At 42.0% G+C, this 288,358-nt stretch overlaps 2 protein-coding genes across 3 annotated transcripts; one reads left to right on the top strand and one right to left on the bottom strand.

Moving 5' to 3' along the window:
- Positions 1–44,964: 44,964 nt before the first annotated feature.
- CLDN5 (claudin 5) lies at positions 44,965–47,865 on the bottom strand. The gene has a single exon (XM_089672490.1). The coding sequence runs from the start codon at positions 47,771–47,773 to the stop codon at positions 47,126–47,128; it is 648 nt and encodes a 215-aa protein (XP_089528616.1). The 5' UTR covers positions 47,774–47,865; the 3' UTR covers positions 44,965–47,125.
- Positions 47,866–111,621: 63,756 nt separating this feature from the next.
- On the top strand, positions 111,622–257,298 carry LOC149466470 (septin-2A). Of its 2 annotated transcripts, none has more exons than XM_089672489.1 (13): positions 111,622–111,745; positions 143,982–144,024; positions 147,721–147,820; positions 149,611–149,697; positions 156,302–156,425; positions 183,895–184,029; positions 189,220–189,337; positions 211,134–211,235; positions 214,128–214,273; positions 226,164–226,247; positions 226,352–226,409; positions 247,076–247,162; positions 255,765–257,298. In XM_089672489.1, the coding sequence occupies exons 2-12, from the start codon at positions 144,004–144,006 to the stop codon at positions 247,145–247,147; spliced, it is 1,047 nt and encodes a 348-aa protein (XP_089528615.1). In that variant the 5' UTR covers positions 111,622–111,745; positions 143,982–144,003; the 3' UTR covers positions 247,148–247,162; positions 255,765–257,298. The 2 variants fall into 2 exon arrangements, with proteins under 2 accessions (XP_089528615.1, XP_089528614.1); XM_089672488.1 differs by having other exon boundaries at positions 143,982–144,030.
- Positions 257,299–288,358: the final 31,060 nt, after the last annotated feature.

The following is a 288,358-nucleotide window of genomic DNA, read 5'->3' as shown; positions in this document are numbered from 1 at the left end:
AATATGCAATGAACAATATACATGAAACCGTGAAGAAATAATCTAATAAATGAAAATAAAAAATATATGAATCTGTGTAGTAATAATATCCCACAGTAACAGTGACTTTGTGCTGAAGAATCTTCAATATTATCAAATAAAACAATATATATGATTCTGTATAATAATAATGTCCCACACAAACAGTGAATTTGTGCTGATGAATCTTCAATATATATAAAAAAGGTGACTGCTTGTGCCTCCTCCCTTAAGTGAAGATATGCGCTCACCTCATGAATAGCCTGCAATTAGGCTATTAACGCTTGCGGTTCACCTCCTTTGGAACCTACTAGTTTTAGAAACTCCTGTGTGAAAGATATCCATAGACTGCGACATGTGATGTAAAAAAAGATCTCCTCTCATGGGGTATCACTCCAGTATCTTCCTGACTCCTTGCGATTCTCCATAAGTAAGAAAAAATCTTGACATGGTGCTTTATCGTTTAAAAGTTTTAATTGTGCTGACAGGTAGCACTCACATAAATTCGTATAGTGGCAGTACAAATATATTGCAAACCGCCGCTGGCTGCTGGAGCTGTGTTCTCGTGGTCCGATTGTCGGACTGGCTTCCTCCGAGTGACGTGCACTGCCCCACCCCTACGCGTTACGCCACTGGTCACGTGGCTTCATCAGGGGGATTTGAATCAAATCCCCCTGATGAAGCCACGTGACCAGTGGCGTAACGCGTAGGGGTGGGGCAGTGCACGTCACTCGGAGGAAGCCAGTCCGACAATCGGACCACGAGAACACAGCTCCAGCAGCCAGCGGCGGTTTGCAATATATTTGTACTGCCACTATACGAATTTATGTGAGTGCTACCTGTCAGCACAATTAAAACTTTTAAACGATAAAGCACCATGTCAAGATTTTTTCTTACTTATGGAGAATCGCAAGGAGTCAGGAAGATACTGGAGTGATACCCCATGAGAGGAGATCTTTTTTTACATCACATGTCGCAGTCTATGGATATCTTTCACACAGGAGTTTCTAAAACTAGTAGGTTCCAAAGGAGGTGAACCGCAAGCGTTAATAGCCTAATTGCAGGCTATTCATGAGGTGAGCGCATATCTTCACTTAAGGGAGGAGGCACAAGCAGTCACCTTTTTTATATATATTGAAGATTCATCAGCACAAATTCACTGTTTGTGTGGGACATTATTATTATACAGAATCATATATATTGTTTTATTTGATAATATTGAAGATTCTTCAGCACAAAGTCACTGTTACTGTGGGATATTATTACTACACAGATTCATATATTTTTTATTTTCATTTATTAGATTATTTCTTCACGGTTTCATGTATATTGTTCATTGCATATTGTTCATTTAAATGATTCCATAAGATTTACAAATATGGTCATTAGTGTTCAATAATACACATTTCTTTGTGTATATGCACAGATGGAAGTGTTGTGAGCGCAATACCTTATTTATTTTATTTTCACGGTTTTCACATTGGTAGTTATGTGTTAAAGGTGTGCGATCCAACAACAGGAATTTTTATATTGGGCTCGCAAGATTCTTTTCAAATATTTAATGTTGTCACCTTTTCACCAAGCTGCTTGGCGATAGTTTGGTAGCCCAGTCCAGCCTTGTGTAGGTCTACAATCTTGTCCCTGACATCCTTGGACAGCTCTTTGGTATTTGCCATGGTGGAGAGTTTGGAATCTGACTATTTCATTGCTCCTGTGGACAGGTGTCTTTTATACAGGTAACAAAATTAGATTAGCAGCACTCCCTTTAAGAGTGTGTATAATTTAATGTTTATTTATATACAGTGTGTTTATATTAGATATTGATACACCAGCACGGGATGTGATTCCCTTTTCTTAAGAACCACTAACACAATTTTTTGGATTATACACATTTTTAATGTTTTTTTCACTTTATATTGTTGAATATTTAATTGTATTTTTTGCAATTTTTTCCACTGAGCACTATTGTGTTGGCACGGCTAGTATTATATAGCACGAGAATATTGCACATGTGTTAGATTTGATTTATAGCGCTTCACTATATATTTATAATTTGTGTTCACACTTATTGGTATAAGTTGAGTGGCAGCAGCTATAATTAGATTTGCGTCATCCATAATAAGCGCAGGAGGAAATCCACATTTACTCCCTTTAAGAGATTGCTTGTAATCTCAGCTTGTTACTTGTATGGAAGACACCTGGTAGCTAGAAATCTTGCTGAATGATAGGGGATCAAATACTTATTTCCCTCATGAACATGCAAATCATTGCATAATTTGTTAGACACGCATTTCTTTAGAATTTTTTGTTGCAATTCTGTCTCTGTGTTACAATACACCTACCATTCGATTTTTAGACTGATCCTTTCTTTGTGAGTGGGCAAACATTCAAAATCAGCAGGGGATCAAATACACACACACACAAAAAATCTCCTAAAACTGTAAGTGTAACAAAAAGCATCTGGTGTTACTGGCAATAGAGTACTTTTTTATCATTGCCAATTCTGCATTCAGATTAAAGTGGAATTCATGCCTATCGCTAACTATTCTTAAAAATGTTCCATCCCCCCTCCTATCCTGTGTAAAAAATCTTTATAATTACAGTACCTTTTTTAGGTAGGTTTGTGAACCTGTAGCTCTGGACTTCCCTGTGTCATGGAGCGCTTAACAATGGTTGGGAATTTTGGAAGCTATGATGTCACCCACAAGTTCCTATGGCCCAGTCGTTGTCAGTGCTTCTTCCTATCCCCTGCAGCTGCTGCTCATTGCCACAGGAGAACTGGAGCTGCAGGATCACGTGACCACAGTTAGGCTAGAATGGTAGGAGGAAGTGGGGAGAGAACATTTTTAAGAATAGTTAGTGTTTGGCTTTAATTTCACTTTAAAGCAGAGCAAAACAGGTTGTTCAGTATCTGGGTTGAATCTCTGCAGGTGAAACACTGTATAAAGTGATTGTAGCCGTATTGGTGCACTTTTAAATAACACTGTTAAATTTTTATTTGCAGTAACAGTTCATTTTTCAGCACAAGGTTTTTAGCGATCCACTTCCCTTCCCTGGTCCAGAAGAAGTGAGTGGATGTTCTAAAAGCTTGTCCTGAAAAATTAACTTTTAATGCAATAAAAGTATAATGTACAGCACTCAATGTGTTTGTAAGTGAGATGCTCAAAACATACAGCCTTAACTACATCGAATGGTATTCCCCTGTTCTGTCAGCAAAATCTTCCCTTTGAATCCTCTCTTTCTTACAAAGAATTAAGAGAAATACTCTTAATACTCTTGACTAATACATTTTTGCCATTTCAGTTTTTTTATTGTAATATGATAACCTTTCCATCGGGTCAAAATACACATGCAGATGCTTCCCCTCTACTAATTTGTACAGGGGTGGTTCTTACAAATAATAAATGAACAGATTTTGCTTCTTCTGCGATTCTACTGTCATGCACTCAACAAAAAAATTTTTTTTAGAATGTTGGTACATTTTTCAAGCAATAAACAAATTTCATTACTAGAACTAGACATTTGAATAGTTTTTTTTTACATTGGTAAATGATTTTGAAAAACAAGCATCAAAGTGGTCTCCTAAAACAAGTTCAAACAGATCTAACCTGAAGAAAAATTCACACACTGTGGTTGGTTTACAAATGGAGTAGAAGTTGTTCTCAGCAGCTCAAGCTGAAATTTACACACACACACGTGAATAAGTCAGGGCAGTTGGGGCTCATTCACACTAGCCCATATGCCAAAATGACCCATTTAGCATACGAGCTAGTAAATCTGCTCTTTGCCAGTCGTGTAGGGCATTGCCTTTCATTTATATATTGCTAGGCACAGTATACCTTTTTTTTAAACAGAAAAAAAGCTTTATTGAAAAGTGACATTTCATTGATACCTGTGCACAGTGTTGCCAACCTACCAGCTTGAAATTCACCGACATGACATCACAAATTTACTTGCACAGCCAAGTTTATACTTGGCATTTCCAAAAATTACAATATTAGTTTTACGTTCACATTTCAGCATTTAAGCTACACACAAGTACACTATGCAATTAGCAATGTAATATAATGTAGACTATAACGTAAAAAAAAAATATTTTTTTTATATAAATAGCAGTTTTTGTTACCTGTGTCCAACTGGAGATATTTCCAGTTAATTTCTGTCCCATAGCCACCACAGAAAGTGAGAGGAAATCCCTCTAGTTGGACATAGAGAGATAGAGACCGATTTGCGTTTGCCCCAGAGAGAGAGAGACCGCTTTATGTTTTCCCCACAGAGAGACTACTTTGCAATTGCCCCGCAGAGAGAGAGAGATGCTTTGCGTTTTCCCCAGAGAGAGAGAGAGATACATTGCCTTTGCCCCCACAGAGAGAGAGATGCTTTGCCTTTGCCCCCACAGAGAGAGAGAGAGAGATGCTTTGCCTTTGCCTCCACACAGAGAGAGATGCTTTGCCTTTCCCCCGCAGAGAGAGAGATGCTTTGCATTTGCCCCCGCAGAGAGAGAGAGATGCTTTGCATTTGCCCCCGCAGAGAGAGAGAGAGAGATGCTTTGCATTTGTCCCCGCAGAGAAAGAGAGATGCTTTGCATTTGTCCCCGCAGACAGAGAGAGAGATGCTTTGCATTTGTCCCCGCAGAGAGAGAGAGAGATGCTTTGCATTTGTCCCCGCAGAGAGAGAGAGAGATGCTTTGCATTGCCCCCACAGAGAGAGAGAGATGCTTTTCATTTGCCCTCACACACAGAGAGAGAGAGAGAGAGAGAGAGAGAGAGAGAGATGCTTTTCATTTGCCCCCACACAGAGAGAGAGATGCTTTGCATTTGCCGAGAGAGAGAGGGGGGCGCTTTGCATTTGCCCCCAGAGAGAGAGAGGGGCGCTTTGCATTTGCCCCCAGAGAGAGAGAGGAGAGAGATGTTTTGCATTGCCCCCACGCAGAGAGAGAGAGAGTGATGCTTTGCATTTGCCCCCACAGAGAGAGAGAGATGCTTTTTATTTGCCCTCACAGAGAGAGAGAGAGATGCTTTTCATTTGCACCCACAGAGAGAGAGAGAGAGAGAGAGAGAGAGAGAGAGAGAGAGAGAGAGAGATGCTTTGCATTTGCCCCCGGAGAGAGAGAGGAGAGAGATGCTTTGCATTTGTCGAGAGAGAGAGATGCTTTGCATTTTCCCCCACAGAGAGAGAGAGATGCTTTGCATTTTCCCCCACAGAGAGAGAGAGACTACTTTGCTTTTACGCCCACAGACACAAAGAAAGAGACTGCTTTGCATTTGGCCCCACAGGCACAGACAAAGAGAGAGACCACTTCGTGTTTGCCCTTAGCCCCCCAGACAGCACACACACAGTGACTTGATTACAGACATGTGCAGTGACTCCTGATGTCACCTCACCAGGAGTCAGACACAGTTACAGTTGCCATGTGGTCCTTTCAGAGTCCAGACTAGTCCAGAGACTGCTGCTCCCCATCCGCATCCATCCCTCTTGCACCTGCCACACACGAGGCCGCTCGGCTCCTGGCAACACTGCTGGGTCTTTATATCAGCTGGTGGTGGTAAGACATGACCTCATCACGGCTCTCATTCTCAGGAATCTGACTCCCTCCATTCACCAGACCCGCTGCCCAAAGTAGTAGCCCACTGATCGGACGGTCTCTCGCTCGGCCTGCTCTGGAACTGTGCATGCAGTGACAGTTATTTTTAACTGGCACACTTTTTCTGTCACGGGCATTTATGGTTAGGAAAAATTTGCCTTGTTTTTACTGGCTGTCCATAAAAAAATGGACGGCTGGAGCTGTGGGCGCTGACCTCTTTATGTTTTCCCCACAGAGAGACTACTTTGCAATTGCCCCACAGAGAGAGAGAGATGCTTTGCGTTTTCCCCACAGAGAGAGAGAGAGATACTTTGCCTTTGCCCCCACAGAGAGAGAGATGCTTTGCCTTTGCCCCCACAGAGAGAGAGAGAGATGCTTTGCATTTGCCTCCACAGAGAGAGTGAGATGCTTTGCCTTTGCCTCCACAGAGAGAGAGATGCTTTGCATTTGTCCCCGCAGACAGAGAGAGATGCTTTGCATTTGTCCCCGCAGAGAGAGAGAGAGATGCTTTGCATTTGTCCCCGCAGAGAGAGAGAGAGATGCTTTGCATTTGCCCCGCAGAGAGAGAGAGATGCTTTGCATTTGCCCCCACAGAGAGAGAGAGAGATGCTTTGCATTTGCCCCCACGGAGAGAGAGAGAGATGCTTTGCATTTGCCCCCAGAGAGAAAGCGATGCTTTGCATTTGCCCCCCCCCCCCCCCAGAGAGAGAGAGGAGAGAGATGCTTTTCATTTGCCCCTGCACAGAGAGAGAGATGCTTTGCATTTGCCCCCAGAGAGAGAGAGAGAGAGAGATGCTTTGCATTTGCCCCCAGAGAGAGAGAGAGATGTGCTTTGCATTTGCCCACACAGAGAGAGAGAGAGAGAGATGCTTTGCATTTGCCCACACAGAGAGAGAGAGAGAGATGCTTTTCATTTGCCCCCACACCAAGAGATAGAGATGCTTTTCATTTGCCCCCACAGAGAGAGAGAGAGAGAGAGAGAGAGAGAGAGAGAGATATGCTTTGCATTTGCCCCCAGAGAGAGAGAGAGAGAGAGAGAGATGCTTTGCATTTGCCCCCAGAGAGAGAGAGAGGGGAGAGAGATGCTTTGCATTTGTCGAGAGAGAGAGATGCTTTGCATTTGTCGAGAGAGAGAGAGATGCTTTGCATTTTCCCCCACAGAGAGAGAGAGACTACTTTGCTTTTATGCCCACAGACACAAAGAAAGAGACTGCTTTGCATTTGGCCCCACAGGCACAGACAAAGAGAGAGACCACTTCGTGTTTGCCCTTAGCCCCCCAGACAGCACACACACAGTGACTTGATTACAGACATGTGCAGTGACTCCTGATGTCACCTCACCAGGAGTCAGACACAGTTACAGTTGCCATGTGGTCCTTTCAGAGTCCAGACTAGTCCAGAGACTGCTGCTCCCCATCCGCATCCATCCCTCTTGCACCTGCCACACACGAGGCCGCTCGGCTCCTGGCAACACTGCTGGGTCTTTATATCAGCTGGTGGTGGTAAGACATGACCTCATCACGGCTCTCATTCTCAGGAATCTGACTCCCTCCATTCACCAGACCCGCTGCCCAAAGTAGTAGCCCACTGATCGGACGGTCTCTCGCTCGGCCTGCTCTGGAACTGTGCATGCAGTGACAGTTATTTTTAACTGGCACACTTTTTCTGTCACGGGCATTTATGGTTAGGAAAAATTTGCCTTGTTTTTACTGGCTGTCCATAAAAAAATGGACGGCTGGAGCTGTGGGCGCTGACCTCTTTATGTTTTCCCCACAGAGAGACTACTTTGCAATTGCCCCACAGAGAGAGAGAGATGCTTTGCATTTTCCCCACAGAGAGAGAGAGAGATACTTTGCCTTTGCCCCCACAGAGAGAGAGATGCTTTGCCTTTGCCCCCACAGAGAGAGAGAGAGATGCTTTGCCTTTGCCTCCACAGAGAGAGAGATGCTTTGCCTTTGCCTCCACAGAGAGAGAGATGATTTGCATTTGTCCCCGCAGACAGAGAGAGATGCTTTGCATTTGTCCCCGCAGAGAGAGAGAGAGATGCTTTGCATTTGTCCCCGCAGAGAGAGAGAGAGATGCTTTGCATTTGTCCCCGCAGAGAGAGAGAGAGATGCTTTGCATTTGTCCCCGCAGAGAGAGAGAGATGCTTTGCATTTGCCCCGCAGAGAGAGAGAGATGCTTTGCATTTGCCCCCACAGAGAGAGAGAGAGATGCTTTGCATTTGCCCCCACGGAGAGAGAGAGAGATGCTTTGCATTTGCCTCCACAGAGAGAGAGATGCTTTGCCTTTGCCTCCACAGAGAGAGAGATGATTTGCATTTGTCCCCGCAGACAGAGAGAGATGCTTTGCATTTGTCCCCGCAGAGAGAGAGAGAGATGCTTTGCATTTGTCCCCGCAGAGAGAGAGAGAGATGCTTTGCATTTGTCCCCGCAGAGAGAGAGAGAGATGCTTTGCATTTGTCCCCGCAGAGAGAGAGAGAGATGCTTTGCATTTGTCCCCGCAGAGAGAGAGAGATGCTTTGCATTTGCCCCGCAGAGAGAGAGAGATGCTTTGCATTTGCCCCCACGGAGAGAGAGAGAGATGCTTTGCATTTGCCCCCACGGAGAGAGAGAGAGATGCTTTGCATTTGCCCCCACGGAGAGAGAGAGATGCTTTGCATTTGCCCCCACGGAGAGAGAGAGATGCTTTGCATTTGCCCCCAGAGAGAGAGATGCTTTGCATTTGCCCCCAGAGAGAGAGAGGAGAGAGATGCTTTTCATTTGCCCCCGCACAGAGAGAGAGATGCTTTGCATTTGCCCCCAGAGAGAGAGATGCTTTGCATTTGCCCCCAGAGAGAGAGAGGGGTGCTTTGCATTGCCCCCACACAGAGAGAGATGCTTTGCATTTGCCCACACAGAGAGAGAGAGGTGCTTTTCATTTGCCCTCACAGAGAAAGAGAGAGAGAGATGCTTTTCATTTGCCCCCACACCGAGAGAGAGAGATGCTTTTCTTTTGCCCCCACACAGAGAGAGAGACAGAGAGAGATGCTTTGCATTTGCACCCACAGAGAGAGAGAGAGAGAGAGAGAGATGCTTTGCATTTGCCCCCGGAGAGAGAGAGGAGAGAGATGCTTTGCATTTGTTGAGAGAGAGAGATGCTTTGCATTTGTCGAGAGAGAGAGATGGTTTGCCTTTGCCTCCACAGAGAGAGAGAGAGAGATGCTTTGCATTTGCCCCCGCAGAGAGAGAGAGAGAGAGAGAGATGCTTTGCCTTTGTCCCCACAGAGAAAGAGAGGTGCTTTGCATTTGTCCCCGCAGACAGAGTGAGAGATGCTTTGCATTTGTCCCCGCAGAGAGAGAGAGAGATGCTTTGCATTTGTCCCCAGAGAGAGAGAGGGGTGCTTTGCATTGCCCCCACACAGAGAGAGATGCTTTGCATTTGCCCACACAGAGAGAGAGAGGTGCTTTTCATTTGCCCTCACAGAGAAAGAGAGAGAGAGATGCTTTTCATTTGCCCCCACACCGAGAGAGAGAGATGCTTTTCTTTTGCCCCCACACAGAGAGAGAGACAGAGAGAGATGCTTTGCATTTGCACCCACAGAGAGAGAGAGAGAGAGAGAGAGATGCTTTGCATTTGCCCCCGGAGAGAGAGAGGAGAGAGATGCTTTGCATTTGTTGAGAGAGAGAGATGCTTTGCATTTGTCGAGAGAGAGAGATGGTTTGCCTTTGCCTCCACAGAGAGAGAGAGAGAGATGCTTTGCATTTGCCCCCGCAGAGAGAGAGAGAGAGAGAGAGAGATGCTTTGCCTTTGTCCCCACAGAGAAAGAGAGGTGCTTTGCATTTGTCCCCGCAGACAGAGTGAGAGATGCTTTGCATTTGTCCCCGCAGAGAGAGAGAGAGATGCTTTGCATTTGTCCCCGCAGAGAGAGAGAGAGAGATGCTTTGCATTTGTCCCCGCAGAGAGAGAGAGAGAGATGCTTTGCATTTGCCCCCACAGAGAGAGAGATGCTTTGCATTGCCCCCACAGAGAGAGAGAGATGCTTTGCATTTGCCCCCACAGAGAGAGAGATGCTTTGCATTTGCCCCCAGAGAGAAAGCGATGCTTTGCATTGCCCCCCCCCCCCCCAGAGAGAGAGAGAGGAGAGAGATGCTTTTCATTTGCCCCTGCACAGAGAGAGAGATGCTTTGCATTTGCCCCCAGAGAGAGAGAGAGAGAGAGATGCTTTGCATTTGCCCCCAGAGAGAGAGAGAGATGTGCTTTGCATTTGCCCACACAGAGAGAGAGAGAGAGAGATGCTTTTCATTTGCCCCCACACCAAGAGATAGAGATGCTTTTCATTTGCCCCCACAGAGAGAGAGAGAGAGAGAGAGAGAGAGAGAGAGAGAGAGAGAGAGAGAGAGAGAGAGAGAGATGCTTTGCATTTGCACCCAGAGAGAGAGAGAGAGAGATGCTTTGCATTTGCCCCCAGAGAGAGAGAGAGGGGAGAGAGATGCTTTGCATTTGTCGAGAGAGAGAGAGAGAGATGCTTTGCATTTTCCCCCACAGAGAGAGAGAGACTACTTTGCTTTTATGCCCACAGACACAAAGAAAGAGACTGCTTTGCATTTGGCCCCACAGGCACAGACAAAGAGAGAGACCACTTCGTGTTTGCCCTTAGCCCCCCAGACAGCACACACACAGTGACTTGATTACAGACATGTGCAGTGACTCCTGATGTCACCTCACCAGGAGTCAGACACAGTTACAGTTGCCATGTGGTCCTTTCAGAGTCCAGACTAGTCCAGAGACTGCTGCTCCCCATCCGCATCCATCCCTCTTGCACCTGCCACACACGAGGCCGCTCGGCTCCTGGCAACACTGCTGGGTCTTTATATCAGCTGGTGGTGGTAAGACATGACCTCATCACGGCTCTCATTCTCAGGAATCTGACTCCCTCCATTCACCAGACCCGCTGCCCAAAGTAGTAGCCCACTGATCGGACGGTCTCTCGCTCGGCCTGCTCTGGAACTGTGCATGCAGTGACAGTTATTTTTAACTGGCACACTTTTTCTGTCACGGGCATTTATGGTTAGGAAAAATTTGCCTTGTTTTTACTGGCTGTCCATAAAAAAATGGACGGCTGGAGCTGTGGGCGCTGACCTCAGGCGAGCTCCAGTGTGTCACAGAAAAATCCAGCATGTCTGCATTTTTGTGTAATGCACTGCAACACACCTGATGGCAGCACTGCAGTAGCAAAAATAGTGTTCTATATTTCCAGTTCACGCTGCAAGGCTGCCTTCAGGTGTGTTGCGGGAAAATACAGACATGCGGCATTTTGCTATTGACTGGCTTTGGTCAAGTGCAGAAAATCAGTCGGTGCATATAATGTGAATGAGCCTTTGGTCCCCATTTACAACTGTGCAATTTGGGGTACGTTCACACCTATGAACTGTGCATGCCTGTCTCACAACTTGGCAAAAGGTGCAGGTGATTAGTTTGGTGTGTTTTAGCCCCATAGACTTCAATGGGAGCGAATGAAAAACACATTAAAAAATGCATGAACATGCAGATGCACAAGTGTGAACCTAGCCTTACTCATTCTGCCCCTCTCCTCTTCCCCTGTAGAACTCTATCCAATATAGAGATTTTAATCAGAGACAACCTGCCTAAACAGACATCTGCTGTGCTCTCCCTTCATTTAAACTGGAACGATACTCACCTTGGCTTCAGCGATACAACGTTCTAGAGCTCCCTGCCAGCCATTGACATTTTCGAGCAGCTGGCTTTCAGGTATTGTGCACTGGCTGTTGTCATTGGCCGGGCCAATGTGACATTACTCCCATGCATGCATGGAAGATCAGTCAGCTTCAGTATTGCTGAATCTCTACAGTGAGCTGCGCATGCACAGCTCATTGTACAGGGCAAACAGGCAGGTAGGTACGTTTAATGCAAAACAGACAAAGTTTGTCTCTTTTGCATTAAAAATCCTGCTTGACTGCCCATTTTTATTTACATAAAGTTCCACTTTAATCCATAGTGCTCCGGTAACCCTTTGTATGTTCTGAGTTAATGAATATTTATTTAAAAATGTTATATATATATATATATATATATATATATATATATATATACACATAGTTGTGTTAAAAATAATAGCAGTGTGTTGAAAAAAGTGAATAAAGCTCAAAAGCCTTCTAATAGCTTTTATTTCCATACACACAAATGCATTGGGAACACTACACATTCTATTCCAAATCAAAACATGAAGAAAAATATATCACATTTGTGTTGTTCCTCTAAAAAAATTGAAGAAAAGTGAATATTCCACTGTTCAAAAAAATAGCAGTGTTTGTATTCTTCTTTACAAACTCAAGCATTCATTATATAAACTGAAAAATGTTTGAATATTTTGCTTTCCTTTGAATCAATTAATATTTAGTTGTATGAGCACTGTTTCTGAGAACTGCTGTACATCTGTGTTGCATGGAGTCAACCAACTTCTGGCACCTGTGAACGAGTATTCCAGCCCAGGATGATTGGACTACATTCCACAGTTTTTCTCTATTTCTTGGTTTTACCTCAGAAACTGCATTTTTGATGTCACCCCACAAGTTTTCTATTGGATTAAGATCTGGGGATTGGGCTGGCCACTCCATAACGTCAATCTTGCTGGTCTGGAACCAAGATGTTGCACGTTTACTGGTGTGTTTGGGGTCATTGTCTTGTTAAAAAAAAACAATTTCAAGGGCATTTCCTCTTCAGCATAAGGCAGCATGACCTCTTCAAGTATTCTGATGTATTCACACTGATCCATGATCCCTGGTATGCGATAAATAGGCCCAACACCGTAGTATGAGAAACATCCCCATATCATGATGCTTGCGCAACCATGCTTCACTGTCTTCACAGTGTACTGTGGCTTGAATTCAGTGTTTGGGGGTCGTCTGACAAACTGTCTCCGGCCACTAGACCCTAAAAGAACAATCTTACTTTCATCAGTCCACAAAATGTTGCACCATTTCTCTTTAGGCCAGTCAATGTGCTCTTTGGCAAATTGTAACCTCTTCAGCACGTCTTTTTTGCAACAGTGGGACTTTGCGGGGGCTTCTTGCAGATAGCTTGGCTTCACATAGGCGTCTTCTAATTGTAATAGTACTCACAGGTAACTTTAGACCTTCTTTGATCTTCCTGGAGCTGATTGTTGGCTGAGTCCTTGCCATTTTGGCTATTCTTCTATCCATTCGAAGGGTAGTTTTTCGCTTTCTTCCACGTCTTTCAGGTTTTAGTTGCCATTTTAAAGCATTTGCGATCATTTTAGCTGAGCAGCCTATCATTTTCTGAACTTCTTTATATGTTTTCCCCTCTCCAATCAACTTTTTAATCAAGGTACGCTGTTCTTCTGAATAATGTCTGGAACGACCCATTTTCCTCAGAATTTCAGAGAGAAATGCACTGTAACCAGCATGTACAACATTTGCTGCCTTCCTTCCTTAAATAAGGGCAATAATTGCCACCTGTTTTTCAAAGAATGAATGACCTCACTAATAGAACTCCACACTGCTATTATTTTGAACATGCCCCTTTCAATTAGTGATTAAATTACACAGAATCAGCAGCATGCATGTCATGACTGTTGGGTCTGTTGGATTTCTGTTACTCTACTACACCTGCTAGTAAATTATTTGCCATGTAGAAATATCATTTCTACCAAAAACAGTGATTGATCAGGTTAGTGAGGTTAGTGATGTCTAACTGCTATTATTTTGAACACAACTGTGTGTATGTATGTATGTATATATATATATATATATATATATATATATTTACATACATACATACATACACACACACACATATATATACACACACACACACACACACACTACTCAGCATAATTGAGTACACCCCAACAGATTTGTCAGGAAACCATACCTTTTAGAATCAACATTTTCTATGGGACACTATACTACAGAATACTCCCACAAATGCGGGCCATTGATTGCAAACAAGATTTGTTAATTTTCACACACAAAAAAGTATTTTCCCTAACAAGTTAATTCAAGAGCATGTTGCAAAAATGAATACATCCGAATGAAAGTCTTAGGCTGGCCATACATTATACAATTATCTTCCAATTTTCTGCCCAATTTCCTTTAGATTTACCTTCAACTGTGTAGTGCAAGGGCCTGCCTAGTTGGATACAACTGAAAGTGTTGTTTAGGTTTGTCCTCCTATTATATGGTTTTTGGTAAATCTAAACCAAAAATCTCCAGATAATTGTATAATGTATGGCCAGCCTTAGGGGCAAAGCTAAATTTTAGACAACAAAATCCTACTGAACAAGAATTCAACTACAGGTGTCTAATTATTCATTAAACAGGTGTCCAGCATACAGATGATTATAAAAGGGCATTACTTAACAAAAAAAAAAACCCTTCCCATTTCATGCTGTCAGCAATGGCACCACATGGAATAAATATTTCACAAGACCTATGAAAGAAAAGAATTTCTTTACACAAGAAAGGTGAAGGCTACAAGAAGATCAGCAAAAGCTTTACTTATCAGTCAGAATACTGTAGCAAAAGTGCTACAAACATTTAACAAAGATGGAACTGCAACCATCCCATAGAGACATCCACAGAAGTTAACACCTCGTCAGGAGCATCTTCTGATGAGAAGGATTGAAGAAAATCGCCATGCAAATTCAATGCAGTTAGCTAAAGAAGTAGAAAGCCAAACTGGGGTGATTGTTTGTTTTCCGTGACACAAGACGGCGTATACTGCAGAGGAATGGCATGCATGGGTGTGGTCCACAAAGGAAGCCTTTCCTAAAGCTCATGCACAAAAAAAGCCTGCGTAGAATTTGCCAGGGCTCATGCTGAAAAAGAAGACTACTGGGACTCTGTACTATGGTGTGGCGAGACCAAGATAAATCTTTTTGGAACTGATGGCTTCTAAGCTGTATGGTGTCGCAAAGGTGAGGAGTACATCTGTGAGAATTCACAGATGTACTGCTCTATATTGAAAGAGAAGATGCTACCATCACTCCATGCCCTTGGCCGTTGTGCACTTTTCCAACATGACAATGATCCAAAACACTCATCTAAGGCCACTGTTGCATTTCTGAAGAACAAGGTGAAAGTGATTCAGTGGCCAAGTATGTCTCCTGATCTGAACCCAATCGAACACCTATCGGGAATTCTGAAGAGACATGAATCTCCATCCAGTATCCAGGATCTAAAAAGAGGTCGTTCTTGAAGAATGGAAAAAGATAGATATTGCAATATGTCGCCAATTTGTGCATTTCATGCCTAGAAGACTTGATGCTGTCCTTACAAATCATGGAGGTCATACAAAATAGTAGAGTTGTTTTTGTTGTGGGGTGTATTCATTTTTGCATCAACTAATTTGAGTAAAACTTAAGATTTTGTAATCTACGTTATATTATTAACCTTGCTTTCATGTAACAAGCTAAACAAATGCTCTATAAAACTCAGTTTTGTCAAAATTTTAGAAATTGTTCTTGTGTTCATTGAGATATTGATTAAAATCTTACTTTTTCAAAAGGGGTGTACTCATTTATGCTGAGCGCTGTGTGTGTGTGTGTGTATATATATATACACACACACAAACTCTATATTGACAAAAATATTGAGTCGCCTGTCCAAATAATTGGATTCCGGTGTTCCAATCACCTCCATGGCCACAGTTGTATAAAATCAAGCACCTAGGCATGCAGACTGCTTCTACGAACGTTTGTGAAAGAATGAGTCACTCTCAGGAGCTCAGTGAATTCCAGCGTGGTACCGTGATAGGTTGCCACCTGTGCAGTAAGTCCATCCATGAAATTTCCATGATACGAAACATTCCACAGTCAACTGATAGTGGTGTTATAACAAAGTGGAAGCAACTGGGAACAACAGCAACTCAGTCGCCTACTGTCTGCAGAGTTAAAGACCCCCAAACTTCATGTGGCCTTCAGATTAGCACAACAGTGTGTAGAGAGCTTCAAGGAATGGGTTTCCATGGCAGAGCAACTGCATCCAAGCCATACATCACCAAGTGCAATGCAAAGCGTTGGTTGCAGTGGTGTAAAGCACGCCACCACTGCACTCTAGAGCAGTGGAGATGTGTTCTCTGGAGTGACGAATCATGCTTCTCTGTCTGGCAATCAGATGGACGTATCTGGTTTGGTGGTTGCCAGGAGAATGGTACTTGCCTAACTGCATTGTTTGGTGGAGAGGGGATTATGGTGTGGGGTTGTTTTTCAGGGGTTGGGCTTGGCCCCTTAGTTCTAGTGAAGGGAAGTCTTAAGGCGTCAGCATACCAAGACATTTTGTACAATTTCATGCTCCAAACTTTGTGGGAACAGTTTGGGGATGGCCCCTTCCTGTTCCAACATGACTGCACACCAGTGCACAAAGCAAAGTCCATAAAGACATGGATGAGCGAATTTAGGGTGGAGGAACTTGACTGCACAGAGTCCTGACCTCAACCCAACAGAACACCTTTGGGATGAATTAGAGTGGATACTGTGAGCCAGGCCTTCTCATCCGTCCTCAGTGCCTGACCTCACAAATTCACTTCTGAGAGAGTGGTCAAACATTCCCATAGACGCACTCCTAAACCTTGTGGACAGACTTCCCAGAAGAGTTGAAGCTGTTATAGCTGCAAAGGGTGGGCCAACTCAATATTGAACCCTATGGACCAAGACTGGGATGCCATTAAAGTTCATAAGCGTTGTGAGCTGGGGATAGGCAGCCAGGATATATGCCTCCTGCGGTAAGCCATCTTTCAGGCACAGATACCAAATACAGTGAAATTAGTGGCAAAGAGTGAAGGTGTTTGTTAGTGCTATTTACAAAACTAAACATAAAGTGATGTACAGTATCAAACATAAACCTAGCCGTGTCTCGGCTCTCACTACACAGTAATGCAGGTGCTAACTACCAAACTGATCAAGCCTACCGCTTGTCAGCCACAACATACACAGCTTGTTCGTTTCCACCAACCTTTCAGCTCTCCAGACAGGACTTGTCTGATCCCCAGGCAGAGAGCTCTGGCTACAGGTTCCAGGTGGACTTAATTACCCACAGAGAGAGGTAAACCCTGCACTGTACTTCATATCAGAGATTCCTAAACATATAGGAAAGGAACCTGTGAGATCTATAAACCCCGAACAGGACTTTCCCAGGGTTCCTTTGGGACGCTCTGCCACAGTGTGTAAAGGCAGGTGTCCCAATACTTTTGGCAATAGAGTGTATGTGTATATATATATATATTTATTTATTTATTCTACATTTTTACAAAGTGGCTTCTGTACACAAAGAATAAACTGTGAAGGTTCAGTCGAATCGTACTGGTAATATCTGTGCACGCAATGCCTTGCATTATCCCTGCCGGCCTAGCTCAACGTGCTTAGCATGTTCACACAGCATGTGCAGCAGGCTAATCCTGGATTGGCTGGTCATGCTGGTTTGTGATCAGAAGCTGTGCTAGCTGCTCAGTCATAAGTTATTCAGCCATAAGTGCTTGTATTTGATCACAGCGTGAAGTGCTTTACAAGGAAAATGTGGTAAATTCTGAAGGATGAAATCATACTGGTTGGGTGAGAAAAAAAAATGATTTGAAAATAAAAGTGCGTGTACTAAGCATGACTCAGAGTGTGTGGTAAGCCTACCAAAGTGTAACTGCAAATACATACAATACCCAGTGATAAACCTGAGCCTTTTTTTTATATTTAACACTTAAATCATGGAAACATCTAGAAAACAATTATGCCAATTATGTTACAACTAGGTCCACCAGTATAAGTACACATGCCTGGAAACTATTTGCCTTGAGTCTGCATGTTCTCCTTGTGCTTGTGTGTGTTTCCTCCTGAGTACTTTAGTTTCCTCTCACACTCCAACCATTAACCACTTGCCCTCCTGAGGATTTACCCCCCTTCCTGACCAGGCCTTTTTTTTGCTATTTGGCGCTGCACTGTTTCAACTGGTAATTGCGCGGTCATGCAATGTTTTACCCAAACGAAATTTATGTCCTTTTTTCACCAAAATAAAGCTTTCTTTTGCTGGTATTTGATCACCTGTGCTCTTTTTGATTTTTGTGCACACACAAATAAAGCTTTCTTTTGGTTGTATTTGATCACCTGTGCTCTTTTTATTTTTTGTGCTATAAACAAAAAAGACCAAAACTTTTGAAAAAGAACAATATTTTTTACTTTCGGTTCTAAAAAATATATAGTAAACTCAAAGTTAGTCATAAATTTAGGCCAAAATGTATTCCGCTACATGTTTTTGGTAAACACAAATTCCCAAAAAGTGTATATTGATTACTTTGTGTGAAAGTTATAGCATCTACAAACTATGGTATAGATACTGCAATTTACGCCATTTTTTGCTATACAGCACTGCACTAGTTTAACTGACAATTGCGTGGTCATGCAATGCTGTACATAAATGAAATTTGTCCGTTTTTCACACAAATAAAGCTTTCTGTCATAAAAATATCCAAAAAACTAAAATTTCATCATAAATTTAGGCCAAAATGTATTCTGCTACATGTTTTTGATAAAAAAAAATCCCAATAAGTGTATATTGATTGCTTTGTGTGAAAGTTATAGCATCTACAAATTATGGTATAGATCAGCCTTTCTCAACCTTTTCAACACAGAGGAACCCTTGACATAACTTTACAGTCTCAGGGAACCCCTGCTAAAAATGACTTTACTAAAATTCATGATACATTAGTGTGATAGTCAGAGGTATGAATGCTCCTTATGTTTTGGATGTGATCACTTAACCGACCACAGCTGTTGTGATCTACCAGTGAGCCTAATTAATGTGAGAATACGTGCACATGGAAGTAAGACACTGACACAGAATGCAGTTTGCCAACTTCCTAATTTCTATTTCATTGAGGAAATAACAGTAACATTTATAAGTCTCATGACGCAGACGAAGCATGTCCGATGATTGGGTGAAAAGTCCCCTAAGTTTCCTGCGAGTTCTTCCTTGTGGTCATTGGGAAGAATTCCCCCCTTACAGGTTGCTAAAAAGATCAATGGTGTCAGTGGGAACTTACCTGAGAGGCAAAAATTACTCATTGCTCAAGGAACCCCTGGCAACCTCTGGAGGAACCCTGGTTGAGAAACGGTGGTATAGATAATGGAATTTACACGGCTTTTACTTTCTGACTGCCTATCATATTTCTTGAGGTGCTAAAATTACCAGGACAATACAAACACCCCCAAGTGACCCCTTTTCGGAAAGTGGACACCATAAGCTATCTGCTGAGAGGCATGTGGAGCCCATGGAAGATTTTTTTTTTCTTCCACAAGTTTTTGGAAAAACCTTTTTTTTTTTTTTACACAAAGTTGTCACTTAAATGATATATTGCTCACACAAGCCATTGGTATATGTGGAATTACACCCCAAAATACATTCTGCTACTTCTGCCGAGTATGGGGATACCACATGTGTGAGACCTTTTGGGAGCTTAGCCACATACAGGAGCCTGAAATCCAATGACCACTTTGAAAGTAACTTCCTCATTTCACTTCCTCACTACCTATCACAGTTTCGGAGGCCCTGAAATGCCAGGATAGCACCAAACCCCCCCAAATGACCCCTTTTTGGAAAGTAGACACCTCAATGAATTTAAAAAGAGGCATGGTGAGTATTTTTCAGATCTCATTTTTTCTCACAATGTTTTGAAATATAAAATAAAAGAAAAAATATGTTTTTGTTTTCCTTCTTCATTTTCCAAAAACTTGTGCAACAAACAAGATCTGCAAAATACTCACCATGCTTCTTATCAAATTCCTTGGGGTGTCTACTTTCCAAAAAGGGGTCATTGGGGGAGGGGGGGGGGTGTTGGTGCTATCCTGGTATTTCAGGGCGTTCGAAACTGTGATAGGTAATCGGGAAGTGTAATGAGGAAGTAAGGCCCTTTAAAAGCTTGAAGATGCTGATTGGATTTTGGGGTCCTGTATTAGGCTAGACTGCCAGAAAGTATCTCACATGTGGTATCCCCATACTCCGGATACATTCAAAGTCCAGTGATGTACCAGTACGTTGCTGGTCCTTGTTGGGTGTATATGCTATGTTCTTTTTTTTTTTTTTTATACAGCCTGTGGGCTGAATGAAAAGAGAAGAAATCTCTGCCAGAAAAAGCGTGTGGTATGCCCACCATTAGAATATACCGCCCTGCATCCACCGACTTCTAATGGTGGGCACACATGAAATGTGCCAAAAAATATTATAAAATATATATGCCGAAGCATAGGAGCCATCCATTCACTGACCACCCCAGGCCCCCATGCTTCAGCATATATGCTCTTTTTTTAACTGCTGATGAAAAATCGCATCCAAGAGCGCTGCCTACACTGACTTATGTATATTCTGAGAGCAGGTTCCTGTTGCTGTCAGAATAAACAGGTTGGTGCTGCAGCTGAATGGCATTCCTGCAAAGAAAACAGCAATGGTTAACAATAAAACAGTAAAATTGTAACAGTAGAACAGTAACAACAACAACAAAAAAAACTATAACTATTTTTGTTTTTTAAAATTTTTCATTTTTGGGGGAATTGTACTTTTTATTTTTTATGGGTTTTTTTTTTTACTTTTGAAACTTTAACTTTTTAAAACAGACTGTAGGGTCTCTCCAAATGCGATAGCCAGTTTCCTGACTACCTAACATCTTTTGAGACCAGCGTCTGGCTTTTTGGGAAATTAAGTATGGCTTCATCATCTGGTTGCTTAAGTCCACCCCTCCCATGTTAAGGTTATAGTCATGGACACAGAGGGGCTTCTCAACAACACCAGCTGCCGTGGCAATTTGGATGGTTGTGTCTGCGTGAATGGAAGACAAGATGAAAAAATCCCATTTGTCCTTCCACCTCACTGCAAGTAATTCCTCATTTCTCAAGCAGGCTTTTTCCCCCTAAGATGGGTATTTACAAGCCGTTGGAGGAAGCCCTGGCGATTAGGTCTCACGGTGCCACATGAGACAATTCCAAGATTGTACAAATGTCTAAATAGTGGCACGCTTGAATAAAAGTTGTCCACTTATAAGTGGTACCCCATATGGAAAAAGGATGACACCAAGTCCCAAACTATCTTGCCACTGCTCCCCATGTAGTCTGGGCATCCGGGGGGCTCCACGTGACTATCTTTCCCCTCATAAATCCAAAACTTATATGTATAGCCTGTTGCCCTCTTACAGGTCTTATACATCTTGACCTCATATCTGGCACGCTTGCTGGGGAGAAATTGTTTGAATGCAAGGTGGCCATAAAAATTAATGAGGGACTCATCAACGCAGATGTTTTGGTGGGGAGTATAGACATCTGCAAATTTTTGGTTAAGGTGATTTACTTGGGGCCGAATTTTGTGGAGCTGGTCAAATTCAGGGTCACCCAGAGGACACCAGAGTGTGTTGTCATTGAAATGCATAAAACGCATTATAATCTCATTTCTATGCCTGGCCATGGCAGCAGAGAACATGGCATATGATGAATCGGGTCTGTGGACCAATACAACCGCAATTCATTTGTTTTAGTAATGTCCATGTTGTGGGTTAGGCCCAAAAAAACTTTAAATTCGGAAATCGTAATGGGTTTCCATGCGAGTGGTCTGCAAAGGTTTGAATTTGGGTTGGCGGCGATAAACTGGTGTGCATATAAATTGCTTTTAACCAAAATCAATGCATACAGATCTTCTGTGAAAAATAGCTCCAAAAAATCAAGGGGAGTGTAACAAGCGTATACCCAGAGACTGACGCAGCCTCCATTTTAAGAATCTCCATTTTCTCCCCTCATTCTTCCCCCCTCCTTCTCTGAGAGGCACAGCGACATTTGGCCAGTATGTGTGTGAGTTAGGAATGTCACAGGAGGGTCATAGGAGCTATAAAGCCCCCCAAGGGAGCCGAGGCCTCCCTGTCCAAAGAACCTGCAAATTGTAACACCTCGTAAGAGATAAGGCAAGCTTTCCCAGGAGTTGAAAGAGATTCCAACCTAATAAACCTAACTCGGCGTAGGTGACAGAATCAGATAAACACTTTTCAAAATCCATTTTTCCCCTATATCTTATATCTTGGAATATGAGAAACTTACTTGACGTCAGAGACACCCCCTGCTGGGGAACTACAAATTGGGCTGTCAGGCCTAAGAGAAAGAAGTTGAAGAATTCTCCCATTTTTAACATCAATACCACCTGGGGAGACCTGTGCCCTTCTGCTCGGAAACTTGATCTGCTTAAATCCAAGGCTTAATGGCTGTCAGGGCTCCTGGGTATGACCAGAGGTGTGTGACTGACGCAGGGAAACGCAGACTTCAGATATGTTATAAACAATATAATTTATTAACACTAACAATACAAACATAAACGCAGTGCAATACTAAAACATAACACAGTGCAAACAAACCAAACCAACCACCCACAGATGACAGTACATATAATGCAAGCGTCGTCAGGCAGGCCGGGTCAATATCAATCGGGCAGGTAGGTACAGGGGGAGCAAGCGGAGAATGATCGGGGTCACAAGCCAGGTTCAGCAGGTAGCGGGCAGCGTGGTACAGAGGGTCAGGCAGAGGAGAATGGTCAGACAAGCCAGGGATCAGGAGCAGGAGAATGGTCAGACAAAGCCAGGGATCAGAGCAGGGTCAGCAACGAATCAGACAGGAACAGGGAGCAGGAACAGGATACAGGGCCCAGGAGAAACACACACCAAGGCAGAGTCTGCAGGTCTGGCCATCCCTTAAATACACCAGTATAATCAGTTCCAGGTGTTTGACTGGCTGCAAGGTTGAGTCTCTGATTGCTGGGAGCACCCGCTGGCCAGCCCTGGTACTGCAGCTCATAAGGCAGGTGAGTCCCACCATTGCTGGCCAGTCCATTCCTGACAGTACCCCCCCCTCAAGGAGCGGCCTCAGGACGCTCCAAACAGTCCTAGCTGGGCAAAATGTTCCACCGCCCGGGTCTGGTAACTGGCGGGATATCAAAGACTGGCACTCCGGGCAGCGGCACACCGGGCAGGACTCCGGGCAGCGGCACACCGGGCAGGGGCACACCGGGCAGGGGCACATCGGGCAGAGGCACATCGGGCTGGACTCCGGGCAGAGGCACATCGGGCTGGAGTCCGGGCAGAGGCACATCGGGCTGGACTCCGGGCAGAGGCACATCGGGCTGGACTCCGGACAGAGGCACATCGGGCTGGACTCCGGGCAGAGGCACATCGGATTACCAGGCGAAGCAGCAGGCAGCGGGCCACCAGGCGGAGCAGCAGGCAGCGGGCCACCGGGCGGAGCAGCAGGCACCGGGCCACCGGGCGGAGCAGCAGGCACCGGGCCCCCGGGCAGGGCAACAGGCACCGGGCCCCCAGGCGGGGCGACAGGCATCGAGCCCCCAGGCGGGGCGACAGGCATCGGGCCCCCAGGCGGAGCGGCGGGCGCCGGGCCCCCAGGAGGGGCGACAGGCATCGGGCCCCCAGGCGGAGCGACAGGCCTCAGGCCCCCAGGCGGAGCGACAGGTCTCTGCCCCCCAGGTGGAGCGGCGGGCGCCGGACCCCCAGGCGGAGCGACAGGTCTCGGGCCCCCAGGCGGAGCGGCGGGCGCCGGACCCCCAGTCGGAGCGACAGGTCTCGGGCCCCTAGGCGGAGCGGCGGGCACCGAGTCACCAGGCACGACAGTGGGCTCCGAGTCAACTGGCATGACCGCTGGCACTGGGTCAGACATTGGATCATCTGGCTGGACAGCGGGCATCGGGTCACCAGGCATCAGGTCATTTGGCTCGACAGCGGGCACCGCGTCATCTGGCAAGACAGTGGGCTCCGAGTCAACTGGTATGACCGCGGGCACTGGGTCAGACATTGGATCGTCTGGCTGGACAGCGGGCATCGGGTCACCAGGGATCAGGTCATTTGGCTCAACAGCGGGCACCGCGTCATCTGGCAAGACAGTGGGCACCAAGTCACCAGGTACGACAGCGGGCTCTGAGTCAATTGGCACGACAGCGGGCACCGGATCAGGTACCGGATCATCTGGATCAACAGCGGGCATCGAGTCAACTGGCCTAATAGGATCATCAGGCTGGATCAGTTCATCATGCTGAGTAGAGGCATCAGGCTGACGAGAGGCATCAGGCTGAGTACAGGCATCAGGCTGAGTACAGGCATCAGGCCGGGTACAGGCATCAGGCCGGGTACAGGCATCAGGCTGGGTACAGACCTCAGGCTGAAGTGCGGGTGCCGAGGCACCAGGCTGAACCACGGAAGGCAGGTTCTCAGACGGCAGGCTCACCGGTTTGGATACTGGCAGGATGGTATTGGTTGGAAAGAATTTTCGCTTTTTTCTGGTTTTAACTACTGGAGCACTGCAAGTAAACGCAGGTCTGCAAACGAATGGAGCAGCTGGAGACAGAGAAGAGCTGGAGGATGGAACAGGGGAGGGAACAGTTGCTACAGAGGGCTTTTTTACAGGGTTAAAGGCAGGATAGGTGCAGCGAGTGGGAACAGGGTACTGACATGCGGTAGATAGCAGGGCAGGAGGAGCTGTTGGGAATGCAGGAATAGAGCTTTGAGGAAATAGATTAGAAGCAGGACTGGGTTTTTGTAGGCTGACTGAGGCTGGGTGCAACAAATCTGTCCATGTCTGCAGTATGGGTTGAACAAAGCTGAGCTTACACAAGACCTGTCTGGTCAATGACTGCACTGCGTTTATACAATCTCTTAGTATCTGTGGTGAACATGCAGCATAATGCTCCAAGAAGCAATCCACATCATCCTCTAATAACCATACCAGGGACTCTACCTGGTCGGCACTAAATGGCGGCAAAAATTCATCCCTGCATTCGGGGGTACCAGATGAAACCAACTCCGCACAAATCTGAATCAATGGCTGCACCTCAGAGAATTCTGTGCCCTGATCTACTAGAACATGAGCGAGCCGTATACATTCTAGCAGTTCATCCCGGGTATACTCCTTCAGCGCTTGATAAGCATACTCTCTGTCATCAAACACTAGCAGATATAAATACGCAACCTCATCCAGATCCATCCTTCCCATCAACAAACCAAGATGGCTTCCCTGTGCAGCCACTTCTGGTCAGGATTGGCCTTGGTGTAATGTCAGGGCTCCCGGGTATGACCAGAGGTGTGTGACTGACGCAGGGAAACGCAGACTTCAGATATGTTATAAACAATATAATTTATTAACACTAACAATACAAACATAAACGCAGTGCAATACTAAAACATAACACAGTGCAAACAAACCAAACCAACCACCCACAGATGACAGTACATATAATGCAAGCGTCGTCAGGCAGGCCGGGTCAATATCACTCGGACAGGTAGGTACAGGGGGAGCAAGCGGAGAATGGTCGGGGTCACAAGCCAGGTTCAGCAGGTAGCGGGCAGCATGGTACAGAGGGTCAGGCAGAGGAGAATGGTCAGACAAGCCAGGGATCAGGAGCAGGAGAATGGTCAGACAAAGCCAGGGATCAGAGCAGGGTCAGCAACGAATCAGACAGGAACAGGGAGCAGGAACAGGATACAGGGCCCAGGAGAAACACACACCAAGGCAGAGTCTGCAGGTCTGGCCATCCCTTAAATACACCAGTATAATCAGTTCCAGGTGTTTGACTGGCTGCAAGGTTGAGTCTCTGATTGCTGGGAGCACCCGCTGGCCAGCCCTGGTACTGCAGCTCATAAGGCAGGTGAGTCCCACCATTGCTGGCCAGTCCATTCCTGACAATGGCAGTACCTTAACCCTTTAACCTCTCCCTGTTATCTCTTTGCTGTGCTGTGCTGTTTTCTGTATATCTATATATATATTAGTTAAATTTTTTCTGTAAATATTTGTATTGCACCCGTTTGACCTTTTAGTAATAAATCTTTCCTTCTGAAAGTGTTGAACTGTTTCTACAGCTCTCTATTGCAATTTACGAATTCCTGCTTCTAAAAGGGCACTACCGTGTTTGTTTAATCCTCTGTATAATCGGCCTACGGTTACCGTGTTATGCAGACGATTATTTCAATCATTATGGTGTATAGCTGATATTGCCGAGTTTCCTCTTTCTCTGTATAAAAAGGAGGTGGTGGCAGTGTGAAGGGTTAATTGCGTAATTAACCTGACCCAGTAACAATTGCTCAGGCTGCTGGTACATATATTGTGGTCCAATTAGCTGGGAAATCATTGTGCAGAGTGCAGCTGGGTGTGGCATTGTTACGCATGTGAGATTGCGGTTTTAGATTGGCTAGTCCTTCAGTCACAAATTTGGTGAGAAGGGCTGGGGTCTGATGCCGCGTTCGTCACATATTGGACGTCACGATCGTGGGATCGTCGCTTATTGGTGGCGGCGATCTTGCATCCGTGACAGGGAGTATTTCAATGTGCTGTTTCCACCTGGATTCCAGGTTGGGCAGTAAATAGGGGAAGTACAGGTGCTGCAGAAATTGTGGGCTGACAATCTGGATTTGCAAGCATATCCAGAAGGATACTGTGGGCTTTACAAGCCTGTGTGAGAATTCTTGGTAGCTGCAAGACACTACTTGTGCTCGCCACTGCACCAGCTTGTACTGCACTTATGGGACTCGCCATGTCACCAAGTGATACTGCAGTGCTGGTATGTGAAAGACCAGGATGTACTAGTCCTCTGGTGCTCGCCAGTTCACCAAAAGGTAGAGCGGCACTAGTACTGGCACTCATATGCTACATATGAGAGTCATCATGCGTTTGTAACATCTCAGCAACCTGGAAATGGGGTCAGGTACGCCTGATCTTAGCAGGGACCTCTTCTACATCGTCTGAGCAAACTGTCAGGGTGCCGCTGCTGTCTACAGGTTTCCATTCTGAGGTTGATTGTGTCAGTGAGTGTTCCCCTTTACTCTCATCTGACATGCTCAGAATCTTATAGGCCTCTTCACTAGAGTAAATTTTTTTTTTTTGCTAGGCAGATCAAAATGCATCATTGAAGTCTATAGAACCAAAAACGCAACATTTTGCATTTAAAAAAAAGTCTCTGACTCTTTCCAAAAAAACGCACCAGGTGAAAATGCGGAGATGTGAACCTGTCCCATAGGAAATCATTGTAAATGGACTGTAGTGCATTTCTGCAAAACGCACAACGCAGCAGTAACAGTAAATGTTTGCTTTTGGCTTGCATATTGCTTTAATTGCTTCATTTTCAAATTAGGCCTAGAATGTGTGTGTATGTATATGCAGTCAGTAGAGAAAGGAATCACCCTTCTTTAAAATAATCAAATTTTTTTGCTTTGCAGCCTGAAATGCAGACAGTTTTTGTTTTATCTAGCTGCATTTACTCTGTGCAACTTATAACATCCAAGTGAAAGATATAACACCAACATGTCTTAAAAAAATGTTTAAAATTCAAAAACAGAATCATTGAGTTGGAAAATCAGGTGTAGCTAATCACTTTCTCAGTGGCACACAAAGCCAAGTGACTTTCACCTGTGATCAGCTGTTGTCATGTTGATTAGTTCAGCATGAAAAGAGCTTTCCTGGAACATTTTGGTCTGAAGCAAACAACTATGAGTGGCAAGGTACTGTCAAAAGTTGTCCAAGATAAAAGTTGAGGAGAAATAAGATATCTGTGCTAAAATCCCAATAACTTGTACATGCATTTATCTATCAGGTGCTAAAAGGGTGTATCAACATATTAACAGTAGAAATTCTAAAGGAACCCTCTGCACACTGCTATATACCCTTTCCAGCAAACTTTGCAATAGAAAATATGGATTTTTAGTTCACACATATTGCAGTACATGTTTAAGCTGGCCAACTGCGCCAAAGTACTTCCTTTTGGCCAGTCCTACTCTGCTCTGCCAACACAAATGCTATTGTGGACACAATGCCAATATGATGCAAACAGACACAAAGTGGGGGAGAGCTACTAGGTTTAGGCCTGGCCACTGACCCAAAATGCTACAAACAAGATATACCTGTGCTCAAGTCCCAATAGCTTGTACATGCATTTATCTATCAGGTGCTAAAGGGGTGAAACCACTAGAACAATAGATTACTTTGACGCTGTTAGCCAGCTTAAACATGTATTGCAATACGTGAGAATTAAAAAACCCTATTTTCTATTGAAAATTTTGGACATGTACAAGTCAGGAGATGCATCAAAAAAATGTCCATGGCTTTATCAATGCCTAGAAGCACAGTGAAGTGAAGTGGAAGGTATTTGGTACAACACAGACCCTCCCTGGATCAGGATGTCGCTCCAAACTGGATGAGAGAGCCACGAAAAGGGGCGTCCAATGCAGGTTCTGTTTCGTAACTATGTGCATTAACCGCAATGTGCAAGCTATTTGTGGAACTATCAGTGGTGATTGGCACTAGTCTTTGGTAAGTTCCCACTTCCCAGCCAATCAGGTCTTGTAGCCCCTATGTGCCAGGTGGGACAAGCATTGCATCTCCTTTGGCAGTCCGGCTCTTTTATCAGGGAAGTTGCCTCTGGACAGGCCAGCCAGTGCTCAGTCCCTGGAAAGTGATCAGAGAGCATGTGGCTATGAGCCTCAGAATTCAGGAAGCCCCATGGCACTGCAGAGCTGAAGCGGCACTCTGAATGAGTCAGTATCAGCCTTAGCCATTGCAAGGTGTCTCAGTGGGGATTGTGGCAATTTGTACAAGACAGATTTGTGGGTACAGGGCAGGGGCCAATATGCAAAGGGGTGCAGTATGTACAAGGGGGTTATGCGTATAGGGAGGGGGGTAATTTGTACAGGGGAGCAGTGTGAACAGGGAGGTGGGCAATGTGTATGAGCGGTAGCATGCACAGGGAAGGGAGCAATATGTACGAGGGGCATTGTGTACAGGGAGAGGGGGCTATATGTAAAGAAGCATGTATACAAAGGGAGCATTGTATACAGGGAGGGGGCAATATTTATGGGGGGGAGAGAGGGCTATATGTAAAAAAGCATGTATGCAAAGGGAGCATTGTGTACAGGGAGGGGGCAATATTTATGGGGTTGGCAGTGTGTACAGGGGGACAGTATGTTTGTGTTGTGTCTGTTAACCCCTCTTCAGTTTGTATATGCCATCCAAATATGCAATAGGCTGCATTTAAGAAAACTAGAGGAAATTTAAAGTAGAGGCAAAAAAGTTTGTTAGCATAAAGGATGCTTATAAACCCTGTCAGTTTTTTTTTGCCATCTGTGTTCTACTGGAGAGATTTCTCTTCACTTCCTCCTCCCATGGCCAAAACAAAAAGGGAGAGCAAATCAATAAAAAACAAGGGAATCCCTGGTTGTCACCAGGGTCACCTGAACTAGCGTACCAATTAGAAGTGTTCCCACATATTCCTGTTCTGGTGACAACCTAAAAATTGGTGATAATGGACAGAAAGGATGAATATCCCTAACTGGGAATTATATTTTAATAGCAATTTCTTGTGAGAGCTTTCAAACATTTATTATTTCCAGGTTGGAATATAGAAGCATTCAGCTTCAACAGTTTCCATAGGCAACAGCTCCAGAGAATATCGGTTCTTCTGTCTTTTTTTTGCATGCTAGTCTCATATTGAAAATGAAGAGGTTACTAAAGTTACAAAAATTTTCATACGACTGAATACAACTTCAGAAATGATGTAATCTATTGTAATGCATTCTTTCGTTTCCGAGCATGTGTAGTTTTGGTTTCCTAGTTTTTTTTCAAACAAATACTGGTTTGATTATGTGAAAATCGTTCTCTCTGTTACAAGCACAAGAAAAAATGTTGTGCTTGTGCCTTCAGATATTGTCGCATGAACTGTCATGATCAGCTGTCGAAAGCTGTGTACTAATGATCAGATTATCGTAGGATCCCTCCGACAGCAATTTTTGTCATCGAATTTCCGATTGCGTGTACTAGACATTAGACAATTGCTCCATTATTCCTGAATACATCAAAAGGTTTTCATTCATTCTTTGCCACTGGAATCAATATAAGATAAAAGAAGAATATTAGCCAAGGTGTCAGCTAACCCCAGGTCAGGGGAACGCATATGATCTTCGCTATGCAAGTGCAAGATTCCTGAGCTGGTCTCACTTATTCTGAGCTAGATAACGTATCCTTAAACATTCAGTAGAATTGCTGTCATCAGGGGGCCAACACAACTACAGATTACAGGCCAATGTTTCCTGCAGGTCTACATGCCAACATTTGCCACTCCAAATACAACATATTACAGCAGTTATCAGCACTTGCTGAATTCCTTACAGGGAGCATTCTTCTAATAGGATATGCTTACCTAAACTGTGGGCTCCTGAGACAATTTACTGCATGACCTGTTTGACAATGGACAATGTTTTCATTTCAATCTTCTTAGATGGCTAGTGCAACATCTGCATATGTACTCTCATGCTTATATAAATAGGATCATCAGTTCTTTTCAGTTCATTGGCAGATGTGAATATCATTTCTCTATCTACACTTGATATTTTGAAAGTCACATTCCAAAAATAGCTTCCATCCACAGAAAATCAGAAGATTCCTCCATCCACAGAAAATCAGTAGATTCCTCCATCCACAGAAAATCAGTAGATTCCTCCATCCATGCTAAATAGTGTGAAAAGAGAATTCTTCCCTGCCAACTATTGTGTCCAAGGTGTCCTGCGGCTGCCACACACTGGCTGCATCTGACTGGTTAGAGTCACTGTTTGTCAGACAATTGTTCACCCCATTCCCTTAATTTAATACAGTTGTGTTCAAAATAATAGCAGTTAGACATCGCTAACCTGATCAATCACTGTTTTTGGTGCTATTTCTACATGGCAAATAATTTACTAGCAGGTGTAGTAGAGTAATAGAAATCCAACAGACCCAACAGTCATGACATGCATGCTGCTGATTCTGTGTAATTGAATCACTCATTGAAAGGGGCATGTTCAAAATAATACCAGTGTGGAGTTCTATTAGTGAGGTCATTCATTCTTTGAAAAACAGGTGGCAATTATTGCCCTTATTTAAGGAAGGAAGGCAGCAAATGTTGTACATGCTGGTTACAGTGCATTTCTCTCTGAAATTCTGAGGAAATTGGGTCATCCAGACATTGTTCAGAAGAACAGCGTACCTTGATTAAAAAGTTGATTGGAGAGGGGAAAACATATAAAGAAGTGCAGAAAATGATGGGCTGCTTAGCTAAAATGATCGCAAATGCTTTAAAATGGCAACCAAAACCTGGAAGACATGGAAGAAAGCGAAAAACTACCATTCGAATGGATAGAAGAATAGCCAAAATGGCAAGGACTCAGCCAACAATCAGCCCCAGGAAGATCAAAGAAGGTCTAAAGTTACCTGTGAGTACTGTTACAATTAGAAGACTCCTATGTGAAGCCAAGCTATCTGCAAGAAGCCCCCACAAAGTCCCACTGTTGAAAAAAAGACATGTGCTGAAGAGGTTACAATTTGCCAAAGAGCACATTGACTGGCCTAAAGAGAAATGGCGCAACATTTTGTGGTCTGATGAAAGTAAGATTGTTCATTTTGGGTCTAGTGGCCGGAGACAGTTTGTCAGACGACCCCCAAACACTGAATTCAAGCCACAGTACACTGTGAAGACAGTGAAGCATGGTTGCGCAAGCATCATGATATGGGGATGTTTCTCATACTACGGTGTTGGGCCTATTTATCGCATACCAGGATCATGGATCAGTTTGAATACATCAGAATACTTGAAGAGGTCATGCTGCCTTATGCTGAAGAGGAAATGCCCTTGAAATGGGTGTTCCAACAAGACAACGACCCCAAACACACCAGTAACAACATGCAACATCTTGGTTCCAGACCAACAAGATTGACGTTATGGAGTGGCCAGCCCAATCCCCGGATCTTAATCCAATAGAAAACTTGTGGGGTGACATCAAAAATGCATTTTCTGAGGAAAAACCAAGAAATAGAGAAGAACTGTGGAATGTAGTCCAATCATCCTGGGCTGGAATACCTGTTCACAGATGCAACACAGATGTACAGCAGTTCTCAGAAACAGTGCTTATACAACTAAATATTAACCACTTGACGCCCGGCCAATAGCCGTATGGCACTAGCTTTCCGGGAGGTCACCATTTGGCGTACTCCCACACATACGCAGTTCGCGCACTTGCAGAGCCGTGCAGCGGCGCGATCTGTCACCAGCCATGTACCTCGGACACGGTCGATGACAGATCTGAGTATCTTGCCGGTACCATGTGACCTGCTGTGACCAATCACAGCAGGTCACACGACAGTTGTATACAATGGATGGCTTCATTCATGCCATCCATTGTATACTAGTGTCTAGCTGTGAATGGCCACAGCTAATCACATGCACATGTCATGTGATTAGCTGTGGCCAAATCACAGCTAAGCACAAAAAAACCCCAAAAAAACCCTGAATGAATCGATGTCATTCAGGTAAATGCTTGCTTATAGCAAAGTAATTCTTTGCTATAAGCAAATTGTGTAAAAAAAAAAATAAAAATACTGATCACTTTCCCAAAGTAGTACAATGTTACTATGGTAACATTGTACTACTTTGGACATAGTGAAATATGAAAAAAAAATCTTAAAAAAAAGAAAAAAAATTTAATAAAAAATTTAAAATAATAAAAAAAAATTAAAAAATGTTTTTGTTTTTTTTTTCACACTGTCACCAGTCAGTGTCTCTGATCACCGCCATGCCAGTTATATGATGACGCTGTAGTGCACTGGTGACAGTATGTAAAATAAAAATAGTGAAAATAATTTTTTTTATTTTTTCATTTTCCGAAAAATTATGACAAAAAAAATACAACTTCAAAAAACTCGCCATGCCTCTTATGAAGTACGTCGGACTGTCTACTCTGCAAAAAGGGGTCATTTGGGGGATATCTGTACTATTCTGACATTCTTGGACCTCAAGCAATTAGATTGGCTGTCAGTACTTTAGGATTGATCAATATTCAGATCTATACCATAGTTTGTGAACTCTATAACTTTCCTACAAACTAAAAAATACATCCTAATTTGGGTTATTTTCACCAAAGACATGTAGTAGAATACATCTCGGCCTAAATTTATGAAGAACAATTATTTGCAAACTTTTAAAACAGAAACAAAGAAAAACGTGTTTTTTTTTTCATAATTTCAGTTTTTTTTTGTTAATTTAGCAAAAAATAAAAACCCTGGTGATGATTAAATACCACCAAAAGAAAGGTCTAGTTGTGTGAAGAAAATGATAAAATTTTAGTTTGGGTACAATGTTGTATGACCGCGCAATTGCCATTCAAAGTGTGAGAGCGCTGAAACCTGAAAAATGGCCTGGGCAGGAAGGTGTAAAATTGCCCGGTATTGAATTGGTTATTTAAGTGATTCAAAGGAAACCAACATCTTCAAACATTTTTCAGTTTATATAGTGAATGTTTGAGTTTGTAAAGAACAATACAAACACTGCTATTTTTTTGAACAGTCTAATATTCACTTTTCTTCAATTTTTTTAGAGGAACAACTCAAATTTGATATATTTTTCTTCATGTTTTGATTTGGAATAGAATGTGTAGTGTTCCCAATGCATTTGTGTGCATGGAAATAAAAGCTATTAGAAGGATTTTGAGCTTTATTCACTTTTTTCAACACACTGCTATTATTTTGAACACAACTGTAGTTTGTTAAGTGGGGTGTTGCCATTGGGGCCACCTACAGCTTGAATTTCCCCCAGTTCAGCAGGAACCAGCCAAAATTTGAGCCAGGTATAGCCAGCTTTATGATCTGTAGCAGGGTGTCTTCAGGAACCTTACAAGTCATCCATGGTATGACCTAAACAATTCTTATGTAGTCAAACAACTGACCGATAGGGATGAATTCAGGCATGTTCACATCCATATCCAAACCTACCTGAGCAATCCCGCCATGAAGTTGCCACTTTACTGGGCCAACCATAAGCGGCCAAGGCCTTTCCGCCACTGCTGCTGCATGTATACCTGCCCTGAATATCTGCAGAACAGACCCTATAGAGAGATAACACCAGGCAATTAGTCATGTCCTGCTGGTAATAAACTGGTATAATTCTGGTGTATCTGGTGGCCTTGTACAGGTTTATCACCTGCAACATTAGGTCCTTTTAGACTGAGAGAAACCGCCTGTGCATGGGCCACTAATCCTCCACTTTACTGATACCAACATGTATCCTTTGAATAAAGAAATATTGAAATGCATATGCCCGATCTCCCACTATTTTTCAAACCCCCTCCTGTTCTACATATGTGTTTCTTTAACCATTTGCCGCCCGGCCTATAGCCGTTTGGCGGCCGCAAAAATGCATTAGCTTTCCGGGGTGTACGCCATTTGGCATCCTCCCGCACATGTGCAGTTCGTGCGGTTGCAGAGCCGCTCAGCGGCGCGATCTGTCACCAGCAGTGTACCTCGGACACGGCCGATGACAGATCTGAGTACCGGCCCCCGTTGCCGGTACCATGTGACCTGCTGTGACCAATCACAGCAGGTCACATGACAGTTGTATACAATAGATGGCTTCATTCATGCCATCCATTGTATACTAGTGTCTAGCTGTGAATGGTCACAGCAGGTCCCATGCACATGTCATCTGATTAGCTGTGGCCAAATCACAGCTAAGCACAAAAAAATAAAAAATAAAAACCCTGAATGAATCGATATCATTCAGGTAAATGCTTGCTTATAGCAAAGTAATTCTTTGCTATAAGCAAATTGTGTAAACAAAAAAAAAAAACTGATTACTTCCCCAAAGTAGTACAATGTTATTATGGTAACATTGTACTACTTTGGTCATAGTAAAATATGAAAAAAAATCTTTAAAAAAAATAAAAAACAATGTAATAAAAAATTAAAAATAATAAAAAAAATATATACTGTCACCAGTCAGTGTCCCTGATCACCGCCATGCCAGTTATATGATGACGCTGTACTGCACTGGTGACAATATGTAAAAAAAAAATAGTGAAAATAATTTTTTTCATTTTTTCATTTTCCGAAAAAGTATGACAAAAAAAATACAACTTCAAAAAACTCGCCATGCCTCTTATGAAGTACGTTGGACTGTCTACTCTGCAAAAAGGGGTTATTTGGGGGATATCTGTACTGTTCTGACATTCTTGGACCTCAAGAAATTAGATTGGCTGTCAGTACTTCAGGATTGATCAATTTTGAGATCTATCCCATAGTTTGTAAACTCTATAACTTTCCTACAGACTAAAAAATACATCCTAATTTGGGTTATTTTCACCAAAGACATGTAGCAGAATACATCTTGGCCTAAATTTATGAAGAACAATTATTTATTTGTAAACTTTTATAAGAGAAACAAAGAAAAACGTGGGTTTTTTTCAAAATTTTTGGTCTTTTTTTGTTAATTTAGCAAAAAATAAAAACCCCGGCGGTGATTAAATACCACCAAAAGAAAGTTCTAGTTGTGTGAAGAAAATTATAAAATTTTAGTTTGGGTACAATGTTGTATGACTGCGCAATTGTTATTCAAAGTGTGAGAGCGCTGAAACCTGAAAAATGGCCTGGGCAGGAAGGTGTAAAATTTCCCGGTATTGAATTGGTTAAAAGGGTCCTTTAACACTTAGGGCTTGTTCACATGTGTTAATGTGGCATTTTTAAAGCCCCATAGCCACCCTTCATCATCTGCCATGAATATTATAATCTCAACACTCAGTGCTGTTCAGAGGAGCTGTAGCAATGCGTTGTGTCATATTAAAAATGAAGCCGCATGTTGCTTTCATGAGGCATCAACGCTTGTCAGCCACCTCCATTGATATCAATGGTAATGCTCTGTAACCGCACTTTAACAGCACCTAGAGTAATTATGGCGTGTTAGTGAAGCATTTATAAAATGTTAGCTGGGTGCAAGGAGAGAGGCAGTGGAGGTTTCTGTATCCCAGGATGCACTGAGAAATAATAGAGAACCAGCTCAGAGCAGCTCCAGTCACTACTGAACAGCTGTGTGGTAATACCATTTCCTTCTGTGTGCGGGCAAAAGAATTCGGCCAGCCAGCAATACTGGCAGTGCCAGGTAAGAGCAGAGGCATTGAGCATTGCCAGTGGTAAAGCTATTTGTTTAACCATTTCAATACCAGCCACTTTCACCCCCTTCCTGCCCAGGCCAATTTTCAGCTTTCAATGCTGTCACACTTTGAATGACAATTGTGCGGTCATGCAACGCTGTACCCAAATGAAATTTTTATCATTTTTTTTCAAACAAATAGAACTTTCTTTTGGTAGTATTTAATCAGCACTGGGTTTTTTATTTTTTGTTAAACGAAAAAGATTTTGAAGTAATTTTTGGGCTGATAGGCTGCACCAATGGGCATTGATAGGCAGCGCTAATGGACACTGATTGGGTGGCACTGATAGGGGGCACTGATGGGACTGCACTTATAATCAAGGCCCTGATGATCAGTGTTCTGATTATCTGTGTACATGTACCTCTCACACTTGCTGATTTCCGGCTCTCCTCTCCTCACACTGTGGCAGCGCATGAAGAAAGTACTGCTGATAGCTGGAAAATATGTTTACATTGTGATTGGACAGAGCTGATCACATGATAAAGAGCCACTGTGGTTGGCCTTTTACTGTGATCTGTTATCTCAATGATTTTTCATGGTGTAAATACACAAAAAGGCAGCACATCTTTCATATTTAAAGCCCGACTCCAGGAAAAATAAAAATACAAGTCCTCCCTGCCAGTGGAGCTGGGCCTATCTTACTCTGTTTAGTCTTGGGGATTGAAAAGCACCTTTATTTACCTGATTCTCAGCTACCCAGCCAATAGCACTCCCCATGCTCTTGTGGTGGATTGCCACTTAGGGCCCTTATGTCCAATGCAAGGCTATGGGCACTGCATCAATCTCAATGATATCAGAGGACCTTAAGACTGGCAAAGTGCAGGAAAAAGAGGATGCAGGGATCAGTCTAGTAGCAGAGAGGAGTCTGTGGGGAGAGGAGGATTAGGTAAGCAAAACTGCTTTTCAGTCACTATACAGAAACAAGCATCTAACCCTTGCAGTGCAGGTACACTCCCACAGCAAGAAAGCATGTTTACTTTTTCTGGAATTCAGCTAAAAAAATACCCTACACTCCAATACTGATATGCATATGGTATATACTATGAACTAACCTTATAGGACTGAACGGGATGTAAATGCATTTTCATGCAGTAAAATACATGCATTTAATGTGACACTAAACTATATCCTTGTTCTTGAAAAATATTCTAAATCTATCCATTTCTGTAATCTATCTTTTTTAAAACCAGAGTTTAGTGTCACTTTAATATGAGGAGCGTTCAAGTCAAATCAGGACTTTTAATTTTACAGGTATAAAAATGGATGCTAGCGTGGCGGTACTACACACAGTAGTAAGTGGTAAGTGTGTCCTGTTATTGATAGGTGGTGCACATGTCGCGGGCCAGTCTAATCAAGATGGCAGACAACAGACTTCATGTGTGCATAGAACAGTGTGTGGTGATGAAATTTCTTGTGAACGAAGACCTAAAACCCGTGGATATCTACAGGAGACTTCAAGCACAGTACGGTAAGAAGATGCTCAGCCGCAGCAAGACACTTGAATGGTGTAAATGTTTCAAAGATGGCCGTACGTCCATCAGTGACGATCCCAGCCATAGTGGTTCCCAGCCCACAGCAGTCATTCCTATGAACATTTAGCACGTGAAATGCCTGATCTTGGATAATCAACGCATAACCTGTCGTGAAATTGCACAAGAGACTAATCTTTCTATGGTCAGCATTTCAGAACTGATGATGAAGTAAAGCAGGCTGTCTCGGTTTGACTTGAATGACCCCCGTAGTAATGAGTTTAATTTTTTTACTTTTTTCCTGTAGCAATATATTATTTTGTACTAAATGACTCTCATTTCTCTAAATTTAGGATGTATGACATGGGCTGAGCAATGAAAGTTTTCAAAAATAATATGTCTTTGTAAGTGAGAAATGCTGGAGTATAATTAGTGAACATTTGGAGTAAAAAGAAAACCTATAACAGTGTCACTAAGGCTCAGGCTTAGGCTCAGGAATTATGATTGCAGCTACTTAAATGCTGGATGCTTGGAATTAATTACCGCCATCAAGTCTCCATGGCAATGACAGTATACAAATATGTAAGTTTTCTCTCAAGGGCTGCTAGGTAATAATTCATATTACTTAACACTTGCTCTGCCTTCCAATCAAATGTGAAAATACTAATTATAATGAATACAAGTGATGATGAAAATAATTTTAATTAGAAATATCATACTTTGAGTAGATTAAATGATTTTTAGTAACTCAGCATTTTTAAAGAGTTACGAAACCCATGACCCTGTATTCACTATATCTGGTCTCCTACAGTACACACAACATGGAAATTAAATTATTTTAGTAAATATAAACTGCTAAATACATTTCCTCATCAGTAGATATAGCAATCTTGTGACTTCTATCAGTGACCCTCTCTCTGGACAGTGCTGATTAGCCCTGTGCTGATCACATGCATCCTTGCAAAAAAAAAAACAAACTCCTGCCATACACGCTAAACTGAGCATGTGCAGAGTGCCTCCTAGAGCTCTGAACTATCAGAAGATGGATTGGGGACAGTAGAAGAAAGGGAAATTCAGAAAAGACAGGATCAAACAGCCTTTTTTGCACAATGTGGAGGATTAACCCCTTAGGTTCCACAGTGAGTATAACAAGCATGCTTCACTGCATATACAGGCTGATTTTACTGTTGTGGGTTTAAAAAACATTTTAATAATGTATGTATAAGTTGTCCCATACTAGATCCAGAATCAATGGCTAGTTAATTAGGGGCCAGTTAGACACTATTGCTTTGTAGATTGCTGTCTTTGAACATGCTTGCAGGCTGACAGGACAAAAGGATGACTTTGTCTGCATATTCAATCACAGGCTTGAGTATGTCATGGGTGAGATGGGGTTGGTTAGCTATTGCATAGTTGTGCCTATTTAAAGTAGATATATGGTCACAGAATACACTTTTATTTCTTAACATCAGCAGTGTAATACAAACAATAGTTATTTTTGACAATTCGATATAAGCTTACTTGCAAATCTCCTTTCACGCTGTGAGTGCTTCCTGCCTGCTGGTCACCTCTTTCCACACCTTCCTGGACAGAGGCATCCCTAGGATTGGTGTCACCCGGTGCGGTAACACTTGGTGACACCCCCTCTGACGATCTCCGCAGAATGGATCGGATCTGCGGATTGAGCATAATGGATCGGACTCCGATCCATACTGCAGGGATCGTCGACTTTCTTTCCAACTTACCTTTTCATGGAGCGGGTCCGGTGTCACCCCGTATAGGTTGCATGCCGACAATCCCCGCAGGATGGTTCGGATCTACAGATTGGGGAGCATAATGGATCGGAGTCCGATCCCATCCATCCTGCGGGGATTGTTGGCATGCAACCTATACGGGGTGACACTGGACCAGCTCCACGAAAAGGTAAGTTGGAAAGAAAGCCGACGATCCCCGCAGGATGGATCGGATCCATCCTGTGGGGATCTTCGGCTTGCTTTACATCTTACCTTTTCGTGGAGCGGGTCCAATGTCACCCCTGGCGGTCGGTATCACCCGGTGCCGCTTGCACCGCCCACACCTGCCTTGGGACACCACTGTTCCTTGATTCCCTGCATGCTTTGCAGCTTCTTCTCTGCTGTTTACTTTCAATCTCTAAGGACTAAATATCCCATGGTACCTTGATTCCTACAAGATGTGATTCCTTTACTGACTCTACCTCCTGAAACCCCTCCTTGCTTCCTCTGTAGATCAGAAAGCAGGCTCTGTGAAACGTGTGACACAGCAGTTCCTATCAACAGGGCATAGTGAATACATATCACAGAATTCTAGGAGATAAACTTGTGGGGATCAAAGTAACTTTACAATCTTCATGATTGTTGAGAGTAAAAGGAGTAAGTTAGAAATAATTGAAATACAATGTGGAAATGAATATGTTATTTTACATTTTGACCATAGATACACTTTAAGTTTTGGGTATAGATGATTTTATTTAAACACAAACATCTTACATAGGAGAAAGGTGAGACTGTTTTAAAGGAAAATTAAAGCTAAAACTCTTTTGGCCCTACCTCTCCTATGGATCACAGGAGTTCACTTAGTTCTGCATTCCTGTGACCCTTATTCAGCTGACAGCAGGCTAAGGTCTGCTATCAGCTGACATCACTGATCCGGTCCAGGCTCTTGAGAGATCCTGACTTTAATGTTGAGATCCACCCAGATTCCTGGAACGGCCACCCCCTCCAAAGACTGACGCTGCAGTGAGCACTGGAGGGGAAGAGAGAGAGACAGTGACTGACAGCCATCAGTTCTCTGCTCGCTGAAGACCAAGTACTGAGCTATCCGTAGTCTTTGATTGCTCAGTTCTCGGTCTAGAGGCGGCAGGGGACAGATACAGCATTGGACCAATGCTGCATCCACCTAAGTGAGAATGTATGTTTATTTTGTTTAAATCCTAGACTTCTCATTTAATAAGGTGCAAAAAGGCATTTTAATGTTAAAAAAACATAATATAATAATTTTTATTCAACATCTGTTTGACAGTCATACAGCAGCTGGGTTGGGGTTTTGTTAACACTTTAGTTTAGCACAGGATTTTTTGTGAGATTTGTTAAAGGGCATTTGCTCCTGGTGCACAGGACTGGACAGCAAGTATTGGAGCTTGAGTGGTGAGAATTCACATATCAGCCCATTTGTGTTCTAGCAGGAATACAGTTTGTTTAAATCAAAGAATGTTCAGTTTTGTTTGATCTTTCATCAGTATATATATCTTAGGTCTCCCAAGCAATTTTTTCATTAATTTAAATTATAAAGATTGCATACAGTGATGTGGCCAAGGTTACCATGTCTGTCCTCAGTGTCAGAGGGCATCTGGCTAAATCTGACACCTTAAATTAGAACTAAAGGCAAATCTTTTCTTTTTTTGGATAGAGTAAGGAAGGGCTATAACCTCTTTCAATTTTTCTTCTGCCATCTGTGTCATATTGGAGAGATTTCCTTTCGCTGTCCCATAGCCACAACAGGAAGTAAGAGGAAATACCTTCAAAGTGAGGGAAATTCCTGGTAGTCACCAGGGTCTCCAGAACTAATGTCCCAATAGGAAGATTTCCCCCTTGTTCCTGTTCTGGTGACCACTCAAAGCTGGGAATTTTCTTATGCTTTTACTTTCAGTGATAATCACCAGGACAAACAGAGAAGGTGAATCTCCATAATAGAGATATAAACAACAATAAAAACCTGACAGGTGTTTTAATCTTTCTCCACTCTTATCAAAAATAAAAAAAAGCTTTAACTTCACTTTGGGCCATTTGCATTATTGCATAGGAGGAAAGCAATCTCCACATGATTCTGCGTGTCGCATAGGGCAGCCCATTTGTCAGCCGAAAAGGTGCTCCTTTTCAGGCAACAAGGGGCATGTGATTTTTAAAGGCGCAGTTTCCCACGATTGCCACACAATCTTGTCACATGTCAATCACTACAGAATCGTATCACATTTGGGATGAGATTGAATGATAATGGCACCCAAACACACATTGTGTGTTGTACTGCGATTGCCATGCGATCTGGAATCGTGGGCAGAATCATACCAATACTGCCCGTGATTCCAAATCGCGATGTGTAAATGCAGCCTGTTTATAGTTGCATTTAACCTGTAAATACAGTTTTGAATTTTAACTTTGTGTTTAGTTTTGTTATTTTTTAAATTAAAGTTGGTATTATATACTATGTTCACTATTGCTGTGTACAAAATCTGTATATAAAAAATGAATATTCCCATACAGTATGCAGTTTTTTTAAAGCAACTTAAGCTGAATGTACAAAAACATAAACTTGCCAAAATTTTACAATGCAGGTTTTATCTATGATAACCATAAATATGGTGCATGTTTTGCATACCCAGCATTGCCGTTCATGAATTATTGTATTTCCATTACGGAAAAAAAATTGGGTAAATGGTAAACTTGGTAAATTTGTTGTGCAACATTCCATGCAAAACAGGCCTTACAAAAAAAGACTTATCCACACTATTATGTACAGTTGTGACCAAAATTATTCAACCCCCAATGCTGTAAAGGGGTTTAGGGACTATAGTGTACATTTGGAATTGTATTCAGAATCAAATCCTACAAGGACGTTGTAACTACCCAAATGCAACTAAAATGACATCAATTGTTTATGTAATACAGTAGTAAATGGTTCTTATGTGGTTTCTTCATTGCCACAATTATTCAACCCCTTAAAGACTACCACTCTGAAGAACAGAGGTTCATACAGGTGCTTTCCATCAGGTATTGAAAACACCTGTGGATGTCACCGAGCAGCAATCAAGCATAATAAGCACCAATTAGGCAGCTTTAAAATGACTGTGATACTCAGCTCCTTCTAGACATTTACTGGTGTGGTTACAAACATGGTGAAGGCAAGAGAATGGTCCAGGAAGACAAGAGAAGAGGTGATTTCTCTTCACAGGAAGGGCAATGGCTATAAGAAGATTGCAAAGATGTTAAACATACCAAGAGACACCTTAGGAAGCATCATTCGCAAATTCAAGGCAAAGGGCACTGTTGAAACGCTACCTGGTCGTGGCAGAAAGAAGATGCTGACTTCGACTGCTGTGCGCTACCTGAAGCGTAGAGTGGAGAGAAGTCCCCGTGTGACTGCTGAGGAACTGAGAAAAGATTTGTCAGATGTGGGTACAGAAGTTTCAGCCCAGACAATAAGACGCACACTGCGTAATGAAGGCCTCCGTGCCAGAACTCCCAGGCGTACCCCCTTGCTGTCTCCAAAGAATAAGAAGAGTCGACTGCAGTATGCCAAAAGCCATGTGGACAAACCACAAAAGTTGTGGGATAGTGTTCTGTGGACTGATGAAACAAAATTAGAACTGTTTGGGCCCATGGATCAACGCTATGTTTGGAGGAGGAAGAACAAGGCCTATGATGAAAAGAACACCTTGCCTACTGTGAAGCATGGTGGAGGGTCAATCATGCTTTGGGGCTGTTTTGCTTCTGCAGGTACAGGGAAGCTTCAGCGTGTGCAAGGTACCATGAATTCTCTTCAGTACCAGGAGATATTGGATGGAAACGTGATGCAGTCCGTCACACACCTGAGGCTTGGGAGACGTTGGACCTTTCAACAGGACAATGATCCCAAGCATACCTCCAAGTCCACTAGAGCATGGTTGCAGAGGAAAGGCTGGAACATTTTGGAGTGGCCATCGCAGTCACCAGACTTAAATCCGATTGAGAACCTCTGGTGGGACTTAAAGAAAGCAGTTGCAGTGCGCAAGCCTAAGAATGTGACTGAACTGGAGGCCTTTGCCCATGAAGAATGGGCGAAGATACCCGTAGATCGCTGCAAGACACTTGTGTCAAGCTATGCTTCACGTTTAAAAGCTGTTATAACTGTAAAAGGATGCTGTACTAAGTACTAAGATTGAATGTCACTTGGGGGTTGAATAAAACTGATAATGCTGTGAGCACAGAAAAGACATTTGTGGTTATTTCATTATAACTGTTATGTTATATTTGTCTGACCTACAAGTGCCTCTTTAATGTAAATGTAAGCAAGATGACTGAATGATCAAAAGCAATGTCAAACTGGCCAAAACACTCAATTTCAGTGGGGGTTGAATAATTTTGGTCACAACTGTAGATTCTATGAGCGCCAGTTTTTTTTTTTCTTCAAATAATTAACCAACTTTGTTGCTTAGATTTTGACATTTTTCCTCATTCTGAAAATATTTTGCTGGCTATTTTATACCATATTTTACACTATAGAGCTGTTGTGTGGGTTTTAAAGCTTTCTGTAACCATGCCTTTGAAGTAGCCAGTATGAAAAAAAAAGTGTTTGTGGTCATATAGGTGGGCAGCACAGTGGCTACGTGGTTAGCAATTCCGCCTGGCAGTACTAGGGTTGTTGGTTCGAATCCCAACCACAGCACCACCTGCCTGGAGTTTGCATGTTCTCCCTGTGCCTGCATGGGTTTCCTCCGGGTACTCTGATTTCCTCTCACATTCCAAAGACATGCTGGTAGGTTAATTGGCTCTTGTCTATATTAGCCCTAGTATGTTTATGTATGAATGTGAGTTAGGGACCTTAGATTGTACGCCCCTTGAGGGTTAGGGACTGATGTGAAAGTACAATATATATGTAAAGCGCTGAGTAAATTGATGGCGCTATATAAGTACCTGAAATAAATAAATATAGGTCACCTAACATAAATGAATGTGAGAACAGGTCTTATTACCAATCCTATTGACATATGTTAACCTGAAAGCATAGGGGCACGTATGTTTACTGCACAGTGAATTACAATTGAAAAAAAAAGTGTTCACTTTCACTATCCAATCTGTAAATTTAAGAAACAGGATTTGTGCTAGAATGCAATAGTTTGAAGTAAAAACAGCTACATTGAATGTGTAACATTCAATAAACAGCTTCTGTTTCTTTAGTAAGTAAATTCCATTGGCTTCATCATGCTTTATTTTAATTAAAGGAATCTGCAGTGTGTCTTATCTGCATTGAATAAAATGCACCACAATGCATCTGTTGTTATTTCCTGTAGGTATCTTCAGACATGCGAATACATTTACTATACCGAGCTGTTTTTGGCCAGATTGAATAATGATCTGATATCTATGGGATATCCCAGACTGGGATAGCTGGCTTCTGTCTATGGTTACAGTTTCTTGTGCAGGTAAGATTACCTAAATCAGTCCAATCCATCTGGCACTAAACCCTTATAGCTCAAAAACTGGGGGCTTGGCCAGCGGTGACACCATATTATATCATATTCAAAAAATATCCAGCAGAGATCAACCTAAAAAAACTCCAGATTTATTAAGGTTTCTTTAAACATTGCATAATTATAAAGTTTGAGGAAAAGTGCAAAAAAAAAAACAAAAACCCCAACTGACATGTCCACTGACATTTTGGGACTTGCCAAACATCTTTATTAAGGTGATAGACTTTTCCTTTTATGCACTTTATAATGTAACTTCAATAAATTTTAAGTTTTCTGGAGTCTTTGCTGGTGTGCTGGCTATTTTTTTTTTTTTAAAGACATAGGAAGATCTATCTTGTCTGTTAGATGTGTTTAGTTAATTACCATGAGGGTGACTGGGGATTCACGAAAGAAATTGTTTTTCACTTAGCTTAATTGAACCATATTCAAATCTAATAATACAGAGTAAATAAAAAAAATATATATATATATATATTACATTAAAAACATATATATAACTTTTAACTTTTGTATATCACTAAATTATACCTCTTTAGTAAACAACTCCCCATTTGAAAAACAAAACACTGAGGTAGTAATCTGAACGTGTATTTTAAGTATTATATATTTAAACAGAAGTAACACACTTTTCTTTTCTTACAAAATGACATTTATTTAGTTTGAAAATACTTTGGTGAGAACTGTATACATTTAAATAAATGTTTTTACTTAATACAGAATTACAATATAGCATATAAAACACATTACAATGTAACATTGCAACAGGGTACCAAAATGATCATCTGAGCACTGTGAAGAAATATCCAGTTCATCAATAATAATAAAAAACACATAAATCAAACTCTGTTTCAACAATACAGCAATTCTGAAACCTGTGGATTACAGTTTTGCATAGACTGCACCAAACTACAAGACAATACTTTTTGTTCTGACAATGATTTTTAAGGTTTATTACTCTTGTATATGGGAAAGGGTCAATCAGGGTTTTTATAGTATACTGGCCATGCACGAAAGGGTAAAATTGCTCAATAGACAGAAATCAACTGTACTAAACGACCATTTCAATTAACATTTCTTTTTTCTTAAAGGACAAAGTCATATCTCCAACTGAGTTCAACCTAATAAAGTTTCAGAGCAAAAGATCACTTGAAATGATGAAACCTATGAAAGATTATTAACTGTCACATTTATGGCCAATATAATGAAACAAGTAAGCAGGTTTAATTTAACAGGAACAGAGTCATGGAAGACTAGTCATATAATAATTTTACTGAAAGTCATCCTGCTTTTGAATTTACACATATACATTTGGATTTTGTATTCACATGTATACATCCCCTAGAGAATTATTGAACTCTGATAAGTCTAATGGGTAATAACATAACTTTGCCATTCAGATCAGCACAAATCTAACTCATAAAAAAAGCTTTGCAACAAATCTACAATTAAAGCGTTCTACTTTAGCAGGAATAGAAATTTTACATCAATGAAGCGCCCTCATTTGCCTGTTCTTGTTGGTAAATGTAAACTACTGTGAAATAATATGTTCATTTCTTACACAATACTTCTCAGTCCAGTCATATGACAAGCAAAGACCTGCGGATTTCTCTCCAGCTTACTGAAAGGCACTTGGATTGTTCCAAATTGATATCCAATCTACTTAATTGCCTTGTCCTCTATGGCAGAGATGATAAGCAGACAATAGGCACCATTGTGAGTCCATAGGCAGATTATTGGTGCTGTGCAATACATTGAGGAACATACAGATCTTCGGAGTGGAAGGGTTTTGTTCTGGAAATATACAATTGTCTTGACTATACACAAGACGTCATAAAAAGTCCAGGTGTCAGGAAAAATGTGTAGTATACATAATGAGGACCCTGTGGGCATCCACTGGAGTAGATGGCTCTAGAGTGAGACATCCAAGAAGTGAAGAGTCTCTGCCAATATGAATACATGGAGGAACATACAGATCTTCAGGGTGGAAAGGTTGTGTTCTGGAAACAGAGAAGTGTCGGGACTATACACCAGACGTCATGAAAAGTTCAGTTGTCAGGAAAATGTGTAGTATACATAATGAGGACCCTGTGGGCATCCACTGGAGTAGATGGCTCTAGAGTGAGACATCCAAGAAGTGAAGAGTCTCTGCCAATATGAATACATGGAGGAACATACAGATCTTCAGGGGGGAAAGGTTGTGTTCTGGAAACAGAGAATTGTCGGGACTATACAGAAGACGTCATGAAAAGTCCAGTTGTCAGGAAAATATGCAGTATGGACATCCATTGGGACAGATGTTTCTGCAGTGAGCCATCCAAGAAATGAAGTGTATCTGCCAATTTGTATATATGGAAGAACTGAGATCTTCAGGGTGGAAGGGTTGTGTTCTGGAAACATACAATTGTTCGGTATATACACAGGATGTAATGAAAAGTCCAGTTGTCAGGAAAATGTGCAGTTTACGTGATGACCCTGTGGGCATCCATTGGGACAGATGTCTCTGCAGTGAGCCATCCAAGAAGTGAAGGGTCTCTGCCACTATGTATACATAGAAGAACTTACAGATCTTTAGGGTGGAAGGGTCGTGTTCTGGAAACATACAATTGTTCGGTATATACACAGGATGTCATGAAAAGTCCAGTTGTCAGGCAAAAATGTGCAGTATACGTGAGGACCCTGTGGGCATCCATTGGGACAGATGTTTCTGGAGTGAGCCATCCAAAAATTGAAGGGTCTCTGCCAACAAGTACTCAGGAAGGGTACTGAGCCCTGGTGACCTGGCTGTCCTTATACATAGTTCTTTTTGTCATACTCCCCGTTTGAGGTGGGTCTCCTAGAGGCAGAGTATCTGACAGGTGGGGTGAACTGGCCTTTCATTGGGCAGGAGAGGCAGAGGAGCACGCCCCCGAAGAGCAGGAGGGCGGTAGCCGCCCAGCCCACATACAGGGCAGCCCCCATCTCCCTCTTCTTGGAGGATGGGATGTGGGGGTCGTAGAACTCCCGGATGACGATGTTGGCGGTCCAGCACAGGGGGATGAGGACCAGGAGGCCGGCCACGATGTAGAGGATTCCTCCAGCGAACAATATTCGGCTCTTCACCTTGCTGCCCTGGTAGCAGACCGTGCACTGAGCTCCCACCACGGTCACCATAAGTCCGATCAAGCCCACGATAGATGCCATGACTGTGAGTGCCCGTCCAGCCTGGAGCTCCTTGGGCAGGGCTAGGATGGAGTCATAGACTTTGCATTGCATCTGACCCGTACTCTGCACCGCACATGACATCCACAACCCTTCCCAGATGAACTGAGCCACCACGATGTTCTGCTCTATGAAGGCGGACACCTGCCACATGGGGAGGGCACAGGTCAGGATCACCCCGACCCAGCCGATGATGCTGATGGACATCCCGAATATCTCCAGAGCGATGGAGCCCATGATGATGACAGATGATGGTGATCAGAGCTGGGATCGGTCCTCCTCCGCTCTCTCCGTACAGCGGACAGCGATGTGACTTCAATCTCCCGCATCTCCTAATAAGTACTTCTCCAAGTCCTGCTCCTCCTTCCCCGGGGGAACGCAGGCGGCCAATCACCAGCTCCGGCATCCCGCCTCCGCCAATGAGAAGCCGGGGGATGACTGATGAGTGACTACTAGTGGAAGGCGCTGGAGGGGAGCCAGGAGTGGGGAGCACCTGCAGCAGGAAGGAGGACGGACCGGCTAACTTAAAGGAAAACAAAATCCAGGAGAAGAAAGGAAAATACTGGCAGAGCTGGACATGTGTCAGCACACCGCGACTTCTCTCTTCCCTTCTGGAGTCTCAGAGGAAGGGGGCTGACAGCACAATAGGAGACTTCACAGCACCCAATACATAACATCTTCTAGATTATTGGGATATATTCATTCATTCTTTATAAACCATTGTATTGAAAGCAGAACTCACACACATTGTTTGTGTGACCCCACTGCATGGATCAACTGCTAGTTTTTGCTATTCGTGAGGACTCAGCTCACACTCACCTGATCCACAGATCCTATGGAAAACCATGCTCCCCCACAGTCCAGCAGTGGACTGTTCCTGTCTGTGGAGCGTGCATAGAACATGCTGACATCAGGAACAGTCCATTTACAATACACACTAAACAACATGTGCAGCTTGCCCCCAAGGCTCTGTTCTATTGGGAGATGGATTGGGGACAGTATAAGAAGGGGAGGATCAAACCCCTTTTTTACACAAAGCAGAGTAGTGCTGGACCTTGCGGGGGCAAGAGCTGAAAGGACCGGTCTTCTATGGTGGGTCGGATGAGTATATCTTCAGTGTCCTCTCCCCTAGAACAAAACGAGCATTTAACTAGTCCAGTGCCAGCACAGCCCTACTGCACGGGCCAAAAGGCATTTTCCCATATTTCTGCTTTAAAGTGTTACAAATCCCACATCAGTAAAATCAGTCTGTATATGCAGTAAAGCATGCTTGTTATACTCACTGTGGAACCTAAGGGGTTAATCCTCTGCATTGTGTAAATAGGTGGTTTGATCCTCCCCTTCTTATAATGTCCCCAATCCATCTCCCGATAGAACAGAGCCTTGGGGGCAAGCTGCACATGTTCAGTTTTGTGTGTATTGCTAGAGAATTTTTGGGCAAGTGCATGTGATCAGCACAGGGCCAATCAGCTCTATCCAGACAGAGGGTCAGGGGTTGTACAGCCTCATAGGACAATCAGGGGAGAATGAAAACTCTTCCTACAAGCTTTAACCAGTGCACAGCTAGACATTGATAGGAATCACAAGACTGCTCTAACTTCTGATGTGAAAAGGTATTTAGCAGTTTATATCTACAAAAATAATTGCATTTCCATGTTCTGTGTACTGGTGGAGTCCTTGATTTAGTAACACTTTAAGGTGGCTGATTGTAAAAAGAAAGTGGTAGTGCTTATAAACTAGTGATGGGCCAAACACCCCCGTATTCGGTTCGTGGTCAAACATAACGAATGTTTGACCGCAAACTTCGAACTCAATGCAAGTTTATAGGACTCGAACTTGTAAGTTCAAAAGTGCCAATTTTGAAGGCTTATATGCAAGTTATTGGCCATAATAGGGTATGGGGACTAGGGTACTGCTCTGGGGAACATGAATTGGTGAAAAAATGTTTTCAAAAAGTGCTGTTTTTAAAGGGGCAGTCATTTTTCACTGCCTAAAGTAAAAAAAAGAAAAAACCCTTTAAATGTCATGCCGGGGGGGTCCCCTTAAACTACCTGCAAAGTTGCACATCTGTACAATGTATAGGACCTGCTGCAGCAGGACAGACATTTTTTTTTTAAATTAAATTTTTATTAAAAAAAAAAAAAGAAAAACAGTGTGGGGTCCCCCTCAACCTAACAAAGGTTAGGAGGAACCCCACAATAAAAAAATCAAAAATAAAAGTGCATGGGTTTCCCCTGAAAGCCATACCAGGCCCTATACGCCTAGTAGGACTTTTAAGGGGATCCCTACCCCCAAAAAATTCCTACCAGACCCTTGATCTGAGCACAGGCTTGGCATGGCAGGAAACGGGGATGAACAAGCGCCACCCCCCCACACACGCGCAGCTTACCAGGCCACATGTCCTCGGCATGGAGACGGTGTCCCCATGCCGGCCTCTTCCCCACAACCCTGGCCCGGTGATTGTGGGAGTCTGCGGGCAGGGGAGCTCATTAGAATCAAGGTACCCCTTTAAATAAGATGCTGCCCCCCCTTGTGAGTAAGGCAGCATCTACCCATTCACTAAAGGGTTTAATTGAGAAAAAATAAACATGCCAGACTTTTGAAAAAATACCGTATTTTTCGCTCCATAAGACGCATCTGACCATAAGACGCACCTAGGTTTTAGAGGTGAAAAACAAGAGAAAAAAAATATTCTGAACCAATGGACTGCAGACACAGTACAGGAGATGACCAGAGACTGCGGACACAGTACAGGGGATGACCAGAGACTGCGGACATAGTACAGGGGATGACCAAGAGACTGCGGACACAGTACAGGAGATGACCAGATACTGCGGACATAGTACAAGGGATGACCAGAGACTGCAGACAGTACAGGAGATGACCAGAGACTGCGGAAAAAGTGCAGGGAATGACCAGAGACTGCGGACAGTGCAGGGGATGACCAGAGACTGCGGACAGTGCAGGGGATGACCAGAGACTGCAGACAGTGCAGGGAATGACCAGAGACTGCGGACAGTGCAGAGAATGACCAGAGACTGCGGACAATGCAGGGAATGACCAGAGACTGCGGACAGTGCAGGGAATGACCAGAGACTGCGGACAGTGCAGGGAATGACCAGAGACTGCAGACAGTGCAGGGAATGACCAGAGACTGCTGACCTTTGGGGAGGGAGGGGGAGCGGGTACCTGAATTTGACAGGTACCCGCTCCCACTTCCGCGGAGTTGCCTTCCCTCTTCTTCCCGGGCCGGCTTCTGTGACAGCCGGGTGCCCACTGCGCATGTGCGAGAAGCGCTGCGCTTTGTGAATGGCCCGGCGCCTTTCATGTGTCCCAGAAGACACCGGATCATTCACAAAGCGCAGCACATGCGCAGTGGGCACAGAAGCCAGCGCGGGAAGACTGTGCAGCGCTGGAGCGAGGAACAGGTAAGGCCCTGCAGGAGAGAACAGCTGAGCGGCCGGCCCGGTATTCTGACATGGTGGCCGCAAAAATACCGGACCGGCCGCTTTATATTCGCTCCATAAGACGCACTGACATTTTCCCCCCTTTTTTGGGGGGGAAAAAGTGCGTCTTATGGAGCGAAAAATACGGTACTTTATCAAACGAAAAAAACCCCAACAGTTTTTGACAAGTCCTTTATAAAAAAAAAAGCCAAAAAATGGTTCCATCATTGTAATCCATCGTCACTCACGGTATCCAGTGTTGTCACAACGATGCTGACTCTCCAAAAAAACAAACAAGCCCCAACACTTGCTGCAATCTGACATGTAAACAATTGGCTGGAGCTAACGGTGATGTCACCATTAGCTCCGCCCAATTGCTTACCTCTGACCAGCAACTGTCAGATCTGTCATAAACAAATGGGCGGAGTTAGCGATGACATCACGCTGGTATTTTTTTCTTTTATTTTTCTTTGGGTTTTTTAAAATATTTTTTTTTATGATTTTTTTTTTTTTGGAGAGGGTATTCTCCCGTCTTATATAGTGTGAAGTGGGGACTGTACATTGTGAGAACGCAGTGCATTGTGGGGTGTTTGGAAGGTGAACAGTTGGTGGTGCCTTCGCACCGTAACCCTTCAGAGTTATTCTTGATGAGTGCAGGATTGGACCCTGCTGTAAAAATTCAAATTATATGCACCTGTCACACAGTGTGTTGAAAACATGGGCCTTGGGTGTTGGTGCCTCTGCACTGTAACCCCTTACAGCTACTCTTGATGAGCGCAGGAATTGGCACTGCTGTAAAAAACTGAAATTATATGCACCTGTCACACAGGTGCAGGAAAATTGGGCCTTGGGTGTTTGTGGTGCCTGAACACTGTAACCCCTCACAGGTACTCTGCTGGGCTTAGGAATGGGCCCTGCTGTTAAAAATTGTTAAAAATAAGAAAACATTTTAAAAAATTGCAATTACATGCACCTGTCAAACAGGTGCAAAAAAATTGGGTATTGGGTGTTGGTGGTGCCTGAACACTGTAACCCCTCACAGTTACTCTTGGTGAGCTCAGGAATGGGCCCTGTTGTTAAAAATTTGAAAAAATGTGTAAAAAATTGAAATTACATGCAACTGTCAAATATGTGCAGAACAATTGAGCATTGGGTGTTGGTAGTGCCTGAACACTGTAACTCCTCACAGTTACTCTGCTGGGCTTAGGAATGGGCCCTGCTGTTAAAAATTGTTAAAAATAAGAAAAATGTTTTAAATAATTACAATTACATGCACCTGTCAAACAGGTGCAGAAAAATTGGGCCTTGGGTGTTTGTGGTGCCTGAGCACTGTAACCCCTCACAGTTACTCTTGGTGAGCTCAGGAATGGGCCTTGCTGTTAAAAATTAGAAAACAATTGTAAAAAATTTAAATTAGATGCACCCGTCAAACAGGTGCAAAAAAAATGGGTCTTGGGTGTTTGTGGTGCCTGAACACTGTAACCCCTCACAGTTACTCTTGGTGAGCGCAGGAATGGGCCCTGCTGTTAAAAATTTTTAAAAAATTGAAAAAATGTGTAAAAAATTGAAATTACATGCAACTGTCAAACAGGTGCAGAAAAATTGAGAATTGGGTGTTGGTGGTGTCTGAACACTGTCACCCCTCAGAGTTACTCTTGCTGGGTGCAGGAATGGGTCCTGCTGTTAAAAATTGTAAAACAATTAGAAAACAATTGGAAAAAATTGGAATTACATGCACCTGTCAAACAGATGCAGAAAAATTGAACCTTGGGTGTTGGTGCATAAACACTGTAACCCCTCACAGTTACTCTTGCTGGGCGCAGGAATGGGCCCGGCTGTTAAAAATTGTTAAATATTTGAAACAAATTTTAAACAATTGAAATTACATGCACCTGTCAAACAGGTGCAGAAAAATTGAGCCTTGGGTGTTGATCGTGCCCTAAACCAAAAACATTGTTGGAAGCTAGCATAATCAGGATTCAGGAATAGGATAGGCAGCATAGGCAGTCTTCAAGGGATCCCAGATCCCTAATGAATTTAATCAGTCATCAGGGGCTTGATAGCTGCTGTTGATCCAGGACTGATTCATTTTGATAAATGTCAGGCAGTCAATGGAGTCTGTGGACAGATGCACTCTTTTATCCATCACAAAACCTCCAGCAGCACTGAATGTCCGTTCAGAAAGCTAGCTGGTTGCAGGACAGGACAGTATCTTGATTGCATATTGAGCAAGTTCTGGCAAGTGATCCATCCTCAAGATCCAGTAACCCAGTGGATCCTCAGTTGGAAAGGTCTCCAAGTCTGCTCTTGTTCCTAGATAATTCTGCACCATATGATGCAGACGCGGTTGATGGATGCTTAAACCTAACAGCCATGGGCGCTGAAGACTAAAGAATTGTTTAAAGGCATCGTTCAACTGGCCTCCTTCTCCACTGCTCTTCCTTTGACTGAATGAAGCCTCAGAAACACGTCCAGGAAATAGTAACCTCCCAGTGTCTGGATAGATGTTGCACAAATTTTTCTTCAAGGTGTCCTCAAGGATGAGCTCTGCAACTTTATCCTTGTAACGTGGATCAAGAAGGGTTGCCAACCAGTAATGATCCCTCTCCTTGATACCATGAATCCTCTGGTCTTTTTGCAGGTTTTGCAGAATCAGGTAGCCCATGCAGCTTATGTTTGAGGAGGCATGAGATTCTGAGTCCTCTGGGTCACTAAGAATGACACTGTCAGGAACTACCTCCTCCCAGCCATGTTCTACTCCTGTCTGGGTTTATGGGGACTGAACAGCATCCCTTGAAGACTGCTGTATGTTATCCTCTACTTTCATGCTGCTACAATCCTCCTGCTCCTTCTCCTCTTCCTCCCACTGTTCTTCCTCAAGTGCCCTGTCCATGATTCCACACAGCATGTACTCCAGCAGGAAGACTAGAGGGATAGTGTCACTGATGCATGCATTGTCATGGTTCACCATCTTTGCGACCTCCTCAAATGGTGACAGGACAATGCATCCTTTATCAGCAGCCACTGGCGTGGCAAAAAGAAGCCAAGCTCCCCTGAACCTGTTCTTGTGCCATACTCACACAGGTACTCATTGATGGCCCTCTGCTGCATGTGCAGCCGCTGCAGCATTGGGTTCCACCTGGTGGGTATGTCACAAATGAGGCATTTGGTAGGCAGGTTGAATTCCCATTGAATGTCAGCCAGCCGAACACTGGCCATGTATGAACGCTGGAAATGGCCACAGACTTTTCTGGCCTGCCTCAGAAGATCTTGTAAGCCTGGGTACCTGCTCAAGAAACGCTGCATCACCAAATTCAGGATGTGTGCCAAGCACGGAACATGTGTCAAGTGTCCTTGTCGGAAGGCAGATAGAAGGTTGGTGCCATTGTCGCATACAACCATTACTGGCTCAAGCTGCGGTGGCGTCAACCACCTCTGAGCCTGCCTCTGCAGAGCTGATAGAATTTCTGCCCCGGTGTGGCTCCTGTCCTCTAGACAGACCAGCTGAAGCGCTGCATGCCATCTTTTAGACTGCTTGTGTAGCCCCTTGAACGCTTATGGAGCACTGCTGGTTCAGAGGACAATTCAACAGAAGAGACCATAGAGGAAAAGGAGACGTGGTGGCGGAACAAGTTGCAGCACTGAACCCTGTCCTGCATCCTTCCCAGCTGCCAGCACAGTTGCCCAGTTCACCGTGAAGGAAATTTAATGTCTCTGACCATGCCTGCTGGACCACATGTCAGCAGTAATGTGAACCTTGCTTTTGACAAGACCAAAACATTGCCTTCCACATGATGGTACAGAGCTGGAATGGCCTTAATTGAAAAATAAATATTTTTTCAGAACCTGCCACTGTGGTACAGCACATTCCACAAATTCATGAAAGGGGCAGAGTCCTCCAGATGGAAAGGCAGCAGTTGTAATGCTAGCAATTTGGCCAAGTTAGCATTTAGATGCTGAGCATGTGGATCGGTGGGACAGTATTTTTTTTTTAAGGTTCAGCAACTGAGGTAGCGAAATTTTCTGTTGAACTCAACAGGTGGTGTACTGCTAGGAGATTGGGTGCAAGGACCTGTGGCACCGATTGCTATACCATCATCCCTCTCAGTGGAGGCTGTTGAGAAGACTTGAGGTATAGTAGGGGTAGAGATCCCAGATGAGGAGCAAGGAGAAGTCTGCATTTTCTTATGATGTGGGTCTTTCAGGTGCTGCTGCCAACGGGATGCATGGCAGGTCATCATATATCTTGTCAAGCATGTGGTGCTGGTCTTTTGGCCATGCTTGAACCATGTCAGATAGAGATTTCAAACAGCAATGCTGCGGTTTGCTGTACATATGTTGAAAAAAACCCACACCAATGAAATTTTGGAAGTCAGTGGGGAGTCAGCAGTGCCCTGCACCTGCGGAGCTCTGTCGTGTGATGCAATAGGGTGGCTGCCCTTACCCCATGCCCCTGGAGGACATCCTGCCTCGTTGGAGTAGTGCCTCCTCCTTACTTTCCTCCTCCATTCTCTCAGGCACTCAAGTACAGTTAGTGACCCCATTATCCCCTCCCTCCTCATCACTGGAACCAACTTTGCAGAATACTGCAGCTAAGGGAACATGACTGCCAATTTCTTGTCCGTCATTGGGACCCGCTCTCTCTAGGCTCACATCATTCCGTTCCTCAACCTGGGAGCCAACATTGGAGCATTCAAATAGCTGTGCATCCTCCAGCAGCATGGAACTGACACTATGATCGAATAGTTCAGGTGACTCCTCTATTTATGATGGTGGGGCTACGGAAGGAGTAGCTGTGGACAAGGAGCCTGTGGAATAGGCCCCTTTGGCAGCTGCGGTGGAACGCAAACTAGTATGAACCTGGGTGACAGAGGATGAGGATGGCTTAGTTATCCACACCACCACCTCTTCTGCATATTTTGACTTAATAGCACTGCCAGCACCAAGAAAAAAAGGGATGTGTGCCCTGCCTGCAGAGGATACACCATGTCCACAACCACCACCTTTCACTGTGGACACAGAGGCTGCTTGCCCTCTTTTAGGTGCCTGTGAGCATCTGACTCTCCTTGTTAACCTTTCGGACATGATGGGGATTTTTTTCAGGGATTTTTATAACTTTTTATTTTAGAGTTTAGGATGGGAATTTGGTGCTTGGGTGCAATACTTTTGTGCTTGGTGCGCTGTAAACCGTTTTATTATTGTGTTTTTTTTAATAAAGAAAATAGGGGATACAGCAATCGTAGAGAATTTTTTTCACTGCTGTTGCAAAAAAAATATAAATAAAATAAATGTAAAAGAACTAAGAAAGCTAAAAAAAAAACACTTCCTTTTGGTGACGCAGAAGGAAGAACACCTGCAACTCAGAAGGAGGAACAGCAATTATGGAGAAAATGTTTTTTCGCCACTGCTGGAAAAAAAACAAACTCAGAAAACCCAAAAAAATGAGAACCACTGCTCATGCAGAAGTAGGAACATCTGCAAATCAGAAGGAGGAACAGCAATTATGCCCTAAATATTTTTAGTGCTGCTGCGGCAAAATGAAAAATTAAAATAAAAATAAAAAAGCAAAAAAAAGGAGGAACACCTGCAACACAGAAGGGGGAACACTGTTGATGCAGCAACAGAACCTGATGCTGCAAAGAGAAAAAAAATGGGAACAGCAGTGACACAGAAGTGCTGTAAGTTTTTTCCAGAACTTCTGCGTAACTGCTGTTCCCATTTTTTTGGGGGAACAGCAATGACACCACTACATTGCTCTTCACAACACAGCACTCCACTGACTACACTACACTGTCTCCTAACACACCACTAACTACATTTACTTAAAGTGTTACTAAACCCAGGACCCTGCATTCATTTTATCTGGTCTCCCACAGTACACACAATTGTTTTAGTAAATATAAACTGCTAAATAACTTTTCTCATCAGCAAATAAAGCAATCTTGTGACTTCTGTCAGTGTCCAGCAGAGCTTTGGTTACAGCTTGTAAGAGAGGTTTTCATTCTTCTGTAGGAGGATGCAGGACCCCTGACCTCTGTCTGGATGGTGCTGATTGGCCCTGTGCTGATCACATGGACTCTCCCAAGAAAAAAAAGACTCTGTGCAGCTTGCCCCCGATCCTCTTTTCTATCAGGAGATATTTAGGTGGCACCGGAAGAAAGGGAGGATCAGGGAAGACAGGATCATCCTTTTTACACAGTGTGGAGGATTAATCCCTTAGGTCCCACAGTGAGTATAACAAGCATGCGTTACTGCATATACAGACCTTTACCATTGTGGGTTTAATAACACTTTAACTCCACACCAACACACTACACAAGGCTGCTGTGTAAGCAGCCTTATATAATGTGGGGCGTGGACTTGATTGGCAAAAGTCACCAAGACTTTGGCCAATCATGGCTCTCAAAGAGCATTGAGCTGTGATTGGCCAAAGCATTGCACCAGAGGGTGCAGGCTCTGAGGAAGAGGCAAGTCCTCGAAACATGTTAACCTGTTGGAGGTCCAGGGTTCCCATTGTGGAAATCACCTAGTGTGGACTGGACAGTGCTGTTCTTTTATGATGTGCCTTTGACATTATTGTCATCTGTGAGTATATTACCTATCATTTTTTATCAATAAATGTTTTTTTAAGGTAATGCACTAGGCCTGTGCGCCACAGCAGAGGGAGTATGCTGCAATATGTTTTCCTTCTCATCCCTCTTGCATTATTACCCTTTCTGCATCATTGTTCTTTATCCACTCTGCTTACACACATTGTTGCCACCACGGATTGACCATAGGATACAAGTATACATAGTATATTATATATGACATATTTTATTGGCTCTATGTATACGCACATACATGTTTATATGGAGTTTTATATATGTTTTAATTTTTTATGGATTGCGAGGATCTTTGTATACCTATTGATTGTTGTCTATTTCTGTGAAGGGCGGCACATATGAGCTTAGTCCCCGCCTCTGGGGCGAGGAGGTGATGGACCACACTTAGACTCGATATCAGAGGGTACAGGCGCTGTGTACACTGGCTCTGAGGAAGAGGCAAGTCCTCAAAACGCGTTAGCCTGTTGGAGGTCCAGTGTTCCTGTGGGGAAAGCCCTACCATGCGGACTGGATAGGGCTGTTGTTTATGATGAGCTTTTATACATTTCTCCTTTGAGAGTATATTACCTATTATTTTTTATCAATAAATGTTATTTACGGCAATGCACTAGGCTGGTGCGCCCTCTGTTTGTTTTCTTTGTAAGGCTGATTGTACATAAGTTGAGCCATCGATCCATCTGTGTATGGTCAGCTTAACTTGCTGGCTGGTTTGTGTCTAAGCGATTAGGATCCCATGGACAGATAACTGCTGCTGAAGCCCAGAAAGAAGTACTGTGAAACATAAAACATAAAAAGCATGACTTAACATTTTCTATTTACCCTTTTCTTCTGATGTAGATCATACATGTATCAAGCAATTTTGGATATTTGATATTACAAAGGGTGGAGGGTGACTCATTCAAATCAGGAAGGAGTGAGTCATTACATTTCTGAAGAGATTTTAGAATAGATCTAAAAACAGGTATAAATCACAGATTATCTCAGTTTTTGCACTAAGTAGGGTGTACATATGTAGTTTGTTTAATGTTTCCACAGCAAGTCTATCACTTTTGAGACAAGATCACCGTATTATAAAAAGTGAAACAATACTAACAATATAGGGATTCTATCAGAACCGGACTATGGAAAACAAAGAGCTTTGTCACATTTTATGTACATCTCTGACAGCAAAAATTGCTAAAATGTCTGTATGCTTTAGTATGGCTGTGCCACATGTGAATTCAGAAATGTGCTGGCCATACACGTATAGATTTTCGGATGAGAATATTTGTACAAGAATTCTTTGTACATTCGATGAATGGACAAGATGTTGTTCGGAAATTTCACTTGCTTTTAACATTCAATTTTGATGATGAAATTAATGTAATTTCTGAATGAAAGCCACAGACATTGTCTGAAAATTTGTTAGATCGAGAAACGTTTCTCATTCTGCTCCTTCAAATTTCCCATCACTGCAGTAGAAAATTTTACCCCATTAATGATTAGAAAATCAAGCGAAGGTTCTTAAAATGAAAATTTTCAAACAAATCTATGGCCAACATTAGATTGTAAGCTCCTGATTGCATGTTTATTATGTAAAGTGCTATATAAATACCTGTAATTAAATAAACATGGACATTGACAGATGTAGAAGATATAAATCAGTTTATGTAGTAAATTGCTGAATTGGTAGTAGGAGAGCTGAAAGGTTACCACTAGGACCAATTCTGACCAGGTTCTATCTACATGGAGTTTATATGATTTCTTTGTGTAAATGTGCCCTGTACATGCAAAATACAGTTACTATATCTAAATGTCATACAAACTGTGCTAGACAAATACAAATAACCAATGCATCGACATTCATTTTTCTGGTCAATTCTGAACACATTACTGTATTTAGGCAAGTATACTGCAGTCTCATATTGTCTGCAGTGAATTGTAAAAAATAGATTCCATATCACAGTATGCTTCTGAGTACATCATTCTACCAAAATACTCTCATGAAAATGAGAAATGATCAGCTCTTACCTTCACTCCTGGGAAAAATAATTGATTGTATGTAAGCAGGTGTTAGTACCCCTTTTGGGGAACTGTGGGTATTGTGGGTGGTTCAAGTCTCCTACTTAATAATCTGCAGCCAGGTGAACTTTAGGGCAGATGTTGATAGCAAAAGGTAGCCTGCAGCTATGAGAAGTTACAACCCAAGTGAAGAATGTCTTTTGGGGTAGGCCCAGCTTTGGCCCCATCGCAGAGCCCATCTAAGGGAACCTACAGTGACGGAAGTGGAAGTGCCAGTCCACAACCTTGTGTTAAAATTGGGTTCAGACTATGTAATGTTGCTGATGTCAGGTGCAAGGAGGAAGAGGTGTATTGAAGGAATGGTGTTCATGTTGATATGAAACAAAGAAACCACTGAAATGGCTAATTGTGTGAACAATCTTTATCTATTTTTGGGTGGACCTCAGGCTAGGAGCATGTGGCTGATTAAGATGGCAGAGTTCCTCCAATTCACAGGTGTGTGGTACTCTATCTCATCCCTATTACAAAGGGACAAAGCGGACGGCCCTTGGCCAGCATAATTGTTGCTGGCTAAGAGGGGCCCTTAGCCAGCATAACTGTTGCTGGCTAAGAGGGGCCCTGATAACATTTGGCAAAGTTGTCAGGACAAGGTGGGGTTTATTTACTAAAGCTGGAGAGTCCAAAATCAGACTTCCTTCTGCATAGAAACCAATCAGCTTCCAGGTTTCATTGCCAAAGCTTCATTGAACAAGCTGAGGTTAGAAGCTGATTGGTTTCTATGCAGAAGGGAGTCTGATTTTGGACTCTCCAGCTTTAGTAAATAAACCCCGGTATGTCACTGCAAAAGGGAGGATGTGTTGGCCCTGCCAGTTGATGCTGGAAGGCAGAGGTAAAGACGGTGTGAATGATATATGATAGCCGGAATAGCCTGGATACCAGAGGGCAGGTGATGCCGCAAAAAAGGGTTGGTTTGCCCTATGTCGATACAGGGTGAGCGAAATCTTTTTACCTGTTTGCCCAAACTGTAACAGGCTGACCGCAGTGATATGCATGCTGTGGGAGGTCTTGCGCCATTTTATTTGAGGTCTTCCCTGATCCTGAGCATGCATGCGACCTGAAAGTGCCCTGGGAAAAGGATGCAATTTGGGAGGAGATTAAAATAGAGAATCATAGAATAGTATTAAAAAACAATAGAATAGCATAAAATAGAATATAACTTCTGAAATTATAATTTTGAATAGAATGAATTTGAATTCAAACAGAACACATTAGAATAGAATATAAATTAATAGAATAGATTAGAAAAGACTAAAATACTGTACAAAAAATTGTGAGCTGCACTATGGTGACATGAGTAGTGATCAACAAAAACACTGTGAAAGTTTTGCTGGAATAGAAATTTCCAATATGGTCACAGAACTCTTCATATAGCCCATATACCATCAAAAACTCATATGGATTGTAATGTTAGAATTATTATCGAATCCGTTAGAATTGTTTTTTAATCCATTAGATATATTTTCAAATCCGCTAGAATTGTTTTTTAATCCATTAGAATTATTTTCGAATCTGTTTGATATTTCAAATTCGGTCGAATTCAAACAAACAAAACGAATTCTGAAAAATGAATTAAACAAATTTAACTAATCAAATAAAACAAAACTAGTTAAATAATGAATCGAAACTAAACAAAATAAATTTTTTATTTTGGCACATTTCTAGTTTAAAGTCCCTTAAATCTCCTTTCTTCCCCATTCTGATGCTCTGTTTGAACTTCAGCAAGTCGTCTTCACCACATCTAGATGCCTAAATGCATTGCGCTGCTGCCATGTGATTAGTTGATTAGCAATTTGTGTTACCAAGCAATTGAACAGGCGTACTTAATAAAGTGGCTGGTGAGTGTATGCGGATCATTTTTTTATTGTTTTAAAGAATATTGCTGTTGACAGTTTTTCACCCTCTATACATGTTTTCTTGTTCTACAAGTTTGTAACCAGTTAGGAAATAGCTGGCTATTGCACCTGTCTGATGTGATCCTAATTTTTTTGTGATAATGTGTATATATCATATTGCAATATTTATGTGGAGCTATACCATTAGCCTTCCACACCTGTGGTACCCATGGCACAGGGGTGTGCCATTAATAAATTGGGGGGAGGGGGTAGTGTAAGCAGGGGTCAGTACCCCCTTTAGGGTAATGTAGGTGGGGCTAGTCTCTCCCTTTATAATCTGGGCCTGGAAGAACTTTAGGGCAGGTTAATGGGAAAGATAGCCTGCAGAGTACCGCTTTGTGAGGTTACAGCCCAAGTGAAGGATGCCTTTCAGGGTAGGTCCGGCATGGGCCCCATTAGAGATCCCAACTCAGGGAATCAACAATGAGTGAACTGGAAGCACTGGTCAGCATTCTTGTGTTGGGTGCAGGGAGGAAGCTGCATTATGATGTATTGGAAGCATTAGTGCACTCTGTTCATATTGACAATAAACAAAGCAAACTTTGAAATGGCTGAATGTGTGTGACTAAGATGGGGAGTTCCTTCAATTCACAGTTGTGTGCTACCCTGTCTCATTTCTGTTACAAAACAGCAGTAGGGGCCCTCGGTCAGCGTGACCGTTGTGACAAATCAGGGCCCTGCTAACGTGTATTCCAGACACATTTTCCAAACCATCATTTAAATCCAGTCATTATTCCTCTAGAACAGAACTTCTTGATCTGTTTAACGTTGAGGAACTATAGAAATGACATAAACCCCTGCTAATAATTATGATATCTACAGCTCAGAGTACAATAGTGTGCTTGGAAGAATGCTCCTTACTTTTGTTATTAGGAAGAATGCCCCCATACAGATAGCTAAAAGGATCTTTGGTGTCATTGGGTATTCATCTGAGAGTCAGAAATTGCTTATTTCTTGAGGAACCCCTAGCAAGCTTGAGAAGGATCCATAGGGTTCCTCAGAATCTTGATTGAGAAACACCAAAATATGTGCTTTTTTCACAAAAGGGGATTGAACGGCAGTACATTTAGTGGTGAGCAATGCACTGATGTATGCTGTATGGCTTTTTAGTTTCTGATTTAACTGATACCCGCCTCTTCTCTGGCACTGCTCTCTGTAATTTCTTTCTTCCACAACCTTCCCAGTCCTTCTCAGCCCCTAATCTTCCTAGTGCACATCACAGCATCTTCAGCCCAGAAAACTGAGGACATCTTGTAAGTGCAGGGTGTCATTGTCTCACCTCCAGAGACAGCATTCTTACAGCACCCTACACACGCATTGTACTTTTGCAGAGAGCAGTGGTCATGGTGTCACCACTCTCTGCATCACTGATGATTTGATGATTGTTGGAGAAGAACTGAAAAAGGTTGTATGTCACATGACCAGCCTGAAAAAGCTAAGCAGAAAAAAATGAAACAATAAAATACATGTGTGGGGCTCTCTGATGGGCTAGTGGGATGACTTCTGGGAGAGGGGGGAGTTAAGCCTGCTTATTTCAACTGATTTAGCACTGTTGTCCTGCAGACTGATAATCACATTTACTTTCCACTGTCTACTATCTACAGTAGAACTACATAAGCGCAGTTTAGAAACGGGAAGAGATGCCCCAAGCGCTGCACACCTTGCACCTACATAAATAAGCCCCGGGGGCATGGCAAAACATGTTGGGGGCATGGCTTGGATGAATGGAGCTGAAGTTGCTTTTACCTGCTAACCACTTGGGCTGGTCAATATGCGCTGTGGTTGAGGTATCTCTTTCTATTTCTATGGGGTGCTTTGGGTCTGGATGAACCTTTCCAAAGCCTGCTCCCTCTCTAGACAGTGGCATCCAATTTATTGGACTCTGTTAGCCTGAGAGAGGGCCAATTATTTATTGTGGGTTACATAAGCACAGTCCTGAAGATGCTGAAGTCAACAACTTGAGAACTGACCTAAAGATTCACAAAGTAAAGTTGGCCATACACGCATCCAGTTTTGTCCAATTCATTCTAAATTGTCCAAAATTCAATCTGTCAGTGGTCCTGCTGGCAACACCTGGATCATCCAAAAAAAAAAAAGTCAAAGAAGCTGGGGGAAAAATTGTTTGCCAAGCAGCGCCTGCATCCGATCAAATTCAGGTATTTTGAAAGCCGCCAGTGGCACTTAGACTAGCTGTCAGCAAGTGATTTATCCATCTGCACTGTTACAGCTGCAATATATGTAATCCACTTTATTGGCAAAAGTATTGGGCCAGCCCTCCAAATCATTGTATTTAGGTGTTCCAATCACCTCCATGGCCACCAGTGTATAAAATCAAGCACCTAGGCATGCAGACTGCTTCTACAAACATTTGTGAAAGAATGGGTCATTCTCAGGAGCTCAGTGATTCCAAGCATAGTACGTGATAGATTGCCACCTGTGCAATATGCCCATCTGTGAAATTTCCTTGCTACTAAATATTCCACAGCCAACTGTTAGTGGTATTATAACAAAGTGGAAGCAACTGGGAACAACAACAACTCAGTCATGAAGTAGTAGCATATAAAATAACAGAGCAGGGTCAGCGCATGCGGAAGTGCACAGTTTGCAGAAGTCGCCAACTGTCTGCAGAGTCAATAGCTAAAGACCTCCAAACTTCATGTGGCCTTCAGATTAGCACAACTACAGTGTGTAGAGAGCTTCATGGAATGGGTTTCCATGGCCGAACAGCTGCATCCAAGCCTTACATCACCAAGTACAATGCAAAGCATCAGATGCAGTGGTGTAAAGCACGCCACCACTGGACTCTAGAGCAGTGAAGACGTGTTCTCTGGAGTGATGAATCACACTTCTCTGTCTGGCAATCCAATGGACATGTCTGGGTTTGGTGGTGAAGGGAATTCTTAAGGCGTCAACATACCAAGACATTTTGGACAATTTCATGCTCCCAACTTTGTGGGAACAGTTTGGGGATGACCCCTTTTTGTTCCAGCATGTCTGCGCACCAGTGCACAAAACAAGGTCCATAAAAACAAGGATGAGCAAGTGTGGGGTGGAGAAACTTGACTGGCCTGCAGAATCCTGACCTCAACCTCAACCCACACATTTGGGATAAATTAGAGCGGAGACTGTGAGCCAGGCCTTTTTGTCTGACATCAGTGATTGACCTCACAAATGCGTTTCTGGAAGAATGGTCACACATTCCCATAGACGCACTCCTAAACCTTGTGGACAGCCTTCCCAGAAGAGTTGAAGCTGTTATAGCTGCAAAGGGTGAGCCAACTCAATATTAAACCCTATGGACTAAGATTGTGATGTCATTAAAGTTCATGTGTGTGTAAAGGCAGGCTTCCCAATACTTTTGGCAATATAGTGTATATTGCATCTTACCAAATCTTAAATGTGGTGCTTGCAGTCGCTTATACAAAGTCCATTAAAATCTACCAGTCTATCTACAGGGTGACAATGCTGCTGTCCAAAGGTGTATCTGTTGCTATTCCACCCAATGTGGAGTCACCTTCAGACAGGAAGTGGGTTACTGGCTGAATTAATAAGTGAAAATAAACTAAACAGCTCTAGCCGCAGTACTTCCTGACCAATTGTTTAATTTTAATTTTGAGTTTTCTTTTGCACGACTTGTAATGGTCAGCTATATAAAAAAAAATAGTTTCAGGCAGCACATAGGTCTGCTTATTGGTGGGGCCTATAGGCTCCCGACATGTAAATCTGGCCTATAGGCTCCTGACATGTAAATCTGGCCCCACCTATCAGTCAGTTAAGAATATCCAGGGCATCTTCTGGTAGCTACAGAGCTGGTTACTGATGTCTATGAGTTGGGAGTATCCAGTACATCCTCCGGTAGCCATAAACGTGAGTACTGAGGCCCGACCCAGCACAAAGCTATTGAGGTCTTTAGAGAAAAATGCTATTCCGTTTTCCTCTCCCTCTGTTAGACTTGGGGTTGTGGATTCACCAAATATCTGAATGACAGGTTCTTTTACAACATTAACTTATGCTGCTTATTTGTTTAAATTATGAGCTGTGTGGAAAGAAGAGAAGACATATATCACCTAATATTTTCTTGCAGAGAAATCTTTTAATAGTTTATGCTGATTTTACCCAGCTGCTGGTCTGCAGTGGATTATCCTTGCTAACAGTACTGTCATCCCACTCCACACAACATACAGTAATTTGGTGTTAAATCAGAATGTAAAGTATGAACATTTTATACATGGCTTAATTCCAATAGGACAGGTGCTCACTTATCTTTTGAATGGACACATTTCTGCACTTAAAGTGGTATTAAGCCCAAAACCAAAAATGTTATATATTGCAGCTTACCACTTATTAGATGTGGTGGCTGCATTAGTTTTCCTTTTTTTAGGCTTTTGTTCCCTCTGGTTTCACCTGGTGATCTGCCCAGTAACATACCTCCTGTATTAGAGTGCCACCACTCTGGATGAAGGAGCACAGGGGGCACCTTTGGCCAGCAGCATTGTCAGTCTTGGGGAGGGTAGTGTTGGATGGACTAGCAGATTTAAATACGTTAACAAATTGAAGCCAAACTCCGGCTCACACTGCAGTTACACAAACAGTTACCGCAACTGTTTTGTTCCTTTTTGGATAAAGGTTATACATGAATAAATAGAAAACAATCATTGTTCAATCAAAAATCAGCCCTCCCTGGACCCCACCAACCTGAACAACTTAAGATCCATCTCCCTGCTGCCATTTACCTCTACCTATAACTATAACTCTGGCTCCTCCTCTTCACTCCCTCTTTCTGTAGGGGTCCCTCAAGCTTCCTTCCTTGGACCCCTTCTCTTCTCCATCTACATGTCCTCCCTTGGTCACTTGATAAACTCCCATGGCTTTAAGTACCATATCTATGCTGATGACACACAAATCTATCTTTCTACCCCTCACCTCACCCCTTCAGTCTCCTCTCGCATTACTAACCTACTAAGCGACATATCGGCATGGATGTTACTTCACTTCCTCAAACTCAATCTTTCCAAAACTGAGCTCTTAGTATTCCCCCCAGCCCAGGCCCCCTCCCCTGATTTCTCCATCAAGATCAATAACACAATCATCATTCCCTCCCCTCATGCCAGGGTGCTAGGTGTATTCCTAGACTCCCATCTGTCCTTTCAGCCCCAAATCCAATCACTGTCCAAATCTTGTAGACTTCACCTCCGCAACATCTCCAAGATATGCCCGTTCCTAACTTCGGGATCCACTAAGCAACTTATTCACTCCCTTGTTATATCTCGCCTTGACTATTGTAACTCCCTCCTCATTGGCCTACCTCATCGCAGGCTATCCCCTCTTCAGTCTATCATGAATGCTTTTGTCAGACTTATCCACCTTACTAACCGTTCTGTATCTGCTACCCCTCTCTGCCAATCCCTTCACTGGCTTCCCATTGCCCAACGGATAAAATTCAAAACATTAACAATAACGTATAAAGCCATTTACAGTATAACTCTGCTCCAAATTACATCACCGATCTTGTCTCTAAATATCACCCAAACCGTACTCTCCACTCCTCGCAAGACCTCCTGCTCTCTAGCTCCCTTGTCTCCTCCTTCCATACTCATCTCCAGGACTTTTCCAGAGCTTCCCCCATACTCTGGAACTCTCTACCCCAATTGATCAGACTATCGCCTACTCTGCTCACTTTTAGGCAATCTCTGAAAACCTATCTCTTCAGGGAAGCCTATCCTGCCCTCAGCTAATAATGGAATCTTCTACTCTTCCAACCAGTCCATCCCCCACAGTTACTACCTTTTGTACCACTAGCCCCTCCCTCCTAGATTGTAAGCTCCAAGGAGCAGGGCCCTCCTATCCCTCTTGTATTGAACTGTATCATTGCTGTATTGTTTCCCGTTATATTGTAAAGCGCTGAGCAAACTGCTGGCGCTATATAAATCCTGTATAATAATAATTGTAAGCACCCCTGTCAGGTGTAAATGGTTTGACTCAACACTCTAACTTGCCACTTTTCTAGGACAGTTTGTTCTGTTGAAAAACAACAGACCTAGTGGCTGAATCACCAGGTGAAAATAAAAGAAAACATAAAAAAAAACGCATGCAGCTACCACATCTAAGAATTTGTAAGCTGCAGTGCAGTATAATACATGTTTGCTTTTGGGTTTGACACAGCTATAAACTATAAAAGGCAACATATACCTGTATGCTGCAATCAGTGGTGTACTAATTGTACTCCCAATTAAATCAGATCACGTATATGTAATGCTACCCCCATAGATGCTGCTAATTAGGATGAATTATCTTGTTCTTTGCCACAATCTTCTCAAGAACCTCAACCCCTCTGGAACACCTGGTTGAGTGTACATATATACTATACCCCAGAAACTCACTGAAACTAATGCAGGCCATAGATGGGGAGAAAAACGGCAGATTTTCGGCCGATTAACGAACTATCGGTCGGTCTAAAAAACTTACCTGACCACCAATTATTACGAAAATCGGCCGATTAATGAGTAACCTATAACGGGAAATGATGTCATTTTGTGGCCTTTGTGATCCTTTTTCGGAAAACGATCGTTCGTTTTTGACCATCAATGAGGATAAAGTCGGGCGTTTTTCGAAAATTTTCCAACATCACCGATAATCTGAAAGTCCAAAATACACGAAAAACGGCCGACAAAATCGTCCACTAACGATAAGATAATCGGCCGGTTTTATTTTCGGACGAAAAATCGGCCGTTTTTCTCCCCATCTATGGCCTGCATAATACTTAGTACCCAGTGGTAGTGCTATATCAAGGAAACAGGCACCAAACAATTTAGAAAATGTTAACTCAATGTGATTAATAACAATGTAAGCTTGAAACAGATTGATAATGGCAATAACATTAACTAGCATATGGGGCTGTCAGTAAAGATTAGGAATAAGATGGCATCTAATGTCCAGATCAGCATAAATAGTAACAACGCCACCTGAAGTGCAGCAGCAAGCAGCAATAAGGTTGGATCTACCAAGCTGCAGGAACTATACTGCCAGTGGGCACTAAGGGTAGCTTTGTGAGGCCTAAACTGATTGGATAGACACAGTCCTTGTTTATTCACTAGCCTACAGGGCACTTATACCCCCTTCCTGCCCAGGCCAATTTTAAGCTTTCAGTGCTATCACATTTTGAATGACAATTGCGCAGTCATGCAACACTGTACCCATATGAAATTTTTATCATTTCTTTTTAGACAGATAGAGCTTTCTTTTGGTGGTATTTAATCACCTCCCTCTGGGTTTTTATTTTTTGCTAAACAAATCAAAAACAACTGAAAATGTTGAAAAAAAATGTTTTTCTTAGTTTTTGTTGCTAATGAGGCTGCAGTGATGGGCACTGACAGCCTGCACTGATGGGCTCTTTCCATTTATCGGTGATCCGCTGTGTCCGAGGGACACAGCGTACTACTGATTGCCGCGTTGCGCACCCCCAGAGCCGCGCATGCGCGGTTAGAGTGGAAGGACGTCGTATGACGTTCTCCCAGAACGAGAGAACTGCCTTGTACCCATAATTTCCTTATATGGCGGGCGGGAGGCGGTTAAATAACCAAAAAAGGGGGTAAAGGGGATGAGGAGGATATACTGGATGATTAATGAAAGGGGACAGTCCTTAAAGTTGTTCTTCTGCTGGCTACCATTGAGCCCTTTAAGAAGTATTGGTGCACTTGATGATAGTCTTTTTAATCTGCATGCTGTCAAGTAGTAAAAGTTTCTAGGCAGAGTTAGCAAGAGGTGCCATGGATGCAGTCCAGATGTGCTGGCAGCGTGGTATGACCACAGCTCAGGGGGGTTAAGTGAGTGATATGAAGTTGGTAGATGTGCGGTATGGGTTTGGCGAAAGTGCGATATGACTTTGGTGCACTAAATGTCCTGCTCTCAGCAGCTCAGTTTCTGCTAGCAGTGTAAATGCGGGTCAGGGGCCCTCTCACTGACTCCCAGGAGGTAGCAACAGTCTCTGCAGAGGAAGGGGCCCTCTTTGCCTTTGTCCTGACGATTGGGATATTCAGCGATGTGAAGTGGAGAGAGTAAGATGAACATGCTGTTAAATCTCCAGTGTCTCTGCTCCCTGCCTTGAGTTTAAGTCTGACGTTTAACACTTTTAGGCTGGTCAAATGCTTCAGCGTTAATTCATTTCATTGGCCAGAATAACAATTTATTCTGGCCATTGAAATTAATGAACTCACAAGCATCAAACACGTCTAGTGTTAATGCCCGTTTACACAGTCAAACATTTTTTCTGCCAAAACACTGCTGCTCCTGGATAGAAGCACTGGCAGTGGCTTTTTTTTTTGCTTCTAAACGCCTCTAAAAAATTGCTAGACTTCTTTAAGAGAAGCATGAAAAATGTCCAGTGTGTATGAGGCCTAAACATAAAGCAAACTAGAAGAATTTGAAGAAAAAGGAAAAAAATGCTATTCATTGTATTTAAAGATGAACTCCCACATAAAAAATATAGAGTATGTATCACATGGCAGTGACCCCTGCCCACACTGCAAGGATTAAATGCTCATTAAAGTGATAATAAATTCAGTTTTTAAGCACTTTGAACAGCTGATTTATTCAGTTACTGAGTAGGAAGCTTCTTTTTCTTTTAATCCTAGCCCCAGGTTACCTGCTTCAGGGTGGCTCCTTTTATCTTGCAATGTCCCATGGAGTCATGCTTGTATACAGGGAGAACACATTACACTGTGTGCATCAATAGAAACACACAGCCCTGTAGCTCTAGAAGGGGAGGCACTGCCCTGCTCCCCCATCTTCCTCCTTTCTCCAAGCTAACAGAGTGGCTTGAGACTGTCTGATGTTAACTCTTTCCTGTGAATACAGGGAAATCAGGAAAGCAGCACAGAGAGAGCTGGAGCTAGTAGTATTGAAAATGATAAACTACAAGTGCTGGGGTAAGAATTTTAACAGTTTTAATTTTAATAGTTTCCTAGCTCCATCAGGATTCTCTTTTCTCCTCTCCAATTTTGGTTACGGGTGGGCTTTCACTGTCCTCACATACAACGCAGGACTATTGATCCTGTAGTTGAATTGATGTGGCCTCCAGCTGGCATGCCTTAGTGAAGAGTCTCCCGAAGTAAGGAATAAAGTAAGGATTACACCTTATTCCTGTACCACTATAGTTTATGAGGATTCAACCCTTGCAATGTGTGTGTGTGTTTATTTGGGGGGGCAAGGGATTTTTTTTTTCTGAAGTGGGGCTTTAAAGCAGAACTTAAGTTAAAAAATTTAAAATTGTCAACAGAGTCTTTTTTACAGAAGAGACATGAAATGTTTCTTCAGCAATAAAATTCACTTACAGTGCAGGTGTCTACTAAGTGGTTGTTATGTTATTTTTTTGTTTTGTTTTTATGGTTATGCCTTGTCTGTACTAATTGTTGCACTATTTAGTTATGTTACATTTTCAGCCGTTGCCTCCAGGGAGTCAGTGGGTAACTATGCTGGCCAGGTTTCCCGGGCTTTTTGGTGGTACTGCCCTCTGCTGGGGCAAGTAGGTAAAAAAAGGAGGGAACCACCTCTATATCAATTTGCTCTATGTGTGGGAAGTAAAACAGGAGGTTGCAGTAACATGTAACTGATGTTTTCTGTTCGCTCATCCCTTGGCGGGAACCCAGTTAGGGTTCCAAAACATGGGCCTGTACAATTACTCTATGGACTCTAGGGACTTTCTCTACAATTAAAAGGTATGGCTACCTCAAGGGGCACAGGGCACCAGGAGGAACTAAGTTAGCAATTTGTGAGAGGAATGGGATGACTGTGACATCATCCTGCACGAACCAATTAAGGCGACTGAAGACGTTAGGGAGAAGATGCCGGTGCTAACGAGGGATTTAATGGGCACTGGACCATTGGAACTGAGGTAAGCGTTTTTACCTTTAGTTCTGCTTTACCAAAATTCAACCTTTCAGAAGAAACACAGAGGTTATAATTGGGGTCCTAGCTGGCTGACTGTCATGCTGATCCTTCCAGTTCAATTATTTGAGTCACTGACTGGGTATTTAGATACTTCTGAAAAGCACTGTAACGATTATGTGCAATAGAGACATGGAAGCTGTATGCGACAGCCATCCTGTTAAGATCTCAGCCATTTTAGTTTCATGAGCAGTGTTCCTATTCTTCCCCCCTACCCCTTTGCAAACTATGGAATTTGTAGCTGTAACTTATAACAAACTTCAAAAGAGCCTCTTATTTTAATTAAAACACAAATAGATGCCAGCTCCAGAGCTGTAAACCGCTAATTAGTCTTGGCAGGCTGTCTATTTTTCAGGAACCATGAAAACCACTTTCCTCTGCCCTATCGTAAAACAATAACTCAGTCGAGCCCTCACACATGTTAAGCCATTAGAGCTCTAGGAATGCAGAGCGTGCCATAAAATGTCTATTCCACATGTAACAATTTCACATACAATTCACAGAATTCAACAGGAACAAGGAACATTAATATTAGGTATATATTTGAATGGGGAATATCATACCGAACAAATCAAGGTCATACATGACTATGTTAGCACATAGGAAAGGGGAGAAAGCAGTCTCCTCCCTCCTGGGTGACAAAGGAATGCTGTGTTTGGTATCCCTGGGTTTGAAATATAATACTGAATATTAATCTGCCAGTTGCTAGAATACCACCTGCACATACTGGAAGTTATTAATGTTAGTATGAAACTGTAGTTGGGACTTGGCCATAAGCTTGGTCACCTCCTAGCACCCATCCCCTAAACTGGATGATTTGTCAGTTGTTCTCAGGCGACACCCCTGTGATATAATAGAAAAGGACTGACAGGCCTTGTGAAGGAGAACTCTGGTTTAACATCAATCAAGAAACATCTTAACGGACTTGATAGCCAAGGCAACTTTTTTGCTCGGACAATTGGATTCTGCTAAAACCAAGGACTTTGCAAGTATTCTGCCTTCTATACTCCTTTCTTTTATTTCTCTATTGCTTTATTGTTCTCTTTATGTCTTTGTAACATCTTTTTCTGTAAATATTTTAATTGCACAATTTTGACCTTTTCATTAATAAATCCTATTTTGAAAAGTGTTGAAACTGTCTCTAAAGCTTTTAATGCAAACTAAAGAATCCATGTCTCTTGAAGAGTGCTACTGTATGTAATAATCCTCTGAATATACCTGTCTGTGTTGACTTTGTGCGTTGCAGTCCTCAGTCCTCATGCACACTGGACGTTTTTACAGCGGCTGTTTTTGGCTTTTGATGTTTTTTTCTACAACCAGTAAACTCCCCAGCATGTTATCCTATGTGTTCATGCACACATAGACTGTAATCAAAGTTTTTTGACAGCAGTGTTTTTTGGCTGGAAAAAAACTCCAGGACTAGTGGGTTTCTAGAGGAGTTTTTTAGCTGTAAAAACGCTCTAATTCTGTAAATCGTGGCAAACCAGCATTTTTGGACTTTTTTTGACCAAAGAAAAAGTTTTTTTGTAAAAAAAAAAAAAACACTAAGAAACACAAACGTGAAAAAACGTTGCAAAATGCCGCTAAACGCTAAAAAAAAACCTCACGTTTGTGATGTGACTTTACACAGCTAACGTTACCAGCGTTATTAAAACGCCCAGTGTGCATGAAGCCTTATGCTAAAATCATAGTGTTATTGCTAGGATTTGTGAGTTTCCTCCTTCTCTGTAAAAAGGTGGTGGTGGCAGTGTGAAGGGTTAATTGCATAATTAACCTAACCCAGTAACAATTGCTCTCAGGCTGCTGGCACATAGCTTGTGGTCCCGCGAGCTGGAAAATCTTTTTGCAGGGTGCAGCTGAGAGTGGCATTGTTACGCAAGTGACAGCATGGTGTGAGATTGGCTGGTCCTTTGTCACGAGTTGGTGAGAAGGGCTGGGGTTGGGCACTGCATTCTGTCACAGGCACATCTGCCTTTTCTCAGACTTTCTTGATATCCATACTTTTTATGAGTGATTTGGGTGATATTGGTTGGGTTAGAATAACAGGCAATCATGCTGATGTTCTTAGTTCAATGCTCAATGTCTTTCATGAAATGGGAAATATTATTCAATGAAGAAAAGTTTGTAACAGTATTAAAAAATGAATCAAGGGATGGGTATTTGCTGTTGCCATAAAACCTTTACTTTGTCCCTTCGCACATTACAGAGCCAATGACAAGTAAAAGATAAGCATGTGATCTGAGAGAATTCCACACATTTTATCTGAGATCGAGAATGTCTTAAAAAAAAAATAATCCATTAGCACTCAGCTCTAACCCCCTGCAAGGGGCCTATGAGTACCCGAATATGGATATGCACTGTCTTTTAAGATGTCAGGGAAAAGTTGCATTTGTAGATTTGCACACTGAACGTTGCTGTTAGTGGCATCTGGCATTTTTTTCCCTGCCTCTAAATGCCCCTGCATGTTAGCTTATGTGTTCAAATGTTTTTTTTTTTCTTCCAAAATGCTGCAGCCAGGAGGAAAGGCATCTAGGAGAGATTGCCAAACATCCAGTGTGCATGAGGCCTAAAGAAGTTTGGGGTTGTTAAAAAAATAAACCTTTGTACTTACCTCCAAGTGGTATCATCAGTCTGATGCTGCAGCTTTTTCCCCACTGACTCCAAGCCTGAGAATTGAGTGATTGTATGATGATTGATTGCTCAGTTTTCAGTTAGTTCTGAGCAGAGAGTGGTGACTGTCAGTCATCGCTCTCTGCCAAGACCCTCCATCGCTCTCTGGAGTGCCTGGGCTGGAGAGGGGGCAGAAGCAGCTGGCTCTGACTCTCTGCCATGTGCTGGGAGGCTGAACCAGCTACCAGTCAGGCATCTGAGTGGATCACATGCATGGGCAGCACAGTGGCTAAATGGTTAACTTTTCTGTCTGGCAGTACTAGGGCTGTTGGTTTGAATCCCAACCATGGCACCACCTGCCTGGAGTTTGCATGTTCTCACTGTGCCTGCGTGGCTTTCCTCCAGGTACTCCGGGTTCCTCCCACACTCCAGAGACATGCTGGTAGGTAATTGGCTCCTGTCTAAACTGGTCCTAGTATGTGTATGTACAAGTTAGAGACTTTAGTTTGTACGTCCCTTGAGTGTTAGGGACTGATGTGAATGTAATATACAGTGAGGAACAGAAGTATTTGAACACCCTGCGATTTTGCAAGTTCTCCCACTTAGAAATCATGGAGGGGTCTGAAATTCACATTGTAGGTGCATTCCCACTCTGACAGAATTAAAAAAAAAAATCAGGAAATCACATTGTATGATTTTTAAAGAATTTATTTGTCTTGCACTGCTGAACATAAGTATTTGAACACCTAAGAAACAGCAAGAATTCTGGCTCTCAAAGACCTGTTACTGTGCCTTTAAAAAGTTCACCTCTACTCCACTCATTAATCTAACTTAGTAGCACCTGTCTAAGCTCTTTAAAGACACCTGTCCACCCTACAGTCAGTCAGACACAAACTACTACCATGGGCAAGACCAAAAAGCTGTCAAAAGACACCAGAGACAAAATTGTGGACCTCCACAAGGCTGGCAAGGGCTACGGGGCAATTGCTAAGCAGCTTGGTGAAAATAGATCAACTGTTGGAGCAATTGTTAAAAAATGGAAGAGGCTAAAGACAACTGTCAGTCTCCCTCGAACTGGGGCTCCATGCAAGATCTCACCTCGTGGGGTATCACTGATGATAAGAAAGGTGAGGAATCAGCCCAGAACTAAAAAGGGAGGAGCTGGTCAATGACATGAAGAGAGCTGGGACCACAGTTTCAAAGGTCACTGTCGGTAGAACACTACGCCATCATGGTTTCAAATCATGCATTGCACGGAAGGTTCCCCTGCTCAAGTCATCGCATGTCCAGGCCCGTCTGAAGTTTGCCAATGACCATCTGGATGATCCAGAGGAGGCATGGGAGAAAGTCATCTGGTCAGATGAGACCAAAGTAGAACTTTTTGGTCTAAACTTCACTCGTCGTGTTTGGAGGCAAAAGAAGGATGAGTTGCATCCCAAGAACACCATCCCTACTGTGAAGCATGGGGGTGGTAACATCATGCTTTGGGGGTGCTTTTCTGCGAAGGGGACAGGATGACTGCACCGTATTAATGAGAGGATGAATAGGGCCATTTATTGTGAGATTTTGAGCAACAACCTCTTTCCCTCAGTCAGAGCATTGAAGATGGGTCGTGGCTGGGTCTTCCAACATGGCAACGACCCAAAACACACAGCCAGGATAACCAAGGAGTGGCTCCGTAAGAAGCATATCAAGGTTCTGGAGTGGCCTAGCCAGTCTCCAGACCTAAATCCAATAGAACATCTTTGGAGGGAGCTGAAACTCCGTGTTGCTCAGCGACAGCCCCGAAACCTGACAGATCTAGAGGAGATCTGTGTGAGGAGTGGGCCAAAATCCCTGTTGCAGTGTGTGCAAACCTGGTCAAGAACTACAGGAAACGTTTGACCTCTGTAATTGCAAACAAAGGCTTCTGTACCAAATATTAACACTGATTTTCTCAGGTGTTCAAATACTTATGTTCAGCAGTGCAAGACAAATAAATTCTTTAAAAATCATACAATGTGATTTCCTAAATGTTTTTTTTAATTCTGTCTCTCAGAGTGGGAATGCACCTACAATGAGAATTTCAGACCCCTCCATGATTTCTAAGTGGGAGAACTTGCAAAATTGCAGGGTGTTCATATACTTCTGTTCCTCACTGTATATATATATGTAAAGTGCTGAGTAAATTGACAGTGCTATATACAGTAAGTACCTTTAATAAATAAATAAAAAATAAACAAAATAAATGCCAACAATATGGTCTTGATTTTGCCAGAGCCTGGAATAGCACTGTGACGTCAGCCGACAGTGGAATGTAGCCTGCTGTTGGCTGATTCTGGGTCACAGGAGAGTACAAGTGCACTCCTGTGATCCACAGGAGAGATATGGCCAAAAAAGCTCTGGCCATACTTCTCTTAAATAAGCCAAATGTATTTCAGGTGCATCAAAACAAGAGTCTTACAGTCTAGTGTGCAAAGTCTTACAATTTGTTTTCTTTAGAAAGATGCCTCAGTAGAAAAGTATGTCAGCTGAGAGCATGCTGTCAGGAAGGTGCCCTGCACTCAGTATGGAAACAGGGGTCTCTCTGCAGGAGTCTGATGTGCTCCCTGCTGAGTCGGAGCTAAAGCTTTCCAATCAGCAAGAAGAGCTTTGATGATTGGAGAGCTCTAGCTCTCAAAATTCACCTTTAGTGAAAACCACATGTCAAAATCATCAGTAGATCAAGGTTTATAGGGTAGCTAAAGGTATATGCAAATCTTTAAACTGTAGGGTGGCTGCTTTCTACAGAAAACAAATTGTCAAGCTGGCCAAATGCGAAGCAAAGTTCCTAATGAACCAGAATGAAAACTCAAGCTGTGGGAGGGCAGAAAATGGACATCCAAACAGGGACTGCAGCCAATCCGATGCAGGCACTCTTAGTGTATTCTGACAGCTGCAGGTGGTGGCTGTAAGAATTAAATTACTGTCAGGGAGGGTTCCTCTATCCACAATGTTTAGTGTGGATAAGGGAATCGATAAATATCTCTTTTTTTAAAAAAAATGTGTGATTCTTGTGAGCTACTATGGTGTATTTTAAATTAACTGATAAATTTAATTAAGTACGTAAAAATAAAAATGATTTTAAAAAAAATTATTATGTGACTAAACAAATATATAACTTGTATATTGAATCAGTGGGTCGCCTACACTATACACATACCCATAAATATCTCTCATTCAGCACCTTGGTAAGTCGTTCTTTAAGTCATGTCCCCCACCTGATGAAATCCATACCTTCACCCTCAATTCACTGCTCTTCACTGTGTGGCTTTCACTGGAGCCACACAACTTTGCTTTGGAAAGTGCACCATGGGCCTTTCATTACTGTAAGGAGCTGTGGTCATGGGCACTTCCCATAGGTATAAATAGGGCAGTGGTTTGCAAAATCAAGAGCACCTGTTGGAGATGCATTCTAAAGCAAGGTTGTATGTACAATGCTGCAGAATGAAGATCACTGAATCGAGGATACAGATATTTCTATAGCTAAGGGAAGGGTAGGGGGTGCCTTAATGGAAATCTTTTAGCAAAGGTACTTTGAACTGAAAGCTCATTTGGGCTTTAAGGTTATGTTCTACTGGACTGATGTATAATGGGCATACCCTTAACTATTTTGACGCACTCCCTGTGAAAGCATCCCTCTAATTTTGATACACAACAATTCTGATTGGCAGAATAAGACAAACAATACGCCAGCTCTTTATCTTACTGAATGTTTTCAGGACAGGAATCGTTGGGCTTAACCAGGAAAAAATGTTAGCTTCAAAAACATTTCTCTGATCATGATTCTGAGTTTCTTTGCTTAGACTTTGTTCTCTTTGCTGTTGTCCATATCATATCTGCATTATAAATAGGTAAAAGGTCCAGGTGCCGCACAACATTTTCTATCCCTATTATTACTAATTGGAAGGCAGCAGTCTTGCTTGTGGGAGAGAACTGTGAGATGCGGTACCAGTTTGTAGTGACCTTGGACAGCCTTTGGTTGTGATAAACTCCAAGTGATGTTGATGATTTGCTAAGCTTGTAAAATAAGAATGAAAATACAGCTCTGTGCCAGAATTTCGTATTTTGGAAAACAGGAGGTATCCTTCTAACTCTGAGTGTTGTTAGATACACGGACGGACAGACTGCTGGCTGGAAAAAATACTTTGCAGGAACATAGAATAGTATTGGAGCCAAGAAAGCAGAAGCAATAACAGAAAGGAAAAGCACTTGAAATAGTGGCAAAACAATAATGAAGGAACGGGGATTGAATGTGCGCACATTTCCGCTGCTCAATTGAGGTGTTGATAAACTATTTAAGTGCCAATTAGGTTTTTAATCATTTCAAAAAGGAGCTGCGATGGTTAGATGATGAATATTGGTAAGTCTAGGTGCACACCTATGCAGGTTGCGTTTGATCCGTTTCTGCAGTGCTTTTTGCGTTTTTGCACTTGCGTTTTTGCCACATTCTGCGTTTTTGTTTTTTTTTTTTACATTTTTCTTGTTACTAGGGAGATTTTAAATGCAAAACATATAAAAAACAGTGTTCTCATTGTAGTCTATAGGACAAAAAAGTCCCTGACCCCTTCCAAAATCGCACCGGGTAAATACGTGGAGATGTGAACGTGTCCCATAGGAAATCGTGTTAAATGGACTGTACTGCGTTTCTGCAAAACGCTGCAGAAAAAGCTTAGGTGTAAACCTAGGGTAATAGTTGTGTTACCCTTCAATCTAGAAGATGTAATGTATCTCAGCTGGATTTTAGCAATTCTTAGACTAATAATCATGTCTTTAATAAAGCAAACCTGTCATAAACCATGGAAATTTAAAAAAGCATATGAGGAAACTGTATGTATGCATGTTTAGTTTAACCATTTACTCTCCAGAAGATTTACCCACCTTCTTGACCAGGCCATTTTTTGCGATACGGCGCTGCATTACTTTTACTGACCATTGAAATTTAAGTCATTTTTTTCCCAGAAATAGAGCTTTCTTTTGGTGTTATTTGATCACCTCTGCATTTTTCATTTTTTGCACTATAAACAAAAAAGACAGACAATTAAAAAAAAAAAAACCAAAACAATAAAATTTCTTCATAAATTTAGGACAAAATGTATTCTGTTATATGTCATTGGTAACTAAAATCCCAATTAGTGTATATCAATTTGTTTACGTGAAAGTTATAGCGTCTACATATGGTGGTATATATACACAGGAATTTCTATGTATGTATTTTTTTATACTAGTAATGGTGGCGATCAGCGACTTTATAGCAGGACTCTGGCGGGCATTCTGACACTGACATTGCCGCAGTCCCGCTATAAGTCACTGATCATCACCACTACCTGCTGGTGCTGTCAGCTTCTCCCTCCTCAGGGTGCCTACTGTAGCAAGTTGGGTGCTAAGGAGGTACCCGAGGGTGCGCTTTCCTGTTGGGTCCAGTTAGTCATGCCCCTGCTCCCTCATCCCAAGAGTTTGACTGATGGTAGCAGGAGCCTATGGCTCTGATGCCCTCAGTTTCTCTTGTGAAAGTAGGAAGTGAAGGGAGCAGTGCTGAAGCCTGAGACAGCACTGAAAATGTGACAGGAGCCAGGTAAGTGTTTAGGGATGGGGCAGTGGTTAAGACAGAGAGTGCAACGTTTTTACCTTAAAGCGATTGTAAAGGCAAATTTTTTTTCTCAAAAACATAACAAACATATCTATTCTTACCTTCTCTTCTCAGGTCCCCACCGGTGATCCTGGCCCCTCCTCTCTGTCCATTGACCTGACAGCAAGCTGCTTCCAATGGGAGCACTCATGCATGCTCATTCCCGAGCCACGCACCCTGCTCCCTTGTCCCTGGCTTTGATTGACAGCACTGGGAGCCAAGCTATCAAGACGCAGAAGTGAGGGGAGAAAAGAGCTGCAGGCGTGCACGGTGCTGGATCGAATGAGGGCTCAGGTAAGTAAAATGGGGGGGTGAGTGGGGATGCTGATGCCTTAACATTTTTTACCTTAATGCAAGGTAAAAAATGTTTAGGCTTTAGAACCACTTTAATGCAAAGAATGCATTAAGGAAAAAAAATGTTCAGACTTTAGAACTACTTTAAGTAGAACTACTCCTCGTTCTGATGACTAGCAGATATAGAGATGGCATTCCTCTCTGCCAATTCATCCAATGGCTTCTGCTCACCCAACAAATAAAATTAAAAATACTAACAACAACATACAAAGCCATCCACCACTCTGTCCAAAGCTACATCATCACCTTTGTCTCAAAACGCCATCCAAACTATCCTCTCCACTCCTCCCAAGACCTCTGCTTCCTTCCATGCTCACTTCTAGAATGTCTTCAGAGCCTCTCCCATCCTCTGGAAATTCCTACCCTATTCTGTCTATAATCTATGTCTATAACAGGGGCGGACTGACCATTTGGAAACTCAGGCACCGCCCGAGGGCCCGGGGTCAGTAAAGGGCCCCATGAGATGCCCCTTGGTACCTTTCATAGGCTTTTTCGGGTGTGGTTTGAGTGTGGGCAAGGACACAGGGGCCCCATGATCCCCTATTGCCCGGGGGCCCCATGAGTTGTCAGTCCACCCCTGGTCTATAATCTCTGACTCTGTCCTCCTTTAGGTGATCCCTGAAAATGTATCCCTATCCCACCTCCACCTAATAAACAATACTTTTACTTTCTCCATCAGCTCATACCTCACAGTTATTACCATTTGTACCACTTGACCCTCTCATTTAGATTGTAGGTTCTCATGAGCAGAGCCCTTTGAACCCTCTTGTATTGAATCGTATTGTAACTATATTGTCTGCCTTTGTTTTGTAAAGCACTGAGCAAACTGTGCTACATAAGTCCTGTATAATAATAACAATAACAAGTCTCACTATTGCTGCTTCATACAAGTCATCACCTCCATGACCAACAGAGAAGCTTCTCAGGTGGGAGGACACAAGGGAGGGCCAGCTTTACTTTTACAATGGGGTATATGCATATATTTTCAGCTGCTTATAATTCTGAATCTACTGATGATTGTGATATGTGGTTTTCATTGAAGGTGACCTATGCTTATATTAAAAGTAGTACTATTTCACTATGGATAGAGTAACCCTTATCTGTTTTTTTGCTATAGGTATCCCATTGGGGAAATTTCCCTACACTTCCTCCATTGCCAAAGCAGGAAGGGAGAGAAAATCCCTCCAAAGTGATGGAATCTCTCATAGTCACCAGAACTCGTGTGTCCAGTGGAAAATTTCCCCTCTATTCCTGTTCTGGTGACAACTCAATAATTGGGATTTTTTTGCACTTTCACTCTCAGTGAACAGGGGGGGGCACAAGCAGTAAAAACCTGGCAGGGGTTGTAATTCCCCTCCACTCTATCCAGAACTAAATAAAGTTGTTCCTTTAGTTATATATTTCCTTGTCATATACCTATGCACTTGAAACTAAACATATGATGAAAAAAATGGAAAAAAGTCAAAATAATATGGACAAGTATAGGCGGGGCCAACTTTTTAAGAAAAAGATGAGTTTTGCATGTAGGTTGAGCTGTTTATGTTATGTTGTCGTGTGGTTTTCATAAAATGTAGTCTCTCTTTATGTATTTTTTTTTAATGGGCTCAGTTTGAAATGTGCATGTTCTGAACTAGAATTATGTGTAGTGTGGCATGTTCTGCTTAGCCTGCTGACCCTGTAATCCCCATTAGTACTATGATGGCATTTTAATAAAAGAAAAGTAACCATAGCTATCGATTGTAGCCATATAATTACCATAAAGTGTATGTGTAGCATCTTCCTAGACAGGCTGCTAGAATTTTAGGTAAATGTAGTTTTTTGGTTCCTTTGTAATCAGCTGTTGATTTCATCTGGCTGGTAGGGGTTTCACAGGCTGGGTTTAATTGCTTCCCCCTGCCTTCTGAAGACTTCTGGAACATAGAAAGTTGAGCAAGGAAAATAGGCAGCATGAATATTTATTCTGCTGCAGCCAATCCCTGGGGAGTTGTGCCCAGACGTTGGCTGAAGAGCACATAAATAGTGAGTCATGAAGCAGCTCTGTTCTAGTCTTGGGTCTAACCCTGTAGGAGGAGTCCCCAACCTGAGGGACTCTGCCCCTCTGGGCAGGCTTCTGGAGTTTTCTGCATGCTCATCAAGTCCCTGACTATAGCATAGCTGGGGAGGGTGGAGCTACTTCTAAAAATCATTTTTGATTCTAAGTAAGGAAGCCCTCACCTAATGGCTTTCTCTGGAGAGGTCACTGAAGAGAGCCGGGTGGAAGTTAGCAGAAGTATGGCTGTCCTGTGGCATTGTGAGCATAACCTCTCCCTCACTGACGAGTGTCCTGTAAATACTGGAAGGAAGCATCCAGTGATCCTGTGACATTGTCAGTACTGACCTGAGCTCAAGGTCCTAGTGACTGTGTGCTTTTTCCTTTTGGTAGAAGAGCCAGTGCTAGTGCTTACTGGGATAGCTTTTAAAAAGGACTCAGTTCTGTCATCTGTACTTGTTCCTGCATATAGGTGTCCGTTTATGACACAGAGAATAGCTGCGATTCAGAGGATCACAGCTATTCTCTGGTCATTCACAGTTTATGACACTCAGGAGATCAGCGGAGAACATGTTCAGCCCTCCACTGGAGATCTGTGTTCTCCCTTCAGATTCTCCAGCCCAGAGCTGGAGAATCGGAGGAACTGAAAACTAAGCAGCGATAATTTACCTCTGTTTAGTAAACTGATCTTTTACTGTAATCTCGCAAGATTATAGTAAAAGCAGCCATTTTCCAGCATTTGTAGACCATTCTCCCTTCGTTTGGAGAACTGATCTACACCGCTTCATAAACGGCATTCACAGGAGAACTGTGTTCTCCGAGAATTCTGGAGAACTGAGAAGCGATCATTTACCGCTGGTTCATAAATGGACTCCAAAGACTGTTTAGGGAGGCTTAGCAAAGTGGAGTGTCCTCCTGAAAATATTCAGTGAATATGTAGTATCACATATCACCCTACACCCCATCCAAGTTCTTCAGCAATAAAAATAATAAAAAGACATCTGCTAGACTGATTACTGAGCCAAGAGTGAATGAACTGTTGCTGTGGGCCTGGCTGCCTCTGAACCTGTTAAATTACAGTGGCACACTTCTTTATGGAAAATAAATACAGCAGCACCTACAGAGGGGCAGCACTACAGCCGCATGGTACCAAGACACTTGTAAAAGAAAATGAAGGGGTATCAAATCAATTTCCTGGTTGGAGAATTAGTTGGCTCCCCTATGCTGCTTAGATTCATATGAAGTTTACCAACACATCTTAAAGTTAGAAGATAACTCCTATTTAAAATCACTGCAGGTGTCCATGTTACACCATCATCAATGACAGGCTGACTCTGTATATCCTTTTCTTTTACTTTTTCCTCACTGGAGCAAACATTGTCCCCAACAGTGACATGGAAAAAATTAAACTCTTTAAATTTTAGATTAAATTTTAGATTAAATAAAGAATAGTTAAAACCACTGTCATGTTTTTTTTTTCTGTCAGTGTTCTATTAGGTAGATTTCTCTTTTTACTTACCATCCCAAAAGTACAACAGGAAATGAAAAGAAATCTCTCTGAATGACAGCGGTCACCAAAATAGAGAGGACAACTGTCACAGAAGAGTTCACCAGAACATTTTGTCTCATCTCATTTTTCAATTAAAACTATAATATTTTGGATTTCCCATTACTTTCTGTACCAAGGGCACCAGGACAAACGAGAGGGCGAATCTCCTCACGGGCAGAGATAGCAAATAAAACCATAAGCTCTAACAGTGCTACATTCTATCCAGTATAAAAAACTTTTGAATTTAGATACACTTTAAGTTGCATATACAAGGGCAGCACCCAAATATAGGAATAATCTCCCAAAAACTGAACTATATACCTTGTGTACTCTAAGTTAAGCAAATAAATAAAACCTAAAAAGTAATGTATATAATTCCTGCAGTACCTAATCTGCAAATAATAGTGTAGCCCAGTACTTGGCTGCAAGGAGTAGGCCATGAAGTTATCTATAGCCAAGTGTGAACTGTGAATAAAGGGACAAGTTGGACTTCAATGCACTGCTTGTTCCCATCAGCAGTAGGAGTGGGAGTGTCGGCGACACCCCATAGACTGTAAAGCTGGCTGTGATGGAATGTTAGAGTTGAAGGCCAGGAAGGTTACTATGGACTTCTATTACTTATTGGACTACAACAAGGGAGGACGGGACAGAGCAGGAGAAAAGAAGGGTATCTTCCCAGGCTGCATTTTGAATAGTGCAGCCTTTCTGCTGCAGGAGTTCAGTCCTGTCAGTAACTTGTGGGGTAAGTACAGCGTGGTGCAGCGGCAGTAATTACACTGAGGCCCAAAAAGTGCAGAAAACGGTGTATTGAGAAACTTGCAGAACAATACAACTGTCTGGCGGGGTGGAACACCCATCCGGGAACTCAGTCAATACAGCGGAGAGTCACCTGTGGTAGGCTGGAACTGAAGAGAGCACTTGCAAAGGGAGGTGGAGTGTGGCATGGCCAGTCTAACCCAAAAGGGAGCTTGCAGAAATGTAGGCATAGGCCACGCTCTTTCCCTACTCCTCTGGAAACTTTCCATACCACCAGGTCTGTCCATGACAGACAGGTGAACTCTACCTACACTAGTCACTTTGCAAATGTGCACCAAAACCTAGGGTCAGGGACTTAAAAAGACTCTGCTTGACCCAATATGGCTGCCAGGGTCACCTGGAGGCAGTGTAGTCAACCGGAATACTGCTCCAGGGGGCCGAGGAAACCACAGAGAAACCATGTTTCTCCTTACTTCCTCTCCAGCTGCAGTACCGCTCTGGTTGAGCTCCACCTAAGGTGGAGGAAATAGACTGCACCTGCCTTCAAACTGGAGCTCAGTCCTCAGACATACAGCAGTGAGAGAGAGAGGATCAGAGACTGTGGGGACTGGGACTGCATCACTACCAGAGGAAACCTCTCACTGCACTGATGCTACAGTGCAACCACTGGGTGAACTAAGAACTTGCTGAGCTGAAACAGGGGATCCCATAAACGCAGTGGAACTTCCATGCTGTGTAGCTGTGTTTGGTGAGAGGGCCTTGTGGCCATTACCTGTTGCTACTAGAGAGACTGAACTGACTACACAGTTGCCTAGTAGCCCTGTTACTGCCTGCAGGTCTTTCTGGGACTGTTCTCATGTGCACCAATGTACAGTTGGACCCCAACATTAGCTAGCCGAGGACTTAGGGCTAAAGGCTGCCCAATTACAGTTGCTACACAGAGACCCTGGTTCAATGATTAGTTTAGAGTTATCTCTCAGGGAATATTGCACAGGATTCTAGTCATTCACTTTAGGGGCAATCTAGGTCAGTTACAGAGTCCTTATCCACACTAAAGTTAATGTTTATATACACTGTTTATTACAGATCTTGCTGATTTATGAGTTGACTCCAGTCTAGTGGTACAGAATTCTATTCAAAGTTGCTTTAACATAGAGATTACATTTTTTAGCAGACTGTCTGAATCAGGTTTCTGTGTGCTCATTTATGCCTTAATCACCATTCACTTGAACCTGTACCAAGAGTTAATTTACCACTAAAAGGTCTTGTGTCTATTTCCTGGTATTAGCTCACAACCACGTTAAAAGGTATCTATGTTCAGATCTCTTTAACGGCATGCAGTGACTTTCATTCAACCAGGTGTGTCAGATGGGCTGAGGGTGTTCTTGGAGTCCAGGCACAGAGCAGAGAACCCAAATTACCCAACACCTCTTTCAGGGGTAGCGCTACCGTAGTATTCATCATGTTTTTTATTTTAAATGTAAGTGGAGCTATCCAGTAAGAACTAACCTTCTTTTGTTTTTTATCTACAATATTATTATTATACAGTATTTATATAGCGCCAAAGGGTTTGCTCAGCGCTGTACAATAGCAAGGGGGACAGAACATGAGACAAGACAGAAACAATACAATACACAAGGGGTTCGAGGGCCCTGCTCTTTCGAGCTTACAATAAAGGTAGTTCTTATTTTAAAAATCACTATGGCACAAGTGGCATGGTAACTTTGCACCATTTTCCATCCTCAAAGCACATTTGGAATTTATTCACGTGCTAAAACTTGCAGCAAATATGAAAGGGAAAGTAGTCCTGTTTTATTATATAATTAGCGTAGCTGTATCGCAGTATATGATTAATTGTATCCACAAGCTTAAAAAGCAGGAAACCTCAAATTTGCCCACTTCCATGTCTGTAAACAAAGATATCTGCATGCTGAATCATTACCAAAGATGTCAGTACATTCTTGTAACAATTGCTGCACAATTTGTACCCGCTGCTTTCTTTCTGCACTGTAAACCCATTATTGAGGACAGATAATGTGACACCTGTGAAAGCTTGCTATAATTATACATGCATGTTCCGGATGCTTAGCCATTGTTTGGAAGGAAACTGTAAATTTGTGTGGAATACATGCAGTTCCCTCCCTTTTTCAAATAAATTAGCTCCATTGTTTTTCCAGCTGGGGCCCCTATTTCAAGGGTCCTTCTCCAGCAAGAGCTGCAGTTTATATATTACAAGTTTATACAGAGAATAAATCATACTAGTTAACTAATTCTGGTCATACACTGCTTGAATAAGCCCGATTACCACTTGGTCAGCTTCAGATCGAGCTGTGGGTGGCCAGGTTGGCACATCCTGGTTCAGCAAAAGTCAATTTTAACCACTTGCCCTCCTGAGGATTTACCCCCTTAATGACCAGGCCTCTTTTTGCTACTCGGCGCTGCACTAATTCAACTGTTGATTGTGCGGTCATGCAATGCTGTACCCAAACAAAATTTACGTCCTTTTTTTCACACAAATAGAGCTTTCTTTTGGTGGTATTTGATCAACTGTGCGCTTTTTATTTTTCACGCTATAAACAAAAAAATACCAAAACTTTTGAAGAAAAATGATATTTTTTACTTTCAGCTATAAAAAATATATAGTAAACTCAAAGTTGGTTATAAATTTGGGCCAAAATGTATTCTGCTACATGTTTTTGGTAAAATAAAATCCCAATAAGTGTATATTGATTGCTTTGTGTGAAAGTTATAGCGTCTACAAACTATGGTATAGATACTGCAATTTACGCCATTTTTTTGCTATACAGCGCTACGCTAGTTTAATGGACAATTGCGCGGTCATGCAATATGGTACATAAATGAAATTTATGTCCTTTTTTCACATTAATAGAGCTTTCTTTCGGTGGTATTTGATCGCCTGTGCGGTTTTTATTTTTTGCGCTAAAAAAAAAAGGCTGACAATTTTGAGAAAAAAAACAATATTTTGGGCTTTGCTAAAAACATGTCCAGTAAAAAAATTTAAAAATCAAATTTCGTCATACATTTCGGCCAAAATGCATTCTGTGACATGTCTTTGCTAAAAAAAAAAAAAACCAATACGTGTAAATTAATTGGTTTACGTGAAAGTTATAGCGTTTACAAATGGCGGGAAAGATACTCAGATTTTTAATCAGCGATGATCAGCAACTTATGGCAGGACTGCGGGACTGCGGCGGACATTCTGACATTGGGGGGGGGGAACTGACTTGGGGTCACTGACATCCCCAGTGACACCAATACAGTGATCAGTGCAAAAAAAAAAAAACACTGACACTGTACTAATGGCACTGGGGAGGAAGGGGTTAACTTTTTTATTCACTGAAAGGGTTAACTGTGTGAGGGGAGTGTTTTACTAAGGGGCGGGGGTTTGTACTGCACGGAGACACGCTGATCAGGAGAGATAAACTCTTCTCTCCCGATCAGCGTGTCAGGAGCTGTCAGGGAACTGACAGAAAGCAGAGCTACTGTAGCCCTGTTCTCTGTCAGTGATTGCCGCTAATCGGTGAGACACAGCCGGTAATAACCGGCCGTGACCCGGCGACTGACACCCGCGGCCGGGATCGGCGGTGCAGGTAGGGTGGTGGCGCGCCTCGTGCGCGCCCCCTACCTGTTTTGCAAAAGCGTGTTTTAAAACGTGCTTTTGCCCAGCCGTGCTGCCCTGCCGCCGTATTTCTACAGTGGCTGGGCGGCAAGTGGTTAATTGACTTTTGATGCAGGAGCCAAGTGGAAAATTGTCAACAAAACAGTGCCTGCATCCAATCAGATATGGATCTCTGTGGATATCTGTGGATATTCAGCAGTTGCGGACCCTGCCGGTTGATGAATCCAGTAGCCATCAGAGGAGAATTTTTCATCCATACTTTTTAGTGAGGATGAGGATGTCCAGCCTGCAAACTACATGAAATGTGTGCATATATGGCTAGCTTTAGCTTGTATGGTCCCCTTTTTAAGCAAAAGCACAGGTTAATAACATAAAATAATTTTGAATAGAATAGTTTTTTTTTTGTAAAGCAAAAAACTGAACTGGTCAATGAGTGAGAGTTTAATTCTGAACTCCTAAAGTATATGGTCATATTTAAATGCATTTCACAGAACTTAAATTAGAACTAAAAACATTTTTTTTTTAATTTTGGATGAGGGATGGTTTTAGCTCCAAAGCTAAAATAAGAAGTAAGAGGAACCCTCTCCAAAGTGTGGGATTCCCTGGTAGTCACAAGAGTCACCAGAGCAAGTGTTCTCATTGGAAGATTTCCCTTTTTATCATTATTCTGGGGGACACCCTCAAATATGTGATTTTCTTTAACTTTCAGTGTTAAAGGTAAATTTGACAAATGGAGAGGGTGAATCTCCCTAAGGTGGACACAGACAGCAGTAGAAAACTAATTGGTGTTCTAATCCCCCTTCACTCTATCCAAAACTAAAAAAAAAGTTTCATCGTTAACAATACTTTAAAGCGGAACTAAACCCAAAGATCTAATGGTTTCCCAAAACAGTTACATTTAAGGCATTCCATTAATGATATATGTCACAGTTGTTTGTGCTCAAGTGAACTGTTAAGTCATGAAACAGCTGGTGTCATAACTAATCAGATGTGCAGCACCTTAACAACTGCAGATCAAACAGAGACTAAGATGGCAGCTTCCTTGGCTGTAAAAGAGAGAAGGGTTTAGTTCAGCTTTAATGAACATGCACTATTACAATCAAACCACAGCCAAAAAGGCTCAGTATTCCATCAGAGGGCTGAATTGATTATGGATCACTCCTTTACTTTGGAAAACTTGATGTCCTCCCACCTAATACACTATAGCCCCTCTTAAAACTGTAGGCAGATGTTACTTCCCTTTGAATTGTTACCCCTCCCACTGGGAGGAATGATGAGGTAATTCCTGCTTTTAGGAGGTAGGAAGAGCCAGTCTAGAGGAATCTGGCCTACCTCCCAGCCAATGGCTGGAGAGTAGAGTAAATGTGTATCTTGGTGCAAGCCTGGTCAGCACAGGAGCAGGTGGTGATTAGGGGAACGGAGTCACCCTCCTGGTGGTGAGATCAAATCTCCTCATGGAACATACACCAGGTGACTTGGGCCCCCATGTATCACGGGCCCTGGGTGTTCAGTTGGACTCCTGGAGCCCTAATATAGATCATGAGAAGAGAAGACCTACTGAAGAAGTGCTCCCAACCTAGGAGGTTAATGTGGACAGTCACCAGGGGGATGTGTTAGGAAGGTCTTCTACATCTGTGCATGTGTACAGAGTGTGGGCTTGGGCAGAGATATCTTTGGAAGCCCTGTTTGTAGGTGGGGACCAGTTGATCATGTTGGCCATGTCTAAAGAACATGGGCAGCCTGCTGACAAAGCAATCAGTGCAGCCAAATTTGTTTTGTAAGCAATACTGTGCCTCCTGCTATGATGTGTTGTAAAAGAAGAAATGGTTTGGACTAGGAAAAGTCATTTTTTTTTTACATAGTTAGTCTGGCTGAAAAAAGACAAACATCCATCTAGTTAAACCATTAAAAAAAAAGTCATAATCCTATACCCACAGTTGACCCAGAGGAAGGCAGAAAAACCCAGGAAAGCATGATCCAATTTGCTCCTGCATGGGAAAAAATTATTTCCTGATCCCCCGAGAGGCAATCAGATATTCCCTGGATCAACTTAGCTATAAATGTTTCTATCCAGTTATATTATATACCTCTAGGAAACAATCCAGGCCTTTTAAAGCAATCTACTGAGCTGGTCAGGAACCAACTCACGAGGGAGTCGATTCCACATTTTCACATCTCTTACTGAGAATAAACCTCTCCATATTTGGAGATTAAATCTCTTTTCCTCCAGACGTAAAGAGTGCCAGCTTGTCCTCTGTGATGACCTCAGGGTGAATATGAACCATATATGAACCACTGTTGTATTTATACATGTTGATCATATCCCCCCTTAATCTCCTCTTCTGAAGAGAGAATAAATTCAGTTCCTCTAATCTTTCCTCATAGCTGAGCTCCTCCATACCTCTTATCAGTTTGGTTGCTCTTCTCTGCACTTGCTCCAGTTCCCCAATATTCTTTTTGTGAATTGATGCCCAAAACCTAACTATATATTCCAGATGAGATCTTACTAATGATTTGTACAGGGGTAATATGATCTCTCTCTCTCTGGAGTCTATACCTCTTTTAATACAAGAGAGGATTTTGCTCGCTTTAGAAACTGCAGCTTGGCAATGCATGCTATTATTAAGCTTGTGATCTACCAGAACTCCCAGATCCTTCTCCACCATTGATTCCCCCAGTTGTACCCCCCCAGTATGTATGATGCATGCATATTCTTAGCCCCCGAGTGCATAACCTTACGTTTGTCCAATAAACAGTGCATTGAGGTCGGCTTGTAAGTTGGAGACTTCCTGTAAGGACATTATTCCACTGCACAGCTTGGTGTCATCTGCAAAGACTGAAATGGTATTTTTAATCTCAGACCCTATATCGTTTATAAATATATTAAAAAGTGAGTTAACACTGAACCTTGGGGTACATCACTAACAAACCTAGACCATTCAGAGTATGAATCATTAACCACTACTCTCTGAGTACGATCTTTTAGCCAGTTTTCTACCCTTTTACATACGGATAGCCTGTAGACGTTGTCACAGATCCACGGTCGCTGCCACCAACAGGCGACAATCGCACGACCGCGACTAACAGTAATACGTCACGCCCACGGCGTCAGACCCCAGACCTTCTCACCAAACTCGTGACCAAAGGACCGGCCGATCTAAAACCGCGGTGTGACGCGTGTATCAAGGCCACACTCAGCTGCACCCAGCACAGCGATTGCCCAGCTAATGGACTAATCGGTGCCTGCAGCCTAAATGCGCTTGTTACTGGGTCGGGTTAATTACGCAACTAACCCTCTACTGCCACCACCACTTTTGTCGGAGACTGGGAAACTCCCGTTATCAAATATACACTATAATGACTGAAATATTGATCTATATAGCACGGCCCGCGGACCTGCTATACAGAGATATACCAAACAGTAGCGTCTCTTCAAAGGCAGGGATTCCTGAATTGCAAGTAAGCGCTTAGAAACAGTTTAACACTGTCAGAAAGAAAGATTTATTACTAAAAGGGTCAAAACAGGTGCAATAAAATATTTACAAAGATGTCACAAAAAAATATATATATGTATATAAAGACACAGCAAAGAGATAATTAGGAAGAAGATTACAGGGTTAAGTTACTTGCCCATATGCCTGGGTTTGCAGATCCAAGTTGTAGAGCAGGGTGAGTTCTTGATCTCCTTTTGTTACGATGTTGCTGGGAGATCTCTGTGTGTGTGTGTCAAGCTCTAACTCACTTGTCTCTTCTTAAAAGTCCCTCTCAAAGGGGAGGGGGACTCTTACTACATGGTTTGGGAGTGGTCAGTGGGAAACTGAATTAAACTACAGCTTCATAATACATGACATGGAACATACAGTTGACCTGAGGAATGTGCAATTACTCTGGTCAGTTTGATAATGTGTGGGCTTACGCCGTTTTGGGTCAATGCTTCCCAGCCCTCTGAGAAATGCGGCCTTATCAGACGTAGGTGAGAAAGGTGACAGTTTCCCCAGACTGCTGGCCCCACCAGGAATGTTTCTCCTGGGCTGACCCCCACCATCTGTCAGGAGATAACGTTGGTCTCTCAGGACTGGAAAGGGGGGATGTGAGGAATGATCCAGGAATACCTCAAATAACAGAAGGAACAAGAAAAAGAAGAACTCCGCTTCCAGCTCTGATGAGCTAGTTTGTTACAGACGTTACCTTACATATTAGCCATGTGTGGAGAACTGTGTCAAACGCTTTTGCAAAATCCAAGTATACCACGTCCACCACCACCCCTCTGTCGAAGGTTTTGCTCACCCCCTCATAAAAAGAAATCAGATTTGTTTGTCAGCTTCTGTCTTTCATGAATCCATGCTGTCTGTTGCTTAAAATATTTTTTTCCAGCAAGAACTCATCTATGAGTGGATCATCTGGGGCTGTGCCAATACCATGCCCATTATGGACAAGAGCTCCCCCATGCTCCTTTGTATACACAGAGCTGAAAAAGGTATTTAATAAATTTTCCTTCTCTTTGTCCCCAGTCACCTACTCTAGATTATTTTGTAAAGGGCCTACATGCTCGGACCGGACCATTTTACTATTTATATATTTGAAGATTTTTTTGGGGTGTGTCCTGCTATACAATAAGTTATTTACTCTGATCTGTGCTGTAACCAGAAAGAGAAGTCTCAGAGGAACTGCTTAACAGAACAACAAAAATAAGCAGTACTGCTTGACAAATCAGTTCAGTGCTCTATTAAGCCCTTCCCGACCACCCCAGCTTCCCATTACAAAGATAAGAATGCCCCAGGGGCAGAAAGGATCAAAGATAAGGTGACCACTGTCACAATGGTCACATTATCAGAAGCCGGTCCTTTAGGCTAACAATCTGTGCATGAGGCCTAAACAGCAGCCTTCAGAGAACGGAAATGAAAAAAAAAAATGCTCATTTTTGTTGTGGCTGAGAAAGAGAAATTTAGGGTACATTTGTAGAGCATCAGAACAAAGCATTTTCAAAGCAAGAGGGGGATGATAATGGGGGAAATGCTACCATGACCAAAACTCAGAGGCTTGCAGTGCAAGATGACTTCAAATTACTCCCTGCTGAGGGATGGATGAGACTTAAGACTGCTGGTTTCAGTAGCCTTTCACCTGTTTGCATTTAATTACTGTAAATTTTCTATATGATTTTTTTTCAGTTGCATGCATATTTGTCAGGAATGGACTGGCCAGCAATAGTGGGACTCAGCTGCCTTATGAGCTGCAGTACCAGGGCTGGCCAGTGGGTGCTCCCAGCAATCAGAGACTCAACCTTGCAGCCAGTCAAACACCTGGAACTAATTATACTGGTGTATTTAAGGGACATTCAGACCTGCAGACTCTGCCTTGGTGTTGTGTTTCTCTTGGGCCCTGTATCCTGTTCCTGCTCTCTGTTCCTGTCTGATTCTCTGCTGACCCTGCTCTGATCCCTGGCTTGTCCGACCATTCTCCTCTGCCTGACCCCCTGTACCACGCTGCCCGCTACCTGCTGAACCTGGCCTGTGACCCCGACCATTCTCCGCTTGCTCCCCCTGTACCTACCTGCCCGACTGATATTGACCCGGCCTGCCTGACGACGCTTGCATTGTATGTACTGTTATCTGTGGGTGGTTGGTTGGTTTGTTTGCACTGTGTTATGTTTTAGTATTGCACTGCGTTTATGTTTGTATGGTTAGTGTTAATAAATTACATTGTTTATAACATATCTGAAGTCTGCCTTTCCCTGCGTCAGTCACACACCTCTGGTCATACCCGGGAGCCCTGACAATATTAGTTCACTAGTACTGAATTCATTGCAAATACATTTTTATGATTAATAATACCAGGTAGTTGTCGATCTCTTTGTTCCAGTGCAAGATCCTTCCTTTTGAATTCCACCCGGAAAACTCTGCTGCCCCCACCATCCTTGCCTAGCTTCTGACCTACAACTGTGTCCATTCTTTTTAGTACATTTATGTTGGATTTACTGGCAGCAACAGATAATAGTTTCTATCTATATAATTGAGTGATAGAATTTCAATTTAGATGTAAGTATTGTAAGTTAAAATGTGTCACATAGTAGCTGAAAGCTAAAATTATTATTATACAGGATTTATATAACGCCAACAGTATGTGCAGCACTTTACAACATGAAAATCAAGAGGCATTGCAATGGCACAGAGTTTGCAGAACTGTACACCCCAAGGCTAGGTTCACACCTATGCAGTTTGCGTTTGATCTGTTTTTGCACATTTTTTACGTGTTTTGCGGTTTTTCCCCAACTTGTTGTTGGACACATTAAAACGCAAAATGCATCAAAAACACACTACATGCATTTCTGCAGCGTCTCCATTGTCAATTAAAGCAAAACGCAACATTTTCTGTTTAAAAAAGTCCCTGACCCTTTCCAAAAAACGCACCAGGTAAAAACGCAGAGATGTGAATGTGTCCCATAGGAAATCATGTTAAGTGGACTGTAGTGCTTTCTGCAAAATGACAAATGCACCGGAAAACGCTTAGGTGTGAACCTAAACGAACGTCTGATTCACACCTGCATGTTGCAATCTGCTGCGAGAAAAAAGTCCCGAACCCTTTCCAAAAATGCAGCAGCTGAATATGCATAGATGTGAACGTGTCCCATAGGAAAGCATGTTAAATGGACTGTAGTGCTTTCTGCAAAAATTAACAAAGCATTACAAAACGCATAGGTGTGAACAAGTTCTTAGGTGGTGTTGTCCCCTTTCTTATGCTTGGCAGCCAAATAATACAGTAGAGGTTGTTGGATCACGACTATTTATTTAAAACTCTTATTGTTCACAGTTGCTTTTTTTTTATTATACAAGATTTATATAGTGCCAACAGTTTGAGCAGTGCATTATAAAATAAAGGGGGAAAGTAAGGTTACAGTTCAGTACCAGCGAAATCAGACGGAGCTGCTTGTTTGAGCTTACAATCTAAAGCTAATATGATCTTCTTTAATTTTTACTGCTAGGGGCAGATTTACATCCTGTATGCAATTAGTGTAATAAATTGGCCACTGTTCAAAATGAACATATCTGTGTGTTTAAAAAACTCAGCTCCACTAAGTTGCGTGGTTGAATTTCAGAGCAAAATAAAGGCTAACAGTTGTGATAGAGCTAGGAAAACAGGTATACATTTGCTATTTGGTCACACAATCATGCAAAACTAAATATGTTCCTTTGGATGCAAAGATTGCAAAATAGTTTGAAAGATCAATGCTAATGCTAAGATACCTGCATGCAAAATGCACATTATTTGATATACAATTGCATTATCAAATGTACCCGTATGTCTGTTACTTTACAAATCTTTAAATGAGTACCTATTATTCTTGTGTTTCAAATGCATTTTAATTGTGTTGTTTGCCTGCAGTTGCTTCTTAAAGGGAATTCATAGTGGTGGTCTTATATACTGTATTTGTATATATATTTCCAACCAACAACTGATTCTCTAGGCTGCTTTTCATGTATTTACCTCTCTTTATTTGCTTTACTGAAAAAGCCAGTTGTTTATGCACAATTGGGATGAGCTGAGCCTACCTGGGTTCAGTTTGAGGCAAATTCATACATCATGAGTAAAGTTGGGGTGCTGAATCCAAACCCCAAGCCAATAAGAGGATTTAAAAAAAAACAAAAAACAATAATGGCCATTTTCTAGGCTAAGGGATTGACAAACAAATGGCATGGGATAGGAGGTGGAGAGGGATGCTGATGACTGCTGTGGGGGAAATGTACCAAAGCAAAAAGCATTTTTTTTTAATTTCATTTGGTGGGGAGCAGTGGTTTTAAAAATGCTCAAAGGTCAACATGATAAAAGTAAAATTGCTTTAAATAACATGCCTGGGAGAAGCCCGTAGCCTGCCTGTGAAGTGGCACCTCAGTATAGTGTACACAACCTGCTATAGCATGATTGATATTTACAAAGAATAAAAAATGCTATTTAAAGCTAGGTTCACACTATTATGGGTGTGGGAATGCTTGTAAATTGCATGTATTTCCACACCTGCAGGCACCCGCAGCCAATATATGCTGATGTTTAATTCATAATTACACTCCCACACATCAGAAAAGCAGCTTGTCTTCCCATACATGGAAATGTGTCGAACCACTTGGCGCCAAAGCAACACACAGTTTTCATACACCTGTGGTTGCAGAAAAGGATCAGGGACCTATTCCCTGCATTTCCTGCAGACACAGCAACCCATTCGAATGAATGGGCTGCTGTGACTGCGCAAACGCATCCCACAGCAAACGTACAGTAAACCTAGACTAGATTACCTGAAAATGACAGCTCCTGACAAAGGGTGACATGACTGGTTGCTAAGGAAGAGGCAAGTGGTGGCACCCACAACTTCCTTAACAACCATTGATAGATAGGAAGCTGTCAAAGATAGTAGCAATAGAAAGACCATTCGAATGAATGGGCTGCTGTGCCTGCGCAAACGCACCCCACAGCAAATGTACAGTAAACCTAGACTAGATTACCTGAAAATGACAGCTCCTGACAAAGGGTGACGTGACTGGTTACTAAGGAAGAGGCAAGTGGTGGCACCCACAACTTCCTTAACAACCATTGTTAGATAGGCAGCTGTCAAAGATAGTAGCAATAGAAAGACCATTCGAATGAATGGGCTGCTGAGCCTGCGCAAACTCACCGCACAGCAAACGTACAGTAAACCTAGACTAAATTACCTGAAAATGACAGCTCCTGACTAAGGGTGACATGACTGCTTGCTAAGGAAGAGGCAAGTGGTGGCACCCACATTTTCCTTAACAACCATCGATAGATAGGCAGCTGTCAAAGATAGTAGCAATAGAAAGACCATTCAAATGAATGGGCTGCTGTGCCTGCGTAAACGCACCCCACAGCAAACATACAGTAAACCTAGACTAAATTACCTGAAAATGACAGCTCCTGGCAAAGGGTGACGTGACTGGTTGCTAAGGAAGAGGCAAGTGGTGGCACCCACAACGTCCTTAACAACCATTGATAGATAGGCATTGCTGATAGTAGCAATAGAAAGACTGCTACTACCGCTATATGATGTTCGACTCCCACTAAATGGGCTAAAAGCCCTGCTTTTGAGTGAATGCCTGATTATAAAAAGTTCGGTCTGAACTTGTGTTCAGACCCAAACTTGAGTTGATCTGTAAAGGAAAACAATGGCTCAAGATGGAATGAGTCAGGACAGTGTTTAGACAGCTCAGTAGAAAGTGATCATCAGGGAGGAACTTTGAAAGTAAGCAGCTTCTGCCACGCTATCCGTTTTGAAAGTCCATTCAAATGTGTGAATCACGTGTTATGGATTCATTCCATATTAAATGTCTATTTATAAAACAAATGTTAGAGAAATGTAAAAAAATACGCTATTAAAACAGGAAGTCCTAAATGCTGTTTTCCAACAATGGAGCAAACACTCAAGTTCAGCAATAACTCATGCTGGTAAGGAGGAAAGCACCAGACTTGGGAAAGGTCGATTTTTATCTCTGATCTGACTTTTGAAATGCTGACAGTTTCCTCCAACTACTTAGTGAGGGGTGATTTAAAATGTGGAGAAGACATTTCCATGGATATGGCTTCTGTAATGCAATTTCATACTTTCAGATGAAAACAATTTACCAACAGAGAAATCATTTATCCATGTAAACTTACATTTGTGTTACTTTAAAGCAGAACTTTATCCATAACAGCTTGGTAAAAAATAATGTTCTTTAGCAAGGAACATACTGTACATTTCACATTATTAACTATGCTACCAAAATTATGGTGTGCTGTAAATTGCAGCCAGCATTCTTCCTGTTTCTTCTTGCTGGAAGCTGACTATTTGCTGAAGCCCAGAGCCCCTGAGCAGAAGTAAATCATAAAGCGGAATTAAACCCATTGATTTAGCAAATTCAAAAAAGTTACATTTCTGGAATGCTGGGATTGCAAACTGTCACATCTGCTTGTTTCCTCAACCAAACTGTCAAACCATCAAATGGCTGGTGTCATAACTGATCACATGTGCAGCACCATGGCAGTTGCTGATCAAACAGAAGCAGCTTCCTTGGCTGTAAAAGATAAGAGGGTTTAATACCACTTTAAGGCTGTCACCAGATCGGCCTCTACAAATTCATCCGTGCCTAAAAATGGAGAGCAACTGAGCATGTGCAGAGCAAGGTCTGGCAGTGTATTACTGGATTTTAAACAGTATAGACACTTATTTTTAATGTTTTACATAGCTATATCTGCAAAAGGGGCCATTCAGAAAATGGTTCTCTGACTAAAGTTTCACTTTAAAGCGACAATAAAGCTTAGTTTTCCACAGAGCTCCCCCGATCCTCATATTTTGGTCCCCGCTGGTGCTCCTGGCTCCTCCCCCTCAAGCAGTGCTTCCAGGGAAAGCCGCTCATCCTAGGGCACCGCTGCGTGCTTGTCCATGAGCCGCTGCTCTATGCTACCATAAGACACATAGAGCCGTAGCTTGTCTCCCCCCCCCCCCGCTCTCTCCAAATTGGTTCACTGGCTGTGATTGACAGGAAAAGAGAGGAGGAATCTTCCAATGAAGACTAGTTCTGGTGACACCCCAGGATTCATTTTGGAGGGATTCCCTCTCATTTCCTGTTTTGGCTATGAGACAGGAAGTGAAGGGAAATCTTCAAAATGGGACACATATGACAAGAAATACAAATGACAGGGGTTATAAACCTCCCTTACTCTAAATTTCTCTTTAGTGACACTTTAAAAGATCATTTACGTTTGCTTCAACTTTACCACACATTAAAGCACCTACCACTTCAGCATGCTTTTTTAATACTTAGGTGATGCCTCCATGACTTTTTTGAAGCTTTAATGAAGCTTGGCTAATGCCCTGTGTGTTTTGATTTGTTTTCAAGGGGTCCAGTAGAACCCCAGATTAGTAGGCCCACCATTCAGCAGATCCTTAGCTCATTAGTACCCCGTTCAGCAGATCCCCAGCTGAATGGTACCCTTGTTCAGCAGATCACCAACTTATAAATGCCCTCATTTAGAAGAAGATCGCCTGCTCAGTAGTACTCCCAGCTCTTCTGATTCCCCACTCAACAGTAATCCCCAGCTCTGCTGAACTCCTGCTCAGTAGAAACCCCCAGCTCTCCTGATCCACCACTCAGTAATAACCCCCAGCTCTGCTGATCCTTTCCTTCTCTCTTTTTGGTCCCCCATCACCTCCCGCTATATTGCTCCCACGCTGTGTACCACATGAGACATCTGTGAGTTTCTCCAGCTTCAGTCCCCCAGCTCTGCTGATCCTCTGCTTGTCAGTTCTCTTGCTCTGGTTCCTGCTTACCTTCTGCTATGGCGTTCCCATGTTGCACACCACATGTGCCATCTGCTAGCTGCTCCACTTCAGTCCAGACCCCGATCACCTTCCTGCTGCTCCATGCTGTACACCAGATTTGACATCTGTACCGGACACTTCCAGAATACATACTGTGCACATGACCTGGAAGTAACTGCTGATGATGTCTTTCTGGTTCACTTGTTGGTTTCCCAGTGTATCCTGGGATATCTCATACCTGCAATACCTCCAAAACAAAGTGCAGCTAAAGCTGCATAAAAGCCTCCGAAAAACTGCAGGTTCTGTAAGCATGCTTTGCCATAGACTTTTATGGAGGCTTTGGAGATGCTTTTAAGCACCAAGAAAGTGACATGAGGTAAAATTTTTGAAGCGTAGCAAACACAACGTGTAAACATAAGCTTACCATTTTTTTTTGTGACAGGTGCTTTGATTGGCATTCAGAATGCTTTACAAAAGCCTGTCTAATGCCACATTTTGAAGCAAGTGTAAACGAGCCCTAAGGTTTTCTCGTTCTGGGTGGACCTCAGATGAAGTCCTCCCCAGCATGTGCCTTCGCACGAGCCCTATGGGTTGTGCTGGGGCATGATCTGTCACCTGCTCGGTCCACTGGACACAGTGGATGAACGATCAGTGTACCAGCCCACTACCATGTGATCACTGTGAACTATCACAGCAGATCACATGACAAGTGTGCACAATGGATGGCTTCCATGACAATTGTGTTGATCTCTGTGATTGGTCACAGTGATCACATGGTACAGGCAGAGCCAATCACAGCCCATCTGTACTATGTGATTAGCTGTGTCCAATCACAGCTAATCACAATACTACACACTGGAAAAATCTATTTAAATCAGAAAAAAATGATTGTTTATAACAATGAGTTTTATTGTTATAAGCGTTTATAGTGTGTACAAAAAAAAAAGTCCTGATAGCCTTCCCAGTGTAGTACAGTGTTGTAGTACAGTTGTAATGGTAACTCTGTGTTGATCTGATCACAATATTCAAAATAAAATTGTAAAAAACAGAGACAAATGTAATAAAAAGAAAAAAAATATTAAAAACATTACAAAATCTATTATTGTTATTGTTATTATTTTTTTTTTTACATACTATCACCAGTGTCCCTGATCACCGCCACACCAGGTATATGATGACACTGTACTGCACTGGTGACCGTAGTTAAAAAAAATTTTTGTGTAGCACCCTCTAGTGTGCTACTAGAATAATGTTGTGTATTGCAGGTAAAATCATTGTGTATGACTCATGGTAACTGTGTGAGTCTGTGATTAAGGTCGGGTTACTGTAGGTCAGCTGGATGACCTCACAGGTTGTGTCTCTATCGCCTCCTCCTGACCCTAGAGGATCATAAAACCTTCCAAAAGTTGGTAGGCAGAAGGAGTATAGACCTAATCTGTATGTCTGGCCATTCCCAGGTTTGGAGGCCCTTGTAGAGTGGACTGGCCCATAAATATGGGAGAGTCAGGTTGACAGAGGAGTCCGGTGGAAGACAGAATGCTGAGGAGACTACCGGTGCCTGGGAGGCGTCCCCTAGGTCTGGTGGGGGCAGTCCCCAGACTGGGCCTGGGCTGGCTCAGGAGGGTCCGTTCAGCAGTGCAGCATGAATGGGATCAAGACCTGAGAGCAAATAGGTTAGAATGAGTACATCAGTACACCCAGGGATCAACAAGTGGAAAAGACTGCTGCAGGAAGCAAGCTTTCAAAGGAGAGCGTTGGGCTCAGTCCTATATCTTTGTCCCAGGAGATCTTCAGAGTAGCCAGGAAGGCTGATAGTGTCAGCAGGCTGTGGAGCTGGTAGCAGTTCTACAGGGGAGAGGAAACACCTCTGCATGAAGTTGCAAGAAGCTAAGTTGTTTTTTGAGGGGCTGCTAGTTCATTGCCCATAAAGGGCTGTTGCTACTGATCTGCAAAGACTGGCGGCTTTCAAGGAAAAGAACAGTCCAGAATTTGTCTCTGTACATAGGAAGGAAGTTGTTCCCCCTTCATTGATTCAAGCCAAACTGGGCATCCCATAAACCTTTTTACCCTATCCAAGTTATTTCCCCTAGTAAAATAACAAAACCAAGCTCACGGACTGTTCACTGACTGTGGATTGTGACAGAAGAGTGGGTGGAACAGAACACACATGGAGAGCAGGAATACACACAAGGCTTTAATTGAAAGGCAAGGAAAGCAGAGTTCTGGTAGGCAAAGGGGTAAATCTGTAACACAGGGCTGAACACACTACAGGGATGGCAGGACTTCAGCAGACAAAGGGTTAAGTCCAGCACGTAGGGCAAAAGGTCCAGGAAGAGCAAAGTTAAGTCCAGCACACAGGATAAAAGATCCAAGCAGAGCAAAGTTAAGTCCAGCACACAGGGTAAAAGGTCCAGGCAGAGGACAGCCTGGAGGAGGGGCAAAACGCATTGACACAATTTCCGTTTCCGGTGGTTTTGTGTGACGTTACATCTGGTGAGCGGAGCGCACGTGAATTTGCGGTGCTCCAGAGCCATTGTTTGTTATCGCTGTATCGCTATATACCTTTGAGGCCAAATAAGGAATATGATCATAAGGCTAATATATTACTGACCAAATGTGAGTGTAATATGTATCGCTGGTTTTATTGAATAAATAGCTCAACAGTATCACACTATTAGTGTCCTTTCTGCTTCACCTTATTGCCTGCATGGTGAATTATAGAACATATTTATGAATTGTATCTATCATGGGTCTGATACTCTACTGAATCCTGGATATCTCTGTGAGCCCATTCCACCAGAAATAAACGTTTCTGACTCAAGCGCAAATAGCTAGGAGTCCATCATATCTGGTGAGTGTGGAAAACACAAGGGAAGGGCCACCGAGCACTACGTGGTGAAGTTGTTATTTTAAAGAGACGGGATATACATTTTTTGGACTTTCTTTTCTTTTCACGCATTTTCCTTATTGAAGCACTGCATGCACGAAATATATTGTGGACTTCATTGTTATATTATTTTTTTGCGCTGTGTTTATCCTTATATATTATGTGTAGGTGTTTTTTGCACCTTTTGAACAGTAGCATTGTTTAGTAGAATCATATATAATTTTTTTCACATATTATTCACATACACGGAAGCAGGGGTGATTTGTTGTATTTTAATATTTTTGGTATAAATTATATTTCTACATAACAAATAATTTACTAGTAGGTGTAGTAGAGTAATAGAAAACCAACAGACCCAACAGTCATGACATGCACGCTGCTGAATCTGCGTAATTGAATCATTAATTGAAAGGGGCTCATTCAAAATAATAGCAGGTGGAGAATAGGGGTGGAGTTCAATTATTGAGGTCATTCGGTCTGTGAAAAAAACAGGTTTCAAACAGGTGGCCATTATTTAGGGACGAAGGCAGCAAATGTTGTATATGGTGGGTATAGTGCATTTCTCTCTGAAAACCTGAGTAAAATGGGTGGTTCCAGAAATTGCTTAGAAGAACAGTGTACTTTGAATAAAAAGTTGAATGGAGAGGGGAAAAAACATATAAAGAAGTGCAGAAACGGATAGGCTGCTCAACTTAAATGATTTCAAATGCTTTAAAATGGCAACCAAAACCAGAAAGACATGGAAGAAAACGAAAAACTACCATTTCTCTCTGAAAATCTGAGCATTAGAAAGGAAAAAACATATAAAGAAGTGCAGAAACGGATAGGCTGCTCAGCTAAAATGATCTCAAATGATCTTTAAAATGGCTACCAAAACCAGAAAGACGTAGAAGAAAACTGAAAACTACCATTTGAATGGATCGAAGACCAGCCAAAATGCCAAATACTCACCCAATGATCAGGTCCAGGGTGATCAAAGAAGGTCTAAAGTTACCTGTGAGTACTGTAACAATTAGAAGACGCCAATGTGAAGCCAAGCTATCGGCAAGAAGCACCCCCAAAGTCCCGATATTGAAAAAGCAATATGTGCTGAAGAGGTAACATTTTGCCAAAGAACACATGGACTGGCCTAAAGAGAAATGGCGCAATATTTTGTGGTCTGATGATAGCAATAATGTTCTTTTTAGGTCCAGAGGCCGCAGACAGTTTGTCAGATGACCCCCAAACACTGAATTCAAGCACAGTACACTGTGAAGACAGTGAAGCAAGGTGGCACAAGCATCATTATATGGGGATGTTTCTCATACTATAGTGTTGGGCCTATTTATCACATACCAGGGATCATGGATCAGTTTGAATACATCAAAATATTTGAAGAGGTCATGTTGCCTTATGCCGAAGAGGAAATGCCCTTGAAACACACCAGTAAGCAACCTTGGTTCCAGGCCAACAAGATTAATGTTATGGAGTGGCCAGCCCAATCCCCGGACCTTAATCCAATAGAAACATCAAAAATGCTGTTTCTGAGGAAAAAACAAGAAATGCAGAGGAATTGAGGAATATAGTGTGATCTTTCTGGGCTGGAATACCTGTTTACAGGTGCCAGAAGTTGGTCGACTCCATGCAACACAGATGTGAAGCAGTTCTCAGAAACAGTGGTTATAGAACTAAATATTAGTTCAGTGATTCACAGGAAAGCTAAATCTTCAAGCATTTATCATTTTATACAGTAAATGTGAGATTGTAAATTAAAATGCAGACACTGATATTTTTTTGAACATCCTAATATTCCTTTTTCTTCACTTTCTGTAAAGTAATAACACATTTGAAACACTTTTCTTCATGTTTTGATTTGGAATAGACTGTGCAGAGTTCCCTAATATAAGGATTTAAAGGTTTATTCACTTTTTTAAACACACTGCTATTATTTTGAACACAACTGTATATACCAAAACGTGGTTTTTTTCAAAATGTTTGGTCTTTTTTTTTGTTTAACAGAAAAACGGAAAATTGAATGACAGATACTTACTGTAATTTTCCTTTCCTGATGTGACCCATGTCAGCTGGGTAAGGGGCCCCCCCCCCATGCTTTTCCAGGACCTAACTCATAAATTTGAGCCCACCTGCACCCTCAGTGTTCTGTAACTAGTCCTACCAAACTGGGTGGGAATTGTGCTGACATGGAGCACGTCAGGAAAGTAAAATTATGGTAAGTATCTTTCATTCAATTTTCCATTTTCATGACAGCTCCATGTCAGCACAGCTGAGAACTAACTAGCCACATAGAGGAGGGCTAATGCTACACACCTCAATTAAGACTGCTTCTATACAGTAATGAGCCATGAACGTATATATTGACCCCCATGTAACTACCTTGCAGATAGTGTCTGGCCACACTCAGCCTGCTGCCGCTCACAAAGTTGCGACCCTTTGGGTGGACAGAAGTGATCCCCCTGGCAAAGCCAACCCTTTAAACTTGTAAGCCAAGGAGATGAGCGTCACCAACCAGGAGGCAATAATCTTGTTGGAAGCCATAAAATCAATACACGCTCCACCTGGAATGACAAACAAGTGCTCTGACTTCCTGATGGCAGATGTCGCCTTGATGTTAAATTTTAAAGCTTGATCCACATTTGATGGGCTAACTTCTCGGGTACTACCCAAGAGGGATGTAGGAAGGATAACTTTTCATGTGATATGGACTATAAAGGCCACTTAGGTACAATCTTGAGCATCAGCATGAGTACCATCCTATCCAGGATGAACGTAAGACATTGTTCTTTAAACCCCAGGGCCGCTAATACGGACACTCTTCTGGTTGATGTAATTGCCACCAGGAAAGCAGTTTTCAGCAAGAGGTACCACAAGGGGCCACTTTGATTGAAGGTATTGGATGCAAGCAAGTCCAACATCAATGGGAGATCCCACTTCACAAACAATCCCTTAGGTAGGTTTCAACCAAGTTGCAGCTTGAAGGACAGTATAATTGAGTGTTGGATGTTCACTTTATGCCGCTGAAGGCAGAGATAGCTGAAATGTGGTCCCATAGCGTACTTGCACATAAACCTAAATCAAGCCTCGCCTACAGAAACTTCAGAATGTGACAGACTAGTGGAGAGCCCAGTGTAAAACCTTGATCAGCAGCAATCCTGTGAATTTATGTCATGTTTTACTATAGGCACTGTTAGTGCTGTTCTTCTTTGCATTCATAAGACTATTCACAACCTTTACAGAGCCCCGAGATCTATTATCCTCTGCCTCTCAAGACACAAGCCATAAGCTTGAGCCTGTCAGGTGTTGGATGAACGTGACTTTGGAGAATCCAATCTTACTGGCAGAGGGAGTGGATCCTTGGCACTCTTTAGGAGGGGCAGAGAGTACCAAGGCCCCTTCAACCAATCTGGGATATCACCAGAGTAGATCCTTGGCACTCAGGAGGGGCAGAGGATACTAAGGTCCCTTCAACCAATCTGGGATCACCACCAGAGTGGATCCTTGGTACTCATTAGGAGAGGCAGAGGGTACCAAGGCCCCTTCAACCAATCTGGGATCATCACCAGAACTATCACCTTCCCCTGCCACATCCTCAGCAGGAAGCTGAAAATCAGAGGAAGAGGCAGAAAGGCATGAGCTGTCCTGGAGATCAACTCTGCGATCAGCACCTCCACCCCCATTGCTTGTGGATTCTGGACCCTGGAATAGAAAGCAACTTTATGTTGACTGAGGATGTAAACAGGTCTATCTCTGGAAGTGATTACTAAGCTTGTTAGTTCTCGAAAGACTTACGGCAGTCTGGGCTATTCATTGTCGTCCAGGATCATCCTGGACAAATTGTTTGCCTAAAGATTCCCCCGACCGGGTGTATAGGCAGCGGATAGTTGCAGGATATTGACTTGGGCTTGGACTCTAAAATCAGAGAAAAGTCCTTCAGGAGGGAGACACTAAGTTCCCCCTTGTTTCTGGATGTAGGCCACAGCTGTTGTGCTGTCTAAGTTCACCAGGGCAAACCTGAAATTCAGTTCTTATCTCTTACTTTGCTGGTGTCACGATCTGGGTCAGGTTCAGAGACCAGTTGCTACAGCAGTTGTAAGGCTTACCTGAAACCAGCAGGATTGCTACACCAGCGGCCCACCCTGGGAATGACGCAGGCTCACCTGAGGTGCGGGGTCTAAGCATCCACCGGTCTTCCCCAGAGCTCCTAATGGTGGAGCTGGATTTGGCTGCGTGTGAATGCCAGGTCGCAGATCTCAGGATCACCCCACCAGGGAATGAGTAGGCTGGAAACCAAAAGCGGATCAAACAGTTCAGGGATCAAACAGAAGCGGAGTCAGTCACAAGCCAAGGGTCGGTCACCAATGGTAGTAGATAGGATGAGGCAGAATCGTAGTCAGTAGCAAGCCAAAGCTCGGTAACGTAGATGAAGACGGCAGCAGGAACAGTAAGCAGGCTATTGGCTGGTAAGGCACAATAATCTGGCAACCAGGAAGTGCAGAGACATGGCTTTTATAGGAAGTTCATGGGAGGAGCAAGGAGTTCAAGGTTCAAGACGAAACAGGGCAAAGGCAGGATCATCCAAAGAATTGTCAAGGGAGCTGTCCAGCATTCCAGGTGGCTCAGCGAGAAGAAACACCATCTCCCACCCCAGAAGGCCCAGGTTTGATTCCAGGCTCTGACAGTTGGTGTCTTACTGCACCACCAGCAACTAAGTCGTCAGATGGGAATGACATCTCAGAAGCTTCTTTTCCAACTACAAGTTTTGGCTCGCTTCCATACAGGGCGTAATCCAAATCTTCTGAAGTTGACCCTCTGAGTGCTAGCAGTCAAAAAACTCAACTTGATAGGGGTGAGAGTTCAACTGAGTCTACCTGACTTACTGGATCTGAGATGCAGGTGGGCTCAAATTTATAAGTTAGATCCTGGAAGAATGGGGGGGGGGGGGCTGGGGGGCCTGGGCCCTTACCCAGCTGTGCTGACATGGAACTATCAGGGAAATAAAAAACCCAGTGGTGATTAAAGTGATACTAAACCCAGGACCCTGCATTCACTATATCTGGTCTCCCATAGTACACAGAACATGGAAGTGCAATTATTTTAGTAAATATAAACTAAACTGACTGCTAAATACCTTTTCTCATCAGCAATTAGAGCAGTCTTGTGACTTCTATCAGTGTCCAACAGAGCACTGGTTAAAGCTTGTAGGAGGAGTTTTCTTTTTGCTCTAGGAGGATGCAAAACCCATGACCTCTGTCTGGACAGTGCTGATTGGCCCTGTGCATGCACTCACATGCACTCTCTCAAGCAAAAACAATTCTCTCTAGCAATACACACTGAACTGAGCATGTGCAGAATGGCTACGGGTTCAGTCTGTCTTATCAGGAGATAATACGTGGACATTTGAACAAGAGGAGGGGCAGAAAAGTCAGGATCAAATGGCCTTTTTACGCAATGCAGAAGATTAACCCCTTAGGTTCCACAGTGAGTATAACAAGCATGCTTTACTGCATATACAGACTGATTGTACTGTTGTGGGTTTAGTAACACTTTAATATATAACCACTTGCCCTCCAGAGGATTTATCCCCCTTCCTGACCAGGCCTTTTCTTGCTATTCAGCGCTGCGCTATTTCAACTGGTAATTGCACGATCATGCAATGCTGTATCCAAACAAAATGTATGTCCTTTTTTCCCACAAATAGAGCTTTCTTCCGGTGGTATCTGATTACCTGAGCACTTTTTATTTTTTGAACAACAACAAAAAAAAGACAGAAAAAATGTTTAATAAAAACAATATTTCTCATTTCTGTTAGAAAAAATCCAATAAATATATCCAATAAACTCAAATTTCACCATAAATTTAGGCCAAAATGTATTTTGCTATATGTCTTTGGTGAAAAAAAAATTCCAAGAGGTGTATAATACTCAAATAATAATAATTTGTGTGAAAGTTATAGCGTCTACTAATGGTGGTATAGATATTGGAATTTACGCCATTTTTTGCAATATAGCGCTGTGCTAGTTTAACTGACAATTGCGCAGTCATGCAATACTGCACATAAATGAAATTTATGTCCTTTGTTTCATATAAATAGAGATGTCTTTTTGTGGTGTTTGATCACCGCTGGTTGGTTCTTCTTTTGTGCTATAAACAAAAAAAGACCTAAAATGTTGAAAAAAAAATATATTTTTCTCATTTCTGTCATAAAAAATATTCAAAAAAACTAAAATTTCGTCATAAATTTAGGCAAAAATGTATTTTGCTGCATGTCTTTGGTAAAAAAAAAATCCCAATAACTGCATATTAATTGCTTTGTGTGAAAGTTATAGCGTATACAAATTATGGTATAGATACTGGAATTTGCACCCTTTTTATTTTCTGACTGCTTATCACATTTCTTGAGGTGTTAATATACCAGAGCAGTACAAACACCCCCAAATGACCCCTTTTCGGAAAGTAGACACCCTAAGCTATCTGCTGAGAAGCATTTTGAGTCCATGGAAGATTTATTTTTTTCCACAAGTTTTTCGGAAAATGACAACTTTTTTTCACAAAGTTGTCATTTAAATGATTTTTTTCACCAGTGTCTGGCTTTTTGGGAAACTAAGTACGGCTTCATCATCTGGTCGTTGATGTCCACCCCTCCCATGTTAAGGTTATAGTCATGGACACAGAGGGGCTTCTCAACACCAGCTGGCGTGGCAATTTGGATGGTTGTGCCTGTGTGAATGGAAGACAAGATGAAAACATTCCATTTGTCCTTCCACTTCACTGCAAGCAATTTCTAATTTCTCAAGCAGGCTTTTTCCCCCTTTCTAAGACAGGTATTTACAAGCCGTTGGGGGAATCCCTGGCGATTAGATCGCACGGTGCCACATGCGCCAATCTCAAGATTGTACAAATGACTAAATAGTGGCACGCTTGAATAAAAATTGTCCACGTATAAGTGGTACCCCATTTGGAAAAAGGATGACACCAAGTCCCAAACTATCTTGCCACTGCTCCTCAGGTAGTCTGGGCATCCGGGGGGCTCCACGTGACTATCTTTTCCCTCGTAAATTCGAAACTTATATGTATAGCCTGTTTCCCTCTCACAGGTCTCATGCATCCTGACATATCTGGCACGCTTGCTGGGGAGAAATTGTTTGAATGCAAGACGGCCAGAAAAACTAATGAGGGACTCATCAACACAGATGTTTTGCTGGGGAATAGACATCTGCAAATTTTTGGTTAAAGTGATTTACGAGGGGTTGAATTTTGTAGAGCCGATCAAATTCAGGGTCACCCTGAGGACGACAGAGTGTATTGTTGCTGAAATGTATAAATCGCACTATATTCTATCTATGCCTGGCCATAGCAGCAAGGCATATGATGAATCGGGACTGGGGACCAATACTACCGCAATTATTTTTTTTCAGTAATGCTCATATTGAGAGTTAGGCCCAAAAAAACTTTAAATTCAGAAATAGTAATAGGTTTCCATGCAAGTTGGCAAGGGTTGAATTTGGGTTGGCGGAGATAAACTGTTGTGCATATAAATTGCTTTGATCCACAATCAATGCATACAGATCTTCTGTGAAAAACACTTCCAAAAAATCAAAGGGAGTAGTTAAATTTGCTGTTTCCACCTGAATTCCAGGTTGGGCAGTGAATGGGGGAAGTATGGGTGCTGCAGAATTTGTGGGCTGTCAATCAGGATTTGCAACCACAGGATATGCATTCCCCTTCGCTCTCATCTGACATACTCAGAATCCTGTAGGCCTCTTCACTAGAGTACCTTTCGTTGGACATTTTGGTCACTAAATTTATAGGTACCTAGTGCGACTCACGGGAAAAAAAGCACCTGCCTGTCAGGGACTGCTTGAAGCGCTACAATATAAATTATCTAGCAGAGATTAGGCCTGATTCTGTGAACACTGCTGTTCTGTGTGCAATGTATCAAGTGACAGTGACCTATTGAGACTGCCCTTGCTGGGGAGGACGGGGGGTTAAGCGTTGGGGCTAAACGCAGATGTTGGCAGGTGCTGAGGATGATCCCGCTGACACTGCATTTTTGGGGACACTATACTAATGTGAACGCTGGTATAGTGCTGATCTGATCAAAGATATTGATCTGTTCAGACACTATACTAGCAATGGAGGTTTATTGTGTATATGAGCGTGTTCCTGGCAATCAAAGGGTTAAATGTGATGACTGATATAGTGATGGGTAATCTGACACTATCTGGGAGGGATGCTGACGCTAATACTATCTGAAGTCCCTGGTGACACTAATACAGTGATCAGTAAAAAGATCTGTACACTGTACTAATGACACTGGTGACAGGGCAGTGAATGAGTTAACTAGGGGGCGATCAGTGGGTTAAATGTGTCTTTACTGTAATTGTGTGCTGTTTTACTCACGTGGATCTTCTTTCTCTCTGGGACGGAATCTGCCCAGAGAGAGAGGATTTCATCATTTCCTGTACCTGTGTAAGTGTAAATGATAGGACAGGTATCAATTATCAGATCCAGGCCGAACATCACTGGTCTGAATCTGATCATTGATTGATCAGGCACCTAACCACTGCACTGGCAGGACAGCGGGCGCGCATGCACGAATCACATATATATACGTGATTTTGAGCAGGGAGTTTGCTCTGTAGCAATATTTCTGCTATAAGGTGGACTTAAAGCGGATATGAGAATGCAAAACCCCTAACACTCTGTCTGGACAGCGCTCATTGGCCCAGTGCTGATCACATGCACCCTTCCAAGAAAAAAGAAAAAACTCTCTTGCAGTATACAACAAACGGAGCATGTGCAGAGTGTCCCCAAGGCTGTGTTCTATCAGATGAAATGGGGAATGTGGAAGAAGGGGAGGATCAAAGAAGAAAGGATCAAACATCCTTTTTACACAATGCAGAGGATTAACCCCTTAGGTTCCACAGTGAGTATAACAAGCATGCTTTACTGCATATACAGACTGATTTTACTGTTGTGGGTTTAAATACCACCAAAAGAAAGCTCTATTTGTGTGAAATGATAAAAATGAAATATGGGTACAGGGTTGCGTGATCGCGCAATTGTCACAGTGCGACAGCATTGAATGCTGACCTGGGCAGGAAGGGGGTGAAAGTACCAGGTATTGAAGTGGTTAAAAATTCAGGCCACTAAAGCCTGATAAATGATGAGACTTGTTTAAAACTAGGACTGAAGCCGTATTAACTTGCTATGGGAGACTAGAGATGTTCCCACTTGATTCCCTATAGACAGTGCAGTGGATTGTGCTGTGCCGCCCCTCTCCCACACTTAGGTCTGGGAGACGCTCTATCCCCCGGCGCCGTGTCTCTACTATGCTCCGCTCAGTGTCATACCATCGAGTAGGGTGACGCCGCGGTGCAGTGTGGGATGTGGGAGGTTTGTGCCTGGGAGGGGACCAGATTCCATAGTAGAGCGGCACCGTGATACGAGGTGTGGGAGCGGCGGAAGCTGGGACTTTCTCCTAGTTAGGTGAGGCGGGTGTACCGGGGTTCGGAGCGGGCTCCATGCTGTGTCTGTGTGTGGGGGGAGTTTGGGTGGACTTGTGCAGTCAGAGGCGTGTACATTGTATGGGACGTTGTGTTCAGTAGTGCTGCATTGATCTCCCTCTACAACACTGCTCCTTCCATCTTCTGTGTAATTAGAGCACCCCTCCTCCTCAGTTCCTAATCCCCCAATGTCATGCACCCCCCTTTATCACAGTTGTGTACATCTTCTCATTATGTTCTATTTTTCCATCCCCCCTCCATTTCTGTGTTACTCCCCTAGATGAGGACGATGGTTCTGGTACTGAGCGCAGACTCCAGAGGTAGAAATGTTGGCCACTCCCAGAACGCTGTGCAGGATTGGTTGTCCCTGTGCACTCAGCGCTGTAGCTGGGGCAACGTAATACATCGCCGTTGCCATAGTAGCAGCATCGTGTAATGAAGATGGGTCCTCCGGTGGAATGCTGGCACTGCCAGTCCTATGCATGTGATCCCAGTGCTGGACCCACAGTGCTCTATTTACATGTTGCTGATACCAGGCCTCTTGTGTAAACAGTATGAATCCCTGGCTACAGCGCTGGGAACTTTCTGTGCGCCATTGTTAGGGTTGCCAGTTGTCAGTAAATTTACAGACAGTTTGTAAAAATTTGGGATTTTGTTTTTTTTCTTTACAACTGTAAGGGTTCATGTACCCTGCAGCTGATAAACTCACCTTCAGAACCTTTTAAACTGATAAGCTGATAAACTTGAGTTCAGGATTGTTTTTTTTTTTCAGTGTTTCAAACGCTTGTAAACGCAGCTAACCGTGTTTATAAGCGTTTGCGTTTCGAAGTGTTTTTTAGCCTCCCTGGCAGTATTCCTGAGTGTAGCTCGGGGTTACGTTTCAGTACCAGAAGCGGTAACCCCGAGCTACACTCAGAAATACCTTGCAGCGTTGCTGTGGGATCCCTCGAGCACTTACCTTGTCCTGCGCTCCTTCGATGTCCCCCCTGCAGCATCCCCGGCCATGTCCTTCGGCCGATGCTGGCATCCGTGTTCCATTCCCTGCGAGCGTCGGGATGTACGGGGGACGGAACTGGCAGGAATTTAAAACATGTAAAAATGTGACATTCACTCAATACACTAAAATCTGACAGTATTACATTACTGTATCAAAGCATTTCACATACATTTTGTCCCTAGTGCTTTGTCCTGTACCCTGCCTGCATTTTTACTGTTCTTTCTGCCTGAAAAATGAGAAACGTCCATGGCGTCTAAAAAGCGTCCCTTTAGGTCAAAAGCGGTTTAGACCAGCTAGAGAACAGCGATAGTAAATCAGAACCACTTGCAGAACTGAGTGATAATGATTCGTGGGGAAATTCGTCATCAGACACTGAAAACGATTCTGCGACTTTGCTCAGTGATGTGCGAACTTGGCGCTATATTTCAAATTTCAGTGTTTTTGGTTTGATTACATTATTGAATTAAATTTATTATATTATTTTTTATGATTCATATTATAATTTATGATTTCGTGTTTCAAATTTTATCATACCCGGGATGTATGCTAGACTCTTGTTCGGACAGATTTCAGTGAGTTATTCCTAAGAATTACAGGCCTACAATAAAAAACCCCATATATTTCCATTGTAAACAGTGTACCGCTTTGAGCACAGAAATACTGACATAATCAGACCGCTAGTGAGGTTAACTGTTCCATAGCCAGATGCTGTCCAGAGCCTTTTGTCATCATCCGAAATGCATGCAAAGCATTTTCCATGTATTCAAATGGACCCATACACCAACGCAGTCAGTTCCAGGTTTTACGTGAAGGAAAAAATGGTAGAACGTGCTGCAATTATGCTCATGATGGGATCCATAGTGAATACAACCAGAAAAGACAGCTAACCTCAACACTTACTGCTCTCTCTGCTTCTGCTCTCTCTATTTCTCTCAAAATGTCTGAAATAGTTAATTTTTTACTATTTTTTTCAGTGCATTCTGGGCATTTTGGAAGGTCTCCTGAGGTCATCTTTAAAAAGCGCTTCTAAATGCAAACGCTCATAAACGCTGTATGCAAACGCAGCTAAACAGACATTTTTTAACCTATGGTTTCCTACAGTTGGTTTCCATTGTTCAGAAGTGTTTTCCAAATGTCCCGTATACATGGAGCCTAAATATCAGGGGCTGATTATTTGTCTTGCTGTGTTGACTTCTTTAAGTGTAAACCAGTCAAATTACTGGTTATGAGTATTGTCGGTGTTTCCATATTGTGTTCATACTATTTAACCATTTTGCCCTCCAGAGGATTTACCCCCCCTTCCTGAGCAGGTCATTTTTTGCGATACAGCCTGCATTACTTTAACTGACAATTGCATGGTCATACAGTGTTGCACCCAAATGAAATTTATGTCCTTTTTCATACAAATAGAGCTTTCTTTTTGTGGCATTTGATTGCCTCTGCGTCTTTATTTTTTGTGCTATGAAAAAAAAGACTGCCAATTTGAAGGAAAAAATATTTGCTATTAATCTCTTCACGCCTAAGCACAATTTTTCAACGTTGATGTGTTAGTAGAACCGTACATATCATCACAACTACTTTGTACATCCAGGTGGATTATACTGCGTTCTTTTTCAGGATAAATTGGGCTTTCATTTGGTGGTAAATGGTAATGGATGGCTCCTAATTTTTTTTTTATTATCAAAGGAAAACTGGCCCAAAATAGTGAAAAAAAAAAAAAATCTTTTTTTTAAATTTAGCTGTGTGTTTCTTGTTACTACCATAACCTACCACCAAAGAACAACCCAAAATAAATTCTCCAGCTCTTGACGATCGCAGCGATACCATATATGTGTATGTTATTTGTCGTTTGTACCCAAAACACACTGACACTAACTGAGTTAAGCTTGGCAACTTAGTGACCGAATACACATCAGAGAACTCTGGAAGACAGCGGTGGTAATGTTCGGTTTCTATGAGATGGCTGCATACAGTGGAGCATTTTAAAGAGAGATTGGAAGACAAGAGTTTCATTGGTGAACAGGGAGCTACCACCACCATTGCTGAGACCCGGTTAAAGACCAGAGGCATCTTCAAGGCGCATTTTTTATTCTAGCGCATTGGCCCTGCAGGGTCTATGTGTTGAGGTGAGGGGGCAATCCAGCTGGTGATGGATTCATTTCCTGAGACCACCTGCATCTAGTGGTCATTGCCACGATTGTTACTGTATTTTTTGGAGATTGGTGTTTGTGGGAACCATATTTGCCATTTTTAGATACAAGGTGTTTACATTATTTAAGGTTTCTCCCACATACGGGATTGATCATATTGGCAGTTTGTTTAAAGGGGCACGTGTTTCGTTTCAGGAGGTTTTTTGTTTATGAAGTTCACTTTTGTATAGTGTCACATTATTTTCACTTTATTTATGGGAATTATTTAGGACCTTTTTGGTCCCTCGGATAGTAGTATTGTTCGTACATTTGTGCATTAAAGGAATTAGGGTCACATATGTTGATGTCATTTTGTGGGCATCTGGGAGCTCACTGTTTATCACTTTTTAGCCCTCTGCTTTAGGACGGCTAGTAATTATTCACTATTTATTGTGATTCCATTACTGACCTTTTCCCTCGGTCAGCCCTCTTCCGGATTGATTCTTATCACATATGTTCACCAGTCTTTATTAGGCATTATTAGACGCCACTTTCAGACATCTGAGAGCACATTACTTTATATTATTAAAAGAGGTTTTTCCACATTTCCAGTGTACACTTCAGTATACTGACCATTTTTCCTGGTCAGTCTGTGGCTTTGTTTTTTTTTTTTTTTTTTTTTTCTTTCTTTCTTTTGTCTTTTTGGTTTCTTCAAATTTATAATATCACATGTGTGTGGTTCAATATTTTCACTGGTTTAATCAGTACTGAGTTACACTGTTTATCATGATTTATATATGTGTATGAAATGTGTATGAAGTCTTAGTATCTCTGGTATAGCACTACACCATTTTGTTTTATATTTACACGTTTTCTTATCTAGGCACATAGTCAGGTTATAGCAGCTCCCCCTTTCTTTGTTGCACAGGCAGGTAGGGTGGGAGATTCACCCTATATATCCTGAGCATTGTTTGTTACCACTATCCCTGGAACATTTTCTACTTCCACAGGCAACCACCTAAATTTGGCACGTGTGTACCTCTGTCTGACAGCCAGTCTATCGACCAGCTTCTGTTGAACATACAGTCATGCTGGATAACCAGCATTTGATCAGTGCTTTTAGTCAATGGCTGCAAGCGCTGATCTGTGTATTCTAATAGAGAGGGGGGTCCCCGCTGTCAAAATACAATAGTGCAGTGGAGGAGATCCCTACATTCACATCACTTGTGTGGATGTAGGGATGTGTGAGATTTTGTTTTAATTACACCCACAGGTTAAAACAAAACCAAAAAAAACTGTATACCCTGTTTTAGAAGGAAGTCGGGAGTGGCATCCTTGGTGCTTTTTTTAATGAAAGTTCTACTTTAATGTCTATAGGCTCCTTTAAGGCAGCATCTTTAAGTGGAAATATTAACAGGAAGTCGTCTGTGTTTGGGAAAATACTCCAAGGATCAGGAAGGTCTTTATCTTGGTATGTTTAATGTTTTCAGTGGCTAATCTTTAAGTTTACAGTTAGGTTCATATGCCGTATATTTGGTCACAGGCACAATTTTAGTTTTTTTCAGGTATTTACAAAAACATATTCAAGCTATAGTTATATAATGGATATGGGCTGAAAGTGTGCACTCTCAGGTTTAATTTGAGGCTATGTACCGGTACATCCAAATTGGAGGAAGGGTTTAGGAATTACAGCTCTTAAGAGTAGCCATCCCCCTTTTTCAGGGGACCAAAAGTAATTGGACAATTGAATATAATCATAAATAAAATGTCCATTTTTAATATTTTGTTGAGAATCCTTTACTGGCAATGACTGCCTGAAGTCTGGAACCCATGGACATTACCAAAGACTGGGCTTCCTCCTTTCTGATGCTTTGCCAGGCTCTAACTGCAGCTGGCTGTCTTTAGTTGATCTTTGTTTGTGGGCTTTTTGCCTTTAGTTTTGCCTTCAGCAAGTGAAATGAATGCTCAATTGGGTTGAGATCAGGTGATTGGCTCGGCTATTGCAGAATATTCCAGTTTGTTTCCTTCAAAAGCTCTTGGGTTGCTTTTGCAAGGTGTTTTAGATCATTGTCCATTTGTATTGTGAAGCGTCATCCAATCAACTTTGCTGCATTTGGCTGAATATGAGCTGACAGTATATCTATAAACATTGCAGAATTCATCCAAATGCTTCTGTCACATCATCAATAAACACTGATGACCCAGTGCCACTGAAAGCCATGCATGCCCATGCCATCACACCTCCTCCACCATGTTTTACAGATGATGTTGTGTGCTTTGGATCGTGAGCTGTTCCATGCCTTCTCCACACTTTTTTCTTCCCATTATTCTGGTACAGATTAATCTTAGTTTCATCCGTCCAAAGAATGCTTTTCCAGAACTGGTCTGGCTTTTTTAGATGCTCTTCGGCAAAGTCTAGTCTGGCTTTTCTATTCTTCAGGCTTATGAATGGTTTGCAGCTTGCGGTGAACCCTCTGTATTTGCTCTCTTGAAGTCTTCTCTTGATTGTAGACTTTGACAATGATACGCCCACCTCCTGGAGAGTATCCTTCACTTTTCTGGATGTTATGAATGGGTTTTTCTTTACCATAGAGAGGATCCTACCATCATCCACCACTGTTGTCTTCTGTGGATATCCATGCCTTTTTATTTTGCTGAGCTCACCAGTGCGTTCTTCTTTTTTCAGAATGTACCAAACTGTTGATTTGACCTCTCCTAATGTTGCTGCTATCTCTCTGATGGATTTGTTTAGTTTTTGAAGCCTTACAATGGCCTGTTTCAGTTGCATGGACAGCTACTTTGAATGCATGATGTAGGTTCACAGCAATAGATTCCAAATGCAAATATCACACTTAGAATCAACTCCAGACCTTTTACCTGGCACTTTTTGGTGGCTGATAGCTAAAAGGAGTGGGAAATGTTGAGTGGAGAGTGAAAAACAGTTTTACTTTTGACTGCTGGTGATTGCTGGTGCTTGTAGTTGTTTTATTTTCTTCTTTGGGTCTTGGTAAAAGCTTTTATGTTTTTTAAAATCACTTTTTCTGTCACTTGTTTTTTTAAATAGCATTTTTTTTCTTCCTTTCCTTGCCTTCCTGCAGTCTGCTAATTAAAGGGAGGGGTTAATTGGTCACATGCTCCAGGTCCTATATAACTTGCTGTAAAGATCACTCTGAGCTTGCTCATTCTTGAGCATGCCTGTATTTTACTTGTTGAACCTTTGACCACATGGACATTTGGTAAGTGGAGTTAAAAAACTGGAGTTGAAAACAGGAGATTAGAACAGGAGTCTACTAACCTGTAAGTGACAACTCATATTTTCTATTAGTAATATTGTAACTGGGATATGAGTGCTAGCAGGGTTGAAGGTTTTGTGCAGTGCACAGTGTACCAAATATATGCACCAATGGAGCAACAGCTCCAGGATGGATACCGCTGTGACAAATGTGAACGGGTTGCCCTTCTAGAAGCTCGCGTTAGAGATCTGGAGGAGCAAGTTGCAACACTGGGCAGAACCGACAACCTTGAATGGGGTCTTCTGCTCCTTGAGCAGGTAGCTAATGGGATTGATATGGAGAGGCTAATCAGGATGATCAGGTAGGAAGATGGGTTACTTTAGCGAGAGGAAGTATTAGGGGCTCACAGAAAAGAAAGACCAGCCCTGGGTTTGTGCACCCAAACAGATTTTGCCAAGTTGGGTGAAGATGTGGGTGTGGCAAGTTCAGGGGTGGCAGCCCTGGATGCCATTGCTATCCCTAACAGCCGGGAAGGCAGACCATCTGGGAGGGGTGGTGAGGGTAGTGCAGGAAGGCCTAGACAGTTGGTGGTAGTAGGGGATTCTATAATCAGAAGGACTGATTGAATAATTTTGTCGCCAGGATCACCTCTACAGAATGGTTTGCTGTCTCCCTGGTGCCAGGGTTCAGCATGTGGTGGACCGGGTTTATAAATTACTGGGAGGGGCTGGGCATGACCCAGCTGTCTTGGTCTATGTTGAAACCAATGACAGAATACATGGAAGGCGGAGGCTCCTTAAGAATCAATTTAAAGAACTAGGCTGCAAGTTGAAGGGAATTACCTCCAAGGTGATATTCTCTGAAATATTACCTGTGTCATGCGTAACTCAGGAAAGACAGGGGGAGATTGGAGAACTAAATGCATGGCTAAAGACCTGGTGTAAGAGGGAAGGATCTGGGTTTCTAGAGCACTGGGCTGACTTTTCATTGGGGTGCAACCTATATGCTAGAGATAGTTTGCACTTAAATGGAAGGGGGTCTGCTGTGCTGGGGGAGAGGTTTATGGGAAGGCTGGAGGAGTATTTAAACTAGGATTGGGGGGGGATTAGATTATAATGGGGTAGACAGTTTAGACGGAGGTCAGTCCTTATTGGTGGGTGGAATGGGGAAAGATTCAAACAACCATTGGAATTGGTACCATTTGTATGAAAATAAAAATATGCAAAATAAGTGTGCACAAGGTATCAATGAATTAAAGTGCTCACCAATGCCAGAAGTCTGCCAAGCAAAATAGGTGAATTGGAGGCTTTGATGCATGAACAAAACTATGATTTAATTGGCATTGCTGAATCTTGGCTTCATTCTTCACATGACTGGGCCATTAATATTCCTGGCTAAGTTCTCTTTCCGAGAGACAGGGTAAAGGAAAGGTGGTGGTGTCTGTCTCTATGTGAGAAGTGATCTCAAAGCGAGTGTGAAAGAGGACCTAGTTGATGGAGAGTGTGATGAGGCTGAAGCATTATGGGTGGAACTGCACATGGGGGTGCGTACTACAAAAGTAATCTTTGGAGTTTTTTTATAGGCCACCCAGTCTTAATGAGCAGGTAGAGACTCAGCTCCTTGCACAGATCGAAAGGACTGCAAGGGCCGGGGCAGTGATATTAATGAGGAATTTTAACTACCTGGAAATTGACTGGAGTAATGGTACGGCAGGAACAGTTAAAGGGCAAAAGGTTTATAAACCTACTACAGGACAATTTTATGGTACAGTTCATAGAGGCCCCAACTAAGAATGGCGCTCTGCTGGACCTGGTAATTACAAACCATGCAGAGCTTATTACGAATGTCCATATAAAAGAACATCTGGGTAGCAGTGACCATAAACAGCAAGCACATATGGGAAAAATAAAAACGCTCATCTTTAAGAGAGCTAATTTTCCTTGGAAAAGAGAGCTGCTCTCCAAGTCTTAGACTGGTAGGGAATAAGGGCATCAATGAGCACAATACAGAAATGGGAGTTCTTCAAAAAGACTGTATGTGAACAAACTGCAAAATATATTTCCATCGGCAACAAGTTTAAAAGGCTAAATATCAAACCTATGTGGCTTACGACCAAAGTTAGAAAAGCTATAGATAATAAGAAAAGCTTTTATTAAATATAAAAATGAAGGAACTGTATCATCATTTACACATTACAAAGAATTTAACAGAATATCCAAAAAAGGAAATAAAGGCCGTAAAATTTGTAAACGAACGACAGATTGCAAAAGATAGCAGAACCAACCTCCAAAAATTCTTCAAATATATTAATAGTGAAAAGGTCCGGTCCGAGCATGTAGGCCCTTTACCGAATCTAGAGTGGGTGACTGGGGACAAAGAGAAGGCAAATTTATTAAATACCTTCTTCAGCTCTGTGTATACAAAGGAGCATGGGGGAGCTCTTGTCCATAATGGGCATGGTGTTGACACAGCTCCAGATGATCCACATTGGCTCACAATTGATATGATCCAAAAATATTTAGAGAGAATAAAGGTGAATAAAGCACCTGGACCAGATGGCATACACTCACGGGTCCTTAAAGAATTGAGCTCTGTCATTTCAAAGCCATTGTTTCTAATTTTTAGGGACTCTTTAATGATTGGCATAGTACCACTGGATTGGCGTAAGGCCAATGCGGTGCCTATATTTAAAAATGGATCAAACTTTTTAATCTGTTAATTATAGACCTGTTAGTTTAACTTTTATAGTTGGGAAGATACTGGAGAGATTAATAAAAGACCACATAGATGAATTCTTGCTGGAAAAAAATATTTTAAGCAACAGACAGCATGGATTCATGAAAGACAGAAGTTGTCAAACAAATCTGATTTCTTTTTATGAGGGGGTGATCAAAACCTTGGACAGAGGGGTAGCGATGGATGTATTGTACTTGGATTTTGCAAAAGCATATGACACAGTTCCCCACACACGGCTAATTTGTAAGGTAAATTCTTCAGGCTTGGAAAAATCTTTATAAAAATGGATAGAAAACTGGCTAAAAGATCGTATTCAGAGAGTAGTGGTTAATGATTCATACCCTGAATGGTCTAGGGTTGTCAGTGGTGTACCCCAGGGTTGAGTGTGGGGACCATTACTTAATATATTTATAAACAATACAGGGTCTGGGATTAAAAATCCAATTTCAGTCTTTGCAGATGACACCAAGCTGTGCAGTGAAATAACGTCCTTACAGGATGTCTCCAATTTACAAGCCGACCTCAATGCACTGTTTAATTGGGCAACTATGTGGCAAATGAGGTTTAATGTTGATAAATGTAAGGTTCTGCACTTGGGGGCTAAGAATATGCATCCATCATACATACTAGGGGTGGGTACAACTGGGGGAATCAATGGTGGAGAAGGATCTGGGAGTTCTGGTAGATCACAAGCTTAATAATAGCATGCAATGCCAACTGCACAAAATCCTCTCGTATTAAAAGAGGTATAGACTCCAGAGATATATATATATATATATATATATATATATATATATATATATATATACCTAACTGTATGTTTTTAAAAATTAGATAAGTACATTGGAGGTAGCACAGTATTTTCAGAGTGCAAACCAATGTCCATAAACCTCTATTCTACAAAGATGTCTGTTTACCAAATCCCTCGTCTTATTATGTTTTGTTACTCTGACTTTCATCTCCAAAATAGACATGCAGGAAATGTTATCAGATCTTGGTGATTGTAAAATGTAAGCATTTCATCAGCTTAATTATCACCACATCTTAGACATTCTTTAGACGTCCCTTTCTGATGCTACCACAATGGTTGTGTAGCCATGTTTTTCCTTTAGTTAATGTAAATTTAAACAAAAGCATTTTTTTTCATTTTGTATCAACTAGTTAGAGTCTCTTCCTTTATTAGTAGAGGATGTATCTATTATTATATTTTTCAGAACATTTAGCTGATTTTGCTGATTTCGATCTGCTTTCTGATTTAATCTGCTTTTTTGCTGATTTCTATCTGCACAGTATACACTTATCAGTTGCCTGTTAGTAGTCCCTAATCCTTTCCTACCAGACACCTAGCAAACTATTCGTCTTCATGTACACTGGACGTCTTTACAGCGGCTGTTTTTGGCGTTATTCATTTCTACAGCCAGTAAACTCCCCAGCATGTTATCCTATGTGTCCATGCACACACAAGCTTTAATCAGTGTTTTTTTTTGGCAGGGGCGTTTTTTGGCTGGAAAAAAACCCCAGAGCTAGTGAGTTTCTAGAGGATTTTTTTAGCTGTAAAAACGTTCTAATGTTGGTAAACATGGCAAACCGGCATTTTTGGACATTTTTTGAGCAAACGTTTTATTTTAAAAATATTCCAAAACCAGCAAGTTGTATGCTACAGGCATCCTGTGTTTTGTAGGCTCCAGGGTCATCCTGCAGCAAAAGACTTTAAACTTTGTTATTTTGTAATGTATAGCCTATACTTGTAAGGTTAGTCCAGGGACCTTATGACAGGTTTGCTACCCTGAGCGCCATTTGCATCCCTGAGCACCAATCAGCATTTTTTGGCTGGATGAAGAACCCAGAACAAGTGGGTTTCTAGTGGATTTTTTTAGCTGTAAAAACGCTCTAACGTTGGTAAACGTAATAAAACGTGGCACACTGGCATTTTTGGATGTTTTTTGAGCAAAGGTTTTATTTAAAAGATTCCAAAGCCAGCAAGTTGTATACTACAGGTGTCCTTGTGTTTTGTAGACTTCTGGGGCATCCTGCAGCAAAAAGATTTCAAGCTTTGTTACCAGTCAATATTTTGTAATGTATAGCCTACACTTGTAAGGTCAGTCTAGGGACTTTATGACAGGTTTGCTATCCTGAGCACCATTTGCATCAAGGTCACATCTCAAATTGCTTTGGTGAACTTGGTATTGAAAACTATATGATAGTGCCCCTAATGAGACTAAAAAGATTGTTTCCAAAGTAGCCAGTTACAACTACTGTATGGTTGCGGCTCAGTAAGTATATAGAAAAGTGTGTTTTATGCATTTGTATATTTTTCTATTTTGGGCATTGTAAGTTAAAATCTATGCCTGGAAAGTAAATGTCTCCTAAAGGAAAATGCTCAGACAAGCAAGTAGTCCACTTGTTAGTAACTGTACCAACATTGATATAGTAAAAAATGTGCTTTTGTTACATTTATGCATGGAGGGCTGGTTCACACCATAGAAACGCAGTCCAGATGTTTTCCAGATGCATTCTTGGTGTGTTCTTGTGCATTTTTCCCCACTTTTTTTTTTCTTCATCTTAAATAAGGACATGTGGTTCCACTGTGTTTTTGATGCATTTTTACATGTTCCAGAACAGTTCAGTGCAGAAAAAAATGCAGCATGTTCTACTTTTTTTTTTTTTTCTGAAACTGATCGCACTGGTGTGAACTATGCTATTGGATATCATGTAACTTACTATCCATGTGTTTTTGATGCAGAAAACAAATGAGCTGGGTTGCATGTGGTGTGATCTGGCCCTGAAATTGCGACCATTGTGTCCCAAGTGCAATACACAGGCTCTTGGATTGTTTACCACCTGCCCCAGCTCTGTACAGAGGTACTCATTTTCTGTTATGGACCTGGAGCAAGTGCTAAATTGACTACTGTTGTGGTAACATCACCACATTGCTGCCATTGTGATCTGCGGAGTCCTTCTGCTGTGGTGGCAGAAGGGATCTGTAGTATTTTTTTTTTTTTTATTGATTTTTGTGAATGACACAACTGTGTGGCTAGAGCAACACACAGCCACACTGAGTTGGAACAATAACAACTTCCTACAGTAAGAAAGTAAGGAGGGCGGTTTGGGTGTAGGAGCATGGTGTATGCAATCATGCTTCATGTTATACCCTGTGTTTGAGTGTAACATGAAAGTGGATCATGCCTTTAAACACACAGGACTGCTGCAATGTGCGTGAGAGCAGTGGTCAGGCTGTCCAATATGCCGCTAGCAAAGGATAATTTCAACCCTTCCTGCAGCACAATTGTATAAAAGAAAAATCCACAGACACTGGAGCATATTTATTTACTGTATGCACAGCCTGCCTGCATTATAGTAATAAAATGCCAAGCTTTTAGTTGGGCTTTAACCCTTTCCGTGCCAGATGTTTTTGCATATTTTTTTTTTTTTTGCACACGCTTAAAAAAAACATTTTAGGCCTGAAGATTACACAAACCCCCAAATATCTATTTTCTAAAAGCAGAAACCCTAAAGAATAAAATAGTGATAGTTCCAATTTTTTATGTCACGCGATATTACCACAATTAACCAAATATCTGAGTAAATAGATACCCAACATGCCAAACCTTAAATTTGTGTGCGGCTATGAAATGGTGACAGACTTCAGTACCCTATATTTTCTATAGGCGATGCTTCAAAAGCCCCTAAAGATCATCCGTTTAGATGACAGGTTCTCTTTATTGAGACATGCAGGGTCTAAAAGACCCTACATGTCTCCTCTGGGCTCTACTGAATGTATTGCAATGCACACCGCATTGCAATACATTGCTTCTCAGTTGTGCTAGCCGAGAAAGTGACAGCGGTGACCCAGAAGTGACATCACACGTTGCCTTTCGGGTCACAGTAAGAAGACATTTGTTTGTGATCAGGTGGCGGCATAGCCACCCAACTGCTTCCATCTGACAGGCAGGAGACTGCCTGTGAGTTTTATACACAATCCCCCTGGCTGCAACCACTGGATTGTTTATAAAACTCCCCGCTGTCAGGTCCCTATGACATACGGACTTGGTGTCAAAAGGATTAAAGTGTAACTAAACACAAAACTTTTTTCTCAGTGGAGATGGATTAGAACATCTGTCAGTTTTTATTGCTTGTTTTTGCGTTAGGGAGATTTGTCCTCTCTATTTGTCCTGTTTATCATTGAAAGTAAAAGAAAATCCCAAATTTTGGGTTAACACTGGAACATTAAAAGAGGGGAAATCCTCCAATGGGTCACTAGTTCTGGTGATCCTGCTGACACCCTGGGATTCTCTCACTTTGGGGGGCTTTCCTCTCACTTCCTGTTTTGTCTATGGGACAGAAAGTGAAGGGAAATCTCCCATATGGGGCACATATTAAAAAAAACAAAAAACAAAAAACTGACAGGGTATAAAGTTTTTGCCTTTAATTACACTTTAAAGTTGTTCTAAAGGCTTGCTTTTTCATTAAAATAATAAATGCATCATACTTGCTCTGTGTAATGGTTTTGCACAGAACAGCCCTTCCGGCGCTTCTGACCCCTCTCCCTTGCCAAGTGGCCCCACAGCAAGCTGGTGAACTCGTGTGTGCTCGCTTCTGAGCTGCCTCTGTGTGTCTATGGGAGACAGATCATGGCTCAGTAGTCCTGCCCCCGTTATCTCCTCACTGACTGTGATTGGCAGCAGTGGGAGCCAGTGATTCCTGCCACTATCTCTTGGTCAATGAGAAGAGAGAGTCTTGGGAGAGCTGCTGCTCTTGTGCACATTGCTGGTTTGAGATGGGGCTCAGGTAAGTATTTGGGGGGGATTGAGGAGGGAGCTGCACACTGAAGGTTTTTTACCTTCATGCATAGAATGTATGCGACAAATCCACCAGCAATGTTACACCAGTCTGTGTATACATGTATTATTTGTACCCTGCGTCTGTGGTTCCTTTATGGAGGGAAGTAAAATCCTTTCCCAGGAACTGTGTGACTGTAAAGAGGCAGGAAGAAGGGTCTCTGACATTCCACAAATGCTTGTTAAACTGTAAAAGCAACAGCAGTTGTGAGAATGGCTGATTGAATAGAGAGGAACAGAGGCCTGTTAAATGAAAACAAAAGAGAAAAAAAGAGGTCCAAGCAGTTAATTACTCTTCTGCACAGGAGTACATCCTTGTACATGTAAAATAATATTGTCAGTATGGTTTTATATTTTGTATATAGTTTGTTTTTCTTGCATATTATGATTGATCTGACCTCAGATCATAGCTATATTCTATAGACACCGCATAGGCTGGAAATTGTGTGGAAGTGTAAACCGTTGGTTCTATGTGTAAGATGTGGGCAAGGTCTTTTGCCATGCAGTGCTTGCACAGAGGCTGTAGCTTTTGGTTTGTGTCCGAGTTTAATTGGACTGCTTTAGATGTACACATTTAGCTGGTCCTGAATGGCAGATTGCTTGAAAGGTCTGAATGACTGTTACGTTTTGTCATTTGTTCACAATCACATGTATGTGGTTTCTGTGGAAACTGAGGACACAATTTTCTAAGTAGCAAGTTGCAGTCCCTATATGGTCACCACGTGGCATTCAGAATAATATAGTGTCTCTCTAACCACACAGAAGGGCTGTACTTATCAAAGTTGTTCTGTTTATATTAAACTGAACCTGGTTTGTCATGCGAAGCAAAAACGTAATCTGCTGTAGGTACATACAGGGATTGCGTTGTATTCCCTGCAAATTGGGACTGTCAAGGGAAGTTTCGATAAAATCACTTGCATTACTATAAACATATTTTATAATTCCACTTTTGTTTCTATTGGCAACTGTGGAGACCCTTCAGATGATTTATGAAGATGAAGCCAAGGAAAAAGAGGCCGTGCTGCTCTTGTAATAAGTGACACCTACTGAGTTAAAACATTCTTTTGTATTTTCTAAATATCCCAATTATACATGCAATAGCTATTGAATGGTTAACTGGTTATGCATATGCCCTCACCTTCTAGTTCTTGGCAGAACTTTCTGTTCACTTCTTTGTTATTACAGGGTGGGGCATGGGGTACCAGCTGGATAACACTTCCTTTTTATGTTTTGTTTTGGAGGGGGTCCTGTATAGAGAAGTTTTGTGTTTTTTTTCTTCTCTAAGGGTGATGTCAGGCAAAAGCTTTCCTTGGCACTGCCTTTATGCCTGCTGTCCTGTGAGATGAGTAAGTTGTCTCACAAAAATTGCTGCATGTATTACGGAATCAGATTGTTTCTCACTGACATCCACGCTGAGATGATACTCCTATTGGCTTAGTTCAAAATGTTATGAGATGATCACACCCCTAGTACAGAAGATTCCCAGAGTGACATTTAGGTTACATGTGATGTCCAGTGCCTTGGGTACATTCCATCAGCCAGAAATGAAAAAAAAAAGACAGTACTGTCATGCAGAGCGATTTATGGCTGATAGTACAAGTGTAGTCCTGACCTTGCTGGGAGAGAGAGCAGTGTGGGAGCATGTGAGCAAGTAAGTAGCCACTGACCGTTGCACTGGCCACCTTTGATTAGGGTGTATATTGAGAGGAAAGAAAAGTGAGGCGAATTCCCATCTTAGACAGATGTCTCTTTTAGGAAGATTCCTCTCTATTCATGTTCTGGTGAATTTTGAAAAATGTTGGTTTCCCTTCATTTCTGCCCTTGTGATAATGGTCACCATGACAAAGAAATGGTAACTCCACCCAGTGGGGACAATGACAGCAATAAAAACCTGACCCTTCCCTACTATCCTTCTGTCTTTTGACTAGCATTAGCAGTGAAGAATTGATGCACTGATATATCAACCATCAAAAATTATTGGCCAAAATGAGGGATAGTAGCCTTTTTCCGATGAATAAAAAAAAAAGGTGCTGATTAATGACCTGGCTATTTTTGCAATTTTTTTTATTATTATGATTATTATTACTGTGTAGCATATTTCAGTTTTTTTTTTTTTTATTTTATATATAATTCATTTTATTTGCTGTCCATTTTTTGTGTTACTTTCAATAAAAGTTATTTTACGTTCCTGGATTGTATTATATAATTCATACTCCTTTAATTTAATGATATTAAAAGGTTGAATATACAGTGCCTTGAAAAAGTATTCATACCCCTTGAAATTTTCCATGTTACAACCAAAAACGTAAATGTATTTTATTGGGATTTTATGTGATAGACCAACACAAAGTGGCACATAATTGTGAACTGGAAGGAAAATGATAAATGGTTTTCAAACTTTATTACAAATATCTGAAAAGTGGGGCGTGCATTAGTATTCAGCCCCCTTTACTCTGATACCCCCTAACTAAAATCTAGTGGAACCAATTGCCTTCAGAAGTCCCCTAATTTGTAAATGGAGTCCACCTGTGGGTAATTTAATCTCAGTATAAATACAGCTGTTCTGTGAAGCCCTCAGAGGTTTGTTAGTTCACATTAGTGAACTAGCAGCATCATGAAGGCCAAGGAACACACCAGATAGGTCAGGGATAAAGTTGTGGAGAAGTTTAAAGCCGGGTTAGGTTTTAAAAAAAACATCCCAAGCTTTGAATATGTTCCGAAGCACTGTTCAATCCATCATCCGAAAATGGAAAGAGTATGGTACAACTGCAAACTTACCAAGACATGGCCGTCCACCTAAACTGACATGGTGGGCAAGGAGAGCAATAATCAGAGAAGCAGCCAAGAGGCTCGTGGGAACTCCTGGACAAGCTGTAGAGATCCACAGCTCAGGTGGGAAAATCTGTCCACAGGACAACTATTAGTCGTGTACTCCACAAATCTGGCCTTTATGGAAGAGTGGCAAGAAGAAAGCCATTGTTGAAAGAAAGCCATAAGAAGTCCTGTTTGCAAAAAGCCATGTGGAGGACACTGCAAATGTAAAAGACGGTGCTCTGGTGCGATGAGGCCAAAATTTAACTTTTTGGCCTAAAAGCAAAACGCTATGTGTGGTGGAAAACTAACACTGCACATCTCCTGAACAGACCATCCCCACCATGAAACATTATGGTGACAGCATCATGTTGTGGGGATGCTTTTCTTCAGCAGGGACAGTGAAGCTGATCAGAGCTGATGGGAAGATGGATGGAGCCAAATTCAGGGCAATTTGCAAAAGACTTGAGACTGCGGAGGAGAAGTTGTTGCAAGACTTGAAAATTGCTGTTCTCAGACTCTCTCCTTCCAATCTGACAGAACTTGAGCTATTTTTCAAAGAAGAATGGGCAAAAATGTCACTCTCTAGATGTGCAAAGCTGCCAGAGCCATCCCCAAAAAGACTTGCAGCTGTAATTGCAGCGAAAGGTGGTTCTACAAAGTATTGACTCGGGCAGAATACAAATGCACACCACACTTTTCAGATATTTATTTATGTTTTGAAAACCATTTATAATTTTTCTCCCACTTCACAATTATGTGCCACTTTGTGTTGGTCTATCACATAAAATCCCAATAAAATACATTTACTTTTTGGCTGCCAAAATGTGGAAAATTTAGAGGGGTAGGAATACTTTCAAGGCACTGTAATACAATTATATATAAAAAAACATATATTTAAAAAAAACTGTCCATTTTCAGTTTCAGTGCTCCAATGTAGTAGCTCAGTTAGAGAGCTACTTCTGTGATGGAGCTAAACAGGCTCCATGTACACGGGACACTTCTGAATGATGGAAACTGACTGCTGGAAAACGTAGGTTAGAAAACGTCTGTTTAGCCGCGTTTGCATACCACGTTTATGAGAGTTTGCGTTTAGAAGCGTTTTTAAAGATAACCTCAGGAGACCTTCCAAAATACCCAGAATGCACTGAAAAACTAAACAATTAACTATTTCAGACATTTTGAGAGAAATACAGAAAGCAGAAGCAGAGAGAGCAGTATTTGTTGAGATTAGCTGTGTTTTTTTTTTTGTTTTATTTTCTCTGTGGTGTTTGGATGTGTCCCAGCTCATATCTGTGCAGAAATTATTGCAGCAGTGTCTAACATATTTTCTTTCATGCGAAACCTCAAAGTATGGTGTACCAGGTCCATTTGAGTACCGGGAAAACGCTTTGCATGCATTTTTCATGGTAAAAAGGCTCTGGACAGCATCTGGAAATGGAACAGTTAAAAAAAAATTTCAAACACTTATAAACTAACTGCGTTTACAAGCGTTTGGCGTTTGAAATGCTGATAAAAGTTCTGCTTTTAGAACTGTTCCTCCGCTCCCCATTAAAGATTAGCACCTTTGGGGGGCGGGTACCCGAATTTGACAGGTACCCTCTCCCATTTCTGGTCCAATTGCCTAGGTGACCGGAAGCGGAAGCTGTCCTCCCTCCCTCCCTCTCCCTGTAGACTTTTGGGACTCGTGACAGGTCCCAGAAGACTACAGGACCATTCATGAAGCACAGAGCTACTCACGCATGCGCAGTGGGTACCCGGCTGTGAAGCCGCAAGCAGTCACAGCCGGGTGCCCACACTGAAGATGCCGGCCTCCTGGAATACAGGACGGCTGATGAAACAGACCGCAGGACACACCAAGGGACAGGTAAGTGGCTGTTTTTTAAAAGTCAGCAGCTACAGTTTTTGTAGCTGCTGACTTTTATTTTTTGACAGGTGAGTGGAACTCCGCTTTCAGTCAGGCTTCATAAGGGTGGCCTACACCCATAGCAAAGGCATTATTCTACTTTAGAGCTGCAAAGCTTGTTTTTGTCTACAGATGTCCCTTATCTGCATATACAGTTTTTTTTGTTTTTTTTTTGTTTTCAGAAGTGAACTAAACTTTTAATACCACTTTAAATTCAGCTTGCTATATACAGCTCAAATTTTAGCCGATCCTTGTTGGCATCATGTGGTACAATAGAATTCAATTTTTAAAATTGAAGGCGTCAGGTGGAAAATAGTCCACTAAACGATGATTGCATCTGCTCAGATGCAACAATTGTTAGGGTGTTTTGGCAGAATACTATAGCATGGGTTTCTTTATTCCATTCTGTTTAGTATGGATGGAGGAATCAACTGTATTCTCTCTTTCAGGCCATGGGTGTGTGCTTGGTCAGCCGTAGATATTACATTTTTAAAAATATCTTCTTATGTTTAATCATAGTAATTTTTTGTTAATGAGAAAAATGTAAGGTAAAATAATGAAAGTATAGAAATTGGCTAATGCTGATTGGGGAAATGACATTTTAGTCAGGAGCAAAGCTGCATTTGTGTAGATTCAACAGAATGGCTTCTAAAATTTTCCAGGTCTTTTATGGTCACACTAACCAGGAAAATCACACTCGGACATTGATGAGAAAGTTTACTTCTTGTTTCCTGGAACGAGCACAGGAAATGAGACCAATTCCTTTTATATTTTTTCCCTCTGTCCTCGTGCTTTCCTGCACGTGTGTAGTTGCGGCTTGAATTGTACGTAAAATGAGATCACCGCTAGTGGCTGTCACTTCTAATGACACACTGATTAGTAAAGGTGGTGTTTAAGAATAGTGTGTATAGGACAATACATATCCAAATATGGGCCCCTGGAGGACACTTAATGCTTCATTGTTCTCATTGTCAGAAAGAACACCCTCTGAAGTGGCTTTAATTACTTTTTAATACCCTGTTTTTATGTCCATTATTGTCTCGTAATGGTGAACTTCACTTATTTTTTACTCTTTTTAAAAGTATTTAAAAACCCAGTCCTTACCATTTTAAATTTATTATTATTATTATTCAGGATTTATATAGTGCCAACAGTTTGTGCAGTGCTTTACAAAATGAAATACATTTATACATGTTAATGTCATGTTAAAAGTTTATTTTCAAACTTTTTAATGCAAACCTAAACCCTTCTATCCTTGACACCAGCCATTTGCTGAGTTGACGGTTTAGTTGAGAGCACAAGCAACTGTGACAATATTCATGGCATGCATTGAATGTAACTGTTTTGGGAAACCGTTAAGGATAAGTTCAGCTTTCGACAAAATAATAAATCCTGTATAATAATAAATGCACAGGTCTCCTGCAGATCTGTCTGTATATCTGCTTGCCTGTAGGAGATGTGCCATAGCGCCGTGGTAGTTCACTGAGAACTACAAGCTGACAGCCTCCAAGGCTAATTTTTTTTTTTTTTTAGTTTTTTTAAGTATTTTGTTTTCTTTCTTCTTTTATAGGTTTTAGTATTTTTTTAACATACTGTGACCAAAGCAATACAGTGTTACCATAGTAACCCTGTACTGCTCTGGGGAAGTGAGATAGATATGTTACAGGTTCTTCTATAGCGCCATCAATTTACACTCACTTTACGTATATATTGTACATTCACATCAGTCCCTAACCCTCAAGGGGTGTACAATATAGATATATAAATCTATATTCGAGAGATATCTAATTTTTATTTATTATTTTTTTTTTTTTACACACTGTGATTGCTTATACTAGTGAATTTCACTGGTATAAGAAATTATGTTTACTGAATGAAATTGATTCATTCACCATTTAATATTGTTAGCTGTAATTGGCCACAGCTAGTCACATGGTACAGATGGGCTGTGATTGGCTCTGTTTGTACCATGTGATCATGAAGACCAAACACAAGAGATCAACACAATAGTACACAATGGAAGGCATGAATGAGTGCCATCCATTGTGTACAATTGTAATGTGATCTGCTGTGATTGGTCACAGCGTCCACATTGTACCAGCAGCGGTTGCTACACTGATTGGTAATTTGCTGTGTTCATTGGATACAGTGGGAGAAAGAGCACGCCCCGTTCCGGGGAGGCCGGGTGGGAATATGTGGTGTTTCTGCCATGATTTCAAGTGGTATTAAACCCAAAAACAATTTATTAAATTGCAGCTCACTGATGCGTTGATGTGACTTGGTTGATCCAGCCTGTAAGTCTGTTATTTTTCAAATTCCTTTAACAGACCAAGCTGTCCAGGCAAAGTAACAGTTAAAGAATTTAGATAAACTATTTAACACTGGCACGGTTCTTTACAATGATCAGCTTTTATTCATTTATATAAATCCTTTACCCAAAAGAAAGAAAAAAACTGTTCGCCATACCTGCTTATGAGGTGTTAGCTGGAGTTCAGCTTCAGTATGTTAGTCAAGTCAATTGAAAATTGCTAGTCTAAAGGCTAAGATCACACCATTGTGTGCCGGGAATGTGCAAACATATACTCGCATTCCTGACATGCAAGAGAAATGTGCTGCTGTGTAGCAGATGTGTGGGGGTGCCATTAATTCTTAATAGCACCCCCACGCCTCAGCAAAACACCTGCAGTTTCACACTCACAAAACTGCATTGTGCTATGGCGCGATTTTCAAAACGGGTCCAGGACTTCTTTCCTTGCATTTCTGAGGGTAAGGCAGCTTGCTGAGATTAATGGACCGCCCTACCTGCGGGAGCACAACTCACACAATTATGAACTGGACCTAGTGCTCCCATCCCTGTCGAACTGACGGAGCTGCTGTACTTCTTCCAGAATGCAGACACCCTAAGTGTGTTACCGGCTGGATCACAGGTTCAATAAGGGGGAAAAAAGTTTTAAAAAACGCATTTTTGTGTTTAAAAAAGTGCCTGAAATGCTCAAGAAAACTTCTTCCCTATGTATGTGGATGTATATCTATGTATGTTTTCACACTGAGGAGTTGCGCTTGTGGTGCGGTGTAAAAACTCCTGCTTGCAGCATCTTTGGGGCTTGTTTGGCGAGTTAAAAAAAACACCCCAAAAACAGCCCTTCCCATTGAATGGAAAACGCATGAAAAGCACCTCAAAAACTCATCTGAGAAGTGTTTATGGTGCCGTTTTTAAGTAATTTGTCCTTTAAAAACACTCAAAAAGCATGGTAAAATATGCGTTTATGTTGTGTTTTTGCCGTGGATCAGTGTAAAAGTAGCCTAAGATACAAGTCAAATTTTGGGCATCTCCTGCAACTGTAATTTAATTTTGATTACATACTTCCAAAGGAAAAATCACATCTTAACGGGATGCAGATCCATCAATTCTCCCCATTAGAGTCCTGCAGGTGCAGAAGCTGATTGGTAATTATGAAGTCCCTTCCATTCAGATTCACTCTGTATATAGACACAGACAAACCAACAGCTATTTCTTCAGAATAACAAAAGGTAGGAATCTGCAACAAAGTTTTATTAAAATCCCTGAACTGTACATAGAATCACCCAGCGGGGAATGTTTTTTCTCAACAAAAGTGGAGTTAGGCCTGGTTCACATATGTGCAGCCATGCGGGCTGCGTTTTGTACGGGCACAAGAGCCCATTCATTTGAATGGACTCCCGTACCCCAGGACTTCTTCAGGAAATGCAGCCTGCACGGGAACCTCGGTTCCCAGTACGGTTGTGTTTTCCAGTGCGGACGGCGTGCCATTTGAACTAATGGCACCCACCTGCAGGTCCCGCATTCCTCTGTGCAGGTGGTGCGGCTGCAGGTACTTTTGTGCAGGTCCCGCAGTGGCACCACCCGCTCAGATGTGAACCAAGCCTTACTCTTTAATGCAGTGTGAACTAGAGCACATCATGCAGGTAAGGTATTTGGTACAACACAGACCCTCCCTGGATCTGGATGCCGCTTCAAACTGGATGAAAGAGTCCAAAGGAAACTAGTCAGAGAGGCTACCAAGAGGCTTACTGCAACTTTGAAGCAGTTGCAGGAATGTTTGACAGAGTGGTTATTGTGTGCATGTGACAACAATATCGCATTCTCCTCAAATATGGCTTGTAAGGGAGGGTTGTGAGAAAAAAGCCACGTGCAGTCACGACTGAGCATTGCCAAAATGCACCTTGAAGATGCTGAGGCCATATGGAAAAAGGTGTTTTGGAAAGATGAGATTAAAATTGAATTATTTGGCCTCAACACTAAACAATATGTCTGGAGGAAATCCTTTACAGCACACCATCCAAATAACACCATTCCTACAGTAAAGCATGGAAGTGGCAATATCATGTTATGGGGGATTTTCTTTGCAGCAGAGACTGGAGCACTTGTCAGGATAGAAGGTAAAATGAATGGGGCAAAATACCGTAAAATTCCTAAGGAAAATCTGCTGCCCTTTGCCAGAAAGTTGTCAATGGGAAGAACGTTTACCTTCCAACATGACAGTGACCCAAAGCACAGCGAAGTGACCACACAGTGGTTGAAGGAGAAAAAGGTGAATGTCCTTGTAGGCCTTGTGAGAGCCCAGACATAAACCCCATTGAAAATCTGTGGAATGACTTGAAGACTGCAATCCACAAACGGTCAAAGCAGGCGGTTCAACAATATAGTGATACAAGGGGGTGGTCCTTTTCCAACACTTAGTGATTCTGGTTTTTAATTTTCTTTTTTGACATGTTGGTGTCATCTTTCATTTGGATGTTATAAGTTGCACTTATACAGCTTATAGAGAGTAAATACAGCTGGATGAAACAAAAACTGTGTCTGTCTTCATTACAGGCTGCAAAACAACAAACAAATGTTATTTTAAAGGGGTTGATTCTTTTCTATACCCGCTATATGTATGAAATATATACCGTATTTTTTGCTCCATAAGACGCACTCTCCCCCCCCCCCCCAAAAAAAAAATGGGGGGAAATGTCTGTGCGTCTTATGGAGTGGCCGGCCTGGTATTTTCGCCTCCATGTTAGAATACTGGGCCGGCCGCTTGGCTCTTCTGTGCAGCAGAACCTGCTCCTCGGTCCTACCTGTTCCTCGGTCCACCGGTGTCCTCGTCTTCTCTCCCTGGCGCCTGCATTTTTAACGTAGGCACCTGGCTGTGACAGCTTGCGATTTCACAGCTGGGTGCCCACTGCGCATGTGCGAGAACCGCTGCGCTTTGAGAATGGTTCGCCAGTCTTCTGGGACCTTCCGCTCCCCAAAGGTCTGCAGTCTCTGGTCATCCCATGTACTATGTCCGCAGTCTCTGGTCATCCCCTGTACTATGTCCGCAGTCTCTGGTCATCCCCTTAACTATGTCTGCAGTCTCCGGTCATCTCCTGTACTGTGTCCGCAGTCTCTGGTCATCCCCTGTACTGTGTCCGCAGTCTCTGGTCATCCCCTGTACTGTGTCCGCAGTCTCTGGTCATCCCCTGTACTGTGTCCGCAGTCTCTGGTCATCCCCTGTACTGTGTCCGCAGTCTCTGGTCATCCCCTGTACTGTGTCCGCAGTCTCTGGTCATCCCCTGTACTGTGTCCGCAGTCTCTGGTCATCCCCTGTACTGTGTCCGCAGTCTCTGGTCATCCCCTGTACTGTGTCCGCAGTCTCTGGTCATCCCCTGTACTGTGTCCGCAGTCTCTGGTCATCCCCTGTACTGTGTCCGCAGTCTCTGGTCATCTCCTGTACTGTGTCCGCAGAGTCTGGTCATCCCCTGTACTATGTCCATAGTCTCTGGTCATCCCCTGTACTGTGTCCGCAGTCTCTGGTCATCCCCTGTACTGTGTCCGCAGTCTCTGGTCATCCCCTGTATTCTGTCCACAGAATCTGGTCATCCCCTGTATTATGTCCGCAGTCTCTGGTCATCTCCTGCAGTATGTCCGCAGTCTCTGGTCATCTCCTGTACTGTGTCCGCAGGCTCTGGTCATCTCCTGTACTGTGTCCGCAGGCTCTGGTCATCTCCTGTACTGTGTCCGCAGGCTCTGGTCATCTCCTGTACTGTGTCCGCAGTCTCTGGTCATCTCCTGTACTGTGTCCGCAGGCTCTGGTCATCTCCTGTACTGTGTCCGCAGGCTCTGGTCATCTCCTGTACTGTGTCCGCAGGCTCTGGTCATCTCCTGTACTGTGTCCGCAGGCTCTGGTCATCTCCTGTACTGTGTCCGCAGTCTCTGGTCATCTCCTGTACTGTGTGCGCAGTCTCTGGTCATCTCCTGTACTGTGTGCGCAGTCTCTGGTCATCTCCTGTACTGTGTGCGCAGTCTCTGGTCATCTCCTGTACTGTGTGCGCAGTCTCTGGTCATCTCCTGTAGTATGTCCGCAGTCTCTGGTCATCTCCTGTAGTATGTCCGCAGTCTCTGGTCATCCCCTGTAGTATGTCCGCAGTCTCTGGTCATCCCCTGTAGTATGTCCGCAGTCTCTGGTCATCCCCTGTAGTATGTCCGCAGTCTCTGGTCATCCCCTGTAGTATGTCCGCAGTCTCTGGTCATCCCCTGTAGTATGTCCGCAGTCTCTGGTCATCTCCTGTAGTATGTCCGCAGTCTCTGGTCATCCCCTGTAGTATGTCCGCAGTCTCTGGTCATCCCTTGTACTATGTCTGCAGTCTCTGGTCATCTCCTGTAGTATGTCCGCAGTCTCTGGTCATCCCCTGTAGTATGTCCGCAGTCTCTGGTCATCCCTTGTACTATGTCTGCAGTCTCTGGTCATCTCCTGTAGTATGTCCGCAGTCTTTGGTAATTTCTTGTACTATGTCTGCAGTCCATTGGTTCAGAATATTTTTTTTTCATGTTTTCCTCCTCTAAAACCTAGGTGCATCTTATGGAGCGAAAAATACGGCATATGAAAATGGAATGAACAGGTCAAAATACAATAGGAAAGACCTGATATTTTTCTTCTACATTATTCTTTACTCTGAGTTTTCTGAGCTCTTAGGGCAATGTCTTCTTACCACTCTACAGTATTTTCCTGTTCATTATAATAGGAATGCAAGAGGGAGTACTACCCTCTGTATTGGTATATTGCACCTACAATGCCAATTATGTTTATTATTTTTTTAAACATTCTTTATTTACATTTTTTTTAAATGTTTACAGTGAAACATAAAAATAACACTGTGAAGGAACACCAATTATTATTATTATTATTATTGTGCCTTGTTCATATAAAAAGTGAGTATGCCCCATGTTTACTGTTGGAATATGGTCTTATACTTTTTCCCTGAGTCTAGCTGAGTAGTGCTGCGCTTTACGCTTTCTACATGCTTGCTTTGCACATTCTTGTGTGGTCTTACAGTTGTGTCTGAGCAGGGAGCCTATAAGATTGAAACCACCTCATATAGTGCACCCATCTTCATGGGTAACACAGCAGAAGTATTTTTTACAGACTCCTAATCACCCAAGGTTCCATTAAACCCGAAAGGCAGCAGACCTCCTTTCACGCTGTGTGATGTATGACAGGAAATGATATTCCACAGACTGGCATCCTGCTGAGCTGGGAATGCTCAGAGTTCTTGTTCTATCTGGGTGCAAGCACCATTAGCTGATCCTGTAGTGGTTAAGATAGATTATAATTTAAAGCATTCTCCAGAATTACTTTTCTCTGATGTGTCACACTAGTGGGATTAGTCTGTGTAAAAGTTCCATAGGCCCTTGTCTTATGTCCACTGCCTACAATTCTTTTTCAGGTACTTTAGTACACGGGATGTGAAGAATTTATTCTGGACATGACAGATTACCATCATTTATTTGTCTCCATCATGTGTTCAATTTATGATGCATGAATAAGGAATGATGTAATACACTTTTAGATTTATCGTGTTCAGTCTGTGGACAGAATGAGAGGAAATTGATATAGTACTCCATTCATGCTAAATAGGAAGCTGCAGCACCCGCAGCTGCCTAGTAACTATCTGATAGTATGCAGTCAATGTATAGCCAAGAATTTTCTACCTGGCTTAGTCAATTTTTTTTGGAGGCTGGTGGTGCTGTCAGGACCACTCCCAGCTTGAATTGTAGCTGATTGTGCTAGCTTAAAGCAAAACTATACCTTCCAGTGCTGCAGTGTCCTGGCGCCCTGCATTGGCTGCTGACATCTTCAGCAGGGCTGCTCCCATGTACCCATGAGGTAACAGCACTCCCGCTCATGTACAGGAGTTCATGTATCTTGGCACTGCTGACATTGGACATAGAGCTGTGTGTGCAGGGGCAGACAGGCAGGTAAGAAACACTAATATGTCTCTTCTGCTTTAAAAATACTGCTGGTTCCCCAACTTTTTTAAATTCCACTTAAAAGCAGTATTAAATCCAAAAACTATTAAAGTAAAAGTATAGGATAGGCTAAACATATTCTCATAACCATGAATCGTTTGTTATCTCTTTCCTCCATCCTTTTGTTTTTTCCAGCAGGGGCACTTCATCTGTCATGTAGGCCCCTATAAACGTCCATTTGCTGTTTGAAAGTTTAGAGGGGGCAGTTACAACTTCAGCAATCCACCCCCTCCTGTACCTCCTCCACTGGGAGATGTGGCCACACCTACTTGAAAACCTGAACAGTAAAAGAGTTCAGGCACTGTGCTATCCCTGTGCATTGTGGAAAAGACATAAGTGGTGTAGACATGGCTGGATCTAGGGGGAGGTGTTTGGGAGCGCTGTGTGCCCCCCCAGATTTCACTTTTGCCCCCCCCCCCCCATTCCCCTTGGAAGCTGTGCCAGTTTGGCTCTTTACATCCCTATACTGCTCATAGTCTCAGTACAGGCAGCACAGCTCCTCTCCTCTACTTTCCTCCTCTGACCCAACACACAGCTCAGATCGATTCTCTTACAGACACCCTCTACAGGGATGTGGACATTTTTTAAAAAACTACTTGTCCAAGGACTAAATTGGTGCCCCAATCTACTTGTCCCTCATGACAACCTACTTCTCCTGATGAAAAATAAATACATTTTAACCAAAACCGTATTTAAATCTGAGGTGCTTTATGGAATATCTGGGGCTTTTAAAAACAAAAGGGGCTTTATGGTGACTGAAATGTTTAATATGTTTAACATTGCGCTGTTTATCACCTCCCCACCCCCGCCTATCTCCTGCACCACACCTGGGCTAGCAGGGATGGGAAAGACCTTGCAGTATAATGAGCACCAATTGGGTGCTTGTCAGGAAAGGGGAGTGTCAGGCTTATCCTTTATCCCTTTCACTGTCAGAGCCGTTTTTTGCACACGTTTAAAAAATAATTTAAGGCCTGAAGATTACACATAACTCCGAAACATGATATATTTTCTGAAACCAGAGACCCTACAGAATGAAATAGCGGTAGTTCCAGTTTTTTTATGTCACACAATATTATCACAAAGGTCCAATAAAAAAATACGCTTCTTAAATTTAGGGCACAAAAAGCAATAAATTATCCAAATTTTTGTACACTATAAAAGACGAGGTTGCATTGAGTAAATAGATATCCAACATGTCAAACCTTAAATTTGCATGCGCTCGTGAAATGGCATCAAACTTTAGTACCCTATATTTTCTACAGGCGACGCTTTTAAAGCTCATTTTTATAGGTCATCAGTTTAGTGTTACGGAGGTGGTCTGGTGCTAGAATTATTGCTCTTATTCTGGCGTGTGCGGCGATATGTAACGTGTATTGCAATCATCGTTTTCCTGTGTAGACGCACCAGCGCATGCTTTAACGTTTGTGCGTGCATGCGTACATATGTGGGGGTGGATGGCCTTGAAAAATTTTGGGGGGTTATATGCTTGGGTGTCACATTTAAAAAAAAAAACAAACTTTTTTTTTTACTTTTTAACTTTTTTTTTTTTTTATCACTTAGGGGACAAAAAGTCCTCTATGTGATGATTTTTGGTGACAGGTTCTCTTTTTTGAGACATCCAGGGTCTAAAGGACCCTGCTTGTCTCCCCTGTGCTCCACTGAATGTAATGCAGTGCACATCGCACTGCATTACATTCTTTCCCGGCCTCAATGGCCGGGAATCTGACATTGGGGACCCAGAATTGCCGTCACATCACTTCCGGGTCAGGAAAAGGGAGGGGAGCAGACTTGTTCACTCTCCTTCCTCCTCTATACCCGCATCCCGACATACCACCAGCCTCCACTGGACCAGTCACAGGCCCGCAGATCCGCAGATGGGTAAGCGGAGCCCGGGACATATAGCAAGTGGGGGGGGGGCAGCGGCTGGCACTGTGGGCTATGTGGAAGCAATCGAGCAGCATTGCTGCTGCACGAATGCTTCCACCTGACAGATGAGCCCTGCTGCTTGCCCGCAGCAGGGCTAAAGGCAAAAAAAAAAGAAGCTACCTGCCTGGCGCCTGAAACTACATGTCCCGCGCGTTGGGTGATATGAATTGCACATCCCTGCTCTATCTGCAGCTGTGTTTATTTGGGGCAGCACAGTGGCTAAATGGTTAGCACTTCTGCCTGGCAGTACTAGGGTCATTGGTTCGAATCCCAACCACAGCACCACTTGGAGTTTGCATGTTCCCCTCTGTGCCTGTGTGGGTTTCCTTCCACACTCCAAAAACATGCTGGTAGGTTAATTGGATCTTGTCTAATTTGGCCGTAGTATGTGTATATATGAATGTGTATACAATGCTCCTCAAGGAGCTTTCAACCTAAGGTCTTTATCTCACATTCAGTGTGGGAGCAAACCAGAGTACCCAGAGGAAACTCACACAAGCACAGGGAGAACATGCAAACTCCAAGCAGGTAGTTCTATCGTCGGGATTCGAACCGATGACCCTAGTGCTGCGAGGTAGAAGTGCTAACCACGTACATTTGGTGCATTTTCCCCTCTATTCTTTTTCCCATACAATGTTGCTGGTATAGACCGTGATAACAATCCCTCCCATCTACTAAAAATTTTGTCCTTTCTCTGTGCTGTAAAAGAAGATGAGTTTTGGCTGGCATTTCACTTTAAATATAGATTTACTTTATACTTAATACTGTACATTGTTTATCTCGGAGTGATTGGTTTCACACAGAATATTATCTTTCCAAGTCTGTAATCTTTGAATGTTGGCTCGAAGGGTTCTTCCCATTAATCTCAACATGACTTTGACAATGTTTGAGAAACCCCACAGGAGCACAGTACTATTATTCTAAACTGTCGCTGAACTTGAGGTGTTTATATGTTCAGATTTCTGGGGACTTTTTGGTGTAAAGCCAGGTCTTGGAACTTATTAAAGGGTCACCCGGTTGGAGTTGAGGAAAAGGTTGCATCCCGATTTTGTCTATTCTTCAAGTAATGTAACTGGATGTTGTATTGTTCAGTTTTCAGTATTGCTGCCCATGGCTGTGTGTACATCTAGCTGCCATAATAGGATTAAAATAAATGATTCAATGTTGATCCCTAAAATTAAAACTTTGTTTCAATGGAAACCAGTCACATTTTGGCTGTTTATCGCAGTTTCGAATTTTAAACAAGTAACATGTTTTAATCTTCATGTCAGTGTGGCCAGTTTTATACCTTTGCAGAGTGTTAACAACCACATGTTAAGGTGTTTTAGGTCATATGTATGTGCTTTGTGTTAAGGCAGACAATTTTAAATAGGGTGATAACGTACCCAGGGATGTGCGATTCCTATCGCCCGCTGCTTTGCAATTCACACTGAAACCGAAGCTGTCAAGCCGCTGCACTGCACATATTTGAATCAGGACTAATAAATATGGTGATAGTTGTAGAAATAACAAAAATATTCCTGATGGGGCTTCAGTTTTCAAGATCAAAGTTTAATAAAACTTGTGAAGTTGAAAAGAACTGGGTATAATAGTATACATGTCAGTATGAATGAAAATCATTGATTGGTAAATTTTATTTTGTTTTGAATGACTGACCATCTGATTGGCTCGCTGGGTGAGCAGTCATACATTTTTTTCCACACTGCAAACTACATGCACCAGTTGAAAACCACGGTTTTCAATGGCACTTGTTCACACCAATGCATTTTGTGTGATGGGAAAATGCTCCACATCGAGCATTTAACCCCCTAGGACCCCCAGGTGACCATCCCAGGGCTCAGAGGAGAGTTGTATTTAGCAGAACCCCGCCCACAGCCAAGCCATAAAGGGGACCTCTAGAAGTACCGTCATTATCCACTGAAGAGGTATCCATTCCAGGCTACATCCTGTCCAGGATTGAGGGGACCTCTGATACATTTGATGTAAATGCGCATTTATATTGCGCCTCTGGTGAGTGTGCAATTTATCCGTTTTTTCTGCACAGCACCAGGTTACATGTGTCACTGGGATTAATCAAGTCACCTTCTTTCAATCTTGTTGTGTCTCCACCATCCCCATCTCCTATTGGACTTTTAATAGTACTGCTTATGACATCTATAGTGGATGTTGGTTGCATATTGATATCTCACATTTCGATAAGGACATTACTTTGCTACTATATGCACTTTAATATTGGTTATTCCTATATTTTGACCATATATATTTTTAGCATATTTTTTGATTTTATCTATTCTATGATTCTGTTTAGCGCTGCACTACATATTTTATGATTATCTTAGAAGGTTGTATGGTTCCCTTTTTAGTGTACTAGCTGCTTTGCTTCTCTTTAGCAAGTGCTCGCTGAACTCTGTTTTGTTTTATAACCCAGTTATAGAATGCTTGGGCAGGCCCTACCTTCACCACAGAATGAGTACAAAGCGAGAGATAAGTGCGGAATGTAGGATACCAATGATTAAAGCCCAACTCCAATAAACTAGAAAATTCTCCCCAAGGCTCCGTTCATACCAATGTGTTTATTAGTGCTTTTTGCAGAAACACACTACAGTCCATTTAACATGGTTTCCTATGGAACATGTTCATATCTATGCTTTTTTTTTTTTTGAGCTGCTGTGTTTTTGGAAAGGGTCATGGCCTTTTTCTAAAAGCAAAAAACAGCATTTTTGCTACAATAGAGAAGCTGCTGAAATGTATGGTAGAATGTTTTTGCATTGTTTTGCATTTCACATTTTTATTCTGCCCAGTAACAAAAAATTTCACCTTTAACAAAAAAAAAAAGAGCTGAACAAAACTCAGTACAAAATGCAAATAGCACTGGAGAAAGCATTATATGCAAAATGCATATATGTGAACCAAGCCTTACAGTGGGGTTGTGCCGCACTGCAAGGGTTAACTGCTCATTTAGTGGGCATGAAAAAAGTAGATTTACCCACCCAATCCTCTGCTTCTCTGTGCTGCTGGACCAGTTGCCAAAGTGTCTTCTCTACACTCCAGGATGTAGACTGCTGATTTACCCAAGACTGACGCAGGGTCCATAGCCTTGAACTGTACAGTGGACACCAAGGGACAGTTCACATCTGGGGCATGGGGGTGCGCCATCTTCTAGGGGAGTGGAGGATCCAGTAGGGAAAAGTCCTTTTACTACAGCCCCATTGCATGCATGAAATGTCAGGTTTGCTAGAGCTGAGCTTGAAAAATAAGTCGTTATCTAAAATTTTTTAAGTTTATTTTGACCTTTAAATTTTTTGTTTTTTGTTTTTTTTTTTTTTTAGGTAAAAAAATAAGTGACGCAGCATGTCTCAAACTGGAGAAAAGGTAAAGGTAGGTGCCATAATAGTATTAGTACCCCTTTGCACTAGTACAGTGGTCGGCAAGCCGCGGCTCGCGAGCCACATGCGGCTCTTTACCCAGTCTAATGCGGCTCTTCTGTGTGCCGGGCGCCTGCTCCCCTCCCTCCTCTCGGTCGGCCGCTCCCCTGCCTCCTCTCGGTTGGCAGCCCCAAAAGTCCGCACGGACCTTTTAATCCGGCCTGCGGATGTGGCTGTCAGGATGTGTGTAGGCGGGGCAGCGTGCCGAACGTGAGGGGAGGGGAGCTAGGCTCCTCTCACAGTCCGCCCTGAAGACCCGAACGGCGCGGGAAGACAGCGAGAGGAACGCAAAAGGTAAGTGAATTGACACGGGGGACTTGGCTTACTAGAAGGGGGGGGGGGGGAATAGTACTGTGGGGGATGAAATACTATATGAGGGATGAATTACTTTATGAGGGATGAAATACTATATGGGGGGATGAAATACTATATGGGGGGATGAAATACTATATGAGGGATGAAATACTATATGAGGGATGAATTACTATATGAGGGATGAATTACTATATGAGGGATGAAATACTATATGGGGGGATGAAATACTATATGAGGGATGAATTACTATATGAGGGATGAAATACTATATGGGGGGATGAAATACTATATGAGGGATGAAATACTATATGAGGGATGAATTACTATATGAGGGATGAAATACTATATGGGGGGATGAAATACTATATGGGGGATGAAATACTATATGAGGGATGAAATACTATATGAGGGATGAAATACTATATGAGGGATGAATTACTATATGAGGGATGAAATACTATATGGGGGGATGAAATACTATATGGGGGGATGAAATACTATATGGGGGGATGAAATACTATATGAGGGATGAATTACTATATGAGGGATGAAATACTATATGGGGGGATGAAATACTATATGGGGGGATGAAATACTATATGAGGGATGAATTACTATATGAGGGATGAAATACTATATGGGGGGATGAAATACTATATGAGGGATGAATTACTATATGAGGGATGAAATACTATATGGGGGGATGAAATACTATATGAGGGATGAAATACTATATGGGGGGATGAAATACTATATGAGGGATGAAATACTATATGGGGGGATGAAATACTATATGAGGGATGAAATACTATATGAGGGATGAAATACTATATGGGGGATGAAATACTATATGAGGGATGAAATACTATATGAGGGATGAAATACTATATGGGGGATGAAATACTATATGGGGGATGAAATACTATACGGGGGATGAAATACTATACGAGGGATGAAATACTATACGGGGGATGAATTGCTATGGGGGATGAATTACTATATGGGGGATGAATTACTATGGGGGATGAATTACTATATGGGGGATGAATTACTATGGGGGATGAATTACTATGGGGGATGAATTACACTATGGGGGATGAATTACTATATGGGGGATGAATTACTATGGGGGATGAATTACTATATGGGGGATGAATTACTATGGGGGATGAATTACTATATGGGAGATGTATTTTCAGTTTTAAAAATGTGGCTCTCAAAATAAATTTCAATCATGGTTTTGGCGAGATTTGGCTCAGTTGAAAAAAAAGGTTGCCCACCACTGCACTAGTAGAAAAGATAATGAGACAGTGTATTTGTAGCGCCACCCCAGAAGGAGCCGCTTGGTAACTTTGGGTTCTCTGTTCTGTGCCTCAACTCAAGAACAACCTCGGTCCCTCTGACATACTTGGTTGCCTAAAAATCACTGTACGCATGGATAAATACACAATTGTAAAATGCCTTTAACCTGACTGTGGGTTATTACCAGTAAATAGACACACACCCTTTTAATGGTAAATGCGCATAATCTATTGATACAGATTAGAATAAATGGCAAATTGAACATACATTTTTTTTTTTAATCTTATAAATATTTAATACAGGGTGCACTCCTGATTCTGGTGTCTAAGAGCATTTTAGATTTTCTGTACCAGGATTACTGGAGAAGCTGTCTGCTTTCAGACTATCTCTCTCAAATTGAAAGTCTTATATGTTCAGAGAATTTGGAAGGTGTGTGTGAAAGAATGGGGCTTGTTCAAATTTGTTCCCTTGCTCAATGTTTTGTTCTTATTAGGCTTTTCTATCAAAGCAGTTAAGCTTAGCCATATACATGTGTATTAATCTTTGCCTGTTGGTTCGAAAAAGGCAGTATGAAATATTCATATGTCATTTGACAAAATGAAAAAAAACCATATTATTTAAAATTGTATTTTTATTATTAAGTATGTTAAGACAATGTACACTAACTACTAAACTTCAAATAAAGATGCATTGCACATCAGTGGCCCTTTTCATGTATGGGCCCTTGGCAGCCCATAAATGAGTCATTCCTTTTTTCGTTCAGCCAGGGGGTTAAATGAAAAAAGTGACCTGATTCTCTCAGCCACACATTTGATTTGAATGGGGGAATGACTCCTGCTGACCTGATCGTGCGGATATTTTCCAAAAGGCTGGTGTACAGAAATCGATTGGTAGATCGACATCTGTACAACCAGCCTGCCCATACATGGATCTCTGCTGAACTGGCAGAATTTCGATCCATGTATGGCCAACTTTATGATTATCTTCTGCTTTGAAATGGTCTACCTCAGTATAAATAATTCTAAGGGAGGCCATAGATTATGTGGTTTTCTTCTTTCCTGCAGGTACAGGTTGCAAGAAAGAAAATTGCTCGATTCCCCCGTCAACACTGTCAGAATCCCTCCCACAGAGCTATTGTGTTCTCCCAGTGGGGGGAGCCATCCCTGCCTCTGACAATAATCGCTTCCTAAAAACATGCTGATTGTACCCAAGCAGATCCATCAATCAAGCCTGCCTGTAGATGGATTGAATCTTGGCCGTCCTTGCTGGACCGGCCGAGATTTGATCCATCTATGGCTGGCTTAAAGGATAAGTTCACCTTTTTTAAAAAAAAAAATTACATCTTGCAGATAAACATGTGCATTTATTATTTATTTATTTATTTTTTATTGGGAACCTGTAAAATATTGCACCCATGATCAGCAGATCACATGTGTAATGCAGGGCTCTTGCAGACTGTCAGTGTAAACGTTCTGCTTGTACCTCGTAGAGGAGTAACACACTGACAGGAAGAATCGGTGAACTATGTAGAGCGTTCACAGTGCTGTGGTAGTTCATTGAGAACTACAAGCTGTCAGCTGCAAAGGCTGATGGTAGTTGTAGTTTCCCATTCACAGAACTCTGTGAATGAGTGATATGGCCAGATGGGTGGAGCCCCGCACAGCTGCATCTTTTTAAAATTGTGACAGCAGGCATGAGGAGAAGATCCCAGGCCTGCTGTCATAGCGGGGGACTCCGGAGAGGGGTGGGGGGTGCTGTGCAGCAGTAACATGTTGCATATTACATCCTGAATACAGGTGTAAGATATAAAATGTTATAAAAGGTGAACTTATCCTTTAAAGCTAACAAAATGTCACTCACAGATAAGCCTACTGAATTACTGTTGTGTATGAAATAACATCTTTTTAATGAAGAGTTTCCTCTGGTGGAAGTAACAACATTTGACTGTTATTGAAGCTGTTTAATTTATACCGTTTTTCCACGTATCTTTATAACAATGTTTGGACATCCGTTGTCTCTTTCCTAGTTTTCTGACTCTGCTGGCTATGTTGGATTTGCCAACCTTCCCAACCAAGTTCACAGAAAATCAGTAAAGAAAGGGTTTGAATTCACCCTAATGGTGGTTGGTAAGTGGAGCAAAATAACCAAACCATTCCAAATTTTGCTGAAATGGATCGGGACTGCATATGCCGGACTATCTCTAGAATCATTCACTATCAACAGATTCTCTAACAAATATGTGAAATGCAGCCTAGAAAAAAATTTCTTTTTTTAGTCCTTAATCTGTAAAGATTTTTTATGATGCGAAGCCAGATTGTACTTGAAGTAACTTCTAACAACATCTGAATTTATCTTGTACCAGTTTGGCTTCAAGAGGGCAAATTCTGTAAGCATGAAACTTGCAGGGCCATTTATAAACAGTGACCGGTAGCAAAGATATTTAAACACCCTCCTCGCTCCCATAGCATCTGGGCACTGTTACGCCAACTGATGGCATTCTGGTGGAAGGTACCAATTTTCTCACCATGTGTCCTGGGCTTCTCTGTCCCTCCTCTGAGCCCAGGACTAGCGCGACAGGTATTAGTCTCTTGTCTGCTGAATGAATGCACTTCTGGGTTCAGAGTTGACTTTCCTGGTAGCGCTGCCTGGGGAATAAGCTTGTTGAGCATGACCTGTGCTTGATCAGCTTTAGTGGGGTCCACAGGGGACATTTGGGGTCTAATCAACCTTTTATTTCTCCTTTAAAAGCGAAGTTCACCTTTGTTAAAAAAAAAAAATAAATAAAAAAATTTGTGCACATGATTTTGTTTTTTAGGTAAAAAAAAAAAGTGCATTTATTTATTTATTTTTTAACATGTAGCCAGCAAAGCATTACACCTGTGTTCAGTAGATCACGAGTGCTATGCCTAGCTACTACAGACACGTCTGACAGCTGTCTACCCATACCTTCATACAAGCAGACCGTTATTTAGCTGCAGGAAGTGTCAGTGAACTTTGAGGGCACTGATTAGCACCCTGGCTGTGCCCTTGTAGTTTATTGACAACTACAAGCTGTCTTTTTCAGTGGCAGTTTGTTCATTCACAGATGGTTGTGAATGAATAATGTGACTGTGTGGGCCAAGCATTGCACAGCCGCGTTGTTAAAATGTGACAGCGACAGTACACAAGCAGTGCAAGTCCCTGAATTTGACTTGTCTGCATTTTGCAGTCTACTATACAGCAGAGCTTAGACTAGGGGATGGAGAATAAGCACAAAGGCCAATCAGTTGTGCTACAGTGGTCAGGTGCTGACAAGGAACATGCTGATAGGAGGAAGCAGTAGATTGACAGAGAGATAATCTCATCAGTCTTCTGCTGCTTCTTCTTTGGCCAGTGAAAGGCTATGTTGGGAACAAGACCTGTATATGTTATCAAACTGTGTCAGAGAAAATTCAGGCTTTTTGCTCTGCCAGACAGGACTGCGCTGTGTAAATCTCAGGTCTGAATGGACAGAAATACAAATCATTTTGATGAAACAAAAAGCTACCTTCTTTGTATATTGTTTAAATATCCCTTGTATATATTTAGCTGTTTGCTTCGAGTTCCACTTAGGAATTAGAATGCTTTACTGATTTAGGCAACCAGCTATTCTTTACACAAAATTTGGATCGGTCGATCAATTTTCAACCGATTCGAATTGCAGTCATTCCAAAAATTTGGATTTAGTTAGAAATTCAATAAAATTAAATTTAACAAAAAACAGATCTTTTCCAATTGGTCGAAAAAAAAATAAATAGCAAAGTCGTGTATCAAGTAGCATCAGGTCACCAGCATGTCACTTGGCAAAGTCATACTGTAAGTCGCATGACTTTCAGGGCACAGTAATTTTAACAGAGCCTAAGGCTACTTCTCACATAAAATATCTCCTTACTTTCAGGTGAGTCTGGATTGGGAAAGTCAACACTCATCAACAGCTTATTCCTCACTGACCTGTACCCGGAACGCTACATACCAGGAGCAGCAGGTACTTATTGTCATCTACAAATCTCTTCTTTTTTGTTTGTTCTTCTCTTTCCTAGTGAATCCTGATATTGCATCTACAATTTTTTTTGCACATAATTTTGCTATAATTCTTAAAACTGCATTTTAATTGATTATTGTATTGTGCTCCTTTAAAAAATCCACACCATCTTTTTCCAGAGCAGCCTGTATTTCTCCTAAAGTTACTTGGGGGGGGTTCTTTGTATCCCGAACAATTCTTCTGGCAGTTGTGGCTGCAATCTTGGTCTACCTGACCTAGGCTTGCTATTAAAGAGATCCCAGAACTTTCCACTTCTTAGTGATTGAACAGTACTGACTGGCATATTCTCGGCTTTGGATATCTTTTCACATCCTTTGCAATCATTAGAAAGTTCCATTTCCTTGTTAAGCAGGCCTTTTGACAGTTTTTTCTGCTCCCCATGGCTCAGTATCTAGGCTGCTCAGTGCATCAATGTGAGAGCTAACAAACTTACTATTTATCCACAGACACTAACTGCAATTTTGAAAGCCACATATGTGGGAAATTAACCTTTAATTACCATGTTAACCTGTATGTGTCTCTTTGTGCATCTGTACAGAGGCCAAACATTCCAGGGTATTTACTACTTGCCCTCCAGAGCATTTACCCCCTTCCTGACTTGCCATTTTTTGCGTTATGGCGCTGCGTTACTTTAACTGACAATTGCTCGATCATGCAATGCTGCACCGAAAAGATAATTTACGTCCTTTTTTCCCACGAATAGAGCTTTCTTTCTGTGGTATTTGATCACCTGTGCATTTTTTATTTTTTGCGCGATGAAAAAAAAAAAGACCGACAATTTTGAGAAAAAAAACAATATTTTTGACTTTTTGCTATTAAACATGTCCAGTAAAAAAATTTCAAAAATCAAATTTCGCCATAAATTTAGGCCAAAATGTATTCTGCTACATGTCTTTTCTAAAACAAATCCCAACACGTGTAAATAATTTGGTTTATGTGAAAGTTATACCATTTACAAATGATGGTGTATATACTGGGATTTTTTTTTTATTGTTGTTATTCGTAATGGCGGCGATCACCGACTTATAGCGGGACTGCGAAAGGTATTCTGACACTGGGAGGGAACTGACTTGGTGTCACTGACATCCCCAGTGCCACCAATACAGTGATCAGTGCTAATAAAAAGCACTGACACTGTATTAATGGCACTGGGCAGGAAGGGGTTAACATGTGGGGCGACCAAAGGGTTAACTGTGTGCTGTTTTACTGTGTGTGCTTCACTGTAAGCACACTGCTTTGCATGGCTCTGCTATGCAAAGCAATGCATGGCAGTTTGCAGAAGCTGACAGGGGAGAGAATTGTATTGTTTACTTACAGTTCTCTCCCTCTGTCGGTAATGCTATGCCGGTGAGTAATTAACGGCCTGGAATCAGTGCTTGACAACCGAGGCCGCGAGTAGCGGTGTGGGTAGGGCTCGCGCACGCCCCCTACCCGGAAATGCAAAATCGCATATATATACAGTCATGGCCGAAATTGTTGGCACCCTTGATATTTTTCCTGAAAATCAAGTATTTCACACAAAAAAGGTATTGCATTAACACATGTTTTGCTATACACATGTTTATTCCCTTTGTATGTATTGGAACAAATATAAAACAGAGGCAGAAAAGCAAATATGACATAATGTCACACAAAACCCCAAAAATGGGCTGGACAAAAGTATTGGCACCCTTAACTTAATATTTGGTTGCACACCCTTTGGAAAACATAACTGAAATCAGTCGCTTCCTATAACCATCAATAAGCTTCTGACACCTCTCACCCGGAATTTTGGACCACTCTTCCTTTGCAAACAGCTCCAGGTCTCTCTTATTGGAAGGACACCTTTTCCCAACAGCAATTTTAAGATCTCTCCACAGGTGTTCAATGGGATTTAGATCTGGGCTCATTGCTGGCCACTTCAGAACTCTCCAGCGCTTCTTTGCCATCCATTTCTGAGTGCTTTTTGACGTATGTTTGGGGTCATTGTCCTGCTGGAAGACCCAGGATCTTGGACGCAAACCCAGCTTTCTGACACTGGGCCCTACAGTGCGACCCAAAATCCTTTGGTAATCCTCAGATTTCATGATGCCTTGCACACAGTCAAGGCACCCAGTGCCAGAGGCAGCAAAACAACCCCAAAACATCATTGAACCTCCACCATATTTTACCGTAGGTACTGTGTTTTGTTCTTTGTAGGCCTCATTCCGTTTTCGGTAAACAGTAGAATGATGTGCTTTACCGAAAAGCTCTATCTTGGTCTCATCTGTCCACAAGACGTTTTCCCAGAAGGCTTTTGGCTTACTCAAGTACATTTTGGCAAACTGTAGTCTTGCTTTTTTATGTCTCTGTGTCAGCAGTGGGGTCCTCCTGGGTCTCCTGCCATAGCGTTTCATTTCATTTAAATGTCGACGGATAGTTCGCGCTGACACTGATGCTCCCTGAGCCTGCAGGACAGCTTGAATGTCTTTGGAACATGTTTGGGGCTGCTTATCCACCATCCGGACTATTCTGCGTTGCAATCTTTCATCAATTTTCCTCATCCGTCCACGACCAGGGAGATTAGCTACAGTGCCATGGGTTGCAAACTTCTTGATAATGTTGCGCACTGTGGACAAAGGCAAATCTAGTTCTCTGGAGATGGACTTGTAACCTTGAGATTGTTGATATTTTGCCACAATTTTGGTTCTCAGGTCCTCAGACAGTTCTCGTCTCCTCTTTCTGTTGTCCATGCTTAGTGTGGCACAGACAGACACACAATGCAAAGGTTAAGTGAACGTCTCTCCTTTTTATCTGCTTTCAGGTGTGATTTCTATATTGCCCACACCTGTTACTTGCCCCAGGTGAGTTTACAGGAGCATCACATGCTTGTAACATTCTTATTTATCCGCAGTTGTGAAAGGGTGCCAATACTTTTGTCCAGCCCATTTTTGGAGGTTTGTGTGACATTATGTCGAATTTGCTTTCTTTCCTCCCTTTTTTTGTTTTGTCCCAATACACACAAAGGGAATAAACATGTGTATAGCAAAACATGTGTTAATGCAATACGTTTCGTGAGAAATACATGATTTCCTGGAGAAATATCAAGGGTGCCAACAATTTCGGCCATGACTGTATATGTCATTAAATAAAATAAATGTTTTCAATATAAATGCCAAAATTGCACGATTTCTGCCAGGGTATGCAAACGTTTAAGCACAAGTGTGTGTGTGTATACAGTATCTCACAGAAGTGAGTACACCCCTCATATTTTTGTAAATGTTTCATTCTTTCTTTTCATGTGACAACACTGAAGAAATGACACTTTGCTACAATGTAAAGTAGTGCGTGTACAGCTTGTATAACAGTGTAAATTTGCTGTCCCCTCAAAATAACTCAACACACAGCCATTAATGTCTAAACCGTTGGCAACAAAAGTGAATACACCCCTAAATTAAAATGTCCGAATTGGGCCCAAAGTGTCAATATTTTGTGTGGCCACCATTATTGTCCAGCACTGCCTTAACCCTCTTGGACATGGAGTTCACCGGAGCTTCACAGGTTGCCAATGGAGTCCTCTTCCACTCCTCCATGATGACATCCCCTCAAAATAACTCAACATGCAGCCATTAAAGTCTAAACTTCTGGCAATAAAAGTGAGTAAACACCTAAGTGAAAATGTCCAAATTGGGCCCAATTAGCCATTTTCTCTCCCCAGTGTCATTTGACTCGTTAGTGTTACAAGGTCTCAGGTGTGAATGGGGAGCAGGTGTGTAAAATTTGGTGTTATCGCTCTCACCCTCTCATACTGGTCACTGGAAGTTTAACATGGCACCTCATGGCAAAGAACTCTGAGGATCTGAAAAAAAAAGAATTGTTGCTCTACATAAAGATGAAGCTTTCTTGTGCATCATCTTTAGAAGAGGGTTCCTTGTGGGACAACATCCATGCAGACCAATTTGATGCAATGTGCGGCGTATGGTCTGAGCACTGACAGGCTGACCCCCCCACCCCTTCAACCTCTGCAGCAATGCTGGCAGCACTCATACGTCTATTTCCCAAAGACAACCTCTGGATATGATTCTGAGCACGTGCACTCAACTTCTTTGGTCGACCATGGCGAGGTCTGTTCTGAGTGGAACCTGTCCTGTTAAACCGCTGTATGGTCTTGGCTACCGTGCTGCAGCTCATTTTTAGGGTCTTGGCAATCTTCTTATAGCCTAGGCCATCTTTATGTAGAGCAACAATTCTTTTTTTCAGATCCTCAGAGAATTCTTTGCCATGAGATGCCATGTTGAAGTTCCAGTGACCAGTATGAGAGCGTGAGAGCAATAACACCAAATTTTACACACCTGCTCCCCATTCACACCTGAGACATTGTAACACTAACGAGTCACATGACACCAGGGAGGGTAAATGGGTAATTGGGACCAATTTGGACATTTTCACTTAGGGGTGTACTCACTTTTGTTGCCAGCGGTTTAGACATTAATGGCTGTGTGTTGAGTTATTTTGAGGGGACAGCAAATTTACACTGTTATACAAGCTGTACACTCACTACTTTACATTGTAGCAAAGTGTCATTTCTTCAGTGTTGTCACATGAAAAGATATAATAAAATATTTACAAAAATGTGAGGGTGGACTTACTTCTGTGAGATACTGTATATATCAGCAAAAGTCTTAGGCAGGTATGAAAAAAAATTGTAAATAAAAGAATGCTTCCAGGTATAGAAGTGTTCATAGTTTAATTTTATCAATGAACAAATTGGAAAGTAAAAGAACAGAAAAGAAATCAAATCAATATTTGATGTGACCAACCTTTGCTTTCAAAACTGCATTAGTTTTTCTAGGTACCATTGTACACAGTGTAGGTAGGTTGTTCCAAACATCTTGGCAAACTAACTAACAGATCTTCTGTGCATGTAGGCTGCCTTACATCCTTCTGTCTCTTCATGTAATTCCAGTTAGACCTGATGAGATCAGGGCTCTGTGGGAGCCAAACCATCATGGCTTTACCCTATAGGACGATAGTAAGCATTTATTCTTTCAAAAGTCATTGTTTTCTTGTACAGAGATTTTGAGAATGGATCCATTCCATCCCCATTCTCATTGAGAAGAGTAAAGGAAATACTTCACCATCTGTATTTATATTCAGTCCTTAGGCTGTGTGGCAGGTTTGAGGATGGGCAGTGTACCACTGCCTGCCAATCTCTGCAAGATATATGCCCCCGTAATGGCTACCCATGTACAAACTGTGAATTTTTCCTTAGCATAAAGGCTTTGGTGTTTTGCTCCATGCAGCTGTCGTTTCCTGCCAACCTGGCTTACTATTCATCATGTGGTTTCCAGATCGAGAATCAAGATCTTATCTATGCATTTTACTGTCAAATGACTGCATATTTAAAGGAATTCCGGGAGTTGGCAGATTGCCATTTCCACAGAAGTTTCAGCTGAAACTTGCTTCCAACATTCGTAATTGCACAAGTTTTGGGGTATCGTGTCATTTCTATTTTCAGAAACTTCTTTAGTTTTCAGTTAAAATCTCTCATAAACCTCACATACAGATACTCTTGAAAAATGTGCAAATTGTATGATATATATATTTTTTTCAAACAGAAACATTCAGCATCTCTATTATTATTATTAGCAGTAATATTTAAAAAATAACATTCCTAAACTGTGATACTGGCCATCCACAAGGACATTTGTGTTTTTCCATCATGAATGTTCATAACCGTAGACAAATAAAAGTTTTTCATCTGGTCGTGCGCATTCCTTGGACAGTGCATGTCAGGCAAAAATCCTTGTTTGGGGCAGTGCTGTTTTTTTTTAGTTCCTTTGATTACATAGCCATTTTAAGATTACATACTTCTTGCGTCAGTCCATTCTCTAAAGCAGCTTAGAATGTACTGACCCTATGTCTGTATGTGTATGTCTTCCACACAAGGTTATCATTGCTTATGGGACTAGGTGGCTTAAATAATAAAAATTCCAGAGAAGATTCCCTATTTCAAAATCTCCTGTGTATCAATGAATATGCCCAAGACCATTTACATTATGTGGGCTTATATGTTTAAACTACATAAACAAATTTTTTTATTGACCAAATACTAATGGTATACTCCAGTGAATATTGAAAGTTAAAACATTAGATACCATAGGGTGCCTACATGCTTACGGTATCACTTTTTTAATCAGATCCCATCAGATTTTAGGATCCTGTTTATGTTTCAGCTCTACAGACTTCTTGATGTTTCCTATATACAGAATTCTGATGTAAAAAAAAAAAATCACTGCAAAGAATTTCTTGCATATGTCACTCTGGTTCAAAACATTAGAAGTTTCATTAAAATTGCTGAAAGAAAATTACCCAGCACAGGATTCAGGAAGCACGCTTCTAGTGACCCTGTGAGGAGTATTCTGGATTTGTCTCTAGTAATAGACAGATAAAGGCAAATTGAAGGGACTTTTTGAATTTTAGCACAGTGTTGAGGGATTATTTTGACTTGCTGCCTGTAGTTGCAATCTATGTGCAGTAAGATGGCGCAACTAAATGTGCTTCATTCTAAATTTTTGTTTTTCTTCAGAGAAAATTGAACGAACAGTTCAGATCGAAGCCTCCACTGTGGAGATAGAGGAACGCGGGGTAAAGCTGCGCCTAACTGTAGTGGATACTCCAGGCTATGGTGATGCTATTAATAGCCAAGATTGGTAAGTAGTGTTAAAGTTTTCAATAGTGAACATAATTATTTAATATTGCTTGTGATCAGTGGGTGAAATTTTAAATTTTTTTAAATTGCATTTTCTCACTGGTTCCAATTGGCCACCTGCTGCTTTTTGGAACCCAGACTCAGCCTTGTTGAAAAAGCAGAGGTGTGTGAGGAGATGTGATTGGTATGACCTGGATAGAGACCCCTTGGGAACAGAGAATCCTCTCCATGAGATGTTTTTATACATTTTCTCCATTATTGCTGGGTAAACAGATTTAAACCATATTCTCATGGAAATAATGCAAAACCAACCATTTGGACTGAGATTTTGGGCCCTGGAGACATCTATTGCTGTTCTTTTTTCTACTCTATGGCAGTGGTTTCCAAACTGTGGCCCGAGGACCCAGTGCAGCACTTTGCTAGCCTTTATCTGGCCTTTGTGGCACTATTCCTCCCACCAACAGTGGGGCATAGTTTCTGCTACTGACACTAATGATGGGGCATTGTTCCTCCCGCTAATATCAAGGATGGGGCAATATTCCTCCAACTAAGATCAGTGATGGGACACTATTCCTCCCACTGATACCAACAATGGGACACTTTTTCTTCCACTGATACGAGTGATGGTGCACTACTCCTCCTGCTGTACACCAACTTTGAGGCCATGTTTATTCTCACTATACTGGGCCCAGGACGTTTTCTACCCCACTGGCCACAATCCGGCCCCCCTAAAGTCTAAAGAACAGTAAGCTGGACCTTTGAAATGTCTGGAGACCCTTGCTCTGTGGTAACAACTTGATATATAGAAGGATTGCATCAGATTCTTGACAGATGGACTTTGTTGATGTTTTAAGACTCACTGGAAGAGAGTATGCCTGACTCTTGGGTATGAGATGCTATACCCTTTCTCTATTATTATCACACACGCGCATTTTATAAACCTCAGGTTACTGTTTTGCCAGAGGATTGTACTAACAAAAGGCTTTGGATCTATATTATAATGAACTTGTTAAGTAGATGAAGTTGTGATAATAACTGCGCAATATGGGCCAGTTTGTTCTTTTTTTCATGCTGACCACTATGTCCAACAATGTGATCTGTATTACACCCCAGTTAATATTACTTTCCAAAGCAGGCTGACTGATTTGTTAATCTTAAGTAATAGATTATCTATTTAGTGTTTTTTTGTTTGGTGAACATACAGATAAGACACAAGATGCTCAATTCACAAAGCTTACACACCAGGCAAGGATGCTAATTTTCTGAGCCAATCAATTTGAAAAGCACAATCCTTTGGCTGGAAATAAAGATTATTACCCCGGTCTTAAAGCATTTTGAATTAATCCTTATTGTATATGAGCTGATGTTTCAGGAAGAATGAAAACGCTTTATATGGAGTTCATTTACTTTTGAAGCTATGAGAAGATACGCTCTTTATTCTGCCGCATGGACAATTTTCGTTTCTTTTAATTATCAAACCGTTGAAAATGTTAGGGGCATTTCCAGGTAAAGCAGAAAACCCCTTTAACAACCTTGCTGGGGACTGTTGATATTTTGTGTCCTATATTATATTGGCTTTTATACTAGTAATACTTCTCAGCACTGTGCACTTATCCCAGGTTAGGTCACCAACTTCGTGACAGTCAGCTCAATTCATAAAGCTTTAACATGAGCCTAAGGCACGACATGCTGCAAATGTTTTGGAGATAAATTGTAATATATAGACTGTATATACGGTGTGTGTATAAAATAAACATTTTCTCTAGTCATCTTCCAGTACGGCACACCTGAAAGATGACTAGCTCCACCTGACAGGAAAAGCAATCAAAAAATCAACTAAGTTTAAATTCCCCCTTCCCTCCACATCTCAGTTTTTGACTGTGTTTCCCTGGCAGCGAAACGTTTATTTTTTTCTGGAGACCTAAGTCCTGGGGCTGCAAGGTCCCCCATGGGGGGGGGGGTTAAGCAGCTGAGCCAAGGAGGGCATGCTGTGTAGCCAGATCACTCACCCACTCCAGGGGTCCCAGTCTGTAGGAGCTTCGTGGGCACAGGGAAGGTGTGCTTGGCGTTCTGGGGACAGACACCCTTTTATCCTTGTTCGTGGTAGCAGGGAGGCTTGACCAGGAAAGGACTAGGCTTTTACCTTGTAAGCGGATTGGCTGCAGGCCGGTGATGTACAGAGAGCGTGTCACACGCCTTCTATAGAGTCTGCCGTCAACTCTGTGCAGGACCGGAAGTGGGAGCAAGGCTGCGGGCCAAGCCTCATTCTCAACTGGATTCTGGTGAGGGTGAGACTTCCGCCTTAAAGATGGTGACGCTGGTTGGCGTTTTGTTCCCCATGAGGCCGGTGAGAAGCCTCCAGGAATTGCCACTGGGAGTGCTTACCCAGGAGCCCGGTGAAGGAGTCGCAGTCCCGAGGGGCCCTGCTGAGGATGGAAGGCGAGGCAGTGGCGGCAGCCAATGAAAAGACCATGAGCGGTGAGTCTGACTCGGCTGGTGGGGAGAAGAGGGGGATAGAGTCCTTACCCACTCTCCTACAGGTGTACCCCAGAGGGAAAGGATACCGTTCCTAACCAGGGCCCCTTTTGTCTCTCCCTAGAACCATGTGGAACTGCCCAAGAGAGCACCCACAAGACACCTAAGTTTAAAGCCCCACCCCTACCCCCGCTCCAAACGGTGTGGTTATTGCAATAATAAAGTCCCACAAGACCATGCCAGACCCTTTTGTTATAAATGTATCCACAAATTGTCAGGGAAAGAAACCTCTGCGGTTATGAGGAATTTTTTGTCGGTGTAAACGGAGATGTTAGCTATCTTACAATCCTTTAAGACAGCTCTGACATCCAGGGAGGTGGATACACGATCCTCTAGGGAAGGTTCATCTTCCCAGGTGGGGACTTGGACAGGAAAGTAGTGAGGGGGTCTGGGACCCTCGTCTTCTCAGGTCACAGAGGAGGAAGACTTAAAGGAGGCCAATGTCTCTGACCAAAGCTTCCTGGAAGCGGGGGAAGATTTGGAAGATTCTAGCCAGGCTAGCGAGGAATCCAGAACAAGTTAAACACTTTTTTGTGGTGGAGGATATGAAGGGAGGGGCTCCTAAGGGCTGTTTATGCCTCAGAGAACATCCCAGAACCATCAAAGCAGGTCTCTGCCCAAGATAAGATGTACAGGGCATTGGTTAAACTTCAGGCTAGGGTGCTACCGATGCATCAAACTCTCGAAGTTGTTGTTTTGAGGGAGTGGAACAATCCCTGGAGTGAGGTTTTAAAATTAAAAACCTGGAAGAGGCAGTACCCCTTTGGGGAAGAGGAGGATGATAAATTCTTCAAGACTCCTAAACTAGACGCTGCGCTATTGCAAGTGTCTAAAAAATCTAACCTGTCATTTGAGGATTCCGGTAACATCAGGAATCAGATGGACTGTAGGTCTGAGACGCTTTTGCATAGAGCTTGGGATGCCAATGCCTCTACTATTGTACCAGCTCTGGCATCCACCTGCATTGCTAGGAATACTGATGCTTGGATGCATTAGAGTACTTGATCACGTCTCCCGAGGTGCCAAGAAAAAAAGTGGAAGCCCAGACAGAAGAGGTGATAGGGTTCTTTCACATGGGTGTTCTGTTTTTTTTCATCAGTTCAGTCACGTTTAAAAAAAAAAAAAAATTTTAAAAAACGGACTACTTTACATCAGTTGATCATCAATTTGCATCAGTTTTCTCGTCCGTGTCTCATCAGTTTTTTTTACATCCTTTACCAATGCAAAAACAGATGCAAAGATGGACCGTATGTCTGTTTTACATCCGTTTTTCATCCGTTGCGGGGGTTTTTTTTTACAGAAGAAAAATAGGGTTTTCGTCCGTTAAAAAAAATGGATGTAAACCGATGATCATCCGTTTACATCCGCTAGTCCATAGAAATACATGGGTGTCTGTTTTTCATCCGTAAGTGGACAGATGAAAAACGGATATACGGAACGCCCATATGAAAGGACCTTTAGAACCCCTGGAGGTGGTCAGTAAGGCACTCGCCTACTTAGCAGACGCTGCGGTAGAGATGGTCAGGACATCAGCTAAAATGGTAGCACTTCTCAACTCAGCCTGGAGGGCAGTGTGGGTTAAGTGACTATAAATTCTCAATTTTATAAAACATCCTTATGCTTCCACCAAGTGCTGCATGAATTCAAATTGTGACAGTCCTTCTTTGACTTCAAAATTTTTTATTTTTTTTGTTTTAGTATGGGTTAAGGCCTGGTAGTGCGATCAGACGTCAAAAGCCAGACTCTGTGGTCTGCCTTTGGGGGTTTTTTACTGTTTGGTTCAGGGCTGGACCAGGTGTTGGTGAGGTCTGCCGAAAACAGGAAAAAGTTCCTCGGAAAGGCCAAAAAGGATAAGGGGAATATGTTTTTTCAAGCCCCCCTTAATCAGGGCCAGCAAAGATTTAGGAAGGACTCGCCCAAGAAATGGGCCAACAAGGGTAGACCGAAAGGGAGCTTCCTTTGTTTCTGGCCCCAAAACCACCAGCAAGGACCCCAAATTACATAGATCTCAGGGTGGGCGGAAGGCTGTCCAGGTTCCTCCAGCAATGGGGGAGGATTTTAAGGAGCCCGTACATCCTGCAGTTGATGAGGGAGGGATGCCAGTTGGAATTCTCCCCACTCCCTCCTCCTGTCTCTGGGGGAATAAGTCAACAAAAAGGCATGACAAGGGCAGAGGGTCTCTTGGGAGGGATCAGGGATTTAGCGGAACAGGAGGCGATTGTGCCAGTGCCAGCAGATCAGCTTTTCCACAGGTTTTATTCCTACATCTTTGTGGCCCCAAAGCCCTAGGGGAAATTTTGCTTGATCATAAACCTAAGAAGGTTGAATAGTTTCCTATGATACAAAAAGTTCCATATGGAAAGTATTTACAGTGTACGGAAACATCTTCTCAAGGCAGTGTTTATGGCCACTGTGGACCTCAGGGACACCTACCTCCACGATCCCGAATCCCCGAAATACCAGGCGTTTTTGCGGTTCTCCTTTTTCATGGAACGGGATCAGTCATTGGCAGTTCTGAGCCCTTTCTTTTGGGCTGGCAACCAGTCCGACAATATTCACCAAAGTCTTGGCCGAGGTGGTAGCCAATTTTCACCTTCAGGGCATTTCCCTCATCCCTTACCTAGATCTGATGATCTAGAACCTCTCTCAATAACAAGTCTTGAGAGACATGGAGAAAGTGATCCTCACCTTGGAATCTTTGGAGTGGATTGTCAATTGGGAGAAGTCCTCATTGACTCCCTCCCAAACCAAGGTGTTCCTGGGGTATGTATTGGACCCCCCAGAATCCAGAAGCTTTTCTTACCCCAAGAGAAGACCAGAAACCTAGTGGGGGCTGTCTCCGGGTTGGTAGTGGTTCCAGATTTCTCCTGGAGGCACATCATGAGAGTTCTAGGACTCATGACAGTCTACATACCGACCATAGAGTGGGCACAGTTACATTCCAGGGAGCTTCAATTCTTCCTTCTATCCTCTTGGAACAGGAAAGTGGAATCCCAGAAAATGTAAAAACGTTGCTAAGGTGGTGGCTCAGGCCCCACAATCTGGGGGAAGGATGACCGAAAGCGCAGGGGGACCCAGTCTGGGTAACCACGGATGCAAGCGAGTGGGGCTGGGGAGCTAGAGAATTCCAGATTCTGTCAGACAATATGTCGACAGTGGCATACCTGAATCATCAGGGGGGCATCAGGTCCCGGAGGCTCCTTGTCCTAGCTCAGGAGGTTCTAGGATGGGCAGAGAGCAGGGTCTTTTCAGTGTCCGCGATCCACATGAAGGGGTCAGCTAACACAAAAGCAGATTTTCTCAGCCAACAGTTGATCTGCCAGGGAGAGTGGGAACTGAATCCTGAGGTCTTTTTTACAGCTAAGTCAGGTTTTTGGCAGCCCAGAAATAGACCTTTTTGCCTGCAAGAAAAACAGTAAGGTGAAACACTATTTTTCTATGGCCTGGGAGTAGGGGTTCGAGGGTCTGGACACGTTAATGCAGGAATGGGATTTCGGGCTGGCATATGCATTTCCCCCTCTGGCATTGATCCCGTGGGTACTACAGAAGCTAAGCTGGTCAAGCTGCAGACTGATCTTGCTGACTCCGTGGTGGCCAAGAAGTGCCTAGTTCGCCACTTTGAGGAAGTGGTCCGTGGCTCCCCCGCAGCATCTCCCAGTCAGGAGGGATCTTCTCTTGCAGGGGTCATTTCTGCACCCCAATCAGGAATTTTTTCTGTTAACGGCTTGGCTCTTGAAAGGGATATTCCTAGAAGAAAGGGTTGTTCTGAGAGGGTGATAGAGACTTCTCAGTAGGAAGCCAGTCACTAGAAAAATATGTGCCAAAGTGTGGAGAGTGTTTTCAAGCTGGTGTCAGGAGAAGGGGGTTACCCTTCCCATGGTCCCCGTGATCCTAGATTTTCTCCAAGCAGGGGTGGATAAAGGTGTAGCTGTAAACACTCTAAAGGTGCAAGTGGTGGCCTTATCGATCTTTTTGGACCAGAGACTTGCGTTTGAGCCCCTAGTTTAAGAGGTTTCTGGGGGCCAGGGAAAGGGTGACCCCCATTAAGATACATAGTTTTCCGGATTGGGATCTGGCCGTAGTGTTAGAGGCTTTAACCAAGCCACCGTTTGAGCCAGTGGAACAGATTCCTGTTAGGGTTTTATCTTTTAAGTTAGCCTTCCTTTTAGCTTTCACAGTGGCAAGGAGGATAGGTGACCTTCAGAACCTGTCTATCAAGCAACCCTTCCTGGTGGTATTAGAGGACAGGGTAGTGCTTAGACAAGCCTCTCTTTATTGCCCAAGGTGGCCTCATGGTTTCATAGGACACAAGAGATCGTCCTTATGTCAAAACCCTAGGTATGAGAGGGAAGAGAGTTTTCATTGTTTAGATGTCAGACGGTATTTACTCACATATTTGGGTAGAGTAAGTGACATCAGGAAGTCAAGTCACCTTTTGATTTTGTTTAGTGGCTCGAGGAAGGGACAGGAAGCATCTTGGCCAACAATAGCTAGATGGATTAGACAAGCCATCTCCTTACCCGATGAGCAGTCAGGAGTTTCAGTTCCTATACACCTGAGGGCTCATTCTACTAGATTGCTGGCAACCTGTTGGGCGTAGAGTGGGGATGGGCAACTGTGGCCCTCCAGCTGTTGGTGAACTACAAGTACCATCATGCCTCTGCCTTTGGGAGTCATGCTTGTAACTGTCAGTTTTGCAATGCCTTATGGGACTTGTAGTTCTCAAACAGCTGGAAGGCCAAAGTTGCCCACCCCTGGCGTAGAGGGCTTGGAGCATAGACTAAACAAATCTGCCAAGCAGCTACATGGACAAGCTAGGACACCTTTTGTGAGGCACTACAGGGTAGAGCTGTTGTCGCCTCAGGACCTGGTATTCGTCAGGAAAGTATTACAGGCAGTGGTCCCTCACTAAGGTAGGCCTGGGTTCCTTGCTTCTCGTCTCAGGTGTGCTGTCCTGGAAGATGATTAGAGAAAAGTACCAGTTACACTTACCGGTAATAGTGTTTCTGGGAATACTTCCAGGATGGCAGACCTACTTCCCATCCGTATCTGGTGTTGATCAATTTGAGGCAGAATACCTTTTGTGCACTAGAGTGCAGAAATACTTTTGCTTAACTGAAGAGTGGAGGGAAAGGCGGGGAATTTAAACTCTGCCGTTTTTTGATTGCGTTTCCTGTCAGGTGGAGCTAGTTATCTCTCAGGCGTGCTGTCCTGGAAGATTTCCCAGAAACACTGTTACCGGTAAGTGTAACTGGTACTTTTTAATTACTAATACTCAGACTGGGACATTGACCATTCATTTATGCTTAGTTTCTCTTCAACTTAGATCCATTATTTTATTTTCCCTGTATAGTATTTATTGACTCCTAATGGTTTATCGATTTCAACAAGAGTGCTCTTAGGTTGTACTTGGTCAAATAGATGTGGTATTTTCAGACTGTGTAATGCACCGCCTGGCGATACCTCTAGCAACCCACGGAATAGGATTCCCCAGAGCGCGGAGTCTAAGTCCCAGTCTGCTTGTTCACCAGGGCCCCTGATGGTGGGGATGGACTAGGAGCAGACAGAGACCAGGTCGCGGCCCCTGAGTACACCCACCCGTGGTAGAGGGATCCGCCAGAGGTATATTCTGGAGGAGAGCCTGACGTGAAGAGGCGGATGGGTCCGTGCAGGACGGATGGATGGCTGAGCAGAAGTGTGGTCAGGCAGGCCGGGTCGGTAACGGTGGGGACAGCGCGGGACAAGGCAGCAGGCACAGAATAGTCGGGTCACTCGCCGGGTCAGTAACAGGAGGTCAGATCCAATGGGGTTATCCAAAGAGAAGTCAAACAGTCCAAGGGTCAGGGCAGGAGAAGACAGGTACGGTCAGGATCAAGCAGGGTCGGCAGCAATCAAATAACGGGTACACAGAAGCAGGAACAGGTAGATTAGACCATACGGCAACCAGTGTCAGTGCAGAGCGGATTTAAATAGCACCCCCTGCACTGTCATTGGTGCCAGGCGCGCATTCACAATCCCGGATGCGCATGCGCTAGTGCCGCCGCCATCGCGGCTGCCCAGTTCCTAGTGCCTGCACCCTAGTGCGAATCGGCACACTGCGCCTGCGCAGAGCCGCGTGCCGCGATGGATCCTGACTGACTGTTGCAGCATTATTATTATTATACAGTATTTATAAAGCGCCAATAGTTCGCTCAGCGCTGTACATTACAAAGGGGGACAGAACATGTGACAGAACAATACCAATACAATGCAAAACATGAGGGGATTGAGGGCCCTGCTCTTTCGAGTTTACAATCTAGGAGGGAGGGGATGGTGGCACAGGAGGAGATAGCTGTGGGGGATGGAGTGGTAGGAAGAGTGGAGGAGGTCGGCAAGTTAGCAGGGGGTGGGGTAGGCTTTCCTGAAGAGATGGGTTTTCAGGGTGCTCCTAAAGGAGAGGAGAGTAGGTGATAATCTGATGGGTTGGGGCAGGGAGTTCCAGAGGATGGGTGACACCCTGGAGAAGTCCTGGAGGCGGGCATGGAAGGAGGAGACCAGGGAACTAGAGAGAAGGAGGTCTTGTGAGGAGCGGAGTGTGCGTGCTGGGCGGTACTTGGATATTAGGTCAGTGGTGTAGTTCAGGGCAGTATGGTGGACAGCTTTGTACGTCAGTGTTAGGATTTTGAATTTGATCCATTGCGCAATCGGACGCCAGTGGAGGGATTGGCAGAGGGGGGTGGCGGAACTGGAGCGGTTGAGTCTGGCAGCCGTATTCAGGATCGACTGAAGCGGGGATAGCCAGCGGCGAGGCAGGCCAGTGAGGAGGGAGTTGCAGTAGTCGAGTTGTGATATGATGAGGGAGTGGATGAGCTGTTTAGTGGTTTCTGGAGTTAGGAACGCGTGTATTTTGGCGATGTTGTGGAGGTGGAGTCTGCACGAGTTTGCTAAAGATTGGACTTGGGGCTGGAAGGATAGGTTGGAGTCCAGAATGACACCAAATACTCTGGCCTGCGGGGTGGGTTTGATGGTGGCGTTGTTGGATGTGATGGAGAAGTCAATGGGGGGTGGTGTCCGGGCTGGGGGGAAAACAAGAAACTCGGTTTTGGAGAGGTTCAGTGTAAGGAAGTGGAGCGACATCCAGTCTGATATGTTGCTCAGTAGGTGTGTGATTCGGGCGGAGACCGAGGGGGTGAGGTGGGGGGTTGAGAGATAGATTTGTGTGTCGTCGGCATAGAGGTGGTAGTTGAAGCCGTGAGAGTGTATGAGTTGGCCAAGGGAGGAGGTGTAGATGGAGAAGAGAAGGGGCCCGAGGACAGAGCCTTGAGGAACGCCAACAGAGAGGGGGAGTGAGGGGGAGGTGGTAGCATTATAGGTAACGCTGAAAGAGCGTTGTGACAGGTAGGATGAGAGCCAGGAGAGAGCAGAATCTCTGAGGCCGAGGGAGTGTAGTTTTTTGAGGAGGAGGGGGTGGTCGACTGTGTCGAAGGCCGCAGAGAGGTCAAGGAGTAGGAGCACTGAATAATGGCCATTAGCTTTGGCGGTTAGCAGGTCGTTGGAGAGTTTGAGTAAGGCCGTTTCGGTGGAGTGTAGGGGACGGAAGCCGGACTGTAGGGGATCGAGGAGGTTGTTGTCGTTGAGGTGAGAGCATAGGCGGGTGTAGACTAGGTGCTCGAGGAGTTTAGATGTAAATGGGAGCAGGGAGATGAGTCTGAGGTTGTTCGGGTCATTGGGGTCCAGGGAGGGCTTTTAAAGTATGGGGGTGATGTGTGCATGTTTCAGAGGGGAGGGGAAAGTGCTGGAGGAGAGGGAGAGATTGAAGATGTGGGTGAGGGAGCGTAGGATGGAGGGGGAGGGGGGTCGTAGGAGTTGTGAGGGGATAGGGTCGAGGGGGCAGGTGGTGAGGCGGGCATCAAAGAGGATCTTGGAGACTTCCTCGATGGTAGTAAGGTCAAAGGTGCGGAGTGTTGGGGGAGCTTCAGTATGAGGAATGTAGGGTGGGGTGGAAGTGAAGGTCAGAGCAGTGGTGGGGCCGTGGGAGAGGGGTGACGAGGGGGTAGCTGAGTGAGGGGGAACGGGGTTGGAGGGAGTTTGAGCAGCGACAAAGTCCCTGCGGGTTATGTCGAGGGGGAGGGGGGATGAGGGGGTAGCTGTGTGAGAGGGGACGGGTTGAGAGGGCGTGTGAGTTGCGGCGATGTCCTTGCGAATTGTGTCAATCTTGTTTTTGAAGTGATTGGCAATCTCAAGGGCAGTGAGTGAGGTGCTGGGTGGAGGTGGGGGTGGTGAGAGTAAAGAGTTGAAGGTGGAGAAGAGTCGGCGAGGATTGGAGGAGAGGGCCTTGATGAGGGTCAGGAAGTATGCTTGTTTGACTGCATGGAGGGAGGAGGTGTAGGTGTGGAAGGCAGATTTGTAGCAGGTGAAGGCTTGTTGGGATTTGGTTTTGCGCCATAGTCGCTCCAGGGCACGACTGTGTCGTTTGAGGGTTTTGGTGTGATCAGTCTGCCAGGGCTGGAGCGGTCGGGGTCTGATGTTGCGTGTGGTTAGAGGCGCTAGTGAGTCAAGGGCTGTTGACAGCGCGTTGTTGTAGGCAGTCATAGCCAAGTCGGGGCAGGACAGGGGGAGGATGCTGTCATGGAGTTGATCAGCTGCAGAGTGGAGGGGAGCAGGGTTAAGGTTGCGGAGGTTACGGCTGGTAGTAGTGTGACATTTGGAGGGATAGGCGTTGGAGGACGAGGAGATAGAGAAGGTAATCAGGTTGTGGTCAGAGAGAGGGAAGGGGGTGTTAGTGAGGTTGTGGGGAGCGCAGCGGTTGGAGAAGACAAGATCAAGGATATTACCGTTGGAGTGGGTGGTGGATTGTATGCACTGTGCAAGTGCAAAGGAGGAGGTTAAGTGGAGGAGATGGGATGTGTCCGGGTTGTCGAGGTTGACAGGGATGTTGAAGTCCCCAAGGATGATGATGGGTAGCTCAGAGGAGAGGAAGAAGGGTAGCCAGGAGGAAGAGTCATCCAGGAAGCGGGATATGGATCCAGGAGGCCGGTATATCACAGCAATCTTCAGGGGGGTTGGGGAGAATAGTCTGACGCAGTGGGCCTCGAAGGAGGAGAAGGATAGGGAGGGGGGGTTTGGGAGGACTCGGAAGGTGCTCTGCGGTGACAGGAGCAGACCAACCCCACTGCCTTTACGACCGTTAGGCCTGGGTGAGTGGGTCCAGGTGAGACCTTCGTAGGAGAGTGCAGCAGGAGAGGTAGAGTCAGTGGCCTGGATCCAGGTTTCCGTAATGGCCAGGAGGTTGAGGGAGCGGGAAACAAAGAGGTCATAGATGGCGGTAAGCTTGTTGCACACCGATCGGGCGTTCAGGAGTGCACATGAAAACGGGGGGGGGGGGAGATTTTAGGGAGCAGGGGGACAGATACCAAGTTGCGGGGGTTGCGGCGGGATGTGGAGGAGGGAGGGTGTTGTGCGGGTGAGGGAGGGCCAGGATTTGGGGAGAGGAGAATGGTGAGAAAGGTGGCATGGGAGCGGGATGTGCAGGAATGTGAGAAACTACTAGTGGAGGTGTTCGGGTCAGTGGGAGAGTGGAGTAATAGGAGGAGGTGGTGGGTGCCGTAGAGGGGCGAAGGAAGCAGCGAGGACACAATATACAATTGTTTGGGAGGGGCAGAGGGATATAGTGAATGGATTTTGGGAACGGAGGAGAGGAAAATGAGGAGGAGGAGTGGAAGAGGCATTTTGGGGAGGTGATGAGAGCAATAGTAGGGAGATGATAGCAATGAAGGGGAGATGTACAGGTTTTGGGGTGGAGCAGAGAGGTAAAGAAATGAGATTTGGGAACAGAGGATAGTAATATGATAAGGAGAAGAGGGGGCGTATTATATAAAGGTACACAGAGTGGGACTCAGGTATGTAAGAGAGGTTTCCCAGGGTGTATGCTTGCAGTCTGTCCAGCGTGCAGTAGAGTTTCTTGCTGTTGTTGTGTCTTCCTGCTGCTTAAGTTCTCCTGCTTTAGTTCAACTGCTGTGTTTAACTGCTTCGCACTCCTTCAACGCAGCACTGCTGTGTTTAACTGCTTCGCACTCCTTCAACGCAGCACTGCTGTGTTTAACTGCTTCGCACTCCTTCAATGCAGCACTCAATCAAAAGCAGCACCCCCATCAGAGACTGTGTCCCCATCAGTGATCTCCCCCCATGAGCTGATCTAAATTTATAGGGAGATGCTCAAATGAGCATTTAACTGCACCCCAATTAGAAGCTGATAAGGATCACATGAATAGTGGGGGATGTTTCATTGGAACAGGCTACAGTCGTAAACCTGAGTGCAGCTAGAGGTGAGGACTGGTCAACATATACACAAATATAAATACACCATTTGTTCTGAATTTAACAGGAGTCAATGTGTTTTTCTAGTTAAGAGCGGAGATAGGAGATAGATGCATCTACCCAGAGAAAAGGCAGCAGGAGTCAATGCGTTTTTCTAGTTAAGAGCGGAGATAGGAGATAGATGCATTTACCCAGAGAAAAGGCTCATAGCAACTAGAATTGTGTAGCTTGTAATATAAAGCTGAATAATTATGTCATTCTCAGGAAAACTAGAAGTTGCACCTTTGCCTAAGGTTGCATAAGAATAGTTTGGAAGGCAGCTTTTGGCTGTCAGCAGTCTAAGTGTTAAATTAGATATCTGTAGCTTGCATTGGGTAGGTAATGAACGATGTACAGGAGTCCCCCCTTTCCTTCCGTTGCCGTCTTGCCCCTGTATGAGCTCCTGGCCAGATTATTGTGTTTCAAGCAGCTCTTCCTGTTGATTGTGTGCTAATTCAGCTTGTTTATTGCATTGAAATGTTTCTGGCTGCACTACTTGGATCCTTGTGACAATGGACAGGTCAATGGCATTTACCTTTATGTGAAATCTGAAGCTGCAGCATGGACCTCTTATTACTGATTTTGTTATGGAGCACTTGCTGTTTACTTTTAAACAAAGTTAGTCATTTTATTCTAATCTGTTTTTGGGGTATGGGTTTGCAGATAAAGGTTCATTAATTTACTTTATGCAGAAGAAATTTAGTAGTAAGCCTATGGGAAAGGTTACAGAATTTGTTAAAACAAAAAAAAAACAAAAAAAAACGGGACAACACTTAAAACAAAACCTGCTGATATGCCCCTAGGGCTTTCATAGTATGTTGTGTTTTTTTTATATGGAATAAAAAAGTTTGGTTGCTATATATATATATATATATATATTTTTTTTTTTTTTTAAATTTTTATATATATATATATATATATATATATATATATATATATATATATATATATATATATATATATAGACCTTTTATTATTTGTGAACAGATCTGTCTTATGTTTGCCCATTACATGCATGTCATATGAAAGTGCCTTTTCCACATTGCTCTGTTCATGTTTGAAGGCAGATATATAATGATCAGCCCATAACATTATGACCACCCACTATAACCTGGTGTGGCATGTACTCCATTGGACCTCTGAAGGTATGCGGTGGTATCTGGCACCAAGCCTTCAGTTCCAGAGTCCTGTGAGATGAGAGGTGGGGTGTCCATGAGTCTTGACTTTTTTCCCTTCACTTCCCATGGATGCTCGATTGGATAGAGATTTGGAGAATTTGGAAGCCAAGTGAACACCTTGAACTCATTGTGTTGCTTAAACCATTCTTGACATCATCTAACCAGGCTGCCTTTTTCCATTGCTGTGTGGTCAGTTCTGATGGTAATGTTCCCATTGTAGGTGCTTTTCTCTCTGAACACAGGTCAGCATGGGCACCCTGACTGGTCCGTGGTTATGCAGCCTCGTATGCAACAATCTGTGATGCACTGTGTGTTCTGACACTTTCAGTCTGAACCAGTGTTAACTTTTTCAGCCATTTGAGCTATAGTAGCTCTTCTAGTGGATTTGATTATCTAGGCCAGCCTTTGCTCAACGCATGCATCTATGAGCCTTGGCCGTAGCTGGTTTTCCTTCCTTGGACCACTCTTGGTGGTTCACTTGCTGCCTTATATAATCCTACCTAATTTCAGGTGCTTTTTAAGGAGATAGGTAATGTTATTCGCGTCACCTGTTGGTGGTCATGATGTTATTGTATAATATTAGCTGATTGGTATACAACACTGTTTAACCCCTTCATGCCGGCGCCTCCCGGCCCTTTAAGGGTTTTCTGATGCCGGGAGACAGGGCGGGGTTTAGGGTCATGTGACCGTCGTGATTGGCTGTCGGGGCAGTCACATGATCGGCAAGGTCCCACTTTCAAGGAGAGGTCGGGACCTTTCCGTGGGATGCCAACACACGTGATGGGAGTGCGCAGGGTGCACGCTCTCAGCACGTTTGTTTACAAATGATACCCAAATATGTGGCCGCTCGGCATCAAGCCCCAGCCACTGAGAGGCCACATATTTGCGTACGCTAGACGTGAAGAGGTTAATGCAGATAGGTGTATATATATTAGTAGGGATTTTTTAAAAAGTACAAAAAATACTAGTTTATATACTCGACTTTTCATTTCGATTGGCCTCCAATTTTCCCCACACAAAAAACTGAAACTGGTAGTCAGAAAGTTAGTGCTCTGAGGCCATCAGGTTCTGCTGCATGCACTTGTACTGACAAGGCTAAAATCGGATGACCTCGTCAGTCCACTTCTGCTTTTTCTTCATCCAATCACAAGCTTGAAGGCATAAAGAGGTGTGTCTGCTGAATTGAGTAAAACCGAATCTTCACTAACATTCCTTACATGCTACAGTAAGCTATACCTTTTTGTCATTTTATCAGCCCTGAGTTTCTGCCAAGGATTACATTGATATAATCAGTTTGCTTTAGACAGTAGGAAGTATTGCCTCTGTCTTCTCTCCCCCACTGATAAGGCTACAGTCATATGTGTGTAATAAATATATCTCTCATGCTGAAAGATGTATGTTTAAAATGATGCTTCTCCAAAAAATATGTTCCTAACCGCTAGCCTACAGGGCACTTATACCCCCTTCCTGCCCAGGCCAATTTCCAGCTTTCAGCGCTGTTGCACTTTGACAATTGCGCGGTCATGCAACACTGTACCCATATGAAATTTTTATCATTTTTTTGTGACAGAGCTTTATTTTGGTGGTATTTAATCACCTCTGGGTTTATTTTTTCTTAAACAAACCAAAAACCACTGAAAATTTTGAAAAAAACGTTTTTTCTTAGTTTTTGTTATAAAAGTTTTGTAAATAAGTGATTTTTCTCCTTCACTGATGTGCGCTAATGAGGCTGTACTGATGGGCACTGATAGGTGGCACTGATGGGCACTGATGAGGAGGCACTGGTAGGTGGCACTGATGGGCATTGACAGGCATTACTGATGGGCACTGAAAGGCAGCACTCATATATGGCACTGATAGGTGGCACTGACTGGCACTGATAGGCAGCACTGACTGGCAGAACTGATAGGTGGCACTGACTGGCACTGATGGGTGACACTGAAAAGCAGCTCAGATGGGCACTGATATGTGGCACTGATGGGCACTGAAATGTGGCACTGGCAGGTGGCATGGATGAGCACAGAGCTGGCACTGATGGACACTGACAGGTGGCGCTGCTGGGGCTACACAGATCATCAGGGCACACTGATCATCAGTGCTCTGATGATCTGTGTAGATGTCCCCTCCGAGGAATGCCGATTACCGGCTCTCCTCTCCTCACGAGCTGTCAGCTTGACAGCTCGTGAGGGGAGAAATGCCGATAACCGGCATTTCCCTGTTTACATGTGATCAGCTGTGATTGGACACAGCTGATCACATGACCGAGCCGACATCTTCAGCTCTTTCCGTAGATCGGTGATCCGCTGTGTCCGAGGGACACAGCGCACCGCCGATTGCGAGAACGAGAGAACCGCCTTGCGTCCGTCATATTACTATATGGCGGGCGGGAGGCGGTTAAAGAGAATCTCTCACTATGCATCTTCACAAAGTTAATGTGTTCTTCCTCATGTGACAGTTTTCATATCAAAGGATGGGGAACCTGGGAGTTGCCCTTTTATGAGGGAAACTCGAATGGCCAAGCGACAGATTCTCTTTAAATCCTTGCTTGAAGTGATTGTAACCGTATTAGTGCACTTGGCTAACCCTAGGCTTGTGTTTCTATCTGCTTTTTTTTTTTTTTTTTCTCATCCCCCACATCTCTTCTAACATTCTGCTAAAACTTTGTAATAGTACTGCTTGGACCTTGAAGAAGGGGACATACCCTGAAAGCTTGTTCTCAAAATTGTATGTTAGTGCAAATAAAAAAAGTATCACGTCAGTACTCAATTGTTTCTTTAAATCTTTGATACTCCTACATTCAAAGATTATTGCATTGGCTGGGAAATAGCCTATGGCCTGTTTAAGGGACTATGCAGGAAAAAAAAATGTAGAAGCGTTTAAGACATACAAATCTTGAGGCATCTGTAAACCTTGAGATGAACTTCTTGTTTTATCAGTAAGCCAATGTTTTCCAGCTGTGCTGACTTTTGTAAAGATAATAAAAACCAGCATGGATTTAGCTATATTATATTAGGTTTTATTTACTAGTTTCTTCTAAAGACGATATTGGTAATTCTTTACAGGAGATTTGCTCATTTGAAGTCATTGAATACTTTCAGATGTTTTGTTGTTTTAACTAGGTGTTAGTGTAGTTATTTTCCTTGTGTTATTTGTTTGCTTTACCCTGTAATGATAGTCTCACATTGTGGCTGCAGCTTTGTGTCATGGCTGATCGATTCCCTAATGTCAATGTATTGCTTCACCTAGCTTGTCCCTAGGGATGGGTAACTTCTTGTTCCAGGTCACACAACATCCAGTGCATTACTAGCCATCTCCTAGATTGTAAGCTCCAAGGAGCAGGGCCCTCCTAACCCTCTTGTATTGAACTGTATCGTTGCTGTATTGTCTCCCTTTATATTGCAAAGCGCTGAGCAAACTGTTGGTGCTATATAAATCCTGTATAATAATAATTTCTTGTGTTGCATCTCAAAGGTGGGCATGCTAATGTGATGAAACACATCTCTTCCAGCATAGTGAGCTCACTGTTAATTGTTTTGCCTACTTGTGTATGTTTCAGATCTAACTACTGTTTAGCTTTCACTTGCATAGCACTAAACTGAGAGACTCAGAGATTGTGGGATATGTAGCTTCTTAACAGGAAATGTTAGTTCTCAAACTACAGACAAGAGGTCTTGCGTTAGCCTGTGCAGTGTCATGCCGCTTGCCTCACATTTGAACACAAATTGAAACTTCAGACACAGGAATGTGAAGATTTACTCTACTATAGGCTTTTAGTACAGGGCAACAAATGACAGCAAGAAAATACATGATCAATACACATCTTATGCGAGTGCAGGTAGGACGGTTTATAATGCCTTTAGAGATGAACAAACAGATAAATACACAGTAAGGGTGCTGTCCAACCCACCAAAGAAGTTTGAGGCTTACACACCCCTACCACTTTGACCATCCAGGCTGATAAACTGACTTTGCTACAGTCTCTGCTACAGATACAGGGGGAAAAAAATCCTTGTTAAGGAAGATTGTTTATACTCACCTGTCCTGCTGCTTGTTCCTAAAAATCTTCACTCTGTTTAGGTGTTACAGCCCACCTGAAGAATAATCGCATCCAACATTTCTGGGAGTGTGGAATTTCTTGTCCCCCACTGTGATCTGTGGTTCTTCCTCCAGTCAGGAAAATAAAAAAGAGAAAAGCCACCTGTAAAAACACAAATAATTTGTGTCCTAATACTATCTCCGACTCACTTATCGTAAAAGTGTGGATTTATAAACTGGGAATGCATAATAGAAAATATGGTAGTGTGACAAGAGCAACACCACCCAAGAAAAAAGTGGTTACTTAAAGATCCACGCGGAGTAATGTAAATTCAGTAGTTACAAAGAGTACTTTATTTGATCACATAGATCATAGGGAGGTTAAACAGAAGCACGGTGAACATATCAAAGAAATAAAATCATTTAAAAGCACTTGGCGTCCTCATTTCTGGGTGATTCTTGGCACATAGGGAACCATATAAGGCAATGGGATTTCCTAGCTATATGATCCTAGATTTCCATATGATTCAATCTTGTATTTAGATTAGCCATACATTCTCCAGAAGTATTCTTTGGTATATACCAGCATAAGTAGAGTAACTTCCTTCTCAATAGCTTGGCTGTCATACCAGCATGGTGAATGTAGAGACTTCCTGGGTAACCACCCCAAGTGAAACAAAGTCCACAATAACAGGTGATTCATCAATGAAGATCAAGAGGACTTCACGTTGACTTGAAATAAGATCAGGTCCTTTCTGCTTTTCAACAGTGAGTATATGAGTGGGAAGCCAGGTAGTCTCAGTATATAAATTCCAAAAAGAGTGTGTGTGTGTATGTATATATATATATATATATATATAAATATATATATAAATATATATATATATATATAGCAGGCACTGTATACCTGAGTCTATATACCCAATGAAGGGTTTCCAAAAATTGCTCAAACTGAGAGAGTGAAACGGTTCCTTAAGGATATGGCTACATCACAGCGTACAGCACGTATGTGACATGAAATAAATATATTCCTCTAGAGAGGAGTTCCAAAAAATTCCCTGAAAAACAGGGGTACTAGGCACATATAGCATTCAATATAAACTCCATATAGGCTCTATAAATCTAAACAGCGGCTAACCGCTAACCGAGCCAAATAAGCAAAAATAACTTGCCACCGGTGGAAGTATGCTCTGACTTAGAATTGCTATGTGCGGACTGCTGGAATAGTAGCCTTATGGTAGTCTTTTCAAAGCCTCGTGCCTTTCTAGCATGGAGCTGGAACAACGCCGCTCCTTCCCTCCTCGTGGGCATCACACCCTATGAAGACGCCGAGCGTAGGGACGTCATTACGTTGACACGTTTAGTCCGCCAATCACCGTGGACTTCGTCAGAACTGGGTCTGAATTTACATTACTCCGCGTGGATCTTTAAGTAACCACTTTTTTCTTGGGTGGTGTTGCTCTTGTCACACTACCATATTTTCTATTCTTCCTCCAGTCCCTATGTTACTACTGTGTCCCGTAAAGATGTATGGGCTGGAGATGATATTACAGTGTACAATGAGGGACCAAGAATCCAACATACCCAGAATAGTGTCTGACGTGAAGGATTATTAAGCAGCTATAGCTTTTGAGCAGAGTGACGATTCTGTCTGTGCCTCCATAGCAAGCTGTTCGCTATGGGGGCAAACGTATAGGCACACATAACGCTGAGTTATGGCAGCCCACAGGTGATTGCACTGAGGCATCCCCCCTTGCACTACAGCTGTAGAAGTCATGAGTACCTCACTGGGGACATTCTATTGACACACATGGGAAACCGTAATTTATTAGATAAGCGGTCAGATGGGTCCAGTAGTTCAGGCTCAGTCTTTAGCTCTGTTGGGGGTTGTAGAACATCGGTTCAGGGGCCTAGTACTTTCCTCTGATGCCCCAGTTTTGACTCTCTGATTTACTCTGGTCATTCAGCCAGTGTTTTGGCTGCACCTGCCTCATTCTTCCTATCTTACTATCTAGATAAGGATTTTCTGCCAGTGCCAGTTCATGTACAGAAATCTGTACAAAACTTAGCAGCTTCAGTCTCCTCCTTCTTCTTTATCTCCCCTCAATCACCCCATAACTGTTATGCTGTGTTGTCATGAAAATACACATTCACCTGCCCAGTGGATCCAGTGATGTCCAATAGTGATCCTCTGTTCCGCTTTTTGTGCTGCCATTATCTTGGTCCTCCTCAGCCAGATGCTTCTTCTGGGCCCAGGAAGGCCAGGCTCCAGTGACACATGAGGCTGTGCCCTCCAGCCGCTCTGTGAATGGGTTCCCGCAGCCGTCGGGGATATTTGAGGGGCTGCTGGAGCAGTTCACGTTATTCTGGTCTACTGACGAATGGCGAACTTCTGCTTTAAGGAGACTATTGCTACACTGAGTGAAGCTGTACACCCTTGTTTAGTATTAGTGCAGCCTGAGTCTAATCACTCTGTAGTTTCTAATATATGGGGTTCCTAAAATTTCCTATACCAGATAAAACCTGTCTGGTTCCTTTACTGGTTGCGTCTGTCCTATATGGACACTGGCAACATCCACAGAAGATTTTTATTTTTTTCTTCTCCTAAACATTTTGCCCAATAATACAATTACAAGAGGATGTATAGGTCACTGGCATATACAGCTTACTCAGCGCTCCAGAAACTGTGAGCCAATGTCCATAGTCCATACGGTGGTAACTGGCTTTACAAATCAAGCATGAATGTTAGCCTAGAATTAGCAGTATGTCAAAATCCACAGTGGGACTGATCAAACAGCAGGCTGTGTGAGGGCCAGGAATCCCACCAATGGGAGGGAGAGCTGGCAGTATGCATGGGTACAGAATAAGTTTCATGATGACAGGAGTGACATCAGAAATGGGCTGGCCGCTACAAGTTTCAAGGGCTTTGCCCCCTTTGTCCAACAGTATCCCATTGAGGTAAATTTTTAACTCAGAAGTGTGTTATTTTTTTGGTAGTTCTGGTCCGTGTGGTTGATATATCCATGTTCAAACGTCCAGTAGGAAAGAGGTTTTTGGTCTTCCTTAAGGATGTGTTTGCCTTGACAGGCCCTGCCATGCAACCTGCAGTTGTATCTATGGCAGTTTGTCAGACCATGCTGACTGGGCTTAGCGTATTACTCAAACTCACACCTCTATTCTTGCAGATTCCTCTGTCTATAATCAGCTGGACATTTTGCTTTCTGCTTTATGCTACTGTGTGAATGACTTGGAGGATACACTTTTTACCAAATTTTAGGGTGAGATTTCTCTCTGTACACACACAGGATTCTCTGACTTAATTGATGGTCAATGGAACTTCCCTACCCTTTGAAGGCATATGCCTGTTTGGGCCCTTCTTGGATAAGTATTTACAGGAGATCACAGGGTAAGAGTGCTTCCCTTTCTAGAGGAAAATGGCTTGCTCATGTTCCAGTACGTTTTTCTACCTTTTGAAATTGCGAGGGTTCTTTTCATCCCTCCCAGTCTTCCAATGCAAGTCTTTGTCAAGAACATACTTTCTCAAGCAGGCATGTGCTTCCAAACCAGCCAGGACCTCTAAACAATGATGGTGCACCCCCATTCTTTAAGTGGGGGGACAACTTCTCGGCCTTCTGGTCCAGAGTGTTGTTTCCAGGGGCTACAATCCGGAGCTTCATACTCTACCTCCTTCATGCTCTCCAACTTATCTCCTTTCCTATCACCACTGACAAACCTGCTTTTTCTGTCAAACAGCTTTTGAGCCAATGGGTCATTACCCCTGTACCACCAGGAGAACACTTTCCAGGTTTTACCTAAAACTTCTTTACGGTTCCAAAACCAAATGGAAACATTTGACCCATTGTGGACATGCGACTCCCCATTTATTCTTAAGAGTTCGGGAGGGATTTCCTGGCCTCGGTATACCCAGGCTGCACAATACCATATTCCTGCCTCATCAGCACTTTCTGCTTTTTGCAGTGGTGAGCAGCAATATCAGTTTGTCACGATTCCCTTTGACCTGTCTACTAACCCCCAATTTTAACCAAGGTGCTTGGCCTGTTTTCGAATCTGTTCAGATACCCTACAATGTGGAGAATGGAGCAGTTGCCTTCTTTTTAAAAGGTCATTTACTCCATTTCCCTGTCAGCTAACATCCAGCAGAACAGTATATGTTCTGCAGAGCTCCAAAGCATTAGGACCTCAACCTACAAAAGTTGTCACTGGCTCATCTCACACTTTGAAATACCTGGGTCTGACGCTGTAAACACATTTGTTCAATACTTTTCTGTCTCGGGACAAACTTCTGTCACTGTTCTCATCTCAAGGCCCAGAAGAAGCCCTAGTTTGTGCAATCATGAGGGTCTTGGGTATAATGGTAGTGTAACGGACCGCCTGACAGTACCTCTATCAGTCCCCTGATAGAGCCTCCCCAGAGTGCGGAGTCTAAGAACCGGAGCACTTGTTCACCAGGACCCCTGATGGTGGGGATGGACTTGGAGCACTCCGGGACAAGGTTGCGGCTGCTAGGTATCTCTACCAGAGGTAGAGGAGTCTGCCAAGGGCTCCAGCGGGTTAAGAGTCTGATGTGAGGGAGCCCAGGGATCCCTGAGGGTTGGATGGACGGATGAGCAAAGTCAGAGTCAAACAAGCCGGGTCGGTAACTAGCGGGTCGGTGAGGTACAAGACGATAGGCAAAGGATAGTCGGGTCACACGCAGGGTCAATACCAAAAGATCAGATCTATAAGGGAACATCCAGGAGCAGAGTCAGGCAAGCCAAGGGGTCAGGACAGGAGAAGGCAACAAGGTCAGACAATCCAGATCAGAGTACTCACTACACAGGCAACAGGATACAAAAGACCATTCGGCAACAAGCGTCTGTGCAGGGCTGGCTTAAGTAGACCGCCCTGCACCTGACAGTCGCCGCCTAGGTCCCAGTGCCTGCCTAGTACTGTCAAGACGACGGGTGCACCTGGGTCCTAGTGCCCTGCTACCTGTACGTCTTGACAGACGCCTACGCATGTGTAGACCCATGCGTCGCGATGATCCCTGACAGGTAGTTTCCTTTAAGGTGGTGTCATATGCCCAGTTGCATTCCACACCATTGCAATTCAATATTCTGGCCGCATTAAAGAAAATGACTCAACCCTTGGATCACTCGATGTCTCTGAACTCCAAGGCCAAACTCTTCCTGACTTTGTGGATTTCCAGTCCGGTTCTGAAGTTGAGGAAAACTTTTTCTCCAAAGTCATGGAACATTCTCTCAATGAATGCCAGCCTGTCTTCTAGGTACAGGGTACTTGGTTATCAGAGGAGGCTCAACTTCCAATAAACATGCTGGAACTAGGGCAATTTTGGAACACAGTTTGATAGAATTTTAGTTGTATTGGTACATTTAAAGGGATAGTGTAACATTCCTTGTCTGGGACTTTCATTTTTCAGCATCTGTATCCAGCAAATGGGCTCTCCAACTTGAGGTCTTTAAAACCCTTTGTCATATACAAGTTGCATTTAAAAAACATTGCATTATTTTTTAATTGACACTTAGGGGTTTATTTACTAAAGCTGGAGAGTCCAAAATCAGACTCCCTTCTGCATAGAAACCAATCCGCTTCTAACCTCAGTTTGTTCAATGAAGCTTTGGCAATGAAACCTGGAAGCTGATTGGTTTCTATGCAAAAGTGAGTCTGATTTTGCACTCTCCAGCTTTAGTAAATAAACCCCTTAATGTCATTAATTATTTTTCAACACCTGCCTAGAATTTAGTTTTAGTCTTTGTATAATCCCAAAGGAAGATATTGTGAAATAAATAATTAAGAAGCTCAAAGGGACTTATTTCCTAGTGTGGTTTGCTTAACAAAAAAGAAATACATTCAACATTAATACAACTTTAAGTTAACATAAGATATTAGGTCATTTCCTGCCTCTTAGGTCACTTCCTGATAGATGTTTTGTTGGTTATGTGATTCACTGACATTCTGAGCTATTGTCATGCTGTGGGAAGCACCTGGTTTCTGAGGGCATATCCTGTGATATGGCAGAATGCCCCAGGATACTGAAAAACCTCAAATATTTGAAATAGTATACCTATTCAAGAAAGCTTAAAATAAACCCTATTAGCTCACAGTATACTTGCCTGTCTTAAATGGGATGGATGAATGACTTATTTTTTCTTTGCATTTTTTAACAGTGATGCTGAATGCTGCATTTTTTATCAGTGATGCTGAATTTTGTATCAGTGATGCTGAATGCTGAAATATATTTTAAATAAATCGATGACAAGATATAAGATTGTTGCATCAATATTTTAAAAGGAATCCAGTTTAGCTGGTTTACTAGTTACAGACTGACCCCCTCACAACATCAGCATTGCTAATGGATTAAAGTAGAACTACAGTCAAAGCTTTTTTTTCTTTTCATTTTGGGTGGCGTGTGGGAGTGTTATACCCCGTCAGTTTTTTTTTTGCCATCTGTGTCCTATTGGGGAGATTTCCCTTCACTTCCCGTCCCATAGACATAACAGGAAGTAAGAGGAAATGCCTCCAAAGTGAGGAAATGCCTCCAAAGTGAGGGAATCCATGGTTGTCATCAGGGCCACTCGAGCTAGTGTCCCCTTTGGAAGGTACCCCCTTTATTGCTGTTTATTACAGTTTAATTTATTTCAATGAAAATGGTAAATGTGACAAAGAGAGAGGAGAGAGGGCACTGACCGCAATAAAAAAAAAAACCCCAAAAACCTGACTGGTTTTAATCGCTCTGCACTCTATACAAAGCTTTTTTTAAAAAAAAAATAAATAAATAAGTTTTGGCTTTAGTTATACTTTAGTCTCCAACCATTTGGATTTGCGGTATAGTCCTATACCCACAAGAGTACTTCAAACGTTATCAGCTGGTTGTGTTGTAGATGCATTATATAACTAAAGCACTTGGTGTCTGTAAAGCTTGGAAGTGTGGGCTTTAGAGAAGTTGTTAGAAGAGGTGATAGGAGGATTTTCTCTCTAGAACAGGTGCCCCCATTGGAAGATTTATGCTTTATACCACTGTGTGTCTGTTCTGGTGACATTTTTAGTTTTCCCAGAACTTTCTGTCCATGTGACAATGTCACAAATGCCTTCTGAAGAATCAATGTATTGCTCTCTATTAGAGTTAACAAGTTCATGGGATATATCAGAAAGTGGAAACTGTTGATCAGTTATGTAATGTAAGGATGGCCATACATTATACCATTTTTTAATTCCATTTCCTTTAGGTTTACCTTCAACTGTGTATTGCAAGGGTCTAACTGATTGCATGCACATCGAAAGTGTATAGGTGTGACCTCGTAATATATAGTCTTGGTAAATCTAAAGGAAAATTGTACAAGAAAACTGTATAATGTATGGCCAGCTTAAATGTGAATAATTAGCAAATAGAGACAATCCACAGAACAGTCATGTGAACACAGTGCTAATAACTTGCTCACAGTAGGGTGCAGTAAACACAAAAAACTTTAGATCACCTTAAGTCTGAAATCAAAGCCTTTTTTTTGTGTTGGATAGAATTGGGGATGGATACAAGATTTACTTTTACTTTTGTCCTCTAGCTACAACATGAAGTTACAGGAATTCTCTTCAGTTTGAGGTAAATCACCTCCTAGTTTTCACTGGAACAGCTGTCCCCATTGGAAGATTTACGCTTTCCCACTCTGTCTCTGTTCTTGTGACATTTTTAGATTTCCTATAACTTTCTGTCAACGTGACAATGTTCACAAATTCAAATCGAGAAAGTAAATCTTCCCAGCAGGGACATGGATGTCAAAAATCTGAGTGCGGTTCTAACCCTTCCCTGCTCCACCTAACACGGGGAAAAATTAGGCTTTAGATACACTTTAAATCAATATTTGTTGTCATTATCCTTTTCATTGAAAAATGCAGCAATTTCCTGAGGTTCTAGAGGCCTCTTGCAGAAATGGCCACAGTTCACAACAGACTTTGATTTGTTTTAGCTCCTTCTGTCTTTGCACGTAAACGTTCACTCCATGACTGGATAGTGAAGGAGAACACTGATGAGCTAAACCTCTGTCTCTGCTCTCTCCTCCTTTCAGCATGCTCACTTAACTGGTTCTTTGTGATTCTGCCTCCCCCTCTCTGAGCTTGGCTGTACAAACTGTACAGTAGACTACAAGAGGATAATACCAAATAAAATTTAGGTACTTATGCTGCTCGCATTTGAAAAAAAAAATTAATGTATTAATGTTTACAGAACTACATTATTTTTTTTTCGGTTATCTGCCTAGCGTTTAGTTCTAAGTACTGTCAAATGCCTTTTTGTATTACCTCACTTTTTGTTAAAAGAATGTTTGGAACTCTAATATACTCTTCTTTTTATGTTCACGTTAGGCCAGAAGACATAAATAGCCACCCTAGACAAATATTTTTGTACAGAATCTGTGTGTGTGTGTACAATCTATAATCTGTAAAAAAAAAAAAATTAATAAAATTCACCCAGAAGCATTATAGTTTAGCTATAAAAATATTTATGCAAGTATCTACTGTAGGTTACATAGTTTTATTATTACGGCTTTTTGTGCTTTAGGCAGGGCCCCTTGTTTACTACATGATATATGTATTTTCTCCAGGAAGTCCTACCAACTTTGAGCTGTCTCATTTCCTGAGGTTTAATGTTTCTGATATTGTTGGTAGAGAAGGATGAGCATCTGTTAACACAGCTGGCTCTGAGCCTTCTTCTACTCTGAGCTTTTCATTACACAATATAGCCCTTTTATTGCATTCTAATACACACACCTAACACCGCAGGCAATATTTAATAAGCAGCACTGCAAATCTATTTGGCTTTATTTTTGTCCCAGACTGAAATTTAGTGCGTGCACGGCCCAAGAACATCCCTTCTGCTGTAACAAATGTGGCCCCATGGTAAACATGAATATGAGTGGAATTTGTTCCTTAGGCTGCTTTCACACTGCTCCAAAGCAAAAAAAAAAAAAACTAAAAAACTGTAAAAATGCACACCCAGCATGCACCTGTGAAACTTGGACATGTGACTAAACAAAACCACCAAAAATGCAATGCAAGTGTGTTTTTTGATGCATTTTTTTAACTTGCAATTTTGGTGCAATTTTCAAAATCACACCAAAGATACAGCATGCAGGACTTCTTAAAATGCACCACACCCATAGTGTAGTGGTGTGGAGAGTCCCATAGGATTTTAAGAGCTTGAATTTTTGCTATGTTTTTAGCACAGTAAAAAGCAGCCAATACATAGTGTGAAAGAAGTCTTAATATTTATGTAGTATTATACAGTTGCGTAAATAAGTTGAAAAAATACCTGCATTTTGTTTTTTCTTGTATAACCTATACAACAATGAAAGCATTTTTTTTTTTTATCCCCAGTTTCAAAACAATCATTCATTATATAGATAACCAATTTGAACGTTACCTACATGATGAGAGCGGCCTGAACAGACGGCACATCATCGATAATCGTGTTCACTGCTGCTTTTATTTCATCTCTCCTTTTGGACACGGGTAAGCCTATTTACAACCAGCACATATTAAATGAGACACCTTGAAGCTCTTCAATGTTATTTCAGAGTGGAGATGACTTAAAGCCACTTCTTGCCTACATGTATGTGCTCCAGAATTGTGTGCACAATATTGCTCAGAATGCCTGATGGTAAAAATATTGAAAATGCCTGCCCAATAAAGGCCAGCATTGCAGCTTATGATCCCCACTGGAAGCACATGTGAGGTAGGAACTACACGCCATTGGGACATGGATAGAGTGTTCTCTCCCTGTTACAGGAAGTGCCTGAACAAGGACTTTCAAGATTGGAATAGGAGGTTTTCTTTTAATGAAAGCTGTCGATTTTAACAAATTTGAAAATATTTTCGAAATTACAGTAATATTTTAAAGAATACTGTTTATTGGATTTTACATCCACTTTAAAAAGGAACTGAACTGCTGAATATATTTCTCCACCCACCCCTCTTCTGTGTCATCTCTCAAAATTTGGCCCATACATAGATATGCTCTGACATTTATTTGGGATCTGGCAGAAACTAGTGGATCATCTCTACACGTGAGGGAGATTTCTGCATGTAAACATCTCCATTTCTGGCAGCTGAGTTCCATAGCTGTCCATGGCCCTTGAGTGCACACACAGATGCATGTCTGTGCTGCGCATGGGCTGCATCTTGCTGTGTGCGCCTTTAGTAATTCACTGCCTCCTGAGAGGCATCACACCTATCCCAGGAAGCAGTAGGGCCTGGCCTAGGCTGTAAAGCAGGACAATCAATAAATCAGTCAATAAAAAGGTACTTTATATTTCTATGAGAGTAAGGGGGAGGAACAAAAAAAAAGTTCTTTCCTGAGTAAAGTTTCACTTTTAAGTTTATCTAAACCCAAAAACTAAAATGTAAAGCCTAAGTGTAGTCAAAATAAAAACACAAAGATCAGCACAAGGGACATGACTTGCTATAGAACTATTACAGCCTCTATGAGTGAAATTTGGATCTATAAATGAAGGATTGGTAGATGATTGAAAGGTCCACCCCCTCCATTTATAGATCATGCTTCATTTATGGATGCTGTAGTACTGGCTTCTATGAATGTGTAGCTGGGCTGAAAGGGCGGGCACAGATGGGTACTCTTAATGAGTGCAAATGACAGTTATAAACCCCCGCAGCACTGGAACATTTCTAGGAAGCAAAGAGCCTGCAGCACAAGGGACACAGTACATTAATAGTAAATAAATAAATAAATAGTGCAGCGCTACATCCTAAATAAACATATAAATATATAAAATAATCAAATCAATAAATATCAGTGCAAAAGTGTAATTCATGTGTTCCACCAGGAAACAACAAAAGTGATCACGTGACACATATATAAAATTAATAAATTATTAACCACATCAGTATATATCATAAACGTGCAAACTTGCAAATAAAGTGTAACACGTGTATTGCACCAAAACATAAAAGTGACAAAGTGACAAATATTGCTTAATAAAGTGCAATCAATGTGCACCCTATACGGGAATAATCAAAGTGACCAAGTGACTTAATAACCTATAAAGCACAAATGATCTAAAAACCAACACTCTGTGAAAACATGTCCATATATATATATATATATATATATATATATATATATATATATATATATATATATATATATATATAGTGTATTTCATACACAATCTTCATGCAGGTGCCATCCAGTGTTCACACTGTGTATATCCAATAATGGCTGCAATGGCCCCTCACCTCCTTACATTGACCCCACAGGGCCAACACGCTTTGGAACACAAAACCACTCTGGTTTGTCACAGGATCCTCCCCAGCGATGTATGCTCTCTACCCAAACAAAATATATAAAACTTTACTTTTTTTTACCTAAATAATAAATATATCCACCAATCCCACCTTATAAAAAGTGTCCAAAATTTCAAAATAGTGTCCCAAATGTCTCAATTATCAAAATAAATCTCCACACATGTAAGCCATTAAATTCTTTCTTCTTCAAACTTGCAAATCCTGATGACAGTAAACCTCAAAGAAAAAAACTTAACATAGTGTCATACCATTTAAATAATAAAACACACGTGCCACTCTCTGTGCAACATGCAAAATCTATATATACGTGTATACTCTATAAGTGAGTATCTCTATACATGCAGAAATATATCAATGAAAGACACTCACATAAAGTGTCAGCTGCAAACACAAGTGAAACTAAAGATATCACTCCAAACGATGTGTGTCACCACACTCTGTATACATAAGTGTACACCTTAGACCCAAACCAGCAATCTCCACCTCATGTGCTGATGGATAATTACCCTATGCAGGAAGAGATAGGGCATCACACCACTCTGGGTTACTATCTCATCATTCAGATCATTCAGATTTCAGGCTTCCTCCAATATTATTCCTCCATTTCCCTCATGAGAAAATTCACAGTTACCGATAGTAGATAAAACACAGTCTTCCTTTATTTGGCAACTTACATTAAAATAAGGGTGAAGCAGCTCCTCCTCACAGGGATACAGATACAAACAAGTTTAGGGAAACATTAGCCACATGTTCCCACTTCCAAGATGGCCGCGATCGCACTTCCGGTCAGCGTCGATACGTCTGACGTCACGTGTCCGTGCACCCGCTGGTCAGCTCTGGTACTGCAGCCCACACGGCAGCATTTTCTGCACGGAAAAAAAACAACCTGCAACGCGTCGGTGCGCGAGGAGGATTCTGGGAAGGGCGGTGACGTCATTTCCGGCGTGGCGGCCATATTTGAAACCTCTATATCCATTTCCCATGTAAGGCAGGCATAGCATGAGGTGAAGGAGCCATATATGTGCATGTTATAAGAAAGATGAAGAAGAATGTGAGTAGATATTTTCTGTTTAATTGATGTATTAAATGCGGTTTTACACTATGGGAGTCTTCTGTTTATATATGAACCGGAGAGGAATATAGAGTATACAGCGTTTGGAAAGATCCTGAGATACAACAGAGTGGTGTTTGTCCCTTGAGGCAAGGTGTCCCTGTGAGTTCTATATAAGGAGGAACCGGAGAAGCAGCTGGGTAGAGAGCATACATCGCTGGGGAGGATCCTGTGACAAACCAGAGTGGTTTTTGTGTTCCAAAGCGTGTTGGCCCTGTGGGGTCAATGTAAGGAGGTGAGGGGCCATTGCAGCCATTATTGGATATACACAGTGTGAACACTGGATGGCACCTGCATGAAGATTGTGTATGAAATACACTATATATATATATATATATATATATATATATATATATATATATGGACAGGTTTTCACAGAGTGTTGGTTTTTAGATCATTTGTACTTTATAGGTTATTAAGTCACTTGGTCACTTTGATTATTCCCGTATAGGGTGCACATTGATTGCACTTTATTAAGCAATATTTGTCACTTTGTCACTTTTATGTTTTGGTGCAATACACGTGTTACACTTTATTTGCAAGTTTGCACATGTTTATGATATATACTGATGTGGTTAATAATTTATTAATTTTATATATGTGTCACGTGATCACTTTTGTTGTTTCCTGGTGGAACACATGAATTACACTTTTGCACTGTTACACCGATATTTATTGATTTGATTATTTTATATATTTATATGTTTATTTAGGATGTAGCGCTGCACTATTTATTTATTTATTGATCTAATTCACACTGGTAGGAGGTTAAGTGTTAGCAGCTATAGGGAGAGGGCCCCATCCTGAGTGCTGGAAGTTGTCGCTTTTACATTAATAGTAAGTCGTGTCCCTTGTGCTGATTTTTGTGTTTTTTTTTTTATTTTGAATGATTGGGCTTTAATATACTGCAACTTTTACCATTACCTAAATTAGGTGCCTGCATTAGTTTTGGTTTCTTCAGCTTTCCTCCCCATATATTTTACCTGGTAATCTTGTGTGGCCAGGCTGGAATTCAAGCATGCCTACTATGTTCATCTCCATTACATTGGTGGTGGAGAGATTAGTATTTTACAGAAGGAAGATAATATTGTTTTTGCTTCAAGTTCATCTCACAGGATGGAAATAAACTAGAAAAATCAACCGGCATTTTCTGTACCTGCTGAAAATCTTTCTAGTTTCTTGTTTTGAGGTTTAGGCCTCATGCACACAGGGCATTTTTGCAGCCACTGTTAGGGGTGCCAGGCGGTTTGTTTTTTTTGTTTTTTTTGTTACTGCTTGTAAATAGCCTTCCATGTTATTCTATGTGTCCTTGCACACATAGACCTCTAGGAGCTTTTAGTGGCAGAAGCGTTTAAAGGTAGGGTAAGAAGAACCCAGGGCCAGTGCGTTGAGGTGCAGCAGCAATTTGGCAGAAATAAACTGGTTGATGCGTGTAAATGCGCCCAAACTTGTGATAACGCTAGGCACTCATTTCAATGGCTAGAATAAGTTATTATTCTGGGTGATTAAATAAATTAACGCCTCAGTGCTTGATGCTTGTAAATGTGCCTAAACACTTGTAAAAGTGTTAGATACTTTTACAAGCGTCAGGCATTTTTTTTCTGCAAATACGCTGCTGCCAGGAAGGCAGCTTCTAGGAGAGTTTCTTTTAACATCCTGTATGCATGAGGCCTTGGTTATCTTTTTTAGTTTTTGCTGCTTATAGCTTCATAGGTACATGATGCAGGTTCTTGGATTATGTACAATGCTCTGGCATTACATGTTCTTGTCTTAGTCTCCTCTCCACTATACAACTCATTATGTACTACTCTGAAATTAGAAAGCAAGATTTCAGAGACTATGCTCAGGCTCAGTCACATGACTAGAGAGGAGGGACTAATTATTGATGATATCTGATACGCTTCTTTTGGAAAACATATCCTATTGGTGTTTATTGTGACGCGTCAGAAATATACTGCGCAGAATAGAAAAGTTAGAGCTTTGTATGATATTTATTGCATTAAAATTGACCCAACCTTTTCTAGAATATCTATTTTGGGTACTTTGGGATGTTGTGTTTGATGTTTCAATATTATTTTAAATGGGACCCATGAAAATAGAAATATTGGGTGCAGTCATTGATGATTTGTTTGTAAGGACAAGGTATGGGGTTTTCCCCATCAACCCTGCCTTATTGACTACATTCAGTTACCTTTTTTCTGCGTGATAGTACAGTCTGCACAGAGTCATATTACTCATGCTAGTTTTTTGGGGGTTTTTTAATCCAGATTGAAACCGTTGGATGTGGAATTCATGAAGGCTCTTCATGGAAAGGTGAACATAGTGCCTGTTATTGCTAAAGCAGACACCCTGACCTTGAAGGAGAGAGAGCGGCTTAAGAGAAGAGTGAGTACCACACTGCTGAAAATCACACAGACCAAGTAATCATAAGATATTTTATTATGCATAATCTTTTTAATTTTTTTTTTCCAGTAACAAAGTTGTTTAACAGCTGTGTTTGGGGCTGATTTATTGTGTTCCATGTTGACACATACCGAATGAATACCACATGTCTAAAAAAAAATTGAATATTTTCTTTGTTTTGCCTAATAATATTCTGCTGATGAGAATCAATACCTGGGTGTTTTAGTTTTGGGAGCTTTTCGGTACAGGAAGTCCCTTAAACCCAGCTTCCGCTACCCCTTTCTTTCTAGGTCTGAAAGGAAACCATAAAATCTTTATCACAATATTGTGTGTGCCAGACACAGGGCTGCATGTGATTTTTGTTTGGCAAGCACAGCCATTGTACAGAACAAAGGCAATTCTTTGTTTGTGCTTCTTGGGAATTGAAATTTAAAGATCCTTGGTCATTACTATAACATATATGGATGTCATTTCATATTGGTTTATGGCAATGTAGACATGGTTGACAAAAGTTTTGTGCAATAGGCTGTAATATAGGGCTGCAACTGCAACTAACGATTATTTTCATAATCGATTAGTTGGCCGATTATTGTTTCCATTAATCGGATTAAACCCTCAAAAAAAGTATGGTGCATAATTTAGTTTATTATGTAAAGTTTAAAAAAATGACATTATTCTTGAATATCTATATGCAGTGGTAAATACAAATACACAGCTGTATGATTAGAGAACAAACTATCTAATCCACTCTGAGAATAACAGACAGAAGAGTCTGTGCATGCTATTAGAGGTTGAATCTGGTACATATCAGACTCAGAGATCAACATTTTTATTGAAAGAAAAAAAAATGTAAAAAGACCTAAAACGCTGTTTTGCAGATTTTCAGACAGGAATGTAAAAATATTATGCATGACACGCTACCTTGTCATAGGCCGGTAGTTTAATACCTGCACCTGCTGTCACTTATGATGGCCATAAATTTTCGATTTAATAATGTTTGTTCAATTTCCCAATTGTTAATGGGGTTGAATCAACTTCCGTTTTCTAGCAGAGTGACAGAAAAATTTCAAAGGAGCAGAATAGAAAACTTTTCTTGATTGAACCAATTTCGGAGAGTGTGTTTTTTTTCTCAGAAATTACAATCATTTCAAAATTGAATGTTAAAAGCAGTGAAATTTTCAAATGACAGTCATCCGTTCATCCAAATATCAATATGTGTATGGCTAGCATAAGACATTTAGTAGCAGCAGCATGCTTTTTTTTATCACCTGTCATTATGGGGTTAAAAAAAATTAGCCCTTTATAGTACATAAACAGCAGATGATCATTACTATAAGGGGCTTATTTATACTGTGAAACAGTGAAAGTAATAAATATAATATATATATATATGTATGTGTGTGTATACACAGACACACGGTAAAATAAGTATTGAACACGTCACCATTTTTTTTCAATAAATACAATTCTAAAGGTGCTATTGACATGACATTTTCACCACGTCGGTAGCAACCCCTGCAATCCATACATACAAATAAACCAAAAACAAATAAGTTCAGAAATTAAGTTACGTGTAGTAAAATGGAATGAAATGGGGAAAAGTATTGAACACGCTAACTGAAATGTATTTAATACTTTGTTGGTAATGACAGCTTCAAGACACCTCCTGTATGGAGAAACTAGTCGCATGCATTGCTCAGGTGTGATTTTGGCCCATTCTTCCACACAAACCATCTTCAAATTTTGAAGGTTCGTGGGCCTCTTCTATGAACTCTGGTCTTTAGTTCTTTCCATAGATTTTCTATTAGATTCAAGTCAGGTGATTGGCTGGGCCATTCTAACAGCTTTATTTTCTTTCTCTGAAACCAATTTAGAGTTTCTTTGGCTTTGTGTTTGAGATTATTGTCTTGCTGAAATGTCCACCCTCATTTAGTCTCCATTATCCTGGTAAATGGCAACAGATTTTTATGAAGAATGTCTTGGTACATTTTTCCATTCATCTTTTCTTCAGTGATATGAAGTTTGCCAGTACCATATGCTGAAAAACGGCCCCACACTATGATGTTCCCACCTCCAAACCTCACTGTTGGTATGGTGTTTTTGGGGTGATGTGCAGTGCCAGTACCAGACTATATTTTCCCAGTATTCCACAGGTTTGTCCAAATGTTGTGCAGCATGCTTTAAATGAGCTTCAACATACTTCTTCTTCAGAAATGGAGTCTTGCATGGTGAGCGTGCATACAGGCCATGGCAGTTGAGTGCATTGCTTATTGTTTTCTTTGAAACAATTGTACCTGCTAATTCCAGGTCTTTCTGAAACTCTCCACAAGTGGTCCTTGGCTCTTGGACGACTCTACTGATTCTTTTCACTCCTCTGTCAGAAATCTTGTGAGGAGCACCTGGTCATGGCTGGTTTATGGAGAAATGATATTCTTTCCACTTCCAGATTATGGCCCCAACAGAGCTCACTGGAACATTCAGAAGTTTAAAAATCCTTCTGTAGCCAATGCCATCAGTATGTTTTGCAACAATAAGGTTGCAAAGGTTGCTTTCTAATTACTGATAGATTTCAGCTGGTGTCTTGGCTTTCCATGCCTTTTTGCACCTCCCTTTCTTCATGGGTTCAATATTTTTTTCCCTGTGTCATTCCATTTTATTACACATAACATAATTTCTGAACTTATTTGTTTTGGTTTCTTTGTATGTATGAATTGCATGGGTTGTTACTGACGTGTGGTGAAAAATACATGTCAATAGCACCTTTACAAATATATTTACTGAGAAAATTGGTGATGTGTTCATTACTTATTTTACCTGCTGTGTATACAGGTGAAACTCGAAAAATTAGAATATCGTGCAAAAGTTCATTTATTTCAGTAATGCAACTTAAAAGGTGAAACTAATATATGAGACTCATTACATGCAAAGCAAGATAGTTCAAGCCGTGATTTGTCATAATTGTGATGATTATGACTTACAGCTCATGAAAACCCCAAATCTACAATCTCAGAAAATTAGAATATTACATGCAATCAATAAAACAAGGATTGTACATAGAACAATATCAGACCTCTGAAAAGTATAAGCATGCATATGTACTCAGTAGTTGGTTTGGGCCCCTTTTGCAGCAATTACTGCCTCAATGCGGCGTGGCATGGAAGCTATCAGCCTGTGACACTGCTGAGGTGTTATGGAAGACCAGGATGCTTCAATAGCGACCTTCAGCTCTTCTGCATTGTTCGGTCTCATGTCTGTCATCTTTCTCTTGGCAATGCCCCATAGATTCTATATGGGGTTCAGGTCAGGCGAGTTTGCTGGCCAATCAAGCCTAGTAATCCCTTGGTCATTAAACCAGGTTTTTGTGCTTTTGGCAGTGTGGGCAGGTGCCAAGTCCTGCTGGAAAATGAAGTCAGCATCCCAATAAAGCTTGTCTGCGGAAGGAAGCATGAAGTGCTCCAAAATCTCCTGGTAGACGGCTGCGTTGACCCTGGACTTAATGAAGCACAGTGGACCAACACCAGCAGATGACATGGCTCCCCAAATCAACACAGACTGTGGAAACTTCACACTGGACTTCAAGCATCTTGCAGTGTGTGCCTCTCCATTCTTCCTCCATACTCTGGGTCCTTGGTTTTCAAATGAGATGCAAAAGTTGCTCTCATCAGAAAAGAGGACTTTGGACCACTGAGCAACAGACCAGATCTGTTTTTCTTTCGCCCAGGTAAGACGCTTCTTACATTGTTTGTTGTTCAGGAGCGGCTTGACAAGAGGAATACGACATTTGAAGCCCATGTCCAGGATGTGTCTGTGTGGTGGCTCTTGATGCACTGACTCCAGCCTCAGTCCACTCCTTGTGAAAGTCCCCAACACTTTTGAATGGCCTTTTCCTGACAATCCTCTCCAGGCTGCGGTCATCCCTGCTGCTTGTGCACCTTTTTCTTCCACACTTTTCCTTTCCACATAACTTTCTATGAATGTGCTTTGATACAGCACTTTGGGAACATCCAACATATTTTGCAATTACCTTTTGAGGCTTTCCCTCCTTATGGAGGGTGTCATTGATGGTTTTCTGCACAACTGTCAGGTCAGCAGTCTTTCCCATGATTGTGATTCCTACTGAACCAGACTGAGACCATTTAAAGGCTCAGGAACCCTTTGCAGGTATTATGGCTTAATTAGCTGATTAGAGTGGGACACTTTGAGCCTAGAATATTGCACCTTTTCACAATATTCTAATTTTCTGAGATTGTGGATTTGGGTTTTCATGAGCTGCAAGCCACAATCATCACAATTATGACAAATCACGGCTTGAACTATCTTGCTTTGCATGTAATGAGTCTATCTCATATATTAGTTTCACCTTTTAAGTTGCATTACTGAAATAAATGAACTTTTGCACGATATTCAAATTTTTTGAGTTTCACCTGTATATACACTGCTCAAGAAACCTGAAGGAACACTATGAAAACACATCAGATCTCGATGGGGAGAAATATCATCCTGGATATCTATACTGATATGAATTGGGTAATGAGTTAGGAATGTAAGTATGCCCCATCATTTCATACAATTGAAAATTATCAACCTGCAGAGGACTGAATTCAAAGACACCCTGAAAATCAAATTGAAAAAATTATGCAGCAGACTTTTTGCTTAAATTTTATTACAGCAACTCAAAATGGTACTCAGTTGTTTGTATGGCCCCAACGTGCTTGTATGCATGGCTGACAGTGTCGGGGCATGCTCCTAATGAGACGATGGATGGTGTCCTGGGGTATTTCCTCTCAGACCTGGACCAGGGCATCACTGAGCTGCTGGACAGTCTGAGGTGCAACCTGGCGGCGTCGGATGTACGGAAACATGATATGCCAGAGGTGTTCTAATGGATTTAGGTCAGGCGAGCGTGGAGGTCATTCAGTGGTATCAATTCCTTCATTCTCCAGGACCTGTTTGCATATTCTCGCCAGATGAGGCCGGGCATTGTCGTGCACCAGGAGGAAACCAGTACCCACTGCACCAGCATAAAGTTTGACAATGTGTCCAAGGATTTCATCCTAATACCTAATGGCAGTCAGGGTGCCATTGTCTAGCCTGTAGAGGTCTGTGTGTCTCTCCATAGATATGTCTCCCCAGACCATCACTGACCCACCACCAAAAAGGTCATGCTGAACGATGTTCCAGGCAGCAGAATGTTCTACATGGCTTCTCCAGACCCTTTCACGGCTGTCACTTGTGCTCAGGGTGAACCTGCTCTCATCTCTGAAAAGCACAGGGTGCCAGTGGCGGACCTGCCAATTCAGGGCCCACTAGAGGATGTTGGGCCCTCAGGTCACCCTCATGAAGTCTGTTTCTGATTGGTCAGAGACATTCACACCAGTGGCCTGCTGGAGGTCATTTTGTAGGGCTCTGGCAGTGCTCACCCTGTTCCTCCTGCACAAAGGAACAGATACCGGTCCTGCTGATGGGGTTAAAAACCTATTGGCCCTGTCCAGCTCTCCTAGAGTAACTGCCTGTCTCCTGGAATCTCCTCCTTGCTCTTGAGACTGTGCTGGGAGACCCTGCAAACCTTCTGGCAATGGCACGTATTGATGTGTCATCCTAGAGGAGTTGGACTGCCTTATAATATACCCAGAAGTAAAATCTTCTGCCTTTATCACTTCCTTCTCCTGCCCAGGACTGCAAGTCCCATGAGGCATTGTTCCTCGCACATTTATATTCACAAGTTCTAAGGCACTTACTGACATGTACGAACAGTGTATTGAGCTGTATGTGTGCTTCACTGTGTATACTGACATGTGAACAAATAATGCATTCCATAGGCAGGCCAAATAATCAGCTTACCAACTAATCAATTATGAAAATAGTTGACATCTATTTTCATAATTGATTGTCAATTCGTTGTTTCAGCCCTAAACCCGCGAATCTCCATTTATGCAATGAATCTTTCTTTTAGGGGAAGTCCTTTCCATTGGCATGCAAAATGTCAACCTATAGACCAAGAGGAAGAGTTGTCTTTGTTCTGAATAGTAATTTTGTACATCTTTTATTTCTTTATGCAGTATTACTAAAGAATACAATTTTTGCAAACCTATTGTATATTTTATCCAGGCATATAGTAATTGCTCTAATAATCCATCAGGTGGCGGTTTAGGCATCATTATCTCCTTTGCTCCTTTGTTGGGAATCACATGTTTTATACAGAGCTCAATAGCCCTAGCTGAAATTTTTACCCACATATGAATGAGTCAGAGCAGTGACCTAGGCCTCTTGATCTGCTTGAAAGGAGATAAAAAAAACATACTCCAGTGTTTTGCCTGGCTCTATCCAACTGCCCTTTAGTATTTCAGCTAGTCTTGTTCCACTATCTGAGCCCATTAAAAACTCCCTCCATCTCATGCACCAAAATGTACATGCCTGAATACTTCAGCCCCACTCCAGATATCTTCACTCAGTAATTTGGGGAAAGTGTCCACATACTTTTGGCTACACTCAGTGCTGGGACAAGGTCATCCAGCACCCAGGGTAAGCATGTCAAACTGCACCCCCCCATACAAGATGAATCATCTTACCCATGCCTGATAACAACACCTGATTGTTATACCTACATATAGAGTGCAGAAGTCAGGATTGGATAAATTACAAAGTGCAAGGGTCAGGGGCAAAAATAATGTACATAGTGCAGGAATCGGGGACAGGGGAATTTTCTGAAAGCAGTGGGCCTGTGTGCAGGAATATAAATTGGGCCCTGCTTCCAGAGGAAAAAGTGCGGTGTGTGGAAGAAATTGGGTGTGTCTTTTACTGTGCTGATTATTGGGTGTGGCTTAAAGGGATTCACAGTGCAAGGGTTCAGTAGCAAGGGATGCAGATTTCAGGGGTCAGGAGTAAAAAAAAATTGACGTTTATGATTGTGAAAATGGTGGAAGGGGGCATTTAGAAGATTCAAAGATTTTTAAGGTAGGGAGAGTCCACTGTAAAGTTCTTTTACTGTTTGTTCAAAATATCTACAATACATTAGTGTGCATGAACTGGGGTGTAGTTGACTTAAAGAAATATTAACCTGAAAACGAAAAAATTTAATATGTTGCAGCTTTACCAATCATTCGATTTGGTGGTTGTATTCTGTTTCTTATTTTTAGGCTTCTTCTCTGTTTTTGGTGATCTGGCTAGTAACACACTTCCTATTATTAGAGCTCCCCACTCTATATGAAGGACCACAGCAGACTGCAGCATTGTCAGTCTGGGGAGAGGGGAGTGTTAGATTGACTAACCAATTTAAATACACTAACAAACTGAGGCCAAACTCTAGCCCACACTTTATAATCATTTAGTGTAACAGTTTTTTTTTCCTTTTGCAATAATATAATGTTTGCTTTCAAGTTTAATACTGGTTTAATGTCAATTTCACACATGTAATCCTGCTGCTGGTGCTGGTTTGCTAGTGAGATCAGAGCAAGCCAACACCTGGCATTGCTACCATGCTGACAAACTGGAATGTCCTTTACCGTCTGACTGGTAAAAGGGATTGATGCTGTAGGAGCAGTTGAGTAGTTTCCCTGTCCTCTCCTTGCTGGCTACTTGGATTAGAATTGTGACAAAATGTACTTTGAGTTTAGTTTGCTATGAGTTAACTAATTCTGTCAGTTTGAACTTTTACTATAGGCCTTCTAGTTTCTTGATTAGTTGGAACCTACATCACTAGCTTATGGAAAAGAGGTTCCACCATTCCAGACTTCAGCACTTTAGACTCCTCTAGTTACTGCTCACCTGTTTGTAGTCAACATGGGAAACAGAATGAGGAGGACACGCTCTGACACAGGGAGCTTTGATTCCCAACAAACTCTATGGCATTTGTAGCTTGCTGAAATAATGTGTTTTTACAGCTTGCACATACACAGTCTGCACATACACAGAACTGTGCTTACATCTCAGGACAGCATATGAAGAACAGAGGAAAGAAACTTAATTAGTTCCTGACATGGCAGCAAGTGGTGGGGCAAATTGGCACATCACCACTATATAAATATGTACAAGAGGTGGTGGGGGAGGCACGATGAGAGGAGGAAGGGCTAATAAGGGCAGGTTTTTTTTTTTTTTTTACCATTTTATACCTGGCTAATGTCAGGCAAATAATAAGTACACTGTGCATAGCTGTTAGTGGGACATTTCCTGTGTTCAAAATAGGGGACAGCTGGGGCGGGGAAGTCAAGAGGACCACTGGATCTCCTCCCTATACACCAGTGCTGGATAAATCTTTGCTACAGCTGCAAATGACAATCATAGATGTAGCAAAGACACAGAATGAAAATGTTCTTGAGTTTCTCCACACTTGAGGAATACATCTATGTATCCACTGAAAAGTCCCATTATAGTCCTAACATATTAAAGATTTTGACTTTCTTTTTCGTTAAAGCTGCACTGCCAAGAACAGGCCAGGTTTACAGCACAGCAGTTTGGAAGGCAGAATAGGTCAGGACTCATGGGTGCAGAAGACACAGAGTCTATCCATCCTCTCATATCTTTACTCTGCTCTGGAAACACTGCATGATTAGCGGAGGTGAAAGTGACGACGTGTTTCACATTGAAAGCAGAAGTATTGTAACACTCTTTTGCTTCCCCTGTGTGATGAGACACCTAGCTAACAGGTGAGAAGCCTCATTTTCGTCATTCACTGCATGCACTGCTAGTAATATGGAGTCATGTTAGATCTTATTGCGCTTCAAAGAAGGGAGATTGTTGGTGCCCAGTCGGCTGTTGGCTGTGACTGAAACGGCCAATTTATTTGCCATGTTGCTTGGTACATTATGAAAGGGTATGACAGCATAGACAGTTCCGGGAAAACGTCATCTGGTAAGCATAACCACGGTTGGCTTGGTCAACTGACCAAAAGAGACAAAAGGACATTGCGCAGGATTGTGACACAGAATAAGAAAACAACTGCTGCAAAAGTGACTGCAGACCTCTGTTTTCATGGGACTGAGATTGAGCTCTGCAGTTATTTTTTCAGCAGTTGTTTTTTTATTCTGGGTCACAATCCTGCGTAATGCCCTTTTGTCTCTTTCAGTCAGTTAAACATGCTGCAGCACCATACAGTTTTGCATTTGCAGGCATTTTGCCGGTTCCTGCTTGTGCCTTTATTAACTAATGGCACCCCGCACATGTAGCGCATTTCTCTCACATGCTCAGAACACACACGATTGTGCACACGTTCCCAATGCGCTATGATGTGAACCTTTCTTTATTAAAGAACAGACACTGATATAGACCACATCCCCAAAATATTCTGTTTATAAATTTATAACATATTACATGAAAACTGCCCAAACAAGTGTAACTACAAAATACGAGTGAGAATACGCTTTCCTACTGCCTGTACCTCCATTGCTACTCCGTACAATAGAAATCCTCCTTTGTAAAAGTACACTTTCAGTAAAGCTCTTTTGGTACCAGAAATATTCCTTTGAAATCTGCAGGGAAACCAACACTGTAGCTCTTCTGGGTTGTCCGCAGCTCTCACCGGTTTCTCCTTCTGACCTCCACACATTACAGGATACAGCATTGAAGGTGGAGGTCTGACAAAGGAGGATTTCTGTTGAATGGAGCGGTGCTCAGACAGTGCAGGAACAGTAAGTATTGCATCTCTAATTTTGCAGGTACGCTTGTTTGAGAAACATTTATTTCAACAGGCGACAGGATCCTTTTACATGTTGTAACACAGTACATGTATAGTTGAACTTTGTAAATATGTACCTTCCTTTGTAGAATTCTTTATGTAGAGCTCTCCATATATCACCAACAGATACGGCTTACCGATACAGCCACATCCTTTTGACCTACAAATCCTGTTCTTGGCTTGACAGCCATATCCCTTACCAATTTTACTCTTAACAGCCAGAGTCTGCACCCCATTCTCTGATCTTTCAGCCACCCCTTCTTTCCCCCATACTGGTGGACACATCTCTGTAACATCCACATGCACTTGCCTCTCTTTCGGTTCTTTTGCATTGGTATCTCTCCTTTATTTATACAAATGTAACACAATTTAGACTGTGGTCCAATAGGCACACTTTTTTGCTTCTTTCTTATAATGCTCTCTACTTTATTGAAACTGTATAAAAATTAATATCAAGATCCTGAACTTTCTATGCTGTAAATATGTGTAATTTTTACCATAAACCACCTTTCCTGCCATTGTTTGAATACTTTTACTGTGTTTGGGAAATCTCAGTAGATGTTACATGTTAGTAGTTTTGGCATGCTGGTCATCTGACTTGGTTTTACAGAAAATATTTTAAGTAGCATTTGGTGTTTATATCTAGCACCAGATTATCATGGGATTCATTTAGCAATCTGCCTTCATTAATCTTACCACGCTAGTAGCTGGGAGCTGAGCAGTTAAATATAAGGTATTTATGTGGCATCTCTCAGGCGGTTTACACAGTTAAGCTCAGCATTGTAATCCTGCATTGCTAATTAAACAACAGGCATCTCCTGCCTGCCTATTTATCATCAAAAAGTTTCAAACCTCCTTTGATGGCAGTAGAGTAAGTCTGTCTGAGTCCAGATTGTACCTTTTTGATGTTCATGTTAAAAATAGGGGAGTTTAGGTTACAGAACATCATGATCCTACGTGTTACTTGAATTTTATTAATTGTTTCATATTTTATGAAATGGATGAACTCTGTACACAGTGTTCAACCTTGAAATGTTGCAATGACTTTTATTAGTAACTCCCTCAATTTATTCAAGTTTGGTGGTTGGCATCTTGTAATATAAAATGTTATGAACCTGATGGCAAGTTCTCTCACAATATCATCAGCGACACCTTATGTTGCTGTTTTATTTTGTTGAAATATACTGAGCCTTTTATCTATTTAAAATGACCATATATTGTGAGCGCAGTGCAGTTTCAGTAAATTTGTAATACACGAATTATGCCTATTACAGAACTCCATAAGATTTGAATCAGTGTGTGACCTGTTTTCCTAACCATGTTGTAGCAGAGCTATTCTTTTTAAAAAGGAAAAAGTGTGTGTCTGTGTCTATGTATATATACACTATGTATGTGTGTGTGTGTGTATATATATGTATGTGTGTATGTATGTATATGTGTGTGTGTATATATATGTATGTGTGTATGTATGTATATCTGTGTGTGTGTGTATATATATATATATATATATATATATATATATATATATATATATATACAGTTGTGTTCAAAATAATAGCAGTGTGTTGAAAAAAGTGAATAAAGCTCAAAATCCTTCTAATAGCCTTTTTTTCCATACACACAAATGCATTGGGAACACTACACATTCTATTCCAAATCAGAACATGAAGAAAAATATATCAAATTTGTGTTGTTCCTCTAAAAAAAAATTGAAGAAAAGTGAATATTAGACTGTTCAAAAAAATAGCAGTGTTTGTATTCTTCTTTACAAACTCAAACATTCACTATATAAACTGAAAAATGTTTGAAGATTTTGCTTTCCTTTGAATCACTTAATGAATATTTAGTTGTATAAGCACTGTTGCTGAGAACTTCTATTGTACAGCGCTGAGCAAACCCTTTGGCGCTATATAAACTCGATAAATAAATAAATAAATAAACTGCTGTACATCTGTGTTGCATGGAGTCAACCAACTTCTGGCACCTGTGAACAGGTATTCCAGCCCAGGATGATTGGACTACATTCCACAGTTCTTCTCTATTTCTTGGTTTTGCCTCAGAAACTGCATTTTTGATGTCCCCCCACAAGTTTTCTATTGGATTAAGATCCGGGGATTGGGCTGGCTACTCCATAACGTCAATCTTATTGGTCTGGAACCAAGATGTTGCATGTTTACTGGTGTGTTTGGGGTCGTTGTCTTGTTGGAACACCCATTTCAAGGGCATTTCCTCTTCAGCATAAGGCAGCATGACCTCTTCAAGTATTCTGATGTATTCAAACTGATCCATGATCCCTGGTATGCGATAAATAGGCCCAACACCGTAGTATGAGAAACATCCCCATATCATGATGCTTGCGCAACCATGCTTCACTGTCTTCACAGTGTACTGTGGCTTGAATTAAGTGTTTGGGGGTCGTCTGACAAACTGTCTCCGGCCACAAGACCCAAAAAGAACAGTCTTACTTTCATCAGTCCACAAAATGTTGCGCCATTTCTCTTTAGGCCAGTCAATGTGCTCTTTGGCAAATTGTAACCTCTTCAGCACGTCTTTTTTTTCAACAGTGGGACTTTGCGGGGGCTTCTTGCAGATAGTTTGGCTTCACATAGGCGTCTTCTAATTGTAACAGTACTCACAGGTAACTTTACACCTTCTTTGATCTTCCTGGAGCTGATTGTAGGCTGAGTCCTTGCCATTTTGGCTATTCTTCTATCCATTCGAATGGTAGTTTTTCGCTTTCTTCCACGTCTTTCAGGTTTTGGTTGCCATTTTAAAGCATTTGCGATCATTTTAGCTGAGCAGCCTATCATTTTCTGTACTTCTTTATATGTTTTCCCCTCTCCAATCAACTTTTTAATCAAGGTATGCTGTTCTTCTGAACAATGTGTGGAACGACCCATTTTCCTCAGAATTTCAGAGAGAAATGCACTGTAACCAGCATGTACAACATTTGCTGCCTTCCTTCCTTAAATAAGGGCAATAATTGCCACCTGCTTTTCAAAGAATGAATGACCTCACTAATAGAACTCCACACTGCTATTGTTTTGAACATGCCCCTTTCAATTAGTGATTCAATTACACAGAATCAGCAGCATGCATGTCATGACTGTTGGGTCTGTTGGATTTCTATTACTGTACTACACCTGCTAGTAAATTACTTGCCATGTAGAAATATCATTTCTACCAAAAACAGTGATTGATCAGGTTAGTGATGTCTGCTATTATATTGAACACAACTGTGTGTGTGTGTGTGTGTGTGTGTGTATATATATATATATATATATATATATATATATATATATATATATATATATATATGGTATACACACTGCTCAAAAAATGATATGAACACTTTGAAAACACATCAGATCTCAATGGGGAAAAGTATCATGCTAGATATCTATATTGATATGGACTGGGTAATGTGTTAGGAATGTAAGGATACCCCATCGTTAAATGAAAATGATCAACCTACAGAGGACTGAATTCAAAGACACCTCCAAAAATCAAAGTGAAAAAAGTATTCAGCAGGCTAGTCCATTTTGCTGAAATTTCATTGCAACAACTCAAAATGGTACTCAGTAGTTTGTATTGCCCTCACATGCTTTTATGCATTCCTGACAATGGATCTGGACCAGGACATCACTGAGCTCCTGGACAGTCTGAGGTGCAACCTGGTGACGTCGGATGAACCAAAACATGATATCCCACAGGCGTTCTACTGGATTTAGGTGAGCATTGGGTCCATTCAATGGTATCAATTCCTTCATCCTCCTGGAATTGCCTACATACTTTTGGCACATGAGGCCGGGTGTTGTTGTGCACCAGTAGCAACTCAGGACAATCAGTGTGCCATTGTCTAGCCTGTAGAGGTCTGTGCGTCCCTCCATGGATATGCCTCCACACATCATCACTAACCCACCACCAAAACGGTCATGCTGAATGATATTACAGGCAGCATAACGTTCTCCACAGCTTCTCTAGACCATTTCACGTCTGTCACATGTGCTCAGGGTGAACCTGTTCTCATATGTGAAAAGCACAGGGCGCCAGTGGCGGACCTGCCAATTCTGGTGTTCAATGGCAAATACCAGTCGAGCTCTGTGGTGCCAGGCAGTGAGCACAGGGCCCACTAGAGGACATCGGGCCATCAGGCCACCCTCATGAAGTCTGTTTCTGATTGTTTGGTCAGAGACATTCACATCAGTGACCTGCTGGAGGTCATTTTGTAGGGCTCTGGCAGTGCTCATCCTGTTCCTCCTAGCACAAAAGAGCAGATACCGGTCCTGCTGATTGGCTAAGGATCTTCTACGGCTCTGTCCAGCTCTCGTAGAGTAACTGCCTGTCTCTTGGAATCTCCTCCATGCTCTTGAGACTGTGCTGGGAGACACAGCAAACCTTCTGGCAATGGCACATATTGATGTGCCATCCTGGAGGAGGTGGACTGCCTGTGCAACCTCTGTAGGCTCCAGGTATCACCTCATGCTACCAGTAGTGACACTGACCCTAGCCAAATGCAAAACTTCAAAAAGACTGTATGTGAACACACTGCAAAATATATTCCCATGGGCAACAAGTATAAAAGGCTAAAAATCAAACCTATGTGGCTTATGGCCAAAGTTAAAAAAAGCTATAGATAATAAGAAAAAAGCTTTTATTAAATATAAAAATGAAGGAACACTATCATTGTTTAAACATTACAATGAATATAACAGAATATGCAAAAAGGAAATAAAGGCCACAAAAATTGAAAACGAACGACAAATTGCAAATGATAGCAGGACAAACCCCCCAAAATTCTTCAAATATATTAACAGTAAAAAAGTCCGGTCCAGGCATGTAGGCCCTTTACAAAATAATCTAGAGTGGGTTACTGGGTACAAAGAGAAGGCACATTTATTAAATACCTTCTTCAGCTCTGTGTATACAAAGGAGCATGGGGGAACTCTTGTCCATAATAGGTATGGTATTGACACAGCTCCAGATGATCCACATTGGCTCACAATTGATATGATCCAAAAATATTTAGACAGAATAAAGGTGAATAAAGCACTTGGACCGGATGGCATACATATGATTTTTATGTATAATTTGTTTGAAAAATGTATGTATCTTTATTTATTTTAGCACATGCAGATTTTGCTTAGGTACAGGGAGTTTCACTCTATGCGCTGCATTTTTTTGTTTGTTTATCACCACAATATGTTTACCAACTGGGAAATTTCCCTCCACATCTTGTTCCTTTGACAATTGTTTGGAATTTTTCTGTCACGTTTTGTCTCTGTAAAAATGGCTAGGACTAGCACAAATAAAGTGAATCTCCATAGCGGCGACAGCGACAGCAATAAAAACCTGGCAGAGCTTCTAGCTCTTCTCCATTCAATAAAAAATAAAGTAAGTTCTGCCTTTACACTTTACAATTAATCATTAAAGACTGACCAGAAGATTCAAGCAGCATTGTAAATCCCTAGCTGAATAATGCCAGCTGCCTACAGAGTGTAACATTTCCAGGCTGCTATAGGAATCCAGGCTCTGCTGCATGCTGTGTGCGTCTGGCATTCTTAACATGATCAGGAGCTGACCCCATGGCCAGAGCTCAGTAGCTGTTAGACGTAATGCTGGCCTGCTCCCTGTGCTGTTTATCTCCTGCTGGTGAGGAGGCATTAGGTGAAGTTACTCACATGCTGTTGTAGTTACTGTTACTTTACCCAACAAACACAGCTCTCTGACTGAGCTAGATATTTGTAGATCAGGCTGGTTAGCAGTCTGTAGAGATCATTTGAGGACACCAATTACAGAATTTACAAGAAGATCCTATCACAACAAAATATCTGAAACACTGGTTTATACTTTTTAATGAATCTACTTCTTTTCTGCAGCATAATTGTATAAAATAGCTTAAACGGGCAAATACCCAACCCTGATCGTGTACAACGCAGCAAACACACCAAGAGGATATCCCCTCTAAATCACAAATCAAATAATAGCTCATATTGCGCTAAGTGAAATTTGTATACATCAAAAAATTCATAAATAATATACAGATAATATATGTCCAAAGGATAAACAAAAAGTGTCCAAGAGTGAACCATTGCCAAAAATAAATATTTTAAATAAACATATGTGAAACAGTCCTTATAAGGTGTATAGAACAGTCCCCTTATTCTGTGATGAGTAATGGAAAATCTTCGTTCCAATATATAGTTACATAGTTAGTCTGGCTGAAAAAAGACAAAAGTCCATCCAGTTCAACCATAAAAAAAAAGTTATAATCCTACACCCACAGTTTATCCAGAGGAAGGCAAAAAACCCAGCAAAGCATGATCCAATTTGCTCCTGCAGGGGAACACATTCCTTCCTGATACCCTGAGAGGCAATCGGTTATTCCCTGGATCAACTTTACCTAAAAACGTTAGTATCCAGTTATATGATGTGTATCCAAGAGAGAATCCAGGCCTTTTTTTAAAGCAATCCAAAGCTGGCCAGAACCAACTCTTAAGGGAGTCTACTCCACATTTTCTCAGCCTTTACTGTGAAGGAACCTTTCCGCGTTTGGAGATTAAATTGCTTTTCCTCCAGACGTAAAGAGTGCCCCCTTGTCCTCTGTGATGACCTCAAGATGAATAACTCTACACCAAGTTCACAATATGAACCACTGATGTATTTATACATGGTGATCATATCCCCCCTTAATCTCCTCTTCTCAAGAGAGAATAAATGTAGTTCCTCTAATCTTTCCTCATAGCTGAGCTCCTCCATGCCTCTTATCAGTTTGGTTGCCCTTCTCTGTACTTTCTCCAGTTCCCCAATGTTCTTTTTGTGAATGGGTGCCCAAAACTGAACTGCATATTCCAGATGAGGTGATACTAATGATTTGTACAGGGGTAATATGATATCTCTCTGGAGTCTATACCTCTTTTAATACCAGAGAGGTTTTTGCTCGCTTTAGAAACTGCAGCTTGGCATTGCATGCCATTATTAAGCTTGTGATCTACCAGAACCCCCAGATCCTTCTCCACCATTGATTCCCCCAGTTGTATCCCCCCCTAGTATGTATGATGCATGCATATTCTTAACCCCGAAGTGCAGAACCTTACATTTATCAACATTAAATCTCATTTGCCACATAGTTGCCCAATTAAACAGTGCATTGAGGTTGGCTTGTAAGTTGGAGACATCCTGTAAGGACATTATTCCACTGCAAAGCTTGGTGTCATCTGCAAAGACTGAAATGGGATTTATAATCTCAGACCCTATATTGTTTATAAATATATTAAAAAGTAAGGGTCCCAACACTGAACCTTGGGGTACACTACTAACAACCCTAGACCGTTCAGAATATGAATCATTAACCACTACTCTTTGAATACGATCTTTTAGCCAGTTTTCTATCATTTACATATGGAAAGCCCATAGACTTTACTTTACAAATTAGCCGTGTGTGGGGAACTGTGTCAAATGCTTTTGCAAAATCCAAGTATACCACGTCCACCGCCATCCCTCTGTCCAATGTTTTCCTCACCTCCTCATAAAAAGAAATCAAAATTTATTTGACAACTTCTGTCTTCAATGAATCCATGCTGCCTGTTGCTTAAAATATTTTTTTTCAGCAAGAACTCATCTATGTGGTCTTTTATTAAACTCTCCAGTATTTTTCCAACTATAGAAGTTAAACTAACAGGTCTATAATTACTTGGTAAAGATTTTAACCCCTTTTTAAGTATAGGCACCACATTGGCCTTACGCCAATCCAGTGGTACTATGCCAATCATTAAAGAGTCCATAAAAAATAGAAGCAATGGCTTTGACATGACAGAGCTCAATTCTTTAAGGACCCGTGAGTGTATGCCATCTGGTCCAAGTGCGTTATTCACCTTTATTCTGTTTAAATATTTTTGGATCATATCAATTGTGACCCAATGTGGATCATCTGGAGCTCTGTCAATACCACACCCATTATAGACAAGAGCTCCCTCATGCTCCTTTGTATACACAGAGCTGAAGAAGGTATTTAATAAATGTGCCTTCTCTTTGTCCCCAGTAACCCACTCTAGATTTTTTTGTAAAGGGCCTACATGCTTGGACCGGACCTTTTTACTGTTAATATATTTTTAAAGAATTTTGGGGGGTTTGTCCTGCTATCGTTTGTAATCTGTCGTTCGTTTTCAATTTTTGCGGCCTTTATTTCCTTTTTTGCATATTCTGTTATATTCTTTGTAATGTTTAAACGATGATAGCATTCCTCCATTTTTATATTTATTAAAAGATCTTTTCTTAATATCTATAGCTTTTTTTTTACTTTGGCCATAAGCCACATAGGTTTGATTTTTAGCCTTTTAAACTTGTTGCCCATGGGAATATATTTTGCAGTGTGTTCACATACAGTCTTTTTGAAGTTTTGCATTTGGCTAGGGTCAGTGTCACTACTGGTAGCATGATGCATTACCTGGACCCTACAGAGGTTGCACAGGCAGTCCAACTCCTCCAGGATGGCACATCAATACATGCCATTGCCAGAAGGTTTGCTGTGTCTCCCAGCACAGTCTCAAGAGCATGGAGGAGATTCCAAGAGACAGGCAGTTACTCTACGAGAGCTGGACAGAGCCGTAGAAGATCCTTAGCCAATCAGCAGGACCGGTATCTGCTCCTTTGTGCAAGGAGGAACAGGATGAGCACTGCCAGAACCCTACAAAATGACCTCCAGCAGGTCACTGGTGTGAATGTCTCTGACCAAACAATCAGAAACAGACTTCATGAGGGTGGCCTGATGGCCCGACGTCCTCTAGTGGGCCCTGTGCTCACTGCCCGGCACCATAGAGTTCGATTGGCATTTGCCATTGAACACCAGAATTGGCAGGTCCGCCACTGGCACCCTGTGCTTTTCAAAGATGAGAACAGGTTCACCCTGAGCACACGTGACAGACGTGAAATGGTCTAGAGAAGCTGTGGAGAACATTATGCTGCCTGTAATATCATTCACCATGACCGTTTTGGTGGTGGGTCAGTGATGATGTGGGGAGGCATATCCATGGAGGGACGCACAGACCTCTACAGGCTAGACAATGGCACACTGACTGCCATTAGGTATCGGGATGAAATCCTTGGACCCACTGTCAGACCCTACACGTTGGTGAATTGGGTCCTGGGTTGCTACTGGTGCACGACAACACCCGGCCTCATGTGCCAAGAGTATGCAGGCAATTCCAGGAGGATGAAGGAATTGATACCAAGGGATGGTGCAAACGTTGTCCAATATTCAGTTATAGTGGCAAAACATCCAATATTCATTGATGTATGACAGAACCAAAGGATGGAGTAATCCCTTTTCCACACACCCCATACCACAATAGTAAGTCTGCACACTCACCCCTCTCTAGATCTTCACGTCATAAGAGGTCTCAACAATGCCTGATGTGAAACACACATGTGGCCTCCCATGTCAGAGAACCCAATCACTAGGTCAGAGAACAGTCACATAAAAGCGGAAATATTTCTAAGCTAAATGTATCATGACACACAATTTCTACATTATAGCCAATGAATAGTTATAATTATATAGAACACAGATCATAGAGACAAACGCAGAAAGTGTTCAGTCCACAGTTTGTAGAAATGAGTTTAGGTTGATCTTTAGCACAAGTGAATCTGTGGTCATTTTAGAAATTTTTCTTATTTGGAACTCCCACAAGTGGTAATTTTTTTCCCCAGCTATTTCAGGAGTAAAGAAGACAGCTGAACTGAGGCTTCATTCACACTATATGTGCAGAAAAACTGATGGAAGAAATGCAGAGACACAAGTTTACATCAGTTTTCATGCGCATTTCAGTGAGTTTTATACACGTTGCAGATTCCTGCACAGAAAAAATACGCAAGTGATATTAGTGTTGTGGTTGCTTACATGGCACATAATGATGAAATTGTTTTCTTTGTGCCCTTGCAGAATGCGTGCAGAAAAAGTCACGTCTGTACCATGGCTTGAATGGGGCCTAAAGTGAGAGTAACCTCCATTTTTTCTCACTTTTACCTACAGATGAGCTTATAATAAAGCTTACCTGTAGGTAAATGAATATCTCCTAAACGTGCACCATTTAGGAGATATTCCCATGTTTTGTTGCTGGTAATGTTACTGGCGCATGTGCACTGCACTCTGAATTGAAGGTACAGTGAATGTGTTGACTGTGACTCCATGCCCGCAAACTCAGTTGAAGATGGAAGCCTTGTCAACAGTGATAACTCACCGCTAGAGGGCTTCTTTTTACAGGTGAAAAAAAACAGAATTGTGTGATGCTCTGAAACACACATCAGACCTTCCCCTACCACCAGTTCACTGCAGCTGGATTGAACAGCGGCCTCACAATAAACTGCTGCGTTTTACTGTGCAGCAGCTCTCAATTTATGTGTGAATGGGCCCTAAGAGCTGACACAACAGAATGGCAGTACCTTATTTTTAAGTAGTGATGTTCTCAGCCTGCTATAGGAAGTACTGTTACAGTATTTCCGGGTAAGAAACTTTGCACTGGATTAAAAAAAAAAAAAAAAGTTCCTAAGACAGCTGTATACAATGAGGCATACTGAACAATTAAATACACTTTAAAGCAGAACTACAGTGCATCTGAGCACCACAATCCAATAACACTATTTAATTTATTTTTAATATTCAAAGCAGATTCGCCCATCTATCCATGTCTCCATGCATTATTTTGCTGAGAAATCACTTTGAGAAACACCCCCTAGCATTTATGGATGTGACCATCTTGAGTAAGGGCAGATGATTGGGGTATAATTGACTTCCTCGAATGCATCTGCTTTTGTATCAGGCATCTGGCAGGCAGGAGGATGTGCTTAGCTGACAAAGGCCCCCTCCCCTTATGAAGACTCCTGGGATGTATGATATAATTTGCCTAGGCCTAGAAACCAGGAGCTAACAGAATAAATGTTAAAAAAAAAAAAAGTTTAAAATAGGAAAGTATATCATATTTACTTATCTATGTACTAATGCTAGCAGAATAAAGATCAAAAATAGTCAATGTTCATGTTCTGTATGAGGCAGATAATAAGGGATTTAAGTGGCCTTACCAGCACTTTTACTGTTAGGCTCTAATGGATTAGAAACTTAATATGTTGCTTCAATGTTCCATATGTTTGATTTTCTCTGGTCAATTCCATGTCTTGTGCTCTATCTCTTTCATTTTCATTTGTATTTGTGATCCATTCTTAATATCTCTTGTTTGACATCCCTTATTATGTCTCTACCATAAAAACTGCCTATTATCTGTATGTTGTGCATCTTGTTTTCAATAAAACGTTTATGAAACAAAAAAAAAAAAAAAGTCAATGTTGATTGAGAGATTGAAGTTCCACTTTAAACACATCTGGAGTATGTAATCTTATACGGTATCTAAGAAGCTAGTGAATATCATTTGGAGGGATGAAGTCCATTTGTGCCATGCGTTGGCTTATACATACATTAAATAGTTGGAGTTTGTGTTTTTTCTTTGTTTGTTTTTTCTCAACCTAATGTTATACATTTTCTTTCATAAAAAGGCAACCCCAGAAAATGTGTTTTGACAATTGTTCGTTTTAACTGTGCTGTTGTATGCAATAACACCACAAGGCAGTTGAGGAGTTGTATAGGGCAAATGTCACCAGAGAGGAAAAAGTATGATTTCAGAAGCCATGCTGTTACTAAACCAAGTACAGAGTTCACGCCCAAGTTCTTTTGATGTTTTGGCAAAATATGAAACTGTACATTTAAGTTCAAACTCCAGCTTTTTATCTTCCAGTGTCTCTTGAGAGGATATAATAGTGGTTGGACGAATAAAACAACCCCCGCCCCCCCCCCCTTCTTTCCTCACAGCATTTTTCTGAGAGTCTGGTAGAGTAACATTTCCCAAAGCAAACCTTCCTCTTCTGACACTGTTTCTTTTGTGAGATTTCAAAGCTTTGTGCCAGTGCCTCCATGTCCTCCAGGGATAAGGTACTGTTATGGCTAATAAGCTGCAATTGTTTCTGCAGGCTGTATTGGTATATTGACTGTGGCATTGCCCTAAAAATTGTTGATGTTTGGATTCCTAAGTGTAATTTACATGTCATTAATTGTGCTCATAGGTCCTAGATGAGATTGCCGAACATGGAATTCGAATCTACCAACTCCCTGATGCTGACTCAGATGAAGATGAGGAGTTTAAAGAGCAGACTCGAGTTCTAAAGGTAAGTAAATGTGGAAAAAAGTCACAATCTAAATCCTACAAATATAGCGAAGGAAGGAGAAATGAGGCCATTGGTCATATCCATCAATATAATTTCAAATTCAAAATAAGACAAATATGATTTCTGTAGAGAACACCATGTCTCTTTAGGCTTTCATAAATCAGAATTCAAAAACTTTGGTTTTGGGGATTACTTATTCTGTCAGTATCTTAGAGACAGCATTCCAATTAAAAAGAATACTGTCTCTTCAAGACAGGATTCCTAAAATTAGTACTGTGATCAACCCCTGTTTTGCTGACGTGATATCCTTTTTAAATGAGGAAATTCTTGGGTATTCAAACTATTGGATTCCAAAGAGAAAACACTTTTAAAGTGCACTTGTTCAGTTTTGAAATGTCAAATTTGCATAGATTTCCTTTGTGCATACAGTGCTCAGCATAAATGAGTACACCCCTTTTGAAAAGTAAGATTTTATTCAATATCTCAATGAACACAAGAACAATTACCAAAATTTTTACAAAATTGAATTATATAGAACATTTGTTTAGCTCATTACATGAAGGTAAGGTTAATAATATATAGTATCTCACAGAAGTGAGTAAACCCCTCACATTTTTGTAAATATTTTATTATATCTTTTGATGCGACAACACTGAAGAAATGACACTTTGCTACAATGTAAAGTAGTGAGTGTACAGCTTGTATAACAGTGTAAATTTGCTGTCCACTCAAAATAACTCAGCACACAGCCATTAATGTCTAAACCGCTGGCAACAAAAGTGAATACACCCCTAAGTGAAAATGTCCAAATTGGGCCCAAAGTGTCAATATTTTGTGTGGCCACCATTATTTTCCAGCGCTGCCTTAACCCTCTTGGGCATGGAGTTCACCAGAGCTTCACAGGTTGCCACTGGAGTCCTCTTCTACTCCTCCATGACGACATCATTGAGCTGGTGGAGGATAGAGACCTTGCGCTCCTCCACCTTCCGTTTGAAGATGCCCCACAGATGCTCAGTAGGGTTTAGGTCTGGAGCCATGCTTGGCCAGTCTATCACCTTTACCCTCAACTTCTTTAACAAGGCAGTGGTCGTCTTGGAGGTTTGTTTAGGGTCGTTATGTTGGAATACTGACCTGCGGCCCAGTCTCCAAAGGGAGGGGATCATGCTCTGCTTCAGTATGTCACAGTACATGTTGGCATTCATGATTCCCTCAATGAACTGTAGCTCCCCAGTGCCGGCAGCACTCATGCAGCCCCAGACCATAACACTCCCACCACCATGCTCGACTGTAGTCAATCGGGTACACACGCACGCACGCTGTTAAGTGCTCTCTCCTCTCCCCTGAAGCCACCACTGGCTGACATAGAGGATCATGTGACCAGAGTGAGCTGAAATTAGGTAGACACACACACACACCCTGTAAAAAGTTGCAGTACTTTGTTGTTCACTCACAGAGCCAGGTACTGCACTCTAGGGGGAGGCAGAGAGCACAGCACACACTCCTTCCTTTCCTTTCACTGCGCTCAGCTATTGTGCAGTCTGACGGCTCCCAGTGCCAATGACAGATCCGGCCTGAGCTCCGAGCCTGCTCAGCAAGACGGCCCTGGGGGACACACTCGCCCCCACCATAATTTCCACTCTCCATTGGCGAGCAAGCAAGTGGAAATTTCACGGCCTTATGTAAGTGACAGAAATGAAGGCTTGTAGTCAAGAGTTTGCTTATTTAAGCTGGCCATACAGTGATAAAATTGTGTTCAGTGTGTGGGCTTCCCAGTTTGACAGGAGTCAGTTGTTTAGTCCTCTTCTATCGAAGGGACATTTTCCATCGATCAGTGGCGGCAGCCAACCAGCTGTGGGTGCTGATCAATGTACCCTGACAGAGGCAAGTGCATTTTAAAATACAATGCCCTGGTGGGGGGTGGTGATCCCTCCATCCATCTCACCATGTATGGCCTAGTTGCAGTTCTAAAGATTTGCTAACAGTGCTGAAAAGCCTTGAGCTAACAGCCCCCCATCCAAGCGCACCCCACCCACTTTTCTCCATTTTATTTTCTCAGTGGAATCACTTCTGAAGAGAATGGAATGGAAAGACTTGGCTGAGAGCAACTGCACGTTAGCGTTAGTTGATGCTTTTAGTACCTTTTGTAATACGTTTTGTAATGTTCAGCCTTTAACCAGAGAGAGTGCATTCAAGCCAGCTGCAATTTTTACTGCATTATAAATACGGTGAATATAAACCTCAGCGCACATGTTACAACCTATTTGTACAATCTTTTCTTTATCTACCGACAACTATGTAGTGCAAGGGCCCACCTGATTGGATCCAAATTAATTGAATTGCTTAGATAGGTCATCTAAAAATCTAAAGGAGGGACCGTAAAGAGATTGAGAACAGTTTTTGTACAGTTATGTGCTAAATTGTATGGTAAGCTTTAAGCAGTCTATAGATTATGCAGTTTTCTTCCTTCCACCAGGGGTGGAAGGAAAGAAAATTGCCTGATTTCCCCATCAACACAGTCTGTTGATGGGGGATTCCCTGCTACAGCGCTATTTGCTCTGCAAGAGAGAGGCTTTTCCTGCCAGCAGAATACAGTGATTACTGCTGGTGGCTATAGCCGCTGACAGTGATCACATGCAAACAAATACGACAGGCTGGTTGGCTGATAGACAATCAGTCTGCCCATAAATGGATCGAATCTCAGCTTGTCCCCGCTGAACCAGACGAGTTTTGACCCAATCATGGCCAATTTGACAGAGACCTAAATTTCCCTTTAAAATAATCCCTCTAAATAATGGCATCAAAAGAGACTTGCACACATACAAACTCTGGCCAGTGATCTTTTATTATCGGTTTAATATGCTATACAGTGATCTGGAAATATGTTTCTTTTAGGCCAGCATCCCTTTTGCAGTCATTGGTTCAAATCAGCTTATTGAGGTGAAAGGAAAGAAAATCCGTGGACGGTTGTACCCTTGGGGTGTTGTGGAAGTGGAGAATCCAGAACACAACGACTTCTTGAAACTTCGCACCATGCTGGTGTAAGTGCTGTATGTTGGCTGCATGTGATTAGGTTGCTAAGACTTTGAAAAGTCTTTTCCAAATCTCAGAAAATTATTTGCCAGAAATCCATAAATGCTTTTTTTCACCAGATACCCTTATCCATACAGTATATGAACATTTGTATTCTACAAGTATGCATGATTTGTAAATGTGATGCTGCCTACATCTCTTAATTAGTTGGTAGAGACATTTTCTCTCGTGATAAATTTGCTAAATTTCAGATATGGCTGATAGGCTCATATACCTTAAAGTGGTTTTAAACCCAAAATGAAACATTTATTCTATTACAGCTTACAAGTTCTTAGATATCTTGGCTGTATTTGTTTTCTTTTAGGCTTTTTTTCCTTTGTTTTCACTTGGTGATCTGGACAGTATGTCAGTTGTTTTTCAGTAGAACAAGCTGTCATGCTGATGTAGCAGTTAGAACGTTGAGACAAACCATTTATAACTGACAGGGGTGCTTACAATGATCAGCTTTTATTTATGGAAAACCTTTATCCCAAAAGGAAAACAACTGTTTGCTGTAACTATTTATAAAGTTTCAGCTGTTCAGCTTCAGTTAGTGCATCTAAATCTGGTAGTGCATCTAGCATTTCTCCTTCCACCTAGATCCTAGAATAACAATCCTACTGTCCAAAGGTGCCCCTGTCCTCCTTCAGGCACTCTAGTGGTGTGTTACTGGCCAGATCCCCAGGTGAAATCAGAGGGGAAAAAAAACAAAAAATGCTATTTAGCTGCAATATATAACATTTTTGGTTTTAGATTTATTACCATTTAAATGTTTCTAATGCAATGTGGCTTTGTTTTTACTGGTCAGCTTTAGTCTCCTCTGTACTTAAAGTGGAATTAAACTAAAAAACTTTTTTAAACCTCTGACAAGTAGGGGTTTTATGACAGAAAGACTTTAATGGTCTCTTCTGTCATAAATACTTCTCCTTGCCTGTCATTAGTAATGTGCATTGACCCACTTATGCACAGCTCAGAGTACATTTATGGCACCCATTATGAAGTGACTCGGGTGTGCATGCATGAAAGTGACATCACCGTGACCTGGCCATTCATGCACGCAAACCCAGAAGGAAGACCGGGAGAAGATGGTAACTGCCATGGCCAGCTGGAGCATTAATACTGCAGCGCTGGAGGGCTTCGTTTGACAGGTAAGTCTTCCATCATGTGCTAATATGCTGTGCATACTAGAGCATTTTGGCATAATCCTCCTGAAGGCCCATTTAAAAAATATATACAGTATATAGCAGAGTTTAATTCAGCTTTAAATCAGTGATAATTATGCTTTAAAGCATGGTGTAGTAATGACCTTTGTGATAAAGTAATTTGTCCTCAGGTCTTTCTTTATAAAATATGTTGGTAATGAATATAAAAGGAGTATGTTGCTCTTTGGCTGGTAAAAGGGTAAATTCTTGACTATGGTAAGTATAGATAATTTACATATCACACTGAAGTTGCATGCTTTTGTACGACTTACACCTGCACATTTTTATACCTTCCAAGACTGCTTATATGTCAGGAATGGAGATAATAGTGGTCAATGGCAAAGCATAAGAGATTAATTGAAGCAGAGTTGTTACAATCTTCACTTGAGCTAATTCAGCTCTGATAACCTGTGTTCATCTGGCAGTCTTCCCCTTCACATATTTCATCTAAAAGAAACATAGTGTGTTATCATGGCTGGGATTATGATAGCAGACATAGCTTGGTGTTCAGTTTTCATTAATGATGGGTAATTTTGAATTCTTCATTGAAATGATAAAAGAAGGATAAAGCAAGTAGACAGGTTTGAAATGTAAATATTTAAAACTACGAATCAACTTGAGAAAGGTAAATCATAAAGCTGGTTAGTATACATAAATGAAGCAAGAGAAGGCTCCAACAGAAATCTTTGGTGTCAGTTTATGTAGATGAAAACAATGGACATTACTTGAGATGTTTCACTCTGTCCAATCAAACTCAGCACCGATCTTCCCATGCTCATACATGAGAGGTTGTCTTCTAACCTGTCTATATATTGGGTGATGGTCATCTCATATGTGGCCAGCTTTACTAAGTTTGAATTTATTAGGACCCTGTCAGCACAGGTTCAGTTGTATGTGAAACATACTTGCAAAATGTAGACTGCATATACTTACCTTTCCAGCAGCCTATTTCTTGAAAAGCTGCCTATTCACCGCTTACCATCGGATGGGTTGAATACCTGTTTCCCTTACTGCACGCTGTTGTCCTGTAGTGATGAACGAGCCATCAGTTGGAACCACATTGAGCAGGGGAGGACCAGATTATACACACACAGCACAAGCAAAATTACAGCTAGAAACTGGTAGATCACTTTTAGTGCCTACTCTAATCTCGTCATATCAAGTTTTTGGGGACCCTTCTTTTTGGTCACTATGTTTATTTTCAGCTTTTGGGAAAAAAGTTCTATACAAATTTGTTTCTAATTTATTAAGGGATATAGAGAGTCTTCCTTGGATTATACTGTCTCTAAGGATAGAATATGTCCAAAGAAGAAAAACTGTAGGCTAACCCAGGATAACCCCCTCCTACTTCCAGTATGCCTTAGTTTTTCACCATTTTTTGCTAGTGTTTTAGTAGGATGGATGGATATTTTCAGCTTTGCTGTCGTAAAGCCTAACCTATTGTATTTTTTTTTCAAGCAAATATTTATCCTCTCATTTCTTTTTTTCAATCAAGGCTTCTCTTTAAACACCTGATGGTGGTGTTCTTTCCAATCGGCACCTATCTGGCATGGTTGTCCTGGCTTTTGGAAAATACTGCATATGGACCTTGATGTACTAGAGGTTGCAGGGCAAGCCTAGAAATGACCATTAAGCACTGGGTTCTGTGGGGGGGGGGGGGGGGAACCTTTCCAGACTCTGTTCTGTTAAAAGCAGAGCTCTTTCCGGGTCCTGAGCCTCTGGCATTGCCTCTTTGCTTGACTTGTCTCTGAAGACTCACTTAATGAGTCTTACAGCCAAGCACCAGCTGGTCCCTCAGTTTTGCTGGTCACTGAGTGCCATTATTCCCTTGGAAGTGGTTAATGCTTTGGAACTGAGTGTTGGCAACATCCTCTGATTGTAGTGTCAAGCGTTCAACACTCCTTCAGGGCATACAGAGTTCAGGAAGCATCTCCATACTGCTGCTTCTGTTGCAGAGAGTGACATGAAACTTTTATCTTTTCTTGCCGCCAACCTACATTGACTTTGGTTACTTCTGGCCACTGGACTTTCTGGTCATTGACCCCTCACTTGCTAGCTGCTCTACAGATTTTGTTATTACCTGAGGCCTTGCCTCTCTCCTGAGCCTTTCTGTTACTTATCTGTTGCAACTGGTCAGAGAGTGCTTGCAGTGCACCCACTGATGTGGGTTGCTGCAGTATGCAGTCATTTTCTCTCCTACTGTTAGTGTTTCCCAGTGTCCTCCCTGGCTTCATTGAGTGTAGCTGTCTTTTCACCCCTCTTGACTGAGGTTTTTTTCTACAGTCATACAGGATTTTATGACCAATATTACTCCAGTATTTACTGACTGTGATCTCCCTCCTGTGCCATTTCCCACACATTATATACAGTTAGGTCCATATATATTTGGACACAGGCACAATTTTAGATTTTTTTTCAGGTATTTACCAAAACATATTCAAGCTATAGTTATATAATGATATGGGCTGAAAGTGCACACTCTTGGGTTTAATTTGAGGGTATGTACATCCAAATTGGAGGAAGGGTTTAGGAATTACAGCTCTTAAGAGTAGCCATCCCCCTTTTTCGAGGGACCAAAAGTAATTGGACAATTGAATCAAAAGCTGTTCATCAATTAAGCAGGTAGAAGGTCTGGAGTTGATTCTAAGTGTGGTATTTGCATTTGGAAACTATTGCTATGAACCTACATCATGCGTTCAAAGGAGCTGTCCATGAAAGTGAAACAGACCTTTGTAAGGCTTCACAAACTAAACAAATATATCAGAGAGATAGCTGCAACATTAGGAGTGGCCAATCAACAGTTTGGTACATTCTGAGGAAAGAAGAACACACTGGTGAGCTTAGCAACATAAAAAGGCATGGACATCCATAGAAGACCACACTGGTGGATGATCGCAGGATTTTCTCCATGGTAAACAAAAACCCATTCACAACATCCAGACAAGTGAAGGACACTCTCCAGGAGATGGGCATATCATTGTCAAAGTCTACAATCAAGAGAAGACTTCAAGAGAGCAAATACAGAGGGTTCACCACAAGGTGCAAAACATCATAAGTCTGAGGAATAGAAAAGCCAGATTAGACTTTGCCAAAAAAAAATCTAAAAAAGCCAGACCAGTTCTGGAAAAGCCTTCTTTGGACAGATGAAACTAAGATTAATCTGTACCAGAATGAGGGGAAGAAAAAAGTGCATTATGAGCTGTTCCAAGCCTTCTCCACAAAGCACACAACATCATCTGTGAAACATGGTGGAGGCAGTGTGATGACTTAGGCATGCATGGATTGCACTATCACTGGGTCATTGGTGTTTATTGATGATGTGACAGAAGACAGAAGCAGCCGGATGAATTCTGCAGTGTTTAGAGATATACTGTCAGCCCAGATTCAGCCAAATGCAGCAAAGTTGATTGGACGGCACTTCACAGTACAGATGGACAATGATCCAAAACACACTGCAAAAGCAGCTCAGGCGCTTTTGAAGGAAAACAAGTGGAATATTCTGCAATGGCCGAGTCAATCACCTGATCTCCACCCAATAGAGTATGCATTTCACTTGCTGAAGGCAAAACTGAAGGCAGAAAGTCCCACTAACAAAGAACAACTGAAGATAGCTGCAGTTAGAGCCTGGCAAAGCATCAGAAAAGAGGAAACCCAGTCTCTGGTACTGTTCATGGGTTCCAGACTTCAGGCAGTCATTGCCAGTAAAGGATTCTCAACAAAATATTTCAAATGAACATTTTATTTATGATTATATTCAATTGTCCAATTACTTTTGGTCCCTTGAAAAAGGAGGGATGGCAACTCTTAAGAGCTGTAATTCCTAAACCCTTTTTCCAATTTGGATGTACATACCCTCAAATTAAACCTGAGAGTGCGCACTTTTAGGCCATATCCATAATATAATTATTGCTTGTTTTGTGAATATGTTTTGGTAAATACCTGACAAAAAGTAAATTGTGCCTGTGTCCAAATATATATGGACCTAACTATCTGTTTTACCTGTGGACAGCTTCTGAACCATTATCCACTGAGACTCTGTCTTATTCTGAGGTGCTCAAAGCCCTGTTGGATGAGCTTACCCCTGATGAGTTTCAATCTACTGCTATTGCACCTAAATTGAACGTGACCATTTCAGTTCTTATAGATGCAGTACACACTACTTTAAAACTAGAAAATCAGGCTGTTGCTTCTACCAGTGCTGTTTTCAGCCATGGGTTGAATAGGGCACCTAAGACAGCTAAGACCTTTACTTTGCACATGCTTAGAGAAGTGTCTTGATGAGCTGTTTGCTCTCCCTAAGCACCTTCTAGCATTGTATATGTATGTATAAGTGGTTCATTCTCTATGTGGATCCTGTCTCACTTTAACAAGGCAACTACTATTTTGTTGAACGCACTTGCTTTTAAAGACCGTACTGATAAACAGCTGGAGCTTCTTTCCCGAATTCTCACTGGTGGGTCTCATTCTTTTATCTGATTTCGAGCTGAAATTTCACTTTTTCAGACCACGTCTGACTGGGTGAAATCACCGCTGCCCTTGACCCTATGCTTGTGGAACATACAGGTTACTGAAAGCCTCACACCTTGTTTCTCGCACGAGTCTCCTATGGGGGAAGACTTAAAGTGCTAGACTATGAAATGTACTTTTAGGAATTGGTTATTCTTTGTACCCTTTGAAGGACACAGCCTCCTCAGGCTGGCCCTATGGGTTCTCATGAAGGATGTTACTGGTGGTAAGCGTACCCATCTTCCCAAGCAGCAGAAGAAGCAGACTACAAAGTTGTCTCCATCACTTAACCAGTTCCCAAACATGCTATAGCCGAAGGACGACTACAGTGCAGTTGTGTAATCCTGGGACAACGTCCATGGATGTCATTCCAGAACACGTGGCCCCAGCGGTGCCCCGCCGTTGATCGCACAGGATACGGTAAACGGCTAATCACGGCAGCCTTTTACCACGCGATCAGCTGAGTGCATTGACACAGCAGATGACGGGGTAAATTGTTGCCGGTTATCGGCTGCACTTTCCTCACGCTGTCACAGCGTGAGGAAAGCACTGCAGAGAACCGGCAATTGTCAGCGAAGGGATCGGTGCCCTGATGATCAGTGCCACCCGCCTGTGCCCAACAGTGCCATCCACCAGTGCCCATCAGTGCAGCATCATCAGTGCCGCCTATCAGTGCAGCATCATCAGTGTTGTCTATCAATTCCTCCTATCAGTGCTCATCAGTGCTGCCTATCAGTGCAGCCTCACCAACGCACATCAGTGCTGGAGAAAAATTGCCTGTTTGCAAAATGTTATAATAGAAATAAAGAAAAACTTTTTTTTTTGCATTTTGTTGATTATAGCACGAAAAATAAAACACCCAGTGTCAAGTAAATACTACCAAAAGAAAGCTCTATTTGTGTGAAAAATGATAAAAATTTAATATGGGTACAATGTTGCATGACCGCGCAATTGTCATTTAAATGCAACAGCGCTGAAAGCTGAAAATTGGCCTGGGCAGGAAGGGGGTATAAGTGCCCAGTAGGCAAGTGGTTAATGTCAATAAATATCCTTTTTATTTCTTCACTTCTCCTGTAGAGAAAACAATGTGGGCTGTGTCAGACAACATCTCTCACTGTCCACACATCAAAGTGGTTTGGGTTGATCCTGAACCTTCAGAAATAGTCACTGGAGCTCATCAGTTGGAGTATCTGGATCTTGTTCTGGACACTTCAGTCCAGGAGTCATTCTACTCTCCACTTCTGTTTGAGAATCTTGGAATTGATAGTAGCCTCCTTTAACACAGTTCTCTGTGCCCAATTTCACTTCATTTGCAACATCCATCATGTCTTCAGTTTTTTGCTCTTTCTTTGGGCCTGATAGCGATGATTTCTGTGTTGTCCAGTTCTTAGTTGGACTACTTTTCAACATTCCAAAGTTCAAAGACTTCTCTGTCTGTGTTCCTCAGTGAACGAAAAGGAAAAGCAATAAGGTAAAAAAAAAATCTTGCTTTTAGAACCACTTTAACCTTCAGGTTACACTGCAGCCTACAGGAAGACTAGACACTGCCAAAATAAAAAACTGTACGTCAGCCCAGGATAATCCCTCCATCTACCAGCATGCCTCACTTTTGTACCAAGAGCAAGATTTTTGTGATGAGTACAAAAATAAAATTTTCTGCTCATGCATTTCAACACTATCCCCGATCTAAACCTTAACACTTAATATCTTCATACAGTCACCCTAATCCTCTTGCCACTATTGCTTTTCTACTCAAACCTTTTTGTACCATAACAGATGTATGCTGAACTGTGGATGTAAGATACATGTATATGAAAAGTTTGAATTTAAAAAAAAAGTCATATTTTCACCCAGTTATGCATCAAAACTTTACAGGTAAAGGATAATAGGCTACATCAGGTGTGTCCAACCTGCGGCCCAACACAAAATTGTAAGCTTACTTAAAAATGCCTTTTTTGTTTTTTAATTTTTTTGTAGAAATGTGTATACACTTAGCGACCAAACAAACATTTTACACTGGCTCTTTACTGGCCTTTTGTAAGTTTTATCTTCCCAAAGAGAAATATTGCACTCTTCACCATCAGGCCTAATTCATGTCATCAGTTTCCAGCAGCATCTATATTTGTGAGCAACTATTTTCAAGGATAGAGCTTATGAAGGGCAAAATTAGAACCAAAATTTCTGATGAGCACCTTGAGAATTCATGGCAAATTGCTCCAACATTCATGAAACCAGATATTGATGTGTTTATCAAAAACAGGCGTTTATTTACTAAAGCTGGTTCATTCAGAATCTCGTGCACTTCTGCATGGAAATCAATCAGCTTACAGATTTTATTGCTAAAGCTTAATTAACAAGCTGAGGTTAGAAGCTGATTGGCTACCATACGCAGGTGCGTGAGATTCTGAGTGAACCAGCTTTAGTAAATCTCCCCCGCAGAGTCAAATATCACACTAGTTTTCATGTTGCCCTCTTTTACTTTTATAATATATTACAAAAAAGTTTTGAAGTTGTATTACTCAGGTTACATTATCTATATCAGTGATTGTTAGCTTTTAAACTGCCTGACTTTTTCTTCTCATCATCTATCCTTATTGTTCGTGTAAATTATGTGTGGCTCAAGACTATTCCTATTCTTCCAGTGTGGCCCAGGAAAGTCAAAAGCTTGGACACCCTTGGGCTAAAATAACTGAGCAATAATTCATGTGGCATTTGTAGCAGTAATCATTATTTATAGCTGCCATTGCTAAACATAATGATTGCTATGGCTTCGTTAATCTGCCAGGAAGCACCTGTGTTATGGAGGTTTAATGGAAACTGCCATTAATTGACTCATATGCCACAATTGAAGTTCTTAGACACTGATGACTCTTTATTCTGGAATGAATATGCACATTGGTTGGGAAATTACTGCTGGCACTAATCCTATACAAGTGTTTTTGGTTCATGACATAACTCCTTAAAGAAGAGTCCTAAAGTCTGTAATTGTATACTGCTGAAAGTTCTGTAGGGTAATAGCATAAGGGTGGTATGGTTTGGGGTCTCGTAGTTGGAGGGGGGAGATGCAGGAGAAAGAAGTCCTAAGGAGGATGTAAGTGGCAGTGGAGTCACCTGAAGTCATCCAGCATGAGACTCAGAGGGTAAAGACTCCGGCAAAGCGGTGTAGTTGTATTTCAGTTAGAAATTCCTGGAGGACTTTGTTGACTGAAAGATGGGAGGTCATCCAACTAAAGTGTCCTTTCAAGTAGGGGGACTGCAGTTGCTGTTTGGCCTGCAGTGTGCTTCTATTTGTTGGTAAGTTTGAATATCATGCACCCTAACCATGGAAAAATATTAGGAGTCGTGCTCTTCTTACTGATATGGATTAACTCTTCTATTTCTGCTATGTAGTCTATGTGACAAAACCAGTCTTTTGCATCTGGCATGTGGTTTTCGTGCTGTTAAGTAGATAGAAAGGGAGGGAGTGCTTGTATGCTGTGGGCGGTTGGATGTATGATATAATAGGAATATCATCGGGTAAAAAATGAGGATGTGGCCAGAGATTTTGTCAATTAGTCAGTGTACTTTGTATTGAATTAGTTGGATTTGTGGGCAGGTCCAGCATACATAATGAAAGGTTCCTCTTTCTTAGTGACCCCCCCCCCCCCCCCAGCAGACATTGCTGTCAAAAGTTTATGCAAGATTTCCCATATGCAGTACCATCTGCTATAGAGTTAATAGTTTGGTTCTTTTATGCCAACTTTGATGGGACTGTTTAGTAGGATTTCTTTTAACCTCCCTAGCGGTCTGATTATGTCCATATTTCTGTGCTCAAAGCAGTACATTTTTTTGCATGGAAATATGTCGTTTTTTTTATTGTAGGCCTGTAATTTTTAGGAGTAACTCACTGAAATCTGTCCGAACAAGAGTCTAGTAAACATCCTGGGTATGATAAAATTTGAAACACGAAATCATATATTATTTAATAAATAATCATAAAAAATAAGAAACTTAATTCAATAATGTAATCAAACCAAAAACACTGAAATTTGAAATATAGCGCCAAGTTCGCACATCACTGAGCAAAGTCACAGAATCATTTTCAGTGTCTGACGAATTTCCCCACGAATCATTATCACTCAATTCTGCAAGTGATTCTAATTTGCTATCGCTGTTCTCTAGCTGGTCTAAAACCGATTTTGACCTAAAGGGACGCTTTTTGGACGCCATGGACATTTCTCAGTTTCCAGGCAGAAAGAACGGTAACAATGCAGGCAGGGCAGAGGACAAAGCACTAGGGACAAAATGTATGTGAAATGCTTTGATACAGTAATGTTTTACTATGTAATTTTAGTGAATGTCACCTTTTGACATTTTCAAATTTCCCGCCGGTTACGTCCCCCGTACGTCCAGACGTCGCAGGGAATGGAACCCGGAAGACAGATGTATTTACACTCTTTGGCCACTTTATTAGGTACACCTGTTTAATTGCTTGGTAACACAAATTGCTAATCAGCCAATCACATGGCAGAAACTCGCTGCATTTAGGCATGTAGACGTGGTGAGGACGACTTGCTGACAATCAAACCGCACATCAGAATGGGGAAGAAAGGGGATTTAAGTGAACATAGCATGGTTGTTGGTGCCAGATGGGCTGGTCTGAGTATTTAAAAAACTGTTGATCTACTGGGATTTTCATGCATAACTATCTCTAGGGTTTACAGACTAGTTAGAATATGAGAAAATAGGGAGTGGCAGTTGTATGGCCGAAAGTGCCTTGTTGTTGTCAGGAGAATGGGCAGACTGGTTGCTGCGACATTCAGATGGTAGGGTCAGAATTTAACATAAACAACATGAAAGCATGGATCCATCCTGCCTTGTATCAACAGTTCAGGCTAGTGGTGGTGTAATGGTGTGGGGAATATTTTCTTGGCACTAGCAAGGTGTACCTAACAAAGTGACCAGTTAGTGTACTCATTAGTTTCATGAACAACTACAGTGACACCTACAGACCACTAAACTTCACTGCTAATAATAATTTATTATTGAGTACCATCCACTCATTTGAAGGTTTCCTAAGCACTTTCAAATATGTTATTAATGTATTTCAATTTAAAAAATTATATTTGCAGAATTGTAAGTTTGTTTTTTTTTCTAGATGTTGTAAAGGAAGTGTGTGCTTGTGCAGGCTAGCATTTTATATCTTTCTCTTCTCTCTGCTTTGTTCTGCTTGGTAGACAATTAAAAATAATTTCTCCATCTACTTACCTTTAGCACCTTTGCGTTTGTATTTGGGTGTGTTTAGTGCAAATTGAGGACAGTAATGTACACTTGCCATCCTGATAGGGTTATCTTTAGGCTGCATTCACATCTGAGTGACTGAAAAGCTGTCCTTGTTTGCAGATTCCATTATTTCTTAATGGGATGGCAGTGAGCAAACATGCTCAAAATTGGTGATTGAGCTTCTTTTGGCATATTTGTTATGCAACAGGCAGACCCTAAAAGTCAATGGGCTGTCGTGCAAAAAAACATGCAACTCGTCGCTATCCTCAAATGTGAATATAGCCTTTAAATTGTTTTGGGAAAGTTCTCCTAAAGGAAACTTCTTCTGTATTAAAGTGCAACATTCACACATACCATCCTTTGTAGTAAAGTCCTCTAAAACATTTCTCTTACTGAATTTTCACGTTTTTAGCAGGTGACTCAAACCTGCGCATGCTCAGTATTGCCCAGCCTATTTCTCCTGTGGTTGATAAAATGGTGCCAGCTTCAGCGGTCGGAGTAATACAGCCAGGTGGTACTGAAAGGGGTACCTGGAACTGAAATTTTAGCGTAAATCACCCGCAATTCAAACTGTGTATGGAAGACTTTACACTTATTTTTATTTATTTATTGGAATTCTCTAGCATGCAGTTTTTATTGCAGTCACGTAATTCCAGTCAGCCTGTGTATACTCTTTATATATCTTTTGCAGTTATTTTAGCACTTGTTTATATACATATTGACAAAGGAACTCTGTCCAGCCTCTCAACCCTAACCCCTACTGTGCAATTGTTCCTCCCAGCAGGAAGCCATTCTTTCATGCTAAACAAGTATGGTCATTACATTGCTCCTTTATCTTTTATAATTCATTGGTCAGTGTTTGAAAGCTGTGATGTTTTTGTCTCCACAGGACACACATGCAGGACCTTCAAGAGGTCACACAGGATTTGCACTATGAAAACTTCCGCTCTGAGAGATTAAAACGTACTGGCAAGTAAGTGAATATGAAGCTTTTTTTTATGTTTGAAGTTCATTGCTAGTCACAGTTTTTTTGTTAAATATGTACATTTAATTTTTTTTTGTTCTTTTTTGGTTTAGGCCTGTTGAAGAAGAAGTGCTAGACAAGGACATGATTCTGCAGCAAAAGGAGGCTGAAGTAAGTAATTACATGAAAAGTACAATGTTGCCTGGAATAACAATGGTAAATGTAGCACCTATGTTGCTCCCAAAGACACAGGCTTATCTACTCCTCACTTTTTTTTTTATGGAATTGCTTATACCAGATTTCCCTGCTATGTTAAATTCTTTGCTCACTTCCATAATACACACCCCTGATTATTCAGAAATTATTTTTGCTGCTGGTATACCCTCAGTGCCGTTCACACTGACTGATATTCAAAATTGTATATCCTCCTATAAACAAGCTCCAAGTGTTAGAGTGACAGCAGTAAAAAAATTTAAAAGAGAAGCATAGACTTCATAAACAAAAAAACACATTTATACTCACCTAGGTGGATGCAGCATCGATCCAATGCTACATCTGTCCCCCACCAGCTCTGCAGTGAGAACTTGGGAATCAAACACCGCTGATCACTCAGTTTTCCCTCTCCACTCCAACCTGAAAACAGGTCACAGGAATGTAGAACAAATTGCACTGCTGAGACCTACAGAAGTACAGCCAAAATGCTTTGGCTTTACGTCTTTAGGGCTAGTTCACACTAGATGCAGTCCAGTGCATTTTTTTTCTGCATCAAAAATGCATGCAGTGTTTTCCATGTATTCCAATGGCTCTAGTTCACACCAGTGCAGTCAGTTTCTGATGCAGAAAAATAGTAGAACATGCTGAACTTTTTCTGCACAGAACTGTACTGGAACATAGCAAACTGCACCGGAACGGAGTGTGGTGTGAACTGTAAGCAAAAAATGTATCCGGAATGCATCTGGAGTGCGTTTTTGCGGTGTAAACTGGCCCTTAAATCAGTAAAGTCTAATTGGATTGTGGGCACTGATATGCAGAAGACTACAGGAAGCTAATGGACAAATTCATATATTAACAATAGATAGAATTAAAAGCACACCGGGTGATTTTTCTGTTTCAATAATTTTTTATTGACGTTCAACAGCAAGTGTACATTGTGATTATATGTTTACAATGTGGTTCAGTGGTCATAGTAAAATACATCTCAATTCAGCAGTATATTTGGATGGTTTTGAAATCTGTTTTTGGGTGGGGGGTTGCTTTTCAAGAGGATCCACTAAGTAAGAAAGTAAAGTAAATAAGAAAGATGGCCATGTATTACACTATTAGGGTCATAGGATTTAGTATATCATACTATCTGTAGTTACACATTTTTGATTTCCTGCACATATAACATAAATTTCAGGGTGTTATCTCTCAGATTTATATTCGGGAGGGGGGTCACTGTGCTTATCCATTATAATCAGGCCACCATGTAAAGGGCCTACTAAATTCACAGTAAAATCAGTCTGTGTATGCAGTAATGCATGCTTGTTATACTCACTGTTAAACCTAAGGGGTTAATCCTCTGCATTGTGTAAAAATGCTGTTTGATCCTGAGATCCTCCCATTCTTCCAGTGTACCCCTCTTATCACCTGATAAGATACAGGTGAAACTCAAAAAATTAGAATATCGTGCAAAAGTTAATTTATTTCAGTAATGCAACTTAAAAGGTGAAACTAATATATGAGATAGACTCATTACATGCAAAGCAAATAGTTCAAGCCGTGATTTGTCATAATTGTGATGATTATGGCTTACAGCTCATGAAAACCCCAAATCCACAATCTCAGAAAATTTGAATATTACATGCAATCAATAAAACAAGGATTGTACATAGAACAATATCGGACGTCTGAAAAGTATAAGCATGCATATGTACTCAGTACTTGGTTTGGGCCCCTTTTGCAGAAATTACTGCCTCAATGTGGCGTGGCATGGAAGCTATCAGCCTGTGGCACTGCTGAGGTGTTATGGAAGACCAGGATGCTTCAATAGCGGCCTTCAGCTCTTCTAAATTGTTCGGTCTCATGTCTCTCATCTTTCTCTTGGTAATGCCCCATAGATTCTCTATGGGGTTCAGGTCAGGCGAGTTTGCTGGCCAATCAAGCACAGTAATCCCACGGTCATTAAAACAGGTTTTTGTGCTTTTGGCAGTGTGGGCAGGTGCCAAGTCCTGCTGGAAAATGAAGTCACAGCCCCATAAAGCTCGTCTGCGGAAGGAAGCATGAAGTGCTCCAAAATTTCCTGGTAGACGGCTGCGTTTACCCTGGACTTAATGAAGCACAGTGGACCAACACCAGCAGATGACATGGCTCCCCAAATCAACACAGACTGTGGAAACTTCACAATGGACTTCAAGCATCTTGCAGTGTGTGCCTCTCCATTCTTCCTCCATACTCTGGGTCCTTGGTTTCCAAATGAGATGCAAAAGTTGCTCTCATCAGAAAAGAGGACTTTGGACCACTGAGCAACAGACCAGGTCTGTTTTTCTTTAGCCCAGGTAAGACGCTTTTGACGACGTTTGTTGTTCAGGAGCGGCTTGACAAGAGGAGTACGACATTTGAAGCCCATGTCCAGGATCTGTCTGTGTGTGGTGGCTCTTGATGCACTGACTCCAGCCTCAGTCCACTCCTTGTGAAAGTCCCCAACACTTTTGAATGGCCTTTTCCTGACAATCCTCTCCAGGCTGCGGTCATCCCTGCTGCTTGTGCACCTTTTTCTTCCACACTTTTCTCTTCCACATAACTTTCTATTAATGTGCTTTGATACAGCACTTTGGGAACATCCAACTTCTTTTCCAATTACCTTTTGAGGCTTTTTCTCCTTATGGAGGGTGTCAATGATGGTTTTCTGCACAACTGTCAGGTCAGCAGTCTTTCCCATGATTGTGATTCCTACTGAACCAGACTGAGAGACCATTTAAAGGCTCAGGAACCCTTTGCAGGTATTATGGCTTAATTAGCTGATTAGAGTGGGACACTTTGAGCCGAGAATATTGCACCTTTTCTCAATATTCTAATTTTCTGAGATTGTGGATTTGGGGTTTTCATGATCTGTAAGCCATAATCATCACAATTATGACAAATCACGGCTTGAACTATATTGCTTTGCATGTAATGAGTCTATCTCATATATTATAAAACAGAATAAGTAAGTGAGCGCTTTCAATAAACAAGCAGCTAAGGCACACAGGATAACCAAAAAATCCTCACATGAAAATAAAATAAAAGTGCAGCGCTAGATATTAAATAAATGTGACACAATAAAAAGTGATCAAAAAAAGTCCCAACTGTGGTGACCTAGGGTAACAATGCACACTAACCAGAAGTGCACATTAATAGTGCAGTGTAGGAAGGATGGAGTTCATAAAGTAGTCATCAGCATGGGGAGGGTAGATGTATTCCCTTGGTCAATGAAGGTCCACACCATGGTACAGAGCTAGGCAGAAGAAATCCACTAGATGGCAGAAAATGATCACGGCTCCACCAAAAAAGCACTGCTCCTCCACTGTACACCGATATCTTTTCCCAGAGGTTATGCTACTCCATGTGCTGGCATCCATCTTGGATGATGGCTGGATGATGTACAAGATGGGTTTAGTAACACTTTAAACTGTGTGAAACAAAGTTTTGCGTGCCGACAGTAAGCTAGAGTAGAGGTAAAAAGGAATAGAGTAAGAAGAAGGGAGGAGAGAGGAGGATGCCAGGGGACATACCAGTATCATTCTTCCTTGTAAGCCAGGTTACAAAAGTATCTAAATCTTTTGGAAGATAATATTCTATTCATGGAGACTAAACCTTCTCAAATGTCCAAGTCTTCTCATTGAGAATAGCTATTTTTTCATGAATTGGGTACCACAACATTTTGTGTTTCACTTTTGCTATGGTTGGGATAGAGGACCACCATTCTTTTGCCAATGTCTGTTTCACCTCAGTAAAAAGAAATGTCAGTAGGCCAGATTGATTTTTGTTGCAATAAGGTTGCTTTAGGTTTAGCAGCACTTCTTTGGCGATTTTTGGCTGCCTTCTCTACTAATAGTTATACTAACTGATAAATGTTAGTCCAAAACTTTTAATTATAATGCACTCCCACCAACTTTGCAAAAGGGTTCCTGGTAACTGGCATCCCTGAAAGCAACGGTCAGAAGTTGCAGGCCTAAATTTCAACAAACGCTGGGGGACTGTATACAACCCGATTAGTAGTTTATAATTAGACTCAATTGCACCGTTACGTTTCTAGAACAGCACGCAATGGTCTACCATATTTCCTTTCAGTGTTCTGGCTCCTAGGTCATTTTCCCATCCAATGTGTGACTCCGGGGCCTGTCCTCCTAGAATGGAAGCCTATACCTTTGTGATAATGCTTTTAGCCATGTGTTTGTAGTGAAAATGAGGACCGGTCACTTGGGTGATGTTTTTTATTCAAAGGTATAAAAGTACACTTAATAATTTTAACAATTGCATAACTGGAATAAAAGTGCTTTTATAGCATCACATTAAAGCTAAAATCTATTTATTTAAAGCACAGTTACAGTGTTACCTCTGCCGACTATAACAGAATATGCAGTTGGCTGATCATTTTATCTGCTTGTTTCCTTGCCTTTACAGTGTATGTTTATTGGGTCTTTTCTTTGGGTTGGTTTTGTAACCTTTACCCAAAAGTAACTTTTCATACGATTTTCATATATTTTCCATGATTTGTATACCTTATTTTAATGGGGATATTACATACATACAGTAGTTTTCTAGATTCTGCACTGTTTTTGCCTGCAATTCAGGAAAAGTGGCCATTGCTCCTGATTAATCTCCTTTTGAGATAAAATCAGGTGGCATACCATAGTAAAAAGTCTATTGTTTAGAGTTAGTGTGAGCAGTCTTGCATTGGGAGAGAGGAACAGTAAATCACAATCGCTGTTCAGCACCCAAACAAGTAAAAAAAAAAAAGTGTACCACTCACTTGTGTTGAAAACCTGACATATACTAAAAAAAAACCAAATGATTACCTTAGTGAAACATACATCCGTGCCAGCATGTTAAAATAATTAAAATCATAAAAGTCTTGCTTTTCAAAATTATACAATACTGTCCCTTTTTATGAGGTGACCCAAAACAATGCATGTGCTTCTCAGTGCTTAGTCTTGATATTCTGTTCCGCATGGAACCTGCATGGAAAATATTGACACACACCAGCACTTTTTGTTCCTTTCCCAATTTAATAATAATATGGATTCTCACCTTGCACAGTGGAACCTGGTTACCAGAGGTCCATACTGCACCTTTCCCCTTTAAGGGAATATATGCAGTAGCACCACCTGGTCGTCTCCACTGCACAGTTGGTTCTGTTAGCACCCCTTCCCTTTAAAGGATGGCTGAAATATCACCACTCTATCTCCTTCACTCCACAGGTAGGCACAGATATATTCTCCAAAGATAAAATAAAAACTAATCGTGCTCTCCGTTTTTTAAAATGTTTTTTGAAAGTAGAAATAAAAGATACTCACATTAAAAGGTGCATGAAACCTGTGCACAAGGATAAAAAACTCATCCAGAGCCTGTCTGTATCTCCTTCAGTGTTCTCAGTAGCTCTCACAGCATTTCTTGGTCACAGTGTGCTGACGTCATCAAGCTCCACCCAACATGTTTGTCGTCAAGACTTTGTCACGGTCTTTATGACGTAAGCACATGGCTCAGTGCTAGTTGTACTTCCTCCCCCACAGGAATGCCCATCATTTGGGCTTCAGCCTGGGGTTGAGCTACAGCCAGCACTGACTATTATAAAATGCCTTTTTTATTTGAAAAGACCTTCACAAATTTGAACGGGACCAAGTGCTATGTGCACTGGGTCCCCTAGGGGGGGTTTGCAAACATTTTATCTTCTAGCTAGAGTTCTTTTTGAATGCAGCAAGTATTATTTTATAATTTAAAATGTATACTTTGTTCCCTGTGTTTTGTCTGAGGCCCTATTCACTATTTGACATTCGGGAATCACTCGCAGAAAATGTGATTCTTTGTTTATTTCCAAAAAGTGCATCGTGCTTACTGTGCTGTTAATTCTTAATATCTGAACATCACTACAATCTGCACTCTCTCTCTCTCTCCCCCTCTCCCCCTCGGTGAAGCTCAAGGTTAATAGTTTCAGATCTCAAACCATACAAACCCTCAACAGACCAGTAACCCAGTCTGAAAATATTTCAATCAACATACATATACTAAAAAACATATCATAAAACTCATCTGTATAAAACATATAATACATTTAAAACATATAGCACCACACATTGACAGATCTCCAAATCAGTTCAATAATCCTAAAAGGAGCAAATTTGTATTGAAGGGTATCTTTTGTGTGCACAGCTGATATTGCACTATCACTCATAGGTTATCCTTTGAGGGAATACAGAATGTCAGTTCACATACCCAGGGCAGGTCAGTCCACTGGTACTTTGCTTTACTCACAGAGCTCAAAGTACCTTCCTTCTACCAAGTCTCCATGTCAGCACAGTATCTCCTACACACTCCACACTCCTTCCTTCCAGAGCAGTGTTAACTCCTTCTTCTCCACAAATTGTGGTAATACTATAATGCAAGCAAACTCAAGTGATTTTCTTTGAATAGTATCACAAATATTGTTTATTGTGATACTATTCAAGGGAAAACACTTGCAGAAAGTTGTAAAATGCTTAAACATCGCCAGAAATATGCTCTGCTCAGGTGTGAATACAGACTACGGTTGTCATTAACCTGCAATCAACAAGGAAATCATTGGTCTTGGTGCTTTTACATAAACCCACAACAATATAATCTGACAGTACATGCATTGTTACATGCTTGTCAAGCACTAAATGGTTACTCTTCTGTATTCTGTAACAAAAAGAAAAAACTTATTGATCCTGCCATTCTCTGTCCCTCCCTCTTGTCTTTGTCCCCAATTCAGTTGCCGATTCTGTTGAGCAGCTTTTGGCAAGCAAGCGTGAAGGCTCTGCTTTCAGCGAGTTTTAATTCAGGGCATTTCTTCTCTGATCGTGTCTGTACAGGTCAAATGACTTTGCAGTCACACATGTGGGCATATACACAGAAGACAAATTACAGCTCACTCCCTCCTCCCTGCCCACTACTTAACAAAACACACTAGGGGTAGAATATTTAATCTTGGTTGATTGAGGCTCTGCCTCCCTGTAATACAAAGAATATTGTCAGGCATTGGAGAAGACTGAACTACAAGCTCCTCCTAAGATATATGCGTGCACTCACCCAAGCCACTGAATACAGTCAATGACAGCTGTATACTGCTCATCCAAACAGGTACATAGCAGTTTCCATTAAAAAACATAACACTGGCATGATTACAAAACATTACTAGAACAGTTAAATGATAGTAAGTTTATTGTATTTAGTATCAGTAAATTCTGCTGGTTCAGCAGGGACTGGCCAAATTTCAATCCATGTACGGTCAGGCTGGTTGTACAAAATCTACTAATAGACTTTTGTACAACCACCTTTGTAGGATTTTTCCTGATCAGTCAATGCCACTGGCATAGCCTGCAGCGCTGAACAGTGTATTCTGATAGCAGGAAGGTCTCCCCGCTGTCAGAATAGAATAACTCAGTGGGAGCGATTCCCAAATCCACATCAAGTGTTTGGATGGGAGAATCTGGTTATTTTTTTTTTTTCCGTTCAACCAGTGGGTTGAACGAAAAATAAAATTAATAATGTATTGGCTGCCTAAATCTGTAGTGGAAAGATTCCTAGAGTTTAAATCTTTGATGATGATTATGCTTCTTTAGTCACACTAAATGTACTGAATTACAAGATTACTCCAGATACTGAAAACCCAGCAAAAAAGTGTATTTCTCTTACATTCATTGGTGGACACAGACTCTCTTCTTAAGTCTTGTCCAAACAGTGGACTGGTAAGTAGATGCCCCCCCTTTCCTCTCTGGACGCGATGTGGGGTGCGGGTACTCCCTGGGGTGGTCGGGCCCTCGTTTTCTCCTCCTCCCCTACAGGCATGGGCTTCTTCACCCTTTTCCCCCAACGTGCCCCTCGCCACATAACGTCTTTGCTGGCCATCGGACCCGTGGAGCTTCCTATTTCAAAGAAGTGTGTCTGCGCACTGGTTGTGTCCAGCTACACTTCAGAGTTCCCTTCTCACCCACTGCAGAAGTTTTTTTCCTCCAGTCTTCGACTTCCGCCATTGGCCCTCCCGGCTCTGCACAGGGTGGTGCAGGCTCGGCTGTGCCAGGGAGTGTTAGTCCCTGTGCCCGGGCTGGAACAGTTCTGGGGTTTTTACACAAACCTGTTTGTGCTTCCATAATAGGACGGGGTTTGCCCAATTCGGGGCTTGGGGCCCTTACGGAACAGTTGCTGCATCTGATTGGATGTAGCTGCTCTTTTAACGGACAGTTTTCTGCCTAATTCCTTCGGTATTCAGGATGTTGGGAGCAAGGGTGTCAACAGAGCCACCTATGGCTCAAATTTTAGACAGTTCATTACGAACCGGTCAAAATTTGCTCAGTGTATGGACAGTTTAATTCTCATATTGCACACCTTCTCACCCTCCTTATCAAATAATAATTAAAACACACAGACCTCAGAAGCATAGGATCTCCAGGTCCTGAAGCGCTGACATCCAAAGGTCAAGATGGATTCCTTTCTCTCTGTGCTAACTTCTCTTCCTCGAGGTGTTTTCTTGGCCTCCATAGATATCAAGGGGTGTCAGACGTGGACCTGCTGGCTTCTCGCCTCTACCAAAAGGTTCCGAGGTTTTTGGCTGGACCAAAAGATCCTCAGTTGAATACATCAGTTGCCCCAGCACACTGCGGAGTTGGTATCTTCTCATTTCTGTCTTTCCTCCTTTCAAGTTGACTCCTCGTCTGCTGCGCAGGATAGAAGCCGTTTGCATTCTGGCTCTTCTGGTGGCTCCAGACTGGCCTTGTGTCCCGTGGTATGCCACCATAGTGCGGCTGGACACTCCTCGGCGGTTGCCTCTTCGGAAGGATCTCCTATCCCCGGGGCCAATCTTCCATCTCTGTTTTTGACAGCTTGACTATTGAGAGCCATGTTCTGAGGAACAGGGAGTTTCTATGCTTTGGAGATTCTCACTGTGGTGCAGACTCGTAGGCCTACCTCATGGAAGATATATCATTGCACCTGGAGGGCCTGTACCATTTGTTGCTAGGCTTTGGGGTTCCATTCTCGCTCTTTCTCTGTGGCTCAGGGATTGGCCTTTTGTCAAGGTGGCGTTTACCATGGGCTTGCTTGCAGACTCTTAAGGGTCTGGTCTCTACCCATGCTATGTTTTTTTCCATGCCCCTTGGCTACACACTCCTTGCTTTGCACGTTTTGTTTAGGGGGTTCGCCATGTCTCGCTCCTTGTGCATTCTCCTTTTGCACCATAGGACTTACATTTGGGTTTATCAGTGCTTCAGCATCCTTCCTTTGGGGGTATTCAAGATTTTCCATTGCCACCTCTTTCTCAGAAGGTTACCTTTTTGGTTGCTATCGCTCCTTTTCTCTGGGTCTCTGAGTAGGCAGCCTTGTCCTGTACACCTCTTCATCTGATTCTACCTATGGATAAGGTAGTTCTCCATCTGTCTTCATCTTTCCTTCCAAAGCTGGTGTCGGAGTTTCATCTGCCTGAGTACTTTGTCTTCCTTTGCTTGTGACTTTGCCCTTCACATTCTAAGGAGATAGCTTGGATTCCTTGGATGTGGTCCATGCAATCGTGAATAATTTTCTCGTTTACGCTTACAGACAGTCTGAGGAAAGGCACAGCGGCCTCTTTTGCCACTATTTCACATTTGGTTCAGCGGACGATTGTTCAGACCTATGCTGTTATGGGGCAGAAGACTCCCTTCCCCGCTATGAAGCATAACACCTAGGTGGTCAGTGCTTTCTGGGCGTTACGATGTCTGCTGTCTCTTGCTCCGGTTTGCTTAATTTTATAAGTATTACAACCTAACTAAAGTGCAGCACAATCATATACTCCACTTCACGTAATAGACTTCCATATTTTTTGCATATTCTAATTATACTTCTGCATACCCTAAAAAATAAATACCAAAATAGATAAACCTAAATAATGAATTAGTTCTTGTATCCAGTCTATTAAAATGCAAAGAATTGTACTTCTTTTGTGTGTAATTATTCTACTATCCAGCAGTAGAATTATGCCAAATATTGCATTTCAATCTGTGCTCATTATCACCCACATGTGGAGATCCTCCACCGACATCCATATATACTCTATATGACCTATGTAATTTAGGTCAAATGGCACTTTTTCCCTGGTATAGCCTCCTGCAATCTCCAGCCTCCAGTCCCGATGTAACTCAATGCATATTCATTCATCCTCTTAATCCATACACTATATAGCCTTCAATTTTAAGAAAGAATATACCATCATAGCGTATCAAACGTTTCCCACCATTATTTATTAAAAAATATATTGCACATAAAAGATGCCCAACTGGAGTACTACTGTAAACAAAAAAAGCCTTCCGTTCCCTTAAGAGATGAGGTTTCCTGGTCACTCAAAAGATAGTGTCTCACAAACTTCCAGGTGTGCGGCTCGACGCCATTGGCCTGCCCTACGCGTTACATCACTAACATGTGGCTTGATCAGGGATTGTTATAAGGATTGCTGTTTTGTCATCCACAGATGCTTGTTTTGATCGCAGGTTTTGGCAAGCTCCTGTTTGAGACTCTCTGGGTTTTCCCTCAGGTTCACTTGGAACATGGGTGTGTTCACGTGGTTATTTCCTAGGTTTGTTTTTTCATTGTGGCACTGCTTTGGGACGTCCCTGTTGGGTCAAGACTTAAAAAGAGAGGCTGTGACAATGAACGTAAGGCCAAAACAGGATTTTTATGTTGCTCACTGTAAAATCCCTTTCTCTGAGTTAATTGATAGATGCAGCCCCCACCCCTCTGTTGGAGTCTTTCTTTCTCACACTGCTTGTGACTAACTGGCATGCCTATAGGAGAGAGGGGGTTTTATGCCTAGAGAAGACTGATTGTAGGAGGTGCTGAGTTTTTTTCTGCCTAGTGTCCTACTCCTGTAGGTGGCGCTATAAAATCCTGTTTGGTCAAGACTTGAGAGGCTGTGTCCATCAATGAACTCAGAGAAAGGGATTTTACAGTAACAAAAAAAATCTATTTTTTTTTTTTTCTAATTTCACTTGCAGTGTGTGCAAGCTTTATTGATAAGATGTTACTTTGTCAACTGTTTGTTATCCCAGGCTCATGTACTCTCTATAACCATGCACTGTTATAGGGATACTTTGCAATTGGCTGCCACTAAATTGGGTGAAGATTTCATTTAGGGATTATACAAGAAAACACTGTACAAGTTTGTAATGGTCACACCTTTACTTCAGATTAAGCAGTGGATTATTTGATTTTATTGTGCTTCAGTAGGTGAATACATTTTCTTTTTTCAATTTGGTCCAAATGGCTGATAAAAAATAAAAAAAGTATTTAGTGTTATTGTATGGAGCAGGCCAAGGTCCATTTTGTGTAACTATGATTGCATTCTTGGAACAGTAATTTGCTGTAATGGCATTCTTCCACAAGGGGGAGCTGTACTACCTTTATTATGATAGAAGATTTAAAAATAACTATCTGACTTAGTTTAAATAGTAACTGAGGCCCCCCAGTGTTAGTATTCTGTACACGCTTTCCAAGCAATTATGTATACTTAACAGTTAATAGTAAGACCTATGAAGAATCCACAACAAATTATGGCCACAATATACTGGAGCACCTAAGCCAAAATGCGTGTGCTCACATAAACAGCTCAATTGGAGACTGTCTGATATGGGGAATACAAAGCCTTTTAGTTTTGTAAATGGATTTCTTTACTGTCAAAATATTCTTTAGATCAGAATATCTCAGCCTTTTTTCAGTCACTGCACCTGTTAAAAATATGCAAAATCTCAAGGCTCCACATGCTAAAATGTAAGAAATGGAAATATCATTAACCATAATTGGGAACCGGAGCCTGGGACAATGCACACAACTGCCCTATTCTGGCAGGAATGGATGAGAAGTCGACATGGAGCTCCTGGTGCACAACCCTCAGTTGTTTCCTGTACTTGCCCTTTAACAGGTGGCACAGACTCTACCCTGCAAGCTGTACCTTCATGGTCACCTTAAATTGAGCATGTAAAATTGCCTCTAGTGAATGTGTGTGGTAGCAGCAATAGATTGCAAACTCATTTGGCTTCGCAAGGCAGTAGGTTGTAAAAAAAAAAAAAAAAAAATCACACAACAAAGAAAAAAATAATGACTGTAGCTATCATTAGTGCCTTGCAGTTGCGTATGCAGCATTCTTTGATATTGCTGTCAATTAAAACTTGTCAGGTGTTTGTACCTCCTTACCGTATTACAAAAAATCTTCAATATACATACACTTTAGGTCTTTTTTGTGTGAGAGTTAAGTTTTACTTTTAACAGGCAAACCAAACTGGCACCACTTCTTCTATAAGTACATCTGTTGTATAATACCGTTCATTTCAGAGAAAAGAGTAGTGTAAAAACTTTCATTACACCCCCAGATATTTATAATGATATTTAAACCCATAAAAAATATATTACAGCTTACATTCTCCACCCCACTGAATCTATAGAGGGAGCCATGGTATCACATAGGTTGGACTACAAATATGTCTTCCTTTCTTCATCTCCATTATGTAGGAGATTGGGAGATTAGTAGTTTACAGAAGAAGATGAGATTGGTTTCTTTTTCATTTTATAGAACACGGCATTTCTGGAAAGATCAGCAGGCATTTTCTGTACTTGCTGAAAATGTTCTAAGCCTGAAAAAGCAAAAACGACTGCAGCCACCTTGTATAAGGACTAGTAGGCTGCAGTATAGTACATTTTTTTCTAGGGTTTAGTTATTCTTTTAAATATTTCCACCCTGATTAGAGGTGGCTGGTAGCAGTGTTCAAAAGGTAATCATACTGCCGTTTCCAAGAGGTCTCAACAGAAGGGGCAGAGACTGATATTAGTGAATGGGGTTATTTTGGGGGGCATGTTTTGCCAGTAGTTTTCTGGCTTTACCCTCCTCCCCCCACCACTACCTTTCCTTTAAATAAATAGTACGGATTTTTGATTTCAGGAATTCATTTTGCCATGTCTTTTCTTTGGTTCATGCTCAGTACTCCTAGCCTGAAATCTCAGCATGTTGTTCTTGGCTGGGAATTTGCACCATCCTTCTCCTCATGTCATTGTCCAGGCCTAAGGTATTTTTAAACTTGCACAGCAGCAAACATCGTGGGAACATCCTGTTAGACTGTGACTCCTCCTTATTTCTCAGCTACATCCCTTTTATACTCCATGTCTGCCCAGACAGACACATCGTCTTTCTGGCTGGGAGTGACTCCAGTGACTTGAATTATTATCCGTACAATAGCCTTCTAAAAATGTCGCATCTTCTTGGGCTCTGTAATGGAATGTCCTGCTCAGCTAATAAAGTTAATATAGGAGTAGAGGCATTGGCAGAATACATATCTGTACTATTTTGAAAAATTGTAGACATATGAGACAATAGTATTTAATATTTCAAGATACAGTTTATAAACAATAAATAATACATTGTAACAGATGTTATGCAACTGACAGTATGAGGTTGTAGATTATTAATGTATGTAAATAAAGTTATCAAAACTCCATTGTATTCATAAGTCAAAAAAAATCTATTCAGGTATGAGAAATCATCACAGCTACTGATGCTCAGTCTTTACAAGGATGAGATTATGAATACTTCCATGAAACAACCTGTTCATATATGAAGAACTAATGGGTATCTAGTCTCTTTGATCTTAAATATGCCATTGAAAGCATTTCTCTATATCTGCTTGATATGTGCAAAAAATATAGCTGTTGATCCTTTCTGAGATCTTGGCATCTAATAACTTCCTGTGTTCTTTGCCTATGCTGAACTTTTATCAGTTACATTGTTCTCTGCTATCTTCCTATCCCTATGCAATGTTTTGGAGAAGGAGAGGTATTTGCAGTCCTGTCCTACTTCTAGATTAAAATTATACTAAAGGTGTTTTTTTTGTTTTGTTTTTTTTTTTGTAAAAAAAACAAACATGTCTATACTTACCTGCTGTGTGCAGTAGTTTTGCACAGAGCAGCCTGGATCCTCCTCTTCTCGGGCTCTCCTGGCTCCTCCTTTTTGTCGTGGTGCCCCCATAGCTATCAGCTTACTGTGGGGGCACCCACTGCTCCATGCTTCCAATCACACATGGAGCTGTGGCTTGGCCCTGCCCACCCCTCTCTCCTCATTGGCTGACTCAATGGCTCCCGCTTGCTGTGTCATCCAGTAAGAAGGCAGAGACCCGGGACAGCCAAGGCTGTCATGCACATTGCTGGATCTCGATGGGGCTCAGGTGAGTATTGGGGGGGGGGCTGGGGACACTGCTGTACACTGGAGGTTTTTTACCTTCATGCATGAAGACCTTGAGCCTTTACAACCGCTTTAAATAAGGTGTGTAAAGCTGGGTACACACAGAATTAAATTTGGCCGATTCAGCAGGAACCAGATGAATTTTGATCTGTGTGTAGCCTTCTCTGTTCAACAAAAGCCAATCGTTAAACTGGCTTCTTTCAAACAGTTCCGCTGCAAAACCAGTATTCAGTCAGTCACTGCAGCACTGATCAGTGTACTTTGATGGAGGAGTCCCAGCTGTCAGAATACAATGGCACAGTGAGAAAGATCCTACATCTGCATCGCTTGTGTAGATGCAGGAATCTGTGACTTTTGACTGGTTGAACAAAAAAATACTCCGTGTGTACCCAGCTTTAGTATTGTCATCCTAGGACAGGCAGTGTCACTGGCAGGATCATGAGGTGAACATAAAGGGAAAAAAAAGCCTGGAAAAAGAAAACTACTGCAGCTACCACATCTAGAAGAACTGGTAATTAACATTTTACATTTTTGTGCTTCAGATAGATACTTTAATGGAAAAATTTCCATAGGGAAACATGGGTCTTCTTTTTAATTTTTCAAATGCTAGTTGCCTGGCTGTCATGCTGACTTTCTGATTGCAGTACTGGCTTTTCTAATATGCTTATTTGTTCTAGGATTGTGAGGCAAATGATAAAACCAGAGATCCAGTATCCCTTCCAAGCAAAAAACATTTGAATAGAGAGGTTGGCTATTGCAGCCACAATGTTTCTCTCTAGAAAGTTTTACTTTAACCACTTGCCGCCCAAGGCAGTGCAGCTACAGGCATCATCATTGTACTTTTTTTTTTTTGGCTGGCGATGCTCTTTTTTATTAAAGCAAACTTAATAGCTAATTAGCCGCTGGATTATTCTTACAGGCAGCTGAAGGGGTCACCCCCCCCCCCCCTTCTGCCACTTTTCCGTGCTCTTCCATCCCATCGGGGAGCCCGTGGAACCATAGAAATGATCGAGGATCGGAACACCCCCGTACATCTCTATGTGTCACTTCCGGTTTCAGCTTTGTGTTAACTGGCCGGTTACCAGCCACTGAAGCAGCAGACCAGACCGATATGTGTCTGATTGGCTGCTTTGGAGGCCAGAGGAGAGATCTGGGATCTAATAGTGTTCTTGTGCATTAAAATTAATTAAAGTGTATTTAAAAAAAAAATGCATTTGAAGAATCAGTGCGCAAATACCAGGTGACTTAAAGATTTGTAAGACCCCCCATTTTATTCTCTAGGGCCTCTGCTTAACAAAAATGTATATAGAAGTAATTTTCTAGCAAAAAAAAAAAACCCTGATTTTTACATGTAGGAGAGAAGTGTCAGAATAGGCTTGGGAGGTTTTATGCCGCCCCCCCCCCCCCCCTGCAAAAAAAAGGCACACAAAAAAACTCCATTCTTAGTGTAGCTGTCATTGCTGGAGTAGGGCAGCTCACAGGTCAGATCACCAAAATATTCAGCACTTATAGGAAGTGCTCCCACTGCATGAAGCTGAGGAGCTTGGACACTGTTCAATCGGTCTTTTGTCAAAGGAGTCTCCAGGGCATTTAAAGTCCTGTTAGAATAACTTTGTGCATTAATTTCAGTGTACAGTTGAATATAAGTTATGTTTTTTTTTCTTTTTATGTATTGGCGAGATATTTGTGTGTAATTGTGTGTTTTGTGGGGTTTTTTTTTTTTCATTCATTTGTGGTCTTAGAATTTTTCCCGTTTTAGACCTTAAAAACTGAACATGTAAATTCCAGTTCTCTGGCCCTTGTCCACTGCAAGCAAAAACTTCACAGGGGGAGAGGTGGGCACATTTCCTGTCTCTGCCCAGTTAATGGAAAGTGACTTATTAACTGGGTGGTTAGAGCGAGGGAAAGTGGCGGCCAACCAGGATAAAAATAAATATTTGGAAAATAGAAACCAAGAGCAGTCAAATAAAAAGTCTCTCTTGTGTGTGTTAATTTTTTTTCTTTTTTTAAATAAGGTCTGCAGATAAAATAAGTGGTTAGGTATTACTTGTGTTTTAGGTAGAGGTTTACATTAAAAAAAAAATAATTATACACACACACGCGGTTGGACAAAAAAAAAATGGAAACACTACATGATTTGCATGTGTGAAAGTGACGATATATGTTTTGTGTTACAAGCGGAAGTGATGTAACATTTTTTTTGCTTCTGTTATGTGTTGAGACACCTAGCTAACAGGTGGGAAGCTTCAGTTTCCTCATTCACTGCTAGTAACACGAAGGCATGTCAGAACTTACGGAGCTTCAAAGAGGACAAATTGCTGGTTCCCGCTTAGCTGGTGCCTCTGTGACTGAAGTTGCCAATTTATTTGTGGTGTCGCGAAGTACAGTATCATAGGTTATGACGACATATTCAGTTTCCGAGAATACGTCGTTTGATAAGCAGAAGTGTAGTGCGGTCGACATGGTCAACTGACCAAAAGAACATTGTGCAGGATTGTGACCAGAATAAGAAAACTGCTGCAAAAGTTAGTGCAGAGGTTCTTCACAGGACTGAGATTGAGCTCTGCAGTCCTTTTTGCAGCAGTATATACCTTCATAACTTTTTATGCTGTACCTCACGACATGGCAAATACATTTTTCAACTTCAGTTACAGAGGAACCAACGAAGGCACCAACATAATGTGCTCATAAGCACGAAACACATCAGGGTGGAGCCTAGCTGGTGATGTCACGCCGTTCGAGCCACGCGGAGGCCGGCGGCCATCTTTACTACTGTTGTATCCCATTGAATGTGAGCTCTTATCTACCTTATAAGATACCTAATAAAGATTCAAAAATACTGCACTATCAAAGTCTCTGTTTGGGCTTGCTGCATTACGAGCCCCCCCTTTCAAGGTTGATTCCTGTTTTGGTGCCCCATACCTACCATTGTGAGGTTTCCATACTGGATGGCTGAGCATTCATGATACCTGGATCATGACCCCCTGCTGGATGGATGAGTAACACCATTTGGAGAAAGATGACATGCTGATCACCTGTCGTGCTGCTGGTTTGCCAGATGATCTTCCGATTCTTGCCCTTCCAGTTCCAGATGACCAGGAGTGGTCTGATAACTCAAAAGAGCAGATGTTTGCGCTATCTGGTTAGTGCATTATATATCCATTCATGGGCACGGGAGTCACTGCTATTTACCTTGATCTTATGACTGGACGGTACATCATCACGTCACGGGATGTGATATCTTACATGTCATATGTCACTATTTGCACTCTCTAGTGTCACCACTATAGACGTTTCACATTTGTTGTTATACTAGCGCTTCACACAGCACTCATCTATGTATCTTGTGGATTTTTGATTATTGATTTCATACCTCTACATATAGCGCTGCATTTTCTAACAGATCCATTTTGAAGGTTGAGAGGTTGCACCTTAATGCTAGCTGCTTACACTGTATCCAAGCGCTCGTATCCCTCCCCCTTTTTTCGAAGGCACCAACAATTTACCCTCTCTGAAGCCCAGTAAGCTCTGACATGACTCCGTATTACTAGCAGCACACTCGGTGAATGACGAAAGTGAGGCTTCCCACCTGTTAGCTAGGTGTCTCATCACACAGCGGAAGCAAAAAAGAATGTTGCATTTCAACAGGAAACGTCGTCACTTTCACACCTGCAAGTCACAAAGTGATTCCATCTTGTCTAACCCGTGCGCGCATGTGTGTGTGCGTGCGTGCGTGTATGTATATATATATATATGTGTGTATGTATATATATGTGTGTATATATATATGTGTGTATATATGTGTGTATGTATATATGTGTGTATGTATATATATATATGTGTGTATGTATATATATATATATATATATATATATATATATATATATGTGTGTATATATATATATATATATATATATGTGTATATATATGTGTGTGTATGTGTGTATATATATATATATATATATATATATATATATATATATATATATATATATATATATATATATATATATATATATGTGTGTATGTATATATATATGTGTGTGTGTGTGTATGTGTATATATATATATATATATATATATATATATATATATATATGTGTGTATGTATATATATATATATATGTGTGTGTGTGTATATATATATATATATAAATATATATATACAGTTGTGTTCAAAATAATAGCAGTGTGTTGAAAAAAGTGAATAAAGCTCAAAATCCTTCTAATAGCTTTTATTTCCATACACACAAATGCATTGGGAACACTACACATTCTATTCCAAATCAGAATATGAAGAAAAATATATCAAATTTGTGTTGTTCCCCTAAAAAAATTGAAGAAAAGTGAATATTAAACTGTTCAAAAAAATAGCAGTGTTTGTATTCTTCTTTACAAACTCAAACATTCACTATATAAACTGAAAAATGTTTGAAGATTTTGCTTTCCTGTGAATCACTTAATTAATGTTTCGTTGTATAAGCACTGTTTCTGAGAACTGCTGTACATCTGTGTTGCATGGAGTCAACCAACTTCTGGCACCTGTGAACAGGTATTCCAGCCCAGGATGATTGGACTACATTCCACAGTTCTTCTCTATTTCTTGGTTTTGCCTCAGAAACTGCATTTTTGATGTCACCCCACAAGTTTTCTATTGGATTAAGATTCGGGGATTGGGCTGGCCACTCCATAACGTCAATCTGGTTGGTCTGGAACCAAGATGTTGCACGTTTACTGGTTTGTTTGGGGTCGTTGTCTTGTTGGAACACCCATTTCAAGGGCATTTCCTCTTCAGCATAAGGCAGCATGACCTCTTCAAATATTCTGATGTATTCAAACTGATCCATGATCCCTGGAATGCGATAAATAGGCCCAACACCATAGTATGAGAAACATCCCCATATCATGATGCTTGCACAACCATGCTTCACTGTCTTCACAGTGTACTGTGGCTTGAATTCAGTGTTTGGGGGTCGTCTGACAAACTGTCTCCGGCCACTAGACCCAAAAAGAACAATCTTACTTTCATCAGTCCACAAAATGTTGCGCCATTTCTCTTTAGGCCAGTCAATGTGCTCTTTGGCAAATTGTAACCTCTTCAGCACATGTCTTTTTTTTCAACAGTGGGACTTTGCGGGGGCTTCTTGCAGATAGCTTGGCTTCACATAGGCGTCTTCTAATTGTAACAGTACTCACAGGTAACTTTAGACCTTCTTTGATCTTCCTGGAGCTGATTGTTGGCTGAATCCTTGCCATTTTGGCTATTCTATCCATTCGAATGGTAGTTTTTTGCTTTCTTCCACGTCTTTCAGGTTTTGGTTGCCATTTTAAAACATTTGCGATCATTTTAGCTGAGCAGCCTATCATTTTCTGCACTTCTTTATATGTTTTCCCCTCTCCAATCAACTTTTTAATCAAGGTACGCTGTTCTTCTGAACAATGTCTGGAACAACCCATTTTCCTCAGAATTTCAGAGAGAAATGCACTGTAACCAGCATGTACAACATTTGCTGCCTTCCTTCCTTAAATAAGGGCAATAATTGCCACCTGTTTTTCAAAGAATGAATGACCTCACTAATAGAACTCCACACTGCTATCATTGTGAACATGCCCCTTTCAATTAGTGATTCAATTACACAGAATCAGCAGCATGCATGTCATGACTGTTGGGTTTGTTGGATTTCTATTACTCTACTACACCTGCTAGTAAATTATTTGCCATGTAGAAATATAATTTCTACCAAAAACAGTGATTGATCAGGTTAGTGATGTCTGACTGCTATTATTTTGAACACAACTGTATATATATATATTAATATATATATTAGATAGACTCTGTTGTTCATGCCCTTCCTCTTTTCTTGTCTGATTACAGAATGCCTTCTATTCTGTGAAAAGGATACAAGGTTTTTGTGAAATGATGATGGGAGAGGAAATGGAGGGAAAAATGACAGGAGCCCTTCACTGTCACAGCAGCAGCTCTTCATCCCTGCAGCGCCCAAATATTGCGCTGTGTAGGATGCGGCATCATAGCAGCTATGATTTTGCAGTAACCAAGAGCTGTCTGGACCACTGATGGTCATAATTAGAGAGTAGACTTCATGTATGTATTCAACTTGTTGATTTTACAAAACAAAAACTGCTTTAATTTTATATTTTGTGGCTATAGAACAGGAGGTTTCTGGAACACAAAAGTGAACAGGAACTTCTAGATGGAGGCACCACATCTCAAACTATGGGAGGGAGATCTGCTTTGTAGAGTATCAAAAACCTGTGTCTTATAAGTCATCACCTACAAATAAAATTTCATGTTTGGTTTGTCTACCCTTTGTAGTGATTCTACAGACCATTTCCCTAATTGATTTACTTCTTTCTGCCTCACTTTTAGCTTCGGAGAATGCAAGAGATGATTGCTCAAATGCAAGCTCAGATGAGGATGAAGCCCCCTGGGGATGAGTGACAACCCCCCTTTAAGGTATTGCACATTACTTGTTCTTGTCCAAATATAGATTTGAAAGCACAAGGCTATTCCATGCTTTCCAAATAAAACAAATATAAATTAGTAATCATTAGTCATCAGAACACAACACTCAATATGGATTGAATAAAATGTCTCAAAGCACCTGCATGCACTATATCTGGTCTCCCACAGTACACACAACATGGAAATGCAATTAGTAAATATAAACTGCTAAATACTTTTTCTTATCAGCAGTATATAGCAGTCTTGTGACTTCTATCGGTGTCCAGCTGAGCATGGGTTAAAGCTTGTAGGAGGAGTTTTCATTCTCCTCCGAGGCTGCAGGACCCCTGATCCTCTGTATGGACAGTCCTGATTGGTCCTCTGCTGATCACATGCACTCCCCCTGCAAAAAAACTCTCTAGCAATACACACCAAACTGAGCATGTGCAGCTTGCCCCCAAGCCTCTGTTCTATCAGGAGGTATATTGGGGACAGTATAAGAAGGGAAAAATTAAGAAGAGAAGTCAGGATCAAACAGCGTTTTTGCACAATGCAGAGGATTAACCCTTTAACTCCACAGTGAGTATGACAAGCATGCTTTACTGTATATACAGACTGATTTTACTGTTGTGGGTTTAGTAACACTTTAATCCAGTGTTATATTGAGAGTATAGATCTGTTTTAAAGTGGTAGTAAACTGCGTCCATTTAAAAGAAAAAAAAATTCCCTGCAAGGTAAGCACATACTCTGGTAGTATGCATTGCATATGTAAAACTTACCTTAAAATGAAGCCCTCTACCGATACCCTGTCACCGCTGTAGAGGCTCCCATCTTCACCCGGTCTTCCTTCTGGGTTCGCAACCTCCGGCCATTTGACCGGCTGGGCCGCGATGACGTCACTCCCACACATGCGCACGGGAGTCTCAGGACACAACACAGTGCTCTGAAGGAACGCCATGGGTATGCAGTTTCTTCAGAGCGCATGTGCTGGCTGAAAAAAAAATCTTGCACATCTCCTAAACTGTGCACGTTTAGGAGCTATTAATTTTACCTACAGGTAAGCATTATTATAATCTTACCTGTAGATAAAAATATACAAAGTGGGTTTACTACTACTACTACTTTAACAGAGAAGGATATAGCACAATCCTTTTCCCTGTGGTAATGACTATTAGACCTGTTTGCTATACACTTGGATGTTCTTTTTACCCAACTGCTGGCTTATCTAGTAGGTTTGGTTTTTGCTGTAGCTTATTGCATATTTGCCGATTGTTACAATGGATGTTTCTGAAATCCCAGATGAGTGCATTAATACAGCTAAATCCTGAAATATTGAATTGTGAAGTTTTTGAATGGCTGTGGCTGGAATTGCAGATGCCGATTCCAAGGCAGAAGTAGTGGGTAGATTTGTGCATTGCCATCTTAGTTAACCTTCTAAGTAGTAGCAGAGTAAAAGTGTGGTTTGTGTTTGACCTTACATCATTGTTTTAGTCATATTCCACTGTGACCCCGTCTGTTCAACTCACATTCCAAGACAAAAATAGTCCACTACTTCCCCCAATCCTTTCCTGATTTGAAACTCTGCAGAACATATGTCTCTTACTAGCCCCTGTAATTGAGTCTAATTAACTGGCACAACCTTCACTTTATGAAATCTTAATACTCATGGCAAAGAAGTTTCTTAACCTCTCCCTATAGTTTTCCTGCTTTCCACTTGTCCAGGATTCTTTTCCTAATGCCTTTTTTATACAGCGGTTAAATATGGACTGTGAGTTTTTTTGAAAGATGTTCATAAACAGATTTCCAAATTAGGATATCATTATATGCCATCATTCCATTAGCGAATGATTGTGGCTGTACACCATACAATATATGCAGCAGCATCAAGCAGTCTACAGATGATTTTATTGTGAGTTGCACATTGTATTGAAATCAATGGGAAAACATTTTATAAATGGGCTGGGAAATGTCCACTTATGGCTGTCATCTGTCCATACTCATGATCTTCTTTTACCAATGCCTCTCATAGGCCTGTGCACATGACCATCTGCAGGGCCACAGTCACCCCACAGGCAGAACTCTAAATTGTGTTTTGTCAAGCAGCCAGCTTTGAACTTCTTACTGGCCTTACATTCTGAAAAAGAGCTTTTAAGAAGTAGTCATTACCAAAAGACACATCCATGCTCCCGTTCTTCAACCACCCACTCATGCTGTCATTTTACATTTTCAGTACAATTGAATATAAGTATGTGTCATTTTGACAGATCTTGTGAATCTGACGCTGTCACATGGGTTTCTAAAGAGAAGACTATAATTAGTTTTCATTTTTGTGCCAGCAGGCTCACCTGTAAGGCACGGGTGGTTGTCTAATACATTTTAAAGCATGTCCTTATTTGAATGTTTCAGTGCATTTGTTTTTTTTTTTCCCCAAAATAGCGTTGTTGGCACCTGAATAGTTCTTGTGGTGTAAGAACATTCAGTAGTTGAACATGGGTCAACACGCTTATTAGTATTGTTGTCGTTTTCAATCCATCAAGTGCTCTTAAATATTAAAAATTGTAAAATGTATTCTTAGTGCTAACAGCTGTTTAACATTCTGCTTCTTCATATTATACTGGCCGCACAGAAGTCACTGCAGAAAGCCATTTTTGATGAATACTTGTCAATGACTAGGCAAGCTTCTGTCTCCAGGCACCTGACCTAGGGTCACTTGAGGTTTATATCTTCTGGGACATGCACATATGGTAGACACCTGCTCATCCAAATGGCTTCAGTAGCAACCAAATAGTTTTTTTTCCTTTCTGTTTAGACTGTAATATAAACATACATTTTTCCATTGATTGCAGACTAGCAAATAAAAAACCCTGATATTTGGAGTTCTGTTTGAGAATTTTCCTCAACATTTATAGCCTTTTTGTGCTTTTGAAACGTTAACGACACCATTTTTATTTTCTGGATGATGTTGGGCTACATTTAAAGATAAACACCCCTAAAGATTACAAGCCAAGATAAGATGTACCCAGTAGTAAAATAATATTCCCAGTATGCGCGCTCTCTGTCTCTCTCTCTCTCTCTCTCTCATTTATATATATATATATATATATATATATATATATATATATATATATATATATATATAATTTTATTATTGCTTACAATGCCAGAAACTCATATGAATATGAAAAAAACAAAGCTGTGCTCTTGAGAATGGGAGTCTTTTCATAGCATGGTGGCCAACATGTAGTTATCACAAATGTTTGTTAATTAGGACAACAAATTCACCAAGCATTAAAGCACGGTATACATGGACATTTTTTTTTTCTGGGGGGGGGGGGGCGCTCAACCAGCTAATTGAATGAAAGAAAATTACAGATCCCTAAATCCACCCAAGAAATGGGACCTCCCATGTCTCCCTATTGTATTCTGACAGTGGGGACTCCCCCCTACCCTGTTAGAATTCATTGATTGCTGCTTTTCTACTACATTTGACAGAAGCTGGTTGTTAGACCGGCTTCTGTTGTACAGACAGGGGTACACACGTACCAAAATTCAGCTGGTTCCTGCTGAACCGGTCAAATTTTGATAAATATATACTCAGCTTAAGGCAAAAACATCCTTTTTAAGGGATTTGAATTTTTTTTTTCCTGGCGCTAAACACCCCTCTACGTTAGCCTATGTGTTCTTGCACACATAGGCATTTACGGGCCCCTAGAGGCAGGAAAGAAAACATTACTTGCACAGTTAGGAGAGGAATGTTCCAGCAGAAAAACACGCCAACGCACCTAAACGCGTCGTCTTTAGTGCTTGAGCGTTCATTCATTTCAGTGGCCAGAAAAAATAAATATTCCGTCCAATTAAATGAATGAACATCTGAACACACCTAAATACATTTGCAAAATGCATCTTTAGGTGTGTTTTTTTAACTTTGCTTTTCTCCTGCCAGGAGAAAAGGCATTCAGAAGAGATGGGCAAAAATCCAGTGTGCATGAGGCTTTAGGCAGGGACTACATGAATATTCTTAGAAATGGGAATTAGGAAGGACTTGAAGGAAGCATCTTACACATGCTCAAACAGTTAAAGCTTGTACACATAAACTAATCCTACAGCATATCCCAGTTATGTCATTGCTGATGTGAGCAAACTCTAAAAAAAAGGCCAACTTCTTCATTTCTCAGCTACAAAAAATGGTACATGGTAAAATACAAAAACTGACAAATATACCTGCCATAAAAGGTTGGGAGGAAGACATGGGCCCTATTTCGGAGGAACTGTGGGAACAGGCATTAAGTTCACTCAACATGGTGTCTTTGTTGCCTACACAGAGACTTACATAGTTATCCATCTGATATATCATACCCCTTGACATCATAAGGAAACCCCAGACTGTCCAAGATGTGATAGACAACCAGCTAATTTAATTAACATATTATGAAGATGCCCTAAACTCCATCGATGCTGGAGAGATATTGTAAACCTCATATCCTCAGTTTACCAAGGAAATGTATAATTTGAACCAAATATGGGTCTATTAAGTATGTTTAACAAGGATTCTACACCTATTGAAGTAGAGGTCTCTGTTATAAGACTTTTCTACAGTGCAAAATATATTTTCCCAAAAATGGATATTCTGAAATCACTTAACAATAGAAGAATGGAAAAATCAGGCTAATACTACTGTCGCCTGTGAAAAGCTAGTATTCCAACATAGGAGTGGTCCTCAGAAATTTGAGAAACTATGTCACCCCTGGTTAGCAGTTTTGTGACAGCTTTGTAAGATCATCCCCTGGTCTTCTGTTCCCACCTTTTCCATGTTCTACCAGGTGGACATCCAGTCTTCAGATGCCATTTTTGGCCACAAGGTTCTTGCAGCAGAACTCTGAAGTTGGGTCTGTGACCTTTGTAATTGTTGGGCCTGTTGGTGCAGTTCTGTTTGCCTTCATTGCTTGGGGAAGTCCCAGGGTCTATGAATAGCAAACATATATCCTGTACTATATGATTAAGATAAAAGGAATTTTGACTTGCCTTCAAATTCTGTATCTTGGAGTACAGTACAGGACACCCTCCCTTCTAATTCTGTGTTACTCTGTAATGCTTTCTACAAAACTGGGGACTCATAGAGGTGGAGTAGGGTTACAAAGGGCACCCAAGTGTATCCTTCAAAGCTTTGCCAGTATCTAATCGCCGAAGGATAACAACCTGTAATCCAGGGTCTATGAATATCAAGTCTGTCTCCTCAAAGATAGAGTTTACAGGCAAGTCAAAATTACTTTCGTCCTAATCATTTTTTCCCAGAGTTAAGCTTTAAAGTGCACCTGTGCCCAGGTTATGGGCAGTAAACAATTTACATGTCTCCATTGTCTATTAAGGGACACAGGAACTCTGAAATGGGTTATACTACCACCCACAGGAGATTAGGGCACTGGCAAGCAGAAAAAACTAAGCCCGCCCCTTATAACGCTTCACCATACATCAGTTTTTGCCTGTGCCTGTCTTCTGATGGCTCAGTTTACAAACACAGAAGACCTGTGCCCACACAATTTACCACACATTCAGGCAGATCTGGATAGCTTTTAGAAGGGCCTCTGATAGTGTCCTGTCATTGATTGTATGGAACTTGTATAGGACCCGTCATAAACACCTTTATGGAGAAAACATTGATAGGGTCATGGAGCAACAGCCAAATGTTTTCAATCGGTGGGAAAATATTTTTTGCAGAATTGTGTGCTTATTCTTGCAAGTGATTAATTTATCTCAGTATTTACCCCCATATGGCCCTATTGCTACAGAAATCTTGCATCCTATGGCTTGCAAATATCAGACCATGTATGGCTGGTCTTCTATGAATGACAAAATTATTACACTGTACATTTTTTTTCTTTGCTGTCTTACCTCAATATTGTATTTATTTCAACCTTCAGTGTTAGAATTCCTTTATTCCAAGCTAGAAGCACATACTATCAGACATCTGGCCCCCATCACTGCAGAAATTGAACCCAGCTGATGACACAGGGAGATCCCCATTCTTCGTGCATAGGGTTTGTGAAGCCTCTGTAGACAGTGAAGATTATCATCATAACTGTGACATTCAGGATAATATGATTCAGTTTATGAATAATGGTGTTGAGTGGATGAAGTCCATGTCACTGTTTACTAAGTTTGGTGCTTTGTAAAGCTGATGGATCGTCTGTTCAGATCAAAGGAGTTATTAAACAATCCAGTGCATGGAAATATAGCTTGCAGTGATGCATACATTGTACTACTGTCTGTATACTTTGTTTCCATGTCTTCTAAGTTATGTTACACATTTAACCCAAATATTGACTTAAGCATGATGTATCAGAGGCTGCTCATTTGCTGACAAAACCATATGGGGATTAGGCAGACTATGCGAGACATGCACATTCTGTGAGCCATGTTTTAGTGACTAAGAGTACACAGATCTCAACCCTGCAGTGCTGACATGGTACCCAGATGTACTTTGTGCAGGTTTTTGAAGTACTAGCAAGTGCTTTGTGATAAAAGCCATTAGTTGAGTATAGACACAAGTGTGTTTATCTGCCTTTTTTACCACAGCTGGGAAGTTTAACCCTGGAATGTCCTGAATGCAGCTGTGTATTCCAGAATGTACATACAGCTGTAATAGAAGAGTTTGAAATCTTATTTTGCATCTCCAGATTATCTCTTATTTTCTAAACATATTTAATTTTGTGAGGGTTGAAGGGTTTTTTAGTAAAGGAAAATAGTTGTCCAGCTTCTTCAAAGTGATTGGTACTTTAAAAACAGTCACCTTAGCATGGTGTCCAGGAGGAAAGAAGAACAGGAAATAGTTATTTGCTTAGGTTTCCTAGCACTGTTTTTTTTTAAACCATGTGTGTTGTTTATTTGCTCAAGTTTTAATTTACAGTTGTGGCCAAAATTATTCAACCCCCAATGCTGTAAAGGGGTTTAGGGACTATAGTGTACATTTGGAATTGTATTCAGAATCAAATCCTACAAGGACGTTGTAACTACCCAAATGCAACTAAAATGACATCAATTGTTTATGTAATACAGTAGTAAATGGTTCTTATGTGGTTTCTTCATTGCCACAATTATTCAACCCCTTAAAGACTACCACTCTGAAGAACAGAGGTTCATACAGGTGCTTTCCATCAGGTATTGAAAACACCTGTGGATGTCACCGAGCAGCAATCAAGCATAATAAGCACCAATTAGGCAGCTTTAAAATGACTGTGATACTCAGCTCCTTCTAGACATTTACTGGTGTGGTTACAAACATGGTGAAGGCAAGAGAATGGTCCAGGAAGACAAGAGAAGAGGTGATTTCTCTTCACAGGAAGGGCAATGGCTATAAGAAGATTGCAAAGATGTTAAACATACCAAGAGACACCTTAGGAAGCATCATTCGCAAATTCAAGGCAAAGGGCACTGTTGAAACGCTACCTGGTCGTGGCAGAAAGAAGATGCTGACTTCGACTGCTGTGCGCTACCTGAAGCGTAGAGTGGAGAGAAGTCCCCGTGTGACTGCTGAGGAACTGAGAAAAGATTTGTCAGATGTGGGTACAGAAGTTTCAGCCCAGACAATAAGACGCACACTGCGTAATGAAGGCCTCCGTGCCAGAACTCCCAGGCGTACCCCCTTGCTGTCTCCAAAGAATAAGAAGAGTCGACTGCAGTATGCCAAAAGCCATGTGGACAAACCACAAAAGTTGTGGGATAGTGTTCTGTGGACTGATGAAACAAAATTAGAACTGTTTGGGCCCATGGATCAACGCTATGTTTGGAGGAGGAAGAACAAGGCCTATGATGAAAAGAACACCTTGCCTACTGTGAAGCATGGTGGAGGGTCAATCATGCTTTGGGGCTGTTTTGCTTCTGCAGGTACAGGGAAGCTTCAGCGTGTGCAAGGTACCATGAATTCTCTTCAGTACCAGGAGATATTGGATGGAAACGTGATGCAGTCCGTCACACACCTGAGGCTTGGGAGACGTTGGACCTTTCAACAGGACAATGATCCCAAGCATACCTCCAAGTCCACTAGAGCATGGTTGCAGAGGAAAGGCTGGAACATTTTGGAGTGGCCATCGCAGTCACCAGACTTAAATCCGATTGAGAACCTCTGGTGGGACTTAAAGAAAGCAGTTGCAGTGCGCAAGCCTAAGAATGTGACTGAACTGGAGGCCTTTGCCCATGAAGAATGGGCGAAGATACCCGTAGATCGCTGCAAGACACTTGTGTCAAGCTATGCTTCACGTTTAAAAGCTGTTATAACTGTAAAAGGATGCTGTACTAAGTACTAAGATTGAATGTCACTTGGGGGTTGAATAAAACTGATAATGCTGTGAGCACAGAAAAGACATTTGTGGTTATTTCATTATAACTGTTATGTTATATTTGTCTGACCTACAAGTGCCTCTTTAATGTAAATGTAAGCAAGATGACTGAATGATCAAAAGCAATGTCAAACTGGCCAAAACACTCAATTTCAGTGGGGGTTGAATAATTTTGGCCACAACTGTAGATTCCCTGAAATACTTTATAAAAGTGCGTCTCAGTATAAAACACACTTTGTACCTGTTCCTGCTCTTTCATCTGATTTTATTTCTTTGAACAGGTTCCTGGAGCAGCATAAAACCTTTTGCCGCAGATGGAAACCTGGGCCCAAGATGCTGTGCAACTGGCCTGGACCTTGACCGTTTTTCTTCCCCCTTTTCTGTCTTTGCTTATTTTTTTGATAACCTTGTAACTTGTGTATGTATATTTTTATATTAATATCAAGCTTATAGTGCGAGTACAGAGATGCCTGTTCTCATTGTTAGAACTTTTATTTCTCTTCCATCTATTTCAAACCGGAAGATGTAAGGCTAGCTGCCAGCTGTGTGTATTTGCACTGCCCTTTTATTATCACTAGCTCTGTAAATGTTACCTTTCTTTGCACTTTTCTTCTTACAAGAATCCCTGTTGCTACCTTGGTGCCAGAGACATGATTAGGCTTTTTGTCACTGCAGTTACACATAAGGTAATACTACATTTTTAACACTATGAGTCAAAATAAATGGATAAATACCGGCAGAGCATGTAAGGTACGAAAATATTTAAAATCTTCTCTGTCCAGTGAGATGGGAGCAAAGTTTCATATATTAATGGTACTGGACCTGTTAGAAGTGCCTTCACACAGTGAAAGCTAGCTTCTGATTGTAATGCACCACAGCATTGTGTATGACTTTAATAAGCTATTCCTGTTAAACCAACTAGTGCCTTAATTCTGTTGGACTGATTTAGTTCAGCTCTATTAAACAATGAAGGATGTGCTCTCTTTTTTTTCTTTTTCTTGTGTACAACAACGGTTAATGTAATCTCTGGATTATCTGCTATAGAGAAGATTCCTGCCATAGGCACTGAAGGAGCACTGTAGGGGCAATTTGTATTGTGGTGAGAAATATTCTGACATCAGTTATCTCATTCCACATTTTCCCTTTCTAGAAGAATCATAAATAACAGATGTGTTAAGAATGAAGATAAGGATCAGGCATGCCACTGTGAAATTACTGTCAGTATCTTTCTCACTGCAGTTGTTTCTACACAGGTTTCGAATATCCAGGTTTTGTAAAAAGTAGGGAATAAAGATCCAGGCTTTGAGGCCTTGAGCTTGGATGATTGTTACACACAAAGATTGACAGATATTCAAGATTTAGTTCAAAGGTACTATAGGGCACTTGGCAGAATAAACCAAATATGAACTTTTCAAGTGAACATTTGGCAAAGAATTACGGTTACATTAGATAAGTACATTCATTCTTACTAAGGGCATTAGATAAGTACATTCATTCCTACCAAGGGCAAGTCTCACTTTCCGTTCTCCACACTCCATAATAAAGTATGAAGATCTATTGCCTATCAAGCCTGAGTTTGACAAATAACATGATATCCCTGAAGAAGGTTCAGCTTCTCTCTGCGTGTGAAAGTCTGAAGAGGAGAGAATTTAACTTGGCAAGCTTTGACTTGTTATATATTAAGTTATGTAACGCACATTCCATCTAGGTAGACTATTTTTTAGCAGGTGCAAAACCTTAATGCATGACCTTTCTGCTGTCTTATTTTAAACTCTGACAGAAGTTATAACTAATAAACTGTACAGACAACTCTGACTTTGTGTGGTGCATTTGATTTGATGCTAACTCTTGGAGTGTAAAGGAATGTGGACCGAATGAGACTAAATGTTTCCCTGAACATTTTTACCTATTTTAGCCAACCCTGGTTACATTAAACCAGGGGTCAGCAAACCCATAAAACGCGATCTACCAGTAGATCACATAAGAGCACAGAGGGCAGTATCGCCCGCCAAGCGCAACAAGGGGTTGAATTCCGGCTGTGGCTTGCGCACACTCCTAGCCAGTGCCTCAACTGCAAAAGGGGGAGCAGTTGAGAGCAAGTAAACACACAGCTCAACCACATGGTTTTACTGCCCCAATCACATGTGTAAATGAGGCTGGGGGGGGGGACAGCAAAAGGTGGGGAAGGTTGTTCTATGTGCAGGAGGCTTACTCATCAATTATATGGTCCCTTACCCAGGCTGGTCTCCCCCAGGGTGGCTCAGACTGTGGCAGGCTAGCAGCTTAGCACAGTGGCGAGCATTGCATGCTAGAGGTTGGAGTGTGGGTGGGCTTAGGTGGACACAAATCGGAGGCAGAGTGTGTGATTGGACAGGCGGCGAAATGAAGATGGGGCTGGAACGACAGTGGTGACAGGATGGGAGGCAGTGCAAATACAGCCCAACAAGTTTGCTACTTTGCCCAGGTGCACACCCGATCACACCCTGCCTCCTGAGCCCTGCACTGCACTATTCAGCTGCCTCTGGAATTGAGCATGTGCAGTTCAGAGCTGGGGAGGAACTTATCTGTTTATGGGCACTTTTTTCATGGACCATTACAGGTACGAGAAAAGTGCCTGTTTTTTTACAAACTGTCCATAATTTTACAGGTGGTTGGCAGTGTTAGATATCACCCTAATGACAGGAAGTGTATTACTGGCAGGATTACCAGAAAACTAATAGAGCTACCACATCTAAGTGGAGCCCTTAGTCATAATTGATGAAAGATAAATACGTTATATTATAAGAAAATAATGGAAGAGTATTTGCATCAGCCCAGAAGCTGTCCATAGAGTGCACTTGAACTTTCTAACTTGACAATGATCCAAATCAGGATGAGTTAACCTTTTAAATGGTTCTAAAGCTAATATATACAGTTGCAAGAAAAAGTATGTGAACCCCTTGGGATTACGTGGAGTTTTGCATGAATTGGGCATAAAATGTGCTCTGAACGTCATCTAAGTCACAACAATAGAAGAACACAGTCTGCTGAACATAATACTACACAAACATTAGATGTTGCCATGGTTTAATTGCACATAACATGTAAACATTCACAGTGTAGGGAGGAAAAAGTATGTGAACCTTTGGACTTAACTGGTTGACCCTCCTTTGGCAGCAATAACCTCAACCAAGCGTTTTCTGTAGTTGCAGATCAGACCTGCACAACGATCTGGAGCAATTTTGGACCACGCCTCTTCACAAAACTGTGTCAGTGTAGCAATATTCTTGGGATGTCTGGTATGAATCGCTCTCTTAAGGTCATGCCACAGCATTTCAATCGGGTTGAGGTCAGGACTCTGACTGGGCCACTCCAGAAGGCGTATTCTGTGCTGTTGCAGCCATTGTTTTGTTGAATTACTTGTATGCTTTGGGTCATTGTCCTGTTGCATCACCCATCCTCTGCGGAGCTTCAGTTGGCGGACAGATGGTCGTACGTTTTCCTGCAAAATGTCCTGATAAACTCTGGAATTCATTTTCCCATCAATGACAACAATCCGTCCAGGCCCTGAGGCAGCAAAGCAGCCCCAAACCATGATGTTTTGATGTTGGTGTGCTGTACCTTTTTTTTCTCCACACATAGTGTTGTGTGTTCTTCCCAAACAACTCAATCTTGGTTTCATCTGTCCACAGTATATTTTGTCAGTAGTGCTGTGGAACATCCAGGTGCTCTTTTGCAAACTTCAAACGTGCTGCAATATTCTTTTTGGACAGCAATGGCTTCCTCCGTGGTGTCCTCCCATGTACTCCATTCTTGTTTAATGTTTTCCTTATTGTAGATATGTCAACAAAAATGTTAGCATGTGCCAGAGATTTCTGTAGGTCTTTAGCTGACACTCTGGGATTCTTCATTACCTCATGCAGCATTCTGCGCTGTGCTCTTGCAGTCATTTTTACAGGACGGCCACGCCTAGGGAGAGTAGCAACAGTGCTAAACTTTCTCCATTTGTAGACAGTCTGTCTTACCGTGGACACCTGAACATCAAGGCTTTTGGAGATACTTTTGTAACCCTTTCCAGCTTCATGCAAGTCAACATTTCTTGATCGTAGGTCTTCTGAGAGCTCTTTTCTTGCGAGGCATGGTTCACATCAGACAGTGCTTCTTGAAACCAGTAAACCCAAAACAGGTGTGTTTTTTAAGGGCAGGACAGCTGTCAGCAACAAATCCAATATCATCACACTGATTGGAGTCAAGGTTGGCTCACTCCTGGCTCCAATTAGCTCTGGGAGAAGTCATTAAGTTAGGGCCTCACATACTTTTTACTCCCTGCGCTGTGAATGTTTACATGGTATGTGCAATTAAACCATGGCAACATCTAATGTTTGTGTAGTATTATGTTCAGCAGACTGTGTTCTTCTATTGTTGTGACTTAGATGACATTCAGAGCACATTTTTTGCCCAATTCATGCAAAACTCCACGTAATCCCAAGGGGTTCACATACTTTTTCTTGCAACTGTGTGTGTGTGTGTGTATATATATATATATATTTCTTTTTTTTTTTAACTATAATGCATTCCCTGCTTTAAGGTTAAAAAAAAAAACTTGCTGTGCCCTTTCACCTCTAAACACCTGACTCCTGGAGCAATCCAGCGCTGTGTCTGGCTGCAGTCTTCTCTCCCACTTCACACGGACTTACCGGCAGTGAAATCCAGTGAGGAGGGGCTGGTGGGTCAAAGCTGCGTTGTGTGTCAATAGAGTGGTACTCCCCTACAGAAAGCGGCTTCATATGGGGGCACACTGGTAAGAGCCCAGAAGGCTGATTGTACACCCCAGGAGATGAGGAGTGGGGACCATTGCACAGAACAGATAAGTATAAAAAAACAGACCTTACAATCACTTTTACCACCTAAGGACTGGGCATTTTCACCCCCTTTCTACCCAGGTCATTTTCAGATTTCAGTGTTGTCACACTTTGAATGACAACTACTCAGTCATGCAACACTGTATTCAAATGACATTTGTATTTTTTTTTATTTTTTTATTATTTAACTAACACTGGGTTTTTCATTTGTTGCTATAATACATTTGCAAATAATTTTTCTTTGAAAATTTTGGTCAGAATGTATTCTGCTACATTTCTTTGGTAAAAATAACCAAAATCAATGTAGATTATTTAGTCATTGTGGCATTTTATATAGTGTCTAAAACTATGGTATATACACTGCTCCAAAAAATTAAAGGAACACTTTGAAAACACATCAGATCTCAATGGGGAAAAATATGCTGGATATCTATACAGATATGGTCTGGGTAATGTGTTAGGAACGTAAGGATGCCCCATTGTTTGATGGAAATGAAAATGATCAACCTACAGAGGTCTGAATTCAAAGACACCCTGAAAATCAAAGTGAAAAAAATGATGCGGCAGGCTAGTCCATTTTGCTGAAATTTCATTGAAACAACTCAAAATAGTACTCAGTCGTTTGTATGGCCCCCACATGTTTGTATGCATGACTGACAATGTCGAGGTATGCTCCTTATGAGACAATGGATGGTGTCCTGGGGTATTTCCTCCCAGATCTGGACCAGGGCATCACTGAGCTCCTGGACGGGCAGAGGTGCAACCTGGTGGCGTTGGATGGACCGAAACATGATATCCCAGAGGTTTTCTATTGGATTTAGGTCAGGCAAGCGTGGGGGCCATTCAATGATATCAATTCCATCATCTTCCAGGAACTGCCTGCATACTCTCACCACATGAGGATGGGCATTATCGTGTACCAGGAGGAACCCAGGACCCACTGCACCAGCGTAGGGTCTGACAATGGGTCCACGGATTTCATCCTGATACCTAATGGCAGTTAAGGTGTCATTGTCTAGCCTGTAGAGGTCTGTGTGTCCCTCCATGGATATGCCTTCCCAGACCATCACTGACACACCACCAAAACGGTCATGCTGAATGATGTTACAGCCCACATAATGTTCTCCACAGCTTCTCCAGACCATTTCACATCTGTCAAATGTGCTCAGGGTGAACCTGCTCATTTGTGAAAATCAGAGGGTGCCAGTGAGTAGCAGAAGCAGAGGTATTTAGTCAGAGGCATGGTGATTTTATTAAAGTCACATTTTATTTTTTTTGAAAAATGAAGAAATACATATTTTTTCACACACCATCGTTTATTTTAACAAGTTATTTATCGTATACAGCATATGTATACTTACAATTACACTCCAAAACATTCTGCTACGCCTCCTAAATATGGGGGTTCCACATGTGTGAGACTTTTTTAGTGTCGAGACTAATTACGTACCAGATATTGTATCTTGTGTATAACACAAATCAACCAGTTGTGACAATGTACTGTAATGGTTGCCTCTGAATGAGTGGTTTGGGAACATAGCTTAGTGTAGTGTCGCCTATAGCAGTCCTAGTTCCTATAAAGCCAAGCAATCCTAGCCTACTGGTACGTGGCTGCCCCCCTGGAATGCAATGATCACTGGCTAGAAAGTACAGGATGCTGAAGAACAAAAGAGTTCCTGTGGTTCCAGGAGTCTACAGGGGATGGCTGGTGTCTTGCAGGGACATAGTTGGATGTGCAAATGGGTCAGTTCAGGCAGCAGGCAGAGTCATGGTCAGAAAATAGGCAAAGGATCAGTCCAGGCAGAAACCTGGTCAATAGACAGGCCAGGGTTAGTACAGGTGGCAAACAGAGGGAACACTGCACTGGTGTGTCGGTGATCAGAAACATTGTTGCTGGCTGCACTGGTCTGGTGACACTGGGATTGGTGTAGCTGCGATCATGAACACTATTGCTAGCTTACACTGGTCTGGAGACACTGGGGACTAGTGTGGCAGTAATCAGGAACACTGCTGCTGATGTACACTGGTCTGGAGCAGGGGCAGACTGACCATTTGGAAACGCAGACACTGCCCGAGGGCCCGGGGTCAGTAGGGGGCCCAATGAGATGCCCATGGTACCTTTTCATAAGCTTTTTTGAGTTTGGGCAAGGACACGGACCCCATGAGTTTTCAGTCCACCCCTGGTCTGGAGACACTGGGACGGGTGTGGTAACAATCAGTGACGACGTTGCTGGCTTACACTGGTGTAGAAGAAACTTCGACTGGTGTGGCGGTGATAAGGAACACTGTTGCTGACATGCACTGATCTGGTGACAATGGGACTGGGGTGGCAGGGATCAGGAAAACTGTTGCTGCACTGGTCTGGTGCAGTGGCAATCAGGAACAATGGTGTGGTGATCAGAGAACTGTGACTGGCTGCACTACTAAAGCTCATTCACGCATGAGGTTGGCAGATGGAAAAACCTTGCAGCTGAGTAGCTGTGTTACCAGTCCTCAAACGCTACCCCCTTTAGCTGCAGCAGCCAGGGGTGTACATATGCCACAGCCATGGCAGGAATTATACACCATGTACACCCATCAATTGCAACCCATTCAAGTAAATCACCCAAAATAAAGGTAGAAAAACAGCTATTTTTATATTTTGGGGCACATCAATCACTTTATATTACATTAATGACTGCATGAGTCTATTTAGGTGAAGGGTTTCCAACCACTTTCATCTTCTGATCGCCAGTATGGGTTCTCTTCCTAGAAACTGACTAGATCCTTTCTGGTTCTTGATTCCCAGGAGGTTTGTGCAGCAGTACCCAATGAAGGAGGCCTACCACAAAAAGTACCACTGGTGCATTCCAGGCTTTTTATGCCTCATCAACTCCCTTATGGTTTCGGTTGAGGATGTCCCAGTCTTCAAAAAGTGGACAAAAGGTTTGAGGGTAAACATGACAAATAGGGTGAATCTACCTAACAAGGACACGGCAATAAATCCCTTACAGGTGTTATAATCCCTCTCCACTTTAATCAAACTAAAAAAAATGTTTTCTTTAATTTTACTTTAATTTTTTGCATTCATTTGAGCTAGCAGATTGAGATTTTTCCCCAGGCTCTTACTTTGCTGTAAAGGTTGTTCATACACAAAACGAAACGAGTACTCAGCAGTGAGATCACACTTCCAGCACACAGACTGGTCTTACACTCACTACAGAGACTGCTCAGTCTGCAGATACACATTACCACCACATAAACTGCAAACACGGAGCCCCGTCCAGGAACTTCTCATAGACATTGCTCACTGAGCCCAGACACACAGTCTGCTGTCAGAATACAATAGTGCAGCGGGGAGGAGTCCCCCATTCACCTCAAATGTGTGGATGGAGGAATCGGTTCAGACAGGAGGCTGAAGGAAAAAAAATGAACCATGTATGGCCAGCTTTGGTATATATACAAGAAGAGACATGGCCCATCCAGGTCACAGAGCTCTCTAGTCAGTTTTATACCAGCAGAGTATGTGCATTACCCATCAGTGACCAGTGGGCAGAGTATGTTCATTACCCGTCAGTGACAAGTCGGCAGAGTATGTGCATTACCCGTCAGTGACCAGTCGGAAGAGCATGTGCTTTACCCGTCAGTGTCCAGTCGGCAGAGTATGTGCATTACCCGTCAGTGACCAGTCCGCAGAGTATGTGCTTTACCCGTCAGTGTCCAGTCGGCAGAGTATGTGCATTACCCGTCAGTGACCAGTCGGCAGAGCATGTGCATTACCCGTCAGTGACCAGTCGGCAGAGTATGTGCATTACCCGTCAGTGACCAGGCGGCAGAGTATGTGCATTACCCGTCAGTGACCAGTCGGCAGAGTATGTACATTACCCATCAATGACCAGTCTGCAGGGTATGTGCAAAAACCTCAGAGTAATCACTGTGATCATATAAGCATTAACATGTAGTGCTTAGGTACTATGTTTTCTGCTCTTGTGCATCATTAATTTCCCAGCTGCCAGTATCCAGGCCATGTGCATTACTCTTCAGAATCCATTCTCCAGCACATATGCAATAACTTTTCACCTTTATTCGGTGCACCATGCCAAATATCAGTCTCACCTTAACTGCCCAATTTCCCATGTCCCCAGCACTACCTTCATTGTTCCATGATTCCATGATACAGTCTCTGCTAATAATTCTAATTTTGATGTCTCATTTACAACTTCAAATGTCAACAATTACACTGACACACTCCTCTTGTTTCAGTATCTTCCCCACCACCTCCACAGTGCACAGTGCTGCTAATATGATTCACACCATCTCCACTGACTCAGAATAACCTGCTTCAATTTTAGCAGGCACGTTTCCTGGACAATGATGCGACTTCTGTAAAACTCTCAGTGTGAAGAGCTCAGCTCCAATACAACTGCTTCATAATTACTCAGTGTTGTAAATGGTTGTCAAATGCTTCATAGAGCATGATTCTCCACCCCTGTCATTCCCCTGGAAGGCTACAATCATATTTTTGTATTGTTTTTGTTGCTAATTATGGAAAGATCGGTAACCATCATTTACTCTCCAACTCCTCTCCTGCACATACTGCATTGCTGTTGTACCCTCCGCACAACTCTTCTGCACATACTGCCCAGTGTCATACCCTCTGCGTCCTCTTCTGCACATACTGCCCAGTGTCATACCCTCTTCATTCCTCTTCTGCACATACTGCCCACTGTCATACCCTCCTCACTTCTCCCCTGCATACATTGCATGCTGTCATACCCTCTGCACTCTTCTTCTGTACACACTGCCTGTTGTCATATTTTCCACACTCCTGTCCTGCATATACTGCATGCTGCCATACCCTCTACACTACTCTCTTGCAATACTACCCATTGTTATGCCCTCCACACTAATCTACTGCACATACTGCCAGTTGTCATACCCTACACACTAATCTGCACGTACTTCCCATTGTCATACCCTCCAGACTAATCTCCTGCACATACTGTCCGTTGTCATACCCTCCACACCAATCTCCTGCACATACTTCTCATTGTCATACCCTCCACACTAATCTCCTGCACGTACTGCCCGTTGTCATACCCTCCACACCAATCTCCTGCCCGTACTTCTCATTGTCATACCCTCCACACTAATCTCCTGCACGTACTTCTCATTGTCATACCCTCCACACCAATCTCCTGCACGTACTTCTCATTGTCATACCCTCCACACCAATCTCCTGCCCGTACTTCTCATTGTCATACCCTCCACACTAATCTCCTGCACGTACTTCTCATTGTCATACCCTCCACACCAATCTCCTGCCCGTACTTCTCATTGTCATACCCTCCACACTAATCTCCTGCCCGTACTGCCCGTTGTCATACCCTCCACACCAATCTCCTGCCCGTACTTCTCATTGTCATACCCTCCACACTAATCTCCTGCACGTACTGCCCGTTGTCATACCCTCCACACCAATCTCCTGCCCGTACTTCTCATTGTCATACCCTCCACACTAATCTCCTGCACGTACTTTTCATTATCATACCCTCCACACCAATCTCCTGCACGTACTTCTCATTGTCATACCCTCCACACCAATCTCCTGCCCGTACTTCTCATTGTCATACCCTCCACACTAATCTCCTGCACGTACTTCTCATTGTCATACCCTCCACACCAATCTCCTGCCCGTACTTCTCATTGTCATACCCTCCACACTAATCTCCTGCACGTACTGCCCGTTGTCATACCCTCCACACTAATCTCCTCCACGTACTGCCCGTTGTCATACCCTCCACACCAATCTCCTGCACGCACTGCAGGAAATTAATGCACAACTTCATTGCCATTGAACAATTCATAATGAATACAAACTATGGTTTCATTCTGCTTAACAGTAAAAAATCCAGTTAATTAATACTGTAGATAAAGTAAACCTGTCATGAGAGAAAGATGTAAGGTGCCAATGTTTTAAAATACTATAATTAGTTGCCTGACCAGGGGCGGACTGATCATTCGAGCACTCAGGCACTGCCCAATGGCCTTGGGTCAGTAGGGGGCCCCATGAGATGCCCCTGGTACCTTTCATTGGTTTTTTCATAGGCTTTTTTGAGTGTTGGCAAGGACACAGGGGCCCCATGATCCCCTATTGCCCGGGGGCCCCATGAGTTGTCAGTCCGCCCCTGTGCCTGACTGTAATATTAAATTGGTTCTAAAGTCTTAAGGTTTTTCACCCTGATGTATTCTATGCATTAAAGAGTAACTCCACTTTTATTGAGAAAAAAACATTCAATGATTGATCAATGCACATTGCAAGGATTTTAACAAATTTCATTGCAGATTCCTACCTTTTGTTATGCTGAAGAAAGAGTTGTTTGTCTGTGTCCATGTGCAGAGTGAATCTGTATGTAAGTGGTTTTAAAATTATCAATCAGCTGCTGCACCTGCAGGACTCTAATGGGGAAATTGGCAGGGTTTGCATCCCTTTAGACGTGATTTCCCTTTGGGAGTATCTCACCAAAAATGACATTTTTGTTGCAGGGGATGCCAAAAATATGACTTGTATCTTAGTGCAGACTTCTTGGAAAATACATAAGGCAATCACACAAGCAGGAAATTACATTTCTGGGGGGCGTTTTGTACACCATCTGTGTACAGAATGCCAACAGGTAGCCATATTGTATTGCATTTTACAGAAAATGACAGCACTGCAGATTGAAAAGGAAAGATCATTTTTAATATCGTTCAATTACAATATGACTTTGGTCGCCATTGTACACGCTATATTGTTGGTGTTTTTTATTTGATGGTGGAGTTACCCTTTAAAGTGAAAAACTTTCTGTGCTGCAAAATTCCACCCCAGTTCCTCTTTATACTTACAGTGGATATAAAAAGTCTACACACCCCTGTTAAAATGTCAGGTTTCTGTGATGTAAAAAATGAGAGAAAGATAAATCATTTCACAACTTTATTCCACCTTTAATCTGACCTATAAACTGTACAACTCAATTGAAAAACATACTGAAATCTTTTAGGTGGAGGGGAGTAAACATTAAAAACTAAAATAATGTGGTTGCATAAGTGTGCACACCCTCTTATAACTAGGGATGTAGCTGTGTTCAGAATTAAGCAATCACATTCAAAATCATGTTAATAGGAGTCAGTACACACCTGCCATCATTTAAAGAGCCTCTGATTAACCAAAAATAAAGTTCAGCTGTTCTAGTAGGTATTTTCTGACATTTTCTTAGTTGCATCCTACAGCAAAAGCCATGGTCCGCACAGAGCTTCCAAAGCATCAGAGGGATCTCATTGTTAAAAGGTATCAGTCAGGAGAAGGGTACAAAATAATTTCCAAGGCATTAGATATACCATGGAACACAGTGAAGACGGTCATCATCAAGTGGAGAAAATATGACACAACAGAACTAGACGTCCCTCCAAAACTGATGAAAAGACGAGAAGAAAACTGGTCTAGGAGGCTGCCAAGAGGCCTACAACAACATTAAAGGAGCTGCAGGAATATCTGGCAAGTACTGACTGTGTGGTACATGTGACAACAATCTCCTGTATTCTTCATATGTCTGGGCTATGGGGTACAGTGGCAAGACAGAAGCCTTTTCTTATGAAGAAAAACATCCAAGCTCGGCTAAATTTAGCAAAAACACATCTGAAGTCTTCCAAAAGCATGTGGGAAAATGTGTTCTGGTCTGATGAAACCAAGGTTGAACTTTTTGGCCATAATTCCAAAAGATATGTTTGGCGCAAAAACAACACTGCACATCACCAAAAGAACACCGTACCCACAGTGAAGCATGGTGGTGGCAGTATCATGCTTTGGGGCTGTTTTTCTTCAGCTGGAACTGGGGCCTTTGTCAAGGTAGAGGGAATTATGAACAGTTCCAAATACCAGTCAATATTGGCACAAAACCTTCAGGCTTCTGCTAGAAAGCTGCACATGAAGAGGAGCTTCATCTTTCAGCATGACGACCCAAAGCATAAATCCAAATCATCAAAGGAATGGCTTTACCAGAAGAAGATTAAAGTTTTGGAATGGCCCAGCCAGAGCCCAGACCTGAATCCGATCGAAAATCTGTGGGGTGATCTGCAGAGGGCTGTGCAGATTGGAGTGTTTTGCAAGGAAGAGTAGGCAAATATTGCCAAGTCAAGATGTGCCATGCTGATATGCAGAAATTGCAGCACCCATACATCACTTTCTTAATATAGGAGATGAAAATTGTTATCTTTTTCAGCTTGTTTGGGTGGCAGTCCACCAGGGCTGTCTTAATGCATGGGGGCCCCAGGTGCATGGGGGGGGGCTCCATGATAATTTAGCAATAGATCATACTTGCCAACTGTCCCGGATTTGCCAGGACAGTCATGCTTTTTACTAAGCTGTCCCAGGATGACTGTATCCCTGTATCCTGGGCAGCATCCCGAAACCAGTACTGTGCTTTCCTGATACCAGTACTGTTCCCTCCTCATCCCCACAAACTGTGTCTCTCTTTCCCCCCCCCCCCCTCCCCACACTGTGCCCTTTGTGTTTATTAGTCTTTGACTTATGGCACAGTTTCTTATTGTTTAAAACTGATTTTAGTAAAAGTACTAATAAATAGAGGTTTATTTCTATCAATTATTTATACTTTCATTCTTGACAGTAGGTACGTAAATTGGGGCAGGTTGGTAGGGGCTTCAGAACATTACTTTTCCCAGGGGCCCATGATGATATTAAGACGGCTCTGCACTCCGCAGTCTACAGTCCACAGCAAAATCCAAGAATATGTCCACTTTGTGAACAAACAAAGCCAGTCCTAACTGACCCAGCATGTGTCGCTGGTGCATTTTATGGATAAATGTGAGTTTCTTAAAGCGGCGTTCCACCCAAAAGGGTAATTTCCCCTTTAATGCTTTGTCCCCCGCTCCCCATTAGGGATTGGCACCTTTGGGGAGCAGATACCCAAATTTGACAGGTACCCGCTCCCACTTCTGCTGCGATTGCCTAGGCGATCAGAAATGAAAGTTGTCCTCCCTCCCCGTAGTCTTCTGGTGACACGTGACAGGTCCCAGAAGACTACGGGGCCATTCAGAAAGCGCAGCGCTTCTCACACATGCGCAGTGGGCACCCGGCTGTGAAGCCGCAAGCTGTCACACCCGGGTGTCCACACTAAAGATGCTGGCACCAGGGAGAGAAGACGGCCGGTGAAACCGACAGTGGTGAGGATACCGCTGGACTGAGAAACAGGTGAGTGGCTATATTTTAAAAGTCAGCAGCTACAGTTTTTGTACCTGCTGACTTTTTTTTTCAGCTGGAACACCACCTGGGAGACAACGCTTGCTTTCTGTCCAACAAAGTTAGTGTTAGGCTGGTCATAGATGCCTTGTTTCTTTTTTCTTTTTTAATCAGCAAAAAAAGAAAAGCAGATTCCCCCATCCACACATGCAAAGTGGATCAAAGAATCTTCCCCACTGTGTCATTGAATTCTGACAGCAAGATTCCTCTTCTGTCACTATACACTGATCAGCAGCTGCAGCCACTGATCAGCAGCTGCAGCCACTGATCAGCAGCTGCAGCCACTGATCAGCAAAAGTTTTCCAACAGTCATTTTCAACAGAAGTCAATCATTACCTGGATTGGATTGAAATTCAGCTGGTCCCTGCTGAAGTAGATGAATTTCGATTCATCTATGGGCAGCTTAATCCAGCTAGAAATGACACTCCAGGTTTAGGTAGTATTTTACTCACATGTAATGACTTTTTACATCTCTCCAGGATTTTAATGGTGATATCTGGTTTCACTGTGCTTTTTATTGTAGATGGTTAGCAATGTAAAGCTGGTCATTGAAGGATCAAAATGCAGGCCAGTTCAGCAGCGACTGGACAAATGTTCATTCTGTGTGTGGCTGTCCCTGTTTAATAAAAGTCAATCGAATGGGCAAGATTGAACATTTTTGTGGAGCAGTGGCTGCAGCCTCTATTCAGTGTATTCTGACAGCTTTGGGTCCCACTGTCAGAATACAATGTCCTGGAGATTCCCTATAGCTGAACAAACAAAATAACCTGTCTGCTGTGGCCAGCTTTAATCTTCCCAGTCTACTGCAAGACCAATATTGTGTTTAGCTCTGCTGCATGGATTCACACATTCTGTCCCAAATGTTCAAGACTTTAAGAAAAACTCTTATATAACTTTTAAGAGTTGAATTCACATCTGCTAATTCTGTGGTTTGTGGCTTGAACAAATAGGAGACCTAGATGAATACTTGCTGCTCATTCTGCCAGTACATGTTAATCATAAACTGCTGCCTGAATAAAGATTCTTTCTGTTTTCCACAGCTAATAAGCATGAAACTTAAAATTTGATGAACTGGAACCATTCAAATGTTATTTTCCTCTTTCTTCTGCCACACAGAGGGGAAAATGTCAACAGTAATTTGTTTGTGTCAGTGAACAGGTTTAGTGAAGAAAGAATCAGCTTTTAATTACACAGAATAATGTATTAATTTAAAGCAATATTAAACCCAAAAGCAAACATTTATTATATTGCAGCTTACCAGTAGGATTATTTTCATCTTATTTTTACCTAGTGGTCTGGCAAGTCAGTCTGTTTTTTTTTTTTTCAAAAGAACAAGCTGTCCTGCAGATGTATCAGTTACAGAGTTGAGACAAACCATTTTCTACTGACAGAGATACTTACAATGATCAACTTTTATTTATTTATGTCAAAACTTTATCCCAAAAGGAAAATGACATTTGCCGTACCTGCTTAAAGTGTGAGCTGGAGTTCAGTGTTAATTTGGTAGTGTATCTAAATCTGCTAGTTCATCTAACACTTCCCTCTCCCCTTAGTGACAATGCTGCTGTCTAAAGGTGCCCCCTGTGCTCCTTCATCCAGAGTGTAGGCACTCTAATACAGGAGGTGTGTTACTGGCCAGATCACCAGGTGAAAAAAGAGGGGGAAAAAAAACTAAAAAAAGAAAACTAAGGAAGCCAGCGTATCTAATGATTGGTAAGCTGCAATATGTTACATTTTTAGTTTGGGGTTTAATACCGCTTTGAGCACTGTAAATACAGCATTGCGATCTTTTGTAGTTGGGCATTAAAGTAGTGAACTTTTTCAAGCATCCATGTTTGACCTCTACATAGCAGAACAGCTGACAGCAATAACTTGTTTTCCAATTTAGAATTCAGAATTCATTGCAGTTATGAGTGCTTGAAAAGTTGAAATAATTAAATCAGTGGTTCTTAACCTTTTTGGAGGTACTGAACCCCACCAGTTTCATATGCGCATTCACCGAACCCTTCTTAATTGGAAAATATGATTTTTAAAATTCAAAACATAGGTATATATTTATACATAGGTGCACAAAATGAACAAAACCATTAAGAACAAAGAACAAAACCATTAAAACATGATTTTCACACAAAAACAAAATAATGAATATTTACCGCAAATCAGTGTGACTTCTGCTGTTGTCTTTCAGAGGCCAGTTCAGAAATGCGCGGCATTACCTTGGCAAGTGCCACTCTCATGTCATTTTCGCAACAAAGTCTGTTCCTTTTCTTCATCTTTATGTCCAGCATCCTCGAAAAGGATTGCTCGCAAAGATATGTTGTAACAAACGGTATGAAAATTCATCCCCCATAGTAATTCATCCCCCATATTGTAATTCATCCCCCATATAGTAATTCATCCCCCATATAGTAATTCATCCCCCATAGTAATTCATCCCTCATAGTAATTCATCCCCCATATAGTAATTCATCCCCCATATAGTAATTCATCCCCCCTATAGTAATTCCTTCCCCATATAGTAATTCATCCCCCATATAGTAATTCATCCCCCATAGTAATTCATCCCCCATATAGTAATTCATCCCCCATAGTAATACATCCCCCATATAGTAATTCATACCCCATATAGTAATTCATCCCCCATATAGTAATACATCCCCCATATAGTAATTCATCCCCTATATAATAATTCATCCCCCATATAGTAATTCATCCCCCATATAGTAATTCATCCCCCCTATAGTAATTCATTCCCCATATTAATTCATCCCCCATATTAAGTCCCCAAGTCCCCCCTGTGTCAATTCACTTACCTTTGCTCCGCGCGTTCCTCTCGCTGTATTCCCGCGCCGTTCCGGTCTTCAGGGCGGACTGTGAGAGGAGCCTAGCTCCTCTCACGTTCGTCACGCTGCCCCACCTACACACATCCTGACAGCCAATCACTGGCTATCAGGATGTGAGTGGCAGCGAGACTGGCCAATCATTGCATTTGAGTCCCTGCCGCCCGAGAGGAGGGAGGGGAGCGGGCACCCGGCACACAAGAGCCGCGGCTTGCCGACCACTGGGCTAAGCGATGTTGCGTGACCACCTGCAACCAATGATGGACAAGCGGGGCATGTCATCACAAATCATATGAGTCGGGTGTGGGTCACCTCCGCCGAACCCCCGAGACTGACTCACCGAACCCCTGGGGTTCGATCGAACCCAGGTTAAGAACCACTGAATTAAATCCTACCTGCGCTAATTAAGTAATGTACTGCAAACAACCCCTTTCATTAGAACTGGACAGGCTGATAGGGTAGCAACTCCACTGTGATCTGTAAAGTTTAAAAGTGATACTTGTTACAAAATCATTTTTTTAATAGTTTTTTAATGAGAAAATGCAATTAATAATGAGAGTGGCCGTCCTAGGTCTGGAGCTCCACACACACGGACACCCACCTGTCTAACAGAAGCCAGGCATGCTGGAAAACCAGTATCCGATCAGTACTGACCGGGATGTTCTGGTGGAGGGGGGGGGTGTTCTCCTTCATCAGGATACAGTAGCTCAGAGGCAGGGCCAGTGCTTCCACTAGTGAAAATTGGCAGCCACCTAGGGGTGCCTGAGTGCAGCACAGGCCAGCACTCTCTGTGTGTGGCCTATGGACCTCTTGTATGAATTCTTCATTTCTCTGCAGAGTCCCCCTCTCCTCATACACAGTGAATGATGAGGGAAAGATGGTATCTTTACTCTGCACAAGTGTCTCACAGCCTGTCCACAAGTGACCATTTAGTACATATATATATATAACAGTATTCCATGGAGCAGTGAAGTGTCGGCTCCCCCTAGGATGGGAAGTGATGACATTAGCCCAGGACCAGCAGTCTCTGATCAGAAGATTGGTCCGTACATCTCCGGTACAAACTCTGGCACACACGATCCTCCAGCTGTAACAGGGAGCCAGCTAGTGACCAAATGGGGCATGTCCAGCACTGGCTCTGCCTTCTTCTACACAGCTGGAGCCAACCAATAGGAGGGGTGTGCTCTGGTTGCAGGGATAACCCTGTGTGAGTAGAATGATCGGGGCCCGGGAGGGAAGCGGTGTAGTGCTGGGAGGCCGCTTGTCCTTACTGAGAGCCACAGCCTTGACTCTGCACCCTGGCAGGAGCCATCAGAGGTGAGCCAAGCCTAGCAGGATGGCAGGTCATGGAGGTGATGGGAGGAGGAGGGTGGTGGACAATGGTCGGGGTGAGGGGAGCGGATGCTGATTGATCGTGTGGGATACCACCACATCATGAATGATCCTTCAGCTGAGGGGAGGGGAAGAAGAGTGGGAGGAAGAAAGGACAGAGGAAGATGCTGGGTGTCTGGGGCTGTGTAGCAGCTGCTGCTCCTTCCAGTGTTCCTCTCAGACTCAGTCACTTACTGCAAGCTGGCTGGTGGCTGCTGATCCTTGTGGAATTTTGTAACTCTGTCCCTTTTTTTTTGTTCCTCTGTCTGATACATGTCTGATATACAGTATTTTGTCTTTAATATTGGTGCTGGTGGCATCTTATGGCACTTATCTTTTCAAATTAAAAGAAATTTAGCAGTTTCATGTTTTGTTGATTTAATATTTTCTACTGGTTTTAAAAATGTTTATTTTTTTGGGGGGAGGGGTGCAAGTAGCTTGTCTTGCCTAGGGCGCAAAATAGTCTAGCACTGGCCCTGCTCAGCAGGGAAATCGCTGTACTAACATCAGATCATTAGTACAGCGGCTCCTCCTGAATTCTTCAGTTTTTTTTTGCTCAGCCCTCTGGGTTGAATGAAAAAAAAACTGCTAGCGTGTACCTAGCATAAAGATGAGCATTAAAAAAGGACTTGGATTGATGGCAGTCAGTCATGTAACTAGCAACTGAGGAAAGGGGGGAAGCCTCTGCTATTGGCATCCAAAATATATTTTAGTTTAAGTGGAAGATAAGAAGTCAGTTAGAGGATCATTGGTTAACAATTTGCTTTGATACCATTCTGAAATCAAATATTTTGCCATTTCTGAGGTGTTCCATCAATGTTTCAGGAAATGACCACCCCTGGGAATAGGAAATATACTTTTTTTTTCTTGCAAGCTTGTTCCTTTTATTTTCAGTATTGTTTGCTTGCAATGTGTATCTTACTTTGTAACTTTTTTTTTGTAACTTTGTATGCACTGCCTGCCAAGGGATATTAAAGTGGAAGTAAAGTCCACTTTAGAACTTGTGCCTACGGGTAACTCTATAATATGGCATTCCTGTAGGTACAGTGAACATCTCCTAAACTTGCACTGTATAGGAGATATTCACATAACATGCAGTTAGTGATATCCCTAGCGAATGCACTCTGAATGGATAGCATATTGTGCAGACTTTCAGAGCTCCGTACCATAGCCGAAGGTTCCCGCATGCATGTGTGGGAGTGACGTCATCATAGCCCTGGCCATTCATGCAGCTGGAGCCCACAAACCTAGAAGGTAGACCAGGTGAAGATGGCAGTGCCAAAGAGCTGTGACAGCACTGCGCTGGAGGGCTCTGTGTACATATAAGTCTGTCATAATGTACTAGTATGTGGTGCATACTAGTACATTATGACCTAAATCTGCAGGGGCCCATTTATTTTTATTGCGGTTTACTAAAGTGTATCTAAACCCAAAATCAAAAATGTAATACTATAAATACAGTATATATTGCAGTTTACTAGTCCTTACTGCGGTGGCTGCTTTCATTTTCTTTTTTCAAGCTTCTTTTGCTATATTTTCACCTGGTAATCCTGCAATTAACACACTTCCTGCCCCTGGGTGGCTACATCACTCCTCCACTCATCCATGGGAGAGCCATGGTTGTCATCCTCGGCTGCTCTCGTGCTATGGACTACAAGCATGTCTGTATCTCTTCATCTCCATTACATGCGGGTAGGCAAATTGTAGTATATAGTAAATAGCTAGAAAGGAAGATATTCTTTAGTGCAGCTCACACTGTCACAGGAAGTGACAAGGACACTGTATTTCTTGCAAGATCAACAGGTACTCTCTGTATTTCCTGAAAATGTCCTTAGCTTAGAAAAAAAACTAAGGCAGCCACCACATCTAAAACCTGTAAACTGTAACCCATTGCATTTTTGTTATTGAGTCTTGTTATCTTTTAAAGTGTATACAAATGCTAACAGTTAATTTAGATTGTAAGCTTGAATCTACATAAATTTAGATTCTTAATGGCTTCACCAGAAGAAGGTAAACGTTTTGGAATGGCCCAGCCAGAGCCCAGACCTGAATCCGATTGAAAATCTGTGGGGTGATCTGAAGAGGGTTGTGCACAGGAGATGCCCTCACAATCTGACAGATTTGGAGTGTTTTTGCAAGGAAGAGAAGCCAAATATTGCCAAGTCAAGATGTGCCATGCTGATAGACTCCTACCCAAAAAGCCTGAGTGCTGGAATCAAATCAAAAGGTACTTCAACAAAGTATTAGTTTAAGGGTGTGCACACTTATGCAACCATATTATTTTAGTTTTTTATTTTTACTTGTTCAACCGAGTTGTACAGTTTATAGGTTACGTTAAAGGTGGAAAAAGTTCTGAAATTATTTATCTTTGTCTAATTTTTTTACATCACAGAAAGCTGACATTTTAACAGGGGTGTGTAGACTTTTTATATCCACTGTATGTCTAATGCTATTAAACTAATGTAAGTAGTTAATCATATTCAGCTGGATGTGTTCTGTAATGTTGAAGATGTTTCATAATGTATCCAAGTCACTTTCAATGAGTGTCAGGAACATATCCCAGCATTTATATCCACATGGGTACCTCAATCACCTCATTCTAGTCACCATGGAATCAAGGCAGATGTTGATTGTCCAAAAAAAGTGTAAAAGTTGTGGAACCACCCTGTTCTAGTTACATAATCCCATCCTTGGTGTAGGGAAGTCTACACAGGTGTCAATCTTTTGATTTACACGGTTTATATCATCCTTTTTCAACCAGGGTGCCTTGAGGTTTCTAAATGGGTGCTTTGGCAAAATGTCTTCAAATTACCCAAAACTTGTATACAAGCCAGCGGGTGGAACAAGCCTGCCTTTTAGTTACACAAAGTCACAGGTTTTCCTTGTGCACTATTACGACCTTCTAGCCATCGGCGTCCTGACAACCAATGACATCATCAGTTGATAAGGAGGATGTCGGCTGCCTGCACAGCATCCTTGTTTTGTCCTCCCCTGCCCCTCTCTATCATTGCTGGAATCACATTAGCTCAGTGATGGAGAAAAACTGAGGGAGAAGAGAAACTTTGAAATACTAGTCAGTACCAGTGTGCAGAAGTACATTTGCTTTGGAAGATTAACTCACCACTAACATTGGGTGTCCTACGTGTGTGGATTTTGCTGCGTTATTTAAAACTATTAGAATATTTTTTTACATTGGAGTGCCTCAAGACTGTCCATAATTTTAAAGGACGCCTCGGAACTGTCCATAATTTTAGAGGGTGCCTTGCCTAAAAAAGGTTGAGAAACACAGGCTTATGTAACTAGAACAGACTGGTTCTACAAATTTCACAGATCATATCCTGTTCTTGGACGATCAACATCTCCCTTGACACATAACCAGGTGAATGGATTAAGGTTTCTGTGATATCTGTGTGGATATAATTGCACGGATATGTTCCTGACATTATTTAGAACTGAGGAAGTGTCTTTGATAAGCAATGAAACATCTTTAACATTCCAGAACATGTCTAGGTGAATGTAACCAACTACTACTAGCTCAACCATGACCTTGATAAATGAGAACCTTCACTGACATATTGTAAACCATAGTAGTCAAATGGTGGCTGACCAGTAGTTTCCTTGCCAAAATCAAGATATAGAATATTCTGTGTGGAAAGTCGAATTAAAGCCAATTTAGTCAATGCTAGCTAACCAACCAGCATATTGTTGGGCCATAGTAGGAGAATAAAACACCCAAAAGAGACCTACATGATCATGAGTGCAGCAGATCCAGGCAGACATTGTTCCAGTATGAATACCATTTGGGACCATAGTGCTCCAAGACTACCATGGTAACCCTCTAGGCACTGTGCTCTCACCATTATTGTATTGTCTTTTCTTATTTTGTTAGCACTCAGTCCTCAAGTTTGTTTTGTCCAGGTTATTCATCATGAAAGATGGTAAGTTAATTTCCTGGAATGCTGACTGTCTGAAACGTTAAATCACAAGGGCTGACATTTGGCTTTCTTTAGACTTGATTATTATTACTACCCTACAGGCACCAAATGTTGCTAGTGCCGTACATCAGTTTCTAAATTTAGAAAAAGTTGTGTGGTTCTGATTACTAAATATATTAGAAAGGAGTCTCAGGAGAGCTTGAGTTGGTCATTATTATAATGCTACATACTCTTCTTATGCTAGAGGGGTTAGTGTCCTTATACACAAGTCGTTGCCGTTCCCTCTCCTTCATCTCAAGCTGGACCCCGAGGGTAAATATGTTATAATCCATGCGATGATTAACTGTTTTGAAATGGTAATGTTGGGCTCTATCTACCGCCTCCAGCTTCTGCACGTTCGTTGGCTGCCTTGACTCCGCTCCTGGCCTCCTATCCCACATCCCATGCTCTTCATACTGGTGATTTTAATCTTATGCTGGACCCTAGTGTTGATAAATTATATCAGGATGTCAGCGGGGAGTCGGAGTTGGCCAAGTTCAGTTCACAGATGTATGGAGGTGGAAAAATCCTGGGACCAGGGCATACACTTGTCAATCAGCATCACATAAACATTTGTCTAGAATTGACCTTTGTTATGTTACACCTGCACTTTTAGCGAAGGTTCGGGAGATTTCCATCCTGCCACGAGGGATTTCTGATCATGCTCCACTCCTTACATTACGTATTGCTGATGCCCCAAGAGAAAAGGTCTGGAGGTTATCCCGGTATTGGATCACTGATTCAGATGTAGAGCCCCCTATAGGGAAGGCATTGGAGCTTTATTGGAACTCAAATGAGAATAATGCTATGCCTACTTCTACCTGGGAGGTTTGTAAGGCCTTCAGGGTCAATATCGGACCCTGATAGGGGAGCTGCAGGTTAGATGGTGGGAGGATGTGGACTTTGTGGACCAGAGGGTGCAGGCAGCGGAATCTAATTATGTGCTCAATCCAGATCCTGTTAGTCATCACGATTTACAGCTGGCTATTAGGGACGCATTGTTGATTGCACTGAGGCCTCCTGAAAGGCTATGCTGCATCAAAAACAATGTATTTTTGAACAAGGGGATACAGCGGAACGCTTCCTGGCTTGGTTGGCTAGGGAACAATCTGCCCAGTCCAATATTGCTCTTATACAGGCCGAAGACGGTTCCAGGATTCTTGATCCACTTTCCATTAACCAGCGGTTTGCTGACTATTATGCCAGTTCGTATTCCTCCAGAGCCGCCTTTACGTCACTGGATTTGTCCCGTTATCTGGATCAGGTTGACCTGCCATCTCTCTCTGCGGTCAAGAGGGAGCGGTTGGAGGCACCGATTTCCCTGCAGGAGATCCAGCAGGCAATTGGCGCTCTTCAATCGGGAAAGATGCTGGGCCCAGATGGCTTTCCAAATTAATTCTATAAAATGTACATTGAGCAAATGGCTCCTTGTTTTCAAATGCTTTTTAACGCACTCCTCGAGACAGGAACAGGAGAGGATCCTGATTCAGGCTGTACCCTCAAGGGAATCCCTGCTCCTGGTTTATCTGATCTTTGTGCATTAAGATTGCGCTTCCGGTGAGTGGGCAATCTTTCTATATCCACCTTGATCGCACGCCACCGGATTTCAAGATCTACACACACGGGGAGTTATTTATATTGGTCCATCGCTCACCAGTGGGATTAATCACTACCATCTGTTTAGCTATTTTGGACACTATATTGCATATTGAATTTGAATCTTATTTATGAACGGTTTATTATTTCTATATCATATTGGTGATTAATTGTTTAGCGCTGCACTACGTTTATGATTAGTTCATCTGAGAAAGTTTGTGGTTACTTTTTGGTGCATTGGCTGCTACAGTAAGCGCTTGCTTTACACTCTTGGTTCTTATCCTAAATACATCACTGTCTATTGGTATTAGTATTGATTAAAACTGTACATTTCGTTAGGATACCCCCATTATCTTATCATTGCAGTACATTGATGCAAACTGGAAATGGATGCTCCCAACACAGGGTGGTGACTGTGGGGGCAATTAACAGGTACAAAAGTGCCTCATCCTAATAGAGACTGAACATAGAAAAAAGAACTTATGGACTTTTTAGGCACTACAAGGATATTACATAAAAATAGCATTTTATTAAACTATTACTTTATTGCATGTAGGTTCCTTATATGTTACCTATATATCTTATATCTTTGTCTAGAAATTTTCTCATAGCTCCTGAAGAAGCAATACCATCGCGAAACATGTTCAGCAAATTTTATCACCATCAAAGAACACCTCTTGTAGTTATTGCCGAGACGCGACACTCCCTTATGACTGTGGGTTCCATCAATAGTATGTGTATCTGCAGTGAATTCTATATGTTACAGGGTTACCATTCTGTAAAGATTTTATATGTTTGTAAATGTTTAATAAAATGCTGTTTTCATAAAATATCATTGTAGTGCCTAAAAGAGTCCATGAGTTCTTTTTTCTATGTTCATTGCAATACATTGCACTGTATTCTAAGTGGAACATACATTGTTGTGCTTTGCAAACGCCTCTGGATTTTCTGTCCAGGTGGTGCTGGTCTTTTTTATATATGTGAGTTTTTCTCATGTTTGGATCTACAGGCTACAGCTTGAGCATGTCTATGATCATCTACATGACTTGATAGCGTATTGCTGTAGTGCTGAAAAACAAACAAACATGTACTTACCTGCTTTGTGCAGTGGTTTTGCACAGAGCACCCCCGATCCTCCTCTTTTTGGGCACTCCTGGCCCCTCCCGCCTGCTGAGTGCCCCCAGAGCAAGCAGCTTGCTCTGGGGGCACCCAAACAGGCTCACTCCTAAGCCACTGCTCTGTGTGTCCATTCACACACAGATCCGCAGCTCGGCCCCACCCCCTCTCTCACCTCGTTGATCCACTGGCTGTGATTAACAGCAATGGTTCCCACTGCTGTCTCAGCCAATGAGGAGGGATAGTCCTCACAGAGCCGAGGCTATTGTGCACATCTCTGGATCGCTCGGATAAGTATTAGCGGGGGCTGCTGCACATAGAAGGTTTTTTACTTTCATGCATTGAATGCACGAAGGTAACAACATTGAGCCTTTACAGCCACTTTAGGAGTGCATTTGCCACAGTATTAGTACATTGTAATTATCAGGCAATTGTAATTGCAATCATGGAATGGACAAACTCTCTATATGGGTAGAGAGACCGGCAGTGAAAGTGTTCAGAGTAATAAATCAAATCAAGAATGAAGATTTAGGCATGAATATTTGTCATATGCTGTCTAATCACTTCCCTCTCAGCATTTGTTTGCCTTTCCAAGTCACTGATCTGGAGTATACAGATCACAAATTCTGATTTTACTGCCTGGATGTTTTTCCACATCAGTGAATTTTTAAGAGAGGTATAGCCAGGAACATAGCATTTTTAGAAGAAGAGCAATGATAGCAACCTTCATATTTCTCTTAGTGTAGGTTTTCTTTATTTATTGATACTTTTATGTGGACAATGTGCTTTCAGTTGTGATATTATGTGTAAAATAAATGTAACATTATACTAATGGTGCATTGTGCTGTTTTCACTTAAGTATGAACTTACGGTAACAATCTATGACTACATAAACACTGAAGTCATTGGGTTCTGTTGTAATCTGCATAATAAAGCAGATGGACTGGAAGGTCTAATTCAGGTTTGTAATGTGGACCTCTGCTTTAGTACATCTTCCCACGCTCATACAAATTCTACTTTCCGCACTTCGTACTTGTTTTAGAGAAGAGGTTCCCAAAACCTATATTCCTGAGAGGAAATTGAGAAATATGCACTGCTGGGGAGTCTTAAAGACAGGTTTGAGGACCAATTTTGGACCTCATCTATCAGTGTAACAATTTTGGCCCATATGTTTACTAGCTTTTGACCAGGAATAGAGCAGTACCAATCAGTACAGCCAGGGCTTTTTTTCAACAGGAACGCAGGGGGATGCAGTTCCAGCACCTCCAGCACTGAATTTACGTAATGGCAAGGGGTGCTGGAGGGTCCATTGATGTTAGTTGCTGGGGGATCTATTGTTGCCGGGGAGTCTTATGTTGCTGGGGGTGGGGGGGGGTCGGGGGGTCAGTTGTTGCTTTGTTGCTGGGAAGGATCTACTGTTGAGGGGATGATCTATTGCTGCTGGCTGCTAGAAGTTCTATTGATGGTGGCTGCTGGAAGATCTATTTTTGCTGCGGTGGTATTTGGAGCAGGGGGTCTATTGTTGCTGGGAGGGCCTATTGTTTCTTGAAGGTCTATTGTTGCTGGGTGGATCAATTGTTGCTGGGCTGGTCTATTGCTGCTGGCTTTTTTTGTTATTAACTCCATAAAAATCACTTAGCACCAAAAGTTATACTTGGTCCGGAATAAAAGGGGTGGTATTGGTAGGTGGGTAGGGGGGGTGACCAAGGGACTGTGCTCAGAGGTGGGTAGGGGGTGAAGTCAAGAAGTGACTTGGAAGGGGGGGAGGGAGTATCTGCACTATTCTTTGAGAAAAAAAGCCCTGAGTGCAGTTAAAGCAGTAATTTGGCTGTGCAGCATGGTGTGGCACCAGAAGGAACACAGAGTCTTGGGTTGCAGCAAACTATGTATTGTAAAACTTGAAAAATAGTACAATAGATGTGGCAGGAAGGCTCTTCCATACGGGACACTTACAACAGATCCAAGAGAGAGTCAGAAGTGTGTAGGCCAGAGCTGCAGACAGCATCTGTCAAGAAGAGCGGAATGCAGCCTGGCTGTCCAAGCCCAAAGGGAAGCTTACTGAAGTTCAGATGTAGGCCCTATGCTTTCCCTACTCCTCTGAAACCTCTCCCTACAGCTGGTGCTATCCATGCCAGATGGTCCTCTCCCTGTACTAGCCGCTCTCAAAAATGTGCGCCAAAACCTGGATCAGGTACATAAAAAGACTCTGTGTGACCCAAGATGGCCACCAGGGTCACCTGTATCCAGACCAAATGGATTGCTGCTCCAGGAGACCAAAGAAATTATAGAGAAACACAGTTTATCTTGACTTCCTCCAGCTGCATTGCCGTTATGGACGAGCGCCACCTGCATTGGAGACTGTGGACCACCTACAGGTGCCTAGGGTTGTGGGTACTTTTTTCAAGTCCACCTCTAGCACTCTCTCGTACTGCTGCTCTATTTGCTTCCACATTTCTTCTTTACTGCAATAGTTTTGCAAGAAGCTGGGTATTTGGTAATCATTAACCTTCAAAAATATGCTAAAATATGTCTTAGTGTGTGTAGGAGGGTGATAGCAAAGGTGGGGAGTGAGCAAGTGTTAAAGAATGTGGAAAAGCGAACACTCTATTTCAGAATACAGAAACGTACATACTATGGTGGAAACTACATTCTGATGAAGCCACAAAAATGATATAGAGGGCAAAAAGCTTACAGTCAGTTAAGGCGTTAGAATGAACTACTGGAACTGAAATAGCTTACAATTCAGAAAAAAACAAAACAAAAAACAAAGCAGTAGTACCGAAAAATGGATTTGTGGGTTAAATATGTTTCTGTGTCACTTTCCTTATACTGTTGGAATATAAAGCTATGTTTGGAAAGAGAAAAATAGTTTTTTTTTTCATACATATGAGTAAAAGAAGACATCCCTACACATGGAAGTATTGTAACAAACATATCATGACGTACAGCTGACAAAGAACAAAATGGTTACATCAGCATAAGGATAGCCATGAACGGTGACAAGCTCAACCCATATGGCAGATCCGTAGAGATGAAAAAATGGAGGAGTCTGGGTAAACAAATACCCACTGGCTGAGAGGGACAGGTCCTATGTTGTGCCCGCCAAGGATACCCCATACTGCCCCATGGAAATATCTGATCATATCACATGGTATAAACTCTTGGCAGTGTAGCAAGTGCTGTATTGAGTACCCAAAAGCAAAATAATGCAGAAGAACAAAGAAGGTAGAAAGAAATCAACTTATAGTTGCTCAACTAAGGTTGGGACGCTGAATAGTAGACATAGGCAGCAAGTCTGATCAAGTCATAGGCTGTATAGAAAATATAGGTTCAAGTACAATAGGGCCTAGAAAAGAAAAAAAAAGACACCACCGCCTAAGACTGTGAAAGCACTGGGAATGGGGGCTGCGGAGTCCCTGAAGCCCCTGATACAGTATATAATGGATCCATATGGCCCAGATAGTGAAAAACCTGATATTTTTACATGTGGCCATCCATTCCTCTGCCTCCATTATATTGTTACCCAGTTTTACCTATTCTGCACAACAGGGAACCTGGTTTGACTCCTTTTTAATCATAATGATAACAAAAATCACCCAAATGGCCCCGATCAAAAGTTTACATACCCTGGAATGTTTAGCCGTTGTACAGACACACAAGGTGACACACACAGGTTAATATGGCACTTAAAGGTTGATTTCCCACATCTGTGGCTTTCTAAATTGCAGATAGTGTCAATGTATAAATAGTCAATGGGCTTATTAGCTCTCATGTGGATGTGGAGAAGACTAGACATTGAGCCATGGGGAGCGGAAAAGGACTGTCAAAAGACCTGCGTAACAAGGTAAAGGAACTTTATAATGATTGAAAAGGATATGAAAAGATATCCAAAGCCTTGAATATACCAGTCAGTACTATTCAACCACTTATTAAGAAGTAGAAAGTTTGAAGATCTCTTGATACCATGCCAAGGTCAGGTAAACCAAGAAAGATTGCAGCCATAACTGCCAGAAGAATTGTTTGGGACACAAAGAAAAAAACACAGGTAACCTCAAGAGAAATACAGGCTACTCTGGAAAAACATGGTATGGTTGTTTCAAGGAGCGCAATACGATGATACATAAACAAAAATGAGCTGCATGGTCGAGTTGCCAGAAAGAAGCCTTTACTGCGCCAATGCCACAAAAAAGCCTGGTCACAGTATGCCTGACAACACCTTGACATGCTTCACTGCTTCTGACACACTGTAATCTGGAGTGACAAAACAAAAAACAGAGAAAAAAAAAACCCAGAACTTTATGGTCATAAGCAAAAAGCTATGTTTGGAGAGGGGTCAACAAAGCCTATAGTGACAAACATACCATCCACACTGTGAAGCATGGTGGTGGCTCACTGATGTTTTGGGGGAGTGTGAACTCTAAAGGCATGGGGAATCTTGTGAAAATTGATGTCATGATGAATGCAGTATGTTATCAGAAAATACCGGCAGACAATTAACATTCTTCTGTAGAGATGTGCATGATGGAAAAATTTGTTTCATTTCGGAATCATTTGTTACAATAATAATTTCAGGTAGTCATATTCGCTATGTTAGAATGATTCATTTTTGGAATTCATTTCATATATTTGGATTTGTTTTGTATACAAAATTTGTTAAATACATATCGATTTGAAATTCGAATTTCGGAATATATATATATTCATTCTATTTTTTTCTATTCTATTCTGTTATTTTCTATTCTATTTTACTCTATTCTATTCCTTTATTTTCTATTCTAGTGTATTATTTTCCATTCTACTCATTTTAATTCATTCTATTCTATTCTTTTCTGTTGTTGTTTATTCTATTCTGTTTTATTCCATTAATTTCTTCTATAGTCTTTTCTATTCTATTCCATTCTCTAAAGCAGCCTAAGTAGGAATCATCATCTTATTTCACTTTTATACCTTACTGTATATATTGCATTATGTTTCCATTTCAAATTCAAATTAATTTTCAAATTTGAATAAATTTTTGATAACTAGATTTGTTATATTTTATTTTGGATTTGTTGAAATATAGCCGTATCTTCGAATTACGAAATGTTGTCTGAATTTTGATTCATAATGAAACAAATCACACATGTCTATTCCTCTGCACGAAATCTGCGCATGGGACATTCTTGGACATTCCAGCACGACAATGACCCTAAGTACAAGGCCAAGGTGACCCTCCAGTGGTTGCAGCAGAAAAAGGTAAATACTCTGGTGTACCCATCACAGTCTCCTGACCTTAATATCGGAGAGCCACTCTGGGGAGATCTGAACTGCACGGTTTATGCAAGATGACCAAAGACTTTGCATGACCTGGAAACATTTCGCCAAGACCAATGGGGACCTATAACACCTGCAAGAATATGGGGCCTCATAGACAACTATTACAACAATTGGGTACATTAAGAGGAGCTTCTGTTAACGCGGTGACGTCATTTCCGGCGTGGGGGCCATATTGGGTCACCCTGTTGTATTACCCATGCAGTACACCCATAGCATGCGGTAGGAAGCTGGATGAAATCGTTACTAATGTGAGTGGAACTCTATTTTTATCTGTCTATCACATAATAAAACTGGTTGCACTATGGAGGGTCTCTGTTTGTGTTTCATTATGACCCTGGGAGGAGCTGGCTGCTAGTCTGGTGGATGCTGGAGGTGGAAGGCGAAACCCAGAGACAAATCCATTCTGATAGGATCGTTTGATCCTTAAAGCGTGCTGGCCCTGTGGGGTCTAAGTAAGGAGGTGAGGTGGCATTTTGGCTGTTAAAGGATTGGCACGTGTGAATCACGCACACTGCACATTACTTTTGCATGAAGAGTGGAGTGGGATGACCACCACAAAGCATTGCATTTTTATCAATTGTTTGGACTTTTTTTGCAATTGAATATTGGTTCACTTATTTTGAGCACTGTACGTTTTTTGCCACTATATTTTTTATGATTATATTTGTCACCTTTTGCACTATATATTCCCTATGAGGGATTACACGCATGACACTATCATATAATTATTGATTATTTTGATATATAATCTTAGGGGGTGTATATTGAGTTTATTTATTGTATCACCTATTCACTGGATACTTATATATTTATTATTTATTAGCGCTGCACTGTTTATTTAATTTATTACTAAAGACTGCACACTATCATTGATGCTAAAGGGGGCAATACACAGTATTAGGTACTAAGGGCATGCAGACTTTTGAACAGAGGTCAGTTCATTGGTTTACTTGTTGCCATGTTTTGTTTTATGATTGTGCCATTCTGTTATGACCTATAGTTAAATATGAATCCCATAAGAAATAAAAGAAATGTGTTTTGCCTAGTCACTCTGTTTTCTTTAAATATGGTACATACCATACCGTATATTACCAATTCTCCAAGGGTATGCAACCCTTTGAGCACAACTGTACATCTCCTAAACATTTCAGAAGTTGAAATAAAATTTTCAGAGGCTGAAATATTTTTAATATTTCTTATTCATCTGGTGTTGAGTGTCCATGTATTCCTCATAGGCAGACTTAGAAGAAAATCCATATTTATTTATATTATTAATATCTACTTAAGATAATACAGAATATATACTTGGGTACCAGTGCAAACACAAGCTTAGATTACTCTACAAACACCACTTGTTTGATCAGATCACATTTTCAGACAGGTTTTCTACTACTGCCTACAGTAAGTTTGTTTTCACAGTACGCTCAGCTGTGCGGTTCGCAATGAGGTCACATTAGGTATTTTGCAGTAATATTCATACTGGGTCAGACACAATAGAAGAGTCAGTAGTACAATGACAGTGCTCTTTAAAATGCACGCAGCGGTCTGGAGAATGTCTGTTCTTTTTGTGGACACAAGATCCCAGCCTTACTAGACAGGAGAGTACAGTGTGCGGCTGGAGAGCAGCAAATCCTAAAAGGTTTTCCTAATAGCATGAATGGCCTTGCCCTATTCTGGCAATGCAGGAGCACATTCTTACTGTATGGAATATATTAGTCATTTCTAGCTCATGATATTAGGGCTTGTGGTTTTACAGTTCATATGATGAAGTTAACAAGTAGCTCCATGCAACCTATAACTGCTTGCACAGATTATATATATTTGCCACAGCAAGCAGAAGAGAAAGGCTCCTGGTTCCATTTCACTTTCTGCTGAATGGAGTTTGTTCTTTAATAGGACTTGGTGGCACTGCAAGAGCTGTCATAGAATGGGAGGCCTGGATGTCATTGTTTTTTAGTATCTTAGGCAGTGGGTGAGGTGATGCATTCAGATTTAAATCTCTTATGTAACATTTACATATCAGACCAGTTCAATCAGTTTAGTTCACTGATTTAACTGGATTGGATGGTAATTTGCCAGGTGTTAATAAAAGCAATTTACACAACAAATAGAACAGCTTTAGGCCTCATGCTCATGGCTATAATAAAAAAAAATGCAGCTTTTACGGTATATTTTTATATGCTGTGTGTATGAATATATATACAGTAGGGATCGAAAGTTTGGGCACCCCAGCTAAAAATTTGTATTAATGTGCATAAAGAAGCCAAGGACAGATGGAAAAATCTTCAAAAGGCATCAAATTACAGATTAGATATTCTTATAATATGTCAACAAAAGTTAGATTTTATTTCCATCATTTACACTTTCAAAATAACAGAAAACAAAAAAATGGCGTCTGCAAAAGTTTGGGCACCCTGCAGAATTTATAGCATGCACTGCCCCCTTTGCAAAGCTGAGACCTGCCAGTGTCATGGATTGTTCTCAATCATCGTCTGGGAAGACCAGGTGATGTCAATCTCAAAGGTTTTAAATGCCCAGACTCATCTG

Source organism: Staurois parvus, unplaced genomic scaffold (assembly GCF_062004578.1).
Source record: "Staurois parvus isolate SC_StPar_1 unplaced genomic scaffold, SC_StPar_1.0 ptg000129l, whole genome shotgun sequence".
NCBI lineage: Eukaryota > Metazoa > Chordata > Amphibia > Anura > Ranidae > Staurois > Staurois parvus.
Note: the sequence above shows the minus strand (reverse complement) of the source record. Positions and strands in the feature narration are given on the sequence as shown.

Coding starts and splice junctions, on each gene's coding strand:
- CLDN5 (XM_089672490.1), bottom strand. CDS start 47,773: ATGGGCTCCATCGCTCTGGAGATATTCGGGATGTCCATCAGCATCATC.
- LOC149466470 (XM_089672488.1), top strand. CDS start 144,004: ATGTCTCAAACTGGAGAAAAGGTAAAG. Junction 149,698..156,301: donor CTACATACCAGGAGCAGCAG/GTACTTATTGTC, acceptor GTTTTTCTTCAG/AGAAAATTGAACGAACAGTT. Junction 226,248..226,351: donor AGATTAAAACGTACTGGCAA/GTAAGTGAATAT, acceptor TTTTTGGTTTAG/GCCTGTTGAAGAAGAAGTGC.